At 38.6% G+C, this 269,000-nt stretch overlaps 1 protein-coding gene across 7 annotated transcripts; it reads right to left on the minus strand.

Moving 5' to 3' along the window:
• Positions 1-21,405: 21,405 nt before the first annotated feature.
• On the minus strand, positions 21,406-240,738 carry PLD1 (phospholipase D1). 7 transcript variants are annotated; one of them, XM_081300816.1, is made up of 29 exons: positions 240,124-240,736; positions 230,905-231,025; positions 229,955-230,049; positions 141,673-141,861; positions 141,318-141,445; positions 139,094-139,239; positions 138,785-138,893; positions 137,268-137,333; positions 130,848-130,906; positions 129,683-129,775; positions 124,975-125,127; positions 121,795-121,944; positions 120,789-120,872; positions 111,754-111,835; positions 104,542-104,652; positions 98,799-98,999; positions 97,541-97,754; positions 96,290-96,403; positions 88,483-88,611; positions 87,905-88,023; positions 86,144-86,257; positions 75,058-75,168; positions 72,562-72,650; positions 59,125-59,238; positions 57,062-57,111; positions 43,610-43,744; positions 35,217-35,370; positions 27,019-27,136; positions 21,407-25,138 (listed from the first exon to the last, which is right to left on the minus strand). In XM_081300816.1, the coding sequence occupies exons 4-29, from the start codon at positions 141,830-141,832 to the stop codon at positions 24,914-24,916; spliced, it is 3,228 nt and encodes a 1,075-aa protein (XP_081156942.1). In that variant the 5' UTR covers positions 141,833-141,861; positions 229,955-230,049; positions 230,905-231,025; positions 240,124-240,736; the 3' UTR covers positions 21,407-24,913. The 7 variants fall into 7 exon arrangements, with proteins under 7 accessions (XP_081156943.1, XP_081156942.1, XP_081156938.1 ...); XM_081300812.1 differs by having other exon boundaries at positions 229,885-230,049; XM_081300814.1 differs by lacking the exon at positions 230,905-231,025.
• Between the last annotated feature and the right edge of the window lie 28,262 nt (positions 240,739-269,000).

Consider the following 269,000-nt stretch of genomic DNA (forward strand, 5'->3'; position numbering starts at 1 on the left):
TATGCATGAGCAATACTTATACTAAAAATGTATGCATTGTTAAATTTAACAAAAGAAGAAATAAACTCTGAAAGCTACAAAACATTGCTGAAAGAAATTAAAGAAGACATCTCTTCTTCATGAATGGAAAGATTTTATATTGTTAAAATAGTATTACTCTCCAAATTGACTGTAGATTCAGTGCAATCTGTATCTGAATACCAGTTGGTTCTCTGTAGAACCTGACATACCGATCCTAAAGTTTGAATGGAAATCGAAGGATCCAGAATAGCCAAAACAATCTTGAATAAAAAGAACAAATTGGAAGACCCACTTCCCAATTTCAAAACTTATTACAAAGTCACAGTGATCCAGGCAGTGCAGTATTGGCATAAGGATAAACATATAGATTAATGGAATAGAACTGGAAGCTCAGGAATGAATTCATGTATCTACAGAAATGGGTTTTCAACAGGAGTACAAAACCCATGGGGAAAGACTAATTGGAACTCAGAAAACGACACCCCAAAGTATGGCTTTGGCATGCTAAGTACTTTTAACTAAAGGAGATTGAAATTCCTCAAAAATAGCCTCAGAAGCAAAGTTTCTGACCTTCTGCCCTGCTGACTCCCAGCTGTTTTCTCCCCACGGCCCCTGAAGCAATTCTTAGAAACCAGAATTCCTCTTCCCCAGGGAGGGTCATTGAAACTAGAGATAGTACTCTAATCTAATCTTTTCCTGCTTTTTCTGTAGAAGAGCTGATGATAAAGAAATTCTCTGAGCTAACTTGCCTGATAGGAGATCATAAGACCCTTGTTCTAGAAGAGGCCCTATTCTATACCCTTAAGGAAGGAATGCTGCAGAGAGAGAGAGGAAGAAGAATCTGAACAGGCAGGCCTTGGGAGGGTCCTCCCTCAGTCTATTGCCATTAGATCATACATACCCTCTCCTCGAATCCCATGCCTACAAGGCTGTTCGTTCCTCATGGAATCTAAGCATAATAATCAGACAGTTTTCCCTGGGTCTCTAGGCTTTTATTTTTGAAGTCTCCCACCTCACATAAATTGATTAAATAAATTGTTATGCTTTTTTTCTTGTTAACCTGACTTGTTAGAGATGACCCTTATGATGGGGAGGAAAGGTATCACACCCTCCCTCCCCTGTAGTCTTTTCAATAGACAGCGCTGAGACAACAGGATAGCTACATGCAAGAGTGAAGCTGGACACTTATCTCACCATATACAAAATTAAAAATAGATCAGAGGGGCTGGGGTTGTGGCTCAGTGGTAGAGCGCTTGCCTCTCATGTGTGAGGCACTGGGTTTGATCCTCAGCACCACATAAAAATAAATAATAAATAAATAAATAAAGATATTGTGTCCATCTACAATTAAAAATATTTTTAAAAAATAGATCAGAGATCTAAATGTAAGAGTCACCATTATAAAACTTACAGAAAAAAAAAACATTGAGATAAGTCTTTATGACTTTGGAAATGGCAATGGATCCTCAGATATGACACCAAAAGCACAATCAACAGCAATGCTTGTTATCAGATGGTGGGACTCTTGGCATTCATAAACTCAAGAACCAATTCTTATACTAAGTCTCCCCTTAGGCTTACCTGATTGATATCTGTAATGTCTTGCTGGCGTGCTCTGTTGAAGACTCTGAAGTGGTAAATGAAAAGCAGAATAGTCTGTGGGGAAAACACCCACTCATATATCACTCCATATCATCTGAGGCCCAAACTTGTCCTGGCCTAGATTCCTTGCTGTCAAGTGGAGAAGATATATTTACCAGAAAAAAATTCAGGGTGCTTCGTTTTGGTGCATGTTGTCTGGCATTGCCAAGCCCGGTGCATTTTCTTAAAGTAATTCTAAGGATTCTTCCATCTGTGGACATAAGCTCTGTGATAGTTTGCATCTTGAATATCCCCAGAAAGCCCCGGTATTAAAGGATTAATCCCCAGTTTGGTGCTATTGGAAGGTGGGGTCTAGTGGAAGGAAGTTAGGTCATGGGGGTGTGCCCTTGGAGGTCTGGGAGGAGCCTGCATACACTCTCATCTTTATCCCTCTTTGTTTTCCAGTTGCCATGAGGTGAGTGACTTGTTCTGCCATGTGCTCCTGCTCTGCTCTGCTACATCACCAAAGGCCCAAAAGCATTGTGGCCAGCAGACATGGACTAAAAACTCCATGGTGAGTCAAAATAAAACTCTCCCTCTTTAAATTGATTTAGCTCAAATATTTGTTACAGTCACAAAAAGCTGACAAACAGACAAACAGGCCTTTTATTAGAATGGCCTGTACAGTTTTAGAGCCCTTTTACTTATTTTTATTTATTTATTTATTTTTATTGTTGGTTGTTCAAAACATTACATAGTTCTTGACATATCATATTTCACATTTTGATTCAAGTGGGTTATGAACTCCCATTTTTACCCCGTATACAGATTGCAGGATCACATCAGTTATACTTCCATTGATTTACATATTGCCATACTAGTGTCTGTTGTATTCTGCTGCCTTTCCTATCCTCTACTATCCCCCCTCCCCTCCCCTCCCCTCCCCTCTTCTCTCTCTACCCCCTCTACTGTAATTCATTTCTCCCCCTTGTATTATTTTTCCCTTTCCCCTCACTTCCTCTTGTATGTAATTTTGTATAACCGTGAGGGTCTCCTTCCATTTCCATGCAATTTCCCTTCCCTCTCACTTTCCCTCCCACCTCTCATCCCTGTTTAATGTTAGTCATCTTCTCATGCTCTTCTTCCCTACTCTGTTCTTAGTTACTCTCCTTATATCAAAGAGGACATTTGGCATTTGTTTTTTAGGGATTGGCTAGCTTCACTTAGCATAATCTGCTCTAATGCCATCCATTTCCCTCCAAATTCTATGATTTTATCATTTTTTAATGCAGAGTAATACTCCATTGTGAATAGATGCCACATTTTTTTTATCCATTCATCTATTGAAGGGCATCTAGGTTGGTTCCACAGTCTTGCTATTGTGAATTGTGCTGCTATGAACATCGATGTAGCAGTGTCCCTGTAGCATGCTCTTTTTAGGTCTTTAGGGAATAGACCGAGAAGGGGAATAGCTGGGTCAAATGGTGGTTCCATTCCCAGCTTTCCAAGAAATCTCCATACTGCTTTCCAAATTGGCTGCACCAATTTGCAGTCCCACCAACAATGAGCAAGTGTACCCTTTTCCCCACATCCTCGCCAGCACTTGTTGTTGTTTGACTTCATAATGGCTGTCAATCTTACTGGAGTGAGATGGTATCTTAGGGTGGTTTTGATTTGCATTTCTCTGACTGCTAGCGATGCTGAGCATTTTTTCATGTGCTTGTTGATTGATAGTATGTCCTCCTCTGAGAAGTGTCTGTTCAGGTCCTTGGCCCATTTATTGATTGGGTTATTTGTTTTCTTATTGTTTAATTTTTTGAGCTCTTTGTATACTCTGGATATTAGGGCTCTATCTGAAGTGTGAGGAGTAAAGATTTGTTCCCAGGACGTAGGCTCCCTATTTACCTCTCTTATTATTTCTTTTGCTGAGAAAAAACTTTTTAGTTTGAGTAAGTCCCATTTGTTGATTCTAGTTGTTAACTCTTGTGCTATGGGTGTCCTATTGAGGAATTTGGGGCCCAACCCCACAGTATGTAGATCATAGCCAACTTTTTCTTCTATCAGACGCTGTGTCTCTGATTTGATATCAAGCTCCTTGATCCATTTTGAGTTAACTTTTGTGCATGGCAAGAGAAAGGGATTCAGTTTTACTTATTGACTCAGGTATTTCTTACCACAAATCCTAACGTTAGTTCATTCCTAACAGTGGAATCAGAAACTTGACCTATAATGGATGTTGTTAATACCATCTGTCTTTAATTCCTCCAATTTCCCATTCCTTAGTACAAATCTCTGGAAAGATCATGGAAGGGAAAAAAATGTGTAGTCTGGCTTGACTAGTTGTGCCATCTATGAAGGGCGTGTGTCTCTGCCTCAAGTCGGACATAGGTCGAGCAGTGTGGACCATGCTTATCTAGAGGTAGGTTTCCTTTAGGAGGCTGTTAATGGTCCTTCATATGCTTATATCAGCACATGACAAAGTGTTCTTTGATGCTCTCAAACATACTGGGAACCTCAGCATAAAAGGAATGAGCAGCCAAGGTAAAGATTATGTTATAGTAAGACTCTGAATTGTGCTGACTCTACAAACTCAGGTGAGACTCTCAGGCAGTAGTTTGACTCTTTGGCCAACATCATGGGAGAAACATTCAGGCTGAGGGACTTCTCTTTCCCCTTGGACTCTCAGTGCTAATATATGTCCCATTTTGATGGTAATGGCTGAATTTGTGCTGAACATTTTTGTTTCAACAGATTGAAAATAACAGAAATAAATTTATATTATTTTTCCTAATGCAAAATGAATATTCGATTCCCATTGCTATTAGTCATGACTCTTTATCTTTTATTTGATGTGCATCAATATCTTCATTTGTGAAAAACTCAAGGGCCACAAACCAGCAGAAACACAAAGAAAACTTATTGGTTTTTGTTTTCCAAGCAGTATCATTTCAGAACTATTATAATAACATTTTTTTCTTTTTTGTTTTTAAGAAAACATTATTTTAGAAACCCATAAAAGTGTTAAAGAGGCTATATCTCCCTTCCTATACCTCTTCTGACTTCTAGAAATGGCCAAGTATCTCATTAATATAACTATTTGAAAATATGAAATCAAGTGAAACAAATCTAACAACTTAAAAGGATAGAAGAGTTGAGGTTGGCAAAAACACCATGACTTAATTGAAATTCAGAGTCCTTACTATGATAGGCTTCTCTTCCAGGTATTGGAAATCTATCATTCTTTCCCTCTTTATGAAAAGGCATTTGGCAACCATTTGTCAACTCTTATAATAGAACTCTAGTGAGTGAGGTTTGGCATGCACAGGAAGATAATGTGCATCTCCTGGGAAGCCAAGTTATCATGACGACTAACCAACTCATGCAGATAACAGAGAACAAAGAAGTATATCTACCTGGGAAATCCAGAAACCTGAAGGAAAAAAGGACAAAGTAGTGGCCAAGGTGCGTGGCAGTCATCGTCCAAGAAGACTCCAACTCTCCCTCCTTGTATTTACGCCATTGAGTAGGGCTGATCTACTGAGAACCAGGAGGATCTCATTGTCATGATGATTTGTGACTTCCAAGTTTAGGTCATAAAAGATATATGACTTCTGCTTTGCTCTCTCATGGACCCCGGGGGGATGCCAGTTACCATGTTGGGAGCTCATTCAAGCAGCCCTGTGGTATGGTGGTGAGTTGTTGATATTAATCTGTAAGTCAATTTTTGGAAAAGTACTGAGTAATCTTGTGCTGGTTGTATAACATTAAACACATGATTTAATGCAAGAAATTAGACCTATATACCTCAGCATGGCTGCTTTTTGTTTTGTTTTGTTTTGGGTACCAGGGGTTGAACCTGGGGAAACTTAACCACTGAGCCACATCCCTGGCCCTTTTTATTTTTTTATTTTGAGACAGGGTCTTGGTAGGTTGCTTAAGACCTCACTAAATTGCTGAGACTGGCTTTGAGCTTGTGATCCTCCTGTCTCAGCCTCCCAAGCCACATGGCTAGATCTTAAAACTCTTTGTCAGAAATAGAATGCAACAAACTCATGAAAATAAAAATTAATATAACAACAATACACATTTTGCAACAACACATTTAAAGACACACATAAAACACATGAAAATGTTTGTTTATGGCAATGAGGAAAAAATGAATGAGGTATGGAGATAAAAAAGAACAAATTCAGCAACAAAGGGGATCTTAATTGAGGATGTGGTCAATTAATTTTTTTACACTAGAGGTCCAAAACTAAAGTTAAAGAAAAAAGGCTCGAAAGGTAAATCTAGATAGTGAAAAGAGAAGCATATGAACGAGTGATAAGTAAAAGAGAAAAGTAACATTCAAAGACACTCTGGTCAAGTTTCAAAACAAAGAGTAGTCTGTGTACAGAGCTGGTTATTATTCTGGGCATAAAATCATGTAATTAGTGGAGTACGAAGAGGGAGAGTTTAGCTGCCACTCAACAACTTCCTGATTTTGGCTTCCACGATGGGGTCTCTGCATTTTTATCTAGGGAATGCAGTTTTGCAACATTAAACTTCTTGTGAATGAAGAAGGGTTATGAAAAAGAGACTTCGAAAATAATATGTCTTTATTTTCAAGGACTTCTTTGGCTGCTTCTCATAAATCACCAAGTGTTGCCTACTGAGTTATCTGGTGCAATGCTAAACCAATTCTTTTGTCTATTGTCTAGAAAGCGAATAGCCAAATACCATGGGGAAAACTATTTAATTCTAATTTTCCAAAATCTTTTAAATGAGATTTTGATCTGACATTTAGTTCTATTATAACAACTTTAATTGTATTTTATATTTAAAAAAATAACAGATGAATACCAAAGAAAGATTTAGAAATCCATTTCTTATTGCAGCACTCTACTATAAAAGCAGCTTTTATTTCTTTGGGTTCTCTTCCAAGCTTTATGGATTGGCCTCCTGAGCCTCACATTTCATATGCACAAGAAGCCACGGGGGAAGATGGTAGAAATGGCAGCTTTTCCATTCAACTTTTGTAAAGTCTGAACAATAGTCTCAACCTTGTGAAGATTTCAATACAGAGTATGAAAAAAAAATGAGATGATTCTTAACTTCAGGGAAATTATACACTTCTGGAATGGATAAGGATTACCATATCATAAATACCCACCTCCAGTCTTAAACTGAGGTTTAACTGACAAATAAACACTATATTCTTAAGGTACACAAGGGGATAATGTGAGATATGTTATGGTTTGGATACGAGGTACCCCTCAAAAGTTCATGTGTGAGACAATGCAATAATTTTCAGAGGTCAAATGAGACGATTATGAAAGGTATAATGGAATCCATGGATGAATCCTCTGATGGATTCATTGGATGTAATTGCAGGCAGGTAGGTTGTGGCTGGAGGAAGGAAATCTCTGGGGGTGTACTTTTAGGGTTTATATTTTGTCCCAGTGGGCAAGAGCTCTCTCTCTCTCTCTGCTTCCTGGTTGCCATGTCCTGAGCTGCTTTTCTGCACGGTGCCTTTCTGCCATGATGATCTGCCTCACCTTGGGCCCAGAACTATGGAGTTGGCTGACCATGTACTGAACCTCTGAGATTGTGAGCCCAAATAAACTTTTATTCCTCTAAGTTTTTCTTGTCAGGTCTTTTGGTCACAGTATCAAAAAGCTAACGAAAACAGATGTTTCCCCCAAAGCTCCCATGTTAGTGCAGTCATGTTCAGAGGTAAGACAATTGCATTCTGAGAGCTGTAACCTTATCAGTCCACCCTATTTTGAATGGACTGGGTGGTAATTGTAGGCAGTTGGCATGTAGCAGAAGGAGGTGAGTCACTGGGAGTGTACTGTGGAAGGGTTCATTTTCCTTATGGTCCCCTTCCCCACTTCCCTCTCTCTGATTTCCAACTGCCATGTTCTGAGCAGCTTCCTCTGTCTGACTCTTCCTCTATGATGTGCTGCCTTACCTTGGGCCCAGAGCAATGGAGTCGGCTGACCATGGACTAAATCTCTAAAACTGTGAGCCAGTAAACTTTCCCCTTCTAAGTTGTTCTTCTCAGGAACTTTGGTCATAGCAGCACAAAGCTAACACAATGTACATGGTGAAATTATTACTTTAATCAAGCTATTTAACATATACCTCATCTCACACAGTTTTTTTTTTTTTTGGTCCATGTATAGTGAGAATGTTTAAGATCTCTTATTGAATTCCAAGTATATAATACAGCATTATTAACTATAGAAACTGTGTTATACTTTAGATCCTCAGAACTTGTTTATCTTATAACTGAAAGTTTGTATCCTTTGACCAACATCCATCCATTTCCTCCATACCCAGATCCTGGCAACCACCATTCTACTCTTTGCTTCCATGAGTAATATATTTTTAGATTCCACATGTGAGACAATGCAGCTTTTGTCCTTTGGGTTTAGCTTACTTCACTTAGCATAAATTTTCCACATTGTGCCACATGGCAGGATTTCCTTCTTTATTGTGGCTGAATAATATTCTACATAGTACATATTGTACAATATACAATATACATACCACATTTCCTTTATCCACTTATCTATTGATGGTTACTTAGGTTATCTTAACTATTGTGAATAATGCTGTAATAAACATGGAAGTGCCAATATCTCCTTGGCATGCCGATTTCCTTTCCTTGATATATACAATAAACACGGAAGTAGGCTTACTAGATCATATGGTAGTTTTACATTTAATTTTTTGAGGAACAGCCATTATGTTTTCCATAATGTCTGTACTAACAATCATGAAAAATTAGAAGCCTGTTCTGCCTGGTGATGTTGATGCCCAATTGCATAGACCCTCGGCCTGCCTCTGAGTTCACCTGTGGTCACAGAAGGCAGTATCCCTCATGTTGGCAGCTTCACCCTAGATTGACATCTCTCTGTTTCTCCATCCTCTCTCCTTTTCCATAATAGCTGGCTGAACTTGTATACAGGTAAGATCCAGAAGGGCTGGGGATTTGACATCTGTGGCTAAACTTCAAGCTCTGTGTCCCCAGTCCTCAGAGGCCCCATGGAATTAGGTCCTGTTGCTTTCAGTGATAACTTGCTCTTTAATGCACCATCTATTAGCTTGACCCTTCCCTGTGTAGCTTTACCCTCTCCCTCAAATGTGTTTCCTAAGATCATATCCTAATTAAGTTACCTTCACTCAAGTTATTGATTTAGGGTTTGCTTTGGGAGAACCCAAACAAAATCTATCAAAACAATAAATAGTCAAATGCAAAAATGTGTAAAAACAAACTTTTCCTCATCAGCCCACAACTTTTCCTCCCTTCAGCTCTTCTGCTCCTTCCCAATTCACTAGTTGCAGCAAAAGTCATAAAACCCACAGGTTCCCACTTGCCTGACTTCTTGCTGGTCGCCCTTGACCATTTGAGATGCTGGCTGAGAATGAGGCTGCATGGCTGACAGCTCTCCTGTATGCCTTCTCCTCTTCATAGTCAATTTAAGCTTGGCCTTTTTAGCTTAGGCTGTGACACAGTTCAAACACATCTATTCTAGATGTGCTAGATTTTGGCAAGTATCCAATAGTATGATAACTTTCTCTTTTTCCCTCTAATTTTTCCCCAGATCTACTCATTTTCTCCAGATTTACTCATTTCTGTGATATGTCTAGAGTATATTAGGCACTGGGGGTACCCCAACACATAAGACTCTCATGGTCCAAGCCCTCACACTGCTTAATGTGCAGGGTATTACTTAGCAGGTGTTATATGTGATATGCGAACGTCATGAGAAATACGACAGGCTGTGGATGCACAAAGGAGACTGTTGAACTACGCCTGACTTGGGGACATTGAAGAAGGAGTTTTAAGCTTCTTGAAAAGCCCAAAGAGAAGGATGTGGAGGAGGCAAATTGAGTATTGCTCAAAAGAAGAGTGACAGCTGGGAAAGATTCAGCTGCAGCGTTAAAGAGGGCCCAGACTATGAGGAACCTTGTAAAACCTTATTAGGACTTTATCCTAAAAAGTCTCCTAAAGGGATTTTAAGCTGGAGAGACATGACCCAATTTGCATTTTAAAAATTATCTCTAACTGCAATGAATGGATTTGGAAGGGGCCAAACTTGACAGAGTAATTAATCCAGATGAGGTGATGGCGAACAAGATGAAGTAGGAGGCGGCATTGGGTGGGGCTGAGTGGGGATAAGTAGAAGAAACCAGGAGACATTTAAACAGGGGAATTTATGACTTGATGACTGATTAGATGGAGAGGGTGAGAGGAACAGAAATAAAGATGATAATTATTTTCCAGTTGGTAGTTGGTGTACAGTGGGGCTGGTTCCTAATGTGGAGAACAACAGAAGGAGCATTGTGAGAATATCAGGTTGTGGGTGGGAAGAGAGTGTTGATCATTTTGGGATGGCTGCCATTTTGGATAGGCTATGTGGTTGACTTGCATGTGGGAAAAACAGATGAAGATATTTAACCCCCAGATATGTGTCTGGAGCTTAGGAGAGAGATCTGGGCTAAATGTGGGCATATAGATGACAGTGAAGCCCCGGGAGTCATTGGGATTGCCTGGGCATTATGTAGAACAAAATGGAAGGTCAAGCCAGAACTAAGGAGGTGAAGTAAAGAAAGGGGAGCCTATGAAGTGGCACCCCCTTTCTCCACAGAAAAGTTTCTTGACTGGGGTTCTCCAGAAATCTTCACCATGGCTGATTTTAGGACTGTCAGCATAAGAGTCTCTGCAAAAGAGTTCAATGTAGATAAACTTCCTATTTTAGTGTCTCCCTGTTTTACTTGGCAACTGGCCAGGAAGATACCAGCACTCCAGGTGCTGGACACCCCCTTTCTAGTTTTTCACAAACATATCCAGTATAGTAGTTTGTAGAAATGAGCAAACAAGGCCTCTGGCCTTGAGCTGGGCTTCACAGAGATGTCTACATTTTTCAGATAAGTTACCAATTGGGCTCCATGATAACAGCTGGCAGGGGGAGGAAAGAAAGGGGATAAGATGCTCTCCCCTTCTCAGGTGTTGCCTTGAAGGGTTAACTTGCCCAAAACAGTGAAAGAAAAAGCTGCTTTTATGTGAACTTCTGCAGACTGTGAACATCTGAGCCCCTCCCCTTACATGCTGGGTATAAAGCTCTGAAACTATCTGAACTCGGGGTTCAGGGATTGATTGATTACAGCAAAATCTGTGCCCTCTGAACTTGGCTGCAGCCAAATAAAACTGTTTTCTGCTATCTTTGATGCCTTGCCTTGTCTGTCCCTACAATACCTATGTAGATTCTAAAAAGTTACCAGTGACCTGGATGGGAAGCTTCAGAGAGGTTTAGTAAGATAAAGACTGAGTGTGTCCTTATTGAAAAAGTCAGTGAGGTACAAAAAGAACAAAGCTAATCCATGGTGTGACATAGTCAGGAAAGTGGTTGTCCTGCAGGGAGCCGTAGTGACTGGAAGGGGAGGGGAAGCAGGAGTATTTTTTCCTCTTGGTTTGGGTACTGATTATATGTGTTTGTTAAGCTTGTGAAAATCCACCCAGCTGTATAACATACACATTTTCTGAAACTAAGTAATGCACTAATAAAAAAAAATGTAAAAGCATAAGTAGCTCAGAAGCCAATTGACAGAAGGTGGCAGAGGTGTTAGAATGTGCCAAAGGAAAAGCTTCCCAAGAAGCTTGACTCTCTCCATGATCTACTGCTGTGTAACCTGTGTGACAAACCATTCCAGAGCTTCATTTCTCAAGACAATGACAATTTTATTTGCCCATAATTCTGTGGGTCAGCAGTTTGGGCTGAGCTCAGCTGAGTAGTTCTTTGGCTGGTTTCCTTGGCGGTGTGACTGGATCTGGATGACCTAGCATGGCCTTGCTCCTGCAGCAGATAATTGCTGCTGGATATTGTTTAGTCTTCCCTCTGTATGGTCTTTCATTCTCACTTGATAGCAGTATGCAAAAAGGTAAGAGTGGAAGTTGTAGTGCTCCTGAGCTGGGTTTGAAAGTTGTACATCATCACTACTGCCACATTCTACTGACCAAATAAATCACAATCCCAGCTCCCAACAGGGAATGGTGGAGGCTGTAGTGACCTGGACAACACATGCTCATGTGAAGGGGACAGCAGTTCATCACCAGTAGAAATTGATGCATATGATCCACTATTCCTAGATATTCTGAATTTTCATAAAAATCAGAAAATCAAAATTTAAGATATCAAAATTTGGTATCTAACATGAAAACTCATGAAAGCAACATTATATGGTCCAACTAAATATGCCTGTGAGCTAGATGTAGCCTGAGAATCTCAAACTTACAAACTTTGAAGCAGATAATAAAATTGGAAGTAACAGAAATTCCCACTTTCCAAAGAAACGTGGAAAGGAATTTTAGAAATTCATATTCCCTCGTTGTCCTATGAGGCATCAGATTAGACTTATGGTTAATTTCTCTGGCATAGGAAACCCACCATGGATGCACAGTAGAAATTTAGATTTTAAAAAATCTAGTATCTTCTCTGAGATACATTTCTCTGCCCTCCTTCCAGTTTAGAACTTCAACATGGGATTGATTATTTTTTGATGGCTGTCAAAAAAAAATTTTTTTTTTTTGCTAGAAATAGAAAGCTACAGACTGGGTAATTGATAAACAATAGAATTTCACTTGGCTTACAGTTTTGGAGGCCAGAAAGTTCAAGAGCATGGTGCCAGCATCGGGCAAGGGCCTCCAGTCTGCATGAGAACATGGCGGGAGAGAAAGTGAGCTAGAGACAAGGAGAGAAAGACTGGACTCATTCTTACCAAGAATACGCTTTTGCAAGGACTTACCTGCTGCCAGAAGACAGCACAAATCCATTCATGAAAGCAGAGACCTGATAACCTAATCTCCTCTGAAAGGTCCTCCCTCTTCAAATTGGCACAATAGAAATTAAATATCAACCAGAGTTTTGAAGAGGACATTCAAATCATAGCAATTATTTTCTGGAAGTGTGAAAAGAAGTCCATGTTAGAGTGCAGCTGGACTGGGTGTGTCCTCCTCCTTCAGGGTGTCCCCACTCACTTTCAGAGAGTAAATGAAAAGCCACTGCTGGAGTCAGTTGGTTTGAGATAGAAAGTACCTACTGCGTTTCAGGTATCACATTTTTATGAAGATTTTCTGGGGCCTCATTATAGATTATGCATTTGAAGACCTCAGAGATGGTCATCATGAGGAGGTCCCACTACCAGCAGTTAGCAGGGCTGAGCTTGTAAGGAGCTCAGTTTGGTATTGAAGCCCATGCTTGTCCAACTCTGACTTGCTGGTTACTTCCACACCTGTTTCATGAGCCTGGAAGTTGAATGTAAGGCTCCAAGGTCTTGAAAGGGGGATAAAGGACAGTCTGAAGGCAAAGGCTGTGTTCAGAGAGCACTGGAGCATTTCTGGCTCCCTCAGCTACAGAGCAGCAGCTGTAGAACTGTGGAATGAACTCAAATGAAGAGACGGTGGTCAACCAAGCCACTAATATTGGCTATTATTATTTTCGTTATTGGCAGTGGTAAAATTGTTCCCTGATTCTTACTCTGGTGTCCTCAGAGAACAGTGTTAATCAGACTGCAGTCTTTGCTGTCTTCCAGGGCTTGCAATCAGCTGCATCTTATTTCAGGCTCCTTTGCACTGTCCGTTTGCTAAAATGTGAGCCCCATGAATGTAACCTGGAAACCTTCCCTGGGAGCCCCTAGGGAACCTGGTCTGCATGTTCACTGGTGCACCCACAGCCCTGGCCCTGCTCAGTGTGTGCATGTTTAATGCCATACTGGTCTTTTAGAAGAAATTTGCTCAGTCACTACCTCTTCTGTGGGAGAAAGATTTTGGAGTGCAGACTCTGTAACCTTGCAATTGACCTTCATGGGAGTCCTCACACTGTTCTCAAGAGGATGTCAGAGGCACACATTTCTGTCTCCATCTCAGACATACAGCATATTGGCTCTAAAAACTCCACATGCAGAAGGAGGGATCATTTTCAACCAGAGGAACACTGACGACTTCACAATTTTCGTTGTTCAATTAATGAACACTGATATCTAAAAGAAAGTAGGAAAGGGAGCAGGTAGAGGAAGCAGAGATTGTGAGGCAAAGAAAGGATATGGGTATCATTCCAGCACTTCACAGAAGGAAAACTCAGGGAAATAGAATTTCTGGATTGCACAATCCTTATTCTGAATACGAACTCTCAGGCCTCTCCATCATTTATATAACACTTTAGTTACAAACATTGCCAAACATGTGTGTTTGTGAGTGCTCAGCTGGAGAAGCCTGCTGTAGCTGCCCACATCTCTTTCCAGAACCAAAACCCATGTGATTTGCATTCCCGAAAGGACTTGGCTATGTTCTTATGGTAAACACATTGTAGGATTCTGGGCCCTGGGATAGGGAGATTTGACAGTCCTGCTGATGAAGGAAATTAAATTTCCCCCAAATCGGCTGGTTTGAGATGCTCTGTTTGGTTATTCTCTAGAAAGATGGGCAGGCTTTTTCTTAAAGACGGTAAATATTTTAAGTTTTGTGGGGTATACAGTCAAGAAGGTACATAAGTGAGTAATGTGGTTGTGTTCCAAAAACAAACTTACAAAAACAGGACACCAGACTTAATTTGCCAAACCATATGCTAAGCGAGAGGCTAGGGTGCCAGTTCTCTCTGCAATATCTGGATATTCTGAATGGATATCCACCACTTAGTATTTACTTTTTATGTCCCAATGAGTGTGCTCTGACTGCAATACTTTGATATGAATTTTTTTTAAAGTGGAGAGTATGAGTACTTTTGATTCCATCCAATTTATGTGAATAATCCAAGTGAAATATACATTAGATGATGTTGTATTTCCTAGAGTCAAGCAGATTTATGATGACACTCATTTAATGCACTTGTCTAGAATAAAGAGAAGAAATACTGTTGCTTGGGAATAGGGAAAGGTAGGTAAGGCCATTTTTTTTTGTTTGAACTTTAAAATAATTATTGCAATACATTCTTCATTATTCCATATTTGATTATTTCTTAACTTAAAAATCACAAATGGTAGGAAGGAGAAATTAAAAAACCTATGAAAGTTAAGTCGTGTATGTTTTAGTAGTGGAGATTGAACCCAGCCCAGGGGAGCTCTATCATTGAGTCTTTTTTTTTTTGTGGTTTGTTTGTTTTTTGAGACAGAGTCTTGCTAAATTATCTAGGCTGGCCTCAAACTTGCAATTCTCCCACCTCAACCTCTCAAGTTGCTGAGATTATAGGTGTATGTCCCCATGTCCAGCTAGGCCACACAATTTTTTATCCCTTTAATTTATCTTTCCAAATTTCAAGTGAAGGCCGGGAATATCTCAAAAGTGAATTTTAAATTGCCATTAGTAATCACCTTATTACTTGTCCATCTTTAAAAGTAAACAAATCCATTGATTTTTATTCTACATTTATTTTATGGATAGATGCTGATGAATTCCTTCTTTGGCAAATTTTTAGATTCAAGAACTTTTTAAAGGCCTGGGTAAACTTGTTTTATTTATTTATTTAATTTTTTTTAAATTTTTTTATTGGTTGTTCACAACATCACAAAGCTCTTGACATATCATATTTCATACATTAGATTGAAGTGGGTTATGAACCCCCAATTTTACCCCAAATGCAGATTGCAGAATCACGTCGGTTACACATCCACAATTTTACATAATGCCCTATTAGTAATTGTTGTGTTCTGCTACCTTTCCTATCCCCTACTATCCCCCCTCCCCTCCCCTCCAATCTTCTCTCTCTACCCCATCTAGTGTAATTCATTTCTCTCCTTGTTTATTTTCCCATTCTCCTCACAACCTCTTATATGTAATTTTGTATAGCAATGAGGGTCTCCCTTCATTTCCATGCAATTTCCCTTTTCTCTCCCTTTCCCTCCCATCTCATGTCTCTGTTTAATGTTACTCTTTTCTTCCTACTCTTCCTCCCTGCTCTGTTCTTAGTTGCTCTCATTATATCAAAGAAGACATTTGGTATTTGTTTTTTAGGGATTGGCTAGCTTCACTAAGCATAATCTGCTCTAGTGCCATCCATTTCCCTGCAAATTCTATGATTTTGTCATTTTTTATTGCTGCATAGTACTCCATTGTGTATAGATGCCACATTTTTTTATCCATTCATTTATTGAAGGGCATCTGGGTTGGTTCCACAGTCTAGCTATTGTGAATTGTGCTGCTATGAACATCGATGTGGCAGTATCCCTGTAGCATGCTCTTTTAAGGTCTTCAGGGAATAGTCCGAGAAGGGCAATAGCAGGGTCAAATGGTGGTTCCATTCCCAGCTTTCCCAGGAATCTCCAAACTGCTTTCCAAATTGGCCGCACCAATTTGCAGTCCCACCAGCAATGTACAAGTGTACCCTTTTCTCCACATCCTCGCCAGCACTTGTTGTTGTTTGACTTCATAGTGGCTGCCAATCTTACTGGAGTGAGATGGTATCTTAGGGTGGTTTTGATTTGCATTTCTCTGACTGCTAGAGATGGTGAGCATTTTTTCATGTACTTGTTGATTGATTGTATGTCCTCCTCTGAGAAGTGTCTGTTCAGGACCTTGGCCCATTTGTTGATTGGGTTATTTGTTATCTTATTGTCTAATTTTTTGAGTTCTTTGTATACTCTGGATATTAGGGCTCTATCTGAAGTGTGAGGAGTAAAAATTTGTTCCCAGGATGTAGGCTCCCTATTTACTTCTCTTATTGTTTCTCTTGCTGAGAAAAAACTTTTAAGTTTAATTAAGTCCCATTTGTTGATTCTTGTTATTAACTCTTGTGCTATGGGTGTCCTATTAAGGAATTTGGAGCCGGACCCCACAATATGTAGATCGGAGCCAACTTTTTCTTCTATCAGACGCAGAGTCTCTGATTTGATATCAAGCTCCTTGATCCATTTTGAGTTAACTTTTGTGCATGGCGAGAGAAAGGGATTCAGTTTCATTTTGTTGCATATGGATTTCCTGTTTTCCCAACACCATTTGTTGAAGATGCTATCCTTCCTCCATTGCATGCTTTTAGCCCCTTTATCAAATATAAGATAGTTGTAACTTTGTGGATTAGTCTCCGTGTCCTCTATTCTATACCATTGGTCCACCCACCTGTTTTGGTACCAGTACCATGCTGTTTTTGTCATTATTGCTCTGTAATATAGTTTGAAATCTGGTATCGCTATACCACCTGATTCACACTTCCTGCTTAGAATTGCTTTTGCTATTCTGGGTCTTTTATTTTTCCATATGAATTTCATGATTGCTTTATCTATTTCTACAAGAAATGCCGTTGGGATTTTGATTGGCATTGCATTAAACCTATAGAGAACTTTTGGTAATATCGCCATTTTGATGATGTTAGTTCTGCCTATCCATGAACAGGGTATATTTTTCCATCTTCTAAGATCTTCTTCTACTTCTCTCTTTAGGGTTCTGTAGTTTTCATTGTATAAATCTTTCACCTCTTTTGTTAGGTTGATTCCCAAGTATTTTATTATTTTTTTTTTGAGGATATTGTGAATGGAGTGTTTTTCCTCATTTCCGTTTCAGAAGTTTTGTCGCTGATATACAGAAATGCCTTTGATTTATGCGTGTTGATTTTATATCCTGCCACTTTGCTGAATTCATTTATTAGTTCTAGTAGTTTCTTTGTAGACCCTTTTGGGTCTTCTAGGTATAGAATCATGTCATCTGCAAATAGTGATAATTTAAGTTCTTCTTTTCCTATTTTTATGCCTTTAATTTCTTTCGTCTGTCTAATTGCTCTGGCCAGTGTTTCGAGAACTATATTGAATAGAAGTGGTGAGAGAGGGCATCCCTATCTTGTTCCAGATTTTAGAGGGAATGCCTTCAACTTTTGTCCATTCAGAATGATGCTAGCCTGAGGCTTAGCATAGATAGCTTTTACAATGTCAAGGTAAGTTCCTGTTATCCCTAGTTTTTCTAGTGTTTTGAACATAAAGGGATGCTGTACTTTGTCGAATGCTTTCTCTGCGTCTATCGAGATGATCATATGGTTCTTATCTTTAAGTCTATTGATGTGGTGAATAACATTTATTGATTTCCGTATGTTGAACCATCCTTGCATCCCAGGGATGAATCCTACTTGATCATGGTGCACAATTTTTTGATGTGTTTTTGTATTCGATTCGCCAGAATTTTATTGAGGATTTTTGCATCTAGGTTCATTAGAGATATTGGTCTGTAGTTTTCTTTCTTTGAGGTGTCTTTGTCTGGTTTCGGAATCAGGGTGATGTTGGCCTCATAGAATGAATTTGGAAGAGCTCCCTCTTTTTCTATTTCCTGAAATAACTTGAAAAGTATTGGTATTAATTCTTCTTTAAAGGTTTTGTAAAACTCCGCTGTATACCCATCTGGTCCTGGGCTTTTCTTGGTTGGTAGTCTTTTGATGGCTTCTTCAATTTCATCCATTGATATTGGTCTGTTCAAATTGTGTGTATCCTCCTGACTCAGTCTGGGCAAATCATATGACTTAAGAAATTTATCGATGTCTTCACTATCTTCTATTTTATTGGAATATAGGTTTTCAAAATAATTTCTAATTGTCTTCTGTATTTCTATAGCATCTGTTGTGATATTGCCTTTTTCATCCCGTATGTTAGTAATTTGAGTTCTCTCTCTTCTTCTCTTCGTTAGCATGGCTAAAGGTCTGTCGATCTTATTTATTTTTACGAAGAACCAACTTTTAGTTTTGTTAATTTTTTCAATAGTTTCTTTTGTTTCAATTTCATTGATTTCCGCTCTGATTTTAATTATTTCTTGCCTTCTGCTACATTTGCTGTTGTTTTGCTCTTCCTTTTCTAGGGCTTTGAGATGAAGTGTGAGCTCATTTATTTGTTGGTTTTTTCTTTTTTTGAGGAATGACCACCAGGTGATGAATTTTCCTCTTAAAACTGCTTTCATTGTGTCCCATAGATTCCGATATGTTGTGTCTGTATTTTCATTTATCTCTAAGAATTTTTTGATTTCCTCCTTTATGTCTTCCGTAACCCATTGATCATTCAGTAACATATTGTTCATTTTCCATGTGATGTAGGATTTTTCCTTCCTTCTTTTATCATTGATTTCCAGTTTCATTCCATTATGATCAGATAAAATGCAAGGTATTATCTCCACCCCTTTATATTTACTGAGGGTTGCCCTATGACATAATATATGGTCTATTTTTGAGAAGGATCCATGTGCTGCTGAGAAAAAAGTATATCCATTTGATGATGGTTGATATATTCTATATATGTCAGTTAAGTCTAGGTTATTGATTGTGATATTGAGTTCTATAGTTTCTTTATTCAACTTTTGTTTGGAGGATCTGTCCAATGGTGAGAGAGGTGTGTTGAAGTCACCCATAATTATTGTGTTGTGGTCTATTTGATTCTTGAACTTGAGGAGAATTTGTTTTATGAATGTCGCAGCACCATTATTTGGTGCATAAATATTGATAATTGTTATGTCTTGTTGGTGAATGGTTCCTTTTAACAGTATATAATGTCCTTCTTTATCCCTTTTGATTAATTTAGTCTTGAAGTCGATTTTATTCGATATGAGGATGGCCACCCCTGCTTGCTTACGAGGACCGTGTGCGTGGTATATTTTTTCCCATCCTTTCACCTTCAGCCTGTGTATGTCTTTTCCAATCAGATGTGTCTCCTGGAGGCAGCATATTGTTGGATTTGTTTTTTTTTTTTTAATCCATGATACCAGTCTATGTCGCTTTATTGGAGAGTTTAAGCCATTAACATTCAGAGTTACTATTGATATATGGTTTGTACTTCCATCCATGTTTGATTGTTTATCCTTTTTTTAAAAAATTTAGTTTGTTTCTCCATGATTATCTTTCCCCTCACCCTCTGTCTTTACTGAGGCACTTCCCACTGATGGTTTTGGTTATTGTTTTTCATTTCTTCCTCGTGTAGTGTTTTGCTCAAAATGCTTTGCAATGCTGGTTTTCTGGCTGCACATTCTTTTAACTTTTGTTTATCATGAAAGATTTTTATTTTGTTGTCATACCTGAAGCTTAATTTTGCTGGATACAGAATTCTTGGTTGGCATCCATTGTCTTTCAGTGTTTGAAATACATTGTTCCATGACCTTCTTGCTTTCAGTGTCTGTGATGAAAAATCCGTTGTTAACCTTATTGGTTTACCCCTGAATGTAATCTGTCTCCTTTCTCTTGTAGCTTTTAATATTTTCTCTTTGTTCTGTATATTGGATATCTTCATAACAATGTGTCTTGGCATTGGTCTACTGTGATTTTGTGTGCTCGGTGTCCTGTATGCATCTTCAATTTGTATATCTGTTTCCTTTTTTATTTCTGGAAAGTTTTCTGTAATTATTTCATTCAGCAGGTTACTCATTCCCTTGGTTTGAATCTCTGTACCTTCTTCTATCCCGATGACTCATAAGTTTGGTTTTTTTTATGTTATCCCATAACTCTTGGATGTTTTTCTCGTGATTTTTTACCAGCCTTTCTGAGTTGGCTAGACTCTTTTCAAGATGATATATTTTGTCTTCATTATCTGACGTTCTGGCTTCTACTTGCTCCACTCTGTTAGTGATACTCTCAATTGAGTTTTTAATTTGGTTTATCGTTTCCTGCATTTCTAGAATTATTGTTTGATTATTTTTTATAATCTCTATCTCCTGATAAAGATGCTTAACTTCTTCTTTTATCTGTTTATGTAATTCATTCTCAATGTGTTCTTTCGCTGCTTGAATTTGCTGTCTTGTATCCTCTTTAAGGTTCCATTCCATCTGTCTAAGGTGTTCCTTGAGTTCTTTATATGACCATTTTTCTGATGACTCTAGGTCCTCCTGAATATTTAGGCTGTCCTGCATTGTTTGTACTCCTTTTCTTCCTTGCTTTTTGAAGCTGCTCATGTTACTTCTTGTTCTGTTCGACTGCTGAGTTACTGTTTACTCCTATAAATTTGATGCTGTAGCTGCAGGTTTCAATGAAGTTATCTCCTCGGCCGCAGTCTGATGACGTCAGTTCTCTGCCATAGTGGTGTCTCTTGCAAATGGCGACAGTTTGTTTCCCTTTGCCGGGCGACCAATGCAATGGGTGGGTCCTTACTGTCTCTCCCAAGCCCCGTTTCAAACCTGTGGCCACTCCTTTGAAGGCTCGGTAGGCATTTACGTCCGTAGGATGAGAAGGGCTGACCAGTTGTTTCAGCCGGATGGATTAGTGCTGAGTCACAGCTGTTTGTCTGCGGGAAGCAGGCGAACGGGAGCTTGAATTCAGCCGATCTGGGCTCAGTGTGTGTTCTGAGAGGCCCAGACTGTTCGCCCCAGATCCACGTCAGCTCAGCATTGCCTAGTGATTTGCTTGCCGAGCCGGCCCCGCCAGGGTGCTGGAGGAGAGGCCTGAGCGGGGCCGGGGCTGAAACCAGCAGCAAGCTGAGGTAGGGGTCGGGTTGGACCCCGGCGACCCGCAGGTATCCCTCCGGTAAACTTGTTTTAGATTTCAAAACTGCCAGAGTAATTGACCTGAAAATCTAAGTACATGAAAATATATTCCTAGACACACTCAAAATCCTTTAGTTTTTACTCATTTTATACAAGAGAGGCAGAGAGGGATGAGGCCTACAAGTGATCAGGAAAGCTAAAAAGAATGGTGACCTGCGTTAAAAAGAAAAAATTTTGGTAGTCACTTATGAGTTAAACATGAGATTTATTGCAGAGGCTTGTCATAGACTGAACATTTGTATTCTCCTCCCTTAAATTCGTTTATTGAAGCACTAATTCCAAGGTGATGATGCTCGGGGATCGGAGGGTTGGGAGCCAGTTACTCAGATGAGGCCCTGAGGGTGGGGCCCTGATGATGGATTAGTGTGCTTACAAGAAGAGACACTGAAGAGCTTGTTGGTCTCCCTTGCTCAAAGAAGGATTCACACAGTGACATGTCCACCTTATACAGCCAGGAAAAGAGCCTTGCTAGAAAGTGACCATTTTGGAACCCTGATCTCAGACTTCCTGCCTCTAGAAGTAATTGAAGTCACTCAGCCTGTGGCATCTCATTATGGCAGCCTGAGCTAATGCCAGGCCTAATTTTATTTTATTTTATTTTTAAGGAAACTTTTTCTTGTTTTCTAAAATAATTTTTACATAATAAGGAGGTGCTCCAAATAGAGGTAGAAGTTGATGGATTAAGAAATAAGGGGCATAGATTCTTTAATATATATATACACACACACACACATAAAATCTATTCTCCCCAGTCTCACATTTGCAAAATGTCCTCGCAGCTTACTATTGCTGTCTAAAAGACTAATTCATTATATCATGTACCAAGTTCTTATGTAAAAAATGAACTCTCCATTTTTTGAGTAGCTACAAAGGTGCTTTGAAAATAAATATTTTGTTTTTACAATATGCTCCTCAGTTATCTAATGATCAGCTCTCCACACCCCTTGGTAATACACTATGGCTTAGAATTAAGAACAATCCACTGGAGGGTGAGTTGTAACTGGACCTTGATTGAGAATGATAGTCTGCCTTCGACTTGCCATGTGAAGATTCCCTCCAATGATTATGCTTGGCCCATCTGAACAGCTTCAATGGGCATTACCCCTCCCCACCTTTCATTTCTTATAAAAACAGATGTTTTTCCTTCTCAAAAGCAGAAAAAAAATCACAGAGATTAGCAGAATGTCAGGTATGGCATTTATAGGCATTTCAAAAGAGTATAGTCAATTTGAAATGTTGAACAGAATCATCATAGCTTTTCAAGGCTTTAAATTATTTACACTTTAAAGTTTTTATCAGACATTGCAATGTTAAATTATCTGAACTTCTAGCAATTAGTTGTGGTGTCAGAGAATGACAGGTAATTAGTTCATACAGTACATCTCATGCCCACATTCCATGTATTCTTGGTAGAATGTTGCACTATGTAAATGGCTACTGCAAAAGAGGCAATTATTGCACTGAATTTTCCATATGATCCCTCCATGGAAATCTTGTTGCCTCTTCCCAGATCTGCATCTTGCCTTTGAGTAGATGCACAGAAACCAGCAGTGATTTCTTGCCCAAGATGCAGTAATTTTCTTCATCTCATAGCTTTCTCCTTTACTTCATTTTTTTTCAATCCACAAACATTGACTGACATCTTCTATAAACCAGGCACTGTCCAGGCTCTGGGAACACACTGTGATCAACATACAGTGAAGTCCCTGCCCTGTGGAGCTTCCATTCTAGTAGGTGAAGATAAACACATGAATACATAATGTTACAACGTTCAAAATAGCTTAAATCTATACTATCTGAAAGCTATTTATTATATATTGTTATTTTTGGGTATTGGATGAAGTGAAGAGAGGCCAAGAACAGAATGTAGTTCCACCATGTATATATTGGGTGGGTTTAAGCCAGTCCTTCATTCAGTCTGAGCCTCAGTTTTGTCATCTAGAAAATAGGGAGCATTTGAATTAAATGGCTTATTAAGGAAAATGGACCTTTCAGGCCCTTCCATTTTCTATGGTTTTATGAGAACATCTTGTACAAAATCAAGAGCCAGTTTGTTGACTGTTCTAAAGTTTAAAAAATACTTAAGATTAAATACAAGAAATTCTTAGGTATTCTACATATACTCAATACTTCGAATGCCAATCTAACTTCTTCCAGCAATATAAGATATCTTATTTACAATGGCTATAGAGTCAAGTCCTTTTACCATCTTTTGCTATGAGAAATAAGTTATTTATTCATAAAAACATTTAATTCAATTGTTGGTCACAAAATCCCACCTTACTTGGGAAATGATCTCTAGCTGTGAAATCCTGTCTTGAGTGTGACCTTCTCTCTCTCCTACTAAGCTATATCACTGACTTTGTGGTCCTGTATAACCTTTTTGACTGGAATATTAGCTCACAAAAACAGGAACTGGGTGCTTTGTTTGAAGAGCAACCCAAAGGAGGTTCTGTCCTGGCAACCCACTGATGTATGTAATGCCCACACCTATACCATGTTCCATGGTCACAGGCCTCTTGGGAACCTACCTTAGCTCTTGGGGCTGTCAGAGTAGTTCTGCCTAGAAAAATTAGAGCTTTGGTCTACCACGCCATCTGAAAGGGAACATGGGTTTCCAGAACAATTCACAGACTAGGACAATGTGGATTAGAAAGTATCATAACTTTTTCAGAAGACGTGGTGGAATGTTAATGTACATTTAATAATGCAAGCAACGAAGCACATATTTTATCATCAATTATTTTTTTTTCTTAAGGAAGATAACATACTGGGAGAGTTTAATGTCAAATAAGGTGAGCTTCCTACTTATTAACTTGGTAGGATTTATGAAGCCTGTGATTCTCTTGAAAGACAAATTGCATTCACTGGTTTAATTATGAAACAGAGAAATTCAAATTTCAATCAATCCAGTGGCTAAAGATGACAGGAAATTTTTTTTTACAGGACTTTAAGGGGATCTTCTTTTCTTATCTGGATCCGATTCCCGCTGACATCTTGGAGGTTCTGAAGGCTGTGTGCTCTTTTATCTGGTTGCTGTGTAATCGAATATCCTACACGTTTTCAAATTTGATCAGGTGGGTTCTATCACAAGGACACATCTTTGCGGTGTCTTTGGGAGCCAAGTTAAATCTCTCCTCCAATATTGGAGGAATTTAATTCCTTCCTGTTGTTCTGCGATGTCGAGATATATTGTCAATGCTATCAGAAGTACCTGACACAGGCTGCTGGGTAGACTGAAGTCTGTTCTGTCCCTACAGTGACCGAAAAGGAATAATGACCGTATCCTGGGTTGGATGCTACTACTTCAGGACCAGATGGGCAAGGGCATCCCACATAACCTTGAAGAATTTTGAAACAGCTCCCTAATACCTTCTAGCAATAAACGATATCTCAAATAGTGCTGTACAGACTACAAGATGAGGGCAGGTCCCACAGATTCTGGATATATACAAAGGAAGATCAGAGAGAAAAGGGCAAATATATGGCAAACTTCATCACAGTTACAGTTATAGTTACAGGTAAATTCTTGTTAGTAAAGGAAACAGATTGGGGTATACATTATGGAATTCCCGTATGTGTTTTAAGTTGTCGAGTGCATGCTACCTACGAGAGAGTAGCCTCCGCTCATGAGGATGGACAGGAGGACCGACAAAGCCTTGCTGATGTTCAGTGTCCTTACATCAGTTGGATGGTGACCCCTCCTGGCCATTCCAAAGGGTCCACGTGTTGCACACAAAAGTGCATCAGGCCTGGCTGTGGCTGTGAGGACCCCATGAAGTCACTGTACGCAGTGTGGTTTTCAGGGTGGAAGTCCTTGGCTGCAAATGAGTACACCTCTTAAGTCCACACCTCCATGGGCACTATGGCTTCTTTGGTTCCAACAGACGGCAGTAGGCTCTCTTCAGACAAGAAATAGAAGGGGAACTGCACCAAGAACCCACGGATCTTCTTCAGTTCTTCCTCAGCTCGAATGGGATCTTCCTTTGCTAATATGGGCTTGGTTATAAAGTCTCTCAGCTGAATTAAATTGTGTACTTCATCATTGGGAAGGCACCGGAACACCTGAATAAAACACAGATTAGAAATGTAGTATAGTTTTCAAAGAAAGATACACATTCCAACAGGCAAATTCTTTGTTTTATAAAACACTTTTTTTTTTTTTTTGTACTGGGGCTTGAATCCAGGGGTACTCTACCATTGAGCTATATCTCCAGCCCTTTCTTATTTATTTTTTAGAGACAGGGTCTCATTGCATTGCTTAGGGCCTTGCTAAATTGTGGAACTTAATGGCTTTGAACTCATAATCCTTCTGCTTCAGCCTCCCGAGCTGCAGGGAGCTGCAGGGATCGTAGGTGTGCACCACGGCACCCCGCTGAAACACATACGTTTTATGTCAAAGCACAGACTTAAGATTTGCTCTTTGCCACAGAGCAACTGCTACACTTACTCCAATTAAGAAAGCCATAGCTAGATCCTTATCATTCATCTATACTGGTCATTAATCACAGGATAAAGTCAAGCTAGTGGTGAGGAACTGCACTGATGTCACCCCATGTGGAGGTTAATTTTTTGGATAATAATCATCCCTGAATTTCACTGGTGGTTCTGGCCTAAGAGGAGAGTTGCATTATTATATTTTCTCTGGCTTTACATTTTGAAAGATGTCCTTACCTTTACTTAATGTTATCAGCTGCTAACATGTAACACTTTGCTGACTAAAATTGAGTTTCAGACATCATAACCTCTTATTCCTGCATATTTCAGTGTGTACTTCTTAAGCTTGTATAACCAGGGTACCATTCTCACACCAAAGAAAATGAATTCCATAATGTCATTTAAGATAGGTCCATATTCATATTTATCATAGTGTCCCCAAAAGGTCTTTTATCGCTGTTTTCTCCCCAATCCAGGGGCCAAAAAAGACTGTGCCTTGCATTTGTAAAATCATATTTTAAAAGACTCCCTGCATATGACCTATTTGATCATGGTCTTGAGTCCTCAGTATAAAATAAGTATATAGATATTCATCACATTTCATGGAGAGAGATGATGTTTCCACACTGGAAGGAACTCTGAAGGTCATGAAGGAGAATATACTATACTCCTTCCCAGCTTCTCATAGATGGCTGAGGTATTTCAGCTTGAATATTTTCCATGACTGGAAGCTGGCTGCTTCACAGGTAATCTGTTCCATTATCAGACAATACTTGATTTTTTTTGTAAAATCTTTACCGTAACTGATGGATAAAACTTGCCAGGAGATGCATTTACTATGCATCCAATGGAGCTGGGTAGAAAACACTTTTCTGAAAATTAGAGCAGTCCAACAAAGGACATCTCTTAAGTCCACACCTCCATGGGCACTATGGCTTTTTCTTCTTAAACCACAATTTAATTATTAAAAACAAAACAAAACACAATACTTCATCATCAGGATGGCTACTATTTACTAGGCGTGATGTGCTAAATACATTTAAGAGAAAATTTTCTATCCACATAACTATTCTGATGAATATCCCTCCCAATTTATAGGAAGGAAAGGAAGGCCAAGAAAGTTATGTCATTCTATAGAAGTTATATCCCCAGCCCCTGGGTGAGCTGGGTTGAACCCACATCTGACTCGTTTGGGGATCCCTTTTGCCCCTCTTCTCTTCACGTTCAGGGGCTGGGTAACCATGCACCAAGGATGCTCATAATGAGATTCCTGCATCAAATGAGAGGACAGGATGCCACTGAAGTCACTTCTGAACTATCATCCCTGATGCTTTTTGATTTTTGCTTTTCAACGTTCACAAAGAAGTATTTTTATAACCTGGAGGTATGTGGTTCTTTTTAAACTCATTAAGAATATTCCGTATCAATAAAATGCAGAAATAATGATGCTCTTTCTATGATGAGAGTCAGTGGAAAAAAGGGCAGGGAGAGACTCAGGTCAAGTTTACCTTATCATAAATTGTAGCATTTCGAGCTGCTGTTGAAACCCACACCTCCTTGAAGAACTTGTCACTCACTGGATCCTGAATATCCTCGCTTGGGTCAGAAAGATAGCCAAGGACAACCCTGAAATACAAGTGCCTCCAAATTGAGTTAACTAGGATGAAGAAGTTTGTTGCCTGCATTGTCACCGATGGTAACAGATCCTCAATCGTAGGAGTCAAATTGTCTTGTTTATGTTTTTGGAAATCAAAGGAAGCCATTCAAATTAAATACATATTCTGTTTATATTTATTTATCTCTCTTTCTCCTTAGTGGCAAAACAAAACAAACATAATAAAACAAAAACCTAAGTTTCTCTGATGTTTAAATGTTTTAACTGTTGAGATAGAAAGACCTCAATTTTGTTTTAAAAGCATCCTTGTCATTTGGCTTCTGGTGGCCAGAACTTTGGAAGATAGGATTAGTGCTCAAATGTGTGCCAGAAAATGTGCTAAGCCCTTTCTAAGGACTATCTCACTAACTCCTTAAGAACTCCATGCAGGGCTGGGGATGTGGCTCAAGTGGTAGCGCGCTCGCCTGGCATGCGTGCAGCCCGGGTTCGATCCTCAGCACCACATACCAACAAAGATGTTGTGTCCGCCAAGAACTAAAAAATAAATATTAAAAATTCTCTCTCTCTCTCTCTCTCTCTCTCTCTCTCACTCTCTCTCCTCTCTCACTCTCTCTTTAAAAAAAAAAAAAAAAAAAAAAAAAGAACTCCATGCAAAACAACTTTTATTATCTTCATTTTCGAGATAAATTCACAGAGATTAAGAAACTTGTTACAAATCAAACAACTGTTAAGTGGTAAAGCTAGGACTTAAACCAGGACCACAGATCCCAAACCTGTGCTCTTAACCTTGACATGTCTGCCTCCCTTCCCTACCTCACCCTTTCTTTCTTCCCTCCTCCCTTCCCTTCCTTCAGGCCCAGGACTATGCTTAACTCTCGGGTACATAAATGAATAAGAAAAACAGAAAGTCCTTTTGGGTAGTTAAATTTGGTGGTTAAGACAAAAACTGAAGAAATAATCATCCCAAAAGGAATTAATTATAATCATCATAGATAAAGGGTATCTTTTTTAAAAAATATATATTTTTTAGCTGTTGATGGACCTTTATTTATTTACATGCAGTGCTAAGGATCAAACCCATTACCTCACACATGCTAGGCAAGTACTCTACCACTGAGCCACAACCCCAGTCCACAGGGTATCTTGAAGCCCATGAGATAGGTGTGGTCAGGAAGATTTGTTCTTCTCCAACCTGTTTACCTAACTCTATCTACCGTGGTTTAAGATTCAGTACAAGATCAACTCTTTATAACTTCTGAAAGCTCCTGGATTTCCTATCTCCTAGTTAACCTGGGAAAATTCAACATTATTCCATGATTCCCCACTGTACTTCACATATGCTTTGTATTTTTCAGAGCACCTGACATACTTTATGTACTGTCACATTTCTGGAATGCCAATTCTTTGAGAGACCATGACCTGGCTACTGTCATTTCCTCAGAGTACCTGGTATAAAATAAATCACACACTAGATGTTGTCTGAACTGATTGTGAACAGGAGACTAGAAATAGCAAGGAATCATTAAACAAAGCAAGACCAGTTTCAGAGGTCAGATTTGAAAATTATAATAACTCTTGTTCATAAAGAAGACAGTTGGATTCCAAAGCACTTCTGCCTTCATCCTGTGAGGGAGATGGGCAAGGGGATTTCCATTCTGTAGACTGGAAACTAAAGTTTGTGGATATACTTAGTAATTGAGCTAAAATGCAAACTGAGTTCAAAGCCCTTTGTCACATGCCCTGTTGGTTCAAAGAATACCAAGAAGGCCTGTGGTGACAGGAAAGAGCAATGGGAAAATAGGCTGTAAGTGAAATGGAGACCCACTGTAGACCTCAGACAGAGAGGTAATGGGGTCAGACTCACATACTAAAATACAGCTAATGGACTAAGAATAGACTGGAGGACAGGTGGACCAGGGTTGAAAACAGAGACCAGTTAGGAGCCAGTGCAGGAAGCTGGGTGAGGTATGACTGTGGCTCTGGCCCGGATGGTAGTGGAATGAAGAAACAGCCAACAAGTTTTGTTGACAGCAGCTGGAGGGTGTGAGGCATCAAGAATGATAGAAAGGTGTAGCTGCCATTAGCTAAGATGGGGAATTCTGCGGGTGTGTACAGTTGCTAAAAGAAGACTAGGAATTCCATTCTGGACTTATTTAGGCATTTTTTTTTTTTAACATCCAGGTGATTCTGCTCTGTAGGCAGCTGGAAAAAATAGATCTGGAGTTTGGGAGAGAAGGCTTGTCCAGAGATTTGGATCTGAGAATTGCCCTGATTTATATGCTCATCACACCATATGTTTTTTATAGAGCTCTCTGGAGTAGTACAAACAGAGAAGAGGAGCTGGAGTACCCCAACAGGAGGGGAGGGAATCAACCTGCAAGGCTGGGAAAAGCCAGAGGATGTGGTGTCCTATAACCACTCAGAAAAGAAGGCCAAGAAGAACTGAGTTTAATTCACACAAAAAATTGACCACTGGGTTAGATAATGCAGACATTGTGAGACTGTTATCCTTTTTGTATTTAAATAATGCAGATTTATATCATCATTTTTAATGGCTCTTGTTTCCCAGAATGTGAAATTTATGTAACCAATTATTTTATTACAGACATTTGCATGGTTTCCACTATTTCATTATTATGAACAATGCTACAATGAACATAATTTATTCATCACGTATAGTACTTTGTGAATTTTTATGACTATTTCATTAGGAGTAATACTAGAATTAAAATTCCTGGGTCAAAGAATATGCAAAATTATTCCAAAAAAGGCTGTACCAAACCACATCGTCTTCACATGTATTTCTCTCCAGTCACTTCCAACATCACTGGCTTACCAAAAAAACTCAAAGTCAATTTTATAGGGATAAATTAGGGGCTGGGGTTGTGGCTCAGTGTGTGAGGTATTGGGTTTGATTCTCATGCACCACATATTAAAATAAATAAAATAAATAAAGATCCATTGGCAACTTAAAAAAAAAGTTTAAAAAAGGCAACCATTTTAGTTTTAGTCTGTGCCTTTTTTGCTATATAAAAATTCTTTAAAATAAAAGGAGTTATCATCATGGGCTCACTAGCATTCTTGAGTTATATAACCTCAAAAACCCCATTTCCATTTCAAATAATGCCTCCTTCATGGAAATAACTTTAAAAGAAAGATTTAAGAAATGATTCATACACATACATGCTGGCTCCTAATTGAGACCCAAAGCAAAATTTCATTCCACCAAATCTAAAGGACAGTACAGGTTGCGACAATAGCCAATTACAATACCTTTGATTTGGGACAGGTCTAAGGAGCTGAAAACTGAGCAGGGAGTATTTCTGTGATGTTGCTTTTAGATTAGAACAAGAGGGAAGACAATAAGTCTACCAGGTTTTCTTACCAGGTTAAGAACTATTACCAGATAAGAACCGTCTTACCAGGTTAAGAACTTGTTTACAGAAAAACGAATTAAAATAAGCCTGCAACAGTCACTATTTAGCAAAAAATTACTTTTCCCCGTTGGCATTTTAATTACAAGAAGATTATGTTAAAATGCACTGTAAAAATAATACCAAGTCAAGTATTCCTGGAATTCTTTTGAGGACTGAAGTTTCTAGAGAAAACGACTATGATTTTATGTTAATATGTATAATGGCCTTATTTAATTTTAATTGCTTATGCATCACAAGAAATAACAAGGTGGAGAAACTTCGAGTTATCTGTGTTGCTCCCTTTCCTCATGTCTATCACTTTAAATGATTCTGAGCTATACTTGTGTGGATAATAGTTTCTGTTGAATGATGGTTTTATCTGTAAAGTTTGGATAATTTTCTAGGACGTAATGAACTGTTCGGCTCACAGTTGTGACATTCAGTGCAGTACCCTGATGGTTGATTCTGTCTCTATTTAGAATTGATTTCACATTGAAATGTGTCTCTCAATTTCTATTCAAAAACAGCCCAGATGGAAAATGGATTGAAGCTGCGTTTTTTCAAGTGAGAAAATGGCTGTGCTCTAGGCCACAATATTTATCTTTGGGAACATTTCCTAATAAAGACAGGCTAAAATTGACACAAGGTTGCTGTGGTGCTTTTTAATATAGTATCTGTGTCTGTCATTGGGAAAGTGGAAATAATTGTTCAAGAACAACTGCCTCTTTAAGACAGTGTGAAAACTGCCAAGAAAAATAAAGCGCCTAGAAATAATAAATAATAAAGGATCCAAATAAAAGGAAAAAAATTGAGTGATTTACCAAAGAACAACTTCCACATAACGAAAAACCTAAAGCTTTACTGAAGAACAAAACAAATAAATAAAAATTGGAATAAATTGAAGTCCATAACTTGTTCTTCAATTGGATGACTCAATATTATAAAGATGTCAACTCTTTTTATATTGATCTATAAATCTGCTATAATCCCAATTTTTAAAAAATACTACTAAGGACTTGAAAGGATTCAAGTAAATGTTTCTGAAGTTCATGTGGGAGAATGGTATTGAAGAATAGCCAAGGGGCTGGGGTTGTGGTTCAGCGGTAGAGCGCTCACCTAGTGCTCACCCAGGCACTGGGTTCGATTCTTAGTACCGCATAAATATAAATAAATAAAATAAAGGTATTGTGTCCAACTACAACTGAAAAAAAAAAGTATAGCCAAGAGCTGGGGGTGTAGCTCCATGGTAGAGCACATGGTAGGGCATGTGTGAAGCCCCTGGGTTTGATCCCCAGCACTGCAAACAGAAGAAGAGAGAAAGGGAGGGAGAGAAGGAGAAAGAAAATAGCCAAAATCATTCTGGAAAAGAATCCTAGTAGGAGAAAGTGGTATGGAAAGAAAGAGGATTCAAATGCATGGACACAATAATGAAAATGGTGTCACACTGGCATGCATATAAACAGCTTCTCCACATAACCAAAGATAAAGTGAATGTAAGTCAGAATATATGGCACAGATCATTCTTGAAAGGTTAAAGGGTACTATTACACATGACACAGTTCTTGATCAGTTGGTTAGTTCAGAGGGAAAAAAGCTAAAGCCCTGAATCATTTTTTAAAAAGATATTTTAGTTTTTAGTTGTAGATGGACACAATATCTTTATTTTATTTTTATGTGGTGCTGAAGATCGAACCCAGGGCCTCGCATGTGCTGGGCAAGTGGTCTACCGCTGAGCCACAACCCCAGCCCAATATCCATTTTTTTAAATATTAAAATAGACTGCATGTTAAATGTTAAAGGTAAAAGTCAAAAACTAGAAAAACATATAAGTAAATGTTTGATCTTGGGCTGGGGAAACAAGTCTAAGCATAGAGAAAAAGGGGGAAAATTAGATTTGGTTAATAAGATTTTAGGAATTTCCCCAATATTGTGTTAAATAGGATTCAAAGGCAATTGATCAATCATATTTACAAGATATGTGACAAAGGAATTAGCATCCTATATATTTGAAGTTCTTATAAGTCATTAAAAGAAACTTGAATACAGTGGAAAGGACATGAATAGGCTAGGCAATTCACAAAAGAACAATTACCATGACTAAAACACATTTTTTAAAAAATCCTAAAAAACTGCAAATTAAAAGAATAAAATTCCATTTGAAATCCAACAAATTGGCAAAGATTAACTGAAATAATAGGATTCAGTAAAAATAGAATAAGCCTTTTAAAACACTGCTCATGAAATAAAAAAGAAATTACAGGGCAAAGGAAGCTTCCATAGTCTAAAGAAGGTGAACACTGCAGTATCTGAAAGCATATCCACATTTTTATATCAGCAAACAATCAGTGCATATGAATATAGAAACATGACATGGTACCTCCTAAATTTGTATATTATATGTCAATTAAAAAATAAATTTAAAACCTTGTTAGCCCTGGGTAGTGGCATTAAACGCTAATTTAATTTTCTTTTTTAAAAAAAATATTTATTTTTCAGTTTTCGGTGGACACAACATCTTTATTTGTGTGTGGTGCTGAGGATCGAACCCAGCACTGCATGCATGCCAGGCGAGCGCATTACTGCTTGAGCCACACCCCCAGCCTGCAAATTTAATTTTCTTATTGGTTTTCTGCATTTGCCAAATTTCTACAATAAAAACGTGTTGTAGATCAGAATTCCTTATAAATTTTATAATATAGAATCAGTATATATTATAAAAATTTTAAAGAATCCTAGCATTTTATAACTTAAGTTTTCATGGGACTGAAAAAAACTAGGATGTACATTTTCAGCTTAAAAGAGGCAATATTTGTTTCCTTATATATTTTGCAGTAGGCAAAATCAGTGGGCTGATTAGCAGGGTATTAATTTTAAATTCTCCCCTGCTAAACAAAACAAATGAATATTAGCATTTCATTGAAATGTCAATGGTTTGGAAAAAAATATTATCTGTAAAACCATTCCTCACAAAGGCAATAAATACAGCAATAAAATTTGTTAAAAGGTATTGACAGTCAGATTTTCAGGTATGGTTTTACTGAGCTTCTGGAGCAAAAGGAGTGTCTCTGGAATCCACATGCTTAAATATGCTGCCAGAAGGCCCTGGCATACTCCTTTAGCAATTTTTACTGGATCCTCATATTACTGAACTATTTTCATTTTTTAAAATGAACTGACTTTTTAACAACTTACACAGGCACAAGATGGTTTGACCTGGCCTGGCCCTAAATCAATGACATATTAAAATGCTAGTATGTTCTGTTACATTTATTACTCTGAGAAAACAGAGTCTGGACTGGGAGGAATTAGGGAAATGGCCATCTCATTTGCAAGGAGTGACATCCTCATTATGGCCTCTCTGCAAGTGAGTTTCCAAAATGTATCATTAACATGAGAAGGATTAAAACATGGAGCTCATTGCTATACAAAATTACATATAAGAGGCTGTGAGGGGAATGGGAAAATAAACAAGGAGAGAAATAAATTACAGTAGATGGGGTAGATAGAGAAGATGGGAGGGGAGGGGAGGGGGGATAGTATAGGATAGGAAAGGTAGCAGAATACAACAGTTACTAGTATGGCATTATGTAAAAATGTGGATGTGTAACTGATATGATTTTGCAATCTGTGTTTGGGGTAAAAATGGGAGTTCATAACTCACTCGAAGCTTATGTATGAAATATGATATGTCAAGAGCTTTGTAATATTTTGAACAACCAATAAAAAAAAGAAAAAAATAAATGTAAAAATAAAATAAAATAAAATAAAATAAAACATGGAGCTGCAGCGCAATGCCCTTCCCCAAATAGCATAAAGCACAACCCCTAACTGTGTCAGGGACACTTCCTGCATCTCACTGTAGACGCCCTATTGAAATGGCAACATGACAAGGATAGTTCTATAAACATATATCTGTGGACACCCTGAAGAGGCCTGGAGTGCGAAAGGGTCAAAGAGTCCCACAGACAGCAGGGAGATGTTTGCAAGGGTCTCATTTGCTCTTTGATTGTGAGATGAGAAACCACTGGACAGGAGTGAGCAGAGGAGTGACATGATCAAGAAGGTGATTCGGAGAATAGATTATCAGAGCTGATGGCAGTTAGGACCCAGCCCTCCAGATTTCTCAACAGGGTCACACAGCCCTTGCTTCCTAGCCCAGGGTTCTCTCCACTTGACCTCATATTTCTTTGAAACTCATATCTTCTTGTCAAAGACCAGGCAGCTTCCATATCTGAAGTCATTATAAACCTGAGAATCGCAGTTTCCACATTTAAATCTGACACCAGTGATCACTGGCATACTCCTTTAGTAGTTTTTACTACACCCTTGCATGACTGAGCTATTTTGATTTTTTTTAAATGAACTGACTTTTAAAAACTTAAATAGGCACAAGATGATTTGGAATGGCCTTTCCCTAAATCAATTCATATATTTAAAATGCTAATATGTTCTATGGAATATACAAAAAACAAATACCATTGAAGTCAGAAACATCCGTGGACTGTGTCAAGTTCTTTTGCCTACTGGTGTACGCGTCCTGTATTCTGGGAGGCACTGTTTTAAACAAAGGAGAACCAGGCATGACCTGTGTGCTATGATCAAGGGGTCAGCCTGAGCCCAGTGCCTGTGGATGAGAGCCTACGTAAGAGAGTGAACGTGGCTGTGGAGAACCCACCTGAAGCACTGGAGCCGAAGTCCTTGGGCGAACCGGCCAGCTTGGTACTCCTTTCCGTCCATTACCGAAGGGACCGTCTCTGTGTCCTGCACAATGACAGCCATTTCACTGTCACGCTTCCCCAGCATGCTTCTGTCGTTTATGTTGGCGGAGCCTAGAAGAGACACACTGAAACTGAGTAACCTCCTGTGGTGGACCCTGCTGGCTGCCTCCCTACTCAATTTTTTCTGGCTAATAAAACCCATTATTTCTGAGAGTGACTGGTTACAAATCGGTCCTTGGCGTGGTTCTAGCCAATGCAACATGGAGAGAAGTCTTCCAAGGGCTTCCAACAAGGTCTTTTTCCTTAGTCAGAAAGAACAGAAGAAATGGATGCTGTCTTTTCCAGGCTTTAGGTATTTGACTTGAAAGGCTGGGTGAGGACCCTGGGAACTGCTGCAGCCACTGGCAACCACAAGTGGACAGACAGACACAATGAGGATGGACAGCAGAAAGACTCTGGATCTTTAGGTCACTGGACTAGCCAATGCTAGAACTTTCTAACCCTCTGTTCTTTGAAGTAATACATTTTCCTTACTGTTCCACACACTTCTAGTTTTCTACCTCTGTCTCAAAGGATTATAATTGATCCAATCATGAATCACTTCAAGAAAACAGGGCATGCGTATCGGTTCAGCACAAAGGATGGCGTGACTTGCAGAGTTAATCAGAGTCTGGTTAAGGTTGTGGCTCAGCGGTAGAGCACTTGTCTACATGCATGAGGCACTGGGCTCGATCCTCAGCACCACATAAAGATAAATAAAATGAAGGTATTGTGTCCAATTACAACTAAAAAATACATACATTAAAAAAAAAAAAAAAGAAAAAAGAATCCGAGTCTGAAGACTTTAACTCAGTCACCTAATGAGGAATGTGAAAGCCCTGGAGCCACCTCCATAATCACCAGAGCCTAATCTCAGAGCCAGGTTGTCACTGGTGGCTTTGGACTGTCCACTCTTGCCTCACTCCCGTGGCATGCTGACATCCTCCCTATCAACTTCCCTCCATTCTATTTTTAAATCCCGAGGAGCTGAGAATGTTGACTTTCAAATGTGAAGGGCAAATCTTTTCATATTTGTTCAACCTGAGCTTTCCACAGTCCTCCGATGTGCATTCAGAAACCCCAGCACGTTTTCTGCATTCATCGCTGCAGATTCACGCTTTGGAATCCTTGATGTGTCCTACCAGCTACAGAGGGGCCCCCATTTTTTTTCTCTTTGTTCCTCTTGTCCTGGCTGCAGCACTCTATGGCTTCTGCAGACATGGAGCAGAAGGGTCAGGCTGAACAGGTGCACTGGCTGCCCCCTGTGACTGGAACACCAGAGCAGTAGGGTGACAGTTGCCCTGCCTCCAGTCCCACTGGTGGGACTGTGCATCAGAGAAAACTGCCCTTTCCTCAAGAGGCTTAACCATCACATACCAGAGTAGCATCACATAATCAATATACAAATCTACAACGACTGTGGCTATGAATGGTACCCCATACAAATGGGGGTTCTGTTGGAGTGCCGTAAAGTGGGGACCTTTGAAACATTTTGATGTGTAAGCAACACATTTTGCTTTATACACACACTTACCTTTTCCTTAAGCTATAAAATCAGCAGGCATATCTTCAGGCTTGACAGTCAGCCAGCATTAATTGGGCAAGTCATTTAATCTTTCTCAGCTTAAATTTGATCTTTCATAAATTGAGATAATATCAACCTTGTAGGGTTGTGGTGGGAATTAAGTAAGACCACGTGAAGTGAAAGCACCTGCTGATTCATGAGCTGCTCTATGAATGGTAATTATTATTGGCATTATTATCAGATACTTGTTAACCCTAGAATATCAGCACCACAGCACGTTGCTGTGGGAAGGCAGAATTTGCTAGAATGAGTATTGGTATCAAAGAAGCCTTCTCTCTGGTTTAGTCACACCCACCCCTGGTGTATGTTACCAAGGACACTAAGAATAAAGTTCTCGTGATGTTATTGCTTTAGGATTTCATTATTCCCTGCCCTGGGCAGAGGCCACTCTGGGGCTGGGGCTGATGGTGAGACATTGCTACTCTGTTCCTTGTCAGGAAAACTGGGATGTGAGCCAGCTTGGAAAATCTCCTCCATACCATGTATGTATCTGCACATGAACACACACACACACACACACACACACACACACACACACACACATATATACACACAGTAACGCCAGTCCCTAACCACCTCCTATCACAGTGGCCCCCACATTCCGTGGGGTAGGAATGCATTCCTGACATTCTGAGCTGGAATTCTTAGAGACAGGGTTTGGTCTTGTATTTCAAGGGCTGATCTGCAGTGACTCTGAACACTGACTCTCAACTATATTAGGTAAGTGACAGGGCTACTATTTAACAGTAGTATGAAGAAAAAGATTGAAAAAAAATTAGATGAACTTAATAAACGTGATATTGATAGATATCAATGCTACCTCTAGTCTGCGGTAAAATCTTTCTGGATGCTGAAAATCAAATTCAAAACAGGAAAGAGAGTACTCGGGCATGCTCTCATTTCCATAAAACATATGAGGAAAAAGACAAAACAAGGGACCAGAAGGATGCGTACTGAGTCATTAATGGCAGTGGGTCCCTTTTGAGGAAGAGAAAGGGACATTTCAGGGGACTTTTGACCTCTTACTCTACCCATACTCTCAGATTTGAATTGTTCACAACAAATATGCTTTGCATTCCTGTATTACTATTTTTTTTTTTTGAGAAGGGGTTTCACTATGTTGCCCAGGTTGGCCTTGAACTTGTGATCTCATGCCTTAGTTTCCTAAGTTGCTGGGATCACAGGTATACACAGCTCACATATTACTTTTTTTAATACAATTTTTTTTAGTTGTAGTTGGACACAATACTTTTATTTTGTTTATTTATTTTTATGTGGTGCTGAGGATCAAACCCAGTGCCTCACACGTGCTAGGCGAGCACTCTACTGCTGAGCCACAACCCCAGCCCACGTATTACTTTATATGATAACTGCAATCCCTTGTTCTTATTAGAATGTTGCCTCAATCATTTAAAACCACTTCGCTTTTAGGAAATGATATTTTCTAAGGCTGCTATTAGGAAACTTCAAAAAAAAATTGAAAAGACAACCAAATAAAAAGAAATATATGAAAACATATATGTGTGCCTTAAGCAATAATAAGATAAACATCACTGAATTCTTCACCAGGCTGAGAACGTTTTGGCATCCCAGAAGCCCTCACGCACCTTCCTGCGCATATCCTTCTCTCTACAACAGGGAGATGATGTTGAACTTTGTGTTCATCATTCTCTGCATGTTTTCCTAAATGAAAAAATGCTTCACCTTTGACACAGAAGTGTCACATCATAAATTTATATAAATGAAATCATACAGCAAATAATCTTTTGAAATTTACTTTTCATTCAGTGTTATATCTTTGAGATTCATCTGTGCATAATGGTGATACATGTTCTCAAATGAACACATCAGGGATTTATTTATTCATTCTACTATTGATGGATGATTGGGTGTTTCCAGAATTTTGCTGTGATGCACAATTCTGCTCTACATAGTTGCATATTTGCTTCTCAGTATACACATGTGAGAGTTTATCTGGGTTCTGTATGCAGGAGTAGACTGCTAAGCTGCAGAGTAACTTAATTAAGTAATGCCAGAATATTTTCCAAAGTGGTTTCCAATTTGTGCTCTCTAAAGCAGAGGATGGGACCTATTGCTCCACAGCCTTGCCAATACTCAAATTGTCCAACTTCATAAGTTTTGTCAGTCTGGTATTTTTAAAAAGTATTTATCTTATCATTATATTGATGAGCATGAACATCATTTCATGTTTATGGGCCTTAGGTTATGTTCTCTACAGTGAAGCTCCAATATAATTTCCCTGCTCAATTTTTTTGAATTTTTTGAATTTTGTCTTTTCTTGATTTAGAGGAGTTCTTCATGTGTAAAAATCTCCTTTCAATTTGTGGTTTATCTTTACATTTTCTCTAAATGAATAAAATTCTGAATTTTGATACAGTTGTATTTACTGCTCTTTTCCTTCATGATTTGTGCTTTTTATTGTGTATTATTTAAGAAATTATGAATCCTTCTGTAATAGGCAGGATAACCACCCCCAAAGAGTTCATGTCCTAACCCAGAAACCTGTGAGTATTATGTCACATGGCAAAGTGAAATCAGGCTGTATATAAAGTTCAGGTTGCTAATCAGCTAACTTTAAAGTAGGGTGATGGGCCTGTATTATTCAGGTGGGCCAATACAATCACAAGAGTCCTTAAAAGTCATGAGGAGTCACAGGGAGATGTGATTACAGAGGAATGGGTTGAGCCTTTCTGGAATCCTTAGAGATGGAAATCTGCTAGTTTTAAAGATGGAGGAAGTGGTCCAGGAGCCAAGGAATGTGGGCAGCTCCTGGAAGCTGGAAAAGGGAAGGAAATGGATTCTCCCCGAGAGGCTCCAGAAAGGTGTGCAACAGTCCTGCTGACACCCTGGATTGAGACCCATGTTGGACTTCTAATTCACAGAAGTGTCACATCATAAATTGGTGTGGTTTTAAGCCACTAAGAGTATGGTCATTGGTTAGAGCAGTAATAGAAAACTGCTAAAGTTTGGATCTGGAGTCTCCCAAAGGCTTGTGCACTGAAGGCTTGGCGCCCAATGCAGCAGTGTTAAGAGGTAAGGTGTTTGGGAAGTGATTGGATCATAGGGACTTTGATGTCATCAGTGGATCCCTCTGTTGATGGGTTCACAATTGTATGGACAATTGGGAGGCGGTGGAAACTGTAGGAGAATCAATTGGAGGAAGGTCATTGAAGGCATGCCTTGGAGGATATATCTTATCCCTGGATGCTCGCTCTCTGTCTCCTTCTGTCTGCCTCCTTCCCCATCCTTCTTGGCCACCATGATGTGAGCAGCTTTGTTCTACCACACCCTCCCACCTGACATAACACCTCACTGACAGGCTCAGAAACAATGGAGATAAGTGACCAAGGAACAGAACTGCTGAAACCATGATCCAAAATAAATCTTTCCTGTTTTAAGTTGTTTTTCTCAGTTGTTTTGTCATAGTGACAGAAAGCTGACTAACTCACTAACACACTAACTCTACTCTGTTTTAGTTTATTTGTTTTAAAAGAAAACTTTGAGTATTGAGCCCAAATGGGCTACCCTCCACCTAATTGTGTTCCCTGTGCCTCCAGATCCAAAGTACTCAGCTCTGACTACTGACATGCACTTAGGAAGCTTTTTCAACATATTGATGCCAAAATAAAAAAATGAAACCTCCAATAACTAGAGTCCCAAACCAGGCCAACAGATGAAAATGACGAGAAGTAGAAACCAGATATTGGTCTTCTGCTCTATCCCCATGTATATCAATCATCCATGGTTTCTTTTTTGATGCCTTTTAAAGTACTCTGAAGAATGAGTAAACCTCCTCCTAAATGATACATATATCTTAAAGTTCCCCAGGTGATTCTAATATAGCTAGGGTTGAGACTCATAGGAATAGATATTTTAAAATAAGTATAAACCCTCTTCATTGGGGCAGGCCTTCCACAAAGCATCATCTGCCATGCTCAAGCCTGTCCTTCGAATGCTGTTGCTCATAACCTCTGCATAGTTTCTGCACCCCCGCCCACCTTGTTGATTGCCTCTGGACCTTCCCACTACTGTCTAGCAATATCCATCCCAACGTTTGTGGTGTCAGTTGGAAAGAATAGCTGCTCTCCTTTCAGCCAGGAGCTGTGTGAAGGCAGCGGCCCTGTTTTATTCACGTTTGACATCTCCCCACTGTGCTTGGCAGTGGACTAGTGAACATCAAAACAATTTCACTTAGTCAACAGAACAGACTTAAATTCGACTTGAAGGATAGCCTTGTATTGTTTAGGAGAGCAAAATAAATGTTAGTTTGGTTTCGTGCTAAAAATTATGGTGTGTGAGAAAAATGGATTTGGGCACAAATTGCATGTCCAGAAGGGCTACTCAAGGCAACTGGTAATCAAAGCTATATATAAAAGAGATCTTCAATACGAGAAAACAAATGTTTCATTGTAAGGAAAAAAAATGAAGATAAACAAATTAGTCATTGGTTTTAGGTCAGCCATTCAATAATTCTGGCATAAGCTTGCCATGTTAGAAAAATTGATCACAAGTTCCTTTAACTTCCTTTAAGCTTTTAAATGAATGCTTAACGTCTGTAAAATGTTCTCAACCTAGCTTCAACTGTTTTCTGTGAATTTCATTTTACTTATTCATTTTTGCAGGGCTGGTGATGGAACCCAGAACCTGCACATGTTAGGCAAGTACTCTACATTTCCCCAGCCCCTTGTCTGAGAATATTAAATATGTTTTTCTCTTTGTAATGGACTTAAACAGGGGTTATGTGTTAGAGAAATGTATTATTTTTAAAGCACAATGCTCTTAGGGAAGGGAAGAAAGAAATCCTACTCTCAAGGACTAGCAAGCAGTCCTCTTCACAGGCCCACAGCCACATCCTCAGTTTCAAGACAGCAGATAAGAATTCTTGTGCAAAACAGATCAATTATTGCCATCCTAAATAAACTATAACACCCAAGGGTTCAGAAATCTTTCTAGAAGGAAAATAAATCAATTTAAAAAAAAAAAACTCAACAAACCAATTTAACCGTTAGCTCTATGAATGAAAAATACCTTGCATTTACATTTTACGTAAAGCAGGCTAAAAGTCAAAATGACATCTCAAAGGAAAATATTTACATCTGTCAATTTTTACTTTAGAGTTCTAAAATCTTGCTACAACGATAACTGAATTTTACTTGGCCTTGTTTGTTTACTTTTCCATTTTAGTAATCATTAGCATTTTCTACTTCCTACTGCAGTTACCATATTTAATATAAAAATATTCTGATGTTGGCTTTTGAAGAACGAAGGCAGATTAGCTTGGGGGAAATAAGATAAACCTTGTGTACTGGAGAACACAGGGGAGTGAATAAACCCCCTAAAGAGCTCCATTCCTATATAGCAATAGATGAACAAGATTATTTTAAGTGCCCTGTATGAATATTAGGAGAATCGCTCTCTCCAATCTCAATCCCCCCACTTCTTTCACTCTGCATGCACACAGACAGGCACGGGCGGGGGACACACACACACACACACACACACACACACACACACACACACACACGGTGATCTATAAATCTTCTGGTTTTAGAACTATTCTTCCTTTCTTTTCAAATCACACTCCAGATAAGACAGCCTCATTACTCCTAGATATGAGATTTTTTTTTCCCTTTTCTCAGTGGAGGATAGAGATGGAAAAGGCATATTAGCTGCCAAAAAATTTCAAAACACTTCATTGACATTTAGTTTCTTAAAGAATAGGGAATTATCTTATTATAGCTGAGAAATTACATTTTATTTAAAACAGATGAGCAGAATTCCCAATAGTGGGACCTGTCACATCTCCCAGTAACACGCCTTCAACCCCCCTCAGCTCATTCATCCTGCTGATTATTAATTCTGTTTCTCATCCTGACCTTCCAGGGTTCAGGTACCATAATATACAAAGGCAAAACCATTCAATGATGGTCAAATGAAGCTTTCAGTGTATATAAAAGAATGAAGCTAAACATCCACCTCTCTGGCCAAGTAGTAGATCTAATGTGGGTAGAATGGACAACCAGTAACTCTCTCCTGAATCTGTCAGTGTGGAGAGGTCTATAGGGAAACCCACCGTGAATTCTTGAAAGGAAAAGACAGTGGACCTTAGTGTAGAGTTCAACACATCAAGAGCATACAGTCTCTGTCCCCCACCTCCCACATTAACAAAACTGGCCTGCTCTACGTCCTGATTAATGACACCCCAAAAACAGGCATTAGGAAAAATAATAAGCATACAGGCAGTAATATTTTAATACTGTTTTGACTTGGACTTTTATGTAACTTCAGGTCTGTGATACTGGTTAGTAAATATGGGTGGAAACACATACAAATTACCACGAGGTATTCTTATAACCACTTTCCCTCCACATTTCTGCCTCTCCAATTCCAGAAATCTAGGTACTTGGATTCAAAATAAAAATAAGGAATTAACAAAGAATTAATGAGATCAGACAGATTATTGACTTCTGGATTAAAACACTGCTTTTGAATACTGTAAGTTGTACACATCCATTTCATTACTCTGGGTTTCTGAACTTTAAAGACAGACCAAAAGGACATAGAGAAAATGATTGTTTTAGAAGTATTTTAGATGTTATACTACTGTCTTTCAATTGCAAAGGAAGCGTGGGACTGATAGTAAGAAACACTGAGGCATGGGATAAGTCAGCTGGCAGGGAACACAATCACAGACCACATACTTACCAATAATAACAGTGTTATCATCAGCAATTAACAACTTGCTGTGGACATAGATAAGCTCAGTGACCAGGTTTCCTTCAAGCTCTGCATGTGTTCTAAGACCACAGAATGAAATATAATTTATCCACTGATTACCAACTGGAAATTAAAAAAAGAAATTATTAAAATTAATATGACCATGCTCTAAAAAGGCACATTAAATTTTACTATTTTTCAAAACAAAATATATAATCTAAACATGTCGTTTAGAATGTACTGTATTGTGTGTGCGTGTGTGCACGCGCGCGTGCGTGCATGTGTGTGTGTGTGTGTAAATACAACCTCAGAATTCACCCAGGGTCTACTTTCTCTATCTGGGGAGTTTTTATAGTGTTCCTCTGGATGGCTATACATTTTAAAAAATTATATCGAAGTGTTTTCTGTCTTGCCCTTGCTGAGGCAATCCAAAACTATGTTCAAAGATATATCATTTCATTTTAATGATTTGGTGAGTAATTGCTGAAAAGTGATGGTTAAAGTTGAGGCAGAACTGATAATCCGAGATTCAGTGTGACATTTGCTTCTTTTTTGGTTGACACCTGCTGCAATTCAATCAGAGGCAAGGTATGTGCCCAAACATACATTTGTAGCATGTTCCATCCTAAGCAGCTGTTATATTTTACTGACTTGGAGCAAATAAAAATGTTGGCAATTTAAATACCCTCCCCCTTTTAGATCATTCAACTTAGGAACTGAAAGAATCTTTACTACATGAGATGTAGGGGGATTTTCTTCAGAGCAAGCAGTACTAGTCTTGTACTTGGAAATGCTGCCCTCTCATCTCATTATGTAAGGGTCATTCATGTGATAAGAAGGAATGCATTCCATATCAAGCCAACCCATAATCACTACCCCAGGATGAATGCTAGTCACAAGATTTTATGGTCCCTATTCCACACAGCAGTTGTCTGGTACAAGCAAAGTCTTATCAAGTCTGATAATAAGAATAAATGGCCTAGAACCAAATTGTCATGAATTCTAATAGAGAGTATAAGTCTTTTTTCTTTAAAAGACTCTTGAAACATACTAATAGAACCAGTAGTCTTTCACATTTCATTTACTGAAGTTTCCATTTATAACTGAGGTTTTCCATTTTACTATTGATGCTATTTAATGTTTGCATTAAGTTTAGTTACCTTAGGAAAAAATCCAGTCACACGATACATACGGAGCTTTCTTCCCTGACAGCTAACTCTTCCCTCATGCACGAGTGATCATACATAGCTGTGTTTGGCAAGAGCTGATTTGGTGGCATCACGTGTAGGAGAGGCATTTCCAAAAAGTTCAATGTGAATGAGATCTTTGTAAATCGATTTCTTTCTCTGTGTGTCAGTGTCACATTGGAAAGATGCTTCGTCTGAAGCATCACCTCCTCTCCGCAGTCTCCTCTTTTCCAGGAGGGAGGAGCATTTCCTCTTTGAAGCCTCTCATGCCCATAAAATTCCTGGAAAATGTTACTACTATAATATGTAGTTTTTACAAATATTGGTATATTCTTCTATTTCTCTTTTAACAGTATGGGAACTAGTCTGACACATCTTGGTATGCTCATCCGTGCTAAGAAAAGTGGAATAAATGAGTGCAAGGGTCAATAGGTAAAATATTCAAGTGGCAGATAATATTTCAGCTTTGGAGTTTTCTGTATCATCTACAGCTGGCTTTTAACCTAAAATTGAAAATGTTAATGCACAAACCAACTTTTTAATGGAATCACTGAACAAATCCTTTGCTAAAATAAGTATTTTTTTTTGTAGTAATTCCCCACTTGAAAATCACAGTGAACAACACAAGAGGCCAGTAGTTTTTGGTGTGCATAAGAACCACCCCTGTGGGACTTATTAAAAGCAGATTCCTATGACACTGCCCCAAATTTTGATTCAGCAAAAATCATCAGTAAGACACTATCTTTGAACAACACCGCTACTGAGTTTTGGCATTTATAGATTTAAGATTAATAGTGCACATTAAGAAAATAATAGATCATGACCAAGTGCGATATGTTCCAGAGACACAAGTCTGCTCAATGTGAGGAAATGCATTAAAACAAGATTATCTTCCTTTGACAATCTAGGGGGAAGATCACGTAATCATCTCAACAGATGCAGAAAACCTTTTGAGACAATCTAGCATCCATTCCTCATAAAAACAGTGAGGTAGAAAAAGATGCATACATACCTATATGCTTTTAAATGTATAAGATGTAATAATAGATGTATATGTGTGTGTGTTATATATAATCAATACAATTTAATTTTGTCTTGGAAACATCAGTTAATGTAGCTAGTCAAGAGACATCATAAGAAGTAAGCTAATCACTCATTTGCAGATATGATCATAGTATACCCAGAGAACCAATGATAAAATGATCTTAAACAATGAAATGATTAATTATGGTAACAGAATATAAATTGACATATAGAAACCAGTAGCTTTCATACATACAAATGATAACCATTTAGAGACTCACAAACAGAACTTCATTTATATAGGTTCCTACAAAGATAAAATACTTAAAGATAAATTTAACAGGATATGTGTAAAAATTTAGGAAGAAAAATTTAAAAGACTCTCAAGACAGAAGAATAGACAAATGCAAAGCCACCCCTTGTTCTGGGATAGAACTATTCAACACTGAAAGATGTTGACTTTTCCCAGGTTCATTTATATATTTAAGGTAATCTCAATAAAAATACCAACATTTTTAATGGAGTTAGACAATATGATATCATAGTTCATGAGGAAAAATATATATGCAAGAATAACTTGGAAATTTTTAAAGAAAAGCTATGAGGAGACATTAGCTCTATCAGATATGGACACATGCTATAAAGTCTGTATAATTCAATAGTGCAGAACTGGTACATACATAGATAAGCCAGTGGATGAACTAGAAAGTCCAAAAACAGACCAAAGTGTAGGTGGAAATTTTGTGTATGATGAAAGCAGAATCTCAAGTGACCAGGACAGGACATTCAAGTAAGAGGTGCCAATACAATGGAACAGCCACTTGAAAAAGGTAAAACTCCAAGAATTCCATTAAGAATAAATTCCAAATGCGCTGATTCATAGTGGGATAGGGAGAGGGAGTATGGGAAGAACAGACAAACTCTAGATAGGGCTGAGGGGTTGGAGGGGAACGGAGAGGGTATGGGGTTAGAAATGACGGTGAAACGTGATGATCATTATTATCCAAAGTACATGTATGAAGACACGAATTGGTGTAAATATACTTTGTATACAACCAGAGATATGAAAAATTGTGCTGTATATATATATAATAAGAATTGTAATGCATTCTGCTGTCATATATAAATAAACAAAAGAATAAATTCCAAATGGATCAGAAATGGAAATGTAATCATATGAAATCAGACAAAAAGAAGAAAACAAGAGTGAATTCCTTTACAATCCAAGTGAAGGGAAGGCTTTTTACTATCCAGTGGCAGTAAAAGATTGATGATTGATAATGTTAACTGGATTACATGAGAATATATTTGCATGACAGAAAACACCACAGGAAAAAACCAAGGGCAAAATGCAAACATGAGAGAAAGTATTTGCAAAAAAAATGATATGTATACATATATATACACATACACATATATGTATACATATAACATATATATATATATGTATATATATATATACATATATATATACATATATATATATATATATATATCAGATAAAGTGTAAGAGTTCTTAAGTTGTAAGTTCTTTATAACATATGAAAGACTTGGATTGAAGGGGAAGAAAACCAAAATCTTGATAGAAAGATGGGCAAGAGATATAAATAAGCAATTCACACAGACAAAAAATACATGTGAAAAGATATTCACCCTTAGTCAAAATAATAGAAATGCAAATTAAAAAACTACACTGAGAAACCATTTCTTACTTATGAGATTGGCAAAAATGAATGAATGGATGGATGGATAAATGAATGAAGTGGAAGAACATATTCTGCTGGGGAGACTAGGCTGGAACAGGCTCTGTCATATATTGGTGACAGGAACGCTAATTCCTAGAGGGTCACCTGGAGATATTTGACAAAGCTGCCTAGTAATTCCACTCTAGAAATTTACCCTAAAGCTATACCTACAACAAATAAGAAAACATATGCACAAAGTTACTCACTGTCCAGTCCTGACTATTGAAAGTGTACGATTTGTTTGTAATTGAGAAATATAGAAAACATTCTAAATGCCCATATACAGTGGAGATATGGAGTAAACCATGGCAAATCCACACTTGGGAGACTCTGCAAAAGTGAAAAGGAATGAGATCTCCGTGAATTGACATTGAAGTGACTCCAAAATCATTTTGCCCCTCCCCCCAACTGAAATGACTAAAGGACCATTTCAGATGAAGGGAAAATAAGGGTCAAGGGCAACCAAGTGCCACACATGATTGTGAGCAGAACACGCCCCCAGAAAACAAAACCTTTCTTCCTCTTCTGCTTGAAGAAGATTAGTGGGACAGCTGGCAAAATTTTGGTAAGGGCTATAGGCTAGGTAATAGTATTATATTAATGTCAGTTTCATTTATTTCAGTAATTGAACTATAGCTGATTAGGAAAGTGTCCTTGTTTTCTCACAAAAAGTATTTAGGGGAAAAGGAACATCCTTGCTGCAACTTATTCCAAAATGGTGCAGAGTAAAGAAGCAAACAAAATCCTATTAAAACATAGATCTACTGGGAGAAAGCAATAAAGCAAAGGGGGTGATAAGCTAACGTTTGGGAAATGAGGATGAAGAGTCCTGAAGACGGTTCTACAAGTCCAAAATTATTTCAAAATTACTTTTTTTATATTAGGTAATACTTATTAGCTGTTATCAACCTGAAGGTCTAAGACATGTCATAGTGTGTGGCTTTCTGAAGCACAGGGATGCACCATCCTACAGGAAGCCTAGGGAGCAACAGTAAAGTACCAGAGACCACCCTGCCTATAGCCCAGGCCTACATCCCACTCACCTTCACCTATACAGTAACTCTGATGCAATGATAAAACCTTCATTTCTTTGTGAAAAATGACCCTCAAAAGAATGCTAATGGTACCAGCCACAAGGTCTAAAAGAAAGATAATGGCTGCTAGCCAGAAAGTGGACCATTTTGGTCTGTCCAATGCAAGAAGGGGCATCCATCAATAGCATGAAATAATTCACTGTGTGCTCTCTGTAGACAGAAGAAAAAATAAAATTGAGAACCAGTACTTTATTGTTTGAAAAAAAATTGACTCTATATGTAATAGGTACAAAGTTGGTGATGTTAACTTGTGATTCAAGAATATAATTGGAGAAACAAATGCCTTTTGAAGAAAATGCTTCCAACAGATGGAAAAGAATCAGGGATGTTTCCAAATTATATATCCTGGAGCTATTTGAGAGTTTGGAGACTTATACAGGTTCCAGGACATAACTGTTATTAAAATTGGTGCACATGTACTTTGAAAGAAGTTCAACATGATAAACTCTTAACATTTATAAAGAAATTTTGTGAAAGGACATCAAAAGTGAAAAAAAACCACAGGCTTTTGTTGTTTAAAAACTCGTGGCACTCAGTATATGTTCATTTCTAATCCTGATTTAATACCTCTGGCCTTTATGTTAAATTATATTAACTTGGCTGCTTAAATGCTGTAATTCATAACAGTTATAAAAATGGTAAAGAAATGATTTAAACTAAACATTAAATCCTGGAGTCTGGAGTATCAGATAATTATACACTAATAGCAACTGGATTTCTTTCCAGGAATTTTAACGTACTCAGAGCAGCTGTTTTGTTATTCTAGGTAGTTGAAACAGTAGAGAACTCTATTTCTCTATCCAATTAGAGATTAGCTAGTTCATGTCTTTAACACCTACTACACATTTGCAAAAGCAAAACCAATAATATAAGCTTGTACTTCAGAAAGGGGCATTATGTAATTAATCTTTTCTGTGTTTAGAATATGAACGTTTTCCCCACTGAGATGCCTTCTTTTGACTTGCTCCCAGGGTTCTTGGAAATCTCCTCACAATCAGGCTTACCATTGAACTTGAGTCTTGTGCTAAAATCCAATTTATTTCCCCTGAGTGGCAAAGGCAGGAAAAGGGTCCAGAGCCAAAGAAAATGCTTTATTATAAGCCCAGGACATTTTTATGGCTGAGAAACTAAATAATAAGCTTGTTTTGATTTTTTATTCTTCTATAACCTCATCTTGCATTTTTTACAAGACATTACCAGCCAGGATTGAGTGACTTTCCCAATTCCACTTTATCAATATGTCTTTTATAGATTTACTCATTCACTGTCATTTAAATAGAGATAGAGATAATGTTCTGGCAAATCTTCTTTGTCCTGGAAACAATTATATGCAACATGTGGAAAGTATTTGTCATTGGTGGTATACATATCTAATGTCTCAAGTTGTTTTCTAAAGTTTTGTGGATGGAGCAGACCATCAGTGAAAAACTACTAAACATTAAATATCAATATATGAATGTGTGTTTGCATAAAATATACATGTACTGAAAGTTTAAGTCATTAGTTTGAAAGCTTCCAAATCACTTAAAAATTCATAAAATATAAATTTTGTCAAGAAATTATACCATAAAATTCATTCTTTAAAAATGTTCCATTCAAGCTGGGATTGCAGCTCAGTAGTAAACTGTTTGCCTAGCATGCACAAGGTCCTGGGCTTCAGCCCCTGTATTGCAAAAAAATTAAAATTAAAATAAAATAAAATAAAATAAAATAAAATGTACCATTCAGTACATTAAAAAAAGGTGTATTCACAAAGTTGTGCAATCATCAATGCTTCCTAATTTTAAAACCTTTTGTCACCCCCCATGCCCATTTTATTAGCATTTTTTCCCATTCCATACTCTCCCTAGACTCTGGCAACCATTAATCCACTTCCTGTTTCCATGAATTTGTCTATTAAAGACATTTCATAAATATGGGATCATATAATATGTGGCTTTTTGTGCCTGGCTTCTTTCACTTAATGTAATGTTTTGCAGGTTGATTCATAATGTAGACTGTATCAATACATTTCTTTTTATACCCGAATAGTACTGTAGGATTACTGGGTGTAGATATACCACATTTTATTATACATTCATCAGTTAATGGACATTGGATTGTTTCTACCCCAGCTATTCAATGCAGGTTTTGTGTAGATGTATGATTTCAATACCCTTTAAGTATATACTTAAGAGAACTGCTGGGTTATATGGATATCTATGTTTAATTTTTGAGGAGCCACCAAATTATTTTCCAAAGAGGATACAGCATTTTGCATTCCCAACAGCAATGTATGAGGGTTCCACCATTTCCAAACCCACACCAAGATTTTTTTTTTATTATTTTAACCACTCTGGTGGGTATGAAAGGGTGAAGTTCTATCTCATTGTGGTTTTCATTAGAATCTCCCTAGTGACAATTAGTATATTTTCATGTGTTTATTGGCCATCTATATAATCTTCTTTTTTTTAAAAAAATGTCTATTTAGATTGTTTTTCCATTTTAAAACTGAGTTATTTTTTCATTTTACTATTGAATTTAAGAATTCTTTATATGCTCTGAACACTAATCCCTTATCATATATCTGATTTGCAAACATTTTCCTCATTCTATGGGTTACTTAATTTTCTAACAGTGTTCATCAGAACACAGAAGCTCTTGTGTTTCATCTAGTTTTACATATTTGCTTGGGTTTTTGGTAAAAAAAAAAAATCTAAGAAACCATTGCTTAACCAAGTTTAAAATGATTTATGCCTGTTTTCCTCTAGAAGATTTGAAGTGTTAAGGTTTTGATCCATTTTGAATTAATTTTTGTATATTGTTTGAGGTGTTCAGCTTCCCTCTCTCTCAATCTTTTCAGTTGTTCCAATACTGATTGTTGAAAAAATAATTCTCAAAAAAAAAAAAAAACAAAGAAAGAAAAAACAATTCTAAGAAACTATTCCAATGAATTCTTGATATCCTTGTTGAAACCAATGGCTTATTTCTGAAGTCTCAATTCAATTCCATTGATCTATATGTCTAACCTTATATCAACAATATACTGTTTTTATTACTTGTTCTAGGCTTGTAGAAAAATTTTAAAATAAAAAAATATGGGTTTTCCAATTCATTCTTATAGTCATTTTGGCTATGCTAAATGCCTTGAAATTCCACATAAATTTTAGGACTAGTTGTCAGTCTTTGCAACAAGGCAGCTGTGATTTTTTACAGTAATAGTGCTGAATCTTATAGATCAATTTGGAGAGTACTGCCATCTTAACAATGTTAGGTCTTCTATTTCAGCTAATTCACCCGATTATAGAAACAAGTTGATTTTTGTATATTGATCTTGTATGCTGCAACACAAAATAGACTGATTTATTACCTTTAATTGCATGACTAGGTGTGAATTCTTTAGGATTTTTCTGCCCACAAGAGTGTGCCATTTGTGAAAAAATTGTTTTACTCCTGTTTTTCCTCCCTATCCCTTTTTCAGAATTTATTTTTCTTATCCAATGGCCTTGGTTAAAACTTCCATTTTAATGTTTGACAAGAGTGGCCATTCTCATCTTGTTACTGATCACGGGGTGAAAGCTTTCAGTCTTTCTCCACTTAAGTATGATGCCTGATGTTGATATTTGAATATCCCCCTCTATGAGGTTGAAGCAGTTCTCATCCATTCCTAAGCTGTTTTCTTATTTGTTTTTCATCATGAAAGAATTTTAGATTTTGTCAAATACTTTTCTGTGTCTAACAAGATGGTCATATGTGGTCTCTGTCCTTTATTCTGTTCCCACTGTGTACTATACTGATTTACTTTCAGATGTAAAACCAACCATTCATAGGGTAAACCCCATTTGATCATGATTCATAATCCTTTTTATATTGCCTGATTCAGCTTAATAATATCACTGAGGAGTTCTGTGTTTGTATCTTAAGGAATATTGGTTCCTGTCTTTCTTTTCTTGGAATGATTTTGGTATTGGGCAATACTTATCTATCTTTTCAGGGAAAAGTTTGTGAAGGATGAATATTGATTCTTTTATGGATGGTAGAAATCACCAGCAAAACTGTCTGGGCCTGAGCTTTTTAGAAACATGTTGATTGCAAAGTCATTTTTTTTTTTACTTGTTTTAGGTTTACTTGGAGTTTCAGTTTGTTCTAGAATCAGATTTGGTATTTTGTGTCTGTGGTGGTTAGTTCTATATATCATCTTGATTGGGCTAGGGATACCTAGATTAAATATTATTTTGGGGGGTGTCTATGAGAGGGTTTCTGATAAGATTAGCACTGAAGTCAGTAAATTCATTAAAGTAAATTTCCCTTCCCATTGTTGGTGGGCACAATTCAATCCATCCAGGGCCTGGACAGAACAAAGGGCAGATGAAGGAGGAATTCTCCCCTTTTGCTTTCTACCTGTCTACTTTAGATGGGATATTGGCCTTCTTTTGCTCTTGAACTGGGATTTGTACCATTGGCCCCTCTGGCTCTTAGATCTCCAAACTTGGACTGAAATCACACCAATGGCTTTCAGGAATCTTCTATCCACAGACAGCAGACTGGGACTTTTCAGTTTCCATAGTCATGTCAGCCCATTCCTCATAATAGACACACCTCCCCTCCATCTTCTTTTTTCTCTCTCTCTACACACACACACACACACACACACACATACACACACGCACACACTCTCTCTTCTCTTTTCTCTCAGTTCAGTTTTTCTAGAGAACTCTGGCTAATACAATGTCTTCAGAGGAACTTTTCCATCTATTTAGTTTAACTAATTTGTTAGCATATAATGATTCAGAGTATTCTCTTTTATTTTTATAAGATCTACTGTTCTCTTATTTCCTGATTTAGATAATTTGAATTTTCTGTCTTTTTTTACTTAGTCTAGTTAAAGATTTGCTAACTTTTAAATTTTTTTCAAAGAAACAATTTTTGGTCTTGCTGATTTTCTCTATTGTTTTTCTATTTTCTTATTTGTCTTCCTTCCAATCTTCATTATTTCTTCCATTCTGCTTGCTTTGGATTTAGTTTGCTCTTTTTTATATTGTTTCTTAAAATGTGGGTTTAGATTATTGATTCGAGGTTTTTGTTCTTTTTAAGATAAATGTTTATAGCTATATATTTCTTTCTAAACCTTGCTTTAACTTTGTCTGATAAATTTTGATGTGTTTTCATTTTCATTCACCACAAAATATTTTTTGTCGGTCGTTTGCAATATCTTCTTTGATTCTTTCATTATTTGGAAGTGTGTTATTCCCTATCTATTTGTAAATTTCCAAAATCTCCTTTTATTGTTTATAATTTCATTCCATTATGTCATGAGAATATACTTTATATGATTTCTTAAATTCCTGGAACCAGTGAGTCTCTTATATTTTATTGAGGAGCTGTGAGGGGAGCATGCATTTTATAATGCTGCCTTGGGCTTCACTTTCTCTTTGTACCAGGGCCTTAAGGCCTGCCAGAGGTAAGAATTTAGAGTGTTCTCAAGTCTTCCCTGAGCATGGGCATAGCCTTGGGCACGCATACATATGCACAGCCTTTTAGATTCCCAGGAGTATGTTAGAGCTTCCTGATGCCCACTACAGGAGTCTCCCTCCCCAGGTTTCCCTTTTAAGTTTTTAGCTTCTTGTTTGCTCAGCTGTTATCACTGTCTCAGGAAGCTGTGATATTAAATAATTGTTGCTGCTTGTTTTGATAAATATCTAGGTCAAAGGTTATTTGCACTGAGCACATTGAGCCAGAGAAATAAATGTAAGTCCTTTGAATGATGGTGTAAAGGGAACTTCCAAACAGGTCAGTTAATGACAATGCTCTGAGCACTGTCAGGGTAGGGACCCTTGAAAACTGACTTGCACCCTGACCACCTGTAGGCTCCTGGTTTTTGCCATGATTGAGAACCTGTTGGTTCTGAAGATTGTTGTGGAGTTGAGAAGAAGTTTTTAACAACATGCAGCTGGTTTTCTTGAATAAACACTCTTGGATTGTTACAAGCTTTTGGTTAACTTCTAGGATCTGGGAAGTTGATTTCAAAGATTTCTGTTAACGTTTTTGTTGTTTTTAATGGAGGAGTATATTTTTGGAGATCTTTACTCTGCCACTCCTGCTGATGTCCTAATTTCATAATTTTAAGTTAAATCTATACGTACTTGGAAGGTTTAAGGTTTTTCTCCCACGTTCCAATACATCATTGAGTGTCCACATTTAGGAGGTTGCCAGTGTAATGTATAATCCCCGCCTTAAGACTCAGTTAAGGTTTATACATATCTGGAGGTCATATCACCTGGCATCACATGGCTATGATGGCTCCTTCTGTCTTCCAGATTTCCTTGTGGCATCTCCATTCTCTCAGGTAAGTGAGATCCAAACTCTACCCACAAGCCCCACTTTTCTATCACAGCATCTCTCTGGCCTATAACAGTCCCCTTTACCTCCCTCCCTCACAGGAAGTGAGAATGCATATAAACACCACTTGGCGAGTGTTGCCTCTTTTCTTTTGCGTGGCCACCTAGGTTTTCATAATCAAGACCCAACTGATCTATACATCAGATAAGCTGGGTTCTGACTCCAGTTTAGTTCTGTGAAATCTTTTCTACCTATTGTGTCGAAAGCTATCCGTGGGCTGTGTGTGGACTACAACACGCATCAAAGCCTAATGAATATAGAATCTGGTGTCTGGGAACTTGCAGTGGATACTTCCTCTGGTTGACTGCCTAGACACATTGTAAGCCCTATGCAGCTCTGCCTGGTCCCACACAGCACTGGGGATGGGGTGACCTGCTGTAGCTGCACAGCCTCTCTGAGATGCGTGTGACCTGCCAAGATGCCAATCAACCTGTGGACTGCAAGACATCATGAAGCCAGACTCCACCCCTGAAACCTTATCCCTGCCTTTGATGTACCTCTTAAATAATCCATGAGAGCTATTTTATAATTGCCTAGTTCCATCTCTTGTGTAGACTGGACCTATAAGGGACTCTACCTTTATGAAACTATCTTTCCAACTTTATCTTTTATTCTTCACTAATTATTCTAGATTTTAATTTCTTAGGAGGCTTACATCCTCCTTGACAGGAAGAAAAACCCCCAATGAGGTGCTGGCCACCTCCCCATAACATTGCACAAATTTATAGAATATTATTGAATTATCCACTATGGGATGAACTTACAGTTAGTTCAAGGAGATATAAATAAGTAAACTCCATGTAATATACTGTTGTGGAGAACTATATATAAGGATCAATTAAGAAGACATCTGAATTCCTCAGAAAACTTGGAATGGAACTACCATTTGACCCAGTTTACCCACTCCTTGGCATATTCCCAGAGGACTTAAAATCAGCATATTACAGTGACGTGGCCCCATCAATGTTTAAAGCAACTCAATTCACAATAGCTAAGATATGGAACCAATCTAGGTGCCCTTCAACAGATGAATGGATAAGGAAAATGTGGTACACACACACAATGGAATATTAGTCAGCCATAAAGAAGAATGAAATTATGGCATTTGCCAGTAAATGGATATAACTGGAGATTTCATGCTAACTGAAATAAGCCAGTCTCAAAAAACCAAAGACTGAATGTTCATTCTGATATGCAGATACTAATTCACAACAGGTGGAGGAGAGTGAAGGTTCACCAGATTGGACGGGGTACGGGAGTGGGGGGGGTGGGGGGAAGGGAGAGTGGATGGAAATGGGAAAGTCAGTAGAATGAATAGGATGTAACTTTCCTCTGTTTATATATGAATACACAACCAGAGAAATTCCACATCATGTACGACCACAAAAATGTGAAGTTATACTCCATGTATGTGTGTCAAAATACATTCTAATGCGTGTATAACTAAAAAGAACAAGCAAAAACTTTAAAAAAGAAGACACCTGAAAATATGCCTTTCAAAAGCAGGCTTTCTTTGCTAAATACAAGAATATGTTGTGAGAACCCTGAGACTTCTGCTGCATACATAAGATGCAGTAAATATGTCTTGACCTTAGAGCATTTATTTCCCCAATTTTGAAGCAGGAGTGACCCCTGTCCTGATTTCTTTCTAAGACTGAGGTAGACAATGAGCAGAGAATACACATGTATGGTCTTTGAGAAGTGCCTTACAAATTTCAGATATTGTTAAGGCAAAATTACTATAAATAAACAAATAAAATTATATGGACATTCTCATTTTTTATTACCTATGCATCTCAAGCGTTTGTATTGGAACATTGGTTTGGGCAGATTAATAAAAATAAATAATTGACCTCAGCTGATCATTTTGTAGAGAAATTTTTGTGACTATAATTCTAAAAACTCGGTGAAAGCATTTGTGATTACTGATAATTCATCCTCACACTTAATATTACAGATAGTTTCTTGCTTCATAAAAACAATCCTGGAGGGAAAAGAAAAGCAGTGACTTACGCTCTGTTTTTAACTGTCCAAGGATGGAATTTTCTCCTCTGCACATGGTTCTGAAAGTATGCAAAGAAATAATTATGGAGGTTTCAAAACAACCAATTCCGACTGCAGTATGTGTGGGTATAATCCCAATCCAAGTACAAACAGAACAAGTGCTTCTAATGAGAAGCTGCCTACATGTTTTAAAGCTAAACACAGGTGAACATTGCTTTTGTAATGTAACTAATTGGACAAAGCAGTTTTGAGGTGGATAAATGGAAGTTATAAAATTAAAGTTAGATTTCACAAAGAGAAGCTATTTTTAAAAAGATGAGTTATAAATGAACCTTCCCTCTTCTAAATTTGGTGACAGAAAAGATAAATCCAGCATGCCTCAATAGATAAGAATACTGAAAGTATCACATTGCTTTCCAATGTGAAAAGTTTGAACCATTGGTAGAGTGATTTAGGAATTCAGCAAACTATTACATTACGTTGTCTCCATAAATTCAACAAAACCCCTTAAACGTAAAAACAAAACCAGACTTAACTGACTCTGCTTATGATTTTGTTTCTCAAGACTCTGATAACAGTGGATGAATTATACAGACTGAAAAAAAATTCTATGCTCCATCTGCTTGCTCTATGAAAGTAATTAAAAATACAGTTATGCCTGGGAAATGCTGATATTATTAAAGATGATGCCAGCAAATAGAGATGTTTTATAGTTTGGGTTCTGAACAAGAGCCAAACATGTATTCCATTTAGCTGGTTCAAACTCAAGAAAACAGTCATAGGAAATAATTACAACTGACAATATTCCAAAAACATTAGAATGGCAAATGAAGCAGATGAAATCCAATTAAACATTATGTCAATGATTTAAATACTTGAAAAGCTTTATGTGTCATGCTGTAAATCAGATAACATTAGAAATGGCAAATATTCAATCCGAGTATATAGACCAAGTTCTCTCATACTGTAACTAGGCAAAATTACCCCAGGGGAAACAGATCCTTACTTATGACCCTGGGAGATAGATGCAATGGCAGAAAACTCTAGTGCATTCAGATTGTACGTGCAGAGCAATTTGACCTATACTTTGAGCATTTCTTGGATTTACAAATCCACTTCTTGGATTACAAAGTGTGAGATCTTATTTGCCCCTTCCAACCCTCTAGAAGGTTGAACTAGAAAGGAGAGAAACTAAAGGTGGTTTGAAAAAACAAGAACTATTTAAAGAAAATACCCAGGTTCTAGTCTTTGTTGTGACTTATCACCAGGGTGATCCATCCTGTGTGGAACTCTTGTGTGTCAGGTCCAAGCTCATGCTCAGGAGCCATATTCATATCCAGGCCTGTCCACTTACTCACCTCTTGGCTTCCAATCTCTTTCCCAGTTAAGTGACCCAAGGGGAAGCTTGGGGCTGCTCTCTATCACCTTCTATGCTGCCCATCCCTAGGCACTTCCCAATCATCTTACAATGTTCCGCTGGCAAGTCTAAAGACTCCGGGGAACCCAAATGTCCCTCTTAGAGTGAATATGGAAACTGGATTTTCAAAATACCAAGTGTAGGAGTCACTACTTTCTGTAGAATTTTAGCAGAGATGTGGTAGATGGAGAAAATAGAATTAAAATTCTTTAAGATAGGAATTTCCATTTTCTAAGAGATTATTATTACCAAGTTTCCTGGGAGACATGCTACATAACTAAATACACTCTAATCATACTCATATCATTTTAGGTATTTAATTTTATGGTTTTTCTCTATTACTGAAAAAATATGGCTTAAAGATAATTTTTAACAACATTATATATATACGAAATATGTACTATCACATATATATGAGAAGTGATAAATATGAAAAAGCACTAATATTTTCATTCTTTCATATTTACTTTGTATCCTAAGCCCACCATGTACAATTTTAGGCTGCATTTGAATTTTATCAACAGGTTAAGATTTGGAAGTAAAATAGTGCCCCTTTGTTCAATGTGAAGAACACTGCCATCACCAGCACCCCGGCAGCAGCAGCCATGCGCAAAGTAACTGAAAGCTTGAAACAGACTACTGGGAATTCGGGCACCTGTAGTTGAAGTGCATTATTGCCTGCAGAGCATTTCCTCCACCTGTTGAAATGTCTCCTTCAAACCCTGGCAGAAGAGGTATCACCACATACACTCGGTATCTCTGGCCTTCCCTGCAAAATCAGATGAACAGAAGCTCATTAACAAAAAAAAAAAAAAAAAAAAAAAAAAAAAAGGGACAGAGTATAGTTGAAAATGACAGCCAAGCAGTTCATATTTTTTTTAAAAGACTGAGTGAATGGCTTCCCAAAACCAGTCTACACATTCCAGGGCTTGGGGGTGCTGTTGGATTGGAGAAGAGAAGCTATATCCAGGCGACTAATCTGTAACCTGAACAACAAGCTGAATTTGGCAGTAAGGTGAGAACTCTATCTCTTGCTCTCTACAGCACAATCCTTTGTAAGACAAAATTTAGTGTAAGAAAGATTTGCTTGACATCAGAACATCTTAGAAATGATTATCTCCCAAATTAAGAAGTGAATTTCAACTCTGGATAAGAAAATACCTAGACTGTAGCCTTTGAATCACCTCTTTTAAAATCCCCTGTTAGCTGGGTGTGGTAGTGCATTCCTGTAATCCCAGTGGTTTGGGAGGCTGAATCAGAAGGATTAAGAGTTAAAAACCAGCCTCGTCAATTTAACGAGACCCTAAGCAATTCAATAAGACCCTGTCTCTAAATAAAATATAAGAAATGGGCTGGGGATGTGGCTCAGTGGATAAGCTCCCTGGGTTCAATCACTGGTACCAAAAATAAAAACAACAACAAAAGCAAAAAACTCCTGTTATCCTTGATGGGTAAAAATCACAGACTCTGGTATAGTAGTCCTCTGTGTTTCTCCTTTACTAACAAAGCAAGAAAACTTTTTTCCTTTAGCTAAAAAAAAAAAAAAAAAAAAAAAAAAAAAAGAAAGAAAGAAGAGAAAAGGAAGAAAAAAAGGACTTCCTTCCATACCATGGAAGTGGGGTATGGGGAGTGGGTTATAACAAAGTTTAAAAAAGGTGTTATCACAGTGTACATGTGTATAACATTATATCCATAGCATCCATAGTACTTAGCTCAGAGCCTAGAAAATAGTAGATATTCATTTGCCAATTAACTGAATTCCCACAACCCAGATCTCAGGGGCAAAAAGACACACTAGATTCAGTATATCTTCCAATGTAGAAGTCCTCATTGTGAAGGAACTCTAAAGTTCCATTGCAAAATGTTACTGTAGGCTCTTTAAGACTCTGGAGTGACTAATGTTTACTTTTAAGTTCTCTGCACATGAAACACAACATTTTTGGCTCATTCTATCAAATGATTAATGACACCTTTGAAGGAAAAGGAATCTACTTAATGACAATAGAAGAAGAAAATGTGGCTGTTTTGACATGCATCCAGAAATTCAGAAATTTGGAAAGTTACATTCTAATAGGTACCACTTATTTGGAACACCAAACTGTTAAGTCCTTGTCTCCCTTTGGAAGCTATATAAGAACAGAAACTCCAGAAATGAAGGTGGTATCTCTTGTGCTCCATGAACCTTGTTCACCCAGAGGTGTTGAATACAGTTCAAGTCTGATCCTATTTAAACTTTTCATAATACACAATTTCTAAAGCTCATTTTCTTTTGAACAACTAAAGTTTTCTTTCATGTGAATATTATTGCTACTCTGAGGGTTCTGATTTCACGGTGCTGTCTCTGAATGCTGAGGTAGGCATTAGGGCAGAAGTGACTGTCAACAGAATGGAATTTGGAGGCCTGGGAGCTTGGCTGCAGAGTTGAGAAACAAAGAATTTTAAGTAGGTTGTTGCAGTGGCATGGATTAATCACTAGATGGCAAACACAGTTTGAGTTGCAAAGAAAACATTGAAATAAAACGTAAACTGTCCAAGTTCTCTGCTTGATAAGGATAAAAAGCACACATTCCTAACTGGCAAAAGGACAGTGAAAAAGAACACAAAGAACACCCAAGCTCTTTTCCTGCAGCCAGCACTTAAGGCCAGACAAACTCAACTGGGCATTTAAGAATTGACACCATTTGACCTTAGCTGCTTTTCCAGAATCATCCTTCCATACACACCTCACCCCAGTGATGGGAGGCTACGGTCCTTTGCTCAGAGAGGCACCTCCCTACTGATGAGGCAGGTTCATCAGCAATCTGCCTCCAATGAACCCCACTTCTTCAAAGCCACCTGAGAGGCTGCTCTCTTTGTCAAGCCACCTGGATCTTCATTCACATTGGGTTACTCTGGCTTCTGTGATCCCACAGCACAAGGTCAAAGAAGTCGATTCAGTACCCTTTCTGCCTCACCCAGCAGAGACATGCACTGCTGCCCAGGCTGTGGGACAAGCTTTTTTGAAGCAGAGAAGAATGTGCACCTGGCTTTCTACTCCAGGCAGTGCCCAGTGCAGCACCCTTGACTTCAGCATGCACTCAGTTATGTTGGCCTTGGGAGGATCGGGTCAGGTTGGAAGAATGTGTGGTTCTAGGGAAGCCTCTGGAGGGAAAGAGGTTAAGCTCCATGGGACTTTTTTCTTTAAATTGCATTGCATTTGAATATTTTATTGTGGTAAACTATAACACAGAATTTGCCATTTTATCCACTTTATCAGTGTACCATTAATTTCCAAGCACCACTCATTGCTTTTGCAACGTTGTACAGCCATCACAACCATTTCCAAAACATTTCCATCATCCCAAACAGAAACTCTGTAGCTATTAGATGATAATTCCCCCACTTCCCTTCCCCACAGCCCCTGGTAACCTTAAATTACTTTCTGTCTTTATGAATTTGCCTATTCCAGATTTTGCATATAAAGCGTAGTCGTACTTGCCCTTTTGGGTCCAACTAATTTAACTCAAGAGAACATTCTCATGCCTCACCCATGATGCAGCATGTGTCACAATATTTTTCCTTTTCATGTTTGAGTAACATTCCATGCTATGTAGCATGCTCCCCTGTTGCTGGGAACTTGGGTAATTACTACCTTCCAGCTATTGTGAGTAATGCTGTTATCAATATTGGTGTACAGTATCTGAGTCCTGGTTTTCCGTTCTTTTCAGTATATATTTATGAATGCTGGTTCATTTGGTTACATTATGCTTAGGCTTTGAGGAATCTCCAAATAAATGACACTTTCCAATGAGAAACATATGCTCATAGGACAAAATTTAAGATATAGTGAAAAAAAAATACTCTTTCATTCCTATGTCCCCAGCCCTGTTTAATATAATACATAAGCCCCTGTTTCCCCTCCCTGAGGGCAATTCCAATTTCCTCCATATTCTTTTAGAAATAGTGTATAAATTTACTATATATATTCTTTCCTTTCACACTAATGTTAGAATATTATAAACGCTTTTCTGAAAGTTATTTTTATTACTTAAAAATGTGTTGGGAATTCCTTCCACATCAGAACATAGTTTTAATAGGAACATAGAATGCTACCGAATATCTTGTACCTAATATATAAGCCACTCCTCTATTGATAGACATTTAAATTGTTTCTAATTCTTTTGCCATTTGAAATAACTGCTTTGAGATATATATATATATATATATATATATATATATATATATACTGACTCACATAAGTCATTTTTCATGCTTATTGGAAAAATCTTAGAAGTGGTACTTGATCTTTGTGAAGCTGTTTGTAAGACAGTTTCACTTTATCCTTGTGTCTTTTAAAAGCAAAAATGTCATGAAAAATGGAGCTCTCGTATGTAGAATGTTAACTATGTCCTATAAAATTCTATAAAACATTCTTGCAAACTGTTGTTCATAAGAATCAGAATATTCACATTTTCTTCTTTTTAGGACTTGTTTAGCTTCAGATCATATCAAGCCCTCTGCTGTTTATAATGCAGTTATTTATAATTTCTCCCCATTTTTTGGTACTGGGGATTGAACCCAGAGTGCTTAACCACTAAGACATTTCCAGAGCTTTTTTTTTTTTTTTTTGAGACAGGGTCTTGCTAAGTTACCTAGGGCCTCGCTAAGTTGCTAAGGCTGGTTTGGAACTTGTGATCTTCCTGTCTCAGCCTTCTGAATTGCTGGGATTACAAGCATGTACCTCGGTGCCTGGCTAACAGATAAAAATTTTAAACCACCATGTCCCAGGTTTTTAATTCCGGAAATATTTCAGTAAAATTGCAGAGGTGCATTAAAATAGGTTGGAAATCATAATCTAGAGCTCTTATAGTATCACATTAACATTAATTATATTAATTAATGTCATAATTCTGTTAATTATATCATAATTGTATTCTTATAATTATACATTATATACTATATTTTTTAATAGGCATTCCACTTCTGGAATGATACGACAAAATGGGTTAAACTAACCAGCAGAAACTAGATTTTCATTGCTGTCAAAAGAAAGAAAAAGAGCTCTGGAATTTCAAACCATAAACCTCTGGTTGAAGGAAAGCCAGGAAAGAGGACTTTCTGTGTGGCACTATGTCCAGTTTGCCTCCCTGATCCCATCCACAGAGTTGCAGCTGCTAGTCTCCTGAATCACTGCATCCTCATGGCACTGGGATTGTGCAAACAACAGCGCTCTGCTTAGGCTCAGGACCCGAGCCCCTAATGTGCAAAAGTGTTTATGATCCTAAAAGCAAGTCAAGAGCCAGTGGGCAATAAGCCACAAGTAACTATGCACCAAGTGGGCAACTGCTTCATCCACTTGAGTTTAGAACAATTTTGTAAAATTGTACTCTCGGGCTTCTTGTTAAAATATGTCTTTCTTTAGAAATTCACTAGCTCTTATGGTTACAAGTTAAGAGCTAAAAATTGGAAATAAATGTTCAATAAAAGATGATTAACTATGATATAGTCACTCACTGGAATGATCATCTTGCAGCCACTAAAAATGACCTGGGGTTGTGGCTCAGTGGTAGAGCACTTGCCTAGTACGTGTGAGGCACTGGGTTTCATCCTCAGCACCACATAAAAACAAGTAAATAAAATAAAGATATTGTGTCCATCTATAACTAAAAATATTTTTTTTCTTAAAATGAGCATGATGATGGATCAGTAGCAAAATAGTTCTGAGCTGTGTTAACAATGGTCCCCTTGCAAAGTTACAATGATAAGACAATGCAAATGTGGCAGCTAATACCATGAACAATTTCCCTCCAGGTGTGTTAACTTCCCAGTTCTGGGCCTGGAGCTCTGAAGCAGGCATTGCTTCTAGGGTGGCACCCTCATCAAGGAACCTAGCCACAAAAATGTCAACCTTCTAGACTTTGGGAAGTAGCAAGAGATTCTCTGAGCTGAAGCTGCAGAGAAAAAAGGTAAAGGGTGAGATAGTGTAGAGATTCTATCCTATCACCTCAGGCAGAGTTCCGGGGAAAACAGAACCCCATTCCCTGAGGATATGAGAACCAGGAGAAGCTAAGCCTTTCTTTCAGGTGAAGCCCAGACAAAATCAAGAGCACAGCCCACCAGCTCATGTGATTTGGCAGCCTACAGGAGATGGGGCACAAAGGCAGCTCTGAAAGGAGAAGGCAGAAGTCCTTGAGTGACATTAAGCAGATGCTAGAATAAATCTGAGAGACCAGTGCCAAGATCTGAAAGTCCCTTCGGGGAGATCCACAGCTCCTTAGCACCTACACCAAGGATGGGGGTATGCAGAGCAGAGATAATGAGAAGTCACTGAATCTGGCCACTTTTATCAAGAATGCCTAAAGGACATTTCCTCTAATTGTGTGGAAATAGGGCCTGAGCTGAAAATTCATGTAAGTTATAGGACAAAAAAAAAAAAAAAAAAAAAAAAAAGAGGTGATTCAACACAAAATGGAAATATATATATATATCAATATGGACAAAAAAAGAAAACAGACAAAGTGATTTTTTTAGGGTGGTTATTGTGTGGACTTTTTAAAGTTAATATTTTCTAAGTCTTGTGATTGCTGTAATGCTGCTTGCACCTTTAAAAGCAGAGAAACAATTCCCCATGTAGATGGGTCACCATGGTGACAGGCCTCTACATCCCTTTGTTGGTGTCTCCTGTCAAACCACCTCCTCCTCCACCCCTCACCCCCCCCCCATCCCTGTGCAGCATGAATAGCAGTGAGGAGAAGCTGGATCCACTCACAATTGAGTCTCAGGATCTGTAAGAAAACCCCAAGGGAGCTCAATGTGTCTCTATAGTGGCGAGATGCGTTCTTTTTTTTTTTTTTTTTGAGAATTAAGATTTATAGGTCATATTTCCTTACTTAGACTCAAGAGCTGCTATGAATTCTCTCATTGTCATAGACATTGCAGCAATGAACGCCTTCAGAAACCAGAAAAAACCATGATTGGCGTTTTTCTCTTGGGAGAACTTTATACCAGGGTGGTATCAGCTATGTTGGACTTGCATCAGTGGTTTGGGACATAACCCTTTGATTTTGTGATTGGAAAATCTTTTAAAATGCAGTAAATATTTCTGGGTTTCAGTGTTCTCATCTGTACTTGAGGGAGTTGGCTAAAACCATTGCTAGTCCACTAGAAATGCTGGCCTCATTTAGCACTGACTTTACCTATTAAAATGTGTGACTTTATCGACTATGATGTATTATATGCTGTGCACAGACATTTTTTTTTTTCACTGTCTTTTGAAAATGGCAAGCTTTAGAGTGTAAGAATGTTGGGGGATGCTGGGTTAGTCCAGCATGTTTGACTTAGGCTTCACCTTGGACTTGATAACCTTTGGCAGACATATCCCTAGCGGCCCTCAACTAAGATTCTACAAAACCTTTTATTAAACCCAGTTTGGCCCAGCAGTTTTCATTCTCTCCTCTCTCTCTTTAAAGAGTTTATCCCTTCCTTTCTTTCTCTTCCAGAGTATGTACTCAGCTCAGAATTATTGCTGGCCCCTGCCCTATGCTAATTTTTTTCATCTTTCTATCTGCTGAGATGATCATTTGTATAATTTTTGGAATAGAATAAAAACACTAAGTGATCTAAATCAAAAGTTCTCCTGTCATGATCTGTTGTCATCTGTGCCCCAATGTAACCTCTTTAGGAATGTTATCAGAGCTTAAAAGATATCCCACAAGAAAAAAATGTGAAGCTAGCAACTAGTATAGTTAAAATGTTTTTTTAAAATTCTTTTGATAATAACTGCAGTTTAAATTTCTTTAAGATAGTGCTTCTGTAACATGCCCAACAGGTCTTTTCAGTTTGGTACAAAATTATAGGATGTGGAAATTATAGGATATAGATGTTCTTTAAACCTAAGAGATTTTTAAAATCTATCAAGCAATTACTTTAAAAAATAAAACACTGATCTGATTTTAAAATATTGAGATAAAATCTCTCTCTCATAGATTTCCGGGAAGCTTAACATTAGAGAATTTCTATGTTCCTTGACAGGAAAGAAGTTTTTTTTTGTTTTGTTTTTTAATTTACAGGTGAAAAGTATAAACTGAAGATCTAGTTTGCAGCTAGCTGTTCCCATTCCATAGCCATATGACTTGGGGGAGGTTAACAAATGTCACCTGGCTTCAGCTGCCTCATCTGTAGAATGGGGATAATTCTGCATCCAACCTTCATTCAAGATTAGATGAAGCAAGACATGTCAAGCACCTATTATATGGAAAGACTCAAAAACAATTTGGTAACATTTCTATTTAATTAACTACCAGTGATTACAATTAGGAAGCTTCCAAGAACAACAAAGTATATAGTGTCTAACATTAAAACAAAAGTGAACTCATGCTTCAGAATACCTTTTACCTTATAATTTTGGGGAGTATATTATCAAATCAATGATGGGTAAATCCAAAAATGGACTCTGAGGAATGATCTGCTATAATTTCAGACAGGACACATCTCAACAGAAGTGGGATGTCACTCAGTGGTAGAGAGCTTGCCCAGAATGCACAAGGCCCTGGGTTATATCCCCAGCAACACAAGTGTTTCAATCACGTTCCTACACCTGCACAAGAGCCAGAGGTAAGAAACCAAAGCAAGGTTTTCTTATTCTTCATATCCACTCAAGGATTTAAAACAAATAATAATTAAAGATCTCTTTAATTAAAACATTTCTGTTTCTAGCCTAATTATTAATTCTGATTCAAATGTTGCTTATCTTTGTTTGCATCAGCAGTGCAAATCATATTTCCAGATGATAAATGTCCTGGAATTATAATAATTTCTTACATTTGATACTTAACAATTTACAGACTACTTTCATGTATGTTCATATGTATGATATTATCATTCTCTTTGTTGGTGAAGAAACAGAGTGTTTGAAAAACAACCAGATACACTCAAAATGTCACATATCTGTGGATAACAGAGTTGGAGAGAACCTAGGTCTCCAAATATGTGACACCCCAATAATGTTAGATTTCTTAGAGGGTATTCCTCAGACTACCTACTTATGGGCAAACCGTAGCTCTTTCACAGTTACAAGAACCATGGCGGGATTTGAGCAATTTTAACAACTAAATATTTTTCATAGAGCTTAATAGTGTTTTTTTTAAATGCAATTTACTATTAAAAACACAGAGACATTAAGTGCCTAATTTCATTGTATATGTCAACTTTTTGGTGATCACAATATGAAATATACTGTCACACTTCCTGACTTTCTACCAGTGCAGAAAAATGATACGTGTCAAGTTTCTATAAGTAAAGATCTGAGATTATCCTCAGAAGCCATTTGTTCATGGCACACAGTGTTTTAAAATGTTTCTATCTGGATCAGCTGGCCCTGTTCTGTCTTTTGACTTATTCAAACATAGGATGAAACAGTTGATTTTAGATAATGGGTTAGATTTCCCCTTCCTGACTTCCAGTCTCATTTGAGCTATCTAAGATGGATTTGAAGTGGATGGGGAGCTGGTCTCAACTCTAAGACTCTTTTCCTTATTTGATCAGACATGTTTTCTGTAGTGATTTCCCTGATGCTCTTAGTTCAAACTCTGGGTCATGGATCAGAACAGGGAGGCTTTGTAAAAACCAGTTTCTATAAAGAATTATGGCTATCAAGAAGGAACCAGAAGCAAGTGAGGGGAGCGAAAAAATTGCTTAAGGGAACTGGTGTGAGTCTAGATTCCAACACTGACAGAAAAAGAAAGACTCAGACCAGTTGAGGGATTTGGCAACATAAGATTCGGGTGGGAGGGACCTGGAAGAGGATCTGCATTCCTTGGTCAGGCCTGGCTGACTGCTGTCATTTCCCTCTGTCTGCTATGTGCTGTAGTGGATTCTTCTTTTTCAACAGCCAAAATTATACTTGTTGCTAAGAATGTGACTTTGGCAGGGAATTTCTGTCTCAGAAGAGCAGAAAACAGAGAACTCTATGAGAGAAGAGGGGGTAAGCTTGGAGATGACATGTCCAGACCCCTAATTAGTGAAAAGGAGATACCCCACTGCAGGTAGCCAGCAGGATGAGCTTTAAAACTCGGCTTTGACCTTGCCTAAGAATTACAAGCTCACAGCATTCAAGTTATTAAGTGAAAAAATGTTTTACAGTGACAATTACCACAGAAGAGGAACAATACTGTGAAAATGAAAAGGAGAAAATGCGTTTTCATGGTGTGTGTGTGTGTCCACTGAAAATCTGCATGTGTAAGACTTGTGCCAGTTTGAAATTGTTAAAGAAAGTGAGACTGTTGAGAAATCAGAGCTTGATAACATACAGCTAATTTGAAATAGGATGCGCTCATATCCAATTTTCTACAAGGAAAGTTTGAAGTTGCCAGTCTTTAATGTGCCCTGTGAACCTCCAAGCATGAGATATCATCTACAACTTACCATACTCTATCATCACAGATTTTTTTTTTCTTTCAGGAGCAGCTCTTGGGATTAGAAAATATTTTTAAGTTCCTTCCCACCCTGAAATGCTAGCATTTTATGATTTTAGAAGAAGTCCAGATTTTTAGAGACAAATTAATATGGCAAAGAAAAATATTCTTTCAGGCTCCCAAACCCTTAAAAACAAATTTCACTGGTTCTCATTATATCACACACTTATAAGGAAATAATAATAACTCAAGTGCATCTTTCTCTACTTATTAGCTGATTACAGTTCCAAAATTCATGATGTGCTGCTCAGCTCAATGAACTCATTTGTCAGCTTAATGTATGTCTGTGACTAACTCTAATTTCCTAACATTTTTTCTTTACCAAATGTGCTTCATAAATAAAGCAGATGCACCTGCATCAACAAAATGCAAGAGTTGATAGAAAAATAATGCAAATTTATAAATTAAACATAAATTACCCCATAAAATTGGAAAGCTGGCAAGGATGCAAGAAATCTCTGGATGTACATGTATGTTTAACTATAAACAAGGCTGTTTTTAAGTCATTTCAGAAACAGATCCTATGGGGAATCTCTTTTAAAAGCATATGAGAAGGAAAGGCATAAAGGTCACCTTTAAAACACAGGCCACCATTAATATTTATAGCTGTGTCTGCTCTTCTAGATGAGACAAAACAATTGTAGTCATGCCCTGCAGTCATCTTTGGAGCATTATAAAATTCAGGTGACTGCACCCCTCTTCCTGGAAATTATGGTCCAGTAAGCTTAGAGTTGAGTCTAGCTCTTTGTAATTTTGTAAAGGTCCAAAGGTGATTTCAATGTGCAGTCAAGGGTAAGATCCACTATGCACCCTGTAGTATGGGGTGGATACTATAGTTGCTGCCTATAACCCCTCACCGTAGGATCAACCCAGCCAACCACTAGCTGCTGAGAGGTTGGCCTCTGACTTTATCCAGTTGTCCTCCATAGGCCAAAGGGACCAGCCTCACTCAAGGTTGTCCCCTTGGGGTCAGCCTGCATCTAATGAGTGGTCAAAGTGGGGGAAAAAACCAGAGGACCAATCTACTTGCCTATGTAAATACCTAACCGCTTATGAATTAGGGTTACATGGCGTTGGGGAGTCACTGGGTCAAAAAAGTGCGAGGATGGGCTCAAAACTGGTTTTGCCTAAGGCTGTTAGTGGCCTAGACAATTCATACAACCTCCTGAATCTCAATTTCTAATTCTTAAAATGGGAGCAGCAACGAGAAAAACAGCAATGGCTATATAACCTACTATCGTGATTATTTGTGAAGATTCAGCAAGATCATGCTGAAATATAAACTACAAATCATATAAAATGTTGAGAGTTAAAGTTATATTTTTAAGCTAAAAATAACCACATGATATGTGAAAGAAAGTTATCAAGGTACAACACGACAGTAGAAGTAAAAAAAAAATGTTTTAATCCCCAAATATGTATAAATACATATGTATTTATAACATGTTTAATTAATTTCTTCACTGATGCATTCAATGACTTAAACTAATGAAACAAATGGTTTTGCTTTCTTATGCTGTTACTTTTACATAGAGCTAAAATCAGCCATATAAAGAAATACTCTCAGATACTAAGACAATTCAAGATCTTTTCAACAAGTAAAGCTAGGACAACTCCACATCCACAGGCAAAGGAATGAAGATGAACCCCTAATTCACACCATATACACAAAATAATTCAAAATGAATCAAAGATATATAAGCTAAAAACTACAAAGTTATAAGAAGAAAACAGGCATAAATTTTCATGATCCTGATTATTCTTTTTAAAAAATATTTTTTAGTTTTACATGGACATAATATCTTTATTTTGATTATTTATTTGTTTGATTTTCTTTTTAGTTGTAGATGGACACAATGCCTTTATTTTATTTTATTTTTTCAGTTTTATGTGGTGCCAAAGATCAAACCCAGTGCCTCACACATGCTAGGCAAGTGTTCTACCCCTGAGCCACAACCCTGGTCCCTGTTTATTTATTTTTATGTGGTACTAAGGATGGAACCCAGTGCCTCACATATGCAAGGTAAGTGCTCTGCTACTGAGCCACAACCCCATTGATCATTCTTAGAAAATAAAAAAATGATAACTTGGGCTTCATCAATATTAAAATGTCTATGTTTCAAACAATATCATCAAGAAAGTAAAAAAAAAACCCATGGAATGGGAAAAAAATACTTGAAAATCATGTATCCTATATTGGACTTGTATTTAGAATATTTAAAGAACTGGCAATTCCACAATAAAAAGTCAAATAACTCAATAAAAATGGACAAGGTAGCTGTGTAATACGTATATGGTCAATAAACACACAAAAGATGCTCAACATCATTAATCATTAGAGAAATTCAAATTAAAACTGTATTGGGATGCTATTTCACACCTACTAGAATAACTATAATGGAAATAGAGATAATAAGAGATAATAAGAATTTATAATGATATAGCAAAATTAAAGCTCATACACTGTAGGAATGTAAAGTGGTATAGCTGCTTTGGAAGATGGTCTGCCAGTTCCTTAAAATGTCAGAGAGTTACCATTATGACCCAGCAATTTTACCCCTAGAGAAACAAAAACATGTTTGCATAAAACCACTAAAGGTGTCTCAGACATGCAGAAGTGAGACCACAATGAGGGGAGGGGGAAGCAAAAGAAAAAGGGGGGAAAGGGAATCCCATAAAAAAATCGAAGAGAAAGTGGAGTAGAAGAAGGAGGGAAGAGGGTCAGAAAAGTGAAAAATGTTGGAATGAATCTGACCGAACTCTTCTATGTACATAATGTACATACCACAGTGAATCTCTAAAACAAAGCAAAAGAAAAAGCCTAGTACAGAACATCTATAACAATGTTATTCATGGCAGCCAAATGGACAAATAAAATGTGGTATATCCATAGAATGAAATAGTAGCTGGCAATAAAAAGAGATGAAAACACTGATACGTTATGACATAGATGAGCTATAAGAAATCACTCATAAAAGACAATATATTAAATGATTCCATTTATAGGAAATGCTCATATTGGCACATCTACAAAAAACAAAAGTAGATTTGGGAATTTTAAGGGGGCTCAGGAAAGAAAGCAACAAGTGATGACTACCAAAAGGCATTTTTTTTCCTGGAATGATGAAAATATTCTAAAATTGATTAGGTGATGGTTGTGCAACTCTATAAATATACTAAAGATTGGTACACTGTACAGTTTTTAAGTGGGTGGTTGCTTAGGATGTGGATTCTATCTCAATAAAACTATAATTTAAGGAATAATCCCATGAGCTGAAGACATAAGACAGATGGGAACAAGAATTTAAATATAATCCATGGCAAAAGATGTTTATTTTGCTTTGTTTATAAGTGAACATAGATCACTGTCTGCTATTAAATAAATCAAACCACAAATCTCATGCATGGGAAAGAGTGTGGCCAGGAAAAAATGACTGGACATCCTATTTGTCCCACCAAAATGGACTAAAAAAATTCTTAGTGACTCAGATTAAAGCAAACAACAACCTACCACTGGCTGGACCACATTCAAGTTTACAGGAAATGACAGCCCTTTAAAAATGGGCTTTGAAAAGTCATGTTCATAGGAAATAAGGACATCTGCATCAACAACTTCCCCAAAATAAAAGTCAAAACATTACCTGTGAGCTTTCAGGATCCGCTGGGCGATAGCATCGCCTATTTTGTTGAATACTACTTTGTCATCAGCACAGCTTATAAAAAATTGGTTCTGTGAGGAAAAAAAGGGGCCATCATGAAGGCATTCCTTTCTTAGTAGTTTACATATAGTCTAAGGAAAATGTAGTCAATAAAAATTACATTTGTACTTTTAAAAAAGTGTGTCACACAGCAGCTGTGTTCTGATCACACTGGGAAAGCAAATGACACAGAATCAAAGCACAACCATCTGATTCTGGGTCTCATGCACAGTCCAGGTCCTTGATTACTAAGAACACCCTCCTCAAGAGGCAGGCTGCACTGTTACTTCACCCTCAAACTTTTAAATTACATTCTTAGAACATAGAATATTCCAGAGTCAGGGTTTTTTTTTTTTCAGATTCACATTTTATATAAATGCTCATGATTAAAAATTCTATATTGATAAACATCCTGTCTCATGCTAAATTTACTTTTTTTTTTTAACAAGGTAGACTACAGATCTAATTCTCTACACCTTTCTCCATTATTTCCTTGAATTTACTTTCATGTTTTCTCTCTCTCTCTCTTTTTTTTTTGGAGGATGGGTCCTCTGATTATTCCTGAACTTCTATTTTAAGTATTTTCAAATCTCTTTTGTTAGTACATTGTATGTATATTCTTATATAATATATACACATACATATATATATACTAATAAAATGGAAAAAGAAATAGTTCTCTAAGTACTTCTGGTATTCATGCATCTATAAAACATCCTTTAAAACTATTACTAGAAACTCAGCTATGGCATTATCATCATAATGGTGGAAAAGATTTTGTTGCTGCATAAGGGAATGTCAAAAATTAAATGTAAATATTATGTGTTCAAATAGAATCCAGATTCTTATAATGCAACTGTAATTTCTAAGGACAATCATCTTGAAGCAATATTTGTTAATCATCTCGAGGTATGAAGATTTATAAGCAATAACTCAAAATATGATTACCCTCTGTTTGTAGCATTATAATTTTTATGACTCACAAATGTTTACACTTAAAGTACACAAATCTGCAAAATGCCTCAGGAGAAGAAAAACTTATAGGAAGACACTGTGCAGGAACTCATTTGAGACTGTGGTTTGCTGTAGGGCATTAAGCAAATGAAATCCCAATGGCAACTAAACCATGTTTTTGTTTTCTTAATTCATAATACAAAGGAGTTTAGCATTCCTCCGCAGCTGTGAACACAGACTGGCCACATGTCGCGTCCTTTACTTCTTTTCTTTTTGGAGGAGTGCAGTGAATGCTACCTTACCTAGACTAGAGGAGTGTCAACCTGGCCCATGTCCAAGATCATGTGTACCTACATGACACTACTGACACCATTTAATGCCATGCTAGTGTTTTTAAAAAGGCAACATGAAAACTACTAAAAAAGAGTGAGCCAGCTTTAGCATCTTAAATTACTATGGTACAACTGTCAAAGGCAGTGGTACTAATGGCATTACTACCCTCTAGACTTTGTACAGAGTTCACTAATTTTCCCACTAATGTTCTTTATGTCATGATCCCAGTCAGGATATCATGTTGCATTTAGCCTGCTAATATTTTAAATTAGCCTTTCCTTTCTCCAGGCCTGCAAAATAAATAAGGCTCTAATTCTTTGCTGTTTGCCTTTAATGAATTGTCACAGTATGCAGAGGGAGCAGGCAAGCACTCAAGGAGAAAGAAAATAGGGCTAGAATGATTCTCTCCTGCTCATCCACCACCCTTTCACCATTTTATTCAATGGGAAAAAAAAAGTTAGAATAAGGAAGGGAGATGAACTCTGATGTATTTTTTCCATTATTGGGACTTTTTATTTTCTCAGGGTTTTCCAAGTGCCCTGAACTATTTTTATGTCCACTTTGAAGTGCAATTAAAGTTCCCAGACTAAACTCAGTGTTCCCAGATTTTCTCATATACTCTGCACACAAACTCTGGGATCTGAAACCCCTTTCTAATGAATGGTAGTTCACAGAGGATTGAAGAAGGTGGTTCCTGCCTTTAACAATCTCACATCTTCCTTTTCCATGTTCATTTCCCTGTACTCTCCATAGTCTAACATCCCCAAACCAGTGACATTGCATGGTCTCTTTAGCTACTATGTCTCTCTATATGTGTGCTGACCTCAAATAGCACATGCCTCACATCTCAGCCCTCCAACCAAGCCACAAACTGACACATTCATGTTGGGATATTTTTGGCAAACAATATTACAGTGAGTTGACACATTTTAATAACATGGATTTGGGAGACCCCCATTATACACTTGAGTCAATGACAATGCAGAGTGAATTTCAGGGGAGATCAATAGTCAGGTGATGGGAATTAGCAGTTCTCCAGCACTCTTCACAGTTCTATAGACACATATCAATATGGCAGGTCCTGAACCTGTGGTCTCGGTGACATTTCTGGGCAGGCAGTTTTGCACAATGTGTGACATGAGCAGGACTTACTTCAATGTAGATATAGTGCTTGCTGTTCTCTATCACATAGATGTAAGCAGCATGTATGGACTCTTCATGGTACTTTATGCCAGCAGACCAATCAGCAGCAGAGCGGAGCAACTACCAGGCAGCAATCAGCAATGAGCAAATATCAGACAATAGAAACAAGACCAGATGTATTAATCAATGAAGTCACCCCTTTTCCTTCTAAACAACTGAATAATCACAGTGGCTTGAGTGTCATATGTGGGACAAGGGATAGTTGTGGGGTGAGGAACACAGCTGAGATAGAGATGAGAGGAGACTAATCATTGTATACAAAGGAGCCCAGCTGGAAAATACATCCTGAATATACCCTCTTCCACCCAGAAGTATGTTTATTCAAAATTGGAAACCATACCTGTGGTTTCACAAACAGGATTTCAAAAGTATCTCTTCTGGTGGCTGCAAGTAATGTAATCATTTGTACTCCTTTCCTGGACTCCCACAATTGCACCAGAAAGCCTGTCTCTTTAATGTATTTATTAATAGCACCCACTTTTACTCAAAGTGTCTTAATTTGGATGACATGATAGGGTCTTCTTAGCTTTGACTTAAGAATGTGACTATTCTTTTCTCCCAGAATAGATAGCAATCAGATTACACATTTTGAAAGAGAGTTCATTTAGGTTTATGACCTGGAATCTGCCTTTCATTAGCTGTCTAACCTTTGGTATCTCACCTTAACTCTACATTTTCTTTTGCTGATTATAATAGGAACCCAGTAACAGGTAAGAAAACAGGTCTGGATAAGAGTACAGAGGGTCATGGAAATGCTAACACTGACACTAGAGGTTTTCATTCGATATCCTAGACCTGACCACCATGCTACACTGTTTTGCCCTTTCACCACATCTGTAGGTTATACCAACCAATTTGGAGTTGACTTCATCACCTTGATGAGTCAGATCAAAGCTGAACTCCTGACCACTTCCCCTAAACTGCTTCCCATCTCAAATACCCCACTGCCTGGGGGCACGCCATCATTTGATCAGTCTTTAAAGTTAGTGACCTTTGGGGCTCTTTGGCATGCCCCCTCTCCTCAGAGTCCATAACCAGTCACACATCTGGTTCTATTTACTCTTTCGAAGGTTTACCAGATTCTTTCTTATCAATTACACTGCATCCTTCTATTAGAACATGTACCTGCTCCTACCTGGATTACAAGAATTTCTAGCTCAGACCTAAGTATAGCTTAAATACTCTGATGCAGAACAGTACTAGCAATTTCTGTACTATAAAATGGAGTGGCTACTTTCTAGGTATATAGAGAGAATTAAATGAATTACTGTGAAATGTATGACAGGAGGTCTGGCCCCTAATAAGTGGCATGGACTTATTATTAATAAGAGCACTAGAGGATGCATGTGAGCTGTGGGAGATCACATCAGAGATGCTGCCCAGCACACTGTGGCTGTGCATGGCAGGGGGGAACAGGGGTCGTGGAAGCTTTCCCTAGCTTTCTCAACACTAAGCAACATTGGCTGTCATTTTTCCTTTAGCATTCTCACTAGTATTGAGGTATGACATAAGCATACAGTAGGTTGGCACTCAATAAATACCCACTGACTTTAAAAAAAAATTGGTTGTTAAAGATGGACAGAATGCCTTTATTTGTTTATTTTTATATGGTGCTAAGATCAAACCCAGAGCCTCACACATGGGAGGCAAGTGCTCTGCCACCGAGCTACAGCCCCAGCCTGCACTAACTTTCTTAAACAACAGAATGACATTACAGAAGACTCACTATAAAAATAGGTTTGCTATTCCTGATTGGAAATGGATGCTGAAATTGTCTCTCAGAAGGTTAACTTAAAGATAAAAGGACTGACCCCATACTTATTAGGAACATTCAAAGTGACCCAATACATAATCAGTTTTATGTCTGATATATATACACACACACACACATACACACATATACATATATCTATCATATATCTATCTATATCTGATCTAATCAATAACTTAGCAATTGTATCTATAAGGCTACTGTACTTGCTAAAAATCATTGATTGTGCCATCCTCACTGATATTATTTCTTTAGCCAGGTTGGGATATTTATAGCAAGATCTCTCTCCTCCAACCATTTCAGTTAATTTTGTCAGATGAACATATGCAATGAATTAGACAATTTAACCATAAACATGAATAGTAAAATATCACAGAAGAAAACCCACAAGGAAAATTTAAGTTCAAATGACTGAGACTGGGAAAATATCTGGATTTTTTTTTTTTTAATCATCTCCAGGGAACTGTGCTATTGTTCACCAGGTTAAAATAACAAAGATTGAACAAATAGAAATTTTAGTTCTTAGTCCATTTAAATTAATGTTGAATTTTGTTGCTAAGGAGATAGGCCTGAAAAATGTAGGTTACCGCAAGAAGATTCTTAGGACATGCATTTTGGTCTAATTCTATGTAATTCTGGAAACTATGTATAAAATTGCAGTGTACACTGGAAAGACAGGGACTTGAGTTCTGTGTCACAGCTTTGGAAAGACAGGGACTTGAGATCTGTGTCACAGCTTTGCACTTTAACTTTGGACAAGTCATTTCAAGTCATGGAAGCTTACTTTCCTCTAAGATACAATTCAGACCTCTCTCTCCCTTTCTCACCCTTCTCACCTCCTTTCCAAAGCTGCTGTGAAGGAAAACATGGCAAAATTAATGCAAAAAAGCTAATAATGGAATACAGCACTTATCAGTAGATATATGAGACCTCTTTCTCTTTAAAAGGCTATTGATAGGGCTGGGGAAAGTAGAGTGCTTGCCTCGCAATACCCAGAAAACCCCCTTAATGGTGACTTCTCTTCTTCCAATCCAGAAACGACACTTTCTTTCCTTTCTCACTCTGAAAAATTTGCTGATTTAATAAACTCATTCACATAAGATAAAAATTAGGAGTGCCAAGTAAGTGTCAACTTTCATGTTCTATTGAATCAATTTGGAGTGGCTTCCTGGACAGCTGTGCTGGAGAGAAGATTCTGGAAACAGAGCATACTGGGAAGAAATCTGAGGTTGATTACCAAGAGCTGCTGTGAAGGGAAAACAAGAAGGTCACATATTTGCTACTTTCCGTGGGAAGGTTAGGTAAATCTTTCCCCTTCCAGAGGCATTTCAATGTAAAAACATTCAAAGACATACTTCTAAAGAAAGCATTCCAAGTATCAGCCTGGGGGAGAGTGGAACAAGAATGGAGGATCTCCTTGACGTCTAGGACTTAGCCTTCTGAGTGTAGTAGCAGAGATCACCACCTCCTGAGGGGTCCTGCATTATCTATCCCCATGCCCGAGGCCACTTCACTCACAATGAAAATTCATTTAATTGAAAAATGTCATTATTTTTGGTCAAACATGAAAGTTATCTTTTATGCAACACAGGAAAAAAATCGCTTGGGATTATTATTCATCTACTATTCCAATTAGTTAAAAATCTTTATATCCTCAAAACACAATTTGAGTCAAATGTATGAAAGATGATATATCATGAGCTATGTAATGCTTTAAATAATCAATAAAAAAAAAGAAAAAAAAATCTGCCCATCACCATAAGATGAACTGAAAATAATGAGTTTCCTTTTTGTTCCGTCTGCACCCTTCAATCTTGGAACCCTGAGGTTATGTGAAAATAAACTCAGCTGCTTTCAGTGCTTGAGGGTGTAGAAACTTTTCTCCACAGTCAAATAAATCAAACACATTTTGATTGACTTCCCTTTGTTTTAAGTTTTAGATTTATTCTTTTTTTCTTCACTGACCCAATCAACTTGTCTCACATTTCTGTTTTAAACCCTTGTAACTGAGACAAGCCCAGACTCCTCCCCCATCACGCAGAAATGTGGCTTATCTTACTGTCCCAAGTATACTGGGAATCGAATCCAACCCACACTTTTCAAATCTCAAGTTTGGATACACAATTTTAAAGCACACGAAAATGGCATATTTCTGATTTTATGGTTTAGCCTCAAAATTGTAACCAGGACCAGTCATTTTCCTTTGTACTGTGTCCTATTTTTTTGACTTAAAATACAGCCTTCTCTTTAACCACAGCCCTAATCCCCTTACATACTATGGGCCCAAGTCGAATATTTAGACTAAATAACAGAAACCTCTTCTTGAAGGAAAATGTTCAGAACTTTCTTACTATGTGTCCCAAAGTTCTTTCCTTTTTTTTTTTTTTTTTAACCACGACGTTTTATTGCCTATAAATACAGTGCATATCTCAATTCCTTTTTGTTTCCCTAAGCTTGCAAGTCAATCATGGAACAAAGACTCCTTAGGACAAAAGCACTTTTTATATGTCCCTCGAGCAGAAGTTGGCATCGGTACAGAAGCTCCCAAGGGGCATGGGCATGGGAAGAGACAGGCCGAGCTCAGTTTGTGAGGCCCAGTACTTCCAGTGTGCATTGAAGAGACTAGTAGGCAAGAGAGGTCAAGAAGTTGATCTAAAGAAAGCCCTTTCTTTTAACAACTACTTTTTCTTAGTCCAGTGGTGCCTACTCATATCACAGTGTGTAATTGCTCATTTAGGATGATTCTTTCGCCTGAACCAAAGGAAGAAGTTATTCTTGAGGCTGAAGGAGAGAAAGAAAAAGACAGTTTTGAAGAATGAGAGTTAAGGGGAGAGAAGACCTAGGGGAAAAGAGTATGGTTGGCAGCTCTTAGGAGCCAGAAAGGAGGTGGGCAGACATATAGCTCCACCTTACCACAGCCTTGGTGGCTGCAACCACCCTGGGTCTTACTGCAAAGTCTCTACCTTTAACAGATATGACTTCAGATGCTGAAGCCAAACAACTCAGAATCTAGTCTTATAAGTGTGGACTTAGGCCATGGCTCAATCCTATGAGGCAGACCATATTATTACCCCGGGGTTTACAGATGATGGAAACATGTACAGAGAAGTGAAGCAACTTCTCCAAAGTTTTAGTTTCTCAAAACTTTAGTTTCCTCATCTGTAAAAATAGACACTGAACAGGAGTAGAGCTTATCAGCTCATGAAAATCAACAGAATAATTTACAAAAAGCTCAGCACAGTGCTGGGCACTGAGTTCAATATCAGCTTCTGTCAGCCAAGACCCACAGCAACTATTATGTTGCATGGAGACTTGGTCCTGTGTGGGAAAGAGTTCCCACCATTAAGTGACTTCCATGGCTACAAGTATAATGGCTTCTGACTCCCCAACCACCACCTACCTTATCCTCATACCAGTCTGCACTACAAAACATTGTGCTGTCCTTTGAAATCTACCAGGTCCTTTGGAATGTCATTTGGACATTTTGCTAAGTGTGAAAACAGTTTTTTCCCATCGTATAAGTTAAATATCATTTATTTGCCTATAAATTTCCTTGCCTTTTTTTCCTTTATCTCCTTTCTCCCTCCTTCCTGTCTTTCAATTAAGCAATGGTACACATGCCTTCAGTGAAGTTATTTCTTCCAATACAGACATGGATTCTCAATACGAGAGTCAACAGGATGGTTTCTACTGTTAGCCGCCCGATTTATTAAAAAGGATTGCTCCCTGTATCGATTCCACATAGAAGCTGATGGCATTAGACATTTTCTTTCACCTAAAAGATGTGTCAAATATCCCGTCTTAGAAACCTATCTTAAATGGCAATAGGAACATTCAGGAACCTAATTTGTTCTTTTTGGTAAGAAAACACATTCTTTTATATAATCTGTGAATTTCTAAATGCAGTCTTGGAACCACCTCTGACTTCCTCCCAGACCCATGCCTTATCCTGCCATGTCTACTCCAAGTGCTCTTGGCAGGCTTCTGAGAATGCCCAGCACTCAGTGGAAACACTGAGATTATTTTTAGAGTGTTAGTGAAAGCTGCTGAGGTCATCTCTGAGTCTGGATGACTTTCAGAAGCAGCACTGTGTGTCTGGAAGGTCAAGCTTCGACGCTACCTGACGTGGCGCCCCTCTCCCTGGCTGAGTTCCCCTTTGTGGAAAGGTGTGCCCAATGTTTTTGGTATTTAAAAAAATTAAATAACTGGGTTCCCTTTTGCACATGAAAAAATGACATGAATTTCTACCTATTATTTACTTTATCATGTCAAATGCTCTTTCTTTCTATTTCAATAAATATGATATTAAGATTTTTATCCAGAACTAACCTAGTGACCCATCTAAAGAAACATCAATGTCTTTGTTGCAAACTTTTGAAACACTAGGGAAAGCTTGAAAGTACCTACAGCACACAAACTAGTGCTTCTGAGTGCTTTGTATGTGTTATTTACCCACTGATATCCATCACTCAATCCTATAAAGTAGACACTTATTATCAGACCTGATTTATTGACGATAGAAACAAGTACAGAGAAGTGAAGCAGCTACTTATACAGCTAGTAAGTGGCAGAGCTGGGATTTTAACAGTCTGACTTTAGAATCCACCTCTTAATTACTACATCATACTGTTTTCTTTATAATGTAATAAGCTTATGGCCTCTAAATGATGTTTTGAAATAAACTGTTGAACAAACAATACACTTTAGGATGAATTTTATTCAATTTCTCAATTGAGTGGGTAATAGTCATTTGGCTAGTGTCATAGAATAGCCAGGTGGGTGAAAGCTTTGAAAATGTGATAATAAACCCTTTAAAGATTGAGTAGCATGCACAAATCCCTTGGCACCTTCTGGAATTTTTGGAAAAGCAGAGATAGGCCTAGTTTACTGTTCTTGCCCTCTAAGCACTACATTTATGATTTGAAAAAATAATGTCTGGAAATAAGATAAATGGTAAAGCCAGTGAATGACATGAAGAAAGCAAAGCAACACTGTGGAGAAAGGCAGCAGGGTAAATCTCTCTCTCTCTAATTTCTTATCATCTCTGACTTTCCCATCTTCAAAAAAATGTAAATCCTGGCTGCATCCACTGTTTTCACAACTAGAGTTATTTCATCATTTCTGAACAACATGTACTGAAAAAGAGGAGGGCTTCAGATTTGGCCAGGTCTGACATGTCCAGATTGGGGAAGGGGTTCTTTTTTCCTTTTATGGTACTAGAGATGCTTTACCACTGAGCCATATCCCTTGCCCTTTTTATTTTGAGACAGGGTCTCCCTAAGTTGCTTAGGGCTTTACTAAGTTGTTGAGTCTGGCTTTGAACTTGCAATCGTCCTGCCTCAGCCTCCTGAATTGTTGGGATTATAGGCATGTGCCACCATACCTGACCATGGTCGAGGTGGGACTCTTTAAGAAAAACAATACAAATTTACAAATACAAAATTAGGTACAGGCACCAAGAGGGGCCTGGGCAGCTAAGCGGGGTTCAGCCCATCACCAGGGCCCAAAGATGGCAGTGAACATGAGCTCCTAAAAGAGAGTAGCTGGTTCCCTACCTGTGGCCTTCACGTCAGGTCTCCTGGAGGGAGATTTTTCCTTTAGGGACTGAGATGGTAAGAGGTATATACTGGAATATCAGGTTTTGAGGACCAGAGGAATAAAAGAAATGTTAATCTCATAGTCTTGTGAATTTAAGAGTTCACTGGTGACATCGTACTTCCTCACATGTCCTTTCTTGTAATCTTTGTCTTCTTTTTGCTTTGCCACATGTCTAAGTGGATCTATGATGTTTTAATTTCCTTCAAGAATTTTTTTCCCTCTTAAAGATTCAGAGGAACAATTTTCATTATCAAGGTACATATTCTGAGTCTGGCTCTATTTCTATTTAGTGATAAATGTAATTATAACGGTTTTAAAAATTAGGATGCGTATCTGTGGTGGACATTTGAGTTTTATTATACAACGGTTCCTATATATATCAGGACACCTAAATGAAAGGTAACTGATACAATAATGACACCTCATTTATCAAAGGTGCTGGAGAAAAGCTCCCCTTTAAGTACCTGAAGGGATTGTAGATATCACTCAGTCCAATCAGGAAGCTTTCAGATGAGAAAAATGAGGTTCAGGGAGGGGAAATGACTTGCTGAGGCTACGTGCTGTGACTTTAGAATGTATTTTATTATGTTTAGCGGGACAATTTTCGTGCTTCCAGAAGCTCAGCCTAGCAGCACTTCTAGGTTCTTTATTATACCCATTATCACGCTGCAAGATTCACATCACCCAGAACACACCTACCACCGGAGCTGCCAGGGTCTTCAGCGACCTGGCCCATCAGTCTAGACATGACATGTGTCCTATTTTTTTCTCGGGAGATTGTGTCAGTGACACTGAACTAATTAGCTTTACCTTTTCCTTGTTCTTAATTTTCAGTCATTTTCTAGTCACTGTGTCCCCTTGTCTCCTCAAAAATATTCCAGATTTGTCCCTTCCTTTCTAGTTTAGGCCTCCTGGGTTCAGCAGAATTACTTCCCCAGGCTTTTCTCTTGTCCCTTGCTTTCATTCTCTTTGGTTTAATAAGTTCTTCCTATGTATAAACTTCAAGTCCCAAAGTGTTTGTTCAGAGAGAAACAGATGAGAAGAAATAAAATGAGAGATCCCATCAAATAAGCTTGGGAAATGCACCTCATTCCCACTTAGTGGTTTTGTAACACATCAGCGTGACAAAGGCACTCAGCCCTCCTATTAAATATTAAAGACATCTGCAAAAGCTTCTGTCCATGGAAACCTTTTTTATGGAATAATTATTAGCATTTCACAGATAAAACCCAACTTCAAAAACTGTCCCTAGCTGGGCATGATGGCGCATGCTTGTAATCCCAGCGGCTTGGGAGACTGAGACAGGAGGATCACAAGTTGCGGCCAGCCTCAGCAACTTAACGAGACCCCAAACAACTTACTGGGACCCTGTCTTGAAATTAAAAAGAAAAAAAAAGGGCTATAAGGATATAACTCAGTGTGTCCCTGGGTTAAATCCCTAGCACCTCCTGACCTCAGCTGCCAAAAAAGTAAAACAACCCTGTTCCTAAATCAAGTTTTAGGGATATATGCTTTATGAAGATTAACCTTGTTATCCTTGGGTTTTTGTTTGATTATACTTAGGATAATCAAGTTAACCTTTTAAAACATTCATGTAGCATGTTTCTTCTTGGATGAAAAGAATATTCTAAAGTTCACTAATACTTCCAGGACAAGATCTAAACTCACCAGGCCAGCACTCCAGGTACCTCATCTGGCCTTATGCTGTCCAATTTCATCACCAAGAGAAAATGGTTGTTGCAGTCAGTCTCCCTGTCTTCTGAGTGGGCAGGTTTATTTCTTAGGACACTCACCAGTAGGTCTGTACCTTCATGCTTTTTACCGTACTCTTTACTGTTAACTGAATTATTCAACAGCACAGCTTTATCTCCTCAGATAACTAAGTTTCCTGAGGCAGAGAAATCATTTTCTGCCTGTCCCTTGCATACATAAGTATGCTTCAATGGCTTCATTTTACAAACAGATGGCACTTAATAAACCTAAGTTGGCTGAATCAATGAATGAGTGAGTGCATGCATCTTGGTAAATGCCCTTATTAAAATTTTTGTATTTGTTCATTTTAGATATACATGATAGTAGAGTGTATTTTGACATTTTATACATACATAGTGTATAACTTATTCTAATTAGGATCCCACTCATGTGGTGGTAAATGCCCTTTTAAAATAAATTGACTTTGCACAGTGAATCCAGAATGTATCAGGGATGAATATATGAGCTCATCAAAAGAGGTCATCTGATCTATTTCCATCTCTAACACAATACCCAGTGGTGCGGAGAAGGTGAGTGAAGAGAAGTATTTGTAGAGTGTGTACCTGCCTTATCAGGGCAGCAGGATAAGAATATACAAGACAGGGCTTTACCAATGTGGGAGTGGAAAATGTATGTATTTGCAACAGTAGGCTAAAATATTCTTAATCCATCACAAAACACACATTTCTCAGTAATACATTTTCAACAGGTACTTAACATCAGCTAACTTTGATAAATTGATCACATCAATTTTAATGCAAGTTCAAATCTTAAATTCTCTTACTTTCCTAATACCAACATTCTTATTCTGTCTTCTAGCATGAATAATTTTCTCTCTTCCATGTAAAATAAAATTAAATAGGTTCATAAAACATTCACCAATTTCTGTAAATGTGTACAGCTATCTATCTGCACCTTCAAGTTGAAATTAGTCTTCCTAGACTGGGATGGCTCAATATGTCCTATATAATTCTCACAAGTGGTTTAACTTTAAAAAAAATTGTTCTGTTATTTTATCTATGGTGTAAAATATCTTTATTTTTTATATGCACGCAACTCTACTTGCACATAATTCAACGTAACAGATTTAGATATTTCATTTATAAAATCACATTCATGAGAATCCATGTCTGAATTATTTAAGTCCATTAATGATGGTGGCTAACAGACTGCTGAAGTTTTACTAAATAATGCTTCCAATGCTGATGATAGTAACTGGGAACCAAAGGCAATGCCGGGGGCGGTGGGGGGGGGGAGCCCATCCTCAGTCTGTGACCACATGATTTCAAGGTATCTGAGCTGTAGTTGATAAAGGCTGTAGATTGGGTAACTCTGAACCAGACCAAGATTTCAAGCTCCACCCTAACTCAGTTGGCTCTGGACACGCCTCAGAGCCCCATTGGGTTTGAATTTTCTTATTTGTAACTTGAGATGGTTGGACGGGGTTTAATAAAATTTTGTGACTTTATTAAGGAAATTCCTTATTCCATTAAAAGAGCCTCCAAATGGCATTTGGTTAATTGAGTACTAAAATTAGATTGGACTATAATAACTAGCTTCCCGGATGTTAAGTTTCAGCCAAGCTCCTGGTGCTCAGGCAATATCAGCCCCAGGTTTATACTGTGTATCATGTTACTGGGATCATTTCAGAAGGAATTACGAGGACAGTCATTCCTTGATTGTGGCCTTTTCTGAAGACACATATTTATTATATGTATAAATGAGTTTTATAATGAGGGTGAATTGAACGTATTTAATACAGGAAATATAATTCCGAATATTAAAAGGACCATTCAGATTTGCTTTGGACAAATTATCCTTATTGAAAACTCAGAAGGCACTGTAATAGTCACTTAGTCCAGTAATACTAACGTTAATCAGTGTATTTTGCCAAAAAAGTAAAACCAGGCTTACCTGCACACGAGCATGGACGGCCCCAGGCACCTGATATCTCAGCTCATGGGCTGTGGTTTGAGACTTTGGAAGCAGGAAGGGATAAGAAAGAGACCGATACTTTGGTTTCATAATCTAAAATAAAGAAAAGCAGATTAAAAAAAAAAAGAGTCACATGACAAAAGAAATTCATCCTTCCCTAGTTTATAATTATGAAAGAAATTCAGGTTCATTTGAAAAAAGAAAAAAATGGCTGAGGATGTAGCTCAGTGGTAGAGTGCTTGCCTACTATAACAAGAAGCCCTGGGTTTAATCCCCAGCACAGCATAAACACACAAAGTTCAAGAGAAGAAATATTAGTGGACATTTCTAAGACTGGAAATTATTTATTTTTGTTTTCTATTTTCTATATTTCCTTCTTTTATCTTTTGTAGCAATCATGCATTGTATTACATTTGTAAAGAAAGAATAAATGTAATCTATACTTATAGAGTATTATACAATTTTAAAATGGCATTATTATTACTTTATAAATAATTTTTACTGTTGTAAATATATTGCTGGAACAATATAGCACTGTCATCTTCAATATGCTTCATAAAATAGTAAGAAGAATCATAATTTGTATAATAAATTCCTATTAATGAGCATTTTATCAATCTCTAATTTTATTTGGTACTAGAAGCAGTCTCAAAATAAATTACCTGCCTAGATTACTTCTTTAGCTTAAGTACCTGAAAATCACTTTTTAGGTTTAAAAATGCATACTTTTAAAAAAAAGACTTATTAGTATATTACCAATGTAGGAACAAACAAACAAACAAAACCCCCACACTGTAAGTATTAGCAATGTTTTTAATCTTTAACAATACAGTAGCTTAAAAGTAATATCACTTCATTAATTCATCCATTCCTCTAAATTTCTAATTTATTTTTAAAAGAAATATTAAAAAAAATTTTTTTTAGTTGTAGATGGACACAGTACATTTATTCATTTACTTATTTGTGGTGCTAAGGACAGAACCCAATGCCTGCTAAGCAGGCGCTCCCCCACTGAGTTACAACCCCAGCCCTCCCTCTAAATTTGCTTAAAATATTTCCATTAGAACTTCCACAAAAATTCGAATGGAGTTTTATATATATATGAATGAGAAAAAAAGTGACTCTAAATTGTTTTCCAAACTCTTGGGGGAGAATAATGCCTTATCATTTTGAGTAAATAAGGTGGATCCTAACAACCCTGTATGATATGTTCTGAACTTAAGAATTTAGGGCCAGTCCTTACCAGCAACAAAGGCCCACCAAGAGAGGAAAATGGTCCATGTCACTCTGCTTGCCTTGCTCAGAGCTGGCTCTCAGAATCCTGTACCAGTAGGAATCCAGCGCAATGCCAGGACTGGAAGGGCTTTCCAGTTTGAGCCCTCTTGTCTAAAAGAGACTCTTCTCCCACCTACAACAGCCCTCCACATGACTACTGGGCCCAGCCCAATAAATGCTTAATCAATACTGAGAGTCCAAGATGTTAAAAGGGTTAAAGTCATAGGCCCCTCTAGCAGTATCTATCCCCCTGCTCTCTGAATTGTCTGTGTTAAAGTTCAGGAGCATTTTTCTTTTCTTTTTTAATGCAAGAGGTTCAGCTACTCTGTCAATGATGTATCCAACTGCAGATTGTAATTATAGCTGTGGCTGCAGCAACCCCTTCTGGCCAACCCTTTGGGTTTTTCCTCCAGCTAGTATTGGCTCTCTTCATGCAGACTGAGTCATGACAACAATAGGCAGTACCTTCGTGAAGTTCCAGCGCTGGATGAAGTGACGTGCCACATCACGAGCAGCCTTCCCGTGGACCGCAGAGGCGATATCATGCCAGGGCATCCGGGGAGTGGAGTACCTGTCAATGAAATCTACCCAGGTGTACCGGGCAAGGATCCGTCATGAACTTCCATGTGGGGGGACAGAAACCCTCTGACCCCAACTCCAATTTATAAAAGGAAATATGTTAATATTTCAGTGATAGTCTGAAAATATGCCATTCTAACGATGGAAAATGGAGAGAGTATGCATAAAAAAAAGATGATCAAAGGAAGGCTACCATCTCTTAGAAGAATTATAGATCATTACCCCCAAAATATGCCTATAGGAAACCTGGAGGTTTCAGATAGGTCAGTGCCATTTTATGTTATTTTCTTTTTGAAACTACAAAAAACAGTCCTTAAGTAGATGACTAAAGCATGTCTTCAGTTTTGCCAAAATTTCAAAAATAAACAAAGCAAAACAAAAGACACTTAGACCATGCCTGTGCATACTTGCTGAGATGCTCAAATATAACAAAATATAATCCACACCTCATACCATGTACTCACCAGCAAAAGGCTTATCAAGTTGAACCCAGTCTTTGAAGACAAAATTGCAGTAGTCCTTCCCATGCCAGAATCTGGTCTCCCCATGGAGCTCTCCCACGCCTGTCTGCAAACTGCGGATGGAGCCAGTGTCTGTGAATGCAGGGAATCCCACCCCAGAGGCTGTGGGTCAGCTGGGCCCCCAGAGAGGGGGGGTCTCACCTCTCACTTATTAAACACCTGCATGCCCTAACTTTTTTTCTTGAGACTCATAACTAGGGCAACATGTGTCCATTTGATTAGAAGCTGTGGGCTGAAGAGGTTTTATAACACTTGCAAGTTTATTGTTAGTGGGCTATTGGGACCATAGTCAGGCTCATCATCAGACAATGAAATGTAACATTCTCCAGCACTGAGCAGCTTATTCTGTCTACCAGTCACTGCAAGAACCAATCACAGAGCCAACAGTGAATAAAGAACTAGCAAGGAGGGACTACCAGAGAGCAATAAAACCAGGTGAGGATGGAGAACCATGAGACATGAAGGAAACAAATAAGCCAGGCCATTTCTCCTTCCTCACCTGCATGATGCAAACCTTATGTGTAATTCTTGTCTTTTGCATTTAAAAATCAAGAACCTCTTATACACAGACAGCCCACGTTCCAGCCCTGGAATTAACTAAAATTGATATCAAGCTTCACCTCTTTGGGTCAGAAATCCCTATGTGTAAAAAAAAGAAGAATTTGGCCCATATGACAATTAAGACCTTTTGTCTCTAACTTTCTATAGTCTTACAATCACAAAAGGCATCTGTAAAAAACATAACCACAAACAGACAGATGCTTGTCACAGAGGCACACAAGCAGCAATCTACTGTAGCATGTCACAAAGAGCTCTATGAGGCCACTTCACTTAAGTTAAATGCTTTGAGTTAAATAGCTTGTAAGTAAAGGGAAAATGTTGACCGTAAAGACAATGAAGCATGAAGAGAGCAGACTCCAGATTACAAATGCAGCACTTGGCACAAAAGAGGCACTGGACAGATGTGGCATGGGAAAATATTTGTGGAACTAATAAATGATTACTCCTTCAAGTAGCCAGTGAGAGGTCTAGACCGGTCATCTTAGCACCACCTCCACCTTCACACTGTCTCAACTGTCTTAGTTAGGTGCAAACTCATTGCTTTAAAACTACTGTCACCTACTATCTACAGGAGGTTCAAGTCCTAAGGACTTGGTGTGCATAGAAAGCTCTTCCCAAACTAGGGCTAATCTGACTTTCTGATCCTTGTTTTCCTCCTGCCCAACCCCAGGACCACTAGAACACATTTTTTGCTGTATTTTTGTGACAGGCCTTGTCTGTCCTGCCTCCTCACTTGGTACTTTACTTCTTCTGTCTGGAATTCTCTTCCCTTTCCTTGGCCTGATCTCCTAACCACATTAGCTGTCTCTGCCTGAGAAGACCTCCCAGATCCCAAAGGGAGATGTAGTTACAGGCATTGTCATTCCATTGGAAATTGCACCCAGAAAACCTCTTACTCTTTCATGTGATTATATAGGGCTGCTCCTCTTGCCTCTGCCCCTGCTGCCAGTCTATAAACTCCTCATGGGCAAATGGGGAGTGGGGAAATGTCCTCTCACTGCTGGGTGCAAATTGTGACATCTAGGAGGGCATCAGTAAATATTTGCAAAAACTAAATATTTTTGTGCAATCAACACATACAACTAATATTCTATCTCAAACTGAGTAATTAACCTTCCAAAGGTTACTGAATCTTTTTATGAAAGAAAAGTGTCTTCAATGGTGAAAGTAAATAAAAATAACCACTATTAAAAGTAGAACTCTGTTGACTTCTCCTAGTGATTTATTTTCCTGCTGTATAAGGTAGAGAGGGTAGAACACTAGTAAGTCTATTTGCTCACCTGTAGGCTCTTTATAGTAAGCATGGTGCATTGCTAAAAGAAAAATAAAAGAGGAAATAGAAAAATAGGGCATGTACAAAAAAATTAGATTAAATAATGGGTCAAATTCCACATTTATTCATACGTGTGTGTGTGTGCACGCGCACACACACGTGTGTAAGTATAATTTGTTTTCATCAATTAGGAAACTAAGATAAGGTTTTTGGGTAGATATCCATATAATTGTTTAAAAATTTATTTCATCTAACAACTGGCCATGATAAGGAAAACAAAACAAAGCAAATTTCTGGTCGCAGAAAATTATTTTTGCTCATTATTCAAATTTTGTTTTGCTTATAGCCAAGGCCTAAACTTTATTTATTCCGAATAAATGAGGGTCCTCCTCAGAATAAATGAACTATTAAGGCAACAGAACCAAATACTCACTAGTTACTCTGCTGACTGCTCAGAGTTGCATGGGCCTCTGTGAGTAGAGAACTTCTGGCATCTGCAACCATGATCTGAGGGGCACTCATGACGCTGGATCTGGCTCCCAAATGACTTCATGATGGCATCTGCTCTACCTTTGGGTTCACCATCTCAATTTCCCACAACTTCCTCCTTCGGCAGCCCAGATTCTAGCTGCTAAAGTTTAGGACGAAGGTGTCCTCCTGCTTCTGTCCAGTGTCTTCGGGCCTTATCATAGCCTCCTCCTTTGTTTCCTCATCTCGTCTTCCAAGGGTCCAGCCTCCACTTATCCAGCCTACCCCTCCCCATCTTCTTTCCTAGATGCTGTCACTAAGATGGTTCCCCGTGTGTCTCCCGTTTTCTTCCATATGATTCCTAAATGTATACCTCTAGGCCTGGTTCTTTTTTGAATACCAAATATATAGTCATGGAACACTATTTACCTAGCTGTCCCGCAAGAACTTGACAATCACATCTAACACTAAAGTCATGAGCCTCCCCACAGTATCAAGTCATCTCAGGGGTTTCTGCTTTCTGTTCAGAGCAACTTAGGCTCTAACTTCACAATCGCCTCTGCTCCTCTCTTTACTGTCGTTTCTATCCCCCCTTCCCACCACCACTTCCCAAATCAGATCAGAATTTTGCCGATTCTTCTTTCGGAAAAAGTTTACCCCATTCCCTTCCATCTTGGGCCCCCTAGCACAACCTATTTGGACTCCCTTCGTCTCTTGTGTAACCTTCATAAAACTTTGCCCTTAAACTCTCTCCCATGGGGCTTCTCCAGAATTTAGTGGATGAGGGACACTGTCTCAGCCCGACTTTCAAGGCCCTTCATAAACTGGTGAAGACAGACCCCACCAGCCCAATCTATACAAATTAATCCTTAGAACAAATCCCAAATCCTCCAAGCTCTGAAAATCCATATGTTTTTCCCATAGCTTATTTGTTAGCAAAACTCAACCTGAACTGACAAGAAATTATTTATTATCTTTATCGATCCCACTTGGTGTTGTACAAATATAAATGGTTTGCTTACATTCCAGGTATTCCCAGGATCCTGCTGCAAGGGTAACATGATATAGGGTATACTTATCATATTACTTTTCTAAAACTCAGAACATCCTGATTTCTGAAGCATAGCTGATGCCAAGAATTTTATATAAGAGACTGTATTCACCATGCTTCACAACTGAGGTCTGGGGTGTTGAAACAAATACCTCTGGTATTTCCCATGTCTGGGTCTTAAGATATACAATTTGCCTGAAATGCCTGTTTTCTTCTTCCCTCTTGGTCTCTTATCTACTGAATTTCTACCTAGATCCTCAACCAGTTCCAATATAGGTTCCTCAGTATGTATATTAAACAAAAGCTATGGTGTTTGAAAGCATTTTGGGTTTTGGAATTATGGATAAGGATTACTGGACCTGTATTAAATGGGTGGAGAGGCTTTGTGAATGACTCCTGCTAGATGAATTACTAAGTACCAGGAGGTCAAATATTTAAAACCATGCTCAACATTAGATAATAAGCTCTTTGACAGCACAAAAATGACTCTATACATCCTGGAGGCTGCACCCCAGAGAACATAGTTTTGAAATGAGTTAACTTACCATTCATCATACCACTGCTTAGATATTTGATTTGAAAAACCTGTTTCAACTAAATTGCAAAAACAATTTCCCCTCTCGCTTATATATTTAATATTATTTACAAGGAAAACTCATCAAGCAGTTTCTGAACGTAACAAGTATAAAATCAACCCCTTTAAAAATACATAGTATCAAGGAAAGCAATGTCAATCTGAAATTCTCCCTCTGACAACATAATTCTGAAAGAAAAAAGTTCTTGAAGATGGCTGAGTGATTTTGAATAAAAATAAAAATATACACTATAGAAATACATGGTGGTTATTAAGCACATTTAGAATGAACTGATTTTATTGCAATTTTTTTCTGTTTAAAATCTCATAGTGAGCATGGTGACCTTACAGCCACATTCCATATAACACCAGGGAGGCTTATTAGGAGCCTGCCTCAACAAAGTTTTTTGTAGTCAAGTGAAACTGACACTACAGAGAGGCTAACCATGTTCAGCACTCTCAGGAAATGGAAATCCCTAATTCAAGCTCATCTGCAGTTTTAAATTTCTAAAAAGAGTCACTTCATGCTTAATTTGAGTTTCAAGTCCTATAAGAAAACATGAGCTTATGTCATTGCACGATTTAAATCTAAATTGTGTTTAAATGTTTCTTCATTATTTTTTGTGGACCCTCACTTTTATTTTCCAGTCAAATTTGTGAAGAACTCCCACAAATAAAGAGATACAGGTGGGACGATTTTGACTAAAGCATGGACCAACAGAGGGATCAGGGGAGTTTACAGTTTTGGAAGCACTGTTCTGGGAACACTCAACTAACCTTTTCTTTTTAACTCAGTTGATTTTTCTCATTATTAAAAGTTAAATTTGTATATATGTTTGACTCTGAAAGCAATATGAAAATAAGGCGAGCAAAGTAAAAAAGAGAAAAATGGAACCTTAAAGTTAGTGGCCTTTAATGTCCTTAGTCAACCTCTTTCAGGTGCATATTTCGACACAGTGGGAGTCATCCTCAAGCTCTACATCATTCCATGCTCTCACTCACTTCACAGAAACTCCACCTTTCTGGTGGCTCCAAGGACTTGGAGTCTTTTCCAGCCCTCATACCCATATCCAGCAAATGCTGTCAGCTCTACTCTCAAGATATATTCAGTACCTTCTCTGGAACTATTTTCCACCTGATCTGCTCTGAAGAATGAGCCCATAAAGACCTAAGTCACATTTCATCTGCCTTTACTCAAGACTAGCTGGTAACTTTCTCTGGAGGCAGAATTCTCACAGCAGCCTGTGAGATGGCTCATAATCCACCCAATCGCACACCTCTCTGACTCTTCCTAACATTCTCTTCCGATCCACCCCACCACAGCAATGTTCCTAGAACATACCGATCCCCCTCCTGTCTCAGGGCCTTTGCACTTGTTATTCATCCTGTTTGGGATACCTCCCTCCCTGTCTCTTATCCTCATTCTTCTCTCCCTTCTGATCTTCATTTCGAACTCACCTCATTAGAGCAGCATTCTCTGCTACCGTATATATGATAATAACTCCTCCCTCTATTCCCCCTACCACCTACCCTGCTCTGTTGTTCTCCTTGATGACCACCACCTTCTAATATGTTGTGTTTGATGATCTATTTGTTTATACAATCCACATCCTTTCTCAACTAGTTAACTCCATTTTATCTGCTCTCTTCCCTACATCCCCAGTACCAGTATCTCAATATGTACTTAAATAAACAAATCTTCTACATTAGTTTATGCGTCCTCATTTAATATTTGAATGGATGCACACCTCCCTCAAGGGGATGAGCCCCTCACTATGTTCTTCATCATTCCCCTCTTCTGATAGTTGTGTTGTTTACTTTCTCTTAATTTAGAATGCTGCTCTAGATGTGCATCCAATTTATTAGTGAGGGGACTGTGAATGGATGCCAAGGACATTTTCCATCAAGGGCAGAAAACCAAACACATCCATGTCCTCAGACCACCAATGTCGGTATGATGCCCTCAGCCTGGGGGTGGCTTGAGTCACTCGATCCTCTTAGTGATACTCATATCTTCCCCACTTGCTCCTGAGTCTCTTGTCAGCAATATTAACAGTCTTAAGTCAGACTTTTTGTAGCTCATCAACTTTATCCCTCCATCTCACTTTTTAACTTCAGTTCTAAAATAGTAAAGTTGCACACTGGAAGTCCAAGGCACTCCCTGCACCTGCTCCCAACTCTGTACCTTTAACATCTGAAGCTTCACTCCCCCCTGACTCAGCCTGCTGGACTTTTCAGAGGCTCCCCAGTTGTCAGGACTTTCAAGTTCTGTCAAGTACAGGAACTTATGGTTGTTGTCCCTGAATCTACACGTGCATCAGGTACTAATCATATGCTAAATAAACATCTCATGTTTTCCATTTTTAAGTGTATATCAATGTCTATATGATTTTAAAAATACAAATTTAGGGCTGGGGATGTGGCTCAAGCGGTAGCGCGCTCGCCTGGCATGCGTGCGGCCCGGGTTCGATCCTCAGCACCACATACCAACAAAGATGTTGTGTCCGCCGAGAACTAAAATAAAAAATAAATAAATAAATTCTCTCTCTCTCTCTCTCTCTCTCTCTCTCTCTCTCTCTCTCTCTCTCCTCTCTCACTCTCTCTAAAAAAAAAAATACAAATTTAATTCCTAGCTACATCAGAGCTTTAGTCTATACCACATGGTTAGTCAATATATTTTTTAAAATGCAGGGTCCCCAAACTAAAGACTGCTGGGAACCACTGCTCAAGGTCCAGCTTCATTTATCCGATTCAGCAGTTCTTGCTAACTATAAGTGACTCACATCCAGGCATGTTGGCTGACTTCAAGTCCCTCATCTCCTAAAACAGCACAGGTGAACCTTGGCCTTGGGATTCTGGTCAAAAGGTCGTGATGTGGTAATCTGCCTTGCTGCTAAATCACAAATCAGAATCCAGAGCAGTGGGAAGGTGATACATGAAGACTTGGTTGGGAAGTTGCCTATCATCTCTGAGTTTTTCTCACATGTAAAAAGGAGAAACAATATCACTACCTAGCACTGAGAGCAACGGGGCAGTGATAGGCAGAGTCTGAACACATTAAAAGCTAGCTGATGATTTTACTACTGCTGTCATTTATCATGATGAGTACTTATCCCTCTATTAGAGCAGGGGCCAGATCCTTCTTCATTTCCACCACCATAATTTAGGCAGAGCCTGGTTAATTCAATCCCTAAGTGTCTGATTCTTCTCAAAAAAGGTTACCAGGTATCAGTTTCTAAACATTCACATGTAGAGCATGAGGTCTCTTTAAATTTTAACCAAAGTTCCAACTCCCCAACTTTGTTTGAGCCTCCACATGCGATCGTGTATATCTTTCTACTCTTACATAGAAAACCACATCACAGCCTCATGGTGTGTTTTCCACTAACAGCTAAGATGTGGGCTATCTCCCAACCTAGCACCTTTGCTCAGCTCCTTTCTTTCACCTGCAGTGTCTTCCTGTCTTCACCCAACTTCACCAAATCACTTCCAGACCTAATTTGCAAGTGTCCTACTCAAAAAGCCTTTTTGGATCATAAAAAAAGAAGTCCCTCCACCTTCCACAGAACCATATGACACTACTGAACTGCATAAGCTGTGTGCTGTCTGGTTATTAGATGTGTTTCATCTTCTCTACTGAAGTGCAGGCTCTTGGGGAGTAGGGACCTTGTGCTTTGCACGGAGAAAGCGCTCCACAACATTTGTGACGTGAAAACTGTGTGCACAGAAAGCCAATGTGGAAACACACTCACTACGCCTGTGCAGCAGACGATGAAATGGAAGCTGAAGCCTGAAGGGATTCGGCCACGCACACATCACTTACCATGGCTGGGCCCAGTGAGCCCCTGCTCAGACCCACACGAAGGGCGAAAGAGTTTCAAGTGGGGTTTTAAACCATGGATTAAATTCTGATGACTTCTATAGTGATTAAGATAACCTGGAGAAAGTTGAGAGTTCTTTTTTTTTTACAAAGAAATATATCTATGTCAAGTTTTCTAAACTGGAAAGCAAGTTTAATCATTTTAAAACTAGCTGGGCTATAAAATCAGTCATAAGATTCTGTACTCAGTACTAAAAAAAAAATAAGATCATGGCATTTGCAGGGAAATGGATGGCATTAGAGCAGATTATGCTAAGTGAAGTTAGCCAATCCCTAAAAAACAAAGGCCGAATGTCTTCTCTGATATGGGGGGGGGGGGTGACTCAAAATGGGGTAGGGAGGAAGAGCATGAGAAGAAGATTACCACTAAATAGGGAAGAGAGGTGGGAGGGAAAAAGAGGGAGAAGGGGAGTTGCACAGAAGATGGAAGGAGACCCTCATCATTATACAGAATACATGTATGACGATGTGAGAGAGAAAAAAAAAAGAAGTGTGTCACCTTAGATTGGGTAGAGAGAAGTGATGGGAGGGGAGGGGAGGGGAAGGGGAGATAGGAAGGGCAGCAGAATAAAGTAGACATTATTATTGCTGTATGTATATATGTGACTGCATGACCAATGTGATTCTGCAAACTGTACACTGAGAAAAATGAGAAATTATACCCCATCTGATTCAAATGAATGATATGTCAAGATCTAACTAATTAAAACAAATTTAAAAAAAAGATAAAAATAGGTTATGTGCAACCAAAAATTGCAAAGATTTTAAGACAGACCTGCAAAGAACAGTACATTTACAAGATACAGAATATGATGGTGTTTGATGATATCAGCCTAAAGTATTTCTGGGTGGGAAAAGAAATGAATTTCTTCTAGGAGAATTTTATAAAGTACATCTAATATTTTTCTTTTTCCTTGATACTTTGGCATATTTTAGAAACCCTTGTTCATTCTGCTGCCATAAAAAGCACGAACAGTGGTTGTTATAAATGACACTGTATGGATAAAACAATAAATCTGTTCTAAAAGGAGCCCAGTAAAGCCACAGGGGATGGTATGTTGTTGAACAGGATGATAGAGCAACCCTGTTCATCTTACTCCGTTATCCAAAGGCAGGTTTTAAAGACAGGTATGTACTAACTGGCTATAGGAACACATGTAGTTGGGACAATTTCTAGAAAAGACTGTGACTCACTGGAGGCGCTGTCAATGCTGCTGACGCTGTCCACGTTGTGCAGCTGATGCTTGTGGAGCTGCCTGTAGAGGCTAAATTTGGAGAACTTTCTTGGCTTTCCTATTCCTTTCAGTTTCGAATCCATATCATCAACATTCTTCAGGATGGGCACATTTTTATTAGATTCATTTTTATTTTTGAGGCTTAAAGATTCCATAGACTCTGTTGTTGCAGCCTGAGGAAATTATTTGAAGAAAAAAAAAAAAAGACTGCATAAGATATGCTGCAATAGTGGCCCTTTAATTAAGCAGAGCTGAGGAGTACAGTTTACAATGGTGGCGACCCCAGAACGGACCCTCTGTGTGAAGTCTGAGGTCAGCCACAGGGTGGAGGGGAATTCTCATCAGCTCTGCTTGAATTAAAGGGCCACCAAAAGAATACAGGAGTTCCACTGTGGTTCCTCCATCAGCAGGCCAAATTCTTGAAGTTTCATTCCAATTAATCTTCTCATCTCAAGTACAATTAGATATGTTATATCTAAAATGTTATATCTAAAACTTCCTCTGAAGTTTTTCTGTCAATCATTTTTCCATTACTTGTCATTATGCCAGAAAAGCTGGCAATATCACCAGCAGTAAATAAGATGAAGCCCATCAAAAAATGTTTTGATACTTCAGTAGCCATTGAGTTGAAAGAGCAAACAGACAGACATAAACATATAGACATGGTTCCTGATTTAACAGGTACTTTGAGAAGTTATTAAACTTTCTGCTCCAACAGAATTTCCTCAAAAGGAACCCAGATTGACCTATTGTGTTTTTGTGTGTCTTTAAGTGGGAAAATTCTAAAATTTTGTGTGTCTTTAAGTGGGAAAATTCTAAAATTCTTGGCTAAGTACTAAGATACTTTTGAAAAGATTTCTTATTATTAAACCTAAATCTTAATTGCCATACATTTGTATTTATGAACTTTTTTCCCCAAATAGGGAATACATTTTTAATTTAAATAGAAAACCAAGGAGCCAAGACTGAGATGGCAAACATTCTATTTAATCTGTTTTCTCTTCTTACAAGAGAAGAAACAGAGCCCAAGAGGTGCTGAGATACCTGTTAGCAACATAAAGGCTAATGTATGAAGACATGTCTGATGTTTTTCTCAATATTCTTAACCCGCACAGGAAGATGTCACCTCTCATTCGATCCATCAGTCATGCTATTAATACATACTTACCCAAATCATGTTCACTTTATGCAGCCCCACAAGGAAGAGATTCACTTACCGTGAGAGAACCAAGAGATTGTCCCGAAGTGATTCGCTTCACGCTGCCCACATCAGTGAGTCTGTGCTCATTGTCATCCCACCTTCCATAGGCCAGGTCAATCCCGCCCACAAAGGCTACCGATTGGTCGATGATGACAAGCTTCTCATGATGAGCCCACAGATAGACACTGGAGGACACGTGATCGGGGTGCCTCATCACCTTGAGAAGGAAGAAAGGCACATATAATCTGCTTTATTATTATTATTATTATTATTATTATTATTATTATTATTACTATTACTATTGGTGGTACTGGGGATTAAACCCAAGGGTGCTCTACCACTGAGTTACATCCCCAGCCCTTTTTTATTTTTATTTTCAGATAGGTTCTTGCTAAGTTGCCCAGGCTGGTCTTGAACTTTTGATCCTCCTGCATCAGCCTCCTGAGTGGAGTCACTTGGATTATAGGCACATACCACTATGCTTCGTCTATGATATGCTTCTTAAAATGTCCTTCATGCCATAATAAAATCAGTCTGCTTTCTTACTGAAAAGTGATTTTATAATTCAAATACCAAAATATATATATTTGTGTGTGTGTGTGTGTGTATATATATATCATATATGTGTGTGTGTATATGTATGTATGTGTGTGTGTGTGTCTGTGTATACCCAAGGAAAAAGTCTCAAACTTATTTTATTCTTAGTGTTAGCAGAGGAAGACTCTTACCTACTTTTTAAGACCCCCAGCTTAGATGCCATATTTTGTTTTTTTTTTAAAGAGAGAGAGAGAAAGAGAGAGAGAGAGAGAGAGAGAGAGAGAGAGAGAGAGAGAGAGAGAGAGAGAGAGATTTTAATATTTATTTTTTAGTTTTCGGCGGACACAACATCTTTATTTGTACGTGGTGCTGAGGATTGAACCCGGGCTGCACGCATGCCAGGCGAGCACGCTACCGCTTGAGCCACATCCCCAGCCCCACCATATTTTGGAGCAGTGAAATTTAGCTGGAAGTTTGATTACACATTAGATAAAAGTCAGCTCAATTTGATAGCTAGCTGGTTTCCTTCTCCCTCTATAAGAATTATGCTATATTTGGTATTTTAAAAAACTCTAGCACTTAACCAACACCTTTCTCTAGAAATTTTTTAAAAATTCTACTGATGTTTTGGCAGCCATTGAGTTGAAATACTAGGCATATGGACATAATCCTGAAGGTATTCTGACAGCTTTTGGTTTAAAAGGGACTTTGAGAAGTTAGTTATCTCCTACTTTCAAATAGATACACGAAATGAACACAGTCTGAACTATTCTATTTTCATAAGCTTCTAAGTAAACACATTTCAAAAACCTAGGCAAATACTTTTTTATTGTGGCAAAATACACATGACATAAAACTTACCACCATAACCATTTTTAAGTGTACAGTTCAGTGGTATCAGAATTGGAGAGTTCACTCCTGTTCAATTTTTGGAAAAGTTTGAGAAGGATTCTTGTTAGTTCTTACTTAAATGTTTGGTAAAATTCATCAGTGAAGCTGTAGGATCCAGGGCTTTAGTCTTTGGGGAGATTTCCAATTACTAATCAGCCTCCTTACTAGTTAACAGGTCTATTTAGACTTTATATTTTCTTCATAGGTTAGTCTTGGAGTTTTATATTGCTAGGATTTTTTCCATTTCATCTAGGTTATTTAATTTTCTGGTGTACAGTTTTGGATAGTAATCTCTTAGAACCCTTTTTTATTTCTGGAGGATTGGTAGTAATGTCTACAATGCATTTCTGAGCCATCTCCCTTTTTCTTAGCCTATCTAGTTATTTTTGCCAATTTTGCTGATATTTTCTAAGAACCAATTATTGGTTTCACTTTTCATTGATTTTCTGTGTTATTTTTGTCTCTTTATTTCCTTCCTTCTGCTAGCTTTGGTTTGAGTTTGTTCTTCCTCTAGTTCCTTAAGTTACAAAGTTATGTGGGGTTTTTGAGAACTTATTTCTTTTTTAAATATTTTTTAGTTATAGGTGGACACAATATCTTTATTTTATATTTATGCTGCACTGAGGATCAAACCCAGGGCCTCACGCATGCTAGGCGAGCACTCTACCTCTGAGCCACAACCCCAGCCCCAGCTTATTTATTTTTTAATAGAGCCTTTGTAGCTATAAATTTTCCCCTTTGCACTGTTTTTCTGTGTCCTTTAAGTTTTATGTTGTTTTATTTTGTCTCCTAAGGATATTCTTATGATTTCTTCTTTGATCTATTACTTGTTCAACAGTATGTTGTCTACTCAGTTTCCCTTCTGTTGCTGATTTCTAATTTCATCCCTTTATGGTCAGAAAGATGTTTGTAATGATATCTGCCTGATAAAATCTATTAAGATTTAATTCATGGCCTAACAGATTGTCTCTCCTGGAAAATATTCCATGCATGGTTGAGTATGCCTACTGTTGTTGAGTAGAGAGCTTTGCACGTGTCCATTAAACCTAGTTGTTCTGGTCTATTAGGTCTTCTATTTTCTTGTTCTACTCATCAGAGAGTTGGGTATTGAAGGATCCAACTATTATTTTTAGAAATACCTTTTTCTCCTTTCAATTGTTTTCCTTTGTACATTTTGGTGGTCTGTTATTTGGTGCATAAATGCTTATATAACTTTTTATCTTCCTGCTATATTAAACCTGTTATTAATATTATGTCCTTCATCTCTTACAGTCGGCTTTTGATTTAAAGTCTATTTTGTTTATCTGATATTAATTAGCCACTCCTTTCTTTAATTACTAACTGTGTGGACTATCCTCTCCATCCTTTCACTTTCAACCTGAGTCTTTGCATCTAGAGTTAATATCCTATAGACAACACATAGTTAGATTGTGTGGGGTTATTTATTTATTTATTTTTTGTATATCAGGGATTGAATTCAGGGGGACACTGAGCCACATCTCCAGCCCTATTTTGTACTTTATTTAGAGGCAGGGTCTCACTGAGTTGCTTGGCACCTCGCCATTGCTGAAGCTGCCTTTGAATTCATGATCCTCCTGTCTCAGCCTCCCAAGCCATTGGGATTACAGACATGCGCCACCATACCCAGGGGATTGTGTGTTTTTAATCCATTCTTTTTTACTAAAGTTTTATTTTATTGAAGAATCTTAAAATTTATTATTATTATTATCTTATTTTTATTTGCCATGCTAAAAATTGAACCTAGAGCTTTGCTCATGTGAAGCAAGTATTCCACCACTGAGCTGCATTCCAGGCCCTAATACCTCTTTTTTTCATTAGATAGTTCAATCTATGATTTAAAATTAATTGTTAATAATACAGGGCTTACTTCTGTCATTTTGTGTCCTTGTTTTTTGGCCCACATTTCCTGCATTACTGTCTTTTTTGCATTTAGTTGGTATTTTTTACAGTAAGTTGTTTAAATTCTTATTTCCTGCTATACACATTCTGTAACTATTTTCTATGTGGTTACCATGGGAACCATATTAATCTCCTGAAGCAGTAACACTCTAATTTGAATTTTTAAAAAAAAATTTTTATGAATATGTTTTTTTAAAAATTATTTATTTATTCTAATTTGTTATATATGATGGCAGATTGCAATTCATTTCATATTACACATATACAGCACAACTTTTCAAATCACTCATTGTACACAAAGTATTTTCACACCATTTGTGTCTTCATACATGTACTTAGGGTAAAGATGTCTAAGTCATTCCACCATCATTCCTATCCCCTTGCCCCTTCCCTCCCCCTTGCCTTATCTAAAGTTCCTCCATTCCTCCCATGCTCCCCGCTCCATCACCATTATGAGTCTGCATCCTCATATCAAAGAAAACATTCGGCCTTTAGTTTTTTGGGATTGGCTAATTTCACTTAGCATTATATTCTCCAACTCCATCCATTTACTTGCAAATGCCATGATTTTATTCTCTTTTAATGATGAGTAACGTTCATTGTGTATATATATATATATACACACCAAAATTTCCCTATCCATTCATCTACTGAAGGGCATCTGGGTTGGTCCCACAATTTAGCTATTGTGAATTGTGCTGTAATAAACAATGATATGGCTGTGTCCTTGTAGTATGTTGTTTTAAAGTCCTTTGGGTAAAAACTAAGGAGTGGGATAGCTGGGTCAAATCATGGTTCCATTCCAAGTTTTCCAAGGAATCTCCATACTGCTTTCCAGATTGGCTACACCAATTTGCAGTCCCACTAGCAATGTATGAGCGTGCCTTTTTCCCCACATCCTTGCCAACACTTATTGTTGTTTGTATTCTTTTAAAAAAAATTTTTTTTTTAGTTGTTGATGAGCTTTTATTTTATTTTTATTTATTTGTATTCTTGATAGCTGCCATTCTGACTGGAGTGAGGTGAAATCTTAGAGTAGTTTTTATTTACATTTCTGTAATTGCTAGAGATGTTGAACATTTTTTCATATGTTTGTTGATTGACTATATATCCTCTTCTGAGAAGTGTCTGTTCAGTTCCTTGGTCTATTTTTTGATTGGGTTATTTGTTTTTCTGGTGTTAAGGTTTTTGAGTACTTTATATATCCTAGAGATTAGTGCTCTATCTCGTATGCTTGTGGTAAAGATTTGCTCCCATTCTGAAGGCTCTCTATTCACCTCACTGATTGTTTCTTTTGCTGAGAAATCCATCCCATTTATTGATTCTTGGTTTTAATTCTTGTGCTACAGGAGTCTTATTAAGAAAGTTAGGGCCTAATCTGACATGATGGCGATTTGGGCCTACATTTTCTTCCATTAGGTGCAAGGTCTCTGGTTTAATTCCTAGGTCCTTGATCCACTTTGAGTTGAGTTCTGTTCATGGTGAGAGAGAGAGAGAGGTTTAATTTCATTTTGTTACATGTGGATTTCCAGTTTTCCCCGTACCATTTGTTGACGAGGCTATTTTTTCTCCAGTGTATGTTTTTGGCATCTTTGTTTCTAATATAACTGCAGTTATGTGGGTCTAACTTTAATTTATACTGATTTGACTGCAGTAACATAAAAACTCTGCTCATTTAACAGCTCTAACTTCACTGCTCTCAGTTGCTGATGTTACAAAATTTACATCTTTAGTAAGTGCTAGACAGAAATCTGGTAAATGAACTTTGAATGTTTAGAAATGATGCAACTCAACTCATTCTCTGTGGGAATTTTGAACCAAATGAAAAATGTAATCGCTATACCTCTTAAGCCTGCTGGAGGTTCACTAATTTATTATGTCTTGATGTATCTCAATGACTGGATGATATTTTTTGATAAGTTTAGGTCTTTGGTGAAATCTCAACGAACCTTTTCACATTGCTTATCCTGTTATTTGCTTTATTCATATTTTATACTAGGTACTATTGGATTTTTTTTTAAGGCATTTTAAATCCTAAGAGAGGTCTCTGCTGCCATCAAAGATCCAGGGATTCCACAGGGATGTCACATCTACGTGGTTCCAGGACAACTTAATGAGAAATCTTGAGAACTTGACAGGGCTCTTGAATATTAAAACAACTATAGGAAGCATGTTCTTGACTCAACTATTACTTTCAATTAGGTTTAGAGAAACAGAAGTGAGATCTGCCCACCCCTGAGCATTTGGGGAGTGTAAGAAAGAATAGTATTTTGTTTTATTCCTGAGGACTGAAATCTATTTAATCAAAATGTTAGGGAAGTGTATAGATGATGACCACCCAGAGCAAATCATATCCTAAAAAATCCTACAGAACAGTAACAAACACTGGTGACCAGGATGAAGGTAGATACCTTTATGTTGGGGTGCAGCCGCATTAAAGTCCTCTTGGTGTACTCACTGTTGATGCCCAGGGCCAGCTCCACTTCTTTGTAGAGCATTATGAAGATCCGCACGCCCTGTTGCTGCCACAAGAGAAAACACATGGAGAATGAGTGTCTCCGAAGGTGCTGGGGGGTTGCCTTTTCTTCTTTTTCTCTGTGTTGTACTTGCTTTCTTCTAAAAATAGGTACAATAAAATATTTAATGAAAAAGGCAATACAAAGAGGTGACATATAACTATATATTGACAGAAATAGAAAAATATATATATATATTGTTATATTTGCATTCTTACCACTTATATCAAAAGAGTGTCCACATTCAACTGATTACAGATCTAGAGTGTTGAAATAGTACCCTCAACTGCTGAACATGTCCTATAGTCCTGCATTCTTAATTTTCCCCAACTCACTGAGGGAAGTTCTAACCTGAGCCACATGACAGGATTAGGGATTTTGTCTGTTTACTAACATCATACCTCAATTAGTTTAAATAATAATGATGAGAAACTTAGACACAACTGCATATGTAAATATCCCTGAAGTGTGTGTGGGGGAGGTATTTTCATAGAATTTTATTTAAAAAATTTATTTAAATGGAGAAAGTATTCCTTTTTTAATAAAACTTAAAAGTTTTATTTTAATTTTTTTGTGCTTCTGACATTCTTTTTATTTGACTTAGTTACACATGACAGTACAATGACCTTGACATATCAAACATTTGAATCAGATGGGATATAATTTCTCATTTCTCTGAGTGTACAGGTTGCAGAATCATATTGGTCATACAGTCACATATATACCCAAAGCAATAATAATGTCTGTTTCATTCTACTATTCTTCCTATCCCCCCATCTCCTCCCCTCCCCTCCCCTCCCATCACTTCTCTCTACCTAATCTAAGGTAAGACTATTCTTTTTTTTTCACATCTTCATACATGTATTTTGTATAATGATGAGGGTCTCCTTCCACCATCCATGCAATTCCTCTTCTCCCTCCCATTCCCTCCCATCTCTCTTCCCTATCTAGAGGTGATCTTCTTCTCATGCTCTTCTTCCCTACCCCATTTTGAGTCACCCCTCTTATATCAGAGAAGACACTGGGCATTTGTTTTTTTGGGATTGGCTAACTTCACTTAGCATAATCTGCTCTAATGCAGGGAAACAGAGAAAGTATTCCTTAATCTTAAAAGATAAATATCTTGGTTCATCCTCTTAACTCACAAGGAGATTATCAATCTCTACTTCACTTGTGAAAGGACATCTTCAGAAGGAAGCTTCTCTAGCATTTTTAAAAAAAGTCCCTGAGTTCCAATGGGAGTTTAGAATAAAATGGACACAAATTAACACAGGTGCATCCTTAGATTTTGTATCTAAAAGAAAAGAGACAAGGCTGTTGTGATCCATGCAACATTACCAAAATAAATTTTAAAAAGTGCTGGGTAAGCTCTAATATTAAAATAACATTATTAATATGAACCATTAAAGAGACAATGTCCAACAACTGGTACAGAAAAACATGAGTGTTTTCTACATTAGGTCTGGGTGGTGACTGGCTTTTGGACCAGGTTAAGCTGCCCCCCACCTGAAGCCTCCTGTCTTCCCTGTCCACTTGTTGGGACCCTCTTCCACATACAGTGCAGGATCCATTTCTGCCAGGAAACATTCAGACTAATTTGTGGATTGCTTTTTTACTTTTTGGTTTGTACCCTCAGGATTTCTCTGCATTCGGTACCGTTTTAATTTGCATCCTTTTTACCCAGCAGATCTGAAAGCTTTCTGAAACATATCCACATGCCTAAAAGACTACAAATCTAAATTATACCTAGGCATTTAACACCGTTGAGATTAAAGGCAAGAATTTTTCCATAATACTTTCTAGAGTGTTAGAGATGCCACTCTATCTAATAAACTATGATGACAAAGAATTATTTAGTTATAGCTTAAACTAACATTTCACAGTAATTAGTCATTGTTCATAATGGAAATCTGAATAAAAAATTTAAGAAGTTTTACTGAGTTGAATTCATCTAATGCATAAGAAGTGAATATTTTTGCAATGCTCTGTAATGTGAAATAACATCAAAGTTAATATTTTTAGGTAGCAGATCACAGAACATAAAAATCTTAGAAAAAAACATAACAGTCCCCTAGTGTTGTTCTGTCAATACTAAGATGAAAGTTTTGGGTCCTGAATTCCTTATAACATAACATCACTTCAAAATGCTAATATCCCATCTCTCTTGATGTTAGCGATATCTGAAAGTGTATATATTTTTGAAGGGACACATTAGATTTACATTCTGGTATACAGTAAGGAGATCTGAATACCAGAAGGTTCACCTTTGCTCTGGGAGCTGTAAAGTAGAACTAGATTATTTTATTATTCTCCTCTACTGTTCAGGTCTATTTTGCTATTTGAGTATTTCAGGATTCAGCCCTGAATAATGGTTACCAAAATAAAAAGGGAAAGAGATTTTCCCAATGAAAAACAGAATATAAAGCTTAAAACCCCAAATTTCAACCTAAATTATAGACTCTTACACCTGACATCTTTCATCATGGTTCATTTGTTTTAACTGGATGAAGTTCTACTTCTTAGACTGAAGACATTATTACTCATGCAGGGCAGTAGTTGCAAATTAGGAACTTGGCCTGAATCCTGCAGTTTTCCATTTACCTGCATAACTAATGGATTTTTTAAATAACAGAGATGTTAACACTAATGGATTACATTATTACCTTCCATTTATTAATACCTGACATTTTCTTCTACATTATTGCTTTTCTCATTTAAATAAATTAACTCTAAAGGAAATAGGGTAGAGACTTTTAAGTCTTTTTATCATAAATACAAATGACTAGCAAGGAAGTAATTAAATATAAAAAGGCCATTTTAAATATGGTTTACAATAATTTACTTCCACCTATAGCCACAATAAATAGCTAACTACTGAAAAGATTTCTGTGACAATAAAGCAGTAATTTCCTCTTCTTTTGGTCATGGTATTTCAACACTATTGAACTCTATGAAGAACAGAGGAAAATAGTTCCTTGGCAACAAAGGTATTTGCTTTGTTGTGATAGTATGGGCTGATAAAACATGTGAGAAATAATTCTGCAAATCAAAAGGAAAATGGACAAAAAGAACTGGCATTAATTCTATAATTTAAAAATGTACACTTTCAAACACCCGCCTCTTACTAATGCCTTTGAGTGGCCCTAGAGGAAATTACTTTTTGCTCAGAGAAGAGGAAGCCAATACCAATAGGGGAAGTAGGGAGAGGGATATTTCTTCTGCAATGCCACATTTCCTGTTGCCACTGAACTAACCAATTCAACCCAAAGGTCCCAGAGAATAAACCCCACGAAACATAAGTCTCAAAAGATGAAAGTTCTGTCCTCTTTTCTAATGAGTGTTTCATCAAGTACAGCAGACACAACATGATCAACAGTAGGAATTTTGAGAAGCTGTAGTGAGATATACAAAATACTTGTAAAAACAGTGAAAATAAATTTTTTAACATTTATGGTGGAAATGAAACAGACTTTGTTTCTTGATCAACTTTTTTCCTGATTATTCAAAATAGTATGGTTCAAATATTTTCTAAATGCAGCCCAATTCACCCAGTGTCTGAAAATAGCTTACTTTACATACCCTGCACCACATTATAATCACTGATTTTATCATTTGCCAAGGACTTCCCCAGAGATACAATATATTAGGAAAATGAAAAGCAAAGAATAAGCAGCAATCACATTCTCACCATTTAAAAGCAAGAAGCACTGAAATATAACTGCTCATGTGCTTTTTTTGTTTTGTTTTAACCAATTTTGTTAGAAACATGGTCCTGAAGGTGAAAGATATGTTCTCCCCTTCCATACAAGCCATCCTGGCCTACAACTTGGTAAGAGTCCACTGGTTTTCTGTGCAGAGATGTGATTATTTGTGTGATTTCTCAGACACAGACATCCTTCGCTTTTACTGATCAATGGCTACAGCTCCATCATGTGCCTTGTGTTCCGAGAGAAGAAAGAAACCTGCAGACAAATTCAGCCTAAAAACAACAAAAAAAACTTCTTCTGTGCCTCTCCAGGTTACTGCACTTGAAGATTCCACGTTGTAGTTCTCATAAGGAATATCACTTATTTCTAAGGTCAAAACACACTATTAGGGTGCAGGCACGTGGTCACATAACTATGACACAATGTATTATCTCTTAGTGCCGTGAATGAGGAACTGTGGAACCCCTGGGATGCTGCTTTCTTAAAGCTGTGAACACTCTGCCTATCAACATTGGCTTTCCCCCATTGAAAATGGTGATACTGCATAGCAGGAAGCTAAAGAAACAGGAAAATATCAACTTGGCTATAACCGGTACAACAAAATATTGTACTTTCCCATAAGAAACAGACATTATAAGAGATGTTCATCTATATGTTGCTATGAGGCAAAAATGCTTTCTAAACTCCTTTCCAAAAAAAAAAAAAAAAAAAGAGAGAGAGAGAAAAAGAAAAGAAAAAAAGCCCTGCAAACCAAGATATAAAAACAAAAGCATTAATTTTAATCAACCTTGTGGACCTCTGGGACCCATTAATGCAAATATTATGTTTCAATCCTATTCACTGCAAGAGTAGTATGTGGCTTTCAGAAACTAAATTAGTTATGCAAAAGCAGTGTTTATGTGCATATGAATTGTCAAATTGGAATGATATGAGTGTTTAAAAATTTATGATCAAAGAAGAAATACCATATGTTCGAGATTAAGGAAGGAACACCCACTAAATGTACCATTGAGACATTAATTTTTAATAGTATTACTATTTCCTTAGGAAATTTAAAAATCATTTTCCATAATTTAAAAATTACAAACTTCAGAAAGTAGACGAACAGGAAACAAAGCTCCATTATCAAACAATAATGCTTACTTGGTCATGGTAGCCACCAGGGCCCTCACCAGGGTTTGTGGGCCATAAAAGCAAAGAGAAGCCACACCAATGACATAAAGACAACCAGGCAGGCACATCGAAGGCAGAAGAAAACACTTGCCAGTTAACAGCGGGTAAGGGACAGGCCTGCAGGATGGTCCTGAGTCCTCATCAGGCTTTCTCAAGTTTACATAAGCTTCCTACAGACACACCACACTCAAGAGAATCTAAAATTTAGCTTTTTAGGGTTGGGTTGTGGCTTAGTGGTATAGCACTTAGAGGCCCTTGATTTGATCCCCAGCATTTAAAAAAAAAAAAATTAAGCTTTCAGAATTTGAGTTCTCCCCATTTTTTCTCACTTTTCCTGAACACCATTTGGATAAGACCAACCCCCCACACTTTGACCCTGCACTTCCCCACAGAACATCCCTACTGTTTACCATAAAGTCCAAACCACTGGCTTGGCTCCCAGAGTCCCACATCCTAGCTGCAAACAGGCACTTTGGTTGCAGTCCATCCTGCCTATGCTAACACTAAGGCATCACAGCCTTGTCACCTCACTGTGACTGACAGCCTCTCTAATTCCTGTTCCCTCAACATTTACTGCACTTAGTAATTTCATCTTTCTTTTTCAAGAATTTCTTTTTCATTTCATCCTAAATGCTGTCCATTATTCATATTGTGTGTGGGGGTCCCCAACCAGACCTACCCAATGCTCTTCCTCCTGCCTTTGTATCTGGGCACTGTCTCTGTACTCAATTGATACATGTGTTGCTTTTTAAGCTCCCTCAGCTCAGGAATTGCGACTTTTATTTAAATACATCTCAACATGATTATCCAAGTCTCAGCACATAGTAAGCATTCATCAGATATGTGTTGACAGAAACCTAAAACAGTGAAGTACTGGGTAAACGCTCTGAGGAGAGGACTTCATGGTATGAGTGAAGATAGCAAGGCGTGACTAGGAAGTTTGACTAAATGGAATCTTGAGGGGAAATGGGAAAGCTGCCATTTCACAGAGAAAAACATGGGGAAAGTCACAGCCCATTCAGTAGGTAAGAAAGCAATTTGGTAAGGCTAGGTGTGAGCCCAGGACCTGATTCTTTCAGTAAGACCTCCATGGGCAGGGCCAGAATCCCATTCACTGAGACACCCTGCCTATTGATTCCTGGGGTACCTGGCTCATAGGAGACCCTCTGTGACTGATTTTTTAAAAGAACATATGAATAATTATCATCAGGATCTGAATTTCCAATTTTGTGAGAGGCACAAATTTGTCTATCAAAAAAGCTGTTGTTGGTAGAATATGTGTCTGAAAAGAGCTGATTAACTTGTATTTCCCTCAGTATCAGCAGTGAAGTTTGACCATCCATGGACATCGGTGGAAGGTCTGATATAAAGGCATGGGGAGATGATGGGGGGGGGGGAAGAGTGAGTGGGAAAAGGGTTCGTTTAGAAGATAGGAAGAAACCAGTGGAGCCTGTGAGACACAGAAACACTATCCCTTAGTTACTCAGCATCCAAACCCACTAGAATGTTCAATGACAGGGGGAAAAAATAAAATAAAAGATTAAGACAGTTCCAAATAGGAGTGACAAGGTGAGCACTCACTAATTTGAACATGATTGGTAACAAATCCAGATCATTTTAATTTAATTTGGAAGGTCCACCACACAAACAGAATTCATTAGCAACATGAATGCAGTCATGATTGAGCTCCAATTATTCACTTTGTATAACAAAAAGATATCCTCATTGCTCACACAGAATCTACAGGAAATGTTTCATATTATTACTGTGAACTGAGCCCAAATTGGAAGCAAAATCCCATTGATTTTTACTATCCTCCTCTATACCAGCTTGGCCCCATCTGACTGAAACATTCTCCAAATTACTTTGTCTTCTGCTTAATGACAGATAATGAACTAAATAAAGGCTGTGTTTCATTTCATCATCAATTATTCACCGATGAAGTTTTATTACAATTTTTGACCTTTTAAATTAACTGGTCATAACTAACCAACATAAATTAGAGCTTCTAGTATAATCTGGGCTATGAATTAAGCTAAGATATTTATACACTCAAAAGTAATTTAAAAACAGAACCAAATGAACTGGAAAACAGAAACCTGTTTTAGATTGAATTCTACAGTAAAAAAATTGTAAATATACAGGAAGAGCTTTGAAAAAGACAAGAGAATTCAGAGGCAACACACATTTTAAAAATTATATCAGCATTTGTTAAGAAAATACATACTGCTTTTCGTTTAAGAATGCAGTCCAACCTCCAACGATTTCCTTCCACCACTGGGCGTTTCAGGAAGATTTCTGGGCTCAACCTGAAATCATAAAACCAAGATTTATAAAGTTTTGATCATGTCAAAAAAATCAAAGGCAGTTTTAGACCAGATGCTATCACCATATTCTACTGTGGTGGGTCCATGAGCAATGTCATAGGAAATAGAAACCATATATATATCACTGAGGATGTTGCTCAATGGTAGGACCCATGCTTAGCTTGTGTGAAGCCCTGGGTTCAATCTCCAGTTCGTACCTAGCCCCCCCCCCCCAAAACAAACAAACAAACAAACAAACAAACAAAAAACCCCACAACTCTATGTCCATTTCTCTCTCTCTCACACACACACACATACACTTATATACATGCAGATCCTGCCGAATGCTCACCCTGAAGTCATTCTCCACTCTCCCCCCTCCTTGCTGTCAGTGCCTGCATCCCACTATAGCATCTGAACATCCTAAATACTACCTTTCTCAGATTCCTGTGTAGCTACAGCATGCTGTGACATGATCCTGGATGATGAGATATACATGAGTAGGTACATGGGGTTAATGAGAATGCTTTTCCTCCTTTTTTTTTTTTTTTTGAGACATGCAGGCATGTGCATACACAGAGAAAGTTCTACCCATCCCCTCCAGTTTTAGGATGGGCTTTATATGGAGGCAAGCGCTCACAGTGGTGCAACCATAGTGAAATTCTAATGGGAAGATCGGAACCCTCCTTCAGCTCTCGGATTGCTCAACTTTAGATTTCTCGTTAAATAAGTGGAATAAACCCTCAGTGTTGAAGGCTTCTTTAACTGAGCATTCGGTTACCTCAAGCCAAGAGCAGCCTGATACACATGCTCACTGACTTCCTCTGCCAGCAGCAGCATCCATGGAAGCCAGAGGCTGTCTGAGCATGGAAGGAGGAAGGTGTGCCGATCTGTGAAATTCTCCCAGTGCGAGGGTGGGCCTCTGGGCTCCTCTCCCTTAGTGGTACCACAAGGCAGCTCAGAATATAGCAGTCATGCTTTCCCCTGGGGTGGGCTTTAAAGTCAGTGTGAACTAAATCTATATTCAATGCCATTCTCTTACAAAGATGAAAAACAAGCAGTCAAAGAGCTCTTCTCTGGAATGCTAGGCCTGGAGGAGTGAGTGGACAGTGCAGAGTACAGCCTCCTAGAATTCTAGACTGGACACTGTCCTGCCAGGGGGTTCCCTAAGCACACCGAAACAACAGGGTTGACGGGAGCCAAAAAGAGGAAAATAAATCATTTTCTACTCTATTTCATTGAATTGGAAAAAAAAAAAAGAGTTAAATCTTCTAAAGGAAATACATTGGATAGCCTAAAAAAAAAAAAAAGAGAGGCAGGCATATAGCATAAATACTTAGAGTAGGAAATAAGCTCAAAAGTAGTTTATGTCCAAATAAACAAATAAATGACACATGGCCACTGATAGGAAAAGATCAAAGAATTTAAGAGAGTCCTGTTTTAAGAAGAAAAGTGCACTGCTAGTTTACTCTTTGGAGATATTCATTTACTGGAGATATCCAATACCACATACATCCTGTCAATGTTTTTGAGATACACACTAATTATGAATTCAGAGAATTTCAGTTGGGGACCACTTTCAATGGTATACTCTATAAATTTTTTACACTACTTATCCCATAAGCATTGTGTACCCAGAATGCAGAGTATTCTACTAGATAGTTTGAAGGATCTTAAGATGGCTCCCAAGAGGCTCTCAATTTTGAGGATAATGCATAAAAAGATATAAGGCAAATATTCAAACTATAAACAAAGTGCAAATAATGGCCACATGGCAGGGAGAAAGCAGCTATGATTTACCAGGCATCTTTATATTAGGACCATACATATTTTACTATGCAAGTCAAAAGAATAGCATAATGTGGCATTTCAATGACCCTTGGACACCAATGACTGTAACATACATCATTACTATATGTACCACCAAGAAAAAAAAATGATGACAATTACAACTATAAGATGGTACAGTGTGTAGAATGCACCCTGATTTCAGAGATGTTAAAATATGCCTTTCAGGCACTGGGATTGTAGCTCCATGGTAGAGAGCTTGCCTACCACATGGGAGGCACTGGGTTTGTTTCTCAGCACCACATAAAAATAAATGAAATAAAGGTTTTGTGTCCATCTACAATTAAAAATATATTTTTTAAAAAATGTGCCTTTAACTGAAAGTACTACTTGGAAGGTTTTATGGCTTTCGATGCTTATACGAGAAAACAAAAGGATTAAAATCAGTGATTCTCTAGAGCTTAAGAAGACAGAACAAGTTACAGTCAAAGTGAAAAGAAGGAAGAAAATAATAAGGATAAAAGTGAAGATTGATGAAACATAAAAGTGAGAAACAGTAAATTTGATAAAATGAAAAGCTATCTTTGAAATATCACTAAAATTGGGGCTGGGGTTGTGACTCAGTGGTAGAGTGCTAGCCTAGAATGTGCAAGACCCTGGGTTTGATCTTCAGTACCACATAAAAATAAGTAAATAAAATCAAGGTGTTGGGTCCAGCTACAACTAAAAAATAAAATTAAAAAAAAAAGAAATATCACTAAAATTGGTAAACTTTTAGCAAATTTTCTTAAAAGGAAGAAGCATAAATTAGTAATATGAAATAAATGAGAATGAGAAACCACTACAAGCCCTATAGATATTCAAATAATATTAAATGCTTAATAAGAATATTATAAATAAATTTATGCCAGTATTTATGATAATTTAGATATAATGGACAAATTCCGTGAAAAAAAATCTATAATGGTAACAAAAAGAAATTCAAATTAATCCTTTATCTTTAAAAAATTAAATCCATACTTTAAAACTTTCTCACAAGGGAAAACTATAGGTAAATTTTATCAAATAATTAAGGAAGAAATGTCAATCCTACCCAAACTCTTTCAGAAAATAAAGTAGGAGACAATACTAAATCATTTAAAGAGGCCAGCATTAAATATGACCATAACAATGAAAATCTTTACCAAAAATTCAGCAGCTTATAAAAATGATAGTATCTTAGAACCAATGGGATTATCCTAAAAACACAAGACAGCTTCAATAAATTTTGTAGAAAAAAAATCTGATAAAGTTTAATTTCATTCCCAATGAAAACTCTTTACAAATTATAACTAGAAATGAACTTGCTCAGTAAAGGGCCATTATAAAAAATATATATCTCGGGACTGGGATTATGGCTCAGCAATAGAGCACTTGTCTCACACGTGTGCGTCACTGGGTTCGATCCTCTCACCACATAAAAATAAATAAAATAATTGTTTAAAAAATATATATATATAATGAAAAGCTTTTTTAAAATTTTATATATATATAAAACAAACACAGTTATAAAAGACTGAATGTTTTCTCCTAACACTGGGAACAAGGTATGGAGATCCACCTTTCCATTTCTAGTCAACATTCTATTGGTGATTTTAGCCAATGCAATAAGGCAGGAGAATAAAACACAAGACATATGAATTTAAAAGGCAGGAGGCTAATCATCTTGATTTGTAGGTCACATGATCATGTATGGAGAAAAATGCTAAGGAATCTACAAAAAGTTTGCTAGCAGTAATAAGTGAATTTAGATAGAAAGTTAATACCCAAAAATCAGTTGAATTTCTAGTTCTTTATGCTCAGTGAATAATTGAAAATGAATTTTCATGCCATTTACAATAACACCAAAAAATATGAAGTACTTAGTGACAAATTTAACAAAATATACATAAGACCATAGAAAAGTACAAAATAGTGCTGAGAAAAATTATATTAAATCTAAATAAATGGAGAACTATGTAGTGTTCATGAATTGAAGGACTCAATATTAAAAAAGAAAAACAGAATTTGAAGTACCATGTAACCAGTGATACATTTACTATTTTTTTCCTTTGGTCTCCTTGGTCTGGAGGAAAATCTGGAAATGGGATTGACACAGAGAGAACATGGAAGTCCTCTAGTTCAGGTTTGACAAGAAAGAAATGGGTTTTCTGCAGCATCAGGAATTGTAGCAGAGAGCCCACAGGCAGCTGGGTGTGGTGGTACATGCCTACAATCCTAGTTACTCAGAAGCTAAGGCAATAGGATTGCAAGTTCAAGACCTACCTAAGGCAACTTTGCAAGGTCCTATCTCAAAACAAAAAGAAAAAGGACTGGGAATATAGCTTAGAGTACCTCTGTGTTCAATCCCTGGTACTGGGAAGAAGAAAGAAAGGAAAGGAAAGAAAAGAAAGAGAGAAAAGAGAGAGCCCACAGGCACAAAAACTCTGTGTGTGGAGCTTTTCTTTCCAGTTGGAAGAGCAATGATCCCAAGAGGGTCATGTAAGTTCCCAAGGTGTGGCTCTGCACAGGGGTGCTATCACAAAAATCATGTGGCAGAACAGGGTAAATAAAAACTCACCTTTCCAGTTAGAGCACTAAAAAGGGAGGTTGTAAACTAGAAAGTAGTTGAGAGATCATGGAGAAGGAGAGGCTCAGGAAAGCAATCCCATAAAGTTGTTTATAATCCTCTGGCTCAGTCACAAATTGTCCATGTGCATGGATTTATTCTAAAACAGCATACTGGAATTTGAGAACCAAACTAAGAAACAGATCAACACTCAGACTTGCCACTAGGTGGCACATATATGGAAATACCTAAACAGCGCTGTAAAAGTTTTAAAAACAAAACTGACATAAAACCACACCCCCCCACCCCAGACATTGCTGGTGGTGCAAGCAATCTGGAAAGTACTATGGAAATTCCTTAGAAAACTTGGAATGGAACCACCATTTGACCCAGCTATCCCACTCCTTCGTCTATACCCAAAGGACTTAAAATCAGCATACTATAGCTGATAACACAGCCACGACAATGTTTATAGTAGCTCAATTCATAGTAGTTAAACTGTGAAACCAACCTAGATTCCCTTCTATATATATATATATATATATATTATATACACATACATATACATACAATGGAATATTACTCAGCGATAAAAGAAAATAAAATTATGGCATTTGCAGGTAAATGGATGGAAGTGGAGAATATCATGCTAAGCGAAGCAAGCCAATCCCCCAAAAACCAAAGGCCAAATGTTCTCTCTGATAAGTGGATGCTGATCCATAATGGCGGGGGGTGTGGGGAAAAAAAATGGAGAAACTTTGATTGGGCAAAGGGGAGGGAGAGAAGGGTAGGGGGTGTGGGGACAGAAAAGATGGTGAAATGAGATGAACATCATTATCCTAGGTTCATGTATGACTGCACATATGGTGCAATGCTACATCGTGTACAATCAGAGAAAAAGTTGTACTGCAATTGTGTACAATGAATCAAAATGTATTCTGCTGTCATATATATATATATATATATATATATATATATATATATATATATATATATAATTTAGATTTTTTTAAAAAAACCCATACCCATGGAAGTCTGGTTTGAATTTTCTGCCTAAATCAAAATGAGTCAACCACTTACTAAAATAGAAATTACCACACTCCCCATAAGATTTAAAAGCTCATTGTCTTATAACATTAAACTTTTCTAAAATATAATAAAAAGTATTGGGCACACAAAGAACCAGAAAATTCTCAACTATCATGGAAAAAATAACCAACAGAAGTCAACAGGAAAATGACATGGAGGTTGGTATTATCTAGTTTAAACCCTTCTCAGGTATTATAAAAATACTGCAATAAGTAAGGTTGAGCACTCTTAAAATGAAGAGAAAGGAAGAAAGTTTCCTCAAAGAAATTGAAGATATAAACTGAACCAAACAGAAACTTTCAAAATGAAAAATACAATTTCCACAAAAACATTAAAAAAAAAAAGCAAACCTCATTGGTTAGGCTCAGTACCAAAATGGAGATAACAGAGGAATGAAGCAGTAAACCTGAAGATAGCTAAAAATAAATAATTTAATCTGAACAAGAGAGAAAAGATTGGGGAAAAAAAGGAACAGAGATTCACAACCGTGAGACATTACCAAAAAAGCACTTTTTGTGTCACTGGAAACATAGAAGAAGAGAAAATTACCAAAGGGGGGAAAAAGTCTCAAGAAACAATGGTAAGAATTTCTCAAATGTGGCTAAAGACATACAACTATAGATTCAAGAAGCTCAGAGTTCCCCCAAAAAGGATAAACCCAAATAATATAACCAAACTACTGAAAACTAAAAATAATGGGGAAAATACTGAAAGCACTCACAAGAAAAATTACACATTATTTAGAAGTAAATAACAATTCAAGTGACAAAAAATTCGCATCAGAAACCATGGAGTCCAGAATGAAATAGAACAACTACTTTAACTAGAATGTAAAGACCTCCTACTGAGGATGTGGAGAGAAGGGAACATTTACACTGTTCATGGGACTGTAAGTTAGTACAACCACTATGGACATCAGTATGGAGATTCCTCAAAAGACGAGACATGGAACCATCATGTGTCCCAGCTACACCACTCCTTGGTATATGACCTAAAGAATTAAAGTCATCATACTATAGAGATACATGCATGCCCATGTTTATAGCAGCACAATTTACAATAGCCAAACTATGGAACCAGCCTAGGTTTCTATCAATAGATGAATGGATAAAGAAAATGTGGCATACAGACCCAATGGAATTTTATTTGGTCATAAAGAAATAAAATTATGTCATTTGCAGGAAAGTGGATAAACTTGAGATCATTATGTGAAGTAAAATAAGCCAAACTCAGAAGGTCAAGGGTCATATGTTTTCTCTCATATGTGAAAGCTAGAGAGGAAAAAGGGAAAGAAAGGTGAGGGAACGGGGATCTCATGAAAATCAAAGGGAGATCAGTACAGGAAAGGGACCAGGGGACAGGAAGAGGGAGGGAGGGGGGACATGCTGGGGGCAACACTGGCTAAATTATCTTGTTATACTGTGTACATGTTCAAACATGTAAAAACAAATCCCATCATGTACAACTATAATATGCCAATAAAAAAGTGAAAAGAAAAAAATATGAATACTGATAATGAGATAATCTAAAAACATCAAAACCCAAAACAATTTTTTAAAACACACACACACACACACACACACACACACACACAATTCTCCTTCTACTGGCTAAGAAGACAAGCAAACTAACTTTAAAAAGAGGAAAAACAATCTGGCTTTGATTCTCAGTACTATAGAAAAAGAAAAAAGAAGAAGCAGAAGAAAAAGATTTGAACACAGATTTCCAAAAAAGTTTAACAAATATCCAAAAGTCACCATGTCCACCATGAAAAGATGTTGCTGATGTAAATTACGACCCCAGTGAAATATTATTGCATACTCTTTGGAATAATGACCGACAATAGTAAGAATTTTCTTCACATTTTATGAGGTAAGTTACTGTGCAGGTTTTATTTCAAAGGGTATGTTATAATAAGATGTTACCCTAGTACAGTTATGAAAAACACCCTGATTCATTCTCTTGCTGAAAGAGAAAGCAGTCGGTGTCCCATCTCTTTAGATGTTTAAATGAGTATCTATATTTTAGTGTTGAGAACATTCAGAAAAAATATTGCTTTTTGCATAAAGCATGAAAATATGAGTTTAATGGAAAAATTATTTTCACTCTCTCATCCTTGCCACACTCTATAAAATATTTTTAAAAGGACTATAGCACTACATTAAACTTGAATGTATTCTGTAAGTGTTTAGGAAATAGCCAACCCAAGAAAACTTGTAAGTGTGACACTTTTCTGATCATTGAAAAGACAAAATTTACCAAGGACATAAAGACTAGGATTAGGCTCCTCTGCAGACAAGGGCATAATGCCCATCACCTGCCTTATCCATTGACTCTAGATAGACGATTCTCAACCAAGAGAACACCCCCAACCCCATGCACAGCCCCTCCTGCCTCAACCAGGAGACATTTGGCAATGTCTCAAGATATCTTGGTTGTCACAACTGGGAGCTTGCTACTGGCATTTAGTAGGTAGAAGGCAGGGATGCTGCTAAACATCCTACTATGCATAGGATGGCCCCACAACAAAGAATTATGTAGCCAAAATGTTAATAGTGCCAAGTCTGGGAAAGCAGGCCCTAGGATTACAGATTTTCACATAACTGTAGTAAAATATTGTAAATGGCTCACATTCCTATTACTTTCCTGTCCCCAAAATCTAGAATTGAAAGGAAATAAATTGTGATGACATGTTCACACTTCCTGTCTAAGGTACCACTTGGAAGGAAACAGACTAGAGATAACTAAGGAGCATTTTAGGCAACTAAGTTCTTAAAAGGAAAATGTATTCTAGAGATTTTCCTTTCCACAGGAGCCAATGTAGGAACCTGTGATGGGTTTTAACGGTCCAGGGAAACTGGTAATTGTAATTGAAGTCAAGACTACAAAGCCTATACCAACTCCAAGAGTAAAATTTCCCAAGTTCTAATGAGTTTTCGATATGAGACTTCTAGTGGCTTTAATAAACATTATCCCTCTCATGGACATTTTTAAAGAGGGTCAGAAAGTGGAGAGCTGATTAAACTTCCAGAAGAGCTGGCCAGGCCGAGTCATTACAGAGGACAGTCCAACACTAATGGAGTAAATAGAATGATTTCAACACAAAGGAACAATCCAGAAGAAACATGGACCTGGTGACAGATACGATACGCCAAGGTAAGTGAAGAAAACTGGTTCCCATTACCTCTACAACCATATTTGCATTGCACTGATTATTTGCATATAATCTTTGCTAGAATGATTATTTGGGCATCTGCTTCCAAATGGAAAGACAAAAACAAAATTATTCAAGCTAAATATTTTAAGCTTATATCTGAAGGTCCAAATTTTTAAAAAACCTTTCATTGGAGGATATTAGTTAATTAGTTGAGACTGTGGCCAAACCATCTGTGGGTACTACTGATTTTCAAAATATGCAAAATTCTTGAATAGCATTTATAGTATTGTGTATTTCTAAACATAGAAACCTCCTTCTCATAGAAAAATACTAACCACCAATCTGTGATAAAAATTTCTTCTTTCGCCTCTTCCATTGCATTTGCCACATCTTCAAAATATCCTTTGGCATTAACATACCTGAAAGACAAGTTTTTGTCCCATTTTTAGCATTACACAACAAGACAATATGATAAAGTAAAACAAGATGCACTGCCTAGATTCTCTACTTCACCACCAGCTTATTTTGTGTAAATGGAAAACGAGGAGTAAAAATACAACACTCTGAGCCAGGTGTGGTGGCACATGCCTATAATCCCAGTGGCTTGGTACGTTGAGGCAGGATGATCGTCGAGTTCAAAGTTAGCCTCAGCAAAAAAAGAGGTGCTAAGGAACTCAATGGGACCCTTTCTCTAAATAAAATACAAAATAGGGCTGGGGATGTGGCTCGATGGCTGAGTGCCCCTGAGTTCAAAACCCGCCCCTGCAACTGGAAGGGCAATAAGTAGATACACCCAATTGACCTGACTCCTCTTTGCTTAAAGAGCAACAGATTAATCGAGCTTCATTATCATATGGGTTTGGTGAATTATCCTGTCCAACACCCACATGGTTTTCCTGAGAAACCTAAAAACTGACTGGAATCTAATCCATGAGTAGAAATTAGAGTAACCATGACTTTTATTTAAAAGAAATCTCTGTTAAGTAAACACTTTTTCCTAAATTATGGCTAATGACTTAAATAAACCTTCCATTTCCATCACTAAGAAAATGTATGAAGTTAGTTTTAAAAATCAAACTTATAAATCTAATGCTAGTTAACTACACTGAAAAAACTTCAAAACCGGGAAGCTAAACTATGATCAGGTAGTCCTACAAGGGCCTTAGCAAGAAAGAATTTCGTAAAATATAATTTATAATTTCTGTTTACAGTTTAGAGGCCTTGCCATAGGATATGGACCAGAACTGAGGGAGTTTAGAAACTTGGCTCCAGGTGAATTTAGATCACTATAAGATTAGATGCTGTGAATACCTTGGAAGCCCAGGAGCAAAAATATCTTACCATTTAGCTAAAGTGTTGTCCTGGACAGCAGCATATGACCCAAATCGATGATCTTTGAGAAAGTTGGTGCCGTGTTTCTGGATGAATTCTTCTATAGCTCCTCCCCACCACCGAGCATGTCTGTAGCTGTTGCATTTTAAAATAAGCGTCCTTTCAAGAAAAGCAAAATGTGGGAAAGAATGATCACTCTTGTGTTCTACACACTTAAAGATTAAACACTCCATGTTTTATCTGGTACTGTAGCAAACACGAATGGAAACATTGAGACAGAGAACATTAAAAAACAGGCTTCTAAAAAATTTTGGTACAATTTTCAAAGTACTTATTCACTCATTCACTCTCGCAAACATGCATTTTGCAAAATTCTACTTACAATAGATCCATAATTGTGCTAGGCTATGAAGAGGGTCATGAAAGAAGTGCCAAGTGAGTCCCTACTTCTAAGTGTCAGTTAGAGAACTGTTGGTCCCTCTAGAGGGCATTTCCCTTTGTTACTGCCCAGTGTCCACTTCCTTAGGTTCTGGAAATACCATCCTAATTGCACTTGAGGAGAGTCATTCCTTCTCTTCTTTAAGTCCAAAGCTAAGTAAAATGGCATATTTCACTTCCTGATTCCTGAAACGGGGTTGGGCATGAAAGCATTAGTCAATTCCACCCAGTAAGAGGAAACCTGAGGACTTGCTCAGAAATGCCAGGAAGATACCCATTCCCGCTGGATTTGGTGTGAGCCTGGGAGGCAGCTATCTTGCCACCATGAGGAGACCAGTCTGAGAATTCAGCAGATCCACAGATGAGAGAGTGGAGAAAAGAAGGGAAAATGTGTCAATGACATAGTCTGAGTTTCAGAATCAGCCCTGCCTAACATGGCTGATGACTTCTCTCTGGTATAAGCCACTTTGCACTGGATTTTTCTATCACAATGACTGAACTCTTCTAAGTATTTACAGATTTATAACTGCTGAAAACAAATTCAGATTAGGTTGCAGAAAGGTTTTTTTTTCAATGCCAAGTGTTAGAACTGGGGACCCTTACCAAGAGGTAAGTATATGAGTTATCCGAATTTGAAGTTCAAAGACAAACAAGATATGGGAGCCAGCCATTTCTCTGTCATTGAAGCAGAAATCCAGCAACACACTGATACAACAAGAGGACTGTGAGTGAGAAGCATAAGTTTTCTCTTTGGGTTTTTTTTTTTTTTGCGGGGGGAGGGGTTCATGAGAAGCCAGGAAGGTGCTATTTATGGGCTCTAAAATAATTATTCAAAAGATTAGGGATGTATAAACGGCTCCCCTCCATTTGTCAGCCACTGGCCTTCAGAGTGGCGGATACTGCTAGGGTGCAGACAGGGAAGGCGACGGGAGGAGTGATGGATCTGGGAGGAGGGAAACAGCTCCATCAGGAGTGGCAAAGGAGCCACAGTGAGCTGCTGGGGGCAGGGCAGGGGGGCAGGGCAGGAAAGGTGCCTGGGCTTAGTCTATCACTCAGCTACTACTGCATGGGCTGAAATGCCTCTGAAAACCTACTAAGGGAAAAGATGCTGTGGGAGAGGTAAGTGACAGACAGAGGCCTTGTCATAGGATATGGATCAGAGCTGCATCAGAGCTGCGGGGTCAAAGGGAGGAAGGAAGACAGCAAGCATTAGGAGGTGAGAAAGCAGAGTGTGGGCAGGGTGGCCAAGGGAACTGCCTACACAGAACCATGAAAGCTGTCCCCAGGAGGGGTTGACAATACAGGCAGAGATCAAGGGCCTGAGATCCTAAGTGGAAGAACCTGGGGGTATTTGACAAAATGACGAGGAGCACAGACACCAGGCAGGAGGCCAGGGAAATCCGGATTTGAATGAATTCCTTTGGCAATAGTGCCTGAGTAAGTCAGGTGGAAAATGAAGATGAGGAAGCTAATAAAGTAGTTGTTGCAGCGACCAATCAGAACTGTAGCCTAACTTCTGGAAAGTCATGGAAAAGAGGAACACAGTGCCAGGAGGAAGGGTGAATGGCAGCACCACAGCATTTTCAACAATCCTGAATATTCCCTTCTCAGAGACTAACAGGAAGGGCAGAGTCTTTATACACACACACACACACACACACACACACACACACGCACGCACAAATGTACATTTATGCACGTATCTATTGGTACTTGTACAAAGAGAGAAAGAAATGTATATATATTTATATACATGAGGGTGAACTATACAAAGGCAAATGTGTATATGTGTGTGCATATGTACAAATATTCATGTATATGCACATACATACGTATATCTGCGTATCAATCACTTATTCAGGGTATAATTACGATCTTCCAGAAAGAAACACACATATCTGCACACATGTACCCCCTAACAACAATCTATAATAAGTACATAACTGAAGTATTTTTTCAAGTTATCTTTTCTTAAAAACTGTAAACAGAATTTTTATGAATGAAATCCCTTTTTACATGTTTTACTAACTATAGTGATTCATATAGTAAAACTTTTTTTAAGTGTAAGCTATCACTCTTATTTGGTAATTGGTGAATTAGCTTAGAAGTAAATTTTGTTAAAATAGGCATATATCTACCCCTAGCATCACTTATTCTGACTCTTACATGAATGATAAGGGGAGGGGAAGGAAGAATAGAAGTACTCAGATTAGATGAAGGGACGGGAGGGAGGATGGGAATAGGAAAGACAGAATGAATCAGATGTTACTATCCTATGTGCATATATGATGACACACCAATGTGATTCTACATTACATATAACCAGAAGAATGAGAAGGTATATTCCATATATGTATAATATGTCAAAATACATTGTACTATCATGTGTAACTAATTAGAACAAATAAAAAATTTAATAAAGTTCAAATGAAGAAAAAAATCATTTCATTTACTTCACATTGAGGATGAGTTCTAAATAACACATTTTCTAAAATTTTTATTTTTTACATTTTCTTGAGAGAAAAATTTGGCTTTGAGAGTTTTTTAATTTAAAAAAAATTTTTAAATTTTTTTAACTTTTGGGCTGGAGATGTGGCTCAAGCGGTAGCGCGCTCGTCTGGCATGCGTGCGGCCTGGGTTCGATCCTCAACACCACATACAAACAAAGATGTTGTGTCCTCCAAAAACTAAATAATAAATATTAAAAATTCTCAAAAAAAAAATAACAAAATAAATTTTTGAACTTTCTACCTTGAAAGATTATCAATTCGAAGTCCATATTTTGTTTCTGTCTCTTTCTTCCCCACCTTGATTCTGAATTCTTTATCTACCAGCAGGACGAAGGCAATAGCTCCGCTGTCTGGCTTCATATACAGCAGGAAGGAGTCTTTCACTATTAACCACCTGTATGAAGGGAACAAGAACTTCAAAATGGTGTCGAATGACTGAAACAAAAAGCATAAATTATTATGACGAGTCTTAAGTATAAGATACTCTAAAAACTGTAGGTAAAAATGTAGTTTTTTAGGTACTCTAAAAACTGTAGATGAGACTCTACTGATTCATAAAGTAAATCTTTTTTTTAAGCGTAAGCCATCACTCTTATTTGTTAATTGGTGAATTAGCTTCGTTGTAAATTTTATTAAATTTACTACTCCATGGGGCAGGGGCATTTCTCAAAAGTATTTCCATTCAATTCAATATATATTGAACAGCTTCACAATGGAAAAGTAAAGAGTTAAGCTGAGAATAAGGGTAAATGGGGAAGCAGCACCAAGATAAATCAAGACATGGACGTGTGTTCTCGGAGGACCTTACTAGGCTCATGGGGGCTACAAACTGTGATCATTCTAAGCCAAATGGGATAGGGACTAGAAGAGAGAAGCAACAGGGATGAGTTCAAAGAGGAGGAGTCCTCTAACTGGCTGTGAAAAGCTGGTGTCTGCGTGAGGTCTGGAAGGGTCCCAACAGTAACATCCCAAAGAGGGTCCAGGTGCACCCCGCCCCCACGCAGAGGGAAGAGGCAGCCACGTGTAAGGAAAGAGTGGGGAAAACAGACAAAGGCCACATCAAGGGGGGTCAGCTCATGTAGCAGAGAGATGGCACACGAAAGTGGGTCTGAGCTTCCTGGTTTTTCCTGTTGGATGAATAAACTAAAAAAATAAAGGAGTCTCACCCAAACTTTGAGTGTTTCTCACTGAGGAACCTAACATAAGACAACCAAACAATTTAAGGGTCATATTCTCCAGAACGATCTTCAGCAAATGCAGCCATTATACATTTTAGAAGAAATGTAAACGCCAAGGCCCTGATATCGAAGGTGACTCAGGGATTCTGGAAGGACTGAGTCCAGACACGTAGCTGCCTGCTGATAAAATCTGGTTAAGGCTAAGAGAGTAGACAGAGCGTGCATATTTGTGAAAGCTCCTCCTTGTGTTTGGCTTGTGATGCAAGCTAGAGTGCAGACATGTGACACAGGCCCAGCTGTCTGGCAATGGCATGCTATGTGGCTGACCAGGAAGGAGTCACAGGCTTTGGAAACCACAGCTGATGATCTGAGAACATCAAATGTCCCAGACTTGTGTCTTTGCCTGCCTGAAAGTCAAGGGTATCTAATTGACATCCGAGCCAACTCCAGCCAGAACTCCACACCAGGGACAGCAGGGTGGCATGACAGTGGGGTGGTCCACATCCAGATGCCACAAGCTCCAGCCATTAACAGTCAAAAACAAATCTGAGAAAGTCTCTCAAGGGCACAAGCTTGTGGCATAACCACCAGGGTCAAGGGCTGCAAAACACTCCTGCAGGGAGAGGTCACCAGGTGCCACTGTGTGGGTGTGCCCTGCTTAGAGGTGCTGGTGCGGGCTGTATCGTCCTGCAGGAATGGGGCTGTTTTCTCTAATTCACAGAGACCCTGCACAGACATAGCCCTGTTTAACAACAGAAATGAGATGCTGTGTTTTGCCAGGGCCCTGCTCAACTCCAGTGGGTGAGTGGCATCCTGTATAAGCAGTGCCTCCCCTGCTCCTCCAAGTTGAGGTAGCCTGGAGATATGGAACTGTGGAGCACTGACAGCTGGATTTTGAAAACTGAATGCCATGGTTTCTGTTTTGACAGTGATGAGTTATTCTCAACGGTCATCAGATGGGGTAAATTGCCTTTATTTAAAGTTCTTAATTATGTTCTTCATTGAAACTCCTCTGATTTCTCTTCCTTCCTTCCTTCTTCCTTCCTTTCTTGTCAATAGATTTTTTTTTCTTTAATAGAAGAATGTGCATCAAGAAGTCTTCAGGCAAGGCAACCATCCTAACTAAATAGTGGTTGCGTGAACAGTTCCCAGAGAATGAATAAGACCATTTAAATATTGTTACTGTCTAAAATATTAATTCTTGGTATAGTTTACAGTCTACCAGTGTAAATGTTAAATTCATTTTTTAACATCTATACATGTCTTGAGACATAATTTGAGATGAGAAATTTAATATGGAATCTACTATAAGGTACAGAGAATTTGCTCAATAAATGAGCTCTATGATAAGATGTTTCATCCTGTGGGGGGAAAAATGCTTTCTCTGTTGCTCTTGTTTTTTTTTTTTTTTTTCTTGTCCCTGAGATATGGTCATCTTGAGACCTGATTGAAAGTTTAACTGCCTTGTTTGCTTTACTTTGGTTTGTTGATATAGAATAAATAAGAAAGTGATCCAGCCAGGCACAGTGGTACACACCTGTAATCCCAATGGCTTGGGAGGCTGAGGCGGAAGGATCATGAGTTCAAAGCCAGCCTCAGCAATTTAGGAGTCTCTAAGCAACTCAGTGAGACCCTGTCTCTACATAAAATACATGTTTAAAAAAGGGGGGGGCTTGGGATGTGGCTCAGTGGTTAAGAACCTCTGAGTTGAATATCTGGTACAAAAATGCTTTCTGTGGATACATAAGAAAATAATTAAAAAGTTAAAAATGAATGTCATCTCTAAAAGTAACTCCCCTGCTTTAGACACCAATACAATAGACTTCTACTGTGAGAAACTTTTCAAACTAATTTTGTCAGCTACTCTTTATCATCCATATATGATGTCTGATATTTCAAATCCCTCAAATATGGCTCAGGAAATATTAATATGGAACCAAGGCTTTAATCTTCACAGAAAGATTTACACAATTTAAAATGATGACACATTTCATTCCAGGGAGGATCATATCTTTTTTAGATTGTCCTGGTTGAAACATGATTTAATCTAAAGTTAAAAAAAGGAGGAGGGGCACCCACATTTCTTATATATAAGAAAATCCCTCCCTATCTGGTGGCTGCTGCTTCTCATAAAGGTCCTAACACAAATTCAACTCCTCGGGAGCCTTTCCTTGACTCCAGCAGCTAAAGTCACCCATTCTAATCCCCAAATCCCTCACTATCCCATTATCTCTATGGCCCGACTAAATTTAAATCACCTACTTGGCTCCTTGACGTCATCACTGCCTACTTTTCCCTCACACAGAGCCCCATGAGGGCGGCACCTTGGTTCCACAGTAGCTAGAACACAACCTGGTATACACGAGGCCCTCCAGAAGTGACTGCATGAAGCTGACCAAGGCCTTCCATTCCTTAAGTAGTTGCCTTAGGTTGGTTTGCCTGAGAAGTGAGCTCTAAGGATATGTGTAGAGTAGCTTATTAGGGAGGTGGCACCAGGAAGCACCAGTAGGGTAGGACAGGCAGACCAGCCAGGAAGGGAGCCCGCAAGGTGTGTTGTCATGCAATTTATCATGGGCAATCGGGCTCTGAGCCTGCCCGGCAGCTCTGGAAGACAGCATAGGGCAGCAGACAATCATCTCAACTGAGGGTGAAGAACTGATAGGAGTCAGGAGCAATCGAGGGAGCTGCTTGCACTTACAGTTCACTCTGCACACAGGCAGGAGGGTTCTGGAGCCCAGAGTTTGGGGGCAAAGAATCATCAGTGCTTAACGCCCAAGCCCGCATGCGACACCATGGTGACCATATAGCCGCTGACCATCTAGCACCTAGATTACCAAAGCACAGCACTGCCAGTAAGTGGTCACAAGGAATCCGCATGGGGCCACAGTGGGCTGGGAAAGTTTATCCAGGAGAGTTTATTTGAAAGCAAATTCTTTTGCCAGTGTATTATTTCCCTCTTTACTTTAGTAAAAATGTTTTTTATAACAAAAAAGTTTCTATTTTCTTCAGTGTAATCTTTCCTTGTAATCCTTTCCTTATAATTTTTTCCAGCCTTTCAAAGCTCAGAAAGTAAAAGCCCAACTTAATGATATTTTCTGTTGGTGTTGTTTTAAATAAATATGGTTGGAGGTAGGTCCCCATATTACTTATAGATATTTTGAATATGCACATAGACATACGGTAACTCTACATTTAACAACATGAAGAACTTTGCAAAGTACTGCACTGTTTCACATTTCCATCAGCCATGTTTAAGGGTCCCAATTTCTCTACATCTTCATTGACATTTATTATGATCCATCTTTTTTCATTATAGTCACTGTATTTTATTGTGGATTGGATATACATTTCTCTAATGACTAGAGATGGCCGAGCTTCTTTTCAGATAGTTGTTTTGACCATTTATACCTCTTCTTTGGCAGACCAGTTTTGGAGTCTTATATCAGTTGGATTTTCTTGCCTTTTAATTAAATGTATTGGGGTGCTGGCAATTGAACCCAGGGCCTCAGGCATGCCAGGTACATGATACTCTACCACTGAACTATACTCCCAGCCCCTCCACTGGGATTTTAGGCATAAAGTTTATATACTCTGCCTATTAGTCTAATTCTGAATAGGATTTTTGAAATGGATGCTGGAATTTGAATTTTAAAATATAATAAAATTTGTTCTGCCATGACTTTAAAAGGATTTATATAAAGGAGTATATAAATACTCCCCTAACACCCAGTTTTTTAATACAAACACACACACAAAACTCGTCAGTCCTACCTTTTTGACCATCGGTAGCAGGCTCTTCCCTGACCACAGCAATTCAAACCCGGTATTCTGTGTCCCCCAGATCGCTTCATGATCATACCTTCTCTAAAAGAGACATCAAATTAATCCACCATCTTCAAACCTGGCTTGTTCAGCTTCCCAACTTGGGACTAAATAAATGGTCTCATTCCTCACATGATTTTCTTCCCCACTCTTTCCTCCTTCACCCTAGTGTGCTAAGTGTCACGCTGATAAGGCTGGGTACTCCAGCAGCTAGTCTTGAAAGCACCCCAGTCACATACACCTCTTTTGCATGTGGGGCTGTGCAGCTCTATTGTGCACAGTGCAGAAGATTAGGCTTGCTGGCTCCTGGCTCTCAATGCTACATGTTCCCTCCAGTCACTATGACAACCTAAAAAAGACTCCAAGCATTTCTTCTTGGTCCCACTGCTGAGACTTGGCATGGGGAGGGGTGTTCACCCACAGATTCCAGCACACTTCTGCGTCCCTCCACTCACAGTTCCAACAATGGAGCCACACCAAAGGAAGTAGAGCAAAGCCACTAGTTTTGGAAGATGTGACAAGAGGGGCTGGGGAGGTAGCTCAGAGGTAGAGTGCTTGCCTAGCATGCTCAAGGCCCTGGCTTTGATTCTCAATACCAAAAAAAAAAAAAAAAAAAGTGACAAGTGGAGCAATAACAATGTCTAAAAAACAAAAACAATTTTAAAACAATGACTGACAGGGCTCCTAACCAGAATTAAAACTTAAGCACTTTCTATGACCAAGAGCTAATATTGTGAAGGAGAATAATGATTTTTCAATAGCCATCAACATGAGTGACTGTAAACTTTTGTAAGTGATTGGAAAAGGACCTTTTTTGTCTGTTTGAGTGCCTTCTCCCACAGACCACCCTTGCTGTGGGTACTGAACACTCCCAATGCTGGGTTAGGAGGAAGCTGAGCTGTCAGCACATTAGGAAGATGGTGGAGCCATTGCTACCATCATCTACTGAAGGAGACGCTCTGCTTCTTACAGCAGGTCTCCTCAGTTGGTCTTAGTCTACTGGGGAAACAAGCTGGTGGTAAATCCAGTGGCACTCCATCACTGCTGCCACAATGAATGTCACTGCACATCAGCTTTTCACACTTCTCTCTAAGCATCCAATGCTGGAACTCACAGGCCCTTTGGTCCCAAATCGCGGATGAAAGATAGCTGGCTTATGTCAAGGAATTCTGTCTGGAAAGAAGTGAAAAAAAAATACACTTTAGAAAGTTAAAGAACGGGGGAGGGAGAAAGAAGGAGGGATGGCAAGGGAGAAAGGAAGGAAGGAAATTCATTTCTGTTTACAAAAACACATTATTGGGTACCACTATGGGCAAATGCTGTTTGGTACACTCTAGAGAGATCGATAATGATGGTATTGCCCTGAGAAAGTACTGATTAGAAGCACATAGCTAAAACACAACCATGAAGGATGATGTGGAGACCAAATGCTCAAGAAGGCCAAGGAAAGGGACTTCACTTCCAATATTGCTCTCTGTTCATTTTTGTTGTTGGAGGAGAAGGTTCTGTGGCATAGGGTGCACCCAATAATAAAAGAACATGTGAAGGCAGTGAGGTGGGGCCAGATGCAGGAACAGGAGGAAGCGACGGATGAAGGGGAAGAGAACAGAAGGAGCAGGAAGGCAACAGGATGCACAGCTGTCCTTAGTGAACGAGGTGAAGAAGGGTCAGAGAAAATCATGGCATTGCATGTTGCAGAGAAGTTAGGGAATATCAGGCCTAACAGGAAGAATTATTTTTGATGAGTCAAAAAGGAAGAGAATTTGAAGACCATCTTCATTGTAGAAATTAATAGATTAAAACCTATAAATATTGTAATAACAACAGCCACACCTAACATGTACTGAAGACTTATTATGTGTTGGCATTGTGTTTGGCAGTTTTCACACGTTACCTCAAACCCCTCTGAAGGTAGTTACTATTTTCCCATTGCACAGAAGAGGAAAATGAGCAGGGGTAAGCTAAGGTTTTTTGCAAAGAATCAGACAGTAAATATTTTGGGCTTTGAGGGCCATAAAGTCTCTGTTGCAACTGCTCAACTCTGCCATGGTAGTAGGAAAGCAGGTATAAGTCACACATAAATAAACGTGTGTGGCTGTGTTGAATAAAACTTTTTTATGTAATTATAAAATATAACTTCACATGTCACAAAGTTTTATTCTTTAAATTTTTTCAACCACTTAAAACACAAAATTCTATTATTAGCTCACAGAACATAGAAAAACAGGCAGTGGGCTCTATTTGGCCCATGGGTTCTAGTTAGCCAACCCCTGGTTTAGGTAAATTGTCTAACATCCATAATTAGCAAAGGATAGAACTCGTACCAAGTGAGACCAAATTCATCATCCTCAAAACTAAACTGCAAAAGCAAAATGTCATTCAACCTTTATCTTGTTCAAATTAAGTACTTTGCATATTCTAGCTGGGTGAGAGCTACATGCAAACATAGACACAGAGAGTGAAAACCAAATTGATAGTATGTAATGCATAACATGTGCAGGGGTTTTACAGTAATCCTTGAAACAACCAAAGTTAGAAATAGTGATATTCCCAATGTGCAGATTTATTCTTTTTAAGCAGCCAACAGTAAGTCTAGATCTGCCAGTGGTCCTTAAACCATGCCAATAACAGCTTCCACAGAAAAAAATATTCTCCCAGCATCAATCAGGAAGTACAGAGAAGGGAGATTAGACATGGAACAAAGTTCTGTGGGAAGAACCAGGCAGGTTTCACATGAAAGCAGTTATAAAGTTACAGAATAGGGGGAGGGGAGAGCACACCTGTCTAATGTGATATCACAGAGGAAGTAGCACTTGATCTAGGTTTGTAACTGAGATTTACCAAATGAAATACATACTTTATTTCTGTTTGGAAATGCTTAATATTAATATTATAAGAAAAAATCACAAATATTTTAGAATCGTAAATTCTTGTGAGATTCAATTAAATGTTTGTATTTCTTTTCTTGGGTTATTTGAAGAAAGTACATTTTGAAAATTAAAAAGGATTTACCTATCAGATTTTTTTCACAGTATACAGATATTAGATGACAACTGAAAAATATGTTCAGAGTTTAATGAAAATTCAATAAATCTATGCATAAGTTGTAAAGACAAATTAAAAGCATTTAAATAACTTTTAAAAATCCCAAGTTAAACATATCTTCACATAATACTTTTTAAATAAGAATTTTAAAAGCCAAAGTCTTTAAATTTCATTTCTTACATAAAACCCAGTGATTCAGCACCATACATTTTTTATCTGATTTGTGAAAATACTTTCTAATTGGAAAATGTAGTAACCTATGTGGTTATTAGAAATGACATTCAGACTGTCAACCATAGAATGCAAAATATTTTAAGACCCTAAGACATAGCTTCTCATTTTATCTCTAGGATGATGCGAATCCTATTTTATATTTGAAGAAACTACTATAGATGTGTAAACAACTGAATGGAAGAATAAGAACTAAAGACAAAAATCAAGGAAGCCACTTGTCTAATTTCTAGATATTCTTATTTATATAGCTCTTATCATTTAATAATTGACAACAGAAATAATCTCTGAAAATAATTCATAACTTTAGAACATAACAAAATTGCTAAATGTGAGGAATTTCATCTAAATAAAAATATGCATTATAATGTAGAAAATTGTAATTGTACATTACTATGAAATTTAATTTATCTTAATGGCTTATTAAAGTTTGACTAATGGGAGATTTCAAAGAGAAATCAGCACTATTATAGAGAAAAGAAAAAAAACTATTGGCAATAATGGTCAAATACAGATTTTTCAAATTGAAAGTAAATGTGTTATCACCAATTTCTAGGGAAACCAAATGAACAAAATGTGCAATTTTACAAAGATTATGTTGTGCAAACCTCTCAGTGCATCTTCAGTGATAAGAATTCCATTCTCCATTTGGGCATATGATTCTCAGGTAAAAGAATTTAAAGATCATTTGAACCTAACAATATCCCATGGGATTTACTGTGCAAAGTACCAATGGGTATCTTTTTGTTTTTGTTTTGGAGAAGGAGTTGTGAAAAATTCAATTAAATAATGTTCTTGGCAATAGGTTGTCTCAAGTTGAAAATACCAATGTGACTTACCAATTGGATACTTGAAAGGTTAGAGAAACGTGCTGCAGGAATTTTCGTGCCAAGAGGCAAGCAACCAAACCTAAGGGTAACACGGGCCCTAGAAATAACCTGGCAATCACCCTGTCCTTTCCATCTATCTTTGAAGGATAAGGGGATGATGACTTTCAGAGGCCCCTTCCATTCCTCAGGTAGCCAAAAATTTAAGTGTGTGGGCAAATGGAAAATTCTCAGATACAGGAAGATGAGAGGGTTGGGAAAGGCAATCCTCTGGTGATGGAGAAGGGGAGGCCCAGGTACTCTAGGGATGGCTGTCTTCCAAATAAAACAGTTAACAGAGGTACAGGGTACTAAGGAGACATCTCATCAACGTAGGAATGCTAAGGTTGGACTAAGGTCTGCATCCTTCTGAGATTCCATCAGGAGAAAGAAAGCACCTCCCTTAATCTGCAAATGCAGGCATTTGATTCAGTACAGCTCTTCTCTGTTGAAATGGATACCCTGTGTGCATCTTATTCCCTACCTATTCTTCCATTCAAGTTAAAGTCATTCATCCTATGAAGGAGGGAGGTGAACTCAATACTATTGATCTGTGGGAGGTTCCAAGCAAGATTTCAAACTAATCACTATGTTGGAGATAAGGCATCTGAGTTACAGAAGTGAAATGATTTACTTCTAGTTAGGATTAAGATAAGATCCTATCAGTTTAGGGACTTCTCTAGAAAACAGTGCATTTTGTTCCACACATAGATTTTAATCTTAGGTAAGAAAAATAAATAAATTTATTGTTCCTTATTCCTCTTCCTTTCAATTCCCTGGAAGATAAGCATTTTCCAGTAACTATTTAAAGTGCCCTGTTAGTGGGCACTGACTCAGTTTCAGAACACAAGAGGAATTCTTACATGAGTTCTTGTTATTGTACAACTCAGGTATGGAGCGCTACTTCTTTCACAAATTTATGTCAAGTAAGAAAGTAAAATACAGGTGTGCCCACTTTACATTCAGGAAACTGACTGAATTACCAATAATCTCTGATGGAACTGTGATGCAGAATCAGCTAGAACACTGGGATGTCCTGTTTGTCCCAACCACAAGGAGGAAAAAAGGAAATAAAAACAAAGTCTTCATAATCCTGGAAGAGTTTGTTGTCTGAGTGCCTACCCAACCAATGACTTAATAAAAGGAAAAAGGAAAAACTCTCCATGTCTAATTTCAAAATCCATTTGAGAAAACTGAACAGTCACTGCTTTGAAGCCTAAACACAGTTCTTTCTGGTAAATCCTATTACACAAATCCCACAATAATCTTTCTCCACTTTTTAAAGTAGTTCAACTTTACCAAGACATTTTAAAGTTGGCAATAACATTTTAGTCTCTCAAACTCTCCAGATAAGAATCAGCCAAATTATTTGTCAAAAGCATAGATTCCAAATATAGATCTGGACCATTCTAGAGTTAATGAGGATGTATCCTATCTAGTTCCTTGATCTATGATCCATGATGCTATCAGTTTAAGGACCTGAATTAACTTTAAATAGACTCATTTTGTACTCTTAAAGTATAAACTTATTATATGTGCATATATAAAATGACTTGTAGTATGCTTTTTGCAGATGGGTTTTTTAAAATTTCTCATAATTACCAAGGGAAACACATAGATGCCAATCTAATTTTATGAATGTGATGTGGAGACCTGTGAATCTAGTCTTTAGACCAGATTAAATTTAATATGAAAGGAAAATAAGGTTAGAGAATTAATGTATATCAAATTGTATCTAATGCTTGAATCATTTTGGAGAATTCAGCTGTTGGAGGGAATAATCTTAGTAATATGAGATCCCCTCACTTTTGATGGGGATAATATATTTATCAAGTTACTAACTAGGTTTTCTTCTCCAAAGGAAATATTTATAAGGCACCCTGGGATATCTAAACACAATATAGATTAACTTTGAAAAGATTTTTATGACAGGAAAAGTAATTTAAATGAACACTTAAAAAAATGTAAACATTTTTTAGTTGACATCAGAATCCAAAATGTAATAATGTACATGGAAAGAAAAGAATGAACTCACCAAGTACTGTCCTAAAACCAAAAGAAATAGTACAAGTAAAGTCATAATCAGGCAGAAAAGTAAGAAAAATGGAAGATTATTGACACAGGTATTAGTATACATTTAAATAATTCTGCATTAAAGAAAACAGCACATCTGATTTCACAAACTGTAACAAAGGGCAATGTTTTTAGTAAAAACAGCAGAGTTCCCTTACCTGTGATGTTATTTCAACCTTATATGATTCTAAATCCTAGAAAAGACCTGACCCCTCCCATCACCCTACTCTGGAGATCCTCTGATGGAACCCAAACTGCTGACTTTCTTGAGAAAATGCTTCTCCAGGAAGACACAGAAGTTCCCTCAAGTCCATCAAATATCCCTGCATGAGCTGCTGCAGGAGATGAGCAGCAGGCTGGCTCTGGGCCAGCTATGTGTAAGGGAAGCAGGTGTGCGTGCGCATCTTTGGACCAGCTTCCCAGGAATATGCAGGCAGGAGCAAAAGGGCACCTCCCACCCCTGAGAAACTCAGCAGAGCCAAGCGCTCTCTATTCCTCTCCTAAATATACCCTCTTTCATTTACGGATTTATGTGATGGTATTCACTAAACTAGAGGCCAAGTCACAAGTGCACTACTCTTTATGTTCTGCACCATGCATTGACCCTACAGCAATACAGTCTACACCCAGACATTCTCAGTTTCCAGACCCCTGGATAACTGAAAACTAACCTTTTTAAATTGCGTTATCCTCAAGGGCCCCTAAGATGGTAGAGCTGGTTGTATGCTGGCACTGTAAACCTGCTTCTTCCTGCTTGCCAGCTGCCTGGCTCCCAAGATCAATCTCCGGGGTGCCTCCAATCTCCAATCCCCACCACCCTCTTCTCTTTTCTTGAGAGCTCTTCCTTAAGAAGAGCCTGGCTTTCTCAAGCTTCTCACTTTCACATGAAAAGACAGGCCAATCAGATGGCCATCCAAATATGCTCCAGAAAGTCTTGGGTATTCAACTCTGCTTAGCTGTTTTCATCACTTACTGCTTAAAGTTTTTTCTCTGGAACTCAAAAGGACTTTTGGCAGAAGAAGCCTGAGGGGAGAACAGGGTTGATTTCTAGATAATCCAGTCTGCGGTAGCACTCCGGCTCACTTAAGTCTGTTGTTAGAGACATATTAAGTTCTATTCAATATTTTAAATATAGCATCATATCACCATAAACTGGCTCCCGGCTGTCAAATCAATTTTGTATTCATTAATTTGTTTTAATTCAAGGAAAAATGTAAATGTGGATGCAAGCACTGTGTTAAAAAAATCACTCAAAATTCAGCTCACAATTTACTCTTTTAGAAATTACTTCAAAATTTAAATCACTGAAGAGTACTTACTGTGGCATGATAATTTCTATACATGGGCATTTTTAGTATCTTTGTCAGGTAATCTTCTAGTTGTTTCTGTAATGCAAATATTTTAGATAAGAATTAATATAGCCATAGAAAAATTTAAATAGTGATAATGATAAAATCATCATTTCATCTTAACCCCTGTAAGTTATGATAATATTTGCTAATATTATCACTGGGCAAGGAACCCTGAATAGCATTAATGTATTATTTCTATAGTTTTTCTTCAATTATTATTTAAATCTCTTCTTGCTATTTAATATTCCACATGCATAGGTCTTTTATAAATTGCTAACAAGACCTGAGCTGTATGTTTTTAATCCTCCATAGCTATTAGAACAGGATTTGTTCATGGTAGGTAATTTCAAGTCATTTGTTGATTTTACCAAAACACCTGTGTATTTTCAATTCCAGCATTTAATTTACCCGTAGATTCATCATAATTTTTGAATAGTTTTCAAGCAATAAGGAAGGAAAATGTTAAAAGAAAAAGATTTTCTAACCTTGATTTTTCAAATATGTTAAAATGTGTGTGTATGGGGAAAGCGGAGGTTTATAGACTTGGAGCATTGCAGTAACATATATCAAGTATATTGACCTTGACACATTAAGCCAGCACCTTTTTGCTGAATCACTGAGGGTTAATAGGTATAATCACTTTTAGTTGGGCTCATACATGTGCACACAATAACCAGAAATTATGTAATTTTATATGTCTAAGTTATCTTGGAAAATATTTAGTCCAGACCCCTAAAAAGATTTTAAACAAAGATAACTACACAAGAAAAAAATATTCCCTCTGAAACATAAAATTTTCAGATTATAAAACAGAATGCACAGAAATGAACAAATTACCGATTAATATCCTAATAAAAAATGCAAGTCCCTCACCCCTTGCAGTACCAATCGTAGCAGGGTGGCAAACACATCTCTTATCTTGAGTTTCCTATTCTAGCATGCGAGTCTGTGCTCAGCCTACTCTCCTAAACGCTAACTGCCCCACCTAGAGCAGAGCAATGCAACTTTCCATATTTAATATTTAAAGTGAACTAACATATAGGAGCAAATGTATGGAAATGGAAATAAATGATTTTAAGAGAGTAGATCTCAAAACCCAACATGATACACTCAATCTTCAATTCACAACAAGTTTAGGGAGGTACTAGGAGGAGGACAGCTCTTCACAGCATAGCTACCAACAAACACTCTTCAGTGCTGATACACCCTCTCGATGGCTTGGGAGGATGGGGATGCCTAACTGGTTCCAGAGAAGCTCAACCTTGCTAGGGCTAGAGGCCAGCAGGTAAAAGAAACTTCAGCTGGAACCCCTCACCTCTCATTAAGTGCCACCTTTCTACTGTGCTGCAAAACTATGTTCAAAACAACAGAAGACCATGTATGTATAATATGTCAAGATACACTCTACTCTCATGTATATCTAAAAAGAAAAAATTAAAAAATAAAAAGCCCAATAAAATCAGCAAAAGGGTGAAAGAACTTACCCTCCTACCAAAGAACTGTTCTTCTCGAATCATGTTTCCAGATGAACGGGGCAAACTAGGCATCTCTCGAGGCTCCTCCCCTCTGACGTTCTGTCTTCTAAACGTGTGTCTAACACACACACATAATGCAAACATTTATTAGAGAATTCTTTGAACTCTCATATTTCATGAAATGTCTTATTTTTAAAAGAGCTTATTTAATTGAAAATATCTACCAACAAGCGACTAGATGACATAGAAAATGAATGAAATACACTCCCATCCAATTTGTGTGTTGGGTTAACTTCATCTAAATTCTGAAATGGTTACCTTCTGGTAGGAATGGGAATTCGGATAAAGGCTTTGTACTTCAGCAGCTCTCTGTGAAATTCTTGAAAGTGCTTGAATTTCCTTTTAACTTGCCATTTAAATTCCCCATGTGTTAATTCAATAGTGTATAGATTGATACTTGGCACCTACAGTGATAAACAAAAATGGTTGGTATTTTAGATAATAAAAACTCCAAAAGCTCTCAATGAAAAATAGCTAATTAATTAGTAACATGGAAGTATACTTAAGTTCAGCCTACATACTTTGCATAAGTACTTTAAGCAAATATTTTTCAGAAACAATTGATCACAGAAATAATATTCTCTTAACGATCCACATGATAAATTACACAAGACATACTTTGGATCACGCCACACTCCTACAAACCCTTACACATACTCAGAGAGAGAGAGAGAGAAAATATGTGCGTGCACGCGCAAAAAACAGAGAGAGAGGGGTGGGGGAGGGAGGGAGGGAGGAAGGAGTCCAGGCCACAAGTACAAAAATGAACAGGTAACTGGTAAAGGTGAGAGGAAAGTAGGAGGTGGTGGATGCCAGGAGCACCACCTTAAACAAATTTGTCCTTAAAAAAAAAAAAAAAAAAGGTATAGCATGTCTTCTTCCCTGCTCCTTCTGAAACACACTGCAATGTCTACCTTCATCTATGCCATTCCCCACTGCCCTGGGGCACTACCAGTGTTCAGGAAGGGTGGGTAGAAGCAGTTGCTGCAGTACTAAGCATATAGTATATACTTGGATAATATACTGTGTATTTTTATTATAACCTACTAATACTATGGTACCCATTATTCAGATGAGGAAATTGAGAGAGGTTAAGTAATTTGTTTTGAGATAACAAAGCAAGGACAGTAACTAACCCTGCAGTCTGGCTCTAGAGTCTGTACATTTACCTCTTACACGTTATTGTCTCTCAATCTAAAAGCAGGCAATTAACATAAGAGGCAAAGGTCATCACAGAGATGCTCAACAGTTTATCAGGGAGATGTGAACCTAAAGCATAAGAAAAGCCTCAGGTGCTACACCAGGTGGGTGTAAATTGGGGATGAGCATGGGAGCATGAGTACAGGTTTAGGTTGGCCTGGTGAAGGCATTTTACTCTAGAGCTTTGTCACTGTTTAGTGAAAACATGTGAATGAAGACTAAAGGATGGAGCCTCAGTTAAAAAACAGAGAGGCAGAGTCTGCAGGTAGAATTCCCTCGGCATTGCTTTTGGGTAACAACACTGGCTAATCTTGAATCATGTTTTTTGTTATTTTGTTTTGTTTTGGTACTGGGGATTAAACCCAGGGGTGCTTAACTACTGAGTCACATCCCCACCTTTTATTTTTTATTTTTGAGACAGGGTCTCACTAAGTTGCTGAGGCTGGCTTTGAACTTGTGATCCTCTTATCTCAGCCTCCCAAGTTGCTGGGATTGCAGGTATGTGGCACAGCACCTGGCAGTATTTTTTTTTTTTTAAAGCCAAGTAGAAAAAGCAGTATCTTGCTAAATAAGCATTAGGAAAACTAAACTCTTCCCTGACTTGTACTTGGTATTCTAGTTATGATGGATATGCTTGAAAAGTCTAAAATGAAACAAAACTGGGGAAAGAGGAAGGCTCAGAGAGGCACCTTGCAATTTAAATTAATAAATTGCCTTCAATGCCACAAAGAGTATTGTCCAGAAAGGGGAGAAAGGAGTATGCAAATAAAGATGAAATAAGAAGGAATCAAAATCTCAGGATTTGAGAATTTGGAAACAGTCCAAACAAAAAGACAGACAAAAACCTAAAGAATAGGGTCATAGCTGGGAGAAAGGAAAATGGAAGTCAACGTAGTGATCCACACGTATTAACAAAAAGGCAAGTTCTTTCGGGGGGTTTGGAGGGTGGCTCCTGTGGAGCATCAGAAGAATAGAGGAACTCTGGATAGCGGGAAGGGGGGGAGGGGGCATGAGGGTAGGAAAGATGGTAGAATAAGATGGACATCATTACCCTAGGTACGCGTATGAAGACTCGAATGGTGTGACTCTATTTTGTGTACAACCAGAGAAATGAAAAATCGTGATCCATTTGTGTACTATGAATCAAAATGCACTCTGCTGTCTTGTATAGCAAATTAAAACAAATTAATTAATTAAGTAAAAATAAAATGAAATAAAAATTAGCACCAAAAAACTAAAAAAAAAAAAAAAAAAAAAAAGACAACTTCTTAAGTGCTCTGACCCTTGTCGTAGACGTGAAGCGCTCTACTTCCAGAACTTGTGCTTTTATTGGACAGCCGGAGAGATACGTCTGTATATTAGGCTCCTTAAATCCTTGAGTGTTATAGATAGCAGAGAAAGGGATATATCCTAAAAAAATAAAAAGTAAACAAAGTTATTCCAACAGGTGGCAGTAGCATGATTTTGGCCTCCTTTTGAGAATCAATCGCTAAAATAAGCAAGCCTCTTAGGGGATGATTCTCAGCTCTGTGTTCTGATCTCTGCAAGGAAGACAGATCATTCGCTGGTTATTTCAAACTGTGCTCTGTCAACCAACTCTGACGGGCTCCCTTCTCCCTCAGATCTGCAGGCTTTACCTTCCTGAGTCCTGGGATCCATGGGAGACACATCGTATTCCACCTCCTCTCCCTCGAAGTGGAGTTCCCGAGTGTCCAGATTTTCTATCAAATTGCTCATGTCGGCAGCGATTTTCTGCAGTGCAGAGGTATTTACCCTTGGCTCGTTTTTCAGGGACATGTTAACTTCAGACAGTCAAAGCAACGGGGCTGAGAAAGGAAAAAGGGTTACATAATTACCTTTTGGTCCAGGAAAACCCTGTCCCACAATTTGAATCCTGGCTTACATGCAGCACCAGGAAGCAAGTCAGGTCCCGGTGTGAACCCCAGTTAATGCCAAATGACCTTTCAATTACCTTCCTGCTTAACATTTAAAGGACTCCTAGCTTGTAATTAAAATGGAGAGAAATACCTAATTGCAAACAAAAAAGAAAAAGAAACACCACATTGAATAAGTGCCAACATTTCTCTCATATAATTTTATGAACTTCGATAAATGAAGAGAGATGTAAAGGAAATCAATCTGGGAATGCTTATTTTGAGAAAATAAATTGCTTCTTAGCTATAATAAATACATGAAAAGAAAAAAATAATCTTGTAAAATAAGTACCTTTCAACATTTCCTAAAGAAAATTTAGGGTATTTCACATATCTAAATATGCAGATATAGAAATGTTTTTGTGATAACATAATCATTGTATATTTTCTCTGTTGGTGATATTCCAATCAGAGTACACTACATCTTTGAGATACGAGGTTTTGGTCATGACTTTGCATGAGGTAAAATGATGTACGTGTCTTGAAAGGAAATTGATTAATATCCCTGCTCCTAAAGATACCTGAAGTGCTAGAATTACACTTCTCTCCTTTTTTTAAAGAAAACTGGTTCTATTTCATCCTGACATTTAATAACACAAGTCGCTGCACATCAGTACCCAGGGAAGAAGAGTTCATATAGATTTTATTTTTCATCTAAAATACTGTGATTTAAGCCTTTGGCACTGTCATCAGAGTTGGTTGAAAATTTTATAATACTCAATATAGAAATAATGTCTCTGTCACAACCAGGGTCTAAATGGAAGGGCTCTCATACAGGTAATTCTTTTGCACATGTTCATTAACATTATTGCAATTCACAAACATTAACTAAGCATCCACCATATTCGAGACTCAAGGAGTGAAAATATGAAGGGGAATAAGGCCACTACCTTACAAGTATCTGATGTGGGTGGGGGAAATAACTGAATAACCCCCAGTTCACCATTGCCCACATCCAAGGTCTTTCAGAGGATAGAAGGTACCAAAGAGAAGATCCCTAGCAGGGTTCTCTCCTATAGGAGCTCTCGAGAAGCTGGGTGCCCATGTAGGAATGCAAAGGAGAGTCTCAGGCAACCCTTATTATAATTCAACTAGTTTCTAAAACCTACACACTGTTGTGTCTGGTACAAAGAAACCTTGTTTGGAAATTCAAAGATAGGGGTGAATGAGGGCAGTTCTGGTTTGGATACACACACATACACATATATTAATTTATATATATAAATTAATATATCTAACTTCCTAATTAATCATTTCTATTTTTCCATGTTGGCTACAGGGAAACTTGAAGCCAAACTCATAAACTCAAACTCATTTGCTTTTAGCAAAATATAAGATTATCCTTGCCTATATCTCTTCCATTCAACTTTCTCTCCCACTTCTAATTTATATTCCAATAATAGTTAATGGGTACTAATGGCTTAGCATGCACCCAGCTGGTGGTAATCCTTTATAAACTATTACCTTAATCATTAATAATAAACTGTCAAAATCTTGCTATTTCTGTTTTGAAGATGACAAGAGTTTGTCATCCTCTCTTTGTAGATGAGGAAACTGAGAACAGAGATTAGATAATTTGACCAATGCTTTGTGGTGAAGCAAGTATTTCAATCCAGGTTTCTATGACCCAAAAGTCAAGGTCCTCAACCACAGTCTTTATCTTGCTATTTTTTGGAAATATGTAAGTGTCTTGGAATAGAGGGAAATGTTCATCTAAACAAGCATCCTGGGGCATATCCCTTTAAGAGATGACAGGTATAATTCCAGCAGCTTGGGAGGCTGAGGCAGGAGGATTGTAAATTCAAAGCCAATCTCAGCAACTTAGTGAGACCCCCTTCTCAAAATTAAAAATAAATAAAAATGGCTGAACCCAGCCCTCTTTTTAAATTTATTTTTACTTAATCCCCTGGGTTCACTCCCTAGTACAGAGAGAGGGTGGGAGGGGAAGATATGACTGATGAAAAGAACTGAAAATTCCCCCTGCAGCTCAGTCTCCATAGGACAAAGCCATTTCAATTCTTAAGGTCTTGGTTTCCTTATCTTTAAATTAAAGAGATTGAACCATTTCATCTCTAGAGTCCCTTTTATAATAAAACCCTAATTGTAGATAAAGGTACCATAAAATTGTTCAGCCTCTCTTAGTTTAAAGAACTTAACCCTTGTCCTATCCCAATAAATTAATCCAAGTAGTTTTGCACTTGAATAAGAAGAGTATGTGGCAGAATGTTTTCTAACCTGAATACTTTAATTAAGGTCTGGTTAGCCTCCATTTAGGAACTGTTGCCTCTGAACACAATTAAAATATTTATTTATTTCCTTTTCTCTTAATTCAACAAAGAAACACTCATTAGATGCCAAGCATTAGCTGGATTTTGCTTTATCTAAAATACAAGGTAATTAAAAGTTTAGAGGAAACGAGAAAAAGAAAAACAGGTCAGATATTACATCATATCATTGTCACTTGTTAATTTTTATAGACTTTAGAATTTTTTATCGATTAAATAGACTTATGCTTAACTTTGCCAACTTTCTCAGCATAGCAGAGAAAAACAAGGTTATTGCAAATGACCTTCCTTTTAGACAAAGTTCTAACATTAAAAAATGCATGTTGATAAATTTATATTATTTTGCATATGTAATTCTTTTGCATTTTTTAATTTTTAATTTTATTGGTGCATTACAGTTAATTTTTAATTTTATTGGTGCATTACAGTTTTACATAATCGTGAGACTCATTATGCCATATTTGTATACATATATAATATAATCGGATCTGTCTTATTCCTTGGTAACTTCCCTTTCCCTCCGCTCCTCTCTCCCCCAATCCTCTCGCTGTACTCTGCTATAGTCTTCTAATCCCCCTTCTATTTTTATTACTGTTATTTTAATTAGTGCATTATAATTATACATAATAGCAGTATTCATTGTGGGACTTTTGTACATGGACATCGTGTAATTTCTTATATTTTGTCCCCAGTACTTCCTCATGCCCTCCTTTCTTCCTCCCTTTACTCTATTGGTCTCCTTCTATTTTCATGAGATCCTTGACACATATTTTTTAATAAAAGAATTTAAAAATGCATGTTGGTTTTATAGTACACATAGATTAATCTCTACAAGATAATTGAGACAAATAGTATAGAGTCATTGGATCAAGTCAATATAAATAACTTATTTCCAATAGAGGAAAGATGGTGGAATGACTCTAACATAATTTTCCTAGGTACGTGTATGAAAATACCTAAGTGAATCCCACCATCGTGTACATCCACAAGAATAAGTCTAATTAGAATAAGACATATTCCATGCTTTTATAATTTTATCAAAATTAATTCTACTATCATGCATAAGTAAAAAGAACCAATTTTAAAAAGAGAGAAAAGAAACATATTAACTTGTAGATGAGTGAAAAAAAAAACAGGATAAAAGCCTCAACAGCCTGTTAACATTTATCTTCAAGTATTTATTATGTGCTAAGCGTTATTTTTGCACAATTATGTTTTTTAATGCTCATAACAGATTCTACTCTAGAGATTTAGTTAAGTAATTTGTCCAAAGTCACTCAGTTCATACCATGGTCCAGTTTTTAAAGAAGACTGGCTCTAAAATCTTATGAACTTGGCTATGCAGGTTTATAATTATTGATTTTATTTTATGGCTGAATGTCTATAAATTAAAATTAATCTTTTCTGTGAAGTGTGTGTTCTGTGACAACAAGAGATGGCTTCTACTTTAATAAAAAATCGTACCTTGGAAAGGATCACACTAACCCTACCATGATTACAATGATGGAAACAACATATCCTGACATCTTTCTGAATTTTTATGATTCATGGTATAAGATCACATAGAACCACAGTGGGCCCAGAGGGTCTGCAGATTTGTTCATGTGATCCCAAAGACTGCACCACCTAACAATGGAAAACAAATCGGGTGGTTTGTTCACCACTGCCTTCATTTCATCCAACAGCTGTGTTGCTGGTATCCTTGAATATCAAGCTATACAGACAGGTACACTCCTATAGTGTCAAATCTTCACAGTTAGTCAATGTTTTCTTTCATCTCAAATAATCCACACTGGGGGCTGAGCATCTGTCAGATTGCCAGCCTATGTTACCCTGAAGTGGGATAAGGACTTCATTATTTACCCTTAAGATAAAGTAAATCATTTGTTACTGCCTTATAAAATTATACTGCAAGATCTTTATCTCTTTCAGTACCAGGAAGAGATGGTGCCAATGGAGAGATAAGAGCAGCTGTGTTTTACTTCTGTTTGCATCTATATGTGGGAAATAAGTAAGAGTTGGTTTCTGGTACTTTTTTCCCCCGCCCTGGTTTTGAATACTAAAATTAAAAATCTTTTTAGGGAAGATTTAGTGACCTCCTATGATTCAGTGATGAAATCAGAGGAATCTAGCATTTGTGTCTGATCTCAATTTCAACAAGATTAGGAAGCACAGAACATCAAAGAGAAGCAGATATCCTCCTTTTCAGATAATAAATACATAAACATTCCCTTAGCCATATAACACTAATAACATTATTAATGATAATTATTGATATTAAAGTAAAATTTGAAATTAGCTAATATTTGCCAAATATTGTATAACATGCCAGGGACTCTAGAGAGAGATTAATCATATGACCTCTTTTAATCCTTACAACAGTCTTAGAAGCTCAGTCTCTCTGTTAACCATGCTTTAAAGAGATGCTTAGGGAAGGCAGGAAACTTGCCCAGGTCCACATGGTTGCAAAATGAGGCAGTTGGAACTGCCCCTAGTTGAAAGGCCTCCAAAGTCCACAGCTACTTAACAAACCAGTAATGAGAATGGGATAGAGGGAAGAGTGGGCCAACAAAAGTCTTTTACGCCTCGTTTGTATATTCTTTAAAAACGTCCCCCAAACCAATCACAACAACAAGAAGAAAACCCAGCATTTATTCTGTGAAAGTCATTGTGACTTACTTCTTGCTTCCCTTTCTAAATAATATGTGAAGTTCTTCTCTATTTTTTCCCTATGTGTTACTTGTGCTTACCAGGAGAAATAAACACAAGAGTTCCAAGCCAAAAATCACATCCCAATGTATGAATGTGAAAAGAATTAAAATTAGACCATTTAAAATGAAACTGATTTATAGGAATTTCTTGTTTTCCCATTTTTTTATTATGATGGAACTAATTGGAGGCTATATATCATACAATTCCCTCCCAGATATTATACAGAACATTTTTTAGCAAAACAAACTTGACGTTCCCTAAAGTAAAATCATAAATGTGGATTTAAGTACTAAACTCAGTCTCTAGTGATGTAAATCTTCGATAAATATTTTTTTAATTTAGTTGACTTAGAACAAAGTAAATGGCATTACCATATTTTACTTTTCAGACTATATATTTTGAGAAAAATAACACAGTTTTTAAAAAACCTCTTGACATTTGCTTGGATTTTTAAATTTAAAAAAAAATCACTTCCATAAATACCCATGGAGGGCTTATTATGTACCGTGCTCAGAAAGTTAGACATCAGTGATGTAGGAGGCAGGTTGAATGACCTGTGATGGTTCTGTGCTCACTATCACTGTAATGTGAGGCTACCACCAACTCCAGAGGGTAAGTGTCCCCCTTGTAAACTGGAAATAGGGTCATCTGGATCTCCACTCTTAAGAAGCTTCGAGAAGTGAGGTGGTAATGGATGAAATCCAAGGTGATCTGCATTGCCAGTTATCACCTTTAATTCAATTAAAAGGTGACCCCTGGAAGGTGAGTTTCCTTCATTTCGGTATTCTTCGGGGCCAGCCTGCTACATGGTACTCGAACTGTCATCCCATTTAGCTCCTAAAACTAAACTGGGCTATTTCATGAATGGGGTTCTCCCATTCAGCAAGTCCTGCCATTTCTGGACTATCCCACACAAATTGTAGAGAATCCAGTACGCCTCCCCTGCAAACCCGATCAGGGATAGTGGTCACCAGTCAGATTCAGATGCCACTCCTTTCTTTGCCCAGCTCCTTGGCCTCACCCCTTATTGTCTCCCTGGTTACACGTTTCCTTCTTTACACACTCATGCACTGTCACTTGTTTCTACTAAAATGGCTCCTGCTTCCTTTGGGATCCAGTTAGTTTTGTGAGTTTGATGACACCGACTAGTCCACAGCCACACCCAAAAATAAATGTGCACTCATGCACAGCATTTTGCATACATTTTTGTAGGTCTGTGGCTGTCTTAGGTTAAAAAGCCCTGTCCCCTGAGTTGCGCTCATGTTCTGATGTGCCGACACACCGTCTTCCCAAAAGACAGGGACATTCCTAGGGTAGGAGGGTCAGCCCCATGGCCATTCACCACAGACACCTTGCTGAGCACCTGCTCAGCAAATATTTGTCATTCAGTCAATTAATCAGTGAGCTGTCCACAGAGAAACTTGTCAGCCGCAGGTTGGTCAATGCAAAACACAAAGAGGTATTGTTCCCTTCAGATCCCACAGATGCTCAGATGTGACTGGCTGCTGGTTGAAAGAACCCCTGAAAGAAGCATGACATGAAAGAGATAGGCGTCCAAAGCCATCACAACTAACACAGCAAACTGCTACCAGAGTGTGGTGAGCCAGGCTTTTGCCCAGGGCTTCTCATGCATCATCCCAGGTAATCCTGTCAATGAAGGTGTTCTACCATTATTCCCACTTTGTAGATAATGAGACAGGTTGACCCAGGTGTCATAGAGTCAGTAAGGCAGCTCTCAGTCAAGTGCTGGCTGATCTGCAAGCCACCGGCCTATTTACCCCCCTTCCACTTGCCTCTGTGCCAAGGTAAAGAGATGCTGTGCTGCGGAGTCACATAGCCCCTCTCCTGCCCCCAGCCAGGGAGTCCAGCTTGCTATTACAGCTGCAGTTCTAAGACACAGCAATGATTCTCAAGCATTACCCTCCTGCTGAGCTCCACATCTAATCTGATCTCAGGACCCCAGAGCCCTGCAGTCTTCCATTTATTTATCCTTCCCTCTGGTTTCAGATCAAATCTTCCATTTGGTCTAAAAGTGATATTGCTTTTCCCCCCAAGGGGTTGCGGTCAGAGATGATGGCATTAAATCTGGATCCCCGGTGCCCACAGGCCTGAAGTTAGGAGTCCTGTTCTCACTTTTCACTAGCTAAAAACAAAAACAAATCTATGGCGACACAAAGCAGGATGTTTACATGGCTCTTAAACTTTCCATCATGTCTGTCACTGGTGAATTTCAACTAGTTTGGTATGTCATTCAGATACTTCTAATAATGATCCTTATGGCCATTTAATAGTAACCCGAGAAATTGGGGCAGCGTTATGACACAGAAGTGCATGTCATTGAGATGTCAATGTTTCTAGAAAAGACAACCTTCTACCCAGCTGTTTCCCCACCTAGTAATGAACTAGGACCTAACTGACGTCATCTTTGCACAAGTTTCTCCTTTCCTTTGCTTTCCTCTCTCTCCCTCTCCCTTTCCTTTCAGCAATATTGGGGAATGAATCCAGGGGTACACTACCTTTTTATTATTTGAAACAGGACCTCACTAAGCTGCAGAGGCTGGCCTCAAACTTGCCATCTTCCTGCCTCAGCTTCCCAAGCCATTGGGATCACAGGTATGCACCACTGCACCTGGCTGCTTGAGTTATTTCTTGATTCATATGATTTTCCTTGAATCCTTTGACTTCCTTGGGTGGGCTTTTAGAAACATCCAAGGCCTCTGTGATCTGGCATGAGCTTTCTTAGTAACTTTTTTTGATACATCCTAGAACTGAATATCACCCTCTTTGCAGTAGTACCATCTGCTCTAGTTAATCTGTCATCTCTCTGAATTCAGGCTTTATTTCTACAGGCACATATGAGTGTTAAGGGAAATTGACATCTAGTTCAAATATTGGTGATTAGGCACACCCTGCACCGAAAAGCACATGACATGCATCATATGTATTACTTCCTAATCCTCACAGCAATCTCCTTTTGGAATCCAGGATACAGGGCCACCGCAGCACACTGGGCTGCACCATTGTGTGTGGAGGGACTGGTTCCAGTGAGTGGGCCTCCCTCATGCACTCTCTAGCCTCTACTTATGGAAACCACTGGTCAAAGCCACTCTCACCAGCACGTCACCCTCCCCCTGGGTGAGAGCAGGGCACAGCATGGAACACAGCTCCGTTTCACTGACCTCTGTGAAAGGCAGTGTCCCAGCTGCCTTTCTTGGGACACTAGTAGTTAGGCAACACACTCCCTTGCATTCTTCCCTGTCTCTCTTCTCATGTCGGAGGCTGTAGATACAACTATTCCCATGAAGCCCACTATGTAACTCTTATTCAGCTCTAGGTAGGAAACCTGAGCTAACATGGGGCTGGAACCAGGATTCCTGAGCCTGTGTTTTTTCCACTGAACTATCCTGCTCCTGCAAAAATCCATTTTGTGTTGAAGTTACGATAATAACCAAAAAGAAAATTGCATCATGCTTACAGTGTGCCAGGCAGGAACCCAGGTACTTTGAGCACATTAATCCTGTCTAGCCTGACAACAGACCTACCCAGTGGTTGCTATTCTTATCCCCTTTTTTTTTATAAGCAAGGAAATAGAAGGCACAGACAGGTTAGGTTAGGTTATGATTTGTATATGAGGTGTTCCCTAAAGCTCCTGTGTAAATGCAGGAATATTCAGAGATAAAACGATTGGATTGTGAGAGCTATAACCTAATCACTCCATCCTGGTTTGAATGGACTGACGGGGAGGTAACCATAGGACTGGGGTTGGCATGGTGTGGCTGGAGGAAGTGGTTCACTGGATGTGTACCCTGAAAGGGTACAAATTCCCTGCAGCCCCTCCCCCTCTATATCTGCTTCTTGGCTACCCTGAGCTGAGCAGCTCTCCTCTGCTGCCACCCTTCTGCCATGACATACAGCCTCACCATGAGACTAGAGGAATTGAGTCATGGCGGCCACCACAGAGTAAACCTCTGAAACCATGAGCCAAAATAAACTCTTCCTCCTCCAAGTTGTCCTTGTCAAATATTTTGATCACAGTGATGAAAAGCTAAGTAACACAGGTGATTTGCCCAAGGTCACACAGCCACCTGAGGAGAGTCAGCTACCTGGTTTGTTCTTGTTTTTGCCTTGACTAATCTGAGAAAAGTCACTTTAGTTAGTGCTCAGCTTCCTCATCTAAAACCTGAAAAAAAAAATCTGTTTTACATGAATATGCAGTTATCTGTGTGGAGGGATTTATTATACAATACTACCCAGAAAACTCCTCTCTCAGCATTATTATGTTAGAGAAAGAAAAAACCCAGAACCTTCTAAGCAACTCCACCCAGAAGATGAAAACCAGTCCTAATGCCAGGGGTATGTAGATAAGGAATGTGAGCCAACACAGAAGCCTTCTTCCCATCTCTCTTAATGACAACGCACATGTGAATGTGTGTTTGAAGAGAAAACAAGGAAAGGCCACTCCTAATTTCAAAACTTGATAATAAGTGTATTAGGTATGAGTGAGAGACTTTGTACAACCGCTGGGTTGACTTCAATCAATAAAAATCTCGGGGGGGGGGGGGATTCTTTATAGAAAAAGACTGATAAGGAAAAAAACTGATTAGACTTCAAAAAAATCATATCCTTCAATGCTAAACGAATATTCAATGTTGTTCAGCCAGTGAAAGAACATTCACAGACTCAGGAGAGGACATTAACTGCATGGACACTTTTAGGAACAACTTTATTCTGGTTGATAAACTGTGCTAAGCAAAGTGAGAAAAATGTTTCTCTCTAAGGCACACTGAGACCACCATTGATTCCGTGAGGGAGCAATAAATTTCAAGGTAAAGATTTTCCCCAATAGGGTTCATCTGTATGAAAATGACTGAAAGAAAAACTTTTCTTTACTGGTTCCGAATACTAAAGAAAAATTGTTCTGGAGTACAATGTTACTGGTAAGAACTCATATGATCAAGAAGCTATAGGTATTCAAGAGTTTTAATTCCATCATTCCACTATTATTGTTTATTTTTCTTATTGTTTATTATTGTTTATTTTTCTTATAACAGTAGTCCCACTTAGCCAGAAGAACTTTCATTCCTTCATATAGACTTTATCACTCAAATTTTTCTCAGATGCTGGACACAACACCTGTAATGCCAATGACTCAGAAAGCAGAGGTGGGAGGATTGCAAGTTTGAGGCCAGCCTCATCAACTTAGCAAGACCCTGTCTCAAAATAAAAAGGGCTAGGGGTATAGCTCAGGAGTAAAGCACTCTGGGTTTAATCTCCAGCACTGGAAAAAAAAAAATCTTCCTGGGTATCTAAAATCTGATTCCTCCCTCTCATTTCCCTTTAAAGCAATGGGCAAATAACTCTTGTTGAGGTGTGTTTATAAAGCACAGTGTTTTCAATAACCCACAAGACGGCCCACGGGCAGAACAATTCACTTCACCTATGAGAAGAATGAAGCTGGCAGAGGCACAGATGTAATCACCTCCAGACATTCTCCAGTGCTAGTTGGTGCTCAGATTTTGTCACAAGTGCTAGTAGACATAGCAAAATCTCAATTTTTTTTTAAAGAGAGAGTGAGAGAAGAGAGGAGAGAGAGAGAGAGAGAGAGAGAGAGAGAGAGAGAGAGAGAGAGAATTTTTTAATATTTATTTTTTAGTTCTCGGCGGACACAACATCTTTGTTGGTATGTGGTGCTGAGGATCGAACCCGGGTCGCAAGCATGCCACTCGAGCGTGCTACTGCTTGAGCCACATCCCCAGCCCCGCAAAATCTCAATTTTAAAATCATTGACATAATTACAAAATAAGGTTTGTAGAGGCAGCATAGTACCATGGTAGGTATGTGACGTTGAGTCAAATAACCTGAAATCTGATGTTCCTTAGGCTGACACAGTTGCTTATATCTAAGTGTCAGTTTCCCAAGGTGTAAAATAGAGCTTCAGGTACATCAGGTACACACCCCCCACCCACCTCGCCATTGACTTCTGGAAATAAAATAGGTTAAGTGAATAAGAATGACCCCCTTCTACTACAAAGACAGGATTGCTGAATAAATTGTAATTACTTTTAGAAAATATGTAGTCAGGGATAATAGCAGTTGTAGCAACAGAAACAATAATGAAGGAGGAATGCCAGTGTCCAAGAAAACAGAAACGAACTAAAGTCAGGTGGAGGCACTGGAGCTGAAGCTGGAGGGGCCCAGGAGGTCTTGGGCTTGGATAAAAGGTTGGGTTTACAGTTCTGTTACCCCGAGTGACTGTTAGGAGACATGATTCCAAGACTATGACAGTATCCGCACATCAGAGAAAACATTTGGCCTTTGGTTTTTTGGGATTGGCTTATTTCATTTAGCTCCGTCCACTTATCAGTAAATGCTATCATGTCATTCTTTAAAGCTGGGTAATATTCCATTGTGTATATGTACTATATTTTCTTTATCCATTCATCTGTTGAAGGGCATATAGGTTGGTTCTACAATTTACCTATTGTGAATTGAGCTGCTATAAACATTTATGAGCTGCTATAAACATTTATGAGGATTTTGAGTCCTTTGGATATATACTGAAGAGTGGGATAACTGGGTCAAATGGTGGTTCCATTCCAAGTTTTCTGAGGAATCTCTGTACTGCTTTCCAGAGTTGCTGCACCAATTTGCAGTCACACCAGCAATGTATGAGAGTACCTTTTTCCCCACATCCTTGCCAACATTTATTGTTACTTATATTCTTGATAATTGCCATTCTGACTGGAGTAAGACAGAATCTCAGTGTAGTTTTAATTTGCTTTTGTCTAATTACTAGAGATGTTGAACATTTTTTCATATATTTGTTGACTACCTGTATTTCTTCTTCTAAGAAGTGCCTGTTCAGTTCCTTTGCCCATTTATTGATTGGGTTGTTTGTTTTTTTGGTGTTAAGTTTTTGAGTTTTTTATATATCCTGGAAATCAATGCTCTATTTGAGGTACAAATGGCAAAGATTTTCTCCCATTCTGTAGGCTCTCTCTTCACGTTCTTGATTGTTTCTTTTGCTGTGAAGAAGCTTTTTAGTCTCATTTATTGATTATTGGTTTTACTTCTTGCACTTTAGAGTCTTATTGAGGAAGTTGATTCCTAAGCCAACATGATAGAGAGTTAGGCCTATATTAGCTTCTAGTAAGTGCAGAGTCTCTGGTCTAATGCCTTGGTCCTTGATCCACTTTGAGTTTTGTGCAGAGTGAGAGACAGGGGTTAAATTACATTCTGCTCCATATGGACTTCCAGTTTTCCCAACACCATTTGTTGGAGAGGCTATCTTTTCTCCAATGTATGTTTATGGCACCTTTGTCTAGTATGAGATTACTGTATTTATGTGGGACTGTCTCTGTGTCTTCTATTCTGTTCCATTGGTCTTCATGTCTGTTGTGGTGCCATTACCATGCTGTTTTTGTTACTATACCTCCATAGTATAATTTAAGGTCTGCTATTGTAATATCATTTATCTTAGTAAGGATTGCTTTGGATATTCTATTTTTTCAAATGAATTTCATGACTGCTTTTTCTATCTCTACTAAAAAAAACCAAAGGCTGATTTTTTTTTTTTTTTTTTTTTTGGTACTGGGGATTGAACCCAGGGGAACATAACCACTGAGTCACATGACCAGCCCATACACACACACACACACACACACACACACACACACACATTTTATTTAGAGACAAGATCTTTTTTTTTAATTGGTTGTTCACAACATTACAAAGCTCTTGACAAATCATATTTCATACATTAGAATCAAGTGGGTTATGAACTCCCATTTTTACCCCAAATACATATTGCAGAATCACATCGGTTACACATCACATTTTTACATACTGCCATATTAGTGACTGTTGTATTCTGCTACCTTTCCTATCCTCTACTATCCCCCCTCCCCTCCCCTCCCATCTTCTCTCTCTACCCCATCTACTGTAATTCATTTCCCTCCATGTTTGTTATCCCATTCCCCTCATAACCTCTTATATGTAATTTTGTATAACAATGAGGGTCTCCCTCCATTTCCATGTGATTTCCCTTTTTTTCTCCCTTTCCCTCCCACCTCATGTCTCTGTTTAATGTTAATCTTTTCTTCCTGCTCTTCCTCCCTGTTCTGTTCTTAGTTGCTCTCATTATATCAAAGAAGACATTTGGTATTTGTTTTTTAGGGATTGGCTAGCTTCACTAAGCATAATCTGCTCTAGTGCCATCCATTTCCCTGCAAATTCCATGATTTTGTCATTTTTTAGTGCTGCGTAATACTCCATGGTGTATAAATGCCACATTTTTTTTACCCATTCATCTATTGAAGGGCATCTGGGTTGATTCCACAGTCTAGCAATTGTGAATTGTGCTGCTATGAACATCGATGTGGCAGTATCCCTGTAGTGTGCTCTTTTAAGGTTTTCAGGAAATAGTCTGAGAAGGGCAATAGCTGGGTCAAATGGTGGTTCCATTCCCAGCTTTCCCAGGAATCTCCATACTGCTTTCCAAATTGGCCGCACCCGTTTGCAGTCCCACCAGCAGTGTACAAGAGTACCCTTTTCCCCACATCCTCGCCAGCACTCGTTGTTGTTTGACTTCATCATGGCTGCCAATCTTACTGGGGTGAGGTGGTATCTTAGGGTGGTTTTGATTTGCATTTCCTTGACTGCTAGAGATGGTGAGCATTTTTTCATGTACTTGTTGACTGATTGTATGTCCTCCTCTGTGAAGTGTTTGTTCATGTCCTTGGCCCATTTGTTGATTGGGTTATTTGTTTTCTTATTGTCTAATTTTTTGAGTTCTTTGTATACTCTGGATATTAGGGCTCTATCTGAAGTGTGAGGAGTAAAAATTTGTTCCCACGATGTAGGCTCCCTGTTTACCTCTCTTATTGTTTCTCTTGCTGAGAAAAAACTTCTCAGTTTAAGAAAGTCCCATTTGTTGATTCTTGTTATTAACTCTTGTGCTATGGGTGTCCTATTAAGGAATTTGGAGCCCGTCCCCACAATCTGTAGATCGGAGCCAACTTTTTCTTCTATCAGACGGAGAGTCTCTGATTTGATATCTAGCTCCTTGATCCACTTTGAGTTGACTTTTGTGCATGGCGAGAGGAGGGGATTCAGTTTCATTTTGTTGCATATGGATTTCCAGTTTTCCCAACACCATTTGTTGAAGATGCTATCCTTTCTCCATTGCATGTTTTTAGCTCCTTTATCAAATATAAGATAGTTGTAGCTTTCTGGATTAGTCTCTGTGTCCTCTATTCTGTACCATTGGTCCACCCGCCTGTTCTGGTACCAGTACCATGCTGTTTTTATTACTATTGCTCTGTAATATAGTTTGAAATCTGGTATCGCTATACCACCTGATTCACACTTCCTGCTTAGAATTGTTTTTGCTATTCTGGTTCTTTTATTTTTCCATATGAATTTCACGATTGCTTTATCTATTTCTACAAGAAATGCCATTGGGATTTTGATTTGCATTGCATTAAACCTATAGAGAACTTTTGGTAATATCGCCATTTTGATGATGTTAGTTCTGCCTATCCATGAACAAGGTATATTTTTCCATCTTCTAAGATCCTCTTCTATTTCTTTCTTTAGGGTTCTGTAGTTTTCATTGTATAGGTCTTTCACCTCTTTTGTTAGGTTGATTCCTAAGTATTTTATTTTTTTTGAGGATATTGTGAATGGAGTGTTTTTCCTCATTTCCCTTTCAGAAGTTTTGTCGCTGATATACAGAAATGCCTTTGATTTATGTGTGTTGATTTTATATCCTGCCACTTTGCTGAATTCATTTATTAGTTCTAGTAGTTTCTTTGTAGACCCTTTTGGGTCTTCTAGGTATAGAATCATGTCATCTGCAAATAGTGATAATTTAAGTTCTTCTTTTCCTATTTTTATGCCTTTAATTTCTTTCGTCTGTCTAATTGCTCTGGCCAGTGTTTCGAGAACTATATTGAATAGAAGTGGTGATAGGGGGCATCCCTGTCTTGTTCCAGATTTTAGAGGGAATGCCTTCAATTTTTCTCCATTCAGAATGATGCTAGCCTGAGGCTTAGCATAGATAGCTTTTACAATGTCAAGGTAAGTTCCTGTTATCCCTAGTTTTTCTAATGTTTTGAACATAAAGGGATGCTGTACTTTGTGGAATGCTTTCTCTGCGTCTATCGAGATGATCATATGGTTCTTATCTTTAAGTCTATTGATGTGGTGAATAACATTTATTGATTTCCGTATATTGAACCATCCTTGCATCCCAGGGATGAATCCTACTTGATCATGGTGCACAATTTTTTTGATGTGCCTTTGTATCCGATTCGCCAGAATTTTATTGAGGATTTTTGCATCTAGGTTCATTAGAGATATTGGTCTGTAGTTTTCTTTCTTTGAGGTGTCTTTGTCTGGTTTCGGAATCAGGGTGATGTTGGCCTCATAGAATGAATTTGGCAGAGCTCCCTCTTTTTCTATTTCCTGAAATAACTTGAAAAGTATTGGTATTAATTCTTCTTTAAAGGTTTTGTAGAACTCTGCTGTATACCCATCTGGTCCTGGGCTTTTCTTGGTTGGAAGTCTTTTGATTGCTTCTTCTATTTCATCTATTGATATTGGTCTGTTTAAGTTGTGAGTTTCCTCCTGACTCAGTCTGGGCAAATCATATGACTTAAGGAATTTATCGATGTCTTCACTATCTTCTATTTTATTGGAATATAGGTTTTCAAAATAATTTCTAATTGTTTTCTGCATTTCTGGAGCGTCTGTTGTAATATTGCCTTTTTCATCCCGTATGTTAGTAATTTGAGTTCTCTCTCTTCTCTTCATTAGCATGGCTAGGGGTCTGTCGATCTTATTTATTTTTTCAAAGAACCAACTTTTTGTTTTGTTAATTTTTTCAATAGTTTCTTTTGTTTCAATTTCATTGATTTCCGCTCTGATTTTAATTATTTCTTGCCTTCTGCTACATTTGCTGTTGTTTTGCTCTTCCTTTTCTAGGGCTTTGAGATGAAGTGTGAGCTCATTTATTTGTTGGTTTTTCCTTTTTTTGAGGAATGACCTCCAGGCGATGAATTTCCCTCTTAAAACTGCTTTCATTGTGTCCCATAGATTCTGATATGTTGTGTCTGTATTTTCATTTATCTCTAAGAATTTTTTGATTTCCTCCTTTATGTCTTCTGTAACCCATTGATCATTCAGTAACGGATTGTTCATTGTCCATGTGATGTAGGATTTTTCCTTCCTTCTTTTATCATTGATTTCCAGTTTCATTCCATTATGATCTGATAAAGTGCATGGTATTATCTCAACCCCTTTATATTTACTGAGAGTTGCCCTATGGCATAATATATGATCTATTTTTGAGAAGGTTCCATGTGCTGCTGAGAAAAAAGTATATCCACTTGATGATGGTTGATATATTCTATATATGTCAGTTAAGTCTAGGTTATTGATTGTGATATTGAGGTCAATAGTTTCTTTATTCAACTTTTGTTTGGAGGATCTGTCCAATGGTGAGAGAGGTGTGTTGAAGTCACCCATGATTATTGTGCCGTGGTCTATTTGATTCTTGAACTTGAGGAGAGTTTGTTTTATGAACGTCGCAGCGCCATTATTTGGTGCATAAATATTGATAATTGTTATGTCTTGTTGGTGAATGGTTCCTTTTAACAGTATATAATGACCTTCCTTATCCCTTTTGATTAACTTAGTCTTGAAGTCGATTTTATTCGATATGAGAATCGCCACCCCGTTTGCTTACGAGGACCGTGTGCGTGGTATATTTTTCCCCAACCTTTTACCTTGAGCCTGTGCATGTCTTTTCCAATCAGATGTGTCTCCTGGAGGCAGCATATTGTTGGATTTGTTTTTTTAATCCATGTTACCAGCCTATGTCGCTTTATTGGAGAGTTTAAGCCATTAACGTTTAGAGTTACTATTAATATATGGTTTGTACTTCCATCCATGTTTGATTATTTATCTCTTTTTTTTTCCTAATTTAGTTTGTTTCTCCATGATTAGCTTTCCCCCCGTCCTCTGTCTTTACCGAGGCACTTCCCGCTGATGGTTTTGGTTATTGTTTTCCATTTCTTCCTCATGTAGAGTTTTGCTCAAGACGCTTTGCAATGCTGGTTTTCTGGCTACAAATTCTTTTAGCTTTTGTTTATCATGAAAGATTTTTATTTCGTTGTCGTATCTGAAGCTTAATTTTGCTGGATACAGAATTCTTGGTTGGCATCCATTGTCTTTCAGTGTTTGAAATACGTTGTTCCAGGATCTTCTCGCTTTCAGCGTCTGTGATGAGAAATCCGTTGTCAACCTTATTGGTTTACCCCTAAATGTAATCTGCCTCTTTTCTCTTGTAGCTTTTAATATTTTCTCTTTGTTCTGTATATTGGATAGCTTCATAACAATGTGTCTTGGCGTTGGTCTACTGTGATTTTGTGTGCTCAGTGTCCTGTATGCATCTACAATTTGTATATCTGTTTCCTTTTTTATTTCTGGAAAGTTTTCTGTAATTATTTCCTTCAGCAAGTTACTCATTCCCTTGGCATGAATCTCTGTGCCTTCCTCTATCCCGATAACTCGTAAGTTTGGTTTTTTTAAGTTATCCCAAATCTCTTGGATGTTTTTCTCGTGATTTTTTACCAGTCTATCTGAGTTGGCTAGACTCTTTTCAAGATGATATATTTTGTCTTCATTATCTGACGTTCTGGCTTCTACTTGCTCCACTCTGTTAGTGATACTCTCGATTGAGTTTTTAATTTGGTTTATCGTTTCCTTCATTTCTAGAACTATTGTTTGATTATTTTTTATAATCTCTATCTCCTGATAAAGATGCTTAACTTCTTCTTTTATCTGTTTATGTAATTCATTTTCAATGTGATATTTAAGGTTCCTTTCCATCTGTCTAAGGTGTTCCTTGAGTTCTTTATATGGCCATTTTTCTGATGACTCCAGGTCCTCCTGAATATTTAGGCTGTACAGACAAGATCTTGCTGGGTTGTTTAGACTAAGTTGCTGAGGCTGGCTTTGAACTCATGATCCTCCTGCCTCAGCCTCCTGAGCTGCTAAAGTGAACTTAACAGATTTTTTCTTCTGCTTACCACCAAAGGAGAGACAGAATTTAAAGCCTGTGTTCAAGTAAATTAAATGACTGCTTTAAAAACAAGCACAACTCTTGATGGTAACATAACAGACACCAGGGTTCCCTACAATATATCAACCATAATGTGACCTAAAATTATTAGACACAGAAGAAAGGAAAAAATGTAATCCATTCTGAATAGAAGAGGCTGTCTATCATCTTGAGAGGTTGAAATTAATTAATGAAGATTTTAAAACAATCACTAAGATAATGCCCAAGAATGTAGAGAGAAATACATTCTTAATAAATGAATACATTTAAAAATTTGACAAAGAAAAAGAAAAATTTACTGGATACACCTAGCAGACAAATGACCACGACCAAAGAAAGATTCAATAAACTTAAAGACTGACCATTTAGAAATTACCCAGTTTAAGAAAGGAAAAAACAAACAAACAACAACAACAAAAAACCCTTTAAAACAAAAGAATAGAACCTTCAGAATGAGAGAAATTCTTTGCCATTTGTACCTCAAATAGAGCATTGATTTCCAGGATATATAAAAAACTCAAAAACTTAACACCAAAAAAACCCAAATAACCCAATCAATAAAAAAGAATAATGACTTATGTAACAACATATATTTCAAAATCTCACAGATATAACTTGAATCCTAAAAAGAACAGGGTGAAGAGAAAATGGGTCAATAAATATATTTGAAAAAATAATGGTCAAAAATTCACTAGATTGGTGGATAATTTTACAGATTCAAGAAATTTGGTAAATTCTAAGCAGGAATAAATAAAATCAAACCTAGCTAGGTGCTTCAAAAATCAGGCTGCTGAAGCATAAAAAAGAGAAAAATCTTAAAAAGCAGCCAGAGAAAAATAGCTTACTGTATTTAGAAAAACCCTACTAATCACCATTCATTTCTCATCAGAGATAAATGAAGTTTATAAGATGATGAAATGTCCTAAAGCTCAATAAATATGATATTGAGTGCAGTGGCTTTCCTTTGAAACAGCCTACTAATTCAAATTCCAAAGAATAACTCACAGAATTCAACACTATGATGCTAAAATTCATACCATAAGTTATAAGTAAATAAGGCTTGCCTATAGATCCATAAGTATTATAAACATGAAGAAATTAAAATTGTATAGTAACAACTGGGAATCAAACAAAGATCCCCAAAACAAACCCATGCATGAAATAATGATGCTAAAATTATTGGTAATTCTTAAATATGCAAGAAAATGCGTTCTTTCCCTAAGAGTTCCTAGAAGAATATTTTCCAGATAGTTCCTAAATGTAAGCAACAAATGGTTTTGGAACCAAATAGCTAAATGTGAACAACAAATTTTAAACCTTTGAAATAAAGTACAGAAGAATGTTCTTAGGACCTTAGAGTTAGGAGGGAATATTAACAGGACATAAAAAGAAAAATCATGAAGGAAAGAGATGAAAAAATCAACTACACTACAATTTAAAACTTCTATTAGATAACTGACAAATTTAAACAAAAAAATTAAAAAGAGAAGTCTTAGATAATTGACAAATTTAAACAAAAAATTAAAAGAGACCCAAAACACAACAGAAAATACACTGGTAACTCATGGATTATTAACTATAAATTATCAATAAACCTTAACGGTCTCAATTTTTCCGTTGATCAGGAAATGAGATACCATATCGGACCCACTGGATTAGTAAACTTTTTGCAAGTCTAAAGTTACATTGTATTGGGAGGAAAGTGAATTCTCATGCACTGCTAGAAGGAATGACAACTAAAATAACCTTCTAGAAAACAATTTAGTGTTATCTAGTGTGCTGAAAGATGGTAGCACCTACCACCCAGTAATTCTTCCTCTAAGTATACTTAACAACAAAATTCCCCTAAGGGGGGTACAAAAAGACATATATTCAAATTGGCACTGAAGCACTATTCAAAATAAGGGAAACCAGACAACTGAAATATCTATCAGAATGGATGAGTTATATTTTTTGATGAACTGTATTTTAATGAAATGCTATATAGCAGAGAAAATAAATGCATCAAAACTGCATGTATCAGCATGAATAAATCTCAACACAAAACTTGGTGGAAAAAATCTAGCTTATAGTTTTTATTTAGGATTTTAAAATGCCAAGCAATCTTGTATGCAGATAAACATATGCAGAAATATGACCTAGATAGCCTTGAGGAGCTGGGCACAGTGGTGCACACCTATAATCCCAGCAACTTTAGAGGCTGATGCAGGAGGATCACAAGTTCGAGGCCAGCCTGGGCAATTCTGTTTCAGAATTAAAAATAAAAAGAACTGGGGATGGAGCTCAGTGGTAAAGCATCCTTGGGTTCAATCACCAATACCCCTGCCCCAACACACACACACACACACACACACACACACACACACACACACGGGGGCGGGGGGGGGAAGGAAGGAAATGATATACAACAACTTCAGAAAAATGGTTAGCTTTGGGGAGGAAGGGAGAAAAGAGAACACAATCAGCACAGGCAGGAGGCTCATGAGTTCAAAACCAGCCTCAGCAATTTAGTGAGGCTCTAAGCAACTTATGTGAGACCGTGTGTCAACATAAAATACAAAAAAAAGGGGGGGGGCTGGGAATGTGGTTCAGTGGGTACCCCTGGGTTCAATCCTTTGTATCAAAAAAAATATATAGGAAGAGGACTTGGAAAATCAGTAACAATTTATTGCATAGACATTGAATGATACATGTATAAGTGAAAAAATTGCTATATATGGATGCCACATGCACTTAAGTTTTATTTCCTAAATATTAATCTCCTTTAAAATATTTAATTTAAATTACACAATTTTAAAAACCTGCTACTATATATAACATTTTAATAACGTCCTTAAACCCAAGCCTGGTTGATGATTCTTGCGTTCCTTGCAAACAAATAAAACTCATCGCTCTTTCTAAATTCAGATGATATCGATAACCCCCTAACTTGGAAATATGATAGATACTTTGAAATGTTTTGTCCCCCTACTGTTCATACCCACCTTTGCATATTTATATCTGCAAATGCCAACTTAGTTCTCCTTTCAACCAGGGGTTGACATAACACAAATGTTGGCCAGGCTTGGGGATCAGTTCAACACCCAGTAAAAAGATGAAGTTAAATGGGCCTGTACAGAGATTGAGAGCAAACTTGGCTTTGATGCTCCAGGGTTCTTGTCTATGAAGTTAGGGTATCCACTGTTAGTGATAATGACATTACGTTAAGGGGGAAACAATCCTCAAAACGGAAGCTGTACCATGTGGGAGGCTGAAGCACCTGGATTCTGTTTGAAGCCCACTGCGGTGAAGGGAAGAATCTCCTAGGTTTGATTATCCATTCCACCCTCACAGTGGTGTAAGCCTTAGCAAATTAGCTTCTCTGTGCCTCAGTTTCCCTGTATATAAAATTAGGAGTATTATACTACATGCCTTCTTGTGTTGTTGTGAAGATTAAGTTAGTTAACTTCTACAAAATGCCAAAAGTAATTCTGGGTCCAAAGTGTAAGTGCTATGTATTAGTTGCTATTACTGTGAACTGGCTTCTTTCTTTTAAAAAACAAATAATAATAAAAATAATAATAAGATGCCAAGAATCTTCTCAAGACTCTAAAGAATAATATTAAAAGAACCACTGCCTTATTTAAATTCTACTGGTGGTTGCAATTTTCAATAAATCATTTAGAGAAACAATGAGAAATTTTGGATTTCCTTAAGCAAAATAAGTGTAAATTGCCCTTTCTTTCAACAACTTTCTTAGATTTGTTGTTTTATATATTCTTATTTAAAACCAATATATTTCTCCCTAGACTTAAAGATTTATAATGCTGTTCACAAGAGTATTTCTACTATGAACTTATCATTACATAGGTGAGTTTACAACACATTCATAATAAGAAATTCTTAGCAGCTTTATACTATAATGCTATAGAAAATGAACAGCAACCATCTGCATATTTCAAAAGATTTCACATTTATAAGTTCGCCCCTTTAAAGGTATGACCAAGAGAGTCACTCCTACATAGACATGGGGCTGCCAAGAGGACCTGAGAAGATTTGGTTGCTTGGTTCAAAATTCTACAAAATTGGCCCCTCAGGTCCTGTCTCTCCTGCCACTCACACGCATGCACACACAACTCCCCCACACACAGATAGATCATTGCTCAAGCTTATTAACACATTTTAAGGGACTTTCTGATCCAACCTCAATCAATGTGCCTTCACAGCTCAACCTCCTACTGATGTTCTGTTTTCTCTACTGTCAGGTCAGGCTGTTGCTGGGGAGGGAGCCCAGGTCTATCAGGCCTCTAGATCCAGCTGCCAATTTGCAGGAAATATAGAGGACATAAAGACACATTGAACCACACCCTGTGGATGCAATCAGTAAAACCCAGATTGTGGGCAATTGCAGGGGTCAACACAAATTGATAAAGGAAAAAAAAAAGATACAAGAGACTCTGCATATTAAAAGTGACTTAAAATGCAGGCTGAATGACAGAATAACACAACAGGCAAGATTACACTCTAGTGTCTAGGGATGCTCATTCAGGTAATAAAACCATAAAGAAAAGCAAGGACAGTGATTATTTGGGAATCAGGAGGGCTAGGGCTAGGGCTGAGGTAGAAAATGTGGGATGGGCTCCTGGGGCGGCTGATACAGTTCTGTTTTATCTGAATAGTGATTACACAAGTGTATGACTGGTCGTGAGTCATTATGCTGTCCATGAGTCCTTCCCCACTCAGGTACTCTTCTCCAGTCACCCTCCTTCTCCACTTCTGCCTGATGGTGCCTTCCAAACTCTCTCTTGCTAAAACTTTTCTGGTTCTTCCCCACCCATGCTCTCAAATTGGAGGCATCTTCTCCCATGACTAAGCTTCACATGGTTTGTAAGTCTTTGGTGGCATATCTGTCTCAGCTGGAGGTATGGGGCATGCTTCATCTCTTCTGTAAACTCACTGGAAGAGGAAGCTGATCATCCCCAAAGATGTACATAGTAAAGCACTCTTTGCTGAATTAAAACAAGACTAGTCAATTAAAAATTAGATGAGAACTTTGAATCTACTGAGTTTACCCTATCACAAAATCCCTGTCCCTCCAATCCATCTTTACTGATTCCTTTGCCTTACCTGCAACCAATGTACAGACTCGGCATGCTCACCTGAGTTAAGAGTACAGACTCTTAATCCTGATTCTGCCACTTACTAACCTTTAAGCCAGTAGCCTTTTATTTTATGTATGTTACTTAACCTGAGTCCCAGTTCTTTCATCTGAGGATAATCCTACCTCAGAGGATGGTGGAATATTGCATAAAAAGTACTTAACCCAGTACCTGACATAAAGTAAGATCTCAACACATAGTCAATATTATAAATATAACTGTTAACTATTAGTATCATTAGTGTAAAAGAAATGTCAATCATTAAGCACTGATAGTCTAGTCAAACAAAACAGAAATAAACCTGGTAATAGCAAATATGTTTGCTCAATGCCAAATAAACCGTGGGGGAAAAACTCAGCACATCTGCCAGTGCTTCAGTCTCCATCACACAAATCCAACATATTTTGCCAAACTAAAGTTACCTGTTCATGGCTCTGTCACTCTTACTGAGTTGTGAGTTTCTGGGGAATATGGAGTGACAATAAGTTGAATTTGTGTACAGACTCCCCAGTTACATCCCCACGGCAGACATCACTGAGTGACCGTGGCCCATTTTCTTCTCTGAGCCTGGATATATCTTCTAATTCTTCTCACCCTACACTCCAGAGCCTTTAAGGTCCTTGCCATCTCTGAAAGAAATCAAGTCTGATCTGCCTTTATGTCCTTAGTGTTTGTTAAGTAGAAATGAATTAAGTGAAGAGGGTGAATCACCCTCTCAGTGGGCTGTGGAGCATGCGTTGGTGAGAACTGAGACCATCTCTAGACTGAGGAAACCAATGATGTGACACTTGGTCAGTAACTCCTAGCATATATGATGCACTGGGCACTCACCTGGCCCAGCTCCCTTCACTTCGCTGAGAAGACAGGCTCAGAATCACCCAGAGAATGCAAATAAGACTAGATAGATCACAGGACTCCTTGCAGCCTGCTAGCCCACACATGTCTGTTTCAGGGTGGATTCCTTTCATATAATGCAGCTTTGAATCACGACCACAATGTGTAAGAAGGACAACCAGACAGGCAGGATAAACTGCTTTTATCTGAGCTGCTGCCAGACTGTGCTCAGTGGGTGTGAACAGGCTGCTCACTGGGAAAGAATTAGTTCAGTCCTTGCTCAAAAACTCAACTCCCATGCATGGCACCTGGGTCAGAGCTATTCTCAGGGCACCCAACTCCTGCAGCGTCCATGAGGGTTAGAAGGACATGGGTTGCACCAATATGAACAAGATAGGCAGACTGAAATACAGGCTGCCAAACTTCAAAGAACTGGAGGAAGTATGTGTAGAGGGCGACTGATGCGCCATCTTGCTTTCCAGCCAGGCTGCTTCATGGGACCACTCAAACAGCCCCTCACAATGACAGTAATTCACTAATAGGTATTTGTTGAGCACTCAGTAAGTACTGAGCAACAATACTAGTCAATGGGGCTACAAAGGGCTTCATGCATCTTACTTCATTGTGAAAAAGAAGAAGAGCTTTGGGGGAGAAACTCTCAATATCAACATTCCTCCTGTGTATTGGCCTCTTTCCTCACCAAACCCCTGGAAGAGGCTCCCCTCCCACCAGTCCTGCCCACCTGTGCTTGTTGCCAACCCTCCTCTCATTGCTCCGTCAACCAACACCCTCATCGACTTCTCCTCTGTGGCTTTTCCACCATAATCATTTAAAACATTCTCAAGGACTTCAATTACATGGACGTTCCCCTCCAGCTATCACTTCTCTCTCACTGTGACTTCATGGTTCAGCTTCTGAAAGTATTATGTTCCCATGCTCAACTGGATCCAGCCACACATGCTCCATACTCTCCAACCCTCACCTTCCTGTAGTCTTCACCTTCCTCCAAACTTCTTCTTTGCTTGACTGATTCCTATCATCCATTTGGACCCATCTCAGGTGCCAACTCCTCTAGGAAGCCTCTCTTGACCTCCCAGACTTGTCTAGATGTCTTTCCTTAACACTTCTGTGGCATCCAAGTGAATCTATTGAGTCCATTCCTTTCTACTTGGTTCTGTATCCTGTTAAAAATTCTGAGTTCCCTGAAGGGAGAGGCTGGCTCTAGGTCCCAAGTCACTAGTGTCTGCTGGCTCTCAGTTACTGTGTTGAACAGAACAAGGAATGGATGGATAGGAGTAAGATTCAGAATAGCTCACAGTATGTTCAGAACACAGACTATGTGCATAATTACTAAGTTTTTTTTTTCACATACATATCCCAATTTCCCTAATAATTCTACAGGACAAACAGTATTATTTTTAATTCTTTTCATGTGAAGAAGCAATGATTTAAAATGATGAAGGTGATACTATGTAGCGAAGCAGGTCTGAGACTCAAATGAGGACCCCTGAACTTCAAGTTCTCTGCTTTCTCCATTCTCTATAAGCTGCTGCCTCCATATTCAGATGAATGCACTTCCCTGTAAGTTCCCCTCAACAAAACCTGACATCTGAAAACGAGTCTTCTTGCTTATGCCTAACCAAACTATGTATTTAAATGAGCATAAGACAGATTCTGGCTAATTTGAACAAAACAAGTAAAGCTAAGAAAGGACATAATAATGTCAGAACAATGGAGTTATTACCTCCATTTTTTTCTGATGTGATGGACAAACACAAATATTAGTGGTATTGCACAGTTCCCCCAAGCCTGCAAGACATCTCCAACAAATAGCTTACGAGAAAATGGCCAGATCTGCCATTGAGATGTGTATGTATATGTATGTACATAAACATGCATATGTATACGTACATACTCATTGTTAAAACCAGGAAATCCCAATCCTGTCTGGTGGAATAACTGTGCACGCAACTTTTCTCGAGGAACACACTTGACACCCAGCACTAGGAGCTGCTGGCTCTCCATCAGCCCCCTCTAGGCCTCACACTCCTGTTCTTGCCACACTCTCAAGTGTGCAGCCCATCACTCTAACTCCTTTTGCCCCAAACCTCTACTCTCATGTCCCACTGTCCTTCCAACATAGTCACCTAGAAAAATCCAATCCTGGCCCAATCGGACTATCTGCTTTATGTCCCTGCTTGTCTTCTAAACATGGCTGGAGCAAAAGAACTTATTTACACAAACTGGTATCGATGGGCCTTTCCAGATCTCTCTCTCACCCCGTCTCAAGGCCAATTTCTGAAGAAAGTCATCTACTTGATCCTTACACTTCATGACTATTCCATCATTCTTCAACCCACTTCAAATGGCCTCCATTCCACCATGGTTATTAACCATGCAAGGTTAATAACCACCTGCATATAATAAAATCTGTAGGTCCCCTCCCCATTCTTATCTCACTTTCTATTACACGAATAGGAGAAAATCTTTGCCAGATACTCCTCTGACAGGGGATTAATGACCAGAATAAACTTTTAGAAGTTTAATACCAAAAAATAAATAACCCTGGGACTGGGGTTGTGGCTCAGTGGTAGAGTGCTTGCCTCATATGCATGGGGCACTGGGTTTGATCCTCAGCACCACATAAATAAATAAAGGTATTGTGTCCATCTATAACAAAAGAAATTTAAAAATATTTAAAATAAATAAATAACCCAATCAATAAGTGAGAAAAATAACTAAACAGACATTTCTCAAAATAAGAAATACAAATGGTCAACGAATACATGAAAAAATGGAGTAAATTAAATTCCATGCACGTATGATATTGTCAAAATGAACCCAGCTATTATGTCTAACTACAATGCATTAATAAAAGCATTTCATAAGTCTCTTCCATTGGCTTCCATGTTTCCACACTCTGCTGGTTTTTCTATTCCCTCTCTGACATATGAGATGGAGTCTCTCGTGATGCTGCTCCTCTTGTACTCAACATTTACATGCTAATATTTTTTAGGATCCCCAGGATCCTAGGATCATTCTTTCTACTCCATATACTTCTCAGGGTGATCTCTTCTATTCTAATGGTTAAAATATGTGCCAGTGTTTTCTTTCCATGATACTTCTATGGTTCCAAGTGACCCCACCACTGAGCACATCTTTTTCCACTTGGACTCTGTAGCCCTAAGACCAGGAACTTCCTGGAGACAGAGGCCATCTCTGTTGCCAACCACTAGTGTCCACTGGGCTCTCAATAATTGTTTCCAACTAGGTTTTTCATTCTGGGCTTCAGACCTATATATCCAAATGCCTGTGAAGTTTCCCATTGGATGATCCCATAAATAACCTCAATTTAAATGCTCAAAACAGATTTCATCATCTTCTAACTGCAAAACATATCCTTCCTATATTTCCTTCCTGAATAAATTGGAAACATTATCTATCCAGCTGTATAACCCAGAATCCTGGAACTCCTCCTAGCAACTCTTCCCTTAACTCTCAAGGATAATTACTAGGTCCTGCCAAATTCTAAATATCTCATCCATGTGACCACTAATATTTTATCACATAGCCATGGCAGGTTTGAGGAAGTAAAAAAAGGGGGGGTGGGGAGGGCCTTATGGCTGGGTATAGGGCAGGAGGCCAGCACTTAGACTTTATCCTCAACACCCCTCCCCGGAGGGTGGTCTTATGCTATAGATCCAGAGCCAAAAAAATTTTCAATGAAGTAAATTTAGGCTGCCCAAAATAGGATTTTGTAGGACAAGCAATATCACTTACACTTGGTTAGTTTTTTATTGTCCAGATAAACAATATTGGTCGTTCATAAAATGATTCTGTGCCATAAAGAAAACCAGATCTTTTCTCCTTATAAAGGTACCACAGGACACAATGATCTCTGGGTGAATTTCAGTTGAGTAAAATGAACCATCAGGCTTCACTGTCATATTTGAAAGACAGCATAATGTTTAAGGTAAAAAAACCAAAATGGATTGTGTGGATGTGAGGTTTAGGGGTAAGAAAGGATTGCAAGAGTAATATAGAACATGTCAGGCTTAATGTCACATGGGCTGAGTTGATAGGTTATTGTTTCATCATTAAAATAGTACTAATTCAAATTAAAAAGCCACAATGTAATCAGGAAATGATTAGTAAGTGATTTATGATTGTTAGGGGGATTTTTGTTTTTGTTTTTGTGCTGGGGATTAAACCCAGGGCCCCATGCATTCCAAGCAAGTACTCTACCATTGAGCTACATAATGATTTTATGAAATTCATTGTTATGATACATATATTTTCCCAAATCTATAAAGTAAAAAAAAATCATTGAGGAAATGGAAATATGGAGGGGTTTGGGCATATATAATAGATGAAATAAAAAATATGCGATAGCAAAAATCTTCAAAGACCACTCTGTCAATATTCTAAAACCCACTGCATTGTACACTTTAATTGTATTAACTTTATGGTCTGTAACATATCCCAACAAATCTTTATTTTTAAACAATAAGCAGTGTTGTAACCATCAACAAACACACACTGATATTTAAAGGAAAAGCAGGTAATTTTCCTTGATTCTACAAAAGAAAAAAGGCAGTAAAAATCATTCTGACGTTTCTTGTAACAAAAACAGAGAAACTAATATTTATAACCCAAAAGGTAAGGAGAAAAGCCATTGTTGAAACACCTAATGCAAGCAACTGTGAATGCCTGCAGTGAATATTGCTTTAGTTCCACCATTTCCACTATTTGAAGATTCTGCTCAGTGAGATAATTATGTTCTCACAAACACAAAAGTCACACTCACAGAGTTTTCTCCAAACTAATATCTTTTAAAAAAAATTACAAAAGTATGCATCACAAAGAGAACCATTGTAAGTTCAGAAAAAGCACATGGCTCTCAATAACTTGGAAAAATATTTAGATAAAGAAAAAATAAATTCTGGGTCAGTGATCATTTCCTTTGCGAGATGGGATTCCAAACAAAGGGACAAAAGATGGATAAAAAGCAGAAACACCCAGCTCTTGAAAGGCACACATGTTTGTGCTGTGTGATTGATAGAGAAGAGGCAGGGTGCTCATTTTTTGGTCTCTATTGGAAAAACAAGTCAGTTCATTCAAAGACAGAGTCACTTTGAAATCACTTTAAAAGGCCGATGCCAATTATGGAAAGCAAGTGTGTGCTCAAAATTTGATCCACCAAAATAGAAATTGATCATGCCTGTCCTTCCATGTCCTTCAGTTCCAGTTGCTCAAACAAAACAGTTCAACTAATAAAGAAATAAAAATAAAACCTGCCCTTCAATTTCCACTCTCAGAGATAATTCACTCAAAGAACCAATCATAAGAAACGTTTGGTTTTAAAAGTTACGCCAGATGTGATGGCACATGCCTGTAATTGTAGCGGCTAGGGAGGCTGAGGCAGGAGGATCAGGAGTTCAAAGCCATCCTCAGCAAAAGTGAGGCACTAAGCAACTCAGTGAGACCCTGCCTTTAAATAAAAATGCAAAATACGGCTGGGGACATGGCTTAATAGTTTGATCTCCAGTACCCAAAAAAAAGTTAGAATATGCTGAGTTCACTGTCTTAGTGCATAAATTTTATTTAATTTCTGCTGATCTGAACCCAGCTTTATTTTTTTAATATTTATATTTTAGTTGTAGTTGGATATAATATCGTTAATTAATTAATTTATTTTTATGTGGTGCTAAGGATCGAACCCAGGGCCTCTGGGTGAGTGCTTAACCACAGAGCCACAACCCCAGCACCCCCAGCTTTATTTTAATATGTCTACCCAACATAAGAAATATCCAAAAAGCATATAGAATTATTTTAGATTTAATCTCAACACTAGGGACTTTCAAATCATCCAATTAAATCTCCACTGAAACTAAAAGGTTGTCTTTTAATCTTTATACACCTACCTTACTATGCCCAGCATGAAGTAGGTGTTCGATAAATGCTTCCTGAATTATTACTACTGAAGCTAGTATTTCACAAGCACTTACTAAATATTTTATGTGCATTATATTATTTAACCATCATGATAACCCTATAAATAGGTTTTCATATTATTTGTATGTCTTGAATTCAGAAACTGAGGTTTATAGAGATTAGTTATCAGCCCATGTGATACAGCTGCTGGGTGGCAAAAAGAGAGCCACAGAGTCCAAGTTTTTAATCAGTGTGCACTGCTGCCTGTCTGAACTTAACTGGGCACTGGTCAAAGGAATCACAGTGATCAGTGAACATCCACGGCTCCTCTACTGGATGTTTGTTTTATAAGTCACCTTTTCCACCAATGTCTCCCTGGGAGCACCACAGTGAGAACTAGAGATCCCCTAGTCCATGGACTAGCAGCAAGGCAGGGGGTTGGAGGAAATGCATAATCTTGGCAGCTCTCCGGAAATGGGTCGGCATTTGCACAAAATATCCAGGCGATTCCTGTGCAAAATATCCAGGCAATTCAGTTTGAGAGACACTGATTTAACTAGCTCCAAAATGATACCTTTATGACAAGAGGAGAGAAGGTCTTGAGGAGAAAAACGTGACAGAAGCTTTATACTCAGTGAGAACAAAACCAGCATGTACACAAGATCCCAGGGAACAGATACAGCAGCAGGAGCGGAATCCACAGTGAGTGAATCCACAGCTCCACCGGCTTCTAAAATTTCCAAACATGTGTCTTTAGAAGCAAGTATCATGAAGCTAATGAAAATAGATTGAGTTTTTGGCAAATACTGAATTACTCATCAAGCTGAGTAGAGTCCCATGGACTGCTAAAACATCTGTATGATATGGCCACTGTCCTTCACGATCCAGGAGTTCCTTCTCATCAAGATCACTTCGTCCTTTTGAATAGTAACACACTTTTTTGAGCATGTATACAACACTAAAGGTAAACTTGTGTTTACATTGGATTTAAAATTGAGGGTTCTGTTTGTTTGTTTCTCTTTTTTTTTGCAGTACTGGGGATTGATCCCAGGGCCGCTTTACCACTGAGTTATATTCCCAGGCCTTTTTATTTTTTTATTTTGAGATAGGGTCTTGCTAAGTGGCACATGGTGGGCTTGAACTTGTGATCCTCCTGCCTCAGCCTCCAGAGTCACTGGGATTACAGGTGTGAACCACCATACCTGGCTTAAACTTGAGTTTTCTCAATAAGGTTTATGATTTTATTTCTAAGTAGCATGCCACATTCAGACAAAAAGTAGACTACATTTTTATCTTCAGTGATGGGGACAGTGGTTTCCTCTCACCAGAGATCTGAGTCATGTTGGGCCATAAATCAGAATCTAAGGAATCATCTATTGCTCAATATTTCTTACCTGTTTAAACAGAGCTATGAAATTCTTACCTATTTAAACTCCACCCATGAAATTTATACATATAAATAAAGAGATCTTAGCAGAAGGTAAGATGTGTATTTAACTTTTTTCTTTATTCCCATCTTAAAAATTAAAAAAAATGAGTTAAATTATTATTTCTTAGCTATAAATCTTTACTCTATGGACCTTAGAGAATAGCACAGCATCTAAGTGGAAATTATTTTCCTTCTTCAGTTTTATCCTTTATGTTATTTGAAATCTAAGTGGGTTCTTTTCCTCAAAGTCTTCCATTATTCATTCTTAACACTTCTACTATCCCTTTCCTTGCTTCATGTAGGGAAAAAGTAGAACAATTAGAATGAATTTCTGACTAACTGATCATTGAAATGATTCCTAGGAAATTTGCAAGATGGCCTTTCTTCAACCACCACTGATTTACAAAAAGATTTGCTTTCAATTCTCTTTTACTGCCAGGAATCATCCTCTGGACTCGAGAGATTTCCTATAAAGTACATCAAATAACCTGGGGTTTTACAATAGAGGAAAATGAAGGAGGTGAGCAAGCTGAAAAGTCAAAAGGTGAGTGGGAAGCAGAGCAAAGTTTAGGGCAAAGTAGCCTCGAGGAATATGATTCAAAGCCAAGTCCAGAGGCCACTGCAACCAGGAGACACACATTAACTAGTGAAGGAATCCCAAGCAGATAACCCACAGCCCGAGGGATCTCAGAATGAGTTTCCACAACAGAACCAAGTCCCCAGTCCAAATAAGACCAGAAATGGATTGTGTTAAAAACTAATAACTGTTGTGCTAAACTCAACACATTGCTAATGGCACTGTTAATGGATAACCCATTCTCAGGTATAATGTAATAGTATGTTTGTAAAGCCATAAAAATATTTGTAGTTTTTGACCTGGTAATCATCTTTTAAAATATGCAAAAAGAAAGATATACCAAGTTTTTCACTGCAAAGAAAGAAAAAACTAAACTGAATATACACATTACCATTCAAATTTAAATACACACACAAATACAGGTTGGTGTTTGCCTACACTAGCACTGTTTTCTTGAGAAAGCCCTCGGAATTTTGTACAAGCCAACTTCATGACAGAGATACTTGACTGTAATTGATCAACTGACTGATTTCTGGTGCTGGGGATTAAACCCGGGATCTTGCACAAGCAAGGCCAGTGTTCTTCCACTGAGCGACATCCCCAACTCGTGATAGGGATACTCAAGAAGGCATGGGGAATGATAGAAGCACACATTACAGTCAGGCTTGATCTGAATGCAGCTCACCTTCTAGACACTGTAAAATTGTGTCAAATTACTCAAATTTCCTTAGTCTCAGTTTCCTCATCTGTAAAATGGAGATACGATATTTCTTTGATTGTAAGATGTGCTCTCTATCCATCTTTCCCCAACACACACACATTTTAACTTTCCTGAAAATAACATGACTATTCATTTTACATCTACATTTAATGTGATGGGGTTTTCCCTACCTTATTGTTTCCCCTAAAACGCTACACTTTAATTTATGATGTTATCTTGCCATTTACAGAGTCCTGAAATCAAGGGAATAGAATAATGATGTCACCTGAGCCTTGCTGTGAACATGAAATGACAGCACATATACAAGGCACTTTGGCACAGTACCTTGAGAGAGTATCCCCCAAAATGGCACATTGTTAATATTATCTTTTAAGACTGATGCACTCTTAGGAGACATGGTAAGGAAAGCTGTATCCCAGGAGAGCTGCCAATCATCCTAGCTGCAAATTAGTCTCCAGGTGGAGCACTGTGTTCAGGTGGAGAACGGCAGAACAAAGACAAGGCAAACCACAGGCAGACAGAAAACAGAGCATGCTGCTCATGAACTTATGAGAAATGATTGAGAGAATCTGGGGATTTTAGGTTGAACACAAATGAAAGGCCCATCAAACACCTCAAGACCTACGAGTATAAGTAGATATTTCCTTTGTGGTTCCAGTAAAACTGTAACACAGGATGACTATTTCAGAGAGGCCCATGTAATTTTTTTTTTTTTTTTACAAAGGCAAACCCTCTAATACCCTCAGCCATCCATCACTGAAAAAGTCTCAGGAAATGCAGTATTTCCTAAAATAGGACATGCTCACTGGTACCTGTCTCCCTCTGTCAGTGCTCTCCAGAAGATCCTCTTTGTGGACTCAGGAAAAAATAAACCACATCTTTGCATCTGCTTCAGCTTTAGAACTCTGCCGGACTCTTGTTCCTTCAGACCTAGGCCAGACTTCCTGCAACCACTCAAGGTGGTAGGAATCAACTCTGCCTAACAGACAAGTACTTAGCTTATATGAGGGTATTAGTGGATACATTCACGTTCACTAAATGAAGAACTGGAAGGAAGGCTTTGGTAGGCTTCTTCCCTAGATGATGCTACTTTGGGTCAAAGAGAAGCCATAGGCTTTTTGTTGCCTGTTTTAGCCCTCAGGTAATCAGGCTTCACTAGACATTTTGTACCCAAAAACATTTGTCATAACTGCCGACTCTCTAAAATCATTATAGAAAGGTATCCACATGAAGTAAGGCCAATATTGTCTCTTATGCTGTTTGAGCAATTACCGTGTGTCAGGTGCTGTAAGGAGTTTAGGAGCACAAAAGTAAATGTGCTCTCCCTCAGGGGCTCATAGTCCAGGGAAGGTGACAGTAAGTTCACAGCATGAACAGAGTGTGGTGGGAACTCAGAGGAGGAGGTGCTCAATCTGGGACTACAGAAGGTTGCAATGGAATGGAACCTTGAAGACTACTTAGAAGCTCACTGAGCATCTCAGAATGGGAATCCATTCCAGGACAAAGAAACAGGTATGAGGGGTTGGCATATTTAACCTAAAGAACAATCAATACAACTTTGGATGTTTGAGCAAGAAAGTGAGGTGGGGTGAGGGTCATGATAATTGTGATATCTGCAGACTACTTGTCTAGGCATATATTTCTATGTATAGGAGATATGATGAGAACCTAGGAGTGTACCTACATGAGTGTACAATTCAGTTTAATGTGTGTGAAAACATTCTGGAAAACAGAACCATTACCAAGGAAACCGGTTGTCCTGAGTAGGCAATGTTACCTCCTAATAATACAGTTTGGGAGACAGTTTGGGTTCTGACTTGTTATCTCAAAAAAGTGCTTACCATATATAAATATACACACATGGTAAACACACACATATATATACACACACACGTGTGTATATGCTATACATATTGGGAAATACTTGCCTCACCCTCACACTGTGAGTTCTAACCAAGTTGTCATCTCCCATGATTATGAGGGTAGACTAGAAACCATTAAAGGTCTCTCCCAGCCTGGGATCTCATTTGGTTATATATGTCATTTCTGATTTGGCATGACTTCCTCAACTTATGAGTTTAAAACATTTTTTAAAAATTTCAAAGAAATGTTCATTGAAAACTTATTATATAAATTAATTATTATTAATTATTAATTAATAATTACCATCATCACTATTATTTCCTCTAATATTATCTTTGTACTAGTATTCTCATCCCTGATCCCTGGTTTTATTCCTCTGTGTATGTGTTTAATAGTATGTAAATATAATTATAAGCCAACTCAAATCCTTAGTAGAACATAAACTCATAAAAATTTATATAAAGTCACATTTAACAGCTTATTTTTAATGAAAAATAATAATAATTAACATCAGGGACTGGGGCTATAGCTCAGCATTACAGCACTTGCAAGGCACTGGGTTTGATCCTCAACACCACATAAAGATAAATAAAGATATTGTGTCCATCTACAAATAAAAAATAAATCTAAAAAAATAACTAACATACATTTAACACATAATGCATCAGATACTTTGGTGGGCCTGTTACATACATTTTTTCATTAAATTCTTACAAAAACCCTCTGAAGTAAGCATTCGTATCATGATTCCCATTTAAAATTTTTTTTTCGTTATAGATGGACACAATATCTTTATTTTATTTACTTTTATGTGGTTCTGAGGATCAAACTCAGTGCCTCACACATGCAAGGCAAGTGCTCTACCACTGAGCCACACCCAAGCCATCATGCCCATTTTATAGATAAACAAATTGAGTCTGAGTGAAGTCAAGTAATTCACTCAAGATCACTCTAATAAGTAACAAGTCTATCCAACATTTTGCAACACAGCCTGCAAACATCTCATACCTTAATGAGTATGTAATCCCATATTTTAAAAAAATTTTTTGAACATTTTAAAGGTTAGAAACTCTAGAAGACACAGTCACTCAATCTAATACAATAGTTGACAATCCTGAGTGGGTTCATTTGGTTTTATCTCCCATTTAAAGACATTGTTGAGCAGAAGGGTCCCACATGGTAACCAGGTCATGCTCACCGAAGTGGTCTTTGTAGAATGCAGAAAAATGGCTATCTAGGGTTAGGAGAGAAATGGATGAGAAAGGAGTTTCTTTAATTAGAGTGATGAAAATTTTCAAAAATTGGATTATGGTGTTGGTCACATACTCTATAAATGTACTGAACATTGTTGAACCACCTATTTCAAAGTGTTAATGTAATAACATGTAAATTATATAATGTCAGTAAATCTGTTATAAAACAACTTCCTAGGCTCAGTATCAAGCATTCCCTAGTCACTCCATGTGGCTGCTGTCTTCCAGAACAAACAAGCAAACCAGATGTTTGTTAAGTGAGCCTGCACTCAAGAACAGAACATTTGATCAATGACGAGAATAACAGCTCTGCCTGGCAAGGGGGTAGGTTTTCCTTGGACATAGTGACCAGCCTTCTGCCCCTTTCTCAAATACCTTTAGATAAACATGGAAGGGTACTAGCTTTTGATTTTTATTAGCCTAGGATAAATGAAAATAAAATTTTATTCATTACTACCAAAATGTGTTAAAATTGGAAGAATGGAATATTATAAAGAAAAGCAATGGTGGATTCAAAAGTCCCCAAAAGACTCCAATCAAGTCTACTAGAACCTAGTAGACTCGGGCACTCCGTCATTCTGGGAGTCAGTCACTCATCTGTAGAAGAGGGAAGACAGCAGTTGACTTTCCTAAGGCTTCCTCCATCATCATTTTCCTAGTCACACCATCTCTTCTCAGTAGTTTGACTTGTTCTTTCTACACACCTGCAACTGCTTTTAGACCAAACAGGTGTTCCTGAGACATCTGGGCACACAGAAAGTCTACCAAAGTGTTTTTCCTGGACTGATGTTCAAGTATTTAAGTGAACTTCCTCCTGTATCCCTCACTAAATAAACTATCTACCTGATAATAGATCTGATTAAAATGTCAAGCCTGATGTGGAAAAATAAAATACATAGATTCCTAACATGATGTATAGATGCAGCAGAAGCCGGGCAGTGTGGCACACCCCTGTAATCCCAACACCTTGGGAGGGTGAGGCAGGAGGATCACAAATTCAAGGCCAGCCTGGGCAATTTAGTGAGATGCCATCTCAAAATAAAAAATACAAAGGGCTGGGGATGTAGTCAATGCTAAAGCAGCCTGAGTTCAATCTCCAGTACCATACACACACACACACACACACACACACACACACACACACAATTGTTCTTAAAAGTAAAATTATCCTGTTCTTTTTTTTTAAAGCAGTACAGCATTTGGTTTTTTAAAAAAATTTTTAAAAAATATTTATTTATTAGTTTTTGGCGGACACAACATCTTTTGTATGTGGTGCTGAGGATCGAACCCGGGCCGCACGCATGCCAGGCAAGCGCGCTACCGCTTGAGCCACATCCCCAGCCCCTATCCTGTTCTTTATAAAGATTGATCTTGTCTCAATTCTAATCTGTAAGTCCTAATCTATTCATTTTTATTATAAAAATAATGAATTCTTACAAAAGAAAATCTAAATTTATAAAAAATCTTGGAAGAAATTAAAATCTTTCTTAGAGCTATTATCTTCAATAGATTATAAATTGGGTGAGTCTATTAAAATTTGGTGTATTTTGTTCTCATTTTCCCTCTATGAATAGTTTTGTACTTCTATTTTTTCTAAATATAAAGTACCTGTTTTTAAAAATACTAACATGCAGAAAAGTACAAGAAGAAAATATAAAGCACCAGAAATCCTACCCTTCAAAATAACCCTATAAACTCAATTACTTTTAAGGTGCAAATCCTTTCTATGGTTGCCCCCATGCAGAACACACACAGATAGGAATATTTTAAGTATATCCAAGCTGTGATGTACAGTTAAATACCCAGCATCTACCATCACTATTTTCTATTATAATTCTTCATAAACAAAACTATAATAGTTCATCATAAATTTTCCCTTTACTACTGGATGTTTTTATTTCCAACTTTTCATAATATAATGCTTCAATGATCATTTTTGTACTTAAAGCTTTTATACTTCCACCTAAATAGTCCAAACCCATTAACTTTTTCCTTTGATCATTTCCTCTATTGATTTTGGGAAGAGAAAGTACTTCTTCATACAAAGATCAGAATTTGTATTGTTTAGTCTCGTTTCTTTCGTTTATTATTATTTTATCTTAACACTTTAATCTACCTGTGCTGTACTGTTATATTTTCTTAAAGGTTCTAAACTTATTACATTTAAGTGTTAGCCAAATCTAATCTAAGTTACTTGTGCAACATTTTTATATGCATATTTATGTTTTTAAAGGAATTTTACATGTCTGATAAATGTTGGCTTTCTACTAAGCTTCAGAAATCTCTTAGGATGACAAAATAACCAGAGTTTTGATTATCAGCAGGAAGTCCGACTTGGCAGGAATGAAGAAGACATGAAAACTGAACAGTCAAAAGGTCCAAGTTCATAGCTTCAATGGTTTTATTACTTAAAAAAAAAATCTCAAAAATTCCAAGACTAGCTTTAGTAGGCAGAAGACAGTCTTCAATGCAGTGGGCTCATCCTCCATATGAACCAGTCACGGCTGGTGATATCCTGTGATTGGTCACCAGTAGAACAGATGGGAAGTTCACCTCCCACCCCAGTAAAAAGGACTCAAAGTTACATGCTGTAGTGAGTCATGGGGTCAGCAGAAACATCTTTGGTATGAAGAGCAGCACACATGTCAGTATTTATATAGTTGCATCTCATTAATCATAAACATTGGATTATATATTTTTTTTTATTTTATTTATTTTTTTTTTAGAGAGAGGGAGAAGGAGAGAGAGAGAGAGAGAGAGAGAGAGAGAGAGAGAGAGAGAGAGAGAGAGAGGAGAGAGAATTTTAATATTTTATTTTTTAGTTATCGGCAGACACAACATCTTTGTATGTGGTGCTGAGGATCGAACCCGGGCCGCACGCATGCTAGGCGAGCGCGCTACCGCTGAGCCACATCTCCAGCCCCAGATTATATTTTCTAAAGAAGCAAATCTATCATATTTCTCCTATCACTTCATCCCTCCAAGGCACAATACTGTCATTGCTACTTACTAGCTTCCTCTGACATGGATCCACTCACTTGACTTTTCTGAGACAGTTCCTCAACTGCAAAATGCAGATGACAGGCAGGCCATCTCTTCAGGTTGTAGTGAGGAAATGCCTTTTGGGTGTTGCAGTAGGAAATGCCTTTTGGGTGTCCGTTATCACTGTGACCCCTACTCTACTACTCTCGTATGACACCACCACCACGATACCCAGATCTGCCAGGTCAGACTTAAATTTCATTCTTCAGAAAAATACAAGGAAGTGGAGGGGAGGGGGGGTGGTCAGTTGTGCTCCAAGAACCTAATCTATCCTCTGCCTTTACAATCCTTCTGAGATATGAATGTTTACTAACACAAGGTATTTCTGAGAAGGATGGTATCACAATCTCCTTTGCTTTCTGATATGTAAGCCCAAGACCCAGGCACACAGCACCTTGAGTGAGAAGATTAAGGACAAGAATAATGAGGGTCAGGGATGGAAAAAGCAGGGATTGTGCTGTTCACTGTAGTCATTGAATGAATCCGACAAGGCCATAAATGCATGTCAAAAGCCTACCCATCTCAAACCATGTACTGCAAAGATCAAGACTGGGAATGAAGAATGATTTGAAACATGAATGGAACCTTCCTATCAGGTAAAAAGCTATCAACGTCCAGCAGTCAGAAAACCTACCTCTAATCGTACAACTACTATCAGTGATTCATTTCTTTCCTTGGGCTCTTTCTCTCCTACTGCTATTCAATTTTTCCAGCGTTTTGGGTGTAAGCCAATTCAGGTTGAAATAGTTTGCCTAAGGATTTGTCTCTAACTCTGAAACTCACATGCATTTTAAAAGAAATTTGGCATCAAAAGTCTAAAGAAGGGGCTGGGGTTGTGATTCAGTGGTAGAGTGCTTGCCTGGCATGTGTGAGGCACTGGGTTTAATCCTCAGCACCACATAAAAAACAAAAAAATAAACAAAATAAAGGTATTGTGTCTATCTACAATGAAAAAAAAAATCTTTAAAAAAGTTAAAGGAAGATCAGTGGAGTAGAGGAAAAGAACCAGGGTGGGAGGAGGAGAAGGAAAGGAGAAATACCAGGGAATGACATTAACCTATTTATATTGCTCTAGTGTACGCATGCACCAATATGTAACAACAAATCCCACCATTATATACACTAATGCACCAATAAGAAATATGGGGAGCGGGAAGAAAACTTTGGCATCACTGGCTGGGTTCATAAACCATCTGAGACGTGTGAGACACTTAAATCACTTTGAATGGTCATCAAGAAAACATGTTGGATAAAAATTGATCAGTTAAAGCTCAACTTGAAATCTGATGGTATGGAATGAGAAAAATGCCATCTCTGCTAGATTTGAACTGAAAAGCAAAGATGTAACAATCCCAAACCAGTCCAGCAAGATGAGAACACCTGCAGCACAAGATCCCAACCCAGGAATGGTCCAGATTTGCTGAGTTACATTATTCTACAACTACAGAAGATACACTCTGCTGAACAGGCTTTTTTCCCTTATGTTCAAAGAAGTTATTTTAATATGTATACTCTCTGGGAAACCCCCTAAAATCTGGTTTTTAGGGAGTTTCCCCCATTCTATGCTGCACTGTTTATTTCTGTTTCCAATCAGTCATATATTCCTTCACTACAATCTCTAGATGAAGAGCTCTGAAGCCCTTAGGAACACAGAAACCGAGATTGACAGGACACAAATTAGTTTTGTGTGAACTCAAGATTTTATCCCTACCCATTAAGTACAACCAAGTAATCAGAAAGTAAAATGTCTTGATATTTTTCTTTAAAATAATTAGGCAGAGATTAGGTTAACCAATGTCTTCCTTTAAGATTTGATCTAATAGCATTTAATAATAATCTCACAATAACAGACATATGCAATGATAGCATGGTGTGTGTGTTTAAGCATAGCAAAGTCGTGGCGATCTTTGAACTTTCTGGAAAGCTTAAAAGAGACTCATGGATTTGCTGTTAAAGGAGATATCTGCAGAAGTAAAGACAATAATAAAGCTGTGCAGCTGTGTCTTAGGGGTTTAAAGTACCATTTTATAATCTTGAAATGGCAATGTAGCCATAACTTTCCAACTTCAATTTCAGTACAGATGGAAAGTGAGATCCTTAAAATTTAGTATATTAGATCAAAGTTTTGTTGTTTTTTTTTAAGTGCCTATTTCTGTCTGCTTTCTTCCTCAATTTTCTTTTTAACTGGGGAGAACATGAAAGAACAGACCCTTCCTGATAAAACTATTTCCTAGTGGAGAAAAAAAATTAAGTAGCAATAAGCATATTGGCCTATTTTAAAATAACAGTGAGCCAAAGTATACTTAAAGTAGCATAAAAGCAAGAGAAGCTGTATTTCACCAAGTGCTGTAAAGTTTAAGACCTCATCAAATTGAACCACCCTTACAGAACAATTTCATTCCAGATTGCTTTGGTGGTAAATTAACAAAGGCAAAATAGTTCTCTAGATCTTTAAGTTAATGAGATTGAGGAAGGTATTCTCTTGGTACTTAACTTTATTGACTTAATTATTTACTGCTATTAACACTGCTTTCATGCTTATAAGCCACACTTCATCTTTAGGATCCTTCAGTGCTCCAGGGTAATCTACTCTGAGGCGTCACTGGTGAACGAAACAAGGGACAGCTGAGGAAGGGATTTGGTTCTGCTTAAATCACCTGAACACTCTGTCCAAAACTGTTGTTACGTAGGTATTTTGTGAAACATTCTAGAAAAGTACCAGATTTTTCGAAGAAAAGATTTAAATGAAACTCTGATTCACTGTGACTCCAAGGAGTAGGCCCATGGGGAAATGGAGCATCGGACAAGCTTGCACAGGTGTGGTGAGAAAGAGAGAGAGGCTGACTACAACACCTGCTGTTCAAGGTCCAAAAAGAAAATCAAATCGGCCATGCATCAAATCGGAGTTACACCTAGAAGATTCAGTGGGAGGACATGAAGAAAGTAACTTCAAAAAAGGAACTGAAAATGCTTACACACAGGGACCAATTTCTGGGCTGTAAATACAACATACAAACACACACACATGTTTTTTCTTCTGGTTTCCACTTGCATTGAACATTGTCAAACCATGCATATATTCTAAGAGAAACATAACCCCCAATCTCCCTGGTATCAACCCACTCAGACTATTCTCTAAAAGAACACAGCCACAGCACAACAGCTCTCCTGCCTGTCCTGAGCACGCAAAGAAATTCTGACAAATGCAACAGAAAGTTCAAAACGTTATTTACTAACCTGGTGCCCTTGTGAAAGTAGTCGCTTCATGTTACTCTAAAGAAAGATCCTTACTAGGAAGCTAATCTCCCAGGCAGCTGATAGCCAAAGGGGGGAACTTTTGACTACCCTGAGAATTACAAGAGGGCAAAGCTCCTGTTCCCAGACTCAGTTTTGGCCCCTCCCCAAAGGCAACTTAAGTTAGCCAAGCCCACAAGGCACTTGAGCCTATAAGCTTCGGTAATGAACTTGAAACCACTCCCCATATGTTAAATAAGCACTGTTGTGAGAAATAAGACCCACATACACAATGAGCTAAGGCTTCGCTTGGCGGGCTTCCTTTTCATACTTGCTGCTCAAGAAAACCATAACACAAAGAAATCTCTCACTCCCTTCTCTCCCTTCAGACACTGAATTAAAGTGACTGATTCATTTTAAACAAGGGGATTATAGTCTGCATTCTTAGGGCCATAAAATGACTTTTCTGTTGTTGACCAGGTTGGGTGGAGGTCACAGAATGCATAGCACTATAATTTCACTTTGCATGATGGACATATGAAATTACTGTTTCTGAGAATCAAACTCACATATGAGTCTCAGATTTTTGCATAACATTAAATAAGTCTAAATTCATTAATCCCTCAAGTCTAAACATCAGTATAAGCTCGAGAAGAAAATTTATCAAAGAATCTTCTAACTTCTGATTCTGACTTGGTATCTGTAAATTTTTAAATCACTGTTATAATTCAGTTTCATCACCTGCATTTAAGATACATTTATAATAAAAACAAAGATCTCTTTAGTTGACTTTTAAAATGGAACTTAATAACACATTATGGGGAAAAAACACATATGGGTTTCAAAGTAAGGAATTTAAATTTAGTTTTCATTTTAGAAAAATGTAATTGATAATGTCCTAAATGCAATTAAAAACTAAAACATGGTCAATAATGTTTCAGCATATTGCTTAAGAAAGACTAAGACACTTATGTAGAATCTCACGCCTGTAATCGAGGGGCGATCAGAAGTTTGAAGCCAGCCTGGGCAATTTAGAGAGACCCTGTCTCAAGATGAAAAAATAAAAGGACTGAGGATCTGGCTCAGTGGTAGAGTTACTGGGTTCAATCCCAGTCAGAGAGCAGGGACAGATGGAGTTTCCATGCTTGGCTTTTAATGTGCTCACAGTAGGCACTATTTCCTACTAGTTTTCAACAAGAATAGTTTTAATTCTCATGGCTTGTTTCCATGATTTGTATTTAAGTAAGATCTATTTTAACATAATAGTCAGGTTCCCTAACTTTAATTATTGTTTCTTCCAAACTGTGAGATTGGACACAAATATGCCAAGAAAAACTTTATTCACCTGTTGCTAAAAAAACTTACATAGTTTTCTGGTAAAAATTCGAGTTACTCAAAGCCTATGAAATACAAGTTATTAGCATATTAGCTCCCAAGTGTCAGGCATGAAAATCCTAGAGACTACCTGAGACCCAACATCCACCCTATCCACTTCCCCTACCCACTACCACGTCATATTTAAGAGTTTCTCATAGGGTCTCCCCGCCCCCCGTGAGAGTATAATTACAACAGTAAGAAAACTAGCCCTAAGGTCCATGGCTGATGACTTTCAAAGGAGCTAGTACTCCACCTGCTGGCGAAACCGAGAGACGGCTGGAGAGTGGAACAAACCTCAAGGGAAATAACCTTTATGTTGGGAAGGAAGCATCAGTTAGAAGAGGACATCAAAGCCAGCCTAAGCCAATTAACAAGATCCTAAGCTCTGGGATGATGGGCATGCACCAGTGTGCCAGGCTCAAGAGTGTCTTTTAAAATAACTCTCTATCCCAAATTGATTTATAAGTTTTTAAAAATGTAATATATTTCTTATTTTCATTTACATAAAAATTTGTTGTGATGTATACGTTTTTTACATTTTTATGTATGTGTATATTAAGTATAAATATCTTTTTTTAAAAAGCACATCAATGTCACATGAGCTAGGTAGTTAGTAATCATTAAAAAATTTCCCCCACAAGAGTAGAATATTCCCAGAGTATATGAAAATGCTCATGCAAGAAAAAAGTGATTTGGTTTGCAAACATGATTTACATTCTTAAGGAAATCTTCTGATAAATAATATCAATCTCTCCTTTGCCTACTTACAAGAAATATTCCTGTTAAGTCAAACTCAATTTCTTGAATGAAAGAAATATGGATAAATCCCCAACTCGGCTAGAAAACTATTGATAAGACTGTGCCTCCATCATTCTATTAAATTTTGTCCCCAGGATTTCTCTTATTTTGTCAAAGAGCATTTCCTTTTGTCTCATATAAATAAATTCACGTAAAATCGAAATCTGATACCAACCCCAATGAAGATGAAACAATAGTTAAGTACTTGACCCCAAATTATACTACACTCTTTTTTAAAATTTTTTTAAATATTTTTTTGTTGTAGTTGGTCACAATATCTTTATTTATTTATTTTTATGTGATGCTGAGGATCGAACCCAGTGTCTCGAATGTGCTAGGCAGCACTCTACTGCTAAGCCACAACCCCAGCCCTATACTACATTCTTTAATAAAATGCCAGCAAAAATAATAGCATAGTGAGATGTGACTTCTAAATGAGCCCAGGCCACTTAACTAAAATGAGTAAGAATAGATTTTTTTTTTTTTTTTTTTTTTGGTACTGGGGATTCAACCCAGGGGTGCTCAACCATGGAGCCACATCCCCAGCCCTTTTTTATATTTTACTTAGAGACAAGGTCGAACTGAGTTGCTTAGCGCCTAGGTTTTGCTGAGGCTGGCTTTGAACTCACAATCCGCTGCCTCAGCCTCCCAAGCTGCTGGGATTATAGGCATGTGCCACCACACCCGGCTAGGACAGTTATTTTTTGAGCTCTTCCTATGAACCAGGCATGGCTCTTCAGTGTTTTACAAGTATTTACTCTTTTAAACCGTAGCACTCTGTTATTATACTAGGTTTACAGATGGGAAAACTGAGTTGTCCAAAGGTCACATACCTTTTCAAGATCACACAGCTAGCCACAGAGCCAGGATTAGGACCCAAGCAAGATACTGCTCCCAGCCATGTATGTTTGGTCCCCATGTACATGGATTCAACCAACCTCAGATGGGAAAAAAACTCTGTCTATATTGGACATGTACAGTCTTTTTTTCTTGTCGTTACTCTCTAAATAATTATAGTGTGGAGGTATAATTACTATTATACTGCAAAAAAGTCATCATAAGTTACTCAGCGTTTACATTGCATTCAGTGTTATAAGTAATCTAGAGTTGATTTAAAGTATGTGGGAAGATGTGGGTAGGTTATGGGCATATGCTGTGTCATTTCACGTAAGTATTGGAGCATCTGCAATTTTTGATATCCATGGATTTTGGTTCTGAGGAAGGTTCCGGAACCAATCCCCTTCAGCTACTGATGAAGCGCTGAACTTTACTCTATCCCAGGTGCCTGTCACTTTGGAAGCCCTGCCAGACTCTGGTCACTGCAAAGGAGGAGGAAATAAATGGACAAGAACTGCACTCTGAACAGTCCTCATGACATTCTCCAAAGAAGGAGCCACAGAACTGAGACCTGGAGATGTCAGGGAGGCCAGGTGTCCCCAGGCAGAAGGCACGTAGCCTACCAAGGCAAAGGAGGAAACGGGATGGATATTGGAGGGGCTGTCTGTGGGGAGCTTGATGGGACTGGGAACAGCACAGGAACATGCCATGAGGAAGGCAGGAGCCCTCTGATGTCATATCATGAAGGCAAAGAGTCATAACCAAGGATTCTAAACCTGAGAATAATCACAGAAGCATGTTAAAAAGATGAGGAGGAGAAACTAGGCTATGTCAGATGAGTCAAAATTTAGAAGACATTCAAGATAAAAGGACAGGCATATTTTAGTGTTTAAAAATGTCATGAACTTTATCAATGAGGCTGGTGTGGAAGTCCTGGCAGCATCATGCCCACAAACTCCCTCACAAACTCCCTCAGGCTCAGGTCTAAGCCTGAGCCCAGCAGTGGCTGCTACTATCCTTCAGAGAGCAAGGGCACACAGGACAGAGAGGAAGGCTGATGGACCAAGGGGAGGCAGGTGGCCAAGTCTGGGAGGTGTTTTTGAAGTCTGGACTGGAGGTCCTGAGGACCATTTAGGGTGTGGTCCAGCACTCCCCAAGGGGACCCTGATGCTCTGCTCCTGCACCCAGACACAGGGGTGCACACAGGAACAGAGGGAGAGCACGGCTAGTGGTCACTGGGGTGCAGACTTTGGCCCTGCAGAATGTGCAGCCTAAAAGGAAAGAGTGACATTTTAAGAGAAGGGGTGTGATGCTCTCAGAACTCAGGATGTGGGTGGGAAAACAGTTCATTTCTTTCTTTACTAATCTGGAACTGAAGTTTAGCATGTTCTTCTATTACAAATGGAGGCAATAATCGGCAATCAAATGGTCCATTCTCGTCACTTGTCATTAATAGAAATTGAAGGTATTTTCATGTTACATCATTAGCTATTGCAGATACCTTAAAATATCATTTCCACTCATCGTTACTTCAAAATTACAGTCATTATTAGTCCTGCCACTAGATCTTAGTACTTAATGAATTTTAACAAATAATGTATATTATAATATTACACATTTACTTCTTCTTTCTTTTTTTTTTTTTTTTTTTTTTTTTTGTACTGGGGATTGAACCAAGCTACATCTTCATCTTCAGCCCTTTTTTATTTTTTTATTTTTTGAGACAGGGTCTCACTAAGTTGCTGAGGATGTCCTCAAATTTGCAATCCTCCTGCCTCAGCCTCCTGAGTTGCTGGGATTACACGTATGCACCACCATGCCCAGTTACATATTTACTTATTAGCATATTTATAACTGTATGTCAGTGTTCTTTGGAATCCTATCCATTTTAATTTTGTGAAGTCAACATTATTCTTTTATTAAGGGACTTGTTAGCTTCATTAGAATGCCCAGAAGATCTCCATGTCATACAAAGAAGTGAAGATCATGTGATTTAAGGAGGGGTGTCACAAGAAGACTGCTAAAAATGGCATTCAGAAAGCAGGGACCCTCGTATGAAATGAAACCAGCATTCAAATCCAGGATTCAGAACCCAGAACCCTGACTCCACCTGACTCCACTTCTAAAATAACAACAACAACAACAACAACAGTAATCTCTTCATTTGTATAAACAAAGTGCTTTCACATGTATTTGTTCATCACAGTGACCAGATAGAAAAGGCCACAACCCCAACCTGCCTTGAGACTCAGCCCAGGCTGCCCTCTGAGAGGCCCCTCCCTGGGCTCTGCACTGTGCCAGTCCTGGATGGATCATGAAATCTGTCCCCACTCTGCAGCAATAGCTAGCTAGAACCTCACTCAACAGGAAGGTAGAGTCCATGCAGAGCCCAACCACTGAACTGGGCTTCTCTGCAGGCAAAGGCCACAGTTGAATTGGATTCTTTGCTCCAAGCTGCTCTATTTAGTTCTGATTGGTGATCCAGGGTGAATTACAAGATTTACAATATATCAACTGTTTAATTTTCCATCGCTTATGACCAAAATAGAAGCCTTTACTTAGGCAATTAGTTTGAAATTCAGTGGAAAAGCGGACACAATGGGCTCTCTGTTCTCTCCTCACAGGGCCCACCAACTGGCCTTCATTATTTAATCTGTGACGCGTGTTGCCAGGGCTTCATTAATGACAACAGCCCTAATTGTCTTTACATCCACTCCCCGCTCTATGACATCTGTCACGGCTCATATCTATATATTTTATTTTGCTTCTCTTACTTTGACAAGGTTATTTTCTTATTTACCATAAATGGACCTGAAATCTACTCCAACACTCCAAAAAGCAGCAATGTCTTGAAACTCAGTAAAAACAAAAAAACTTAAGATGTGTGCATTGGCGCCCTTTTAGATGACAGTACGTTTACACAAAGCAGTATGATTTCAAGCAAATGCTCCCTCAAGGTTGACTAGGTGACCTTTCATTTTCAATAACCTGATCAGTTCACAGACCACTCTGGCTACTTCCCACATTGAACACGTGCTTTCCTTTTTCACAATAATGAGAACTTAGCTTTACATAACTCATCTGACACAATATGCTCTGCTGAAAAAACAAGCAGAGTACCTTCTTAAAAATATGTAAAAATGAAAATTGCTATGTTAATTGATTGACCTTCAATCCATGCCTCTCCTATCCTGTTACTGTGAGTTGAATGAAAGAGGGCTCTAGCACTGAATTATGTCCCTAGCCCTTTTTAGTTTTTAAAGACAATATCCTGAGTTGCCCAGGCTGGTCTTGAATTGTGATCCTCCTGCCTCAGCCTCCTGAGTAACCACTCAGGAATACTGGGTGTGCCAGGTGCCGACCTTCTTGTTTTTAAATAAGGATAGGGAAAATTGTCACTTGCCTTCTAGTCGTGGTTACTTAAAAACTAAGGAATTCTTGAAGGTTAAAAGAGAGTTTTAAATTGGCCTTTGGGCCCCAGGAAGGAGGAGACAGGCTTGTTACTGCCATCTCTGCCCTGGCCCTGCAGTGGCACCTGGACTACTGTACCCAGCAGAGCTTGGAACCTGGCCATGCACTACCGTGGAAGGGATTAGACTGGCACCAATATGCCTGGGGTTAATTACCTTTTAGCTAATCACCCAAAAGCATTTCCTAACTTGCTTACCCAGTTTAAGTCACGAAGGGCTTCCTGTGGCCAGTGGGCTCCTTGGTCCTAGGCTGCTTGCTGGAGTTCCACCCTGATGGGTTTGCGGGGCTTTCACACTGCTTCCAATCAAGACCACGCCTCCCTGACATCCTATTTTTCCAATTTTCCAGATAGTTTCTCCTCCCCCTTAGGTTTGTGCCACTGTCCCACCTAGGACGCCCTTCCCCATACTCCCCAGTATTTCAAGGAGAAGCCCAGACCCCCATCTCCCAAAAAGCCTGCCCAGACCACCCAGGTTGTAAATGACTGCTCCACACTACAGCCATCAGCAGCAGCAGATCCATTAGACAACTCGTGACCTTAGTTCCATTGTCGTCTGGATTAACTACTTGAATATGCCCTGGCATTTAACTTTTCAAGTATCAGATGCTCTGAACCTACAAAGACATATCCCAACAACCCATAGTTAAACTGAAAGTATCCAAGGTCCAAAATGCAGTTAATCCAGCAAAACTACAGAACATCGTACCTTAACCTAGCCTGCAGAAAGGTGCTCAGAACACTTGACCTGAGCCTGGAGGTAAGCAAGATTGTTTAACACAATTTTATAATACAGTGTTGGGGGTCTGGGGATGTGGCTCAAGCGGTAGCACGCTCGCCTGGCATGCGTGCGGCCCGGGTTCAATCCTCGGCACCACATACAAACAAAGATGTTGTGTCCTCCGATAACTAAAAAAATAATAAATATTAAAAAAGTCTCTCTCTCTCTCTCTCTCTTTAAAAAAAATACAGTGTTGGTGTCTCATATATGGGTACTCTCCCACACCATCCTAAAGTCAAAATATTGTTGAGCTCAAACCATAAGTTGAGGATATATGTACTTATTTTACTTCTTCTAAGTTATCAATAATATAAGCTACAGCTCCCAAATCGACCACTGCAAAACGCGTAGTGCAAATTCCACCTCACATGACACTCATACAGATTCATGGGTTAACTCTAAGAGGTTTAAATAATTTCTATAACTTAATGATAAGCACACAATAACAGCCACCCATCGCCACAATCTTATTATACCTGGTATCTTGTTTCCCATTCACATCAGCCCTATAAGGTACATACTGTTATTTTTTTTCCCCCATTTCTCAGATGAAGAAAGTGGGATCAGAAAGGCTAATCTTCCCAAGGTCATTCATTCAACATATAAGTATTGAACACCTACAACATGGCAACTGTTATTATCAACATTAATGATGGAGGGCTGGGGCTGGGGCTCAGTGATGACACAGCGCTCACCTGGCCTGCGTGAGGCAGTGGGTTGGATCCTCAGCACCACATAAAAAAATAAAATAAGGGTATTGTGTCCACCTACAACTAAAAAGAAATACATATTTTAAAAATTAATTATGGAAATCAGAAAGACCTCATCTTCTGGAAGTTGTTATTCTATTAGGGGAAAGTCAAAAATTAAAATAAATAAATATAAGACCAGATTATGCCAAGTGATATGAAGAAAGCTAAAGCAGGTCTGGGGAATAATGAGAAATGGTACACTCTTCAGACAGGGTGGTCAGAAGAGAAGTATTTAGGGAGATGACACAAAGACAGAGACATTGAGTAGAGTTAGGTAAAATGCCACACAATTATCTGGGGGAAATTTTCTAGGCAGAAGAAACTGAAACTGCAAAGGCCCTGAGGCCTAAATAAACTTGGAATGTTCAAAAACAACAAAAGGCCAGTATAGTCAGAGTGTTGTGAAAGAAAAGGCAACAGTGGAGGAAGAAGTTGGAGAGGGTGCAGGTAGGTCTGATCCTATTAGGCTTTGGTCATCATTGCTCAAGGTTGTTTTGTTTTCAGGGGAAGGCCCAGAAAGATTTCAATCAGGGGAGTGAAACACTGTGACATTTTAAAAGACTGTTCAGATTGTTCAGGTAATGAACAGGCAGAGAAAGCAGACTACTCAGGAAAATATTGCCGTCATCCAGGTGGGAGACAGTGTTGGGAAGTACCTAAGGCACACCGGGAAGACAGGACCCAAAGGTTTTCTCGTGTGCATTGGGGTACAGTATATAAAAGACAGGTGTCAAAGACAGTCTAAGATTGGCCCATGAGCAACTGGGAGAAAAGTCCAGTTACTCAGCTGGGGAACACAGTGGGTGTTGGGGAGTGAGGAGAAATAGTCATTTGGGGGGACAAATCAAGAGTGATTTAAATGGGACAAATCAACTTAACCCCATTTCAGAGGGGTTAAGTTCAAGAGCTATTTTTGTTACCCAAATGAATATCAGCAAGAAGATGGATATCAGCAAGAACCTGGAGTTCAGAACTGAGGTATAAAATTGGGACTCAGATGGCTTTAAACAAGATAGTTGGTTTTAAATGACATATTTTCACCATGAGACTGGCTGAAGGAAGATAAGAGAGAGAGATGTGAGGACTGAGGCTCAGGGCTCTACGACATCTAAATATCAGCAAGAAGAGAAGAATCCAATAAAGCAGACAAAAAAGACTTGCCAGTAAGACGGGAGGAAAGCCAGGAGAGCCCTGGGATACTAAAGGCAGCGGAGTATAGGACTGCAAGTGCAGAGTGACTGATTATGCCAATGGTGACTGAGAAGTGGAGAAACAGGGAGACTGAGAACTGAACATGGATAGAGAAAGACGGGGCCACCGATATCCTATGCAAGAGTAATTGCAGGGGAATTTTAGGCATGAAATCCTAAAAAGTGAGTTCAAATGATACTGTGATAGCAAGACATTGCAGAAAGAAAATAAAGACCTACAGTGGATATACCATGTTCATGGACTACAAGACTAAATATTATTGCCTGTTGTCCACAGACTGATTCTAATTATAATTTCACTAGGTGATGTGTCTGTGTGTGTGTGTGTGTGTGTGTGTGTGTGTAAATTGACAAGCTTATTATGAAGTGTGTATAGAAGTGTGAAGGACTTCTAACATCCAAAAAAATCATTAAAAATATAAAACCAAAGTTAGATAACTTGAACTACCTGACTTCAATATCTTAAAATAAGTTTATCATAATGAAGATAATGCAATATTGGCATACAATCAACATATAGATTAATGAGACAGCACAGAGAGCTCAGAATTGGACTCAAACATGCATGGTCCCTTGATTTTTCACAAAGGTTACACCAAAATACAATAAGGAAAGAAAATGACTTTCAACAAATAATGCCAAAACAACTAAATATCTATGTGGAAAAAGTAAATAAATCTCAACCCTGACATCATACCATACACAAAAAATTAAACTGAGATGGATCACAGACCTAAAACTATAAGCTTTTAGCTATAACATGAAAAGCAATAGACATAAAAGGAAAAAAATTAATTAATTTTGATTATTTAGTCAACATTAAATAATTTTGATTACCAAAAGAACCATTAAGAAAATGAAAAGGTAAGCAATGGCTTAGGAGAAAATATATGCAAGTTATAGATCTGACAAAGAGCTGATGTCTATGAAACATCATGCGGGCCTATGATTCAATAAAAAGAGAGCAAAACAATTAGATCAAGACAGTTCACAAAGGAAGATAAACTAATGGTCAACAAGCACATGAAAAGTGCTCAACATTATCAGGGAAATTAAAATTAGCATTCATCAGGGAAATTAAAATTTAAAACACAATGAGATTCTGTGAGATCCCCCCAGACTGTATAAACATTAAAAGATGGGAATGGGGATGTGGCTCAAGCGGTAGCGCGCTTGCCTGGCATGCGTGCGGCCCGGATTCGATCCTCAGCACCACATACAAACACAGATGTTGTGTCCGCCGAGAACTAAAAAAAATAAATATTAAAATTCTCTCTCTCTCTCCCTCTCTCTCTTTAAAAAAAAATTTAAAAAAACATTAAAAGATTATCAAATGCCAATGCTGGCAAGGAAGCAGGATGAGAACCACTCTAATACATTTTTGGTCGGATATAAAACTATAACCATTTTAGAAGCTCTCTCACAGTTTCTTATAAAACTAAACATACACCTACCCTGTGACTCAATAATTTCACTCCTAAGTATGTGCCAAAGAGAAAAGGGAACGAATATCCATAAAAATGAATTCATGTTTGTTTCTGGCAAAATTTTTTATAATAGACCAAAATTGAATACAATCTGCACATCTATCAGGAGAAAAACGAATAAACACACTGTCACACAGTCAACAATGGAATGATACCCAGCAGTAGACAGGAATGAATTACTGACACACATGCTATGGATGAATCTCAAAAAACATATGCTGAGTGAAAGAAGTTGACACAAAAGAGGACATTCTTAGGATTGCCGTTTTATGATCTTTTAGAAAAGCAAAAATAATACAAGACAGGCTGTTTTTCAAACAGTGTTTGCCTCTGGAAGGAGATGGGAGGGTGGTGTGAGGATGAATCAGGAAGGAATGCGAGAAACTTTCTGTGACAATGGTCACGTTCTGTACCCTGAAAAGAGCGTGGATTACAGAGGTGGTGTGTGCATTTGTCAGAGCTCTGAATGGTACACTTGAGATATGTGCTTCTCAATGTACAAACTTTACTTCAAAAGAGAACTATAAACAAATACTGAACCCAAAGTAATAATACACCCACTGAAGGGTTCAGGAGTGGCACACTGATGCCTGCAACTCACTTTAAAATGTACCCCAAATATAAGATAAGTTAATGGAAGGATGAAGGGATGGATGGATGATAAGTGTCTGTCAAATCAATCAAGCAAAACATTTATTGTGAAGTCTAGGTGGTGGTTTGTGAGAATTTGCTTTAAAATTCTGTCAACTGTCTCATATGTTTGAAATGTTCATAGTAAGATGTTGTGGGGGTGCAGGAGAGTGTGAGGTAAGGAATTTGAAACAGTGAGAACTTATTCAAAGAGTTTGTTTTAAAGAAGAACAAAGATATGGGGCAATGTAGAAGGAGACAAAGGAGTATCTTTTCTGCATTTTTTTAATTGATGAATTATAGTTGTACACAATGATGGGATTTCTTGTTACATGTTTGTTGTTACATATTTGTGTATGCACATGATATAACAATAGAATTTGGCCAATACCACTCCCTGCTATTTCCCCTTCCCTTTCTTTTCTCCCTCCCCCTGGTCCCTTTCCTCTACCTTACTGAACTCCCTTCAATATTCATGAGATCCCCCCAACCTTCTTTTACATTTTCCCCTCTAGCTTCCACATATGAGAAAAAACATATGACCCTTGACCTTATGAATTTGGTTTATTTTACTTAATGTTCTCAAGTTCCACCCATTTTCTGCAAATGACATAATTTCATTTTTCTTTAATAAAGAATAAAACACCATTGTTTATATATACCACATTTTCTTTATCCATTCATCTGCTAATGAACACTTAGGCTGGTTCTATCATTTGGCTAATCTGAATTATGCTGCTATAAATGGGGATATGTTGACTTTAATTCTTTAGGACAAATACCTACGAGTAGCATAGCTGAGTCATATGGTGGTTCCATGCCTAGTCTTATAAGGAACCTCCGTACCGATTTCCATAGCGATCATACTAATTTACAATTCCACCAACAGTGTAAAAGTGTTCCTTTCTCCCACATCTTCTGTAGCATTTATTATTGTTTATATTCTTGATGACTGCCATACTGACCATGTGAGATGAAATCTCGATGTAGTTTTGATTTGGATTCCCATAGTTGCTAATGATGTTGAACATTTTTTCTGTACTTACATTTATTATGGCTATTTATATTTCTACTTTTAAGAAATGTCTGTTTAATTCACTTTCCCATTTATTAATTGGGTTATTTGTTTTATGTTAAGCTTTTGAGTTCTTTCCATATTCTAAATATGAATTCTTTGTCAAAAAAGCAGCTAGCAAAGATTTTTCTCCCATTCTGTAGATTCTCTCTACACATTCTTAATTGTTTCCTTTGCTGTGCAGAAGCTGTTTAATTTGATGCCATCACATATATTAACATTTGGCTGAGCTTTAGGGGTCCTTGAGAAAGTTGTTGCCTGTGTCTATATTATGGAGTGTGGATCCTATGTTTTCTTCCAGGAATTGCATAGTTTCTGATGAAATTCCTAGATCTTTGATTCATTTGTATTTGATTATTGTCTCATTCTTCTATATATGGATAGAACCAGTTTTCCAAGTACCATTTGTTTAAAAGACTTTTTTCTCCAATGTATGCTTTTGATACATTTGTCAAGAATGAAGTGACTACAAATGTGTGGTTTTTCTCTGTGTCTTCTATTCTGTATCACTGGTCTATGTGTCTGCTTTTATGCCAGCACTATGGAATTTTTGTTACCATAACTCTGTATTATAATGTGAAGTCAGGTATTGTGATGCCCCCAGCACTGCCTTCATGGATGAGAACTGCTTTGGCTATTCTGGGTCTTTTATTCTTCCAAATGAACTTTAGAACTTTTTTTTTTTTGTCTGTGAATTATGTCATTGATATTATCCTGGGGATTGCATTGAATCTGTATATTGCTTTTGCTAGTATGTCCATTTTATCAATATTGATTCTACCAATCAATGAACATGAGAGGTATTTCCATCTTCTTGTGTGTTCTTCAATTTCTTTCTTCAAAGTTCTATAGTTTTTATTGTAGAGGTCTTTCACCTCCTTGGTTAGATTTATTTCTAGTGTTTTTGTTTTGTTTGTTTGTTTATTTATTTTGAGGCTATTATGAATGGAATCATTTTCCTGATTTCCTTCTCATCAGATTCATTGTTGGTGTAAAAGAAAGCTATTGATTTTTGTATGATAATTTTGTAACCTGTGACTTTGCTGAATTTGTTTATTAGCTCTAGCAGCCTTTTGGTGGAAGTTTTATTTTATTTTTCTTTTTTGAATCTTTCTTCTAAGTATAGGATCACACCATCTCCAAACAGTGATAATTTGACTTCTTTTTTTCCTATTTTTATCTTGCCTAATTGCTATGGCTAGTATTTCTAGTATTGTATTAAATAGAAGTCATAAGAGAAAACATCCTTGTCTTGTCCCAGATTTTAAAGAAAATGTTTTCAGTTTTTCCCCATTTACTATGAGGTTGGCTTTGGTTTTTGTTTGTTTGTGTGGAGATATATATATATATATATATATATATATATATATATATATATAAAACCTTTATGATGTTGAGGTAAGTCACTTCTGTTCTAGTTTCTTCAGTGTTTTATATATCATGAATGGATGCTGAATTTTGTCAAAGGCTTTCTCTGCATATATTAAAATGACTAAATGATTTTTGTCCTTAATTCTATTTATGTGCTGAAATACATTTACTGATTTGCATATGTTAAACCATCTTTGCATCTCTGGGATAAAACCAACTTGGTCATGAAGTAGTTTTAATATATACATATATATATATAGTGGTGGGGGGGTTGGTTGCTGTTTTTGTTTGGTACTGGGAATTGAACCCAGGGATGCTTTACCACTGAGTTTTTTTCATGTTTATTTTGAGATAGGATCTCACTAAGTTGCTAAGGCTGGCCTTGAACTTGCTATCCTCTTGCCTCAGCCTCCTGAATTGCTAGAATTACAGGTGTGTGCCACTCTGTGCCTGACCTACATTTTTAATTTTTAATTTATAGTTATAATACCTACCTATGGGGGACAATGTAACATTTCAATACATGTATACAATGTGTAATCATTAGATTAGGGTAAATGGCATATCTATTACCTTGAATTTTTATCATTACTTTGTATTGGGAACATTCAAAATCTTCTCTACTAGCTATTTTGAGATGTAATGTTAACTGTTGTCAGGCATAGTTATCCTGCTGAGCTATGGAACATGAGAAATTAGTCCTCCTTTCTAACTGCACCCTGCGCCCCTCCTCCCTCCCCACACCCTTCCTTGGCTTCAGCACTCACTATTCTACTATTTCTAGAGTCAAATCATCAGAGGTAAAACTGATCTTGAGATATTAGAAGAAGTGAACAGAAAAGTTAGTAGATGGTGGAGTAGGACTGTAACCCAGTTGTTGCCTCCCAATTCTGCTCTCTTAACTGGAATAATCTCCCACATTTCCATTATTGCTGGTCTCCATGATACTTTGTGTTGCGACAATTTCGCTATCAATTTGGTCTCTCAAAGAACCAAGGGCAAAAAAAAAAAAAAAAAAAAAAAAAATATATATATATATATATATATATATATATATATATATACACACACACACACACATACATACACACACACATATATAATATATATATATATATATATATTTAGCTGTAGATGGACACACTATCTTGATTCATTTATTTATTTATTTATTTATTTATTTTTATGTGATGCTGAGGATCAAACCCAGGACCTCACACTTGTGAGGCTACCACTGAGCTACAGCCCCAGCCCCCTAAGGGCATTATTTATCCTTAAAAAAGTTTATATAGAAGAATGTGTGTGTGTTTCATGGAATGAGGAATTTAAGACATAAAGAGCTGGTGTGATTTTTTTTTTAAATATCTTAACATATTGACTACAAGTAAAGAAAATGTATCCTCTTGTCTCACTCAACACATCCCTTTGTGCCTTATACTTCCCTCTCCTAAAGAGAACACATTGCTACTCAGAATAAAACAAATACCACATCTGGAACATCTGAAAGAACTAGACTGAAAGCAATTATTTCAAGAGAATTCGTTTTAAAAAACATTTAAGCAATCAGTGACCTCACTCCAAGGGAAAAAAAAAAAAGATGCTAGCACTCCTTCAGGCATGCATATTTTTAGAAGGACTGCTAACAGAGCACTTTGGAAATCATTTTTAAGGTTACACACTTTCGATGAAATTTAAGTATTTCAGGATAAAGTCCAGATTCCCTTGCCTGGCCTTCCACTATTAAATGCCATCTTCCTGCACACATACCAAGTCACAGGAAAAAGAACTACACCTGTTCCTCCTTAAGACCCTCTTACCTCCAAGCTTTTGCTCTGGCTGTTCCCTCCCCTGGGTCAGTCCTTCCACCTGTCCAATCTTGGCACTGTGTTCCTTCAGGCATTGACTCCAAGCCAAATAGTACCACATTCCTCTGGAAACAGCCAAAGCTCTTTACCTATCATTTGTTTCTGGTGTCCTATCTATTGCATTCCTATAGACTCTCCCCCATTAGGGAGAATCAGCTGTGAGTCTGAAACTCCAGAGGATTCCCTTTTGGACTGGATGTCTCTCAGAGTACCTGGCCTAGTCCAGCTAGTCAGCAAACAGCTACTGCCACTACAAATATATTTTAGAGGGAATTAATCATAAGGAAAAATTGAAAACCAGATTAGGCATGCCTGTGTTACCACGCCATTACTTCCCATCATCCCATTATTGAATACCTTAAAAACTGAGCAATAAATAGACCACATATGGTAACTTTAAAATGAATATTTATGTTTTTAGAGTGCTTTTGAGAAAAGTAGTAGGTTAATGATAATAAAGCTCCAGATTATGACTTCCAACCTACTTTAATGTATCTACATCAATTTCATTGAAAATTTTGCAGAATTGAAAACAGAGGACTTAATGGGTTAACCTCAACTATTCTGTGTCTAATATTGGGGTGACTCACAAGGAGATCCAAATTTTACTATATGAGATTGTTGCCAACTTATCCTTCAAAAGTTTGCCCCAGCTGGGTGTGGTGGCACACGCCTGTAATCCCAGCATCTCAGAAGGCTAAGGCAGGAAGATCACAAGTTCAAGGCCAGCCTAAGCTTAAGCAACTGAGACCCAGTCTTAAAATAAATAAATAAATAAATAGGCTGGGGATGTGGCTCAGTGGTAAAGTGTCCCTGGGTTCAATTCCCAGAACCAAAAAACAAAAACAAAAAATCCCATAACCACAGTTCACCCCTATTTATTCACTGATTTATGCAGTAATGGGGATTGAACCCAGGAGTGCTCTACCACTGAGCTACATTCCCAGCCCATTTTATTTTTTTATTTTGAGACAGGTCAGCCCTGAAATTGCAATCCTCCTGCCTCAGCCTTCTATATCACTAGGATTACAGTTGTGGCTACAAGGCCTAGCCAATTACCCCCAATTAAAATGCCATCATAATATTAGAATCTAGATCCTAGTAATTCACATCTATGCCTTGCCTTTATAAGACCATCATCCAATAAAGTGCATTATGAGTCACAAATAAGAGCCACATATGTAATTTTACATTTTCTCATAGACACTTTAAAAAGTAAAAAGAAACAGGTGAGAATAATTTTAACGACATTTTATTTAACCTAATCAATCCAAAATACTAAGCAAATTTCAATACATACAAAAAAATATTAATGAGACATTTTGCTTTATCTCAGTCTTAGAATTCCATGGTGATTTTACACTTAGAGCATGTTCCCATTGCTAGAAAGCCACACTGTCCTGGACAGCATGGATCTAGAAGTCCCTGAAGGCAGAGGCTACTTTGTTCAGCAGTGTGCTATCCCAGTGATCTACCCATTCATTAAGATTAAATGCAATGAACTTGTAAAAGCAGTAGGCGCGGTGCTCGCTGCATAGAATGAGTTCAATAATAGCCAGCTTCCTTCCCTTTACATGCAGCAAACACTCAATAAATGCTTCCAAGATTGAATTTCCAAGATGGAAATAAATGGTGCTTTAGGATTCAGACCATCAGGCTCCCTTTATTCTTCTCTGTATTTTACAAGCAGCTATGTGACCTTAATGTAGTTTCACAGCAGATTTTCCTATTGGAAGGACATTTTACCAACCAATAAACTATCCCAGACTATTTGGAAATAATTTCTCAGAACAAATAAACTATTAGCCTGGTCTTCATCAGTCCCCAATGAATTTGATTTTGAGCAAGTGCACAGGGTTCATGCACCCGTGGCTGAGTTAATAAATGTGAATTTCTCTTTTTTAAAATAATTTTTTAGATGTTGATGGACCTTTATTTCATTCATTTATTTATATGTGGTGCTGAGAATCAAAATCAGTGCCTCACACATGCTAGGCATGTTCACTACCACTCAGCCATGTATCTTAAGCTACAAAAACCAGAGTTGAAAGACCCAGTACTTGCTTGTCTTTCTGAATGAAGAAGGAGTCATACCTGAGCCCCACAGCAATAGGGGATCAGATCAATTTTACATTATGGAATCCTGTTTGCCCAGAGCCACTAAGTAATCAAACAATACGGGAGCTCAAACAACACAGAAGCTTAAAGGATAACTTTTTGGCATGATCCTATACAAATTTATGATTGAATATGATTTGAGGATTCTGTGTTGCTTACCTATTCAAAACACAAACTGAGTCTTTATATATATTCTATATATATAAAAGTTACAACAAAATATCTCAACCTGACAAAATTTCAACTAGAACAGGTAACATGGGCATCTCCCAGTCAATTCTCATCTTTCATGCAGTTTAGCCAACCAAACTCTGGTGGTTCCACTTTCCATGAATTACAGTTTCTCCACTTTATGATGATGTGAAAGTGATATGCATTCAGTAGAAGCCATAATTTGAATTTTGAAGTTTATCTTCTTCCTGGGTTAGTGATCTGTGGTACAATACTCTCCTGTGATGCTGGGCAGCAGCAGGAAGTTACTGCTCTTATCAGTCACACAATCAAAAGGGTAAACCACTGATACTTGCCAGCACCTGTGTTGCTAAGCCAGTACATTTAGGAGGTGAAGTGTATTACACGCATTTTCAACTTTGACATTTTCAACTTACAATGGATTTATCAGGACAAAGCCCGTCATAAATCGAGGAGCTCTGTGTATCTTTCCACACGTACAATTTTAACGCAGGCTTCCTTTCTGGATTCCTTGTATTGGAATGGACCCTCTGCACTGTATTTATTTCCCCCTTCTCCCAGAGCATCAAATTACTTTCCCTTTGCAATGCTCCCTTTTCTTCACTAAACACCTGGGTGCCCCCAAGTGGCTGATGCTTCCCTCACTCTGAACAAGCTGGTGGTACAAAATGTAGCACCTTCTCTATGCGGCCGGCTCACACCTTTAATCCCAGCTACTCAGGAGGATCACAAGCTCAAGGCCATTCTTGGCAACTTAGCAAGAGATCCTGCCTCAAAATAAAAATTAAAAAGGGCTGGATATTGTAGCTCAGGAGTAGAGTGCCCCTTGGTTCAATCCCCAGTACCAAAAAAAAAAAAAAAAAAAAAAAAAAAAAAGGAAGAAGAAAGAAAAAAGAGAGGAAAAAGCACCCCAAGAAAAGCTCTTAATCATAATGTTAAATAAAGAGAAAATGTTAAGAATTTGTGCACCTGGGAATACAATAGAACAAATCAGTGTCTTGAAACATTGTGCTCTATGTGTGTATGTAATCTGAAATGAATTGCATTCTGCCATCATGTATAACAAATCAGAATAAATAAAAATTAAAAAAAAATAATTTGTGCACCTGGAAAGGACTCTAAAATATATTTTCTATATATGGTATAAGATATATAGAGATATTGATATAGATATATAGATATATACTATAACTCATTTAGATATCAGCACCTCTGGAAATAAAATTAAGGCTATTATCCCCTTGTTAATATTCATGATATGGTGTGTATGTGTGTTGTGTTGTGTGTGTGTTTAGTGGGGAACAGTATCAAAAAGAAAGGTTGTATGAGTCTATGGACAGACACAGCCCCTTCATAGTAGCAATATGTTGTCCTGGGATTATCATTCAGGAAAAAGGAATATTTTCCCCTGATAATCTATATAGTTTAGACACTCAATAATTATTTTAGCTAGGTGGGGGAGCAGGCAGAGAAGCTCCCTGGCTTTGGCACCAAAAAAGAGAGACAGAAGATAGGAAGAAATTATTGTGATGATCAGCTTCAGGAACACATGCATCTGCATGTTCTTTTTGTGAGAACTGGAAGGAGAGTTTGTCGACTTCTAAACTGATGAGATGGGTGATATGTGGTGATTATCCAGGTTATCAGCTGCTGGGCAGAGTTAGCTACCAACACCACAGAGGAGAAAGGATGGATTTTTTCCTTAATACAGAGGATTCCTGGATCCCTCCTACCACTAAACTCACTCTGGATTTCAACAAACCAAGCAGTTTGCCTCTAGCTTTTCTTTTCTTTTTTTTTTTTTTTTAAGAGAGAGAGGGAGAGAGAGAATTTTTTTTTAATATTTATTTTTTAGTTCTCGGCGGACACAACATCTTTGTTTGTATGTGGTGCTGAGGATCGAACCCGGGCCACACTCATGCCAGACGAGCGCGCTACCGCTTGAGCCACATCCCCAGCCCTGCCTCTAGCTTTTCTAATAGCCATCTAACAGCTTCCCAAATAAAAATCAAAGCCCGTAGGTGACACAGCAAAAAGCAAAACAATAGAACAAATTTTTATTACATATTCACTGAATTGTTCTAAAATTTTTTTCCTGTCTCCTGAAAACTGACCCCAGAAAGTACTGTCACGACAATGATGAAACTCAGTTTATTCCTGGACAAAGGAGCTTTAACACATTTGTGTGTAGTAATCCACACTTACAAAAACACACCACTGTCAAAGATGACTTAAAAGACAAAGAAGAACATTTATTATGGTTCCGTCTACGGGCGTCTACTGCCAACTCGAAGGATTTGTTTGAACTTAAATTCTCTGCTGTCATTAGAGAGGCTGGTTCACACCTGTTAATGAGACTGTTTATTTGAAGTTTATTCCTTTATTCCAATGTCTACTGAATACCTACTATGCGCTCTGCGTTCTGGTAGGCTCTGTGGATTCGAGGATGAATAAGCAAGCCACTGTTCTCAGAAAGCTGGAAAATTCATGAAGGAGGCAGTGTACGTGGCCCAACCCACGAAAAGTATGCAGGGCACAAATACAGCTTTCAAACGCTGAGTTACTCAGCATGCAAGGAAAATGGGTGGTCAAGGCAGATGCCAACAAGGTACCGGATGCTTCTATTTATAAGCAGGGAAGGGAGGAAGGGCATCCTATTCAGAGACCAAAGTAGGACAGCACATGGCACGTCGTCCTGGCACTGAACAGCCAGAGGAAGAGAGAGGATGTGAATGGTGTGTGTGTGTGTGTGTGTGTGTGTGTGTGTGTGTGTTTGTGAGCAGTGTGTGTGTGTACATGTGTCTGTGTGTGTGTGTGTGTCGGGGAGGCTGAGGCCTAGGTTAAGGCATCTCTCATAAGGCAGCCACATTGAGAAGGATCTCAGATGCCTTGTCACTGAGCTTTAGATCCAGTCTTGGTGATGGGGAGCACAGAAGGACTTAAAGAATAAAACAGCATAATCTATCTGTGTTTCAGAAAGATCACCCTTAAACTGGAGGCAGAGAATGAGCAGTAGGCCCTGAGGTAAGAACCCACTTGGGCAGTGGCCACAGCGGGAATGGAAAGGAGGTATTGAGGAAAGATTTAGTAATGGGCTAGGTAGTAAGGGCAGAGAGGTAGGAAAGTTAATGACCACATTTCTTACTTCAGTGAGGAGGTGTTGGCCAGAGGTATGGAAAGTCAAAGGGGATATGTGTCATGGTGGCCACTTCCAGAGGATGGGTGGGGGTGCAGGGTCAGCGGAACCAAACAGGCCAAATCAGCTTCCCAAATAAAAATCAAAGCCCGTAGGTGACACAGCAAAAAGCAAAACAATAGAACAAATTTTTATTACATATTCACTGAATTGTAGGCAGTGGAGTAGCTGCATACTGAGATGAGACCTCCAGGTTTTGCAATACAGAGGATGATCTTCCTGGAGCAGTTCCAGGAGACTAAGGGGGAGGGGTATGACCTCTATCAGGAGCCTGCAAGCCCCTACAGCCTCTTTTGAACAAGCTGGCCAAAACTGGGAAGAAAAGTGAGAAATACGCTGGGCCAAGAAGACGGTTTGAACATTGGGAGAGACTAGGACATTCTGTAAGCTGAAAAGAAAGATTTAATACTGATTAAATGGTTTCATGTCTGAAAAGTAGGAGGATTCCACAGAAAGTTCAGTAAAAAAAACAGAGAATTTCCAAGCTGTCTGGGACAGATAAGAGCCTAGGACAGATGGAATTGTTTGGAGGATAAGGAGATGCTGAGGGAGTTCACTCCTGCGGCCTGTTTTCATGGAGAAGAAAGGAGTTAAGCTGGTTATGGAGAAAGAAGGGTAGAAGATTATTCTGGCCATCTTGAATCCCAGACACTGTTCCAGACTCCATACAGAAGTATCAGACAACCCTGCTCCTCCACTGAAGCTTACATTCTAATTAGCATTTTAAATTGAGTCAATTGGCATATCCCCCACTATCTTCAACTTTACACTGAGATTTAGGAATAGAAATGGTAAAACACATGCAAATTTCAGTCTGTTGTTTTTCAGTGAGAGACCAGCCTCACCGAATATCCTCCACAAATTAATGTACCTAAAGATCTGAAGTACTAATTTAAAAAAAATTAATTACTGCCTGCACAGGGGATCAAACGAACAGAATTCTATAGTTTGCACCTTTGTATACATCTTCGGTTCAAGTATGTGCTAATCTGCATTAGCACTTACCTTCCAGACACTGCACTACAAAGAGCACAGCAAACAAAGGACATATCTTCTTTCACTTTAACAGGGTTGAGGGTAGGGAGCACAATAACAAAACACACGCATAACATATCAGAGCTCAGAAAAAAACAGAAAGCAGTGCAAAATGATGGAGCAGGACAGGATACATGGCCAAGGAAGGCATCTCTAATGTGTGATACTGAAGTTCTGAAGGAAGTGAGGATGCAAACCACACTGGGGTGGGAACCCTTCCCATCTTTTCTCACTACAGGCAGCAACAGTTGCTGTGCTTCTTAGAATCTGCATCCACTTCTTAGAAGAGCTTAGCAATTGCTCCCCTATCTGCTGTGCAACCAGCCACCCAAGAGACCTGAGTCTCCCATGGAATGTTCCAATGAGTTCTCATAATCTTTTTTTTATAGCTGTGGTCACTTCCCTCCTGCAACTTCATAGATATGGAATCTCACAAACAGAGCATGCCAGCTCCTGGTGGCTTCCTGACCCCTGAGCATCCAGTCAAGATGCTATTGTTACAGAGCTGGGGCCTTCTAGGAAATGAAGGCAGTGCAAAGACACCCCCCAATACACCTTCACACCCTGATTCTTGTGATCAAGTCAGAAAGATTTCAGACACGTCGCTCAGAGGAACAGCCAATAAAACAGAGTTTATTGAAGGGATAGGAAAAGAAAATGGGAACACTCTCAAGGGAGAGTGTGGGTCCTCTCAGAGAGGAGAGGGACAATGTGCCTCTCCTGCACTCCAGTTTTATTGGAGTTCCCATAAAAGTTTCCAGAGAGTCCTGCCCAGATCCAACTCTTGACTTTTGACAGACAGAAAGATGAGATCAGAATTTCAAATACCCCTGCCATGACAACTCCAGGTCACCTTGGCCCATGCCCACTAATTCTAATTGGATTTTTTTCTTTTTTTCTCTTGGTACCAGGGATTGAACCCAGGGGCACTTAACCACTGAGCCATATTCCCAGCCCATTTTTATATAGATTTTATTTAGCGACAGGATTTTGCTAAGCTGCTGAGGCTGGCTCTGAAATGGCAATCCTCCTGCCTCAGCCTTCTGAGCTACCAGGATTACAGATGCATGCCATCATGACTGGCTTTTGACTGGATTCTTAATCATAAATTCTTACAGATGTTATGGTTACAATGAAAAGGGTCACAAAAGTCTCTCCCTTCAGGGTAATTTGGGTTTTTCTTATTGACATTAGTTCAGGCTTGCATTTCTCCTACAGATAACAAATAGTTTGCTGAGGAATGTGACGTATCTTGTTCTCTTAGGCTAGGCAGGGTTGCAGGTAAATTACTTCTTGGAAAAGAAAGCATGTAGGGTCAGCACAGTGCGCCCATTTTATGCAATTATTCTCTTAACCTCGTGTTCTCACATCTGTCTGGCCCCTATCACTATCATGAACCCCAGAATAGCTTTACCAATCTTTCCACACTCCTGGCCACAAGGCTTCTGAGAAGGTCTCACTTACATGGACTGCCAGTACCTAGCCCTGAGCCTAGAACAAAGGGAAAGTTCCAGAAGTAATTACTAAAGAAATGAATGAAAACTCGATTGTGAATTACATCCTAAGGAAGCATTTACCTAAATTTGGAAGAAAATCCCTTAGTAATGGCCCTACGTGTATTCTCCTCACAAAGCTGAGACAAACATTTGCAACTCTGTCCTTACCCCAAATTACTCGTTTATTCAGTTTTCAGGTGAATTTAAATCTAAGACAATAGGATTTGTCTCGGAATTTTTCAAACTCTTCATTTAAAAAAAAAAAAAAAATTGATCGTCACTGCCTTCTTCGTCAAGTTTGTATTCCATCCTGAGATTACCTGAGCTCCCAAATGACTTTTTAAAATTTTACATATATTATGATTTGGAGATTCCAACATGGCAGCAGACGCAGAGAGATCAAGTCTCTGACCTCTTCAGCTGTGCCGGCATACGGAGTCGTAAACAACCTAAATCTGTTTGCTCAGGATCACTAGGCAATGCGGAGCTGACGTGGATCTGGGGTGAACAGTCTGGGCCTCTCAGAACACACACTGAGCCCGGATCGGCTGAATTCAAGCTCCCGTTCGCCTGCTTCCCGCAAACAGCTGTGACTCAGCACTAATCCATCCGGCTGAAACAACTGGTCAGCCCTTCTCATCCTACGGAGGTAAATGCCTACCGAGCCTTCATAGGTAGTGGCCACAGGTTTGAAACAGGGCTTGGGAGAGACAGTAAGGACCCACCCGTCGCATTGGTCGCCCGGCAAAGGGAAACGAACTGTCGCCATTTGCAAGAGACACCACCATGGCAGAGAACTGACGTCATCAGACTGAGGCGGAGGTGATAACTTCATTGAAACCTGTGGCTACAGGTGTGTAATTCCCTAGCCTTCCCTCTCCACACATCGGGGAAACCTTAAGGGCCCCTCCCAGCTCTCGCGTGAGCACGATAGCCAGACCGAAGGAATCAGAGGTGGCGCGGGACCCGCAGCGAAGAACTACCGCTCCCACCAGTGCTGACAGCTGAGGTCTCTTGCACCAGCTACCAGAGGTGTGGCTACCGGAGGGCAAGGAAAATTCGCTGAGGATTCTCAGCCCAAAGCTCTACAAACTTAGGGTCTGAGGGAATGGCAAACAGGGAGAGTGTGCCCAGTCGTTCATGAAAACAGGGCTCCCGGGAGCAGCAGACCTGGCGTGTAGCCAGTATTATGGTGAGCGGCACCCGTGAGAGGGGCCTGGCTAGAGGAAAAGTGGGAAGTGACTAGACACAAGAGGAGGCACTAGGCACTCAGGATTGGAGACTCGCCCAGTCTGGGAGGAGCTGCTGCACAGTGATTGGTTCCCGCGTATTCACAGGAGAAACTTGGCCTGGTTGGCACAGCGCCACCTACTGGAAGAGAAGTTAATCAAACTCTAAGACTGCATTTATTAGTTTTTTTTTCTTCTTTTTTTCTTTTCCCTCATTTTTTTTTTGATTTGGGTTTTTCTTTCATTTTCATTTTTCTTTCTTGTTGTTTTTTTAAATTTTTTTTACATTTTTAAAATTTTTTTTTCTTCTAATTTTAATTTTAATTTTTTTATTATTTTTTTATTTTTTTTATTTCCTATTTTTTTATTCTTTTGTCTTTTCATTTCTTTTCAATTATCCCCCCTTCCTTGAATTCTACCTGCTTACTCTCATTCTCTTTAGTGACTTCTTCCCTTCCCTTCTAATACTTTTCCTCCCAAGCATCTAATAAACTTATAGGAGTAAACAGTAATTCATCAGTCAAACAGAACAAGAAGTAACATGAGCAGCTTCAAAAAGCCAGGAAGAAAAGGAGTACAAACAATGCAGGACAGCCTACATATTCAGGAGGACCTAGAGTCATCAGAAAAATGGTCATATAAAGAACTCAAGGAACACCTTAGACAGATGGAATGGAACCTTAAAGAGGATACAAGACAGCAAATTCAAGCAGCGAAAGAACACATTGAGAATGAATTACATAAACAGATAAAAGAAGAAGTTAAGCATCTCTATCAGGAGATAGAGATTATAAAAAAATAATCAAACAATAATTCTAGAAATGAAGGAAATGATAAACCAAATTAAAAACTCAATTGAGAGTATCACTAACAGAGTGGAGCAAGTAGAAGCCAGAACGTCAGATAATGAAGACAAAATATATCATCTTGAAAAGAGTCTAGCCAACTCAGAAAGGCTGGTAAAAAAATCACGAGAAAAACATCCAAGAGTTATGGGATAACATAAAAAAACCAAACTTACGAGTCATCGGGATAGAAGAAGGTACAGAGATTCAAACCAAGGGAATGAGTAACCTGCTGATTGAAATAATTACAGAAAACTTTCCAGAAATAAAAAAGGAAACAGATATACAAACTGAAGATGCATACAGGACACCGAGCACACAAAATCACAGTAGACTAACGCCAAGACACATTGTTATGAAGATATCCAATATACAGAACAAAGAGAAAATATTAAAAGCTACAAGAGAAAGGAGACAGATTACATTCAGGGGTAAACCAATAAGGTTAACAATGGATTTTTCATCACAGACACTGAAAGCAAGAAGGTCATGGAACAATGTATTTTAAACACTGAAAGACAATGGATGCCAACCAACAATTCTGTATCCAGCAAAATTAAGCTTCAGGTATGACAACGAAATAAAAATCTTTCATGATAAACAAAAGTTAAAAGAATTTGCAGCCAGAAAACCAGCATTGCAAAGCATTTTGAGCAAAACACTACACGAGGAAGAAATGAAAAACAATAACCAAAACGATCAGTAGGAAGTGCCTCAGTAAAGACAGAGGGCGAGGGGAAAGATAATCATGGAGAAACTAACTAAATTTTTTTTAAAAAGGATAAATAATCAAACATGGATGGAAGTACAAACCATATATCAATAGTAACTCTGAATGTTAATGGCTTAAACTCTCCAATAAAGCGACATAGGCTGGTATCATGGATTAAAAAAACAAATCCAACAATATGCTGCCTCCAGGAGACACATCTGATTGGAAAAGACATACACAGGCTGAAGGTGAAAGGATGGGAAAAAATATACCATGCACACGGTCCTCGTAAGCAAGCAGGGGTGGCCATCCTCATATCGAATAAAATCGACTTCAAGACTAAGTTAATCAAAAGGGATAAGAAAGGACATTATATACTGTTAAAAGGAACCATTCACCAACAAGACATAACAATTATCAATATTTATGCACCAAATAATGGTGCTGCGACATTCATAAAACAAATTCTCCTCAAGTTCAAGAATCAAATAGACCACAACACAATAATTATGGGTGACTTCAACACACCTCTCTCACCATTGGACAGATCCTCCAAACAAAAGTTGAATAAAGAAACTATAGAACTCAATATCACAATCAATAACCTAGACTTAACTGACATATATAGAATATATCAACCATCATCAAATGGATATACTTTTTTCTCAGCAGCACATGGATCCTTCTCAAAAATAGACCCTATATTATGCCATAGGGCAACCCTCAGTAAATATAAAGGGGTGGAGATGGGGCTGGGGATGTAGCTCAAGCAGTAGCGCCCTTGCCTGGCATGCGTGCGGCCTGGGTTCGATCCTCAGCACCACATGCAAAACAAAGATGTTGTGTCCACCGAGAACTAAAAAAATAAATAGTAAAATTCTCTCTCTCTCTCTCTCTCTCTCTCTCTCTCTCCCCCCCCCCTCTCTTCTCTCTTTAAAAAAAATAAAAATACCTTGCATTTTATCTGATCATAATGGAATGAAACTGGAAATCAATGATAAAAGAAGGAAGGAAAAATCCTACATCACATGGAAAATGAACAATATGTTACTGAATGATCAATGGGTTACAGAAGACATAAAGGAGGAAATCAAAAAATTCTTAGAGATAAATGAAAATACAGACACAACATATCGGAATCTATGGGACACAATGAAAGCAGTTTTAAGAGGAAAATTCATCACCTGGTGGTCATTCCTCAAAAAAAGAAAAAACCAACAAATAAATGAGCTCACACTTCATCTCAAAGCCCTAGAAAAGGAAGAGCAAAACAACAGCAAATGTAGCAGAAGGCAAGAAATAATTAAAATCAGAGCGGAAATCAATGAAATTGAAACAAAAGAAACTATTGAAAAAATTAACAAAACTAAAAGTTGGTTCTTTGAAAAAATAAATAAGATCGACAGACCCTTAGCCATGCTAACGAAGAGAAGAAGAGAGAGAACTCAAATTACTAACATACGGGATGAAAAAGGCAATAACACAACAGATGCTACAGAAATACAGAAGACAATTAGAAATTATTTTGAAAACCTATATTCCAATAAAATAGAAGATAGTGAAGACATCGATAAATTTCTTAAGTCATATGATTTGCCCAGACTGAGTCAGGAGGATACACACAAGTTGAACAGACCAATATCAATAGATGAAATTGAAGAAGCCATCAAAAGACTACCAACCAAGAAAAGCCCAGGACCAGATGGGTATACAGCAGAGTTTTACAAAACCTTTAAAGAAGAATTAATACCAATACTTTTCAAGTTATTTCAGGAAATAGAAAAAGAGGGAGCTCTGCCAAATTCATTCTATGAGGCCAACATCACCCTGATTCCGAAACCAGACAAAGACACCTCAAAGAAAGAAAACTACAGACCAATATCTCTAATGAACCTAGATGCAAAAATCCTCAATAAAATTCTGGTGAATCAAATACAAAAACACATCAAAAAAATTGTGCACCATGATCAAGTAGGATTCATCCCTGGGATGCAAGGCTGGTTCAATATACGGAAATCAATAAATGTTATTCACCACATCAATAGACTTAAAGATAAGAACCATATGATCATCTCGATAGACGCAGAGAAAGCATTCCACAAAGTACAGCATCCCTTTATGTTCAAAACATTAGAAAAACTAGGGATAACAGGAACTTACCTTGACATTGTAAAAGCTATCTATGCTAAGCCTCAGGCTAGCATCATTCTGAATGGACAAAAGTTAAAGGCATTCCCTCTAAAATCTGGAACAAGACAGGGATGCCCTCTCTCACCACTTCTATTCAATATAGTTCTCGAAACACTGGCCAGAGCAATTAGACAGACGAAAGAAATTAAAGGCATAAAAATAGGAAAAGAAGAACTTAAATTATCACTATTTGCAGATGACATGATTCTATACCTAGAAGACCCAAAAGGGTCTACAAAGAAACTACTAGAACTAATAAATGAATTCAGCAAAGTGGCAGGATATAAAATCAACACGCATAAAACAAAGGCATTTCTGTATATCAGCAACAAAACTTCTGAAACGGAAATTAGGAAAAGCACTCCATTCACAATATCCTAAAAAAAAAAATAAAATACTTGGGAATCAACCTAACAAAAGAGGTGAAAGATTTATACAATGAAAACTACAGAACCCTAAAGAGAGAAGTAGAAGAAGACCTTAGAAGATGGAAAAATATACCCTGTTCATGGATAGGCAGAACTAACATCATCAAAATGGCAATATTACCAAAAGTTCTCTATAGGTTTAATGCAATGCCAATCAAAATCCCAACGGCATTTCTTGTAGAAATAGATAAAGCAATCATGAAATTCATATGGAAAAATAAAAGACCCAGAATAGCAAAAGCAATTCTAAGCAGGAAGTGTGAATCAGGCGGTACAGCGATACCAGATTTCAAACTATATTACAGAGCAATAATGACAAAAACAGCATGGTACTGGTACCAAAACAGGCGGGTGGACCAATGGTATAGAATAGAGGACACAGAAACTAATCCACAAAGTTACAACTATCTTATATTTGATAAAGGGGCTAAAAGCATGCAACGGAGGAAGGATAGCATCTTCAACAAATGGTGTTGGGAAAACTGGAAATCCATATGCAACAAAATGAAACTGAATCCCTTTCTCTCGCCATGCACAAAAGTTAACTCAAAATGGATCAAGGAGCTTGATATCAAATCAGAGACTCTGCGTCTGATAGAAGAAAAAGTTGGCTCCGATCTACATATTGTGGGGTCGGGCTCCAAATTCCTTAATAGGACACCCATAGCACAAGAGTTAATAACAAGAATCAACAAATGGGACGTACTTAAACTAAAAAGTTTTTTCTCAGCAAGAGAAACAATAAGAGAGGTAAATAGGAAGCCTACATCCTGGGAACAAATTTTTACTCCTTACACTTCAGATAGAGCCCTAATATCCAGAGTATACAAAGAACTAAAAAAATTAGACAATAAGATAACAAATAACCCAATCAACAAATGGGCCAAGGACCTGAACAGACACTTCTCAGAGGAGGACATACAATCAGTCAACAAGTACATGAAAAAATGCTCACCATCTCTAGCAGTCAAGGAAATGCAAATCAAAACCACCCTAAGATACCATCTCACTCCAGTAAGATTGGCAGCCACTATGAAGTCAAACAACAACAAGTGCTGGCGAGGATGTGGAGAAAAGGGTACACTTGTACATTGCTGGTAGGACTGCAAATTGGTGCGGCCAATTTGGAAAGCAGTTTGGAGATTCCTGGGAAAGCTGGGAATGGAACCACCATTTGACCCTGCTATTGCCCTTCTCGGACTATTCCCTGAAGACCTTAAAAGAGCATGCTACAGGGATACTGCCACATCGATGTTCATAGCAGCACAATTCACAATAGCTAGACTGTGGAACCAACCCAGATGCCCTTCAATAGATGAATGGATAAAAAAAAAATGTGGCATCTATACACAATGGAGTACTATGCAGCAATAAAAAATGACAAAATCATAGAATTTGCAGGGAAATGGATGGCACTAGAGCAGATTATGCTTAGTGAAGCTAGCCAATCCCTAAAAAACTAATACCAAATGTCTTCTTTGATATAATGAGAGCAACTATGAACAGAGCAGGGAGGAAGAGCAGGAAGAAAAGATTAACATTAAATAGAGACATGAGATGGGAGGGAAAGGGAGAGAAAAGGAATATTGCATGGAAATGAAGGGAGACCCTCATTGCTATACAAAATTACATATAAGAGGTTGTGAGGGGAATGGGAAAATAAACAAGGAGAGAAATGAATTACAGTAGATGGGGTAGAGAGAGAAGATGGGAGGGGAGGGGAGGGGGGATAGTAGGGGATAGGAAAGGTAGCAGAATACAACAATTACTAATAGGGCATTATGTAAAATTGTGGATGTGTAACCGATGTGATTCTGCAATCTGCATTTGGGGTAAAATTGGGGGTTCATAACCCACTTCAATCTAATGTATGAAATATGATATGTCAAGAGCTTTGTAATGTTGTGAACAACCATTTAAAAAAAAAGAACGAATAAAAAAAAGTGGAAAAAAATTTACATCTGTAATAGAGTGCACATCACCAGTTTTAGAATGCAAAATCTTGTCAGGCACACTTGTAATCCCAGCAGCTCAGGAGTCTGAGGCAAAAGAATTCCAAGTTCAAAGCCAGCCTCAGCAACTTTGTAAACCTTTAAACAACTCAGCTGGACCCTGTCTCAAAATAACATTTTTTTTAAAGGGCTGGAGTTGTAGCTCAGTGAACCCTGCCTGGATTCAATCCCTAGTACAAAAAAAAAAAAAAAAAAAAAAAAAAAATCTAAAATGTTTCAAAATCTGAAACTTGTTGAGCAGTACTCTGACATCTCAAATTGAAAATGTCAAAGCTGAATTCAAGGGAATTGAAACACAGGCACATTAAAACTTATATATTACCTTCAGACTATGCATATAAATTATAATATGAAACACAAAATGAATTTTGTTTAGACTTAGCTCCCATCCCAAGATTGTTCATTATATGTACACAAATATTCCAAAATACTTTTGGTCCAAGCATTTCAGATAAGGGACACTCTATATTTAGTAAGAAAAAATATAGAGGTCCTATAATTAGATAATGGTATTCAGTACACAACTTCGTGAATGTGCTAAACTCCACTGAGTTGTATACTCTAAAGAGTGAACTTTATGGCATGTGAACAACATCTCAATAGAGCCATCATTTAAATGGAAAAGAAAATAGATGACTCTTTCAATAAAGGATTATTGCGCATCTGGGTCTCAGTAAAAACAGATTTGCAATGCTATTAATTTTTTGCTTAAATTACAAGAACTATTAGTGATTTGATAAAGAAGGAAAAGGTCTATTAGTGTATCTGTATTTAAGAAGACCAGGAAAATAAGTAGAAATGAAAAATTAAAAAAAAAAAATGTGCTATTAAAAACTTAGTCATCCTTTCCATTAGTTTTAAAAGCTAAATTTCATCTAGATAGGGCAGAGGGGTGGGAGGGGAAGAGAGGGGGCAGGGGGTTAGAAATGATGGTGGAATGTGATAAATATCATTATCCAAAGTACATGTATGAAGACATGAATTGGTGTGAATATACTTTATATACAGAGATATGAAAAATTGTGCTCTATATGTTAATAAGAATTGTAATGCGTTCCACTGTATTTAAAAAATAAAATCAATTAAAAAAAAAGAAGAGCAAAAAAAAAAGCAAAATTTAAGTGCAATTAACTTAGATGAGCTCACAATAGCTGATAAACCTCCAAACTCTTCGATCATATAATGAAAATATTAGAAGTACAACCTTAACTGCCTATGATAAACAAAGAACAAAGTAGAAAAAATATTAAAATGAACCACTAGTACTAGATTCTTGTCACAGTCAGTAATTCTATCAACCTTCAGACAGATACTAGAAATGAAGAAATACCAGAAATGAAGGAACACTAACATGTTTGTTTTTACCCTATGTATTACTCTATATGACAAAAACTGAATAATGGTACATGATGTATCGACTTGGCTGGGCTGAGTCACACTCCTTAGAATCCCATTTCTTGTGTGTCCAGTCAGGGTCAGCTACAAGGAACTTTTTTTCAGACGTGGAGAAAAGAAGGAGGCAGAAGTCCTTTTGTAGCTCACACACACTTTTTAAAAGTTATTCAGTCAACTATTAATCTAGTGTTGCCATGAAGGGATTTTGCAGGTGTGAGGTACCTGATCAGTTGACATTAAAAAAGGGAGCCAAAAGGGAGATTATCCTGGGTAGGACTGAGGGATCACTTGAAAGTCCTTGTAAAGAGGCTTTGGACTCTGAATCCGCAGACTCCAAGCTTCCACTCCTGCTCATGGTCTTTCTGCCTGACTCCTTGCCCTAGGGATTTCAAGTCTGCTTAGGCAGCCCCACAGATGAGTAAGTTTATTCTTTGTAATAACTCCTCAAACACAGGCTTTACCAATTCTGCCTCTCTGGTAAGCCCCACGTGGTTCCTGATGCTACAGTCATTACTGGTGACCTCCTTGCATAGAATCATCCAGAGGATGCTAAAGACTCTTCCAAGAGCTCTCTCCCAATCTCTTGCAGTAATGACCAGGAGAAGACAAGTTTGTGAGATATTTAATTTATCAAAAAATGAGATTCATAATAATTTAGAGATGCAGAGTGAACTTCGGCAGCTAGGTGTGGCAGCTTATGTGACAGAGCTCTGGTTGTTGAGATGCGAGGGGAAGTGCTAGTCCTTTCCTCCCTTCTTCCACTCCCTTCCCATAATGAAAACATGATTTTTCAAGCACCAGCATCCACCTCAAACCCAGGCCACATCCTGGAGATGGCAGAGTGAGATGCCTGGAGCAGTCATGCCGCCTCTCAACTGTCAGATGCTTTTACTTGGGAAATAAAACATGACCTGAGGGTCTCTGATACTTGAAGCAAACACAGTTTTGTAACTGATATTAAAAAAAAAAACAGTTTTGCATTCCCTTAGCAACAGACTTCTTTATCTAAGTGGCTACATTATAAGGAATAGCTGTATTTAATTTCACTGCTATGCATGTGGGGACACATCAAGTGTTTAAGAGGATTAGAGTGGACAAACAGCCACAGTAAAAGCTCATCCTTATCTCTCCATGCCTCTGTGCTTTGGCAAAAGAATAAGAGAGAAGTTTTCACAGTCTGCAATAAATGCCCTCCCAAAGCCACAAACCTGAATTCCCATGGAATAGAATTTCACATGGCAAGCCTGTGGTTACGTCCAAATCCACTTATTCGACAGATCTGTGCTGTAGAAAAGTCACTCTGCTATCTCTTTTCAGATAGGCTCCGTCTTTCCGTGTTGGCGTCATCTAGTTCCCCCACACCCACAACCCTCAACATGTCTGGGGTGTACTTTTTGCTGAACTCAAACCGCACGGTCATTTTGAAGCCTGTAATTTGGCTCTCTGGAGCACTGGGCCTTCAGGATGTTCATGAACAAAACCACCAAGAGTGACACACGCTTTTGGCAGCAACCTCGCCAGCTTGAGCTCTATTGTGTCACAGAATCACAGACTGCCTGAGACACCAGGCAGCTGACAACTACAGGAGGAACAAATATCAGGACTGTGACTGACCGAGGGGGAAACGAAGTGATTAATATGGAAAACACTGCAAGACACGTCTAACAGGAAAATATGACTCTCCCATAGATTCGGCTTCAAGTGAGACTGTTTTCTCCTCACACTGACTACAAAAACCTGGATCCAAGTACCTACAGGGTACAAAAGTGACCCTGGGCTATTTATGATATGCAGAGAATCCGGATCCTCTTCAGGGGGAAGAAGGGAGGTGAGGTTAGCCTAATCATAACTCTGAAGATAAACTGGAGGAGCTCTACACGTATGCACAAGGGACCCGCCTGTTCCCAGTCTGAGCTACAATCCTTGTGCCTGGGCCCCTTTGTTCACGCCATTTCTTTTCTCCAACTTTTCTCTCTGCAGGGTTCTGGCCTCCTTTGCACCACCCCTTAAACTCCCGTGATCCTTAGGGTTCTGAGAGCTACTTTGTCCGTTTTATGTCTTCTCCTTCTCCATCCCCCTAGATAGAGGAGTCTAGTAGACATTCATGGATTTGACCACAACTTTACTCTCCCCAATGCTGCCATTCCCCTGTTCTCTTTCTCCTGTGTGTCTGGCCCCACCAAACTGTCCCACAGGCTTCTGTTTCATCAAGTTCAAAAGTGACCACAATTAAATTTCTTCTTTTTTCTTTTTTCTTTCTTTCTCTCTTTCTTTCTTTTCTTTTCTTTTTTTTTTTTTTTTTTACTTTGCCACAGGGTCTCACTAAGTTGCCAAGGCTAGCCTTGAAGTTGCAATCTTCCTGCCTCGGCCTCCCGAGTAGCTGAGATTACAGGCATTTGCCACCACACCCGGCAATAAAACTTCTTTACCTCACATCCAATGCCATCCTTCTTCCCTGCCCAACAGCCTGACCCTCCACATTTTTTAACCCAGTTACTGGACCCACCTTTGACCAGAGACCACTTCCATCCTGTTATCTACTCCACCAGGTTTCATCTGTTAAGAGTAGAGGGGGTTCTGAGGTTGTAGCTCAGGGGTACAGTGCTTGCCTAGCATATGTGAGGCACTGGGTTCAATTCTCAGAACCACATGTAAAATTATTTGTAAAATAAAGGTCCATTGACAACTAAAAAACTAATTTGAAAAAAATAATTATAAAAAAGAGTAGAGGGGCTGAGTAGTCCAAATTGAGATTCGTATACTCTGGGGAATTCATACAGATTAGGGAGTGCCTGACCTTCAGGATTTCATCTGCCCCAGCAAATGTGCAAGGGGAGAAGGCAGTTGGAGACAGAGAGACTCTGTGAGCTTCCGGGAGAGCGGAGAAGGGAAAGGGGCTGTTTCCCTGACCAACTCCTGGCTGCTGAGGCTGTAGCACCAGTAGTTGCAGGAAGAAGTAGGGTGGGTGATTTTTCCTTTGCCAGTGTGAGTCACACGAAAACAAACCCAACAATGTCAGGCTCTAGGTGACAAAGGGAGCAGAGACATCTTTGCAGAGTATATACCAGGTCCCAGCATCTTTCTGGAGCCTCCTCCCCAAATTCAGAAACATGAAAATCAAGTCCTAACACTTGACTTCCTTGGCATGGACCCATCCTCTAGGAGGGCTCTGGGTGAGGCCTCACCACAAAGCCCTTTGGCCTGCAGTCACCAACCAGGAAGCAAAGCAGAAGACTGCAAATGGGGTGGGGCTCTGAAAACACAGGTGAGATACCTTCAGGGGACCTATCACTGAGCACACACGGAAGAGACTTATTACAGATCTGACATAACCACTTGGTTATGTCAACCGGTGGAATCTGCACGTTCTCTGTTAAACTGACTTCATTTGAACTCTCATGTTGGCAGAGTCTGAGGATGTTTGTTGGATCCATCTCCTACTTTTCATCCCTACTATAGCTCTAGTTCAAGTACTTTTTCTCTGCCTCCTGACCACTTCCCTTCAAAATATTTTTACAGATTGCTACCAAAGTAATCTTGTAAAAATATAACTTCACCGGTGTCCTGGGCTAGCTCATACAGGCTCCTGAGAAATGAATTCTCAGAAATCCAGAAACTGAATTTCAGTCAGTTGCTAAACAGCAATGATGAAAAATTTAATGAGGTAAATTATATTAAGCTCAAAGGTAATAAATACTCAACATGTATCACTTCTTTATTACTTTACTACATTCTATCAATACCGGTGCTCTTCGAGGTTACTTGGTTCAATTTTATCTGTGTTTTTGTTTGTTTGTTGACCGTACTGGAGATTGAATCCAGGGCTAGGCACATGCTAGGCAAGTGCTCTGCCACCAAGCTACATTTCATTTTATCTGTATGGAAATGCTGAATAATGTTCCTCTGCCTGTCTTTTCCCAATTTCCCACAACTTGATATTGGCCATGATGGGAGAATTTTCACATGGAAATTGACCAACACTGTATATTACAGATTGCTATTTGTTTTGTTGATTGTCTAGGTATAAAAGTGATGGGTGAAACGTTAATAGAATGTTGCCAAGAGCAGTAGCACATACCCATCCCAGCTACTCAGGAGGCTGAGGCAGGAGGATCACAAGTCCAAGACCAGCCTGGGCAGCTCAGCAAGACCTTGTCTCAAAAAGTTTCTTTTTATAAAGGTAGGGTGGAGGGTTGGAGGTATAGTTTGGTGGTTCAGTATCTCTGGGTTCAATTCCCAGTACCACACACACACACACACACACACACACCAAGTGTGGTGCTTGTAGTAGCTACATTGTGAATAAACAAAGTCTTGAGGAAATATTCTTCTAGTAAATACTAATTTGATTCACAAAGATATTGACTGAACCTGGGAAGCTCTGGGACAGGCCTTTGGTGTTTGCTTTCATCTTCCTCAGTACTGGAAAGGAAACATCAGCTCCCCCTTCCATCAATTATTAACTACAGGTTGACTGTGCATACATGAATTCAGCAAAGACCAATAGAAAACCTGTAGACTCAATTGGCCATATGGACTTTATAATAAAAGGTATTGTATTTTTTTATCATTATTTGTAAATTGGTCACTACACATCCTTTATATCAGTGAAGCTTATAACAGACAGATGTATACCTATACACACACTCATTTCTCTGGAAAGCTGGTTGTAAAGTATTTACCACTGTATGACTGTGATAAGAGCTTCCTTTTTTATAATCTCTCGATGGACCCCTGCACTGGCCTCTTCTATGCACAACTTCAAAACCTCTCAGACTCACTCCCGTTCCTACCATTGCTGTGACCGCCAGTTCCATGGAAAATCCAACCAGTGTCAAACACATGGCTATGGTTTGAATCTGGAATGTCTCCCAAAGGTTCATGTGTTGAAGGCTTTGTCCCCAGTGCAGCAATGTCCAGAGGTGGGGCTTTTGAAGAGTGATGGGATCATGAGAGCTCTGACCTCATCTGTTGATTAATCTACTCATAGATTAATGATCTGGCAGCGTCATGGGAAGGTGGTGGAAACCATAGGAGGTGGGGCCCACTGGGAAGAAGTAGGTCACTGAGGACATGCCTGGGAAGGGTATTTTTTGTCCCTGGCCCCTTCTACTTGCCCTTTTTCTCCCCTCCCCCCTCTGCTTCCTGGATCCCATGAGCTGAGCAGATTTCCTCCACCACCCCTCCTGCCACCATGTTCTACCTCACCTCAGGCTCAGAGTAATGGAGCTAGCCGACCACGGGCTGAAACCACTGAAGCTGTGAGCCACAATAAATCTTTCCTCCTGTAAGTTGTTCATGTCAGGAATTTTGATCACAGCAAGAAAGAGGTGACTAACACACGAGTGCAGCCTGCAGGGCCTCCCTCCACCAGATATATGCCACTTCATCCGTCACTATATGGAATCCCCCAGGCAGTCACACATAAACCACCCAGAATTAGGGCCACCTTTAATCAAAGAGAGATGAGCAACATGGTATAAAACTTTCTCCCTTTTCTCTCCAGGTGAACAGAAGTGTGCTGAGATGCATCCCATAAAGCTTCTCAGAAGACACCTTAGAATCAAGCAGCCGGCTGCCTACAGCAATGGCCCCCTCAGTAACACCTCCTCCTACTATCTCTGCCTTTGTCCCCACTCTCCCTGGTCTTTCACTCCTATCCCTGGACACTCCTGTTCCTTATTCCCATAGAGCAGAAACAAGCTCCTTATCCCAACAGAAATGTTCCTTTGAACAAGGCCTCGACCTCCCTGTCCTGCTTCATTTCCTAGCCTGTCACACTTGGTCACAAAGAGCACACAAACTCAGCTCTGATGCCTCATTCATGTCATTTCCTTTGCTTGGAATCATGCCCCAAAGGTCATCTGGAAGGTTATACAAATCTGTAGTTATCTACACCCTCAGTGTTACAAAGGAGGAAGTTGAGGCCCAGGGTAGAAAGGCCTGGCCCAAGGTTACCATGGCTAGTTTAGGACAGAGCTCAACACTACCCATTCTCATCTTCAGAGTCCACTGAATTAAACATGCTTCCTCTTTCTACCTCCCAAGAGGCACAGAGTTCTGTTTCCCTTTCAACTAGGACTCTTTATTGCCTGAGACATGTTGTCTCGTCCTAAAAAACAGACAGTAACTTACTTTGACTCAGTGATTTAATCTAATTCCTCAAACAGTGTGGGCCACTTTTTATAACTATTTATGATGAGGGCAGCGAGGAGGACAACCATGAGTAAGACGTGTTCCTTACTTGAAAGGTGTTTGTAGGGACTGGGGGTGCAGCCTAGCATGTGCAAGACCCAGTGTTCAACTCCCAGTATAAAAAAAAAAATCAACAGAATTTACAATCCAGGGCACAAGAGAGGGTTGGGTACAAATGTATCAATATGTTTATTATAATGTGAGAAACAGCGAAAGAGATCCTTAAAATATCTGCTATACTTATATATACTTACATAAAATACTTTATCCCCGAAATATTGACATTCATGATATATAACATGGGAGTCTGACCAACTCAACATGCTAAGAAAACTATAAGCAAATGAAGATAAGAACGAAAAGAAAGCTGTTTGCAGATGTCAATATTTCAGTGCTAATGATTAACATGAAAACAACCAATCAAATAAACAAGTGTCTGGTATATATAAGCTGCCAGTTCTTTGCTCAACTATATTCTATAATATTTCAGACAACCAACAACATTTGCATTATTGATTATAATCATACAGAAAGAAACCCTTAAGTGTACCTAATCCAGTTTCCTCTTAAAGAAGCCAAAGTCCCAGGAGGTTCACTTTCCTAACCAACAGTTTCCTCTGAGGGATCCAGTCATGGCCATCAATCTTCCCTAGCAACTCCGACTTTGAGTCCTCATTCTACCTTATCCCCTCCCTCACCCTCCTCCCCAGGAACAAATCAGCTACCAAATCTGTGGCTTCTGCTGCAGACACATCACAGGGCTGCATCCACTCCACCCTCATGCTCTTCTTCAGCCACTTCCTATATCTGAATTGGGCTACCCCAAAAATTCCTAACTGGATCTGCTGAAATCCCTCTTTCTCTTCCCAAGCCATCCATCACAACTCCAGAGCTGCCTTTCATAAGCCTAGCTCTGATCAGGCTGTTCTTTTGCTGCCCAAGTCCCAACTCCAAGTTCTCTTATTCTCACTTCCTTCTGTTTCTTGTTGCTCCTTCCCCTCCCTCGGCCCCCCACTCCACTTGTGCTAATACCTTCTCCCATATTCACTCTGCACTCTCTTTGCCAGCAGGAGACTGTCATTCCCCAGATGCCCTACCTGTCAAGGCTTAATCCACTCTTTGAGACACTGCTTAAGTTTTGCCTCTTCCGTGAAGTCTTCTCAGTTGTTTCAACATCTCTCCTGCACACCCTGCTTCCCACTGCGTGTTACTTGTACTTATTTCACAGCTTTTAGTCTTTGAATTGTGGTTACTGATGTGTCAGCTAAGCCATTAGGGTCAATGGTTCTCAAACTGTAGTCCCCAAACCAGCTACATCAGCATCATCTGGGAACTTGTTAGAAATGCACATTCTCTGCCCATCCCAGACCTACTGAATCAGGCACTCCAGGGTGAAGCCCAGCAGTCTGTGTTCTGATGAGCCCTCCAGGGGATTTGGGTGCACAGTGGAGTGTGAAAATCACTTCACCAGACCATAAATCCCCAGAGGGTGGTGTCCAGGACCAAGCTTAACTCATCTCCAGCTTTGGAGGCAGGGCCTGAAATAGACAAGAGTGCCAGACACAAACTGCCTGAGGTCACACAAAGTTGGTCTCAGATCCAAAATCCTGGAACTCTGGCTATCCTGATGACCAACCTAGGGTTTTTTCTAGCATGTCCACAGTTTCTAATAGTGAATTTGAACCATCTGAATATATGCCTAAATACTGTAGTGGAGTAAAAAAAAAAAAATGTATCCAAATTATGAGATAATGATAGACTATATAATTAGCAGATTCGATCATTTCCAATCAGTGACTTCAAAAGGATGAATTAATTGAGTTGTTCAGGAAAGCACACTTAGGCCCTTCCTGTTGGAAACTAGAGATAATCAGCCACCAAACTTCTCACAGCGTTCACTATAACAAAGAAATAAATTATGTTCCCAGAATGGTTTCAGAGGCAAACACACAAGGTCATCTTTTTTAAAAAATATAATATTATAGATATCTTTTTTGAGTGCATATTTTATACTAATCAGCTTTTGGCTAAAATATATGCAAATATCACACTAATGAGGAAAAGATGGCAGGTGCTAATATAAATAAGGTTTTTTTAGTTTCTCATTTATCTGGGGCTGCCAATGTAAAACTGACATTGGCTAAATTCCTTTAGGGTTTATTCTTTTTCTTTTAATTCTTAGAATTTTTTAAAGGCTTAGTACTCCCTAATTGCCGTTTTCCTTTATAAGTTTCATGATGGCTGTCATGTGAGAATAATTTTCAAACCCATTTTCCATTTTTCCATGACTTATTTGTAAAACGACAGATACATATAATTACCAATGACCCTTAAAAGGTGAAACCTAAAGAAACTTTGAAGGGAAGGAAAAGTCCCTGGTTTTTGAATTCAAGCTACTGAATCCAGGGAACATTCACAAATACTTAAGTAAGACTGTCCTATTATCAGCAAAGGTGAGAAAGTGAACTGGACAAAATCAAAGTAGGCAGATTCAAATGCTGTGGGATACAATACAGAGCTAAATGACAAGGAAGTGCCCAGCAAATGAGAGTCACTTAAACATCCTCTATTAAGAGCAACTTCGCGGGCTGGGGATGTGGCTCAAGCGGTAGCGCGCTCAGCTGGCATGCATGCCGCCCGGGTTCGATCCTCAGCACCACATACAGACAAAGGTGTTGTGTCCGCCAAATACTAAAAAATAAATATTAAAATTTTCTCTCTCTCACTCTTTCTCACTCTCTCTCTCTTAAAAAAAAAAAAAAAAAAAAAAAAAAAAAAAAAGAGCGACTCTGAACTCAATTTTGTAGCATTAAGTAATGGTGGGTCTACTATCTGAAGAAAACCAAGCCTCTGTTTTGGGCAACAAGCTCTTCCAGGCTGTTCCTGTCAAGTGAACAGGATCCAGAGTGGCTGAGGAGTCCAGGGGTCAATTCAGGGCCTAAAGACCCCAGCAGGAGAGAGACTTTCCTGCTGGGACTGTGATATCTATCTTGCTCCATATCAGCTCTGAGCATTGTGGCCAGAGGGACCACAAGGCCAAATAATAACCAGGTTTTATTTGAAACAAAACCTCTCTCCTTGTCTGGATTCAGCTTAGTTTGTAAATGACAAAGAAGTGAAAATATATACATCATCTCTAGTCATTTCTACTGGATAAACATATGGTCATTTTGAATTGTGGATAATTTTCAGATTCCCTGAGGAAATGAGACGATAAGGAAACCTTTGCTGTATAGAAGTCATCGTATTAAGAGCTTGGTGAATAAACAAATAAATAGAGAAATAAATTCTGGATGCAATGACTTGGTGAATAAACAAATAAATAGAGAAATAAATTCTGGATGCAATCAAAAGGAAGTGTCAGTCTGAGTACAAGTTTGACTTGAGAAAGATGAACAAAGGGAGAATTCAATTTTCACTCTGGTGTGTTTTAAATTAATGCTAATTACAGTCAAAGGTGTAAAGTGCTTGTCCTTTATGCTTAATTTATGCTCAATTGCCATGCAATACAGTAATGACATCTCAGCATGTTCCAAATTAACACCGTTTTGTTGTTGTTTTGGTTTTGGGGATTGAACTTCATGACCAAGCCCTGTCTCTACTGCTGAGCTACACTGAGTGCTCGGTATTGTTTATTTGACTGCAACAGAAAACTCTTCAAGCCTGTTCCAGCAGGACCCAAGACCCAGCTCTGGGCATATTACCTGATCCTACTAAGAACAGATGCATACACAGGCCCAAGTGACCATTTATGGGGTCAGCCATGCTGGGATGGGCCTTGCATTTTTATAGGAAGACTGAGTCCTCAGTGGGGCATCAGAGCAAGAGGGCTTCCTGGGTAACCCACCACACACTAGGTGACAAATCAACATTGGATTTAGAGGCATATTTCTGGCCCATTCGGCCAAGTCATCTGGTCTTTGAATATAACTGTCATCCTACAACTCATAAAAATATGGCTGTGCCTGCAACTAAAACCATTCTCCAAAGTGTTTCTGGCACATAAACAAGAATGCCCAAGAACACTAGATCTTAGAACAAAATTAATGAAACATAAAAGAAAATTTATAAGGGAATAAAACAGTTGTAGGATGTTTGCCCTCTATGTTAAGCCAGGTCAATAAACACATCAGGACCTATGTGTTATATTTTTAAATGCTTTAAAAAGAGGTGAAATAAAAGTTTACATACAGATCATTGAATTGTGTTCTTTAGTAGAGAAAAAAAAATTTTTCACAAAAGATATTTACTTAAGAAACAGAAAGCATGGAAGGCCAACTTCGGTGCTCCTATAACAAGTCTACCATTCTTTTTTTTTAATATTTATTTTTTAGGTGTAGATGGACACAACACAATGTCTTTATTTTTATGTGGTGCTGGGGATCGAACCCGGGTCCCGTCCGTGCTAGGCGAGTGCTCTACCACTGAGCCACAATTGCAGCCCCAAGCTTATTTTTCTAACAGTAAAAATAAGCAGAGTACATTAAACAGCATTTTCAAAGTTTCCTTTTTTTTTTTTTTTTTTTTTTAAATTTTAGTCCTGGAGATTAAACCCAAGGCCTCCCACAGGCTACGCAAGGGCTCTGCCTCAGAGGTACACGCCCATCCCCAAAGATCCTATCTTATTTGAGGAAAATCTGAACAAGAAAAAAAAAAATGTCCCAAAGGATTCTTAACCCCTGAATGTTATCAAACTTCCTTGGAGATTCAATAAGCCACATGACTATAAATCTCTCTATTGGTGAGCTCAGCAATAATTTCAAGTAGTGAATAAAAACACATATGCAACAGGGGGAAGTCATGCCTTCTGGTCTCTACTACTCCAGTAAGCAACTTAAATACTCATATGTTTAATGACCACTGCAAAAAAATAATTAAAAAGATAAAGTATAAATAGTCTAAGTGGTCATGATCTTTTATTGCCTCCAATGAACAAATAAATAGCATACTTAAAGTAAAAAAGAAGGAAATATAAAAACACAGAACAAGTCTTTTCTAACATTTGTAAACAGCAGAATTTTTATTCAAATGAAAAGCCAAAGATAAAAAGATAGTACTGGATTATAGCCCGAAGAACACGATAAGTATCCATGAGTCCATCCTGATATAAACAAATAAGGATGAAGAGAAAAATCTTCGATGCAGAAGAATTCCAAATAATTTCTGGAGGTGCTACTCTAGCTAGAAGATAGAGAATAACTCACCATTTTAAAAGAGTGCAGTGTTTATAACAGGGAAAAGTAACTTCACAAGACAGAGTTTGTAATACTCTACCTCAGCGATCAAGGTCAGCATCACAAGAGACAATGCATGCTGATCATCGTATGTACTCCTGATGATGTGATGAAAATGGTATTTTACCTCTGTGGTTTTCCTCCCCAAACCCATAATCCCAGTCTAATAATGAAAAAACATCATAAAATTCCAACTGAGGGACATTCTACAAAGTACCTATCTGGTACCCTTCAAACTATCAAGGTCATCAAAAGCAAGGGAAGTTAGAGAAACCACTACAACCAATAGAAACCCGAAAGAACCTGACTACTAAATGCAATTCCTGTATCCTGGGAAGAATACAGGAATAGAAAAAGGATGTTTGGGAAAGACTAAGGAATTCTGAGTAAAGTATGGATTTTAGTAAATAATGAATCAATATTGGCTCATGAACTGTAACAAGTGTACCATGCACCAAAATAAGATGTTAGTAATAGAGGGAACCATGTGCTCACTGGGAACTTTATTAGCTTTGAAACTTTTCTGTAACTTTAAAACAAACAGAAAATTTTATTCTTTAATTTAATTAATTTATTTATTTGGTGCCAGGGATTGAACCTAAGGGCACTTAACCACTGAGTCATATCCCTGACCCATTTTTACCTTTTGTTTTGAGGCAGAGTCTCACTAGGTTGCTTACAGCCTCACTAAGTTGCTGAGGCTGGCTTTGAACTTGCAATCCTCCTACCTCAGCCTCCTGAGCTGCTGGGATTACAGGTGTCTGCCACCACACCAAGCACAAACATAATTTAAAATATATATATTAATTATGTTTTTTAAATGAGATGCTCTACTTAAATGTAGAGCTAAGACAAGATCCAGAATTTGCTCTCAAAATCCCTGGCCACAGTCCCTTCTCTAATCCCAGTCTGCCTATCTAAGTCAGTTTAGGCTGCTATAATAAAATACCTTAGACTGAGTGGCTTATTAGCAACAGATTTTATTTCTTACTGTCTGGAGCCTGAGAGGTCCAGATCAAGGTATTGGCAGATTCAGTGTCTGGAGAGGGACTACTCTGTAGTTGGCGGTCTTGTCACTGTAGTCTTGTATGGTGAAAAGAGTAAGGAGTCTCTGGCCTCTTTTATGAGGGCTCAAAACCCATTCATGAGACACAGACACCATGACTTAATCACCTCTCAAAGGTCCCACCTCTGACACCATCATATTGGGGATGAGGATTTCAACATAGAAATTTTAGGGGGACATAAATATTGAGACTATAGCACAGCCCCTGACAGAGCAATTTGAAAATCAGTATCAAGGAAAACTGAACCAACCATTATTACAAAATGCCAGTCCTTGCTGTTGGCCTGGCAGGATCCTGCTGCACAATTCAGTCCTGTTTCAGATGACTGCATTACATCATAAGCTCTGTGCAGCTGGAACCACCTCTTAGACTCTCTATCACATGCTGAGCACTCTGCTGGCATCAGAAGACTCTGTGCTTGATAGATTCTCCAACACCAGCAGGAGCGGGAACTATTGCAAATATAGGGTGAAGGCTTCCACCACCAACCTATTGACCTTCCTGACAACAGATCTGCAGAAATCGCTTCATCATCAATCAAGCCTATCCTCCGTGTCCTGGCACCATCAGACAGGGCAAACATCTCCAAAACAGTTTTGGCCTTTCGGTATCTCACAGAGGGATGGATGCCCTCCGGCCCCCACCACCCCACCCAAAACTACTCTTGGTAGAATTCAAAAAAAGGAAGTTAGTAAGTTTCCTAAAATTGATCACATTTATCTTACATTACTTCCATGTTTAGTTGGCCCATTCTACCACAGATTACTCACCCACAAGACAATGAGGCGCAGCTAAAACAAGTGGTTTGTAAGCTCGCTGAAAATGAAAGGTGATCGTCACCTGGAAAGCTACAGATTTTATTTCTCATCGGTTGATAGCAGTACTTGTTCCAAATGGGGGTGGTAACTCGGCGACGAATCACTGGCATGCAATATCTGTGGAGCCAGAGAAGAGCCATTAGAAAAACAGATGAATGGCTTAGGGGCCCAGGGTTCACACACCAGCATCAAATGCATATAACAATTTGGAGAAGCATTCATTTAAAGGGCAGTTAGTTACTGAGCACCTGCGATGTATCAGACACACCCCTGTGCTCATGAGCTCACATTCTTGTGTAGAAAACACAGCAAACAAGAAATACGACAGGAAGAATTTCCAATGGTGGCAAATGCTGGCATGGAAATAATCCAAGGTAAAAGGCTAGACTAGCACAGGATGAGGCAATGGGCACAGCAAAGTGGACTGAGAGGGGAGGAAGTTTTCAATGCTCAGGGAAGACCTTTCCAGGAAGTCACATTTGACTCTTTTATGATCGATTAAAATAATGAAAAGCAAATAGGGTAAACACTCGGGAGAAGGGTGCTCCAGGCACAGAGAACAGCACACTGAAAAGCCTGAAGCTTGGAAGCACGTGTTGGTGTGTTCAGAAAGGCCACGACCAAGTTCTATCGAGGTGACCCAGAGGCTGAAGCAGACACAAAACCCAGCACTCTGAGCTGGCTGTGTAAATAGGAACATAGGTTCCAAAAGAACTGGAGCCCAGGGAAGCGGGCCCTGTGTAAGTGTCAGGCTAATGGGGCAAAGAACAGCTTCTGATTACCAAATGTCACTAGATTAGAATTTGAGTTCAAACATAAAAACTCATGGCTACTATGCAACAGGGCAGGGCCCAGCACCCCAAATGACCCAATGCTGAGCAAGGTACACAAGTGCGAGGGCTGGGCAGGAAGAGCCCACAGGAGCCAGGGGGAAAGCAAAACGGTGATCATCAAAATCCCAAGGGTACTTACAAATCGCTATAGGGTGTCCCATTCCTCAAGAGCCTCAATCAGGAGGAACAGTGATGGGAGCTGGAAATCTGTGTCCTAGTTAAATCCTCAGCAGATTTTGTTTAGCCGGAACTGAGAAGTACTGTGACGGGGAAGGAGGGAGGGCAAGCTGTTTTTGAGGGAGGGGCTGTCAGAAGTCTCTTATCTCCAGGAAAAAAAAAAGAATCAAGGCCTAAAATGAATGCAGCTGAGATCTGAAATACTTCGTATTAACTAACCATACCGGCTAATAGGAAAACAGAGAGGAGAAGGTTGCATAACTAAGTGTATTCCTTCCCCCCAATCACATCCCCAAATTCAGAACCACAAGACAGGTCAAAGAAAGGGAGAGAAGGAGACAGTAGAATGAATCGGACGTAACTTCCCTTTGTTCACATATGAATGCACGAGGAGCGTAACTCCACATCATGTACGACCACAAGAATGGGACCTTAATTAGAAAAAGTTATACTCCTTGTATGTATAATATATCAAAATACATTCTACCATCATGTATATCAAAAAAAGAACAAATAAAAAGAAAAAGAAAAAAAAAGTTCCACAATAAAAATTTTTTTAAAAGGGTGGGGGGGAGAGAAGGAGGGAGTAGGAGCACTCCAGTGTCCTACATGGCCAAAGCCAGTAGTGACAAATGCTTAACAACCAGCTTGGGGAAGAGATGCACTAACTGTAACGTTCAGCAATTTTTACCATGTACGTGTTCCCACTGTGGATGATATCAAGCTACCAATATGACATCACCAGAGCAAGTTTGGAAAGAGATAGACAACAGTTACTGTATTTTCACTATACAAAAACAACAACTTTAAAAGCATAGGTAGCCGTAAACATATTACAATAGTTAGTAAATAATGGGTTTGGAAATTTATTGCCTTTGTTTTCAATACAATTTATTTAAGGTAAGTTTAAAATCTAAACTTAAGAAAATTTAATTTTTAAAAAATATATTTTTTTAGTTGTAGTTGGACACAATACCTTTATTTTATTTATTTATTTTCATGTGGTGCTGAGGATCGAACACAGCACCTTGCATGTGCTAGGTGAGCACTCTAACCCAGCCCCAAGAAAATTTAATTTTTAATAATGTTGTGATGAAACAACTGGCTCACAAAATTCCTGAAAATTAAGAAATCAGCTCTCGTATGAGCCAGTTCTAGCACATCACTTGCAAAAGTGTACTGAAGCACTTTATAACAACTTTATAAAGTGCTGCAAGAAATATGTTCTTTTATTTTACATTTTGACATTACTTTGCACTATTTCACAGGACAGATTTTCTTACTCCACACATTTGTCCATGTTAAACATATTGCCGCCAAGTTTCCTTCTAAAGCTATCATGTTGATTCTGTTCTGCCACAAAACACTAGAGTTGTTCCTGTTTTCATTTATTTTTGTTTACTTAAAAGGTGAATAAATAATACTTTGGTATTTATTTGGTTTAGTACTGGGAGTTGAACCCGGGGCCTCGCACCTGCTAGGAGAGTTCCACGCTAGGCAAGTTCCACCACCTAGCGACATTCTCAGTCCAAAGCTTTGTTCTTAAAGACAACAGCTGGCTGCGTTTCCCTTCCCTTTTCATGTCCTATAACAAGGGTCTAGCAGAGCCTTTGCCTTCACATCTTCTCTCTGGAGCCAGAAGCTTCCAGCTAAGGGGTACCTGCCTTCTGTAAGAAAGAGAAGTGGAAAGGAAACCCCCTGTGCCCATCTGGGAATTATCAAGAACAGCCGGCCTTCAGGTGTTGTTCGGGTGTTTTACACCCTGACTCTTTCATAGAAGAGGTTATCAGGAAAGGAGTTCTTGGGGATATGAAAGGGGAACAATAATCATAATTTTTTTTTTTAAAGCAAGAGTAAAAAGCAAAAGGCTACTGGTGTAGGTTCTTGACAGTCTACACTTTCACCCAGGATGCATGTGTATAGGTACTACCCACAACCCTATAAAGCTGACAGTGCCACTGTTACCCTTCTCCCATTTAATGTGAAGCTAAAGAATGGGATGACAAGGATTTTTTTCCAACTCAGCATGAGCTAGTTCACTCTTAACTTGAAAGGACACCCTATTGTTTCTTAATTCTAAACACATTTTTTAAATGCACCTCTACACATATATCCACCCATTGGTAAAGAGCTTCTCCAATGAAATGCCATGCTATGCTTGTGAATTAAGAAAAATCCAATGTTCTGGCTAATGTCAACTCATATACACCCAAATTATAATCATCAAAAGCATGCAGTTCCCTGTCAGCTCTGTTGCCAGAAGTCTTCTCACTGCCTCCCTTCATCTCGGTCACATTTTTACAGAGCTGGGGCCTTCCAAGAAATGGAGGCAGTGCACAGACCCCCTCTTCAAACCCTGATTCTTGCTGTCAAGTCAGAAAGATTTCAGACATGACGCTTACAGTAACCGCTGAGCATTTACTGAAGGGATAAGAAAAGGGAAAGGGGACGCTCTCAAGGGAGAGAGTGGGACTTCTCAGAGAGTGCCTCTCCTGCTCTCCAGATTCCAGAGAAGTTTCCAGAGAGCCTTGCCCAGATCCACCTCTTGACTTTTGACTAACAACAAGAGGACATCAAACTTTTAAGTTCCCACTGCCGTGACAACTCTAGGTCACCTTGGCCCATGCCAATTGGTTCTAATTGGAACTGTAAATTCTTACAGATTTTATGGTTAGGAGGAGTCATCCTTATCTCCCTGAGTTTTAGAATCTAGTTTATGAAAAGGGTCACAAAAGTCTCTCCCTTCAGGGTCACTTGTGTTCCTCTTATTGACACTGATACCAGCCTGCATTTCTCCTGCAGATAACAAGTAGTTCGTAGAGGAATGTGACATACCAGTCCACTTAAACCAGGCAGGGCTGCAGGTAAGTTACTTCTTGGAAAAGAAAGCGTTTGAGGGTCAGCACAGTCGGCCCATTTTATAGAATTATTCTCTTTACCTCTTGTTCCCACCATTTGCACTTAAGAGTTCTCTAACAACAAGGAATCCTATTTTCACTCCCTCCTGCACAAAACCGGATGCAGTGGCTCATGCATGTAATCCCAGCGACTCAGGAGGCGGTAGCAGGAGAATTGCAAATTCAAGGACAGCCTAAGCAACTTGGACTTTGTATCCAAATTAAAATAAATAAATAAAGGGCTGTAGATGGGGCTCGGTGGTACTGCCCCCCTTGGTTCAATCCCCAGTACCCCCCACAAAAGAATTCTGTGCGAGCCGCACATCACTATCTGTGCTAGCACTAATTTCAGTTTGCTTGGTATTTTGGATGTCACTCATGCTGGATTTGGGGCAAGAAAGGTGAGGACGGGGTATGAAAGGGGAACCTATCATTTATTGTGTCATTTCTATGTCCTGGGCTCTATTCTAAACAAACTCTTTACAGGCACTATTTTCTTCATTCCTCACAATAATCTGAGACAGATGCTATTTTATCCTCATTTTACAAGTGGGGAAATTGAAACACAGAATAATTAAGTTACTTACATATTGAACTAGAGCTCTTAGGATCTGAATCTAGACTCCCTGATTGTTAGGCAGAAGCTGACAGCTATTACCCCTTCCAGTGAGGTGGGGGCCCAATGATGCCTTACAAGCCTCACAGATGTGGTTTGCCTATTCACAGGCCCACCCACTCACATTTCCAGCCAAGACAACGACAGGTTTGGAGCTGGGACTAGGGTCAGGATTAGGGTTGGGGCTTTGCTTCACATGCCTAGCTTTTATATATTTATCATATACAATATTCTGACAGGTCGATTCTTCCCCTTGAAATTCCAACGTATTCCTCTCACCTTTTCTAAAAAAATATTTTTGAAAGCCAGACATGGTGGCTCAAACTTATACTATCAGCTACTCAGGCCACTGAGAAAAGAGGATCACAAGTTCAAGGCCAACCTGGACAACTTGGTGAGATTCTGTCTCAAAATTCAAAACATCAATAAAATAAACAGGTAGGGGTATAACACAGAGGTAAAATACCCTGGGTCCAATCCCCAGTACCAGTACCAGAAAGAAAAAAAGAAAAATTGACATCACAGTGATCTTAGGATCAAAAATATACTTCATTCCTAAATCCTGTGCCTTTGTCCTGCTTCATCTTATACATTTTTATTCCAAAGTGGGAATAATGAAGAAACTTCCATTGTACCTACTCAATTTCCTTATTCCAAAGGACACCATCATCAGAACACATTGCAGAGAACGAACAATAAAAATGAATACTGTTAAATGGCACAAGTGAAAGAAAGAAAGAAGTAAAACACTAACCATAAAATCTTCTGTCCTGGAAATATCTACGAATCTTGAAGAAAATGAATCATACCATCTCTTTTCATCTATTAAACGCACTTTTTCATTCTGCTCACATTTATTGTATACTATGGTGTACAGGAAACACAAAAATGTCCAAAACTATGGCCTGTGTCTCAAGAACCTTACCTTTTCCCAGAGAAGACAGAGAGTAAATAAAACAAGCTCAAACTCAGAGATTCTAAGATCATGCCATATGTAAAATCCACCCTTATAAAAGACAATATTTACCACACTAGAGAGCTACAAAGAACCAGAATAGGGAGGAAGAACTGTATCTTATTGCCCCCAAGCTTTATTGATTAGGAACAGCTTAAACATTTAAGATCACTTAGAGATAAACCAGAGGACAGATCATTTTAATGACTTTTGACATTTCTCAAAGGCATTTCCCTGAGGTAAGGATCCTGGAGGCTTTCTACAGATCACTGACAAAGGTGGGAAGCCCCCTGTCTTCTATTTTAGGCCCTCCCGCTGCTTCCTCCTTGCTTGCCCCTCCCCCACTTATTCTTACTCTCCCTCTTCCAAATGTATTGTCTGAAAAAGCCTATGCTGAAAAAGTCATTGTTGAATGTGAACATTATTTTCCTGTTTTTAAGATAAAGTCTATAAATTTAAGCCCTGTCTCTCTCTCTTTTAACCAAAGAACCAACTAAACTAAGTTATTTTTATGTCCATATTGCTTTTGGCTGATTTTCTTTTGTGCGTCACAGGCTTTTAAGGGCTCCCAGCCTCAGATCCAAGATGCTCAAAAATGATTGAGTACAAAATAAAATATTCCCCTCATCCAGAGGGGGAGTCCAGGGTTCCGGCAACAGCAGCAGCAGCTGGGGGAGGAAGCTGGGATGCTGGAGCTCTAAGCAGCAAGTCTGCCTGCCCTAGGCCCAGAGTCAGCCTCAGGCTTCTACTCTGCCCACCTCTGACCCAGCCAGGGCTCTTGTGTAGCAGTTTAGCTCCAATGTGGTCCTAGCATTTGTTAAAACATTGAGGAGCTTCCCTCCTGATGGGCAAATACAGTTTATCCCCTCCTAAATACAGACCTGACCTTTCCAGACCTTCCCAGGAACCTTGCCACAATCTTCTCTGAGTCAAGAGCTAAGGCCTGGCCCAGCAGGGGGTCTGCAGGCTGCTGCCTCACTGCCTCCGAATATAACCTCCCAGCTCTGGACACAACCATGCCTTACCTTCACTTCCTTTATGAAAAATAAAGTTGAGATGATCATCCAAGATACACTATGAGCCGGGACAGTAGCACACACCTGTAATCCCAGTGACTCCAGAGGCTAAGGCAGGAGGATCTCAAATTCAAAGCCAGCCTCAGCAATTTAGAGAGGCCCTAAACAACTCAAGACCCTGTATCAAAATAAAACACACACAAAGGTCTGGGGATATGGCTCCATGATTAAATGCCCCTAGGTTCAATCCCTGGTACCAAAAAAAAAAAAAAAAAAAAAGGTTGCACTATGATTGTATTTATATAAATTACTCATCCCTAAGGACAAGGATAAAGTGGGAACAAAAACCTACAAAAGGTATATGTTAGAATATGTCAGATGGAATTGCAGAGGTGTTAGGTGGAATTGCAGGCTATGTTTTTTGTTGTTGTTGTCTTGTTTTGGTTTTTCTTTTTTTGTTTTTGAGAGATAGCAATGTCAAAACTCTGGGATGAGGCTGTCCAGGATGGAATTCCAGCTCTGCCCAGGTGCAAGTTGTATAATCTTGCTGCACCTCAAATCTATAAATGGGAATAATCAGATTATCTGGTTGTTTTGAGCAGTAAATGTGTTCATGTTTGTAAAAGGCTTAACACAGGGTCTGGCACCAAGTAAGCACCACATTAGTGTTTATTAAATAAACAATTCATTTTATTTTGTCACTGTAATGTTTATCCAATAAATTTAAAAACTAAGAACGTTTCACAACAGAAAGATAAAAAGCTTTTGACACTATGAAACAGTTACATAACATAAACTGTTGTTTCATTCCCAACACTAAAACATCTGGGATCCAGATTTTACACTGCACTGTGAATTCAGGGAGACCACTGCATTGGAATGCGTTCCCATTGAAGCACAAAATGCGATTTGTATGAGTCCCTTTCTAATCAGAAATGTCACAACTTATGGGCTGCTAAGGTTGTATGTTTGTCATTTTAACCCTGCAACAATTTTTAACCACACCCAGGGAAATACATTGTACTTTGTGGTGCTAAGACTTAAAGGGTTGTAAACGTTAAACCAGGCCTTACACAGCTACATCTTGTGAACACAATGACTCAGCCTAACTCCAAGTTTAAAGAGCCACATCTCATGTGCTGGGTCCTCCTGCAGGTCCAGGTGTTCAGGAAGCCTCTAAACCCAAAAACCAACTTGATCAAAATTGCTTTTATTTACTGAAAAAATACCACAACCTGAGTGTAAGCATAGCTTAGATAGGTACTACCGCACTGCTAAAGGAGACAAAACTACTGCATTATTGTTAGATATTCAGAGGAGGAACTATTAACAATCATTTGCTGGATATACGCCTATAATCTCAGCTACTTGGAAGGCTGAGGCAAGAGGATCACAAGTTGGAGGCCAACCTGGTAACTTAGTGAGACCTGTCTCAAAATAAAAAATAAGAAGGGTGGGGAATGTAGCTCCAAGGAGGGGTCAGGGTTAGGAAGACATACAGATAACTCCCTTCCCTGTTCTTATCTCTTAACTGCTAAACTTCAAAAATCTTTACATACAAATTTAAGTAGCTCCCAAATTAGCCCTCAAGTAGTCATGTATTAGACATTTGCTGATGGAGACAAGATTTACAAACACCATCTGGCTGTGGCTTTTTACCTCTCCTCTTTAAAAGCACATCTCCCCAAATTTATGAGAAGACTGGAGATGTAGCTCAGTAGTAGAGTGTTTGCCTACCATGCACAAGGCCCTGGGTTCAATCCTCGCTATCCCCAAAAAGGGGAAAATACATTTTGGGGTTGCATAAGGTTATGAAAAGAGACTCAAACCTTACTAAGTGAGAAAACTAAAGACTGCAACACAATCATTATCATTAAAATATTATTTAAAATGATATTAAAACCCTGTTGTGAGGAGGGCAATGCACATGTTTATAATCTCAGCTACTTAGTAGGCTGAGGCAGGAGGATCACAAGTTTCAGGCCAGCCTGGGCAACTTAGCAAGACTCTCTCAGAATAAAAAGGCTGAGTATGGTAGCTCAGCGGTAGAATCCTCCTGGATTCAATCCTCAGTATCAAAGTGGGGAAAACCATTTTATGGATAGATGGTAGAAATGATAGCAAAATGACATGAAGGTATTTAATGCACTAAACATACACTTATAATGTTAAGAGAATAAATTCTATGTTGAATATTACCACAATAAAAGTAAGTTTAAAAAAACTTTTTAAAAAAACCTGTAACAGTTAAAGGTAACCAAATGGTATAACCATAATTTTAAATTACTAAGTAATCAGAGACCACCTACCTGGTTATAAGCAAATCAATAAAACCTAAATGAGCATTTTACAGCTCTTAACACCATGGTAAGTAAATATTCTAACAGGGACGACCATGGTAAAGACATTTCCTCAAAATCTTCACTACTCACATTTTTATGTGGAAAGTTAATTGTACTGGATCTTAAGAAACCAGACTGGGAGTTTATGCAATTAGTTAAAAGGTCCCCAAACAACATTCAAAGCCTGCATACAAATTCAAGCCAAAAGGCTGTGTACAAATTCTCTTGTATGTGTGTCACAACACATTTAATACTGAAAAGAGATTCTTATTCAAATAGGCAATATGTAAATGTGGTATCTGTTAACAGTTCAAACTGAAGCAGATTCCCTTCATTCTTTAGTTTTCATTGCAACACCATTAACTAATCCACTTAACATACCTCAGAGGTCTCTGGGTACCTAGTTCTCCCCCACCCTTGGAGGATCCAAAAGGGTTAGCTATACTGAAATTGGCAGGCCTGGCTGAGAAAGATAACAGAATTCCCCATTCTGGGAGAGAGACTCAAGGATGATCAAACACAGACTGTGGTCCTGAAGATTTTACTTGCATTTAGTGCTTCATGAAGGAAGTAAAGAAGATAATAATCTGAGATAAGAAGGCACAAACAGGAGTGGTGGTAGCTCTGGGGTATCACGAAATCCTACGGAAGGCTTGGAGAACCTCATTCCTGGATCTGGGACCTAGGTACCAAATATCTTGAATTGAAGCGAAAAGAACAAGCCCCTAAACACAGGCCTTGGTCCTGGTCCCCATCCTCCCGCCCCACCTCTGCATCATCACATCACATTTTGGGCCCTGCGGCGAGCAGCTGTGTGGCCACGCGCCCAGGACCATGCTTCAGGCGGGCTGGACTCTTAAGTCTTGGAACGCAGCACTTCCTGGTTGGTCGGGATGCTGGTGCCAGCGCGACCGCCATCCCTATCATCCCACAGCGCACGCGAACGGGAGGGCGCGCGACGTGACCGGGGGACACAGACACACTGCCTTGGTGTCCAGCCCCGCGGCGGCGGCGGCGGCGAGGGCGGCGGGAGATGCCTCCTGCAGGGGACGTCCCTAACCTCGGGCTGGAGCCAGCTGGGCTCTGGCTCCAAGCGACCGCCCGCACCTTCGGCGAAATGTGCGCCAAAGTTGCCAGCGTTGACTGTACAGGAATTGGGTCCGTGGGCGGGTACCCGAGGCCCCCCGGGGGGCCACCAGGGAGTCATCCGCCGCCGCAGCTGCTAAGATCCCGCCCAAGTTGGGGTAGAAGCGGGCCAGCTGCTCGGGGCTGACGGGAGGAGGGACAGAGGCGAGGGCGGCGGAAACTGGGCTCCCGCGGGAGCGCTGCAAGCCCGGGCCCCGCGCGGCTCCTACCTGCAGGGCGACGGGGCCGCTGACACCTGTGCGGGCGCTGCCGACTGTCTGGACTCTGGCGCAGCTGGCGCAGCTGGCACAGCTGGAGGCGTAGAGGGAGAGAGGAAGGGAGGGAGGGAGGCCCGAGGGCGCCGCTGCCCGGAACTCGCTGCTCGGCTTTGCAGGGGTGGGGCGAGGCGGCGCCGGGCCGGGCTCGTGGCGGGGCAGGGGACTCCGCAGCCGGCCAGTCTCCTGGTCCGGTTTCTTATTCTCTCTTCTCCCAAAGTTTCATAAATCAACCGCAGCAACCCAGGGAATGTTCGCCGGCATTCTTCTTCTTATCAAGTACCCTGGAGCGGACAAGTGTCACCAGTACCGTTCTAGGGAATGTGCGCAGAGTCTCAAATTCTCGTCTATTGCAGCTAGTTGCCACGACTGGCCCCAAAGTATAAGGAAACATCAGAACAACAAGGGAAGTATCTTTCCTGAGGTGACATACTTAAGCAGGAGCTTTGTTCTTGTTACCTATAAACCGTCTTGCAACTCCTTAGGTGTTGTCGCCAATTTGCAGGTAAGAAAACTGAGGCTGAGAAGAGTGAACTCACCAGTCTGAGGTCACCCAGCTTAGATCGCAGGAGACAGGAAATTGTGCCTTGATGTCTCTAAAGCTGGGTAATAATAATTCAGAAATCTTAGCATAAAATTATAAATTGGGAGTAAAACATGGAAAATTCCCACTTCACCCATGGGACTGTTTAAACAGCAGTTTTGCCGTTTTTAGTTCACTCAGAATAGTCTTAAGAAAAAGAGAGCCAGTTGTCATGTGGTTTGAATAGCAGCCCTTTCGAGTATAATTTTGAATACAGGCCCGTTCCAACTCCATTACACAATATTGCATCCTTCCAAAGCAGAAGGAAACGAAGCCCCCCTCCCCATACACCAAACTGCTAATAACCTCGGCCACTTTAAAAGTATTTAATGGCTATTATACAGCGAGACTGAACGAGTTACATAATGTCTTACTGCACACATGGCACTACATGAAATGAAAAATATCATGTTTCATTCCAAAATAGGGGAAGGGAGTGAAATTATAGTCTGGAACTCAGTTTTCCTGTAACCTATAGTTGCTCATCACTCCCTAGTCAACATTTTTCTCTCTTGAGCACATCTTTTCCTAATGATGGAAGAGTCACAGAGCCGTCAGTCTTTCCTTGTTGACAGGAATAATTGATGTCTTTTGAATCCTATGATACTGACAGATTTTTACAATTAAACACATGGCCCTCTGAGCAAACAGAGTATTGCCTAAGAGGGGTTTGGCAAGATTACAACAAGCATGTTACTGAAAGGCTAAACACCCCTTTCTTCCCCTCTTTCTCAAGTTTTATTAGTCACAGATGATTTGATAAGTATTATGCACACAAGTAACTGCTCTCTTACAAGCTTGTCTTTAGAAATTATAACACTTTTGGTTGAGAAGCAGCAGGCTATAAAATTGCATCTCCAAATCTTAAGGACCATTAAAACATATGGCACCAACCAACAACAATAGGTCTTTCTATTAACAATAATTAGAAATAAAACAAATTAAGTGCCCTTAGAATAACTGAATTTCTGCCTCCCTGAGGAAGAGGAATAAAACAGAAAAATGTCAAATGTTGTTTAAAGATGAACGAACTTAAGCTATGGATTGCCAAGCATGAGTTTTAGAAATACTTTGATTTTGTATGTCATTATTTTTATTTTCCTGAGAGATTTTGTGATTGTTGACTCTTTTACATATCTTTCATATCTTTAGCGATGTCAAGAAAAAGTGACTAAGAAGGAAATCTTGTTATATCGATATTTCAGTATGATTTTGACATTTTTATTAGACAAGTGGTATTCTAAATTCTCTTTAATTGTTCTTTTTTTCTGAGTACAAAAGTAATGAGTTTATTTTTATAATTTTAACATCTATATTTTACAAAAATACAAAGCTTTGGAGATCACAGAAACATTTTTTTTAATTAAAATCACCTATAACCCTCCTACACACACAGTCATTGTTAACATTTTGGTATATTTTCTTTTTATTTTTTCCATGCATACAGATTTGTTAATGACTTAACACAATGCTATATAAACAGTTTGGAATCCTGCTGATATCACTGAATATGTTTAGTACTTTTAATTGTCATTATATTTTTCTTTAAAATATAATTTAATTTTTGAAGAATATTACAATCATTTACCTATTGATCTATTGATGGTTTGGAGGAATATCTTCAAATTTTATTGCAGCTACATATTATGAACACATGTGTGTTTATCATCTTTGTTGAGATCTTGTAATATTTAGGATAGATTCTGAAAAGTGGATCAACATTTATAAACATTTTGTTTCCGGTACTAGGGATTGAACCCAGGGATGCTCTGTCATTGAAAACGTGATGCATCCAAATATATCTTGTTTTAACCAGCATTTCTTTGATTACTGATTGTAAAGTTGATCACTATATTTTTCATATTTATTATTTGCATAATTTACTGAGTATGATATATTCATGTCTATTGCCTATTTTTTTCCTACAGTGAATTAGTTTTGTTTTTTTTTTTTGTTAATTTGCAATAATGCTTTCAATAAAAACAACACTTGTCTGTAAAATTTATAAACCATGGGTTGCTTCCCCATATTTTCTCTTCTGGTTCATTTTATATCTGCCATTTAGATCACCTTGGTCATTTTGGCATACTTCCAGCCAACATCTTTTGTGGTAGTTCCCTTTTCTTACAGAAAATTACCTCTCCCCAGATGACAATTGTCCTGGCAAGAGTGTAGGCAGCAACCTCCAAGACAAGAGCAGATCATTCCTCTACTTTTCCACCACCACTCCATTTATCCAATAGGCCAGGTGGACCTATCTTAAGGAATGGGGGAGCTGGGGATGTTTGGGATTGGGCTCACTGAGCAGAGGTAGTAGCAGCCCCAGCAGCAGCTATGCCCTGACCAGGTTGAACAGGCAGAAATTGTTTCCTATCTCCTGATTGTATTTTAACCTTTTGTACTTTTTTGGTTCCTACTGTTCCCTCACTTCTCCTTGATTCTGTGAGCCCCTGGTATCCTTTTCCTTCAGATAGTCAGAGCCTACGTTCATTGCCTGTCCCCAAAATCCTTCACCAACCTAATCTTTGTGACTCTTGAATCCTTCAGTTTACCAGATTAACAATCAACCATTTCATTCACTCATTCATTCTTAAACATATAATTATTAATGTTAGGTAATTCACCACTATACATGTTTGTCTGGAGACACAGTATAGAGCAAATTATTTTATCTTCAGTCACCTGTGGGCACAAATCACTTTTTTTTCTTTCTTAGTACCAGGGGTTGAACCCAAGGGTGCTTAACCCCTGAGCCATTTCCCCAATCCGTTTTGTTTTGTCTTTTGAGACTAGGTCTGGCTAAGTTGCTTGGGGCCTCTCTAAGTTGCTGAGGCTGACTTTGAAATTGAGATCCTCCTGCCTCAGCCTCTGGGACTACAGCTTCTTGAGTGACTGGGATTTGCACCAGGATACGAATCACTTCAGCCATCTTAAGAGCAACTGAATGAAAGATGAGAACTATGCAGTTAGGTTGAAGAAGAAGAAGAAGAAAAAGAGGAGGAGGAGCAGGAAGAAGAAGAAAGTAGCTAAGACCAAAAATCTCAAGAGAGAATGAGAAACAGGGTGGATATTATCAGGCGTACAGAAATACAGAAGCAATGTATCTCTGTATCCTCATTTTAACTTCCTGTGGACCATTTGTAGATTTCATCATTTCTACCAGTAACAGTCAGGTTGTGGGCTGTTAACTATGACACACTGATGCTTATAGCCCCAATTGCAACACCAAAGAGAAGTTTCCTCGGTCACACACAGCCAGTCACTGTCAAGCTTTTTTATAAGCAACAGTCCCAAAGGGATCTGACTTTCCCTATCTAATGCCTTATTTAAAATATCTCATTATTTTCAGTGTTTACTTTTTTAATTGTATTTTTTCATAGATTTGCATTCAAACTAACATGATTATTAAACAAGCAAAAATGCAAAAGGCATTTTTAAATGAATAATGTTTAGAATACAATCATATGCTAAATAGTTGCAATAATCGCATTATGTATATATAAAAGCAACTGTAATCAGTTGTCTCAAAATAAATTATTCAGTAAAAAATGAGTTCAAGAAAGTAATAGCTCTGGAATCCAAAATACATAAAAATGAAACATTTCTTTCAAAGCTGAAATATTTTATCTGAGCATATTGACATGATATCTACTTTTAGACTTAAAGTATAAGCAATTTATTTATCTATGAAAGCCCACTATATTACAGGTACTGTTTTAGTAGCTGAGGATATTATAAAAACAAATGATGGCCTTGCTTTTCTGTAGTGAAACAGACAAAAAATAAGTCAGGTGGTGATGAGTCTTATAATGAAATAGAAAACAAAGTAAAGAGAAAGATAAGGACAGCCAGGAGTAGTGGGTGGCACATGCTTGTAATCCCAGTAGCTTTGGAGGTTTGGGCAGGAGGATCCCAAGTTGAAAGCCAGCCTCAGCAACTCAGTGAGGCCCTATTCAATTTAGCAAGACCCTGTCTCTCAAATAAAATATAAAAAGGGCTGGGGATGTGAATCAGTGGTAGAGCACACTTGCGTTCAATCCCCAGTGCACACACACACACAAAAAGTAAAAAGACCAGGATTCCAGGGTGGGGAGATTACAGAGAAGGCTTCTTGGATGAAGTGGCACTGAAGCCGAAGAAAAGGAGCAAGGCTTGCTGACATCCTAGGGAAACAGCATCCATGCAGAGGGACGGGTTATGAGGGAGGAATGTGTGTGATGTATTCAAGGAAGAATAAGGCAGCAGAGGTGAAGAGAGCAGGGTGAGCCAGACCAGTGACAGGAGATTGGAGGCAGAGCCTGGCGGAGCAGGTCCCTGAGGAGAAAGGAGTTTGGATTTAATATGAATTGATATGGAATACTTTGGGCAGAAGTGTGACATGATCTGCCTTTTGTTTCATAAGGACCATAGTGACGGCTACACAGAGAACTGAATATGGGGGCAAAGATGAGAGCATCAAAACAGGAAGTGGTTGTCCAAGCAAGGATGGAGTGATAGTCACAGAGGTGATGAAAGTGATCGAATTCTGCCTATATTTAAACATGGAAGAGCCTTGTTCTGCAAGGGTATTAGTTCATCCCTGAAAATATAAGTTTGATAGGGAGATGAATTAGTGAGGACATCAGCAGGTCCCAAGTAGTTACATTAGTGTTACAGTTTTAAACTTGAGCTAAACAACCTTGTCCTTGTTTTTGTTTATGAAACGCTCTTGCAATCTCAGTCTGAGGGTGCAGTTCAACCACTGTTACACCAGTTCATGTACCACGCTAATTCTCATGTCAAAATTAAAAGACGAATTTTCTTTCCCATCAAGTTGTGTCTCGGCCTTCACCTAAAAAAACACACAAGCAATTGACCTTTTTAGTTCACTGACTGCAGTGCTGGTTGAAATCAGATCTTCTACCTCTATTCCCAAAATCAACCAGCCTCAGACTCTGTTGGTTACATATTAGTACTCTGCCTTTCCCAAGTAATATGTTTCCACAGAGATTTCTTTGGTTTTACACTCTCCCTGTTTAGTTTAGATTTAGAAAGTGATGTTTGTTGTATCAGCAAATGTTTTCTATTAAGACAGGAGAATAGAAGTAGAAAGACTCGTTACAAAGGTTGCTTTAATGATAGTAAGAATAGTCAAACTTCCCAGGGTAAGAGCCACTCGGATCCCTGCCAGCGTGCTCTCTAATCATTTAAGGCCTCCAGAGAATTGTGGAAGTGTTTTCTTGGCAAACATTTGCTAATGGCCAAGGGGTTTGGAAAACATTTTCATCTCCCTGCATCATTTTTCATTTTTGCAGTAGAAAGGTCATCCTGTGAACACACGCTAAACTGTTGATGGTATTGTTTTCCAGACTTGTATTCAAGGTACACTTTCAAAATCATGCCTTAGGCTAGTGTGTAAGGCAGTCAAGACAGCCTTCCCCTACGCCCCAGGTGAAGCAACAGCATCTCTGACATCCCTCTGCTTAGGATGAGCTCAGGACAATCCCAAGAGTCAGAACTTCCCTGTAAGGAAAAAGTAGGAAGGGGAAAAGTATATGGATATGCATGTGTGTATACACACACACACACACACACACACACACATGTATTTTTCCCCCTAGTGGAACGATCTACCAGACTTACATTTTGACTCTCAATTATAGACCCGACATACAGACATAGAACCAATAGTATATAAAGAGACATAAAACTGGAATTTATTATGAATTGACTTGAGCAATTAGGAGGCTGAGAAGTCCCATAGTCTGCTATCTACAAGCACAAGGAAGGCTTAGAATAGCTTCTAGAACAGCTTGTAGAACCTTCTACCGGAAGGCTGGTAGAACAGCTTCAGTTCAAGACCAAGGGCAGAAGAAGCAGGAAAGCAATATAAACCTCAAGGTCTGAGAATAAGGAGCTCAGAGCCAAGGACAGGAGAGAGCAAATTTATGCTTTCTCTGCCTTTTTGTTCTGTCAAGGAATTGGATGATTTTCAACCAAACTGGTGAGAGTGATTTGTTTTTTGTGTGTGTGTGTTTTGAGACAGGATCTCAGCAAGTTTTCCAGGCTAACTTCAAACTTGTGATTCTCCTGCCTCAGCCTCCCCAAATAGCTGCAATTACAGGCCTGCTTCACCATACCACCAGATTCAAATGCATATCTCCCCCAGACTGCACCCTCACAAACATACTCAGAAGAAATGTTTTACTAGCTACCTTGGTATCCCTTAGCCTAGTCAAAATGACACCTAAAATTAACCATAGATCAATGAAGTCTTGTCGCAATTTTGTATGTTACTAACTCCTTCAACTTGTGTGCTACAAGAGCTTCTTGCTAGTAAAAGCAGTAGGGGAAAAAATGTATTTTTGGAGACTTCTCTGTATTCTTATCCTAGATTCCAAGTTTCATTCCAGCCAAAGAGCTCTTCATGCAGTGGTGCATCAATATAGTTTCTGCATAAAGTATTGTTTTCATTATGGAAATCTATGTACAGATGATGTATTTTTCTCCTTTGGTACATCTTTCTTTTATTTCACTAGTTCTCAACCCTATCAGAGCAACACGCCCTTTTATTGTTGCACTATCCCCTTTATTATCTCAGAATTAAATTCATTCATATTATCAAAAATGGGTAATAGCTGGGTGGGGTGGTGCAGGCTTATAATCCCAGTGACTCAGAAGACCAAGGCAGGAAGGTTGTAAGTTCAAGGGCAGCCTCAGCAATTTAGCAAGACCTCAGTGATTTAGTGAGACCTTATCTGAAAATAAAAAATAAAAAGGACTAAGATATAACTCAATGATTAAGCACCCCTGAGTCCAATCTCTAGTTTATAAAGTATGCATGTATATATGTACATTTGGGATTATTGAATGAATGAGATTTGTTGGTAACTTTAAAGCAAAATTCCAAACAAATAAAGTATAATTTTTCCCAATTTGTACTCCAGTAACATTTCCCCTCCCCGCAAAATATAGTGTTTATGAGAAATATGTAAACAGTATTTTGGATTTATATGTAAAGCACAGTTAGATTCTAGACTCAGAAAAGTAGATTTAGTAGGCTTTGTTGTTGTTGTTGTTGTTTTGAAATTTTTTTGGTACCTGAGATTGAACCAGGGTACTTAACCACTGAGCCACATCCCCAGCCCTTGTTTATATTTTATTTAGAAACAGGGTCTCTCTGAGTTGCTTAGGGCCTCTCTAAGGTGCTGAGGCTGGCTTTGAACTCATAATCCCCCTGCCTCAGCCTCCCAAACTGCAGGGATTACAGGCATGTGCCACTGTGCCTGGCCCTAATTAGTAGGTTTTTGATGAGATAATTCTTCACTGTCTTAGACCATCCCAAGCCTAGCAGGACTTCTAGTGTCCCTAGCCGCTCAATCACAGTAATGTCCAAAAAATGCACCCCTTCTATTTCAACATGTTCCAAGGTGGCAGTATGTCTTCCGTTGATCACCACTGCTTCAATGAAACACAGACATCACTTCTGGTATTTAATTAAAGCAGAATCCAGCATAAGTCCAGACACTAAAATCATCATCTTTTTCTTCCAGCTACATAGGAAGCGTCTTACACTGTGCAGTCTGCTTTAACACTTGTTTCTTAAATTCTTCTACAATGTGATTTATGCATCTTCCAAAATTGTTTGTCAATAGATGGTTCGCATATAGTTTTCCTTACACTATTTGTATCATTTTTACTTTAGCATGAAAAGCTTAAAGGAGAATGTCTGTGCCCATCAAAATGTTTCATTAAAACTTAATTTCTTTCTTATGGTTAAAATAAAAGTAATAAAAGTTTAATATTTTCTCCCTACTCTTCAGGGAATTGTGAGATCATTTCTTTTCTTTAAGTTGTGCAGTTTAATATTTGCTGCTAGAAATTCTGATATTTAAGAATACTGATCAGTGAGTATTTTGCATAAATTTTATCTTTTGGCTCCCATAAAATAATTTCTAGTTGGGTGTGGTGGTGCACACATACAATCCTAATAACTTGGGAAGCTAAGCCAAGAGGATTACAATTTCAAGGCCTGTCTTGGAAACTTAGTGAAATCTTATTTCAAAATATAAAAAGGTCTAGGGTGTAGTTCAGTAGCGAAGCACACCTGGGCTCAATCCCCAGGACCACTAATAATAATTATTTTTTTCATTATTGCTTTTAATAATAATTTATATAGATTTGAACCCTATAAAATAGGTTGATTTAATATATGATATGTATAAGTCAAGAAATCTTTCTCATAAATTTGCTTACAAATCTAGGATTTAGGCTCTGGTTATGGCTCAGTGATAAAGTACTTGCTTACTATGTGCAAGGCCCTAAGTTTGATCCTCATCATTCAAAAGCAAAACAAAAATGAATAACAACAACAAAAATCTGGGCCAGGATTGTGGCTCAGTGGTAGAGAGCTTGCCTCTCATGTGTGAGGTACTGGGTTCAATCCTCAGCACCTCACATAAATAAATGAATAAAACAAAGGTCCATCAACAACTAAATATATATATATATATCACCCAAATCTAAAGCTTAAAAACAATCTATCAGGCTAGCATTTAAGAAAGATGAACTTTTGCAGTGAATGTCAAAGCACAATTCAGCTTCGCTACTAGTAAATGAAGAATATATTGAGTTATTTATTTTAAGTTTTTTTCTTCTTGGGTTTTAGCTCCATACAATTTAGCTGGATGTACACCCATTGGAGCATATGGATAATAAGCAATGTAAATATGTATAGTGTTACATAATGACTTGGTATCAACAAAATTGTGCATTTAACTATTGAAGACATCAATGAATGAATTGAATCTGTTCAAAGAAATAAAGTGAATAGAAAAACTAAATCTTACTTTTTCATTTTATGGTATTGGGGATTGATCCCAGTGCCTCACACCTGCTAGGAAAAGTGCATTACTCTTGAGCTACACCCCCATCCTGGAAGACCAAATCTTGAACTCTCTAAATTAAGAATTGTTTACTTGTGGGGTATTATGTGTGCCAAAGGGAGTGGATGAAAGTAATGGAAAGAAAGATAAAGAAGTAACAATTGTTTTTATGAGTAATTATAAATTACTTAGCTACCTAGAGACTCTGACTATTGTCTAACCGTGACTCATAAGCAGGACACCACAACAATGTCCCTTCCATGTCTCATTCTGGTAAAAGGGACATGTCTAACAAAGTCTTGATTTTTCTTGTTTATAACTTCCTTTCAATGAGGAAATCTGTCTTTGGGATTTAATTCTGATCCACAGGGGAAGAACTGATTGGTTAAGGGTTAAGTTATGAATGAAAAGAATGTTGGCATGAAGTGTCATCCCCCCCCCCCTTTAGTATTTACAGCAGCCAAAGTCAGGGGACAAAATGCATAAACTTGGAAGAATAAATGACTGGTGCAGGTACACTTGGGGAGCTGGCTGAGGATAGCAGGAATGAACGTCAAGGTGCGGAGTCAATAGACTTAATGTGTTAAGTGTTAGTGCTCCAGGGTGGGGCTATTTCCATGTTAGGAAGTGGTGAGCTTTTCCTGGTGCTCTTTGTCAAGTGTTGAACAAATTCTTCCAGGGGAGAAAGTGCCCAGTTATCTTCCTTACCCTTTTTCTTTTTAAATATATTTTCTTTATAGTTGTTGACAGACCTTTATTTTATTTATTTGCAGTGCTGAGAATCGAACCCAGTGCCTCATACTTGCTAGACAAGTGCACTACCACTCAGCCCTAGCCCCAGCCCTTCTTCCTTACTATTTCAGGGGAAGAATCCATCATGGAACCCAGGCATCAGTTTTCAGTTCTTTCAATCATGTTGGGGATTTCAGACATGTGGCTCAGAGTAGCAGGCATGCATTTATTAGAAGGGATAGGAAAAGGGGGAAAAAAGCACAACCTCAAGGGAGGGAGTCAGTCCTCTCAGAGAGGGACTAGGTGTCCCTCCTGCTTTCCAGTTTTAGGGGGGTGGAGGGCAGGGAATTTTCCAGAGAGTCCCACCTAAGTCCACCTCTTGACTTTTGGTTGACAACAGGATTGTGTCAGAATTTCAAGTCTCCACTTCTCATGGTCTTAACCCAGGGAAGGGAGATTTGACATGCTGAAGATCCAAGGTAACTCTGGTCACTTTGGTCCATGCTGACTGGTTCTAATTATCATCTCCTTGAATTCTGGAATCCAGACTGTGTAAAGGTCACAACCCCTTCCCCACCACCACCCCTTCAAAGAAACTTGTGTGCTTCTCATTGATACTTCAGGCCTGCATTTCTCTTCAGGTACCAGGTTGTTTGTTGAGGAATGTAGCATATCCTATTGACAAGCCAGCAGGGCTTCAGGTAAATTGCTTTTTAAAAGAAAGCACGTGAGGATTGGCACAGTGGGTCCAGTTTGTAGATTAGCCCCTTAACTCCATGTTTCTGCTACTCACATCTGTTTGTTACCTGTTACTTACCCTTCTTTAAATACCCAAATCAGGGAAACAGGGAGGAAGGATCTGGGCATGATAGGCAAATACAAAAGAGGAAGAGGACTCAGTCCTAGAGGCAAAGCTGAGCTTCATGACAAAGATCTAGGAGAGAGGGCTGGGCTTGTAGCCCCGTGGCAGAGCACTTGCCTAGCACGGATGAGGCACTGGGTTCCATCCTCAGCACCAGGTAAAAATAAATAAATAAAATGAAGGTATTGTGTTCATCTACAACTAAAAAAAAAAAAAAAAGATAGGAGAGAATGAGGAAGAGAGAACAAAAAAAAAGTCTATTCAGGAAGCAGGTCAGAGGGAAGGTGTTAGAGGGCTGGGTTCTCCTTCAGCTGCTCAAAAGGGCTTAAACTGCCTGTGCTGAGCTATGAATTGGATCCCATTTTATGGTTGTTGTAATATAGAAATGTTAAATCAAAAGTCTTAAAACTGAGGGATTTCTGAAATTCAAGGGTTTATTGAGCCATTCTAGATGCGAGCCAAAAAAGACTTGGGACAAGTTCTTACAACTTCCAGCAGCAAGGTCGTATAGCAGTTGGAAAAATGTCTGCTAAACCATGATAGGCAAATACAAAAGAGGGAGAGGACTCAGTCCTAGAGGCAAAGCTGAGCTTCATGACAAAGATCTAGGAGAGAGGGCTGGGGTTGTAGTGATAAGAATATTATTTTATAATGGAAGTTTAGGGATGGAAGGCATATGCTACTTACGTTGAATCCACCCACATTTGCTATAGATAAGAGGTTCAGATTACACCAAGCCAGGGGAAAGCTCTGGGTTAGGAGGGCAGTACATAAGAATTGAGGGTTGCTTCTCAGTTGGAGTTGCATGTCACTGGAGACGTTCCAGAGAAGGGAGCTCAACTCAGAACAAGTGTCAACCTTGGCCTAAATGATGGGAAAGAATTTCCATGTGTACTAGTCAGAGACACAGGCAGATTTATTTAGGAAAGCAGATACAAACTCAAGGGAGAATGTGGGCCATCTATAAAGGGAAAGATAGCAACCCCTTGACCTGGGATGCTAACATTTCAGAGGGTCAGCAGCTAGAGATTGAACTAGAGGTAGAATCGGGCAGAATTAAGGGATTTTTTTGCACATTTCCCCTAGGCTTTCCTTTGCGTATGGTATTTCTTTCTGTCTTTTTTTTTTTTTTTGGTAACAGGGTGTGGGAAGCCATTTCTGACACGTGATTGGGTGGCTCCCGTTAAGGGTCTGAGGCGTTCTGGCTGTGTAGGAGCTTTCCCGGCCCTTTCCTGATGAGAGAGCCCATCCGTGTGGGGGTGTGCCTGACCACTGACCCCGGGGGCCCAATCACTAACCCTGACCTTGGAGTGCGGTCCCCCCTCAACCTTCATTGGATGGAATTCTCCCCTGAATCTCTTGTTCCCCAATAAAAAGCTACTCCCAGGCGTGTTCAATCTCTCTCTCTCCTGCTAGCCCTGAGTAATCCTTGCTGCCCTGCTGGGCGGTTAGAGGAGGGAACCAGAGAGGGGAGCCGTCTCGGACCTGGCAATAGAAATAAGGTAACTGAGTCTGTGTGTTTTATTTCGATCTCATCTAGCTAACTTTATGCCTAGAACCTCATTAATGAAACCATTGTGCAGGCCGCATGGTGGACAGGGATTGAACCCAGGGGCCCTTAACCACTGAGCCACATCCCCAGACTTTTTTATTTTTTTAAATTTTAAGACAGGGTCTCATTAGGTTACTTACAGCCTTCCTAAGTTGCTGAGGCTGGCTTCGAACCTGCAATCCTCCTGCCTTGGCCTCCCAGGCTACTGGGTTTATAGACCAGTGCAACCATGTCCGGCTATGTATAATTGTCGCAGATTCTATGCCAAACATTTTTGCAAAAATTATTTTGGGTGCAACCAATATGTGAAGCTTTAAAAAAAGAAAAAAAAAAACTTTACTCTCTTAAAACTCTTTCTGCTGCTGTTTCCATGCTCTTTAGTGAGTATAATGACTTTTAGCTTGAAGCCCGCAGAGTAGTTTTTGGACTCACTCAGAAACAGAAAGAAATGCGTTGCCTGTTAACACATCACTGCAGAGAGCTGTACAGTGTAGCCACCACAGGGCGATGCCAGTATTACCCTATCATGTGACCTGCTTATAGCTGCTTTGCCTGCCTGCTCCCCTTTCCCCTGTGGCTCTTCATCCAGTTGAGTGGCAACACTATTAATACTTCAGGGCTGGAAACAAACCACACAAATTGGCTTTGGGAAATACATTGACAATGGGTATGTGCTGAAGAATTCTAGGCCTGAGGATCGCAGTGAAGACAATGCACTAGAGACAAATGCACATCCACACGTCACTGGTGAATGCATTGTTGCTCTCTTTACCTTTTAAGCAGTTGGACAAACAGAATCATACCATGTGACAATTATGTGATGAAAGGTTATAAACCAATTCTTGGACTGAAAAAAAAAACAAAAAACGTGATGCAACCATTATGTGGTAACCATGTAACAATGATTCTACTGTAACAACGATTCTATGATTCTACTGTGAAGAAGGGAATGGTCATACATGGTGGGTGCAACTACAAATTGGTACAACCACTCTGGAAAGCAGTATGAGATTCTTCAAAAAAACTAAGAATTTTGGAACCACCATTTGACCCAGTTATACTATTCCTTGATGTATATCCAAAGGATTTCAAATCAGCATACTACAGTGATGTGGCCACATCAATGTTTACAGCAGCTCAATTCACAATAGCTACGCTATGGAACCAATCTAGGTGTCCATCAACAGATGAATGGATAAAGAAATTGTGGTACATATACACAATCGAATATTACTCAACCATAAAGAAGAATGGCTTTATGACATTTGCCAATAAATGGATGGATCTAGAGAACATCATGCTAAGAGAAATAAACCAATCCCCAAAAATCAAAGGTCATATATTTTCACTGATATGTGGAAGCTAAACCACAATAAAGTGGGGGTAGAGGAAAAAGAGAAGTTCAGTAGATTAGACAAAAGGGAATGAAAGGAAGAGAGGGGGGATAGGAAAGACAGATTAAATTTAACATAGTTTTCCTATGTGCACATATAAAAATACCTAAGTGAATCCCAATGTGATGTCTACCCATAAGATGGGGTCCTAACTAGAATAATATGCATTCCATACTTGTATAATTTTATCAAAATGGATTCTACTGTCATATATAACTAAGAACCAATTAAAAAAAAAATCTACTGACAGGGCATCACCAGTGTGCTGAGGCCATGCTAGGTCTAGGTTCAGACCTCAGATCTGGGATATGAGTTCACACTAACCAAAACACAAATACTATTCATATAATAAAGCAAAAGGTCAATTTGGGAGTCAACTGTGAACACAATCTGTTCTCAGTGGGACACTACCTGAGAAAAACAAGATTCTAAGATTGACAGGTAGCAAAGGGAGGCAAGTGATACTAAAAGTATCATTAAAGTTTGACAACCTGCTGTTGCCATCTCTCTAAAACCTCTGCCAAGGGACAGAGTTCAAGTGTCCTGGCCTCCTTTTTCCTGGAGGGCTGGAGTTACAAGAATACATCACGTAGTCTAGTTAGTTCCTAAAGTATGATCTGGAAAACCCTGGGAGCTCTGAACCCCTTCTGGGTTATAAAAGAGAGGGGCTAAAAATAAAAAATAAAAAAATAAAAGAGAGGGGCTTATTTGTTTTGCATTTCACAAGTTCATGGGTGTTTCCTGCATTCCAACAGTTTGTGGGTGCTTCTCTTTTTTTTAAATTTTTTTATGTTTATTTTATTTTTTTATTTTTTATTTATTTTTTATTGGTTGTTCACAACATTACAAAGCTCTTGACATATCATATTTCATACATTAGGTTGAAGTGGGTTATGAACCCCCAATTTTACCCCAAATGCAGATTGCAGAATCACGTCGGTTACACATCCACAATTTTACATAATGCCCTATTAGTAATTGTTGTATTCTGCTACATTTCCTATCCCCTACTATCCCCCCTCCCCTCCCCTCCCATCTTCTCTCTCTACCCCATCTACTGTAATCCATTTCTCTCCTTGTTTATTTTCCCATTCCCCTCACAACCTCTTATATGTAATTTTGTACAAAGGGTGCTTCTCTTTTGAGATTCAGTGTATCTTTCTTTTTCTGTATCCTCAAATTCAATCTCAAGCAGGATACAGTGGTGTCTTAAGGTTCATGATGGGATTTGAATTTAAGTTTTAACAGACATTCATGAGTATAAGAATCTCATTTTTTTTGGCCTACAGCTTATTAACTTTTTATCTATCTCTCTGTATATTTTTGGGTACTGGGGATTGAACCCAGGGACGCTGGACCACTGAACCACATCCCTTGCCCTTTTCATTTTTTATTTTTGGACAGGGTCTTGCTAAGTTGTTCAGGCTGGCTTCAAACTTGTGGTTTTCTTTCTCAGTCTCTCAAATTGCTAGGGTTACAGGATTGTGACCATTGTGCCTGGTCTAGAGTTGACTAATTTACTGATCTTCATCTCTCCTCCCTCTTTTCTCTGGCCCTTATAATTAAATGTAGGACAACACGAAATTTTTTCTCTTATCATAAATGTCAAAAATCTTTAAAAATGACCATTTGTCATTTTTGGATTATGATTCTTTGACAACGATTGGGCAAACTGAGCCCCATAGAGCCCCAAGATTTATTAGGGTTTCATAATTTTGCTGAAAAAATTACTACATTGGGAATTCCATGCAGAGGGGGGACAGGAGTTAGTCGTGTGTGTGTGTGTGTGTGTGTGTGTGTGTCCCAATTTCAAGAGAAATTAGAAAGCCTCTTCAGAATTTGACCTCTCAAGGGATTATTCCTCTACTAGTTGAAAAAATACTTCCTTATAATTTGGAGGCCTATGAAAGAACACAGAAATATGAGATACATGACTAGTTTGCAAAAGAAAATATAAAATGGCAAATAAACTAAAAAAAAAAAAACCTTACTGGGAGTTTAAAAACATGAAAACAAAGCACAATAAGGTATCTTTTTTCCAAACTTATTGAATCTTTTTTGCTTATAATGTTCATACCTGTTAGTGAGCATGGGAGAAGCAGGTAGTCATTCTTGGGGAAGGTCTTAAACTCTTCCCACGATAATTTGGCAATGCATTAATTTTTTTTTTTTTTACCATTTGGCCTAAAATTCTCAAATGTAATCCCAGCTATTAGGGAGGCCGAGGCAGGAGGATCTCAAGTTCAAGGCTAGCCTTAGCAACTTAGCAAGACCTTTTCCCAAAATAAAACATAAAAAGGACTGGAGGTGTAGCTCAGTGGTAGAGTGTTCCTGGGTTTAATCCCCAGTGTTGTATGTTCCTAAGGAGAAAAAGCTGTATGGAAACCAAAGCAATCTGACATGCATTGGAGTAGACATTGAGCTACTGAAAGCCAGGAGTCAAGACTCAGAGCTGTGGGTGAGGTTGATCTTCAGGAGGTGCAGGGGGCTGTGGGGGAGGGGCTGAGGGGAGGGTGAGAAAGTTCCCAGACTGTGGGGTTGGTGGCAACACCTCACTTTGACAGAAACTGGGCAGCTATGTTTTCAGGGCCTTAGTTGCTAGACTGACAGGGACTTGGAGAATCCCCAATAGACATATGTTGAAGGAGAGATAGTGATGATTTTACTTAGGGTTCACATTCATTCAATGCAAGTAGGAAACTGAGCTGACATTATCTCTTCTTATATTATTTGGAGCCATTGAAGAGAACGCTGTGTCAAGTAGGGAACGTCTTGGCCACAGATGGCTGACTGGACTCCCTTGGTTGGTGGCTTCCGCAGGACACTAACAAGAACCCCTGGGCACTGACTTGGTGTTCATGTGGCTCCCTGGTGCAGATGCTAGGAGGCACCTGCCCTGGATGAGGCTGAGTTCTCTTGATCTTGGCTACTTCTGGCTGTGATTAGTTCTGTCTGCACTCAGCCTTCCTTGACATCCTCTGACTTGTTTTCAAGAAAAGTTATTCTACAAGTATCTATGCAACACCTTTCTGTTTTACAATTAATTTTGTAGCTTTTGACATTAAAACCCAAATTCTCTCACCTGTTTTCTTTTTCCTGGTTTTGTTTTGACCATATTCCCTCAATGGATAAATTGGGAGAAAGGAAAGTACCCAGTATACAGTGGAGGAGATTCCATGGGGTGTGAGTGGAGCTGGTGAGATTCTGTGTGGCTCTCCCTCTCCCCCTGCTCCTCCTCCTTTTTTTGAGGTGCTAGAAGTCAAATCCCAGGGCCACGTTTAAGCTAGGCAAGAGCATTACCACTGAGCTACATCCCTAGTCTTACATTCCTCTTTTTTTTTGAGACACAAGGGATCAACCTCTGAAGTGCTTTACCACTGAGCTCCAATCCCCACCCTTTTTATTTTTTATTTTGAGACAGGGTCTTGCTAAGTGGCAGAGAATGGCAAATTCTACGTCAGCCTCAGAATTTGCCATCCTCCTGCCTCAGCCTCCCGAATCTCTGGGATTACAGGCATGCCACTGTACCTGGCAGAAATAAAGTTCTTACCAATGGGAACAGGTACCTTTTAGGATTTTTTTATGCCCAGTCCTTTTCTCTTTCCTTTCCTTTCCTTTCCCCTTTTTTCCTTCCTTCCTTACTTCTTTTCTTTCTTTCTCCTCTCTTTCACTTCTTATTTTTTCTATAGCATTGCCAGATACTGCTTAGACATGTCACTGATTGACCATGATAGTCCTGATCTTTATATAACTAAGGGCCCCTAGACCACCCTAAACCATTGCAAGCCTAAGGAGGTCTCACCACCAGATGTGTTTCAATGAGCTTGAGAAACCTCTGGTGGGGAGGACTCCCAAGTAAGGAAAACCAAGGCTAGTGGCTTGGTTGGTCCAAAGATAATGGGCCAGACAGTACTGTGACCATCTGCCAAGGACCAGGGGCAGAGGGTGATAATCACCTGAGGGGCTGGAGGGAGGCATGGAGAACAAGGTGCCTAGAGGTAGCCGGAGGAAATGAATATGGGAGCCATGCTGGGGAGGAGCAGATTATCAGACTCAGAGGGAACCATTCCCCTGAACTTGGAGTTGACTCAGGGTCCTGCAATTCTGCAGGCAGAGTGAAAGAAATGGTGTGGCCCAGATATACAGCGTTGTCGTATGTTCAAAAAACTATCTAAAGAGAACACTGATAGACTTCCGAAGAGTATATTCCTGTAACATTCCTCTTGAGAAAATATGACACCTGTGTCTTATGAGTGCCTACTGCATAGAAACACCACCTCAGGATTATAGAGAACCTACTGATTGCCCATTCCAAAGTTCCTTTAATGTGGGTACTCAAACAGAAGCATTTCAGGAAGTACACAGAAATTGCTGCAAATCTCTCTTCTAAGGAAATAAAGCTTGAGGTTTGCCTAACTGGAATAATTATGTTTTTTCAAAGATGTAGTTAAATCTGTGTTGTAAATACTTCTTTTACTTGACAAACTTATGTGTGCTCTTTGAAACATCTTTAAAAATAAAACAAGGAAAAACTAATATATTCTCTAACCAGGGATTGACCAGGAAAACTTCAAAAGATTTTTTGAGAATTTGTATTGTCTTTATTGTTATTATAGATTAAACATGCAAAATGAATTCTTTACAGTGGGCTCAGCTGGCCATATGCCAACATTTCTACTACTTTAATAATGCTAGACTTTATTAAGTTATTTTTTAATAGTATCCTGTGATAATAGTATTTGCTCTCATCACTAACTTTTCTGATTTGTGAATATCACATCTGTATGTCAGCAAGCAATCCCCAGGCCTCAGCTCAGGTCAATTCTAACCTTGCTAGGAACATTAAAAGTCCATATTGGGCCAGGAGTGTAGCTTAGCAGTAGAATACTTGCCTAGCATGTGTGGAGGCTCTGGGTTTGATCCCCAACACCACCAGAAAAAAAAAAGTATGAGTTATCATCAGCCCCCACAATGCACATCATTGTTTTTTGGGGGAGGACCAGGGATTGAACTCAGGGGCACATGACCACTGAGCCATATCCCCAGCCCTATTTTGTATTTTATCTGAAGACAGGGTCTCACTGAGTTTCTTAGTGCCTTGGTTTTGCTGAGGCTGACTTTGAACTTGTGATCCTTCTGCCTCAGCCTCCCAAGCCTCTGGAATGCACCAACACACCAGGCTTCACATGGTTGTTTTTTATAATATTTTCTGCTTTTTAAAAAAATATTTATTTTTTTATATGTAGATGGACACAAATAACTTTATTTTATTTTATGTGGTGCTGAGGACCAAACCCAGGGCCTCACAGTGTTAGGCAAGTGCTCTACCACTGAGCCACAACCCCAGCCCCTGCTTTTTTATTTTGTTTTGTTTCTTTCTTTCTTTTCCTACATTGAGGAAGAAAGAAAAAAAAAAAGTAAAGTTTACCTGACCTGAACAGATATCTCTTAGGGATTGCAAATTATGTTACAATGTACATGGCCTAACCTCTACAACACAGAGCAATATTGACTTCAATATTCATAAAATGTATTATTAGGCAACACAGGACAATAAAATATGAAATAAGGCAAAAGAGGAGGAATTTGCTTTTACTTTGCTGTTAGTAAAGACATTTATTCTCAATTGTGGAATAATCCTGAAGAATAGGAGTTGTTGAACTAGACTTTAAGTAATTTTTAAGCAAAAGAAAGACTTGTATTCACCTCTTTGGAATTGCATACATAAAGCATGTTTGGAGGACAGAAAGGGACAGAAGAGATATGTGCATATAATAGGAAAATCTACTCAGCAGCATTTCTTTTTATAACTTTGATCAATTAACATAAAGAAACTCAAGGGTGTTTGGTAATTTTTGTACAAGTGTGTGTGTGTAAATGGTAAGTCTGTGTCCATAAGTCTTTTGAGAGATGGAGAAGGGGACACTTCTGTGAAAAGAGAATTGGGAGAAAATGTAAAATGCACTCTGTTTTTAAAATGAATATTTAAAACACCACAAAGTGTAGTTTTATCTTCAAAGGGTGTAAGGGATAGAATCTTCAGAAAAGGACTGTGTTTGTGCTGAGCAGAGAATTGGGAATGATATTTTGTAAGAAAGTCAAATTTCAGCCAAGTATTTAATTCTATTAGCCAGAGGCCAAAACTATAAAAATTAAAAGAAATTCTGCCTTTAGGACAAGATTGAAAGTTTTATATTATGGATCCTAGCTCTGAACCAACTGTTTCTTTTCATTAAACTGGAAGCTCAATAATACAATAGATGCTTCCCTTCAGTTTTACCACTTTACTTTCTACAAAATGTCTAGGGAGGTTAAGGGTGTAGCTCATTGGTAGAGCACACACTTAGCAGGCACAAGGCCCTGGGTTCAATCCCCAGCTACACACACACACACACACACACACACAGAAGAAATGAAAACCAAAACCAACCAAAAAAAAAAAAAAAAAAAAAACCCCACAAACAAAGCAAAAACAACAATAAACCTGGCCACTATTACTAGTATACTGGTAAATAATCAAAAAAGGGAAAATAGAATGTAAAGCATAACAACAATACACTAGACGTTGTTTTGTTACTTATATCCAGAAAGATTTTAAACTTAGCATTACATGATTATAACACATGCAACTTGAAGAACTTGAACATTTATACTGAGTGGATGCCAAATTTATCTTCATTTAAAGAATGAAGTAATGTTGAGGAGTCACACTAAACAGCTGAAGTTTTAATCTTTTAAAACTTGAGAGGTGAATTGAAAATGTGCCTTCTCCCCATATTCCAATTTCCTGGACACCGCGTCTCCCTTTGGCATTATCACTCCAGCTTGGAACAACTGGACTAATCTAAGTTAATGACTCATCTGTCACTAGATGGAGTTAAAACATTTCTGTCCTCTGTTACCAGAGTGGGGGAAAGTTCTAGAAGGTCGTCCTTTCTCCCACTCAAGTATGTGTGGGAGTATTAAACCCCAACTAGAGCAGTGCTTAACTCTTTTTTCCCATATTTTGTTTTTCTCTAAACAAACTTTATCTGCGGCCTTGTAGCCAACAGTCAGTTCCAGGAAACACACAGTGGACAGTGTCATTCCCCTTGAATTGCACATAATATAAAAACAGAGTTTAAGTAAATATTTGAATTAGGAATATTAGAAAAATTTAACTTCAGAGTAGCCTTTAAAGCCTAGCATGTATTGATCACTTCTTTTCAGGGTTACTTTTTCAGTGGATTAAATATGTCATACCTGCACCATTTAAGAGGCTAGTTCAAGGTAAAAATATAACATACGAGTAGAGGACGATTGCAAAACCCAGAATTTGCAGGATGGAACTCAAATTAGGAGGTTAAGTTCTGCTGCAGATCAAAGGAAAGCTATTCTATAAATAGCAGTATAGCAACACCTAGTGCTAAACACAGATATAGCAGAAAGGCTTATTAAAGGTTAGGTTAATGTAGCAGTCTCATGGCTCTTTTTCTTGGTATCTTAACTGGAATTCTTCTTTGGGATGACAGGCTTGGATTGGCTGATCTGATGCCTCTTCTGGCTCCATCTGTCTGTGATGCTCTAGTTGGGTTATTACTGTGCTTTTCCTTGTTATTGCCCCACGTTCTTCTTAGTGATCTTGTCCATTAGATAGAATGGCCTTGCCTGGGCCCAGCTTTTGTTTTGATGTCAAATCAGCTTAGTGTGCATCAGGAGGAAGAAATGGAAGGGCTTTTCTACTGGGATAATGTGATATGTAAGTTGCACAATTGTCATTTTCTCCAATGGGGGCCTCTATGAAAAATAAAAATAAAAACAAGGACAGAATATCTGGAATGTTGAAAGGAAAAGAAAGCATGAGGCTTTGTATACAAAAATGATACCCTTGATCTGCTGTCAGCAGATGATGTTTAAAGTATGTTCCTCAGCTCCTTACATCAGAAGGATGCACTTAGTTTATCAATGTTCCTATTTCAGAAAAGATCACGATATCATCTATATGGAAATGCAGTAGGAGCATTTTGCATAGACAAATTCTCCCTAAGTAAAAATTTTAATGTCTTTGTTATTTCCTTTTTCTACAGAATTAGAGGCAAAATATTTATCATCTATGGAAAGCAGTCAGATGAAACAGGTAAAACTTTTGAATATGTAAAGATACATAAAACCACAGGCTTCCAGGCACAGTGGCATACACTGAAGCAGGAGAATCACAAGTTCAAGGTCAGCCAGGGCAGTTTAGCAAGACCCTGTCTCAAAATAAAAATAAAAAATGACTAAGGGTATAGCTCAATGGTAGAGTTCCTTTGGGTTCAATCCCCAGTCCCTAGTCCCATAGAATAAATAAATACACACACACACACACACACACGCAAAAGCATCTCAGGTGGAGTAAAAGACCCACCAAATTAGATCATCATAAATATAAACTAATTTAAAAGTCAGCATCTCCAGTCAATTAAAAAAGGTACAAGTCAGAGCTTTCTCCCAGAGGCGGAAGCTCTTGCTTGACTCCCAGGAGGTTGGCCTGTGACCTTGTGTCTTCCTCTATTTGAGACAGAGTCATGTGGCAAAGTGTCATGTGCTGAAGCAGGAAGACCCAGATAATCCCAGCCATGGGTCACTTGAGTGCGCCTCTCCCACACAGCTACATATGGTGCACATGTATTTACAGGGCACCTTAGCTCCCAGGAAGACCTTCCTTGTGTTCAAGTGTGGATTTTAAGGAAGAGGGGTGCTAGAAGGTTTAAGGAACCAAAATATCACATGCTTCTCCGTGAAGGCCTGAGGAACTAGCGTTCGCAGCAAACGGCCTGTATATATCAGTGATTATGATGAGCATGGTCTTGTGAATTCATTCACTCATTTGATGATACTTCCTAAGCATGTAATAATACAGCTCGGGCATTGGTTTTGGCTCTGGGATACTGTGGTGAATAAAATGAAGTCCTGCTTTTTATGGAGTTTTCATTCTAATTGGGAAGACGACATATAAACAAACAAGTCAAGATCTATGAGAATTTCTTTGGGTGGAAATAAGGTCTGGAAGAATAGTAAAACTAGGCAAAGGGGGGGGGAGAGAGAGAGAGAGAGAGAGAGAGAGAGAGAGAGAGAGAGAGAGAGAGAGAGAGAGACCTCCAGGAAGGAAGGTCTGCAAGGAGGGGCTCTTTGAGCAGATATGTGGATGAAGTGATCCAACCATTTGTACCATCGCTAGCTCATTTTGTTTTTCCGTTTGTGCTGAAATACATAGAATATTGAGGCTTCTGATATTTTGCTTGGGAAACAAGGAAAATGACTCTGTATCCTGATCCGTCAGAATAGACTTACAGATCCCCATTCTACATTGTCGCAGCCAAGGGAGGGAGATTTGGGCCTTAGCTGTCTGCCATGTGAGGTCCGAGTTGAATTCTGGTCACCACCATGAATTCCATGCCTCCCGTGTCATCAGTTCCTTCCCTTCCCAGATTTTCATCCCTTTTCAAGAAGCCTGGAAAGAGGAGTGATTCTGATTCCTTTATTCCTTAGCCGTCTTGGTGTCTGCTGTTTGTTAACAAGTTTTAATTAGTTTATGGCACAGACAACAGGAGCTGGGCTGAGTTCACCAAATTGTTACTCACAGGCTGCTAATCATTTAGCTGGTAGCCGCTAGCTCCCAGTTACTGCCTTTTTGCACTCTACTGGGGCCAAAGTGAGGCCTCCTTAGGGGAACACTGGGTGAAATCACTCCAGCAAGAATCCACTTGGGCTGGGCACGGTGGTGCATGCCTGTAATCCCAGCAGCTCTGAAGGCTGAGGCAGGAGGATCACAAGTTCAAAGCCAGCCTTAGCAACTTAGGGAGGCCCTAAACAACTTTGCAAGACCCTGTCTCAAATTGAAAAAATTAAAAAGGGCTGGAGATGTGGCTCAGTAGTTGAGCATCCCTAGGTTCAATCCCTGGTACCAAAAAGAAAAAAAAAAATTCACTTGGCCAAATTACAGTGCGCAGTGCTTATGATGTATGCCAGACAGAGGGAACATTCACTGATGTGATCTCAGCTTTCAAGGAGACCACATTCTAATGGATAAGGGTTTCTTATGGACAGGCAATCTGGCCACAGAGGTACTTTTGCCCCTTTGGGGTTTAAGTCACGGAAACTTAGAGATAAAAGGAGTCTTAGAAGTTATCCAGTCCAACCTCTACATTTTACTGAGAAGGACACCAAGATAACAAGAGGTTTTAATTTTCTCAAGGTCAATCAGCCCTTTCGGTTGCACCAGGCAGCTCCCCATCTTATTTAGGAAACTTGCATACAACAAGCATTCCAGTCCATCCCCACTCCAAGGTCAGGAGCCCTTGCATGAAGCACTGAAAAACAAAATTATCCAGAGCAATGTTCTAGGTAGAGATTCTGGAATTTTTATATCAATGCACAGAAACAAAACTTTGGCTTAGCTCTCTCTTTCTTTTGGCCTGATTTTTTTTTTTTTTAAGAGAAATAGCAAGGAGTCTTTTTGTTCAGTCTTTGTTTTGTTAAAAAAAAAAAAAAAGAACAGAATCAGCTGTCCTGATAATGTCTCCTTTGTGTATATGCAACACCACCCCCATTTCTATTAGTTCTTGAAGTGAGTATAGTCCTATATGCTTTGATATGTTTCAAAGTAAACATTTCAAATGTCCTACTTTTTTTAAAAAAATAATTTTTTGGGTGTAGATGGACACAATACATTTATTTATTTCTTTGTTTATTATGTGGTGCTGAAGATCGAACCCAGTGCTTCACACATGCTAGACAAATGCTCTACCACTGAGCACTCAAATGTCCTACATTTTTAGAAATACATAGTACATCTATATACTGACCTAGTGGAGAAAAAGAAATTCCAATCCACAGAGTCAAGCATTCCTAGGTCCAAAGCCAGGACTCACCACTTATTGTGTTTCTTTTGGTGTTTGACGTTTCAGAAACTCAGTTTCATCTTCTATAAAAATGGAAATAATAACAACAATCATTGAGGGTGTTTACAACCCATCTCCACAATTTCTGTTTCTTTTTGCCTTTCTCATGGGCATTACTGAGTCAAAAAGTGTGACAAGTGTCACACAGAACAATTTGATTCTTTTTCAAAAATGTCAAGAAAAAAGAACTTAATGAATACATTTCCTGGTTAAGAGGACTTACAGGTTTCTCCCTGAAAGCAATTCTTAATACAAACATTATCTGAGAACATTTCAGGATCCTTCGAGCTTCTCTTTTCTCCTGATTTTCCTTGTTCTTTTTTTCCCCTCTATTTTCTCTCTGTCCTTCCTCCACATATCTTCTGTGGAATATACACGAATGGCCTGCGGCTTCCATGGCTCCTCTGTCCCCGGATCAACTCTGTCCAGGCCCAGGCTTTGGATCTGTGAGTGACGCAGGAAGCTGATTTTGGCTCTGGGAATGTTTTCCTCTCCGTTCTGACTTTTCTCCTGTTGTCCTTCTTTCCTCTCCATCTTTTCTCCACCTCTCTTCCCCAGACACCCCTACTGAGTCTCTCTTCCTGTTTGCTTAGTTTCTTCCCCTCTCGTTGGTGGCCAAAGCAACAATCAATCACAGCCGCTGTCACAATCACAGTTCTATCTGTAGCTCTTGTATCTTCACGATAACAAGATAGGAGAAGCCTTGCCAAAAGACAGACCCTCTCCACAGTAGCCTGTGGGAGGCTGCCTGGCGCTGAGAGTCTGCCAATGAGAACACTCCCTCCCTCGCAGCTGCAGGGCCTGGGGAAGAACGGAGGGACAGCGACTGCACAAGTTTGCTGGTGACACAATTAAGTTGTTTTGCTAGGCAAAAACATGGGAAAATCCTGATAAATTCCAGATGATTTCAAAACACACTTGAGGGTCAGATATGCAAAAGGCAGATACAATCTGAATTAGGTAAGTACAAGTTGATGCACAAATCTCTACTTAGTTCCAAACATCTTGCAGATTGGAAGGCTTTAAATTTGACAATTCCCAGTTAGGGATGATAAAAATTGAACTTTGCTCTCCGTAAGCTCCGAGCCATTATGAGAAGAGAGGGTTCACTCAAAGTTGAACAACTTAGTGAAAAGCAGAGGGAAATGTACGTTATGGATGGGCATTGGAAAGGCTTTAAATGTAGTTGAGAAACTGGACTGTTAGGAGAGATACAAAAATATGTTTTAAAAATCGTGTCTGCATGTGTAGTACATTTTCATAGTATATCCTAAAACACCTATTCCCTAGATCCTGTTCTAAGAATACAGGCTCCATCTTAGTTCTGAAGAGCAGGGTAATGAAGAAGAGCTTTGGCTTTGTATCCAATGTACTATGACCCACGGTCATCAATATCATCAGGGTTATGTCGGAGTAAAACTTGGGATTTTCATTCTATGCAATTAATAATGGGGGGAAGGATGGAGATCAAACCCAGACAAGTGCTCTATCACTGAGCTACATCCCCAGCACCTCTTCTCTCAACTTTTAGCTTGAAACTTTCAGATTATAGAAAAGCTGGAAGAAAGCCTAAAGTACCTTACTATCACCTTATCATCTAGTTTCACCAGTAGGCATTCTCTTATAAATATAATGCCATTTGCATTCCCAAGATACTTAATACAGGGATACACTAGTATTATCTAATATCAACATCATACTTAAAATTCCCAGTTGTCCCAGTAACCTTTTTATTATCTTTCATGACTTGGATAGCTTTGAAGTGTTCCGGCCAGTGCTTTGTAAAATGTCCCTATCATCAGAATGGGTCTAATTGTTTCTTTCTGATTAGAGTCAGGATAAATGCTACACAGGTGGTAGTATATACTTGCATTGTGTCATATCAGGAAGGAATGATGTCAGTTCATCCTTGCTATTCCTGATGTAAAGTTTGATTGCTAAGTTAAGGTGGAAACCGACATGTTGCTACAATGTGGTTTTTTCCCCTTTCATCCAAGGATTTAACATTCAACCATGATCCTTGCCTGAATCAATTACTGCACTCATGTTAGCAGAATGTTAGTTTTTTTTTCTATTTTTTCATTGCTTTTTTATATATCAGATGGGATCTTCAGTATCAAACCCACGTCTTCCTGACACCAAAGCTCATGCTCTTCCCGCTACATGAGCTACCTTTATGATATGTAAATGATGAAGCTACTCATCTGAAGCTGCTAGGAATATACAACATTATAATTTCGTCTCATTTTGAGAGCTCCATTTTCTTTTATCTTGGCAAAAACGAATCCCTTCTGTGGCTTTGAAACTTTTAAACCCCCCAAGATTATAGCTCCCACAGAGCTGTTATTCTTAGGAATGTATCTGAAAGAAGTACAGGATGTCTAAATCAGACTCCCTCTTTCAACATCCCTGACTTTCTCCCACCTCTTTGACCGCCCAGGTTTGCTTGCTTGATTGGTTGATTGAAAGCACTCGCACGTGTGTGTGTGTGTGTGTGTGTGTGTGTGTGTGTGTAATCAAAACATCAGTTTGGGCCGGGCATGGTGGCACATGCCTGTAATCCCAGTGGTTTGGGAGGCTGAGGCAGGAAGATCATGCGTTCAAAGCCAGCCTCAGCAACAGTGAGGTGCGAAGCAACTCAGTGAGACTCTGCCTCTAAATAAAATATAAAATAGGGCTGGGGGATGTGGCTCAGTGGTTGAGTGTCCCTGGATTTACTCCCCACTACCAAAACAAATACAAAAAAAAAAAAAAAACACACACACACACATCAGTTTGGGCTTTTTTGTTGGTGCGTTTCATTTTTTAGTGGTAAAGTTGGATTGAAGAATTTGGTAGAGTCCATCATTCTTCTCTGAGCCACGAGCTGGAAAGGAAGTGAGATCCATGAAGACCTTGACTCCATCACCTCCAAGAAGAACAGACCTCCCTTCCAGTAAGCAAGTGCCACTTGGGAACTGCTAGAGGGAGCAGGGCTGCTAGTCCATTGGGTACACAGACATGGCTGATCAAGAGGAAGTGCCAGACAAAAGAGGGGTTCCACATTCTCTCCTGTCCCAGGAGCTGTTCCCACTGAAGTGTCCAAACTTTAATGAAATTTGTGTGGATTGAATTTTCCTGTGGGAAAGCACAGAGCCTTAGTTCTGCATCTGTCCCTTCTCTTTGTTATATTAAGACCTGTTGAAATCACTAATAAATTCAGGTTTACAAGTTGCACTGAGATTATTGGGGTTAGCCTGTGAGTGTTACAAGCACTTTAAAAGTTCTCCAAAATTAAAACAAAAAAAAAAATAGTCTCTTTGTTTGCCCTCCTTGTACTGTTTAACACGAGTATTTCAACAGTCTTTATTTTCCAAACATGCCAACAGGAGAGAGTGATCTGACCCACAGTATATTGACATACCATGTAGCTATAACCTTGAGATAAGAAGTAAAGGAGAAAGTCAAAACAGCTCAAACCAAATACTAACACAAACAAGTCTGCCTTCACTCCAGACCCTTCCTCAGCACCAAGGGAACAAATTGGCATTAGCGCTGGCAATGGTGGGCACAAATAGATCTACAATTGCTCAGCTCCATGGGGCCCTTAATGTGTAGCTGGAAAGCCCAATGTATTAATTACTTAATTAAATATTTATTACCATGTGTTATCTACTCTGTGCCTGACATGGTGGTGTTGAGGATGTCTTATATATTTACATGATACATAAGACTCACAGGTGAGTCTGCCATTATGGAATTTATCTAGTGCTGTTAGGGGATAAAAAAAAAAAATCCAAGAATGTAGCCCACAATGTTGAGAGGAGATGGGAAATAGCAGTTCTACCAGAAAGCCTGAGTTGGTTTCCTGGATTCTGAATATCCGGAATGAAACCTTTTCAAAATCTGGGTCACTTGTGGAATGGCTATTAAAGACAGAAAGA

This window comes from Spermophilus citellus (assembly GCF_964194105.1).
Source record: "Spermophilus citellus genome assembly, chromosome: 7".
Classification (NCBI taxonomy): Eukaryota; Metazoa; Chordata; class Mammalia; order Rodentia; family Sciuridae; genus Spermophilus; species Spermophilus citellus.

Bases quoted from the DNA above. Each gene is read 5' to 3' on its own strand.
- PLD1 (XM_081300815.1), bottom strand. From the start codon at position 141,832: ATGTCCCTGAAAAACGAGCCAAGGGTAAATACCTCTGCACTGCAGAAA. The intron at 141,446-141,672 runs GTAAAGCCTGCA...TTATTTTTTTAG, and splicing joins GGATCCCAGGACTCAGGAAG to GATATATCCCTTTCTCTGCT. The intron at 75,169-86,143 runs GTAAGCCTGGTT...GCTGCCTGGTAG, and splicing joins CCGTCCATGCTCGTGTGCAG to TTGCTCCGCTCTGCTGCTGA.